Genomic DNA, 288,358 nt, shown 5'->3' with positions numbered 1-288,358 from the left:
GGTCGTGTCACCAACTCTGATCAGCAGAAAGCTAAAAAGGATCCTGGGATTCACTCCTGGAATGATCTGATTGATCTTAATTAACCTTTATTGATCACTTGTCTTCCTCATGCTAAACGACTTTTAGACAGTAACATAAAGCCGCTGGCGGCCAGTGATCAGGTGGGCATGTCTATGGCTAGTTTTAAAATAATAGAATACATAAGAACAGGGCCATCATAAGTTCTGTTCTAGAGGTTCTAGAATTTCTAAAACACCATTATTTCTATAAAGTCTAACTCATGAGAAGTCACAATTCCATCATATTGACCAACTGTCACCATATTGTCTTTTTACCTTCTCTGCTAACTATGATATAATTACCCCTTATTGGGGGCAGAACAGCCCTATTGGGTTTATTTCATGGTTAAATGATTCCCTTTTCTCTGTAATAATAAAACAGTATCTGTACTTGATCCCAACTAAGATATAATTACCCCTTATTGGGGGCAGAACAGCCCTATTGGGTTTATTTAATGGTTAAATGATTCCCTTTTCTCTGTAATAATAAAACAGTACCTGTACTTGATCCCAACTAAGATATAATTACCCCTTATTGGGGCAGAACAGCCCTATTGGGTTTATTTAATGGTTAAATGATTCCCTTTTCTCTGTAATAATAAAACAGTACCTGTACTTGATCCCAACTAAGATATAATTACCCCTTATTGGGGGCAGAACAGTCCTATTGGGTTTATTTAATGCAGTGATCCCCAACCAGTGGCTCGTGAGCAACATGTTGCTCCCCAACCCCTTGGATGTTGCTCCCAGTGGCCCCAAAGCAGGTGCCCATTTTTGAATTTCTGGTAAGGAGGCAAGTTTTGGTTGCATAAAAACCCAGTATAATGCCAAACAGAGTCTTCTATAGGCTGCCAGTCCACATAGGGGCTATTAAGTAGCAAATTATAGCTCTTATTGGCACCCCCAGGAACCTTTTTTATGCTTGTGTTGCTCCCCAACACTTTTTCAATTTAAATGTTGCTCACGGGTATAAAAGGTTGGGGATCCCTGATTTAATGGTTAAATGATTCCCTTTTCTCTGTAATAATAAAACAGTACCTGTACTTGATCCCAACTAAGATATAATTACCCCTTATTGGGGGCAGAACAGCCCTATTGGGTTTATTTAATGGTTAAATGATTCCCTTTTCTCTGTAATAATAAAACAGTACCTGTACTTGATCCCAACTAAGATATAATTAATCCTTTTTGGAGGCTAAACGATCCTATTGGGTTTAAATGATGTTTAAATGATTTTTTAGTAGACTTAAGGTTTGGAGATCCAATTTTCGAAAAGATCCCTTATCCGGAAAGCCCTGGGTCCCGAGAATTCTGAATAACAGGTCCCATACCTGTACTAGAAATAAATCCAACACAGTCAGAATCCGTCCTATTATTACTAGTCTAAATTTGATCCATAACAGACAGAAGCACCGTGGGAACCAGGCCTTATAATAGGCAGACAAGAGAGCACTGGATATTTCAAAGAAGTCCGGCCACTTCTGATGATCCGATTTCATACAATAACTGAACTTTAGACAGAAAATCTGATCTGCCCGTGTCTAATCTCAAATCCCCGTGCAATAAAATGACAAGCGGCTGCCATCAAATGGTTTAAATTAACAACAGAATGATCTTTTTATCTTATTTTCTACTTCATTAGCAGAATAAATCATTTGATGAGAGTCCCACAAGTGGGGCTAGCAGGATCACCCCCGGCTATGACCCAGTTTAAGCGACGTTCGGATTCCTGGGTACGGTTTTGCCCTGGCAGCATGGATTTTAGAAATGAGATCTTATAGGCCACCCCCAGGGAGCGGCAGTCTGGGAATTCTACTCACTCAGCAGTGTTTGTACAGTTTAGAGACGGAGAGAATCGTGGCCTGTGTTGAAGTTAATTTTGTAGGATGTCTGCCCCCTACAGGTGGGATGGGAACAGTCACCTCTGCAATGGGAGTGCGGCACCACCAACTCATGATGGCACAGTAATGGCTTATGTAATGGCTTACATATACCGGATTCCTAATAGGACTCTTGTGTCCAATTGGTGGCCCTGAACTACAATTCCCAGCAGCCCTCAGGGCTTTCTGCTTTTTAGATGTGATATTTATGTATGTATGTATGTATATCTTTATTTATAAAGCACTACTTATGTACGCAGCGCTGTACAGTAGAATACATTAATACAAACAGGGGGTTAAAGATAATGGATAAATACAAAGTACAACAATAAATACAAATAAATACAAGGTACAGTTGCAATAAGAGTCAGAAACAAGATGAAGGAGGTCCCTGCCCCATAGAGCTTACAATCTATATTTATACAACAGTAAATGTGTTGAGGTTAATTCCAGAGAGATACAGGGTCTGTAAGATTAAATCATGACCAGCATAGATGCCTCAGCATAGAAAAGAAAATCAGATAAATCTAACAGGGTGTTAATCCCTTTCACATTTAATTAACATCTCATAAGTGTTTGTGATTCCATAACCAGCGAGTCTCACCAGCACAGTTTAATATCGCTAAGCAGTTTAATGGGATCATCTAAAGTCAGAAAATAGTATTTGTGATCAGATAAAGCTGTGTGTTTGGATACCAGAACCCTCACTGCAGGGAGGTGTTCCTTGGTCATGGCACATTATAGGGCTGGGGGCGGCAGGTGAAGTGGTGTGACCCACTCAGGCCACTGTCCTTGGTGCTGACCTGCTATCCCTGTGCCTTACAGGCTCTTCCTTCTGTTATACACCAGTTCCACAAGCAAAGTAATACTAATATATAGAAACACCCTCTTCTCTGTGTATAATACAGATACCCCCCCTGCTCTGTGTATAATACAGATACCCCCCCTGCTCTGTGTATAATACAGATACCCCCCTGCTCTGTGTATAATACAGATACCCCCCTGCTCTGTGTATAATACAGTTACCCCCCTGCTCTGTGTATAATACAGATACCCCCCTGCTCTGTGTATAATACAGATACCCCCCCTGCTCTGTGTATAATACAGATACCCCCCTGCTCTGTGTATAATACAGATACCCCCCCTGCTCTGTGTATAATACAGATACCCCCCCTGCTCTGTGTATAATACAGATACCCCCCCTGCTCTGTGTATAATACAGATACCCCCCTGCTCTGTGTATAATACAGATACCCCCCCTGCTCTGTGTATAATACAGATATGCCCCCCTGCTCTGTGTATAATACAGATATGCCCCCCTGCTCTGTAATTTATATATGACCCCCACTCTAGTATAATATAGATATAAAGCCCCATTGTGTGTATAACACCTATAAACTCCCTGCCTTATGCAGAATACAGAAAGCCTGTTCCCTAGTGCTCCATCAATCACATTATTCACAGATTACTGTGCAGTGAGACAGTGGAGGAATCTCTCCGAGTTCATCAGTGGGTTAATTGCTTTGCAATAAGGAGTTGAACAATAGGGCTGGCCTGTCCCGGCCTCTCGCATCCAGGGAAAGAAAAACAGGAAAGGAGAGAGGGAGATGAGGAAAGTGTGCGCCGCCTGCCCTGTCCTCAATATTTCACACGTCTTTGTACTACGCCAGGATATATGTTAGCACCATAGCAGTAGAGCTCTGTGCAACTTTAATGGATTCTGGCAATTCCCAGTAATAACCAGAACAACAATACATTTATATGAAAGCACTCATACATTGCCCAAAGCACAAATTATAATAAATATTGGCCATTGAGGATTCCTGATCATAGTTACAAATAACTCCATATTCCCCAAGTCATGCAATGGTGGCCTGATGGCTTCCCGGCTGAATGGAACTGTGCAAGAGGGTGCAAATAGAGCAACAACTATAAGTCCCAAACATGGTTGGGGCCACCCACAGCACCCAAGCATATACAGCAGGGCAAGATGAATGAACCAGCTATAAACCAAACTTCTTTAGGCTTTAGCCTTTGTTAAAAAAAATCACAGATCAAAACCTATGAAGGTAGCTGCTAGTTAACCCGCTACTAAGATCTTTATGCTAAAACCACTTTGGAAACAGTTCATTTTGGGGAGAAAGGCAAAGTTAAAATCCATGTAGAAATAAAAGAATCCACTGGAGAGCCAAATGCGTTCTGTGTTGTTTATTAGTTCAGAGATGCATAGCACTACATGTTTCGGACCGCTGGGGTCCTAGGACCCCAGCGGTCCGAAACATGTAGTGCTATGCATCTCTGAACTAATAAACAACACAGAACGCATTTGGCTCTCCAGTGGATTCTTTTATTTCTACATGGTACCAATTTGTAGACCTGGCGAAACCTACACCATTGTGATTGAGCCTCCTCACTGAATTTCACATTTTGTGGCACACCAGCTGTATTTTCCTTTTTGTCAAAGTTAAAATCCATTATTAATTGGTTAGAAGACCTCTGAGAGAGAACATGGCCTGGGGCAAAACGGCAGTTGATACGTCCCTCCAGCGACAGTATTGGAAAGTTCATGCCAGTAAACATGTCAGAGGGAGTGTAATATAGCGCATAGTGCTCCAATGGGGCCCATTACCTATCTGTTATCCATGCTCTACATGCTACAATGTGCGCCCCGCGGGTTCCGTCTTATCCAGGATCTTGTTCTTATGGACATTGCAGAGCCCAAACTGATCATCAGCTCTGCAACCCTACCACCGGAGCAGGCAATATTTCAGCTCCATTATGGATGACAGAACCAGTTAAGAATTTCACATGTTTTGGTGGTTCTGGAAGACAAAACAATCCACAAATATCTATTCCCCTGGTCTCATATTTCTATAGATACCTCACCAACCACTTGGCTTTCCAACATAGGAGCTCTGGCATTTCATACAGACTTGTTATGTCTCTATTACTGAAAATGGAGGCTAATTACCTCCCTGGGGGGTGAATGTCCAGTATGGCTTGCAATGTTTAAGTAACGTACACCGCCAAAGAAAATGCAGCTCCCAGGGGAGTCGACCTGCACTTAAAAGTAGTGACTATTCTTTACCATAATACATAGGGCCTGTGGGAATATGTCTAATATAAAAACATATTTGACAAGGTAGTGTTGTTTTTTTTAATTAAATAAGCTGGGTACAGGTATGAAATCCTATGTATGTAATGGTACTGTATAATGATATATATAGCATCTGTACATAAACTTAAGGTTGCCATTTATGAAGCATTACAGCTACCGGATTCCACCAATCCACCGACCAGTTGGAGTTGCTGTAGCTCTAGACCAAAAATCCAATCATTCAGTGCTTCCCAAATGCAGATATAGGGTCATCAGCCAACAGTAAATAGCAGAACCCACCCCCCTTTGCTTCCTTCTACTCAACCTACCAACCAGCTGATGAGTTGTACATCAACAGTAGCTGAAAAACCGCAAGGCAGGTAACACAACACAAGGGGTTACTGGTGCCATCTTGGTTTAATGCTGCTATATACAGTACGTGCAATAACAGGTTGGACAATTCTATAATCAGCCCTTGTGTAACCAGTATTACGTTCCACCACTCCTCGCATCTCCTCTTATGTTTTCAAACCCCCTTTATGATCTTTCCTGTCTCCCCTCTCCCCATAGAAGAATAAAAACACATTGAGGGGTTTGCTTGTACATTATTTACTCCCAGCCATTCATCCGTGCTACTTGTAGAAGCAACACAGAGTAATTGATAGCCGCTGCACATTCATAATGTGTTGTCGGATACATTAAGCTTCTCGTGAACTGTAAATATGATGGCAATAATATTTTATCTGAGCAGAGAGCAGGCCTTACAAACGCCGTAGAGTAGATTATGATTCATTGGAATCTAGAGGCCATTTATCTCAGGATCTCAGGTATAAGCCTGGCAGTGTGAGGGCAAAAAGTGTTATGTTTATTTTTCTTAGAGTAGCATGTATCCATATTATAACCCTCTGGGGCCCTGTGATTCCATATCATATATATGTGAGGGTCATTTATAAACACTGGGCATATTTTAACTCATGGCAACCAATCAGATGATTGCTTTCAGTGTTCAACCTGCAGTTGGCTGAAAAATGTAACCACTGATTGGTTGCTGGGGGTTACTGCCCAGGTGCAAATTAGCCCAGTGTTTATAAATGAGCCCCAGTGTACAGTATAAGAAAAGGAGATTTTGTGATAACTCACCGTTAAATCCTTTTCTCTTAGGACGTCTGTGGGACACAGGGACCATGGGGTATAGTATCTACCAGCAGGAGGCAGGACACTAGAGAGGAAGAAGAGGAAGAAGCCCCTCCTCCCTGGTACTATACCCCCCTTCACTTCCTTAGCAAGCCAGTTTTGTCAAGCATATAACAGATTAACAGATAACAGAATAACTTCAAACTTAGTCGTAAGGTAAGCAGAAAAACCTTTCCAGAAGGACCGCTTCCGGGGGGGGAGCCCTGTGTCCCACAGACGTCCTAAGAGAAAAGGATTTAACGGTGAGTTATCACAAAATCTCCTTTTCTCTTACAGGTGTCTGTGGGACACAGGGACCATGGGGACATACCAAAGCTGTCCCATTAAAGAAGGGTGGGAGAAGCGAGTTCAGGCAACTGCGGCTTGCAGTACCTTTCTCCCGAAATGAGCGTCAGATGCCGCAAAGTCCTCAAATCTGTAAAATTTGGTAAAGGAATGGATAGAGGCCCATGTAGCGGCCTTGCAGACTTGTTCGGCTGAGGCCCTGTTCCTAAAGGCCCAGGAGGTGCTGATTCCCCGAGTGGAGTGAGCTCTAATGTGGAGAGGTGGAGGTCTACCCTTGGCGATGTATGCTCTGCGAATGGCCTCTTTGATCCAACGGGACAGGGTGGCCTTGGAGGCCGGAGAACCCTTCTGTGAGCCGGTTGGCAAGATAAAGAGGGATGAGGACTGGCGAATGTCCTGAGTTCGGTGGAGGTAGAATTTGAGCGCCCGGACCGGGTCTAGCGCGTGCAAGGCCACTTCCCTGGGGGAGGATGGCTGAGGGCAGAAGGACGGAATGGTGATATCCTGGTTGATGTGAAAGGAGGTACCAACCTTAGGGACGAAGGAAGGCACGGTTCTAAGGACTGCTCGGTCCGAGTGGAAAACGAGGTAAGGCTGAAGGTGAGATAAGGCCGAGATCTCAGACACTCTGCGTGCCGAGGAGATGGCCAGCAGAAAAACCGTCTTCCAGGTAAGCCACATCAGGGGAATGCTGCCCAGGGGCTCAAAGGGAGGGCCCTGCAGGACAGTAAGGACCAGGTTGAGGTCCCAGGGGGGAACGGGATCACGGAAGGGAGGGTGGAGCCTCGAGACCCCCTGTAGGAAGGTGGCTATGTCCGGAATGGTAGCCAGACGACGCTGGAAGAGGACCGATAGAGCCGATATCTGAGACTTGAGGGATCCCAGGGAGAGACCCTTGGAAAGTCCCGACTGGAGAAAGGACAAAAGTCGGGGGAGGGAGAAGGCCCGAAAGGGGTGACCAGCATTGTCACACCAATCTTTGAAAGTCTTCCAAACGCAGTGGTAGGTCTTGGAGGAGATTGGCCTCCGGGCAGCCATCATGGTGCGGATGACATCTGGAGAGAACCCCTTGCGCTGGAGTATTAGGGTTTCAATAGCCAGGCCGTCAAACTGAGGAAGGCTGGGTCCGGGTGGCGGATTGGGCCTTGCGTCAGAAGGTCGGAGTCCAGGGGGAGGCGCCAGGGATCTGCTCTGCTGAGATGGACCAGATCGGAGAACCAGGCCCTTTTGGGCCAGAAGGGGGCCACTAGGATCACTGGGCCGGACCCGGCCTTGATTTTCCGGATGACTCTGGGCAGGAGGGGGAGGGGAGGGAAGATGTACGCCAGGGGAAAGTCCCAGCTGGCCGTGAGAGCGTCTGCTGCTAAGGCTAGGGGGTCTCTGCACCTGGCCATGAATAGGGGAACCTGTCGGTTCAGGCGAGAGGCCATGAGGTCCACGGTTGGGAGACCCCATCGTGCAACGATGTCCTGGAAAATCCTTGGGCTGAGGGCCCACTCTCCTGGATCGAGTTGTTGACGACTTAGGTTGTCGGCCTGCCAATTGTCGAGTCCGGGGATGTAGACAGCTGTCAATCGGGACTCCTGGGTTTCTGCCCAGGTCAGGATAAGACTGACCTCCCGGAGAGCCTGGCGACTTCGGGTTCCGCCCTGGTGATTCAGATAGGTGACAGTGGTTGTGTTGTCGGACTGCACCTTGATGGCTTGGCCCCTGAAGAAATCAGAATGGAGCTGTGAAGATCCTGTCTCCTGAGGACACTAGAAAAAACTGGCTTGCTAAGGAAGTGAAGGGGGGTATAGTACCAGGGAGGAGGGGCTTCTTCCTCTTCTTCCTCTCTAGTGTCCTGCCTCCTGCTGGTAGATACTATACCCCATGGTCCCTGTGTCCCACAGACACCTGTAAGAGAAATACATGGTCATATATGTGCACTATACACATAGTAGGTTTGGAGTCTGCATTAAAATTAATCTGGATACCATAAACCAAGAACCCCAAAAATGTACAGGTGGGATCCCCAGCCCCATTTACTGCACTTGTAGAACTAGCCATGACTTTCAACTCTATTCATGAGGGATCCTCTCTCCATCAGAAAGAAAGGCTTTAGCCACTAGGAAGTTTGACTTTAGGTGCCCATACATGGGCAGATTTCAGCTGCCAATTTGGGTTGTTTAGACCGATTCAGCAGCTTTTCTGCCCATGTATTTGCACCCCCCCCCCCATGTATTTGCTACCCAACCGATATCTGGCCAAATAGTGAGCTAGCCCGATATCACCCATCATAGGTGGCATATAGGGAGACGAGCCACTCTTTGCCGACCTTGCCAAGTTAAGTTAAGTGAAGATTTCACAAAAACTATCCTTTCCTGGGTATAAGGCTGAAGACACAGGACATAAAATTCCGGTTTGTAACTATGAACGACTGCTCTCCCTTTCTGGATGCTCTCCTGTACCCTGTAATAAGGTCTATAAAGCTCTGTAGATTCCAATAAAACCAAGAAATACTTCTTTGTTTAGGGCATCGCACTTTGTCCCCTGAGCACTTTCACTAGAAGAAAATCTAATCTACTGATCAATATCAAACCTGCAAACCAGTGAGGCCAGTGATCCCCAACCAGTGACTCACGAGCACCATGTTGCTCACCACTCCCCTTTGCGGTTGCCAATCACAGCCCTTATTTGGCCTCCCCAAGGTTTTTCTCATGCTTGTGGCTCACCAACACTTTCGGGGCTCGCGAGTAAAAAAGGTTGGGGATCCCTGTTCTAGACTCCTTTGCAATAGATACAGAGGCAGACAAACCTTTGCCGGAGATTCTAAAGTTGATTCTGAAGTTGAAACTCTGGCAGACCAAGCTTCTACTGTAGTTCTTGGCTTCCTTGAAGCATGGCCATTCTTCCATTGTATTCTTAGCTAGTTCAGCAATAACACAGACTGCTTCACGTACCCCCCAAATATCAGCATCTGCTTCCTTCAAAAAAAAAAAAAAAAAAAGATACACTATGATATGCTTATCCTCTGGAAACAATTTTAGGGTGACAGGTCGGAACCAGATACAAGGGGTGAAGTGCTGAAAATGCTACCCCTTCTCTTAAACGTTCATTTCATTGAATTAAAACAAAATTCAAGCAGAATTGTGGCTAGAGTCTTAATTCTGAATATTAACTCCAAATTCTATAGAAGTCCAAAATAGAAAAACATTCAGTTGCAGAGTCCCAAGATTTTGTATGTGTTTTACCAAATAGTTTGCTCCTGTCTAACCTTATACACGAAACAGAGAGTGGATTTGCATTATACAGGGCAATGCGACAAAGTATTTCCTATGTTATGGTCCATTGGTACAGGTATGGGACCCGTTATCCAGAATGCTCAGGGCCTGAGGGTTTCTGGATAAGGGATCTTTCTGTAATCTGGATCTCAATACTTTAGGGCTGTGACAGACTGGGAGATTAGTCGGCGTGCGTCAAATCTCCCTTGTCGCGGGCGACTAATCTCCCCGAAATGCCATCCCACCAGCTAGAATGTGAATCGCTGGTGGGATGGCATACGCGGCGCCGAAATCACAAGAGTTTCCTCTCAAGGCAACTTTGGCAAATTCGGCAAATTGCTGCGCCGCGTATGCCATCCCACTGGAGATTTACATTCTAGCCGGTGGGATGGCATTTCGGGGAGATTAGTCACTTACGACAAGGGAGATTTGTTGCGTGGCGACTAATCTCCCTGTCTGTCACAGCCCTTAAGTCTACCAAAAAATAAGGAAGCACTGAATCCAGGATTTGGCCAAGAGTTGGCCTTTTTGGTCAGGATTCAGATGAGGCCAAATCCACGCTCCTGGCCGAACCGAATCCGAAAAATCATGTGACTTTTTGTCACAACAAGTTGAAATTGTTTCAACATTTATCCCTTCCAAAACCTTAATAGCATATGGTAATTGATTATAATGGAGTGTATGGGAGATGGTGGTCTTCTCATAATTCTGAATATTCTGGATAACAGGTTTCCGGATAACAGATCCCATACCTGCACATCATAGAGAATGCTTCCAAGTCCTACAAACAAGATGCACTGTATTTAATGAGAGATACTGTGTGTGGGGGCTGTGCCGAAATGCATTCAGAGCTGGCCAGTGAGCCAGAAGACTATGGTCTGGATGCACAAAACGAGGCCATTGATCCAATGAAGGCTGGGGAGAGGCGCGGCGGCAGGCCGCAGGCAAGGCGTGCGCTAAAGGTGTCTAATGGCTTCATAATGGGGTTGATTTGCAGTTCTCTGTGGGGGGGACCAAGTCATCAGCATGAAGAGGTTTAATGTGAAGCCGGCGTAGAAATTGGAGAGAAATTTGCCCCCCACTGGGAAACATTATACAGTGATCAAGAGATAACAAGCAAAGAGCAGCAGGGCGCTCATGTTATAGCTCATGTTATAGCGCCAAGCTCCGCGCTTAACTCTTCCGCTGCCGGAAACAAAAACAGGGAACAGGGGAGGAATATTGGGATAAATTATCTGGGAAGTGATGGGAAGATTCCCTTATGGTCAGGGACACGTGGGCTGATTCAGCAGGGGTGTATGGCGGTAGTAGAAGAGCAGGAATCCATGGACGACTGCAGTCGGATTTATAGCAAGTGGGCGCAGAGATAATGGGTGTCGTTTTGGCACTAGGTGGGACGCACCTTAACTGCAAGCCACTTTTAATAAAAAGATAAAAAGCATCTCCGAACACGAGGTGCATCTGGAACGGGCGTTACATACAGTATCTCCTTAGCTGCATTCTGCATCCAGGCAGTTTATTCATATACAGGTGTGGGACCTGTTATCCAGAATGCTTGGGATCTTTCTGTAATCTCAATATCTTAATTCTACTAAAAAATCATTTAAACATGAAATTAACCCAATAGGATTGTTTTGCCTCTAATAAGGAATGTGAATTATTTGATGGGAGGTGGCCATCCCATATTTCAGAGGTCTCTGGATAGCAGGTATTTGGATAACAGATCCCATTCCTGTATATTCAGTGCACACAGTGCTGGCATATGGGGAATACGCCCTGGGATATTCTGTGCAGACATTACACTATATCTATACATCTTACTCTGTTTAAGCATAGGATATATTGAAGATAATACCTTCTTATAAATACACAGTATATTTGACCTTAGGGGGGAAGACACACTGGGCTAGTAGTAGCTGCTATGTTTTCACAGTTACTAAATGCCAGAATCCCCTGCCATAGACAATACTGAGAATTGCTTCTGCTAAAACACACGTAGAGACAATTATCAGCATTGTCTATTTCTGTAGCCACGACAAGTAGCTGCTACTAGTAGCTCTGTGTGTCTTCACCCTTAAAGTCAGAGCTAATTTATCAACCTTGTAATGATAATGGCATCACATTCAGAATGTACTGAAACAAGTGATAAAACTTTTTGTGTGATGTAGAGTAATATTTTAATCATTTCATTTCATTTTTTTTAATTTTTGTTTAGCAACTCTCCAGTTTCAACAGTTATCTGGTTGCGGGGGTACAAATTACCTTAACAACCAGGGAGTGCTTTGAATGAGACACATATATTTGTAGTAGAGAACCAGAATAAAAAAAATATGTTATATAAAGTAATAAAAAAAAAAAACAATAATAAGAAAACTGTAGCCTTGCAGAGCAATCGTTTTTTGGTTGCCGGGGTCAGTGACCCTCTTTTAAAAGCTGCAAAGAGTTATAAGATGAATGCAAATAATTCATAAACTATAAAAAAAAAAAAATAATAGACCATCTGAAAGCTTGCTTAGAATTTGCTATTCTATAACACACTAAAAGTTAACTTAAAGATGAAGCGCCCCTTAGCACTTTTCAGTAGTCCATCCCGAATCCTTTCCATGGGCAGCAGCAGAGCAGCACCCCCCCGTTCCAGAAATGGCAGATCCCATTCCACATGGACCTCTACATAATAACAGTGTATTTTCAGAACATAAGAGGTGCTATTCCCCCTTTGCCCACCTTCCAGCACCAGATCAGAGAACAGCTCCTTTAACACAGAACATGATTAAATAAACAGCGGCCCAACCTGAGGAACATTCCGAAGGGCCCTGGTTCCATTGTGATTGGATTGTTTTTCTCTCTCTCGCTCACATTTCTCACTTCCCATCAAACCCCTCTTTTGTGATTTAGTAGCGGGAAGAGCGGGTTTAGCACACAAGGATGTTGAGGGAGAACGTCAGACTGTGATCCTGAGAACCAAGACTCCCAGTTATTTCAGGATAAACAGAGGCTTGGCTTTGGTCGTACTCGTCTCCATTAATCACCCCACACGTGACGGGGACAGGATAGTGGGTCTGTAAGGTTTTCGGCCAGCCTTTTCCTTAGCAGTGACCCGAGAGGTGCAGGAAAACTATGCATTGCTTCCTCCTACGTCTCATAGGGGGACCAGCCAACACTGAGTATTTCAGCTGGTGTACAACTGCATCTCCCAGCAGGAATTTTAATAGTTGAAACTCCTGTGACGCCCAAGGGGTAAGCCAAAATGTCCGATAACAAGAGAAGTCTGGTCCTTGGATTTCCAGGTTGACCAACCTGTAAATGTTCCATTCTGACCAATGGCAACAGCATGATTTCTTGGCACACACATGGACAATTAGGCGGCACACCAATAGAAGATGTGAGAGAAAGGGCATGTAATGCTAGGAGACCCAGGAGGAGCCCAGGGTTTTTAGGTCTAAACATATACGGTCCAGTTGTGCTACCAATGTAATGGTTTATTTAAACCTGCCTCTTCCTTTCCCCTGGGCTGGATCATTGACTTCTCCTGGTGATTTAGCATTTGTTCCAGAGAGTCCTGAGTCCTTCCATTATCCACTTTCTGCTGATTTACTGGTTATGACTCCTGGCCTGTTACTGTCTGCTCTGACCTGCTCTGCCTGCACACTCTTGTCTGTAATTTTGGGCAATAATCTGGCCAGTGTTTATACTGATGGGCAAAGCCCTTCCTGTCAGAGCACACTAACCATTAGCCTTAAGGACTTGCTATTGTCTGCCCAGACTCAGCCTGGCAATCTGTGGGTTCAGGCAAATGCCAGAGGGGCTGCTGTAAGGTGCCATAGTCAGTCACTATTTATTGGGCTGGGGGGGCTGTTTGGGCCTCTGGGTACTTGGAATGCCAGGACCCAGGCCCAGACTGGCAATCTGTGGGTTCAGGCAAATGCCAGAGGGGCTGCTGTAAGATGCCATAGACACTCACTATTTATTGGGCTGGGGGGGGGCTGTTTGGGCCTCTGGGTACTTGGAATGCCAGGACCCAGGCCCAGACTGGCAATCTGTGGGTTCAGGCAAATGCCAGAGGGGCTGCTGTAAGATGCCATAGACACTCACTATTTATTGGGCTGGGGGGGGCTGTTTGGGCCTCTGTTTGCTTGGGCCAAAATGTCCAAAGATGACATTTCATCGGAGTCTGTATTAATTGCCAGTAGTAAAACATTTTTGTTGGAAATTGCTCTTGCAGAATTAGTACAGGTATGGGACCTGTAATCCAGAATGCTTGGGACCTCTGGTTTTCCAGATAAGGGAATGAGGAATCCAAAGAAAAAAAGAATAGAGAAAGGTAAGGGTTTGAATGACTAGAATGGGAACAGTGAAGAAGAGAGAAGGGTAAATACGTGGACAAAATACAGGGAAAGAGAGACAGCAAACAGGGGGAGTAAAAGAGGATGGAATAAAGGGGGAAAAGATGTAGACAATGTTTCACTTCTGACAATTCATTAATAATGGCTCACAGTCACTTAGATTCCATCTCCATTAGGGAAGAATGGGCAGGGTTCAGCTCACAAACAAGGTACAGGCGTGTTGGAATAAATGTGACAATAACTGTGACTGAATATTCAGTACATTGAAGTGCTAATAAAGGGTTAAAAATAACCATTTGTCGAGTTTAGAAAACAAATGATAGGCCATTTTACCTATGACTTGGACATGTTTATATGGAAGAAGAGAGGCCAAATGACAGGCCTGGGAGATCCCACGCTCTTGGGATGTAAAACATCATCCAACAAAACAAGTTGTTTTCTTTCTTCCAATTACCGGATAAAGGGTTAATAATATTCAGATCTATTTGAAGTCTCCTTTACATTTGTGGATTTAGGGGACCTTTGGCTTGGCCTTGTCACATCCCTGCGTCCTTTCCTCACGGATGAATTCTTCCTGAGGAACAAGTGTGCGGGTGCAAAGGCCATTGGCTTCCCACAGCCAGCTGGCCACGAGCCAGTATATCGGCTACAGAAATGCAAGATATTACTCAGGTGGGAACGGCTCTCTTACTGTATGTGGCATTAACTGGCCGTACAAAGAAAGAAGAAGAGGAAAAGGAGGGGATGGAATGGGAACGGCGAAGAAGAGAGAAGGGTGCATAAGAAGTCTGTACTTCTACAACCTACCAAGATTTCCCAGAAGCCTCTCTGATTTAAAGGAGAAGTAAGATTGTCTGGAGGGGAATAGCCTGAGGCATTTCTCCAGGGTGTCATGTATGGCAAACCCATTCCCCAAGGGCAGTGACTGGACTCTGTTCTAGGTGTGTTCTTCTGCCTATATCAGCCATCTTTGGTCTAGTGTAGTCTTAGGTCTAGCCCTCAGCTATTGAGGTCATCAGGTCTTACCTCATGAGACTCCAATAGGGGCAAGCAAAGGGGGCAAATATACACTGCAGGGGAGGAGCCAGTAAGGACAGAACTAGATGTAGGCGGGCTCAGTAACAGAAACAGACTCAGAATTGTGAGACAAAGTCAAGAACAAGCCGGGGGCAAAACCAAGGAAAACAGACAGGGGATGGGACCAAAGAATCAGGAACCATGATAATCAGGAATCAGAGAACAGGTATGGGGTATATTATCCGGAAACCCCTTATCCAGAAAGTTTTGAATTACAGGAATTTCACCTACAATAGACTCAATTTTAATCAAATCCCTTATCCAGGAAACCCCAGGTCCTGAGCATTCTGGCAACTAATTTGAAGCCACTGGGAGCAACAACATGGAGGGGGGGTGAGCATCATGTTGCTGACGAGCCACTGGTTGGGGAACACGACTTAAAAGGATTCCCTTCCCAAAATTTGTGTGCCCGCCCTTGAGTAATAAACTGCCATAGGGAGGATATTGGCCAAAATAGTGGACAGGTCTTGCCTTGTGTGTGTGTGCCTGTTATGTTGGATTAGCTGCCTTTTTGGAAGGGACTTATTTTCAGCTGTGACCATGTTGTTCCACGGCATTCGTGGCCTGTGGCCTATTTCTCTTTTCAGTATAGAATTGCTATACCCGGGTTGCAGAATTCCATTTGCCACCAATACCGAGTCCCCAAGTTTGCCTGATCCCCAGCAGCATGGAACCCTGTTACTTCTACCCTACAAGGGTGCACCAGGAAAGAGTAGAGAATTTAGAAAAATGGAGGGCACTCCAGGCTAAGAAATTCTTGCCCTTTACAAACAATTGAAAAAGAATAAATATATGAAATATCCAGGTGCTAGGGTTTCAACAATCGCCAGGAAAGAGTCCCAGGTGTATGACTTAGTCACTTTCCTTTGGTTTCACATAATTAGTGCTCATTATTGCTTTCCCTTCCTATCAGAGTCGGACTCATCGGGCCAGACCCGATCCCTGACGCTGCTCCCCGGCCGCCGGTGTCCCTCCCCTGACGCGTTGAAAGTAAGTTTTGCACTCATGGAAGGGCGTCGGGTGGGTGAGGGGGGCACGGCGGGGGCCCCTGGGGCAGTAGCTCCATTGGGCCCTGCACCCCCTGGTCCGACCCTGCTTCCTATTGCAAGATTTGGAGAAACCCAAACTAAAATTCCTGAATGCCAGATCTCCGGCGATGGCCAGAAAGCAGGATTTGCAGCATTCTGTCAATAGCAATAAACAGACCCCTGTCTTTATCCTTTCCTTTTCGACACCGACTATAAAAAAAACCTCACTGCAAGCGGTCGGTGCGGCGCGCTCGCCGGCGCTCACACAAACTGACACCCGCACACAAGGGAGCAATTCCTCTCCTCACTTCACTTCTTCCTGATGCATCAGCAGCTCTCCAATTTAGTCAATAGCGCTTGAATCGAGTCATTATTTTCTCTTAAGACTATGACTTGATAAAAGCACATCAGCTGCTTTATTAGAAACACTACATCAAAACCTAATTGCACAATTAGTTATAAATTAGAAGCACTTCCAGAGGTGACGGTCCCTTGGAGAGGGGAGGGAGAGCGATGGAACGCATAGACATCGGATAACGGAATAATGGGCACGAGACGGGTTTGGCAGGTAAGAGGTAAAATGCCTCCCCGGGCCGCGGTCTGAGCGTCGGTTATTGCAGGCGCTTTTATGGAAATGCCGATGGAATATTACTTGGCCGTTAATATGGAGTCATGAGGTCCCTCGTCATTCAATAAAAAGGAGGGCTTATTATGCGTGACCCGATCAACTGTCTGTCCGGCTCTGTCTGGGCCTCTGATAATCTGCAGACAGGAGGTTATTATTATTATTAACACGTATTTATAAAGCACCAACATATTCCGCAGCGCCGTACAACACACGAGCCTATGTATTCATCATACAGACACAGGGCGCTGCTCAATAGACTTTACATAGAAACTCACCACAGGCCTGAACATAGAAATAAAGGGGACACTCCATAGCTTTACACTATAAAGACCCGTAGACCTGTCCTGATACCGTGCAGAAATTGATTTATTAGGTGCTTTTTACTGGAACTCAGTCCTCTATGGGGGAGGCCATTGTCAGTGGGACCCCAAGCTCATTGCTCACCTATAGCAAGATCTACATGAGGTCCCCTTGTCCTGTATCTGTACAAACCCCAGAATTAACAGAGACTGTTCCATCTTTATTTGGGCACTAAATAGATAAAAATCAATCCTGTTTGTGTTTGTATCTGTATGAAGATTCTTTACTGGGCCCCCAGAATCATTTCAGTGAGTATACATATATATATGCTGTATGAGCCTGCACAAACCTGTCCTGATACTTGGCAACCAGAAATGCAGCCCTACACAAGCTTGTCAATAACCTGCAACCAGAAACAACTTACATTAAAAACTCACCCCTACATGAGCCTGTCCTGGTAACCCCCCACCAGAAACTCAGCCCTACATGAGCCTGTCCTGGTAACCCCCCACCAGAAACTCAGCCCTACATGAGCCTGTCCTGGTAACCCCCCACCAGAAACTCAGCCCTACATGAGCCTGTCCTGGTAACCTGCCCCCAGAAACTCAGCCCTACATGAGCCTGTCCTGGTAACCCCCCGCCAGAAACTCAGCCCTACATGAGCCTGTCCTGGTAACCCCCCGCCAGAAACTCAGCCCTACATGAGCCTGTCCTGATAACCTGCCCCCACAAACTCAGCCCTACATGAGCCTGTCCTGGTAACCTGCCCCCAGAAACTCAGCCCTACATGAGCCTGTCCTGGTAACCCCCCACCAGAAACTCAGCCCTACATGAGCCTGTCCTGGTAACCCCCCACCAGAAACTCAGCCCTACATGAGCCTGTCCTGGTAACCTGCCCCCAGAAACTCAGCCCTACATGAGCCTGTCCTGGTAACCTGCCCCCAGAAACTCAGCCCTACATGAGCCTGTCCTGGTAACCTGCCCCCAGAAACTCATCCCTACATGAGCCTGTCCTGGTAACCCCCCACCAGAAACTCAGCCCTACATGAGCCTGTCCTGGTAACCCCCCGCCAGAAACTCAGCCCTACATGAGCCTGTCCTGGTAACCCCCCGCCAGAAACTCAGCCCTACATGAGCCTGTCCTGGTAACCCCCCGCCAGAAACTCAGCCCTACATGAGCCTGTCCTGATAACCTGCCCCCAGAAACTCAGCCCTACATGAGCCTGTCCTGGTAACCTGCCCCCAGAAACTCAGCCCTACATGAGCCTGTCCTGATACCCTGTACAAAGAAATGCAGCCCTGCAGGGGCCTGTCCTAAAACCCCTTACAGAAGGTTATCCTAAAACACAGCAATGTGATTATGGCTTAATATCCTCCAATCAAGAGGTCATTCTCCCACAAGATAACAAGCCCTGCCGGCTAATCCTGTCCTGATAACCAGCAGCAGGAGAGCACAGTACATTAGAAAATACACAACAGCCTCTAACATCCTATTCTTGATTATCTGCCAACACACGGGTCAGTTCTAGACTTTCCGGGCCAGATAAATCAGCAAGACATTCCCGCAGTTGTGCTGAGAGAGAAGAATAAGAGCACCCCCTACTGGCAAAAGTGCTAAGAACGCAATATCTCATCATTTCCAAGAATTTAGTAAATATTAATAACAAGTATCTATAAAGCGCCAACATATTCCTTAGCACAGTATATACATCAGATGCAAATACTGCCCAATACCTGCTCATAAGAGCTTACAATCTAATAGGAAAAGAGAGTAGGACACAAAGTATATATAGTAGTATAGTATACAGATATATTAGGAAATATAGCGGAAAAGGAGTTACTCAGAAATCCCATTTATGTTTCCCTTACATTTGTGTCTTTTTGCAGCCCCAGCTGCTATGTTGTTCTGTTAAAGTTGTAGGAGGAGCTTAAACGCAGTGCGATTGATGCGCTACTTGCTTTACGTTTCCCCTCATTAAAGAAATCTTTGTTCATATTAAACACAGTGGAATTTACCAAAGATTTTTCAGAGACTTTGGAAAGCAGCCTAATTGCATAAATAAGCTAATTAGATTTACTTTTAATGACCAATTAAGGCTGTGACATTTCAGTGCATTATTTTTGCTGAGCATAAAAATTCCCACAAAAAAAAAAATATGTATTTACACAAAATAAACTGTTGTAGCCTGGCAGACCTTTAAAGGGAAAGTCAATTACATTTCATTTTTCTAGTAGATAGATTATTATTCTATAGTCAGAGGTAGAGACGGAAATGGATCATGGGCAGAACCAATGGAAATTACCAGTTTACTAAATTACCAGTTTACAAAAGCAGCCTGGCCCCGGCTGGCACGTAACCTGCAAGGTTGGTGAAATATCGGGGGGGGGGCAGGCTTCTCTTGCCATCTGTGCCCCATATCCCCCTTACATGTACACATCTAAATGGGTGCCCAAGCTATGGGGTATGCCAAGGGGACGTCAGTGATGCCCACTGCCCTTTATGAATACAGAGCTGAAAAATTCAGGCAAAACTGTACTCATCAGAACAGGCAGATTCTTTGGTTCCATATTGGGAGTGCAAACCAGGGTCAGACTGGGCCATCAGGACACTGGGAAAAAACCTGGTGGGTCCTGACCACCCAGACCATTCCAGCAATGTAGGCTTGTCTCCACTACCCCCTAAGAGCACAAAGCAGCATGTGTGGGTGGGGGTGGAGGAGGTGCCTCTGCATTGAGGAGTCTGCAACTGGGGCGGGGGGTGGGGCCCCCCTAGGTGGCAGCTCGGTGGGCACGCCAGTCCAATACAGGTGCAAAACATGGAGTGGGGTGCAAAGTGCCATTAAACCATGGTGCTTTTGGAATTCTAGGAAGAGAAATCAGAACCTGTCCAAGTATTGGTGCCCATGGAAATACAATTTGGCCCAATGCCCTTCTGCTTTCTCACTCATTACCCCCACCCATGCCAAAGCTTAGTCTGCACACTCCCCCACCCATGCCAAAGCTTAGTCTGCACACTCCCCCACCCATGCCAAAGCTTAGTCTGCACACTCCCCCACCCATGCCAAAGCTTAGTCTGCACACTCCCCCACCCATGCCAAAGCTTAGTCTGCACACTCCCCCACCCATGCCAAAGCTTAGTCTGCACACTCCCCCACCCATGCCAAAGCTTAGTCTGCACACTCCCCCACCCATGCCAAAGCTTAGTCTGCACACTCCCCCACCCATGCCAAAGCTTAGTCTGCACACTCCCCCACCCATGCCAAAGCTTAGTCTGCACACTCCCCCACCCATGCCAAAGCTTAGTCTGCACACTCCCCCACCCATGCCAAAGCTTAGTCTGCACACTCCCCCACCCATGCCAAAGCTTAGTCTGCACACTCCCCCACCCATGCCAAAGCTTAGTCTGCACACTCCCCCACCCATGCCAAAGCTTAGTCTGCACACTCCCCCACCTATGCCAAAGCTTAGTCTGCACACTCCCCCACCTATGCCAAAGCTTAGTCTGCACACTCCCCCACCCGCCTCTTGGTCCGCACAGCTCTTTTCTTCTCCAGCCAATCACTGCCTTGCGATTGCACTTCTCTACCATTGCGCCAGTGCCTCGATTGCCTCCCTCTGGTTCCAACCCTGAACTGAATGCATTTTGGGTTAAAAAAAGGGCAGGGGAATTGCCCCAATTTTTGCACTTTGCCCTCTGTTAGTAAATGGGTCCCCCTGTGTGAAACTGCCCTATTAGAAATTCAATAGAAACTCTGCCCTTCCTGTATTGGGGAGTATATTTTCCCTTTCCTTTTAACAGCCAGAGAGCCGGAGAGGAAGGCAGGCCGTAAACTCCCCTTTAGCTCCTATAGTCTGAGAATGATTTATTATATTTTAAATGTATTATAATTGTGGCTTTGGTATCGTAACCAGCGATTTCATTTTAAAAAGCTTTATTTTTTGTCAATACAGGTATGGGACCTGCAATTATCCTGTAAGTATCCAAAATTGCTTGGGACCTCTGGCTTACTAGATAAGGGATCTTTCTGCAACTTGGATCTCAATACTTTGTCTACTAAAAAATAATGTAAACATTAAATAAACCCAATAGGGCTGTTCTGCCCCCAATAAGGGGTAATTATATCTTAGTTGGGATCAAGTACAGGTACTGTTTTATTATTACAGAGAAAAGGGAATCATTTAACCATTAAATAAACCCAATAGGGCTGTTCTGCCCCCAATAAGGGCTAATTATATCTTAGTTGGGATCAAGTACAGGTACTGTTTTATTATTACAGAGAAAAGGGAATCATTTAACCATTAAATAAACCCAATAGGGCTGTTCTGCCCCCAATAAGGGGTAATTATATCTTAGTTGGGATCAAGTACAGGTACTGTTTTATTATTACAGAGAAAAGGGAATCATTTAACCATTAAATAAACCCAATAGGGCTGTTCTGCCCCCAGTAAGGGGTATATTATATATATACCTGTATCCAAGTACAGGTACTGTTTTATTATTATTTGTTTAAAAATAAAAGATTGCCGTAATGTAATTTGGAGCTTTCTGGATAACGGGTCCCATACCTGTACAAAGAAAGTTTCAGTTTTATCTCTGTTAAATGATTAACAACACATTATTTATAAAAGCGTTATTTTTCCCAAGGCAAACCCTATTATGAGAAGGCCTGCTTACCTAAATGTCTGTGCGCTGCGCGGCCAATAAATCTGTACTTGTTTCAGATTTTTTAATTAAGACATTTTTTTTATTTTTAATAAGACAAAGGTATATTTATTAATACTTATGTTAATTATAAATTGCTGGCTGTACAGCTGCGGGGGCACTGGAGATCTCTGCGCGCCCACCTATTCCCAAGCAACTCCCCTCGCCTTGGCTGTCAGGAACATGCGGGGCCCCACAATGAAGATGGATGGATGATACAGAAGGGGGGTGAGAGGGTAAATATTAATCATACGCAGAGACCCTCTGACGTGAGGGGTGATAGAGCGCAGTCCCTCTGGAAGTTGTTATACCACGATACAGACGCCCGAGGGGCTGTGGGTTTACATTTTGTGTTTGATTTATGATGCAGATAAAGAGAGGAGCCCAACGTGCACAGATATTATATTCTATATAAATACACACACACATATATATATATATATATATATATATACATACAATCTCAATTTTAATAAACGCCTTTATTGTTCCCAAAACTCGTTAAAAGATATAGAGCTAAAGCCCACTTATTATATATATATTATTATATATGAGATAGATGGATACAGTTACGGATAGTTAGTTAAATATAGTTGCGCCTGACCTGCCGCACATCGCGATCAATCATATTAAAAGTCTATAATATATCACTGGTTCTCATTGGGTCGGATGTATAGAAATGTGTAAGGGACACTGATGTACAGAATCATGGGCAGGAAGACAGGGTAGGCTATACCAATAAAATGTTCCTGGCATCGGAATGGGGGTCATTTAAGGAGGTACCAATTAGTGCCAGTGCTCTAAAAAGGACGCAATGCTGAGCTAATATTGGTGCAAGCACCTTCATTAAGGTACTTGCATCCAAACGTGCTCCTGAACCCCCATATTGTTGCCAAAGCATCCATCCTCTTCTCATGGATGGTGGGTAACTGGAGTGATAGTGCCATGCTCCCTGGATCTTGAGGTAGAGCCATGGTTCCCACAGCAGGTTGCATCAATAGGCACGCCAGACAGTGGTGTTGCTACCATACGGCGACTCCAATTGGGGGGTGGGGGGCAGTGGGGCCCAGACAATTGTGGGGTCTCCTGTATAATAGTCCCCTCCTCTGGATAGGGGGTTGGGTGAAGAGGGAGAGCTCATGTTTGGATTGCAAGTTGGACCACCCAGAAAATTTGTTTGTAGGGGGAGTGGCAGGCCTAGGGTTGTGAGCACCCAATGCAAGTGCCCCAAGGCGCTGCCCCCACTGCCATACGTATCCTCTCCAGCCAGTGCACACATGGATTAGTACAACTCTAATTTAAGCAGAGACCTGGAGATTCCTGGCCTAAACTAGGGGAAGGCAGGCAGAAGAGCTACATGTCCAGCACCCCCACCACCACCGTTGTGCCCAAGGCACCTGCCTCTCCTACCAACCCTAGTTCTTGCCCTAAAGTTCCTCCACTGGAACCAGACTAGTGCCCAGTGAATTGGATGCAACCACCATGCTCTGGAATTGATGCCACCCCTACTCTCAAAATGCTAGAATTGTACTCAATTTGCTTTAAACTATAAGTGCAGCTGTGTCCATTACAATGCAAGCAAATGGGTGGGGCTCATTTATAATAAATGTATTGTCCTTAAACCACATGCCCCACTCATTTGCTGGCATCATGGTGTCTCTGTGTGTGAAAACAGTGGCTGAGTAACGGGATAGGGACCTCACAACAGAGGTCTACAGGCTTCTTGGGTTTCAACATTCACTTAGGCTACAAAATTTACAGCCACGTTGCTATTATTATTGGTTTTGGGAGATGGACCAGTAAGGCCTAAGATCACCAGATGATCAATGTTTATTTGGTTTCCTGGATCTCTCGCAGTCTCCCAACAGTCTCTTACTCTGCTGGAGCATCTTCTAGGGGACATACATTCCTTGTATGATTTTCCACTAGGCTAGAAGCTTCTAATGAAGGACTTCACAACTGTACTGTGAAATCTATATGAAGAAAGGTGATATTAATATTTAAAGACTGAGAAAAGCAGATAGCACAGCTACAGGTCCCAAGGGTCCATGATGCTTATCTCATACAGGTTCTTCATCAGGAAGTGAAGGTTTCTTCAAGAGCAGACCTTTAACTCAACCTTGTCTCAAGAAAGCTTATTTAATGGAGACAAAGAGGAATTCAGAGTGAAAACACCTTGGTATGGGCACATTGAAACCTATCATTTACCATGTTGAAACTGAGGAATGCCTGAAACAAGACTGAGGCTTTCCAGCTTTAGATGAAGCTTCCCAGATGCCCCATTCTTCATGAATACATCTTTCTCTTTTCTCCTCCCTACTGGAACATATCATCTTCATCCAGATAATAATCATAAACTTCACATTCACTTTGTCCTGGGAGGCCGGAAAATGATGCCTGTTTCCAGCGTGGGTTTATGTAACCCTAGGCCAATACTGAATATTGTCCAGTTCAGTTTGTATATGAGCGGTGGCCATATAAGATTGATCAGTAATGGTTGCAGTTCTGTTTGTAACATTCTCTGTAGGTTCTGTCTCTTCATTTCTACTGTACCCAATGGGCTTGTAGTGATTGTGATCGAGTTGGACTTGGCCAAAGCTCTGGGAATGCTGTTCATACATGGATAGGAGACTGGCTAAAGGACTGTGTATAGAGGAGGGTGTTTGTCATAAGTATATTGTCTGCTTGGAGTAGGGTTCTTATTGGGGTGCCGCAGGGTTCTGTATTGGATGTACTTGTTCATTAATAACTTAAGGGTATTTGTAAGCAGTAGCGATGAGCAAATTTTTTCGCCAGGCATGGATTCGCAGTGAATTTCCGCATTTTGCCATTGGCGAATTGTTTTGCGAAACCTTGGTGAAAATTTGCAGCGAAAAATTGGGCGTGGCCGTGTCAAAAAGGGCACGGTTGTGTAAAAACCGTGCACGATCGCTTAAAAAAAAAGCAAGGGCAACAAAAAATAGATGCGGGAGACAAAAAGAGAAGCCGGCGTCAAAAAAATCACGTGACAAAAAAAATTGTGCAACAAATGCTTTTCGCTAATTTTTCACTGTTTCGCGAATTTTCTTGCCGTTTCATGAATTTATACGCAAAGCAAAACGGGACAGATTCGCTCATCACTAGTAAGCAGTGTAATGGAGACACTAAAACCAAAAACCACGCAGGCAAATTAATTCTATGCAGGAGGTGGCAGCCTTGAGTGGCAGATAAGATACATTGCTGATACATGCAAGCTTATTCATCTGGGATTTAAAATTATGCAGCCACTTATACCCTTAATGTGTGCTTGATGGAGAAGGACCTTAGGGTAATTGTGGATGAAGGAATTGTCCTGTATATAAAGGGTATAGATTCATGGGAGAAAATGGTTAGTTTCCGTATATAAAGGGGTATAGATACATGGGAGAAAAGGGTTAGTTTCCGTATATAAAGGGGTATAGATACATGGGAGAAAAGGGTTAGTTTCCGTATATAAAGGGGTATAGATACATGGGAGAAAAGGGTTAGTTTCCGTATATAAAGGGGTATAGATACATGGGAGAAAAGGGTTAGTTTCCGTATATAAAGGGGTATAGATACATGGGAGAAAAGGGTTAGTTTCCGTATATAAAGGGGTATAGATACATGGGAGAAAAGGGTTAGTTTCCGTATATAAAGGGGTATAGATACATGGGAGAAAAGGGTTAGTTTCCGTATATAAAGGGGTATAGATACATGGAAGAAAAGGGTTAGTTTCCGGTATATAAAGGGGTGTAGATACATGGGAGAAAAGGGTTAGTTTCCGTATATAAAGGGGTATAGATACATGGGAGAAAAGGGTTAGTTTCCGTATATAAAGGGGTATAGATACATGGGAGAAAAGGGTTAGTTTCCGTATATAAAGGGGTATAGATACATGGGAGAAAAGGGTTAGTTTCCGTATATAAAGGGGTATAGATTCATGGGAGAAAAGGGTTAGTTTCCGTATATAAAGGGGTATAGATACATGGGAGAAAAGCGTTAGTTTCCGTATATAAAGGGGTGTAGATTCATGGGAGAAAAGGGTTAGTTTCCGTATATAAAGGGGTGTAGATACATGGAAGAAAAGGGTTAGTTTCCCTCTTACAAAACACTGGTAAGGCTCCATCTATCCAATATACAGTGCAATTTTGGAGCTAAAATGTGCTTAAAAGGGATATTAATGCAATAGAACAGGAGTCCAAAAAAACAGCAATAAAGCTGATTTAGGGATAATGGGGGGTCTCAGTTATAAGGAAAGCATGGCCAAGCTGGGGTTGGGTAACTGGAAAAGAGGTGCTTAAGCAGAGATATAACTATATATAAATATAATATTTGGACCATACAGCAAAGTCGATTCTCTGCATATTTGTATTTATACATATGGACGGTGGCTGCCATATTTTGTGGCCATATAAATTGTATGAGAAGACTGCTGTGCCCATACACGTTGCATACGTACGTATAACACTTGCTTTCCCGTATCAGGCTTTATGACAGGACTGCCCTCGCTGTGTTCCATTCCATTTGTAAATGTCACTTCAACTCCCTCTGCGTTCCATGAGGAAATCCAGAGATGCTGTTCCTTTGCACTGAGCGGTAGCCCTGTTCTTCTTCAGGGCTGACATGCAACCTATTTTAATGACAGAGCATTGAGACCCCAGAAGTTTAAGATCGGAAGCTCTCTATCTATATCGTTGATGCGGGGTCCCCCTAAGAGGGCCCAAAGCAGTATATGGGTGACCAAACCTGAAGGCAAATTAGGAGATGAATGCTTTCTTACCGTCTTGGATATGTCTGAAACTATAGGAGAGGGACGGCCATGCTTTCATTATGTATTTCTTATTAGTTTATGAATTATTTGCCTCTATCCAGCTTTCAATGGGCGTCACTGACCCTGGCAGCCAAAACACTATTGCTCTGTGAGGCTCCAATTTTATTGTTATTGTTAGTTTTCATTATTTGTCTTACTATTCAGCACCTCTTCTATTCATATTCCTGTCTCTTGTTCCAACCACTCCCTGGTAGCTAAGGTAACTGGGACCCTAGCAACCTGATAGCTGCTCAAATTCCAAACTGGAGAGTTGCCAAACAAAAAGTGGACTGGATCCTGGGCAAAGATATGATTTGTGGACCCTGCAACTAACCAAAGATTTTATAGCAGTGCCACTCTCAAACAGACCACCTAAATATAATAAGGAAGGGTTAGGGAATAAAAGCAAGGTCTGTGGTTCCTGAAGAAGACGTGAGGTCCATGTGTGTCCATGGAGGCACCACAAGATAAAGCATCTGCACTAAAAATACCATAAATATAAAGTTGAGTAGTTGAACAAGGGCCAGAACTTGGGATCAGGATGTGCCATAGACACAGAAGGGTTGGCAGTGGGGTCTAAGTAGCAGCCAAATAGATCAATAGGATAAATGAGTAGGGATTGAAGAGGGGTGTTCAGCTAGGAGCCAGGCCAAGTATTATTGCCTTGGACAGAATACTGCTTGGCTGGACTTACTACCCCTTAAGCCATTCAGCGCTCATGAGCGGTCAAAGTTATAGCAGATATGAAGGATATTGGTGGACCCCATTTCTTAGTGGCCCCTCGGCAAATGCCCCTTCCCCCCAATTTATGCAGTACGTGAGCCAAGATAACCAACATGACAGCTTCCAGTTTCACATTTAAACACAGATTCCCTCATACTTTGGGATGTCTTATAGCCCCTGCCATAATGCAGGCCCAGTGCCATATTAAACTGAATAAGCCCCATTGCCCCCTTTGTAAAGATAAATTTAGCTGTAGAATAAAGCAATGGGAACCAACGCACAGAGCTGGAAATGGTCAATCTGAAAGAGCAAAGGGAATGAGAAAGGCAAAACAGACTGATCTGGGGAGGAACGACTTAGGGTGGGTAAATGGCTAGATATGTATGTATATGTATATCTTTATTTATAAAGCACTACTTATGTACACAGCACTGTATATATGCAGAACTAGAAGGGAGTTGGGTGGTCAAGGATGGAAAGTTAGCGGCAGAGATGTTGCATTGATCAATGTGTGGGCAGGTCAGTTGTGATTGATGGAACTCAATGTGCAGAATGGGCAGAGTGAGATGCAGAACAGGAGACATGGCAACTCGGATAGAGGAGCAGAGAGAAATAAATAGAGATCTTGCTTATTACCCTGCTCTCAGGGCTGCGGTAGTGAGGGGGTTACACACCCCACCCTGTTCTCTCCAGCCTGGTGCAAAGGGAGCGAAGCAGGTGCTGCTGTATCACAATTAGCTGCCCAGAATGCGTGTTTGGCAAGAAAGAAATCTGCTGCTTCTGCCTGTCTGCGGGACTAGTAATTAGGCTGCAGAAGTGGCCCGCCGGGGAGCCCGGCACAGCACCGACACCTCCATCGCTATCTGGGGGTGCGGGTTTGGCTAGAAATGTTTCATATACACCTGCAGAGTCAGATACAACACAAGGGGCCCCATAGGCTATTTGGGAGGGGGGGGGGTAGTTGGCATTAAATATTTTCAGTACAGCTATACAATTCAATGCAACATAATCGTGTTCAGGGTGGGGTTAGGTTCAATGCTATAGGTTCAATCAATATAGGAGTGGAATCCACAGTGGGATACACAAGGGGGTCTTCTGGTACTACTTAGGATTCACCTTTAGGTTTCAAGCTGTTTTACAAAGTCACACAGCCCAGTAAAATGCAAGAAGACCCTTAATGTATCTGGGGGCTGGAATGGTTTTATATACAGTTACATAAGCCAATATTACACAGGGGTCCCCTCACACTCTCTATGGCTCCAAAGCAATGACTTGTAATCTAGGGCCCATGGCTGAACCTCAAAGCCACAGGATCGCTGCTACAGAATGTTCCTCACATATCTGGATATAATATGGCTGGGTGGAACTATCCATGTCTGGGCATACAAAAACTGATGCAGCAGTGCAGTCAAAACTCCAAGGTGTGCAACAGATATGTGTGCAAATAACAGCCATGCCTATGCTGAGAATGATGGGAATTGACTTCCACTAATCTGCCTGGGATGTACAGAGTATAAACAGATGGATATTCAAGCACTACTCTATAGAACAGCAAGACTCATGTAATAGTGTACAGCCGGGCATGGCAATGGGTACCTGCAGGATAAAGCTAAAAATTATACCTAAACCACAATTTTGCTTGGCAGGCACAGTTTTGTGCAAATGCCACATTGCCCAAGGCCTAGGGAGAAAGACAATACAGGTATGGGACCTATTATGCAGAATGCTGAGGACCTGGGGTTTTCCGGATAAAGGGTCTTTCCATTATTTGGATCTCTGTACTATAAGTCTACTAAAAAATAATTTGAACATTATTTAAACCCAATAGGACTGTTCTGCCCCAATAAGGGGTAATTATATCTTAGTTGGGATCAAGTACAGGTACTGTTTTATTATTACAGAGAAAAGGGAATCATTTAACCATGAAATAAACCCAATAGGGCTGTTCTGCCCCCAATAAGGGGTAATTATATCTTAGTTGGGATCAAGTACAGGTACTGTTTTATTATTACAGAGAAAAGGGAATCATTTAACCATTAAATAAACCCAATAGGGCTGTTCTGCCCCCAATAAGGGGTAATTATATCTTAGTTGGGATCAAGTACAGGTACTGTTTTATTATTACAGAGAAAAGGGAATCATTTAACCATTAAATAAACCCAATAGGACTGTTCTGCCCCAATAAGGGGTAATTATATCTTAGTTGGTATCAAGTACAGGTACTGTTTTATTATTACAGAGAAAAGGGAATCATGTAACCATTAAATAAACCCAATAGGGCTGTTCTGCCCCCAATAAGGGGTAATTATATCTTAGTTGGGATCAAGTACAGGTTCTGTTTTATTATTATTGAGAAAAAGGAAATCATTTTTAAAAATTTTAATTATTTGATTGCAATGGAGTCTGTGGGAGATGGCCTTCCGATTATTCGGAACTTTCTGGATAATGGGTTTCTGGATAACGGATCCTATACCTATACTATGTATATGGGGTTTTTTTTAGCAGTAGTTTCTGTGGGCCCTTTGCGGGGTCATTCTGGTAGGTAAAGTTGGTGCAGTTCAGTTGCTGCCATAACAAAATTCCATTACTCTCTATAGAGCTGTTTACACATAGGGTTGTAGCAAACATTAATCTTCTTGCAAAAGGAATAGCCCACCCAGCCATTTGTCCTGCACCATAATCATGGCGACTGCAAGCAGAGAAATCACTGGAACTACAGACCTTTTATTTTAATGGTGTTCGCTTCTCCTAGGCTTCCCTACCCTTCTCAAGGCTGAAATTGTAACGAACAGGCTGAGCAGCAATCTCTTTCTCTTTATTCACCGTAATTGGGATTAATTAAGCGCACAGTTTTGGCCGCTCAGCCCAAGGAACCCAAGAGGGGGTTGGCCGGGCTTGGTGAAGGCCTGACTTGGCTGCTTTCTGCACTTGAGCATGTTCTGTGGATTCGTTTCGGGGGGAAGTAAGCCGGTTTTCATTCCTAGCACTCCAAACCATTTATCAAAATGTCACTTTACTGACAGCAAATAATATATATCCTTCCAGAGATCCTCATACACCTGGCAGAAATGACTTCCGCTGCAACACCGCTAACCTAATTTACTAATTGCTGCTTTCCCCATTAATTTCAAGACTGTCTTGTTTGCTGGAGAAAAGAGAGAGAGAGCGAGAGAGAGGCAGAGAAATAAATATTTGACTGCTGATCATAAGGACAGTCCTGGCTTCCTACACATTGTACTGCAGATTATTAGGGGCAGCGCCAGGTTTCTGCCAATGGGCCGGCTGTAGATTATCAGGACAGGCTGAATTTAATGTACAGCAACTTCCTTCCAGTTGGTTACTTACATCATGATATTTATTATTTACAAATACAATACAATAGCCAGTGCCCGGCTTCTTACGCCAACCTACATACACACAGATATGCACAGCTACTGGCACCCATTATATGTTGCTTCTCTTGCACATAGATGGGCATTTTTGGGTGGAAAGTTACTTTTATGCCTGAATTACTAAGCTTATTCATATAAAGGAATAACAGGCAGGGCTGGGATTGTGTCTAACAATGACTTATGGACCTTGTGATCAATGTTGGGCCTATGCTAGGGGTAAGTGACAGAAGAGGTTAGTGCCTAGCACCCCTCCACCATTGCGGCCTAGGTACATGGCTCTGCAGCCTACCCCTAGTTCCGTCCCTGATCATAACCAATGGATATCAGGACACACACACACATAAAGACAACTTATATTCCAACCAAAAACTTTTCAGACAGTGACGGACTTGGGTGCCAGGGGCCCAATAGAAATCCTTAGACCATAGGCCAACTCTCCAAACTATATTCCTCCTCTTCTCACTCAACCTCTTTATTTCTATATGGGGTTATGAAATAAAAGGCACTACATTTGCTCAGGAGCAGTAACCCATAGCAACCAATCAACAGGTAGCATTTACTGGTCACCTGTTCAAAAGCAAACATCTTATTGGTTTCTATGGTTAGTGTTCCTGGGCAAACTTACTGGGGCCCGTTTCTTAAAATTTGCCCATGGGCAGTAACCTATAGCAACCAATTAGTGATTGGCTTTTTCTAGCCAGCTGCAGGTAGAACAATGAATGCAATAATTTGATTGGTTGCCATGTGTTACTGCCCACAGCATTGGTAAATTAGCCTCAGTGTCTTTTTACATATGGGGGCTAGTCTCTTATCTTTACAGGCAGATCCATTGCTTGGTTTCTACCTCAGGAATAATCAGGACAGGCTTAGGCGCTGCTGGTTCCTCTGTAAAAGACAAATCACTTGGGTACAGTTAATCAGGGCATGTTGGGTCTCTAAGGTGGTGACTGCAGAGTAACAGGACAGGCTCAGAAATTGCTGGGTTCTCCTCTAATGAAGACTGATTTGCCGCAGAGCATCTAAACAGACTGGGACATTGCTGGGTGTTCTGCTAGTAAAGAATATTTCCAACCCCCCCATCCCATGACTGTGGATTTATCAGGACAGGCTGAAGCCATGGTGGAACCCTGCATTTCCTCTAAAGCTGAGAGCTATTAATCGTATGTATTAACCTTGGGGGTTAAAGTGATAATATTGCAGCGCAGGATTTATGGCCCATTACTGGATTGGGTGCAAGATGGCATGGAGACAGGTGTCAGAGACTAACCGTTAATAGCAGTTTGCAGTTTATAGGAGACGGCAAAGCTTTTATCCGGGAACAAGCGTTTATTAACCACCGCCATGACACAAAAGGGAAAATAGGAGGCAATTCCTCATGGCAGGACAGTGTCTAACAAAAAACTGGTTTGTTCTTAGGGCTGCCCCGTGGCACACTAGGGGGGCACTAGTTTACATACAGTCTTTTTACTGCACATTTGGTAGATGCCAAACATTGTATTTACACTGCCAATCTGCAGTGCCAGTGACATGGGGCTTTAGAATAGTGGCTGGGCGCATAACTGCCCACAGCCTACCAGGACAGGGAGCCCAGAAGCCCTTTGCGTAACTGTGCATGTTCCCCAACAAGTATGATAAACTGTAAATGCAATGCAATATGCCACTGGTAGCCAGGACATGCTGTGGGCACTGGTATGATACAGAGTGTATTCAATGCAATGTACCACCTGTATATGCTGTGGGCACTGGTATGATACAGAGTATATGCAATGCAATGTACCACCTGTATATGCTGTGGGCACTGGTATGATACAGAGTGTATGCAATGCAATGTGCCACCTGTATATGCTGTGGGCACTGGTATGATACAGAGTGTATGCAATGCAATGTACCACCTGTATATGCTGTGGGCACTGGTATGATACAGAGTGTATGCAATGCAATGTGCCACCTGTATATGCTGTGGGCACTGGTATGATACAGAGTGTATGCAATGCAATGTACCACCTGTATATGCTGTGGGCACTGGTATGATACAGAGTGTATGCAATGCAATGTGCCACCTGTATATGCTGTGGGCACTGGTATGATACAGAGTGTATGCAATGCAATGTACCACCTGTATATGCTGTGGGCACTGGTATGATACAGAGTGTATGTAATGCAATGTACCACCTGTATATGCTGTGGGCACTGGTATGATACAGAGTGTATGTAATGCAATGTACCACCTGTATATGCTGTGGGCACTGGTATGATACAGAGTATATGCAATGCAATGTGCCCCAGTATATGCTGTGGGCACTGGTATGATACAGAGTATATGCAATGCAATGTACCACCTGTATATGCTGTGGGCACTGGTATGATACAGAGTATATGCAATGCAATGTGCCCCAGTATATGCTGTGGGCACTGGTATGATACAGAGTATATGCAATGCAATGAGCCACCTGTATATGCTGTGGGCGCTGGTATGATACAGAGTATATGCAATGCAATGTGCCACTATTACATGCTGTGGGCACAGGTATGATACAGAGTATATGCAATGCAATGTGCCCCAGTATATGCTGTGGGCACTGGTATGATACAGAGTATATGCAATGCAATGTGCCCCAGTATATGCTCTGGGCGCTGGTATGATACAGAGCACCATGTACATTTGCATGAAACTCTATGACACAGCACAGCACTGAGTAACTGTACATCACAATGAAATATGCTTAGGCCCTGCTCTTGTGCCATCTGCTTTGTCTGATCTGCCCCCCTTTACCCACTGATCTCCTTGCCAGCCATGGCGGAGTTCAGACCCCTTCGATGCCCCTTACCAGGTGCCTTACAAGCACAGAGCTGTTAATTAACAAGCAGTGATTAATGGCCGTTCCCCACAGCCTGCATAAGGCAGAAACTCCTGTACTGGCCGCTCTCACAGTGCATAATATACCAGCTTCTTTAACCCCTTTTAAAGCTGCACAGACTCATGGTAAAAAAAACCCTGAACACAGGTAGGCAAGTATGGCGAGTGTATGAGAGCCGCCATTTGCTCTTACCTGGATCTATAACACACCGAATATAGCCGATTGCAGATACTCAGAAGAATCCAAGAATTGCCTGGTTCCCATCTGAAAATGTATAGAAGAGATCAGCAGGGTCATTATTAATGCAAACACACTCGTTATTAATTAATATTAGTGTATAAATACTATTTGTGTTATCCATAAAGCAGCTGGGTTGTTGCCATGATACCCAGGGGAATATGGATTTGGGGTGTTACCTATAGGCCCCTGGGTAAGCACCCTAGTAGGGTCCCAGCTAGAGAAATGGGGGCCCCTGGCAATGCCTTCCAGCACAGCCCAAATCTTCAGGTGTTAGTGGGGTGCAGGGACATACCTGATGCATATAAGAAAACCTACAATACTGTATAATATACCTTTTGTGCTTTTATCTTTTTTCCTCCCAAATGGTCCCCCTTCTGATAGGGGCCTAGGATCCTATAGACTTGGGCATGCACACTGCTTACCTTGCATTCCGCCTGAATATATGGGCACCCCCATCAGCAACATAAAGTCAGGACATGGCACTTTATTGCACCCAGACATGCATCAAAAGGTGCCGCTTAGGGGATACGAGAAGCTGATTTTGGCTGCCTTTACAAAGGCATTCCTGTTCCACAGAAACAAGAAGCTGCTCCTCAAGTTCTATTGAAAGACTAATGCGTGGCTGCAGCGGGCCCAGGGCAAAGATCTCTTTTTTGAGCCCCCTTTCACCACCCCAATAAATTTGTAATTACACTACACTCTCAAGCAGATAGTCTCCAATATAGTAAGGCAAGCAATAAAGAAATGGCCTGTGTTTGCCACAGCAGAGGTTGGCACTGTCCTTGACCAAGTCATAGAGGGTAAACCTTTAACTATAAAATGTGAAAGAAAAATAAATAGTGATGTAATTATCTCCCAGTAAAATGAGGGGTCTGCCATTTCAGGGGGATGCTTCAATACAAAACTTGGTGAGGGCCCCCCTGTCCTGATGTACAAAGCCCATAGGGCATTACCCCTAGAGATCCTATAGTTACCCAGGCAGAAGAAAGCCTGTTCTCTCTCCTCAGTTTTTCACTTATAAAAGTCACATTCAAGTTAACTTTTAGTATATTATAGAATGTTCTATTCTTAGCAACCTTTCAATTGGTCTTCATTTATTCATTTTTATCGTTTCTGAATGATGTGCCTTTTTCTTCAGCTTTTTCTTTCCAGCTCTAATGGGGGGGTCACTGACCCCAGCAGCCGAAAAATCTATTTCTCTGTGATGCTACAGTTTTATTAATATTGCTACTTTTTCTTATTTATCTTTCTATTCATTCCCCCTACTGTTTAAACTCCAGTCTCTTATTAAAGCCACTCCCCAGTTGTTAGGGTAAATTGGACCCTAGCAACTCAGTAGCTGCTAAAAATTCCAAACTGGAGAGCTGCTCAACAAAAAGCTAAAAAATGCAAAGTGTCTCCGAATATCATGCTAAAAGTTTACGGTAAATGTAAAAGTTAACGGTTTAAATGTTTATAAAACTCCTATCCATTAACAATTCACTGTACATTATCATATGTACTATATTTGTTCAGCATATGCTGGGAATCTATTCCCTCTGCACAGCACTGGCTAAAATGGTAAGGAAGTGAATAGCGCAAATACAAATCCTTCCCCCAGCCTCCTATCATATATATGAATTTTCTTTAATGATTAAGAGATTATTCTTTCCTGTAGAAGCCACGTGCATTTTAACCTTTGAATCCCCGGGCTATTCTGCGTAACGGCACAGAGCAGCACAGGCATTAGCAGGTGAATGCAGACACACGAGCACCATTAAGGACTATGAGATATTAGCGCTGAGCGCCGGCAGGGAAGGGGTTACTGCTGCAGACAGAAAATGCTGATTTGGATCCCTCTGTCTGACCTCACCTTAAAAACAAAACTCTAAATTATGCATTTGAAAATAAGTGCAGAAACAGTGGCTTTTATTAGCAGAATCGGGTGGGGGGAGAGCAGGGCCCAGGCTCCCAAAACCCACCCCCGTTTAATAACTGGGAATATTTTATCCCGCTGCCTCCTCCTTGTAATGTGAATTGTTTGATTTTGGCTGCTGTTTCTCCCTCTCTCTGTCCCCGTCTCCCTCTCTCGCGCTTTTCATTTTTGCAGTACATTGGTCTGAAAATTATTAATGCTCTACCACATTATTCTTGAATTATTCAATCCCTGAACGGAAGCTTGGGGGGGGAGAGGATAAATGGTTTTATTTTTATTTATAGCAGAATATTAAAAAAAATACTGGATACTGGAAGGAGCAAAATATGTCACCCGCCTTGGTAGAACCAGAGACCCCCGCATGGCTTTAGAGGACGCTGAGAGCTGAAGTTCAGCAAGAGCTGCAAATTGAACTGTACAGATTAGAGCAGGGCTGTCCAACTGGAGGCCCAAGGGCCCAATGTGGCTAGGGTTGCCATCCCAGCCCTTTAATACCAGCCACATATTGAATCTATATCCTGCATGACTAATTTGCAATTTGTTTAGATGTGTGCTGCAGACTGAACGGATTTATGTGCAGCTATGCATCAAACATCTAAATTAATAGCTAACTAGCCATGCAGGACAGATTCAATCAGGGTTGGACTGGACCGCTGGGACACCGGGAAAAAACCCAGTGGGCCCCAGTGACCCAGACCCGACCATATTGCTGCTTCTTCTGGCCTCCAAAGTCCTCTCCTCACGCATTTCACATACGCATTCAGGGAAGGATGTCGGACAGGGGCCCCTGTGGGGGGGGGGGTTTAGGGGTGCGCGGCGGGGGACGTGGCCAGAGGAGGCACCTTGGGGGGTGCGGGGCCCCTGGGGCAGCAGCCCCGGTGGGCCCTGCACCCCCCAGTCCGACCATGGATTCAATATGTGGCCAGTATTAAAGGGGTGAGGTGGCAACCCTAAATATGGCCCTTCAAAGGATTTCTGTGGCCCCAATTAACTCAACGCCCCATAGACTTCATTGTAGGACATGATCATTTTAGTATAATCCGGCCCATGGCCGACGCTGCATGAGTAATAGTTGGGCCACTGCAGGTAATTCCTTGGGCAGCACTGTATTAGGGTAAAGCCCTAAAAAAAAAAAACTTTCCAGTAGAAAATTTTTTTAAAAATTCAGTATTTTTAGATATTGAAAGAGTTAATTGCCTTAGAAAGCAGTACGTGTCTGGCTGTTTCTTTTCTCTGCACTGGTGCAGGAAAGCAAAGCTGATAGGATACTAGTGAAGAACCAACAGATAGTTTGTATTACGTTAATTGACCTATTAAAGAATCTCACCTGTATAGTCTCTGACGACTATAAAAGAAGCAATAAAAATCCCCCCTTCTGCCACTGAAGATAATGGGCCAATCCAGCAACAGTACCACATCCTCTGGCGACCAGCGCACGCGACTAAAGGAAAACTATACCTTCCCGATAAATACTTAACCAACAGATACTTTATATCATATTAAGTGGCCTATTAAAGAATCTCGCCAAACTGGAATCTATCAGTATATATTGCCATTTTACATGCTTTCCCTGAGCCGCCATTTAGTGATGGGCTGTGTTCCCCCTCAGAGATCAGCTGACAGGAAATAATGCAGCTGTAACTATAACTGGAAGTAGTGTGGGAGCAAAAGGCAGAATGCTGCCCATTCATTGGCTGAGGGGCTTAGCATGTATGTGTGCCTTGGCTCGTTTGTGTGGCCATTTTCTATTTAGGAGTATTATTTTACAAATAACCCTACCAGGCCCCCTTACAAAATATGGAGGGGCCCGGCTCAAACAGCAGCATCTACCTGGGCCCACTCTCTCACACTGAGGTAGATAGAAAACAGCTGAGGGGGGGGGGGGGTTCTAAACTATAGAGGAAGCAGACCATGGGGTCTATAGTTACACAAGTGATGGCTGCCCACACTGGGAGTGAAAACATTAACCTACAGGCTGGATGGGAGCGAACCAATTATACCGATAGGTGACCCTTAAAGAAATGTACATTGGCAAGCTGCTTAGAAAGTAATTTCAACCTACAGAAAAGCAGTCTGGGACTAATGTATTAACTATGGTACAGGTATGGGATCCCTTATCTGGAAGACAATTATCCAGAAAGCTCCGAATTACGGAAAGCACGTCTCCTATAGACTTCATTTTAATCAAGAATTTTAAAACTGATTTCCTTTTTCTCTGTAATAATAAAAACAGTACCTGTACTTGATCCCAACTAAGATATAATTACCCCTTATTGGGGGCAGAACAGCCCTATTGGGTTTATTTAATGGGTAAATGATTCCCTTTTCTCTGTAATAATAAAACAGTACCTGTACTTGATCCCAACTAAGATATAATTACCCCTTATTGGGGGCAGAACAATGCTTTATTGATTTTTTTTAGTAGACTTAAGGTATGGAGATCCAAATTACAGAAAGACCCCTTATCCGGAATACCCTTGGTCCCTAAGAATTCTGGATAACGGGCCCTATACTTGTACCAAAAACCATAATTTCAAATCTCCTAATGGCACTGTTCTACAGCAGCTCTATGGTAAGAATGGCGTCTGCCCCAATCTGGTGAAAAGTGGAACTGCAGCCACTAAGGCAAAGGCAATACCAGATCACCAACAGGGGAAACCATCACTTTCAAGACCAAGCAATTATGTTTAGAAATATGTATCAATGCAGGCGTTTTGGGACATTTTACCTAGCATTATAAATGCAGCAAGATCATAAGTCATTTTGGACAATAAAGATAAACAAATCAATATAATAGTGAGGATGTAATGTTAAATTGCCTTTACATTTTGATGTTTAATTTTTATTAAATTAAAAAAATATCTATTTTTTTTGGTTTTAAATTTCCTTCCTATTCTTTTTGTTATCCACAGAAACCACAGAGAGAGAAAGCACAGATACGCCTATTTATTAGGCAGATCATTTCTCTGCACAATATTCGCCACCGCCGAAAACCATCCATCACCATCAGGCTGGAGAATTCTATTATTTTCTATGGGGAGATCAATTTTTTTTTTTAAGGGGGTATGAGAAGACTGCCCTGAGGTTATACTTCCAGGGGTCACGGCTCCTGCCGCAGTGGAGGCCAATGCCACATAAGTAATTGTGACTCCTCGGTGACCAGCCGAGCCCAGGAGCACTGTATGAATTGGTCAGAGTTCCTCGTCCATAGAAAAGAAAATGTCAGCATTGCAAACCAAGGGGGGCACAATATTGTATAATAAATAAGATTATAGGGCACCTGGTATACAAATGACACACATGACAAACCTACAAATATCAGCACATAAATGGCCAGCACATTTACAGTAACATCGGCACTTATATTGGCAGTGGCACCAACAAACCAAGGATTATAAACAGACTTCAGTACCTTGGGCAGTGCTCTAATGCAGTGATGGGTACAGGGGGCACAAATAATGATATTTATCATCCGTGGCCAATCCAGTACAGCACCTGGCCAGTCGGCCCAACGTACGAGTGGCCACCCATGGTACGGCAGCCTTCCTATTGTTCCGTTTGTTCAGGCCCACAGCCCGGATGACCAGAACAGCAGGAAGGGAAGAGGGGCTACACCAGCAGATTGCATTGTCAGCCCTGGCCAATCCCTGAGCCGAACGATATTCATGGCAGTAAATACGTGGCTATCATTAGAGTTAGCTTATATCATAGTCAGTGCTTTAATCTCTTTGTCCTAGTATTGCTGCTTTCTCTCCGACTCTCCTTCCTATATTATATTATAATCTCATTTCTCCCAATGCTGCACATTCACTCTGCCTTCTCCTTCTCACTTATCTTCCTCCTATTTGGCTACCGGCCCATTCCAACCCATACAACTGTAAAACTCCTTATTCCTCAGCCTGTTTGGTGCCCCCACCAGCAGTCTTCTCCCTCCATCCCTCGTCTCTTCCAGTCCATGGGACGCTCCTGCTGACTTCACATTTGCTGCGGTGTGAATTTCACATCTGTGAGCGGTGACAGCAGAGATTAATCACTCGGCCCCCACTTTCCCCCTTCAGAAGAATAAATATAAACATAATAATGCAGGCCGCAAATAAAGCCTTAGCCCGCGTCTTATGAATCCAGCTATACTGAGCCGTGGTAATCTTCCCTTGGCCACAGAACTTACAACCTATTAACCATTAAGTACTTGGACAAAGCAGTCTAAGCCTACACTGGTGATTCTTATGGAACTATTAGTGCTCTGGGTACCCCTGGAACTTGTTATGGGCTAAGGGGGCCCAGCCTGAAGGCCAGTTAGGGGGGGATTTGGGGTGAGTGCTTATTTGTGCCCTGGGTACCCCTGGAACTATAGCAGGGTGACTGTTACCCCAATGTTTCTATATATCTGTAACCTTGTTATGGGCTAAGGGGGCCCAGCCTGAAGGCCAGTTAGGGGGGGATTTGGGGTGAGTGCTTATTTGTGCCCTGGGTACCCCTGGAACTATAGCAGGGTGACTGTTACCCCAATGTTTCTATATATCTGTAACCTTGTTATGAGCTTGTTATGGGCTAAGGGGGCCCAGCCTTAAGGCCAGTTAGGGGGGGATTGGGGGTGAGTACTTATTTGTGCCCTGGGTACCCCTGGAACTATGCTAATACTGTTTGCTATATCTACTATATCTATTCTGTTTTCTATATCTCTAAAATAAGAGCAATTTCATTCTTAAGGGGACATTCTTAACTTAGTTATAAGTAAGTAATTATACAGTAAACAAAGCAACTATTCTAACATCATACTGCTAACATAACAATAAGGTAAAAGTTGAATAAAGCATTTTCATGTCATTGTACTGTACAGTCCCTTCCCAGAGGCCTTTTATCCCATTGCTACTATAGGCACCATCTCTCCCTACTATACCTGCTATCCCACAGCCCCAGTCCCTTCCCAGAGGCTATTATCCCACTGCTACTATAGGCACCATCTCTCCCTACTATACCTGCTATCCCACAGCCCCAGTCCCTTCCCAGAGGCTATTATCCCCCCACTGCTACTATAGGCACCATCTCTCCCTACTATACCTGCTATCCCACAGCCCCAGTCCCTTCCCAGAGGCTATTATCCCCCCACTGCTACTATAGGCACCATCTCTCCCTACTATACCTGCTATCCCACAGCCCCAGTCCCTTCCCAGAGGCTATTATCCCCCCACTGCTACTATAGGCACCAACTCTCCCTACTATACCTGCTATCCCACAGCCCCAGTCCCTTCCCAGAGGCTATTATCCTCCCTCTGCTACTATAGGCACCATCTCTCCCTACTATACCTGCTATCCCACAGCCCCAGTCCCTTCCCAGAGGCTATTATCCCCCCACTGCTACTATAGGCACCATCTCTCCCTACTATACCTGCTATCCCACAGCCCCAGTCCCTTCCCAGAGGGTACTATCCCCCCACTGCTACTATAGGCACCACAGCACTGCTTTATATAGTAGTAGAACAAACAGCATATAGCATGTCTTGTTATTCTCCATAGCCCACTATAGTATCAGCAGTTATTCAGTAAAGGCCACTTTTTATTGCCTTATTATAACACCTACAGCAAATTAAATACACCTTAAAATAAGGGAATGAATAGGAAGCCCTTACAATATAACCGCTCAGCGTTGGTTTTACAGAACCGAATACAAACAGAATTTCCTTGTCTATTTTACTGTCCTTTCTGGCCGGGAATATCTTCTTGCCGGGGGCTCTATTATTCCCCTGCACTGAATTCCACCCACCAATGTAAGACATATTTACCATTCATCTCGGAAATTAATGGGGCATCCTGATTTTCCATAATGCCAACTAATGGGGCGATTCAGAAAAAAATAGTCCAAAATCTCACGGAGTATGAATAATTAACTCTTCCTCTGCTGCAACAAATACATTCTTACTTAAAAAAATCTCATGCTGCTTTATTTCCAGGCAAATCTCTGGTATCATTCGTTTGCTTGTGATTTGCAACTTGGTTTTCCAATGAAAATTATCCCATTTCCCTGGTTATTTCTATACATCTCCCCAGAGAAGGCACACTTCCTGCTGCTGGTCCTATAAGTGCAATTGTACTGTTAAAATAAAGGTAAAATAGTAGCCCGGTGACACCCATACATGAACCCCCAAAAGGAATGAACCCCTACTTGTCATATGTTATATTAGAATGACAGCAAACATTTACTACATCCCAACCCTTTTGTGGAAGGTAAATATTAAACCCTTGCCACAACATCTAAATTAAGGCTGTCCAGCTGGGGGCCCAGGGCCGGATGTGGCCCCCCCCAAAGGATTTGTATGCCCTCCAGTCTGATCAGAGGCTCCATAGACTTCACTGTATAACATTATTTGAATTTAGATTGTAAGCTCTATGGGGCAGGGATCTCCATCCTCTTGTCACCTAGCTCTGCGGAATCTTTAATGCAACTGTACTTTTTATTTATTTGTATTCATTATTGTACTTTGCAATTGGTCTTCATTATTTATTTTTTATAATTTTTAAATTATTTTGCTTCCACTTTCTTTCCAGCTTTTAAATGGGGGTCACTGACCCCAGCAGCAAAAAAATATTCCTCTGTGAGCCTACAATTTTATTATTATTATTACTTTTTATTCTTTCTATTCAGCCCCTTTCCTATTCATATTCCAGTCTCTTATTCAAACCACTGCCTGGTTGCTAAAGTAAACGAAACCCCAGCAATCAAATAGCTGCTGATATTCCAACCTGGAGATCTGCTGCAAAAAAGGCAAAATAACTGAAAAACCACAAAAAATAACCGTCTGCATCATACTAAAGTTAATTCAAAGGTGAACAACCCCTTTAAAAATATATATAGTGAGGAGCAGACAATCAAAATGGCGCCTGTAGCTCACTCTAGGGTTGCCACCTTTCGGCTCTCTTCTTACAGGCCAGGGTGGGGGCGGGTCCATGTTGTCCGGGCAGAGTTGGGATGTAAATGGGGGTGGGGCATGATTTCAGTGGGCTGCATTCAGTGTTGGATTGGGGTGCCACAGACCCACCAGAAAACCTTAGACCTTAGGCCCACTCTCCCCTTCTCTGTCACTCACTTTCTTTAATTTCTTAATTACTTCTTTTACATACTATTATCTATCCTTTCCTCCATTTCTTCTGTTTCATCTCATATAGAAATGAGTAATGGCCATGGTGTAGGCATACAAGGCAAATGGTTGGGTGAGCGGGAGGGGGGGCCCACTGACACCTGGGAGTTTTCCTGGTACCCTGGGGGGCCAGTCCGACACTGGCTGTATTCAAGGGGAAAGAGTGAATATGTTGGGCTATAAATTAAGCTGGGCGAGGGTTAGAAGGCAGGCCGGAGGTGTAGGAAAAGTTATTACAAATTTACTGGCAACTATATTGCCTGTAAATTTGTAATACTAGCCCCAAGACTTGGCTGGTATTTTACTGGCGAAATACTGGCCAGGAGTAGGGTAACCACCTTTCCGGTTTTGACCCGGACAGCCTGGTTTTCAGAAGGGCTGTCTGGGACAAAACCTCCTGCTCGGTTTCCCAAATTGACGATGATCGTTGCGTCATAGCCCCGCCCTGTGACAGCACAGCCCCGCCTCTTCCCCACCCCATGATGTCACGGCGCCACCTCTTCCCCCCCATGATGTCACCCACACCCAGTGTCTGACTGGGACCCCAGAGGCCCACCAGAAAACCTTAAACCCTAGGCCTGCTTTCCAAACTATTTTTCCTCCTTTCCTCGCCCAACCTCTCCTAGTCTCTTTTATTTACATGCTAGCATCTATTCTTCCATCTATTTCTCCTCTATGTTCCCATTTAGAAATAGGGAATGACCATGAAACAGGCCAAATGGTCAGGAGCAGGAGGGCCCACTGACACCTGGGCCCACCGGGAGTTTTCCTGGTGGGCCAGTCCGACACTGCCCACACCCCCTGCCCGCAAAGAAAGGCGGAAGAGATGGCAACCCTACTTGGCTGCTCAGCAGCTGCTGGGTCTGCTATTGCCCTGCACTCCCCGGCTCTCTCCAGCTGAGACTGGAATAGTGGAAAGGTCCCGTCGAGCCTGGCCCTTTAGCAGCCCCTGAAACACAAATGTCAAGCCTCTAATATGCCAACTTATCAGCGGCCACGTAAAAAGACAAAATAGGCCGCGCTGCTGTTTAACCAACCGGAAAACCTCTCAGAAGTAGCTTTATTCTGGCGGCTAAGTAGAAATCCATTTTTATTCCCCTTCGAGATGATCAGTCCTGCCAGGCTCCCCAGCCTTGATCTATGTCCTCTCCTCACAAAGTTCTCAGCGCCGTTCCCTGTCGCAGTTTACAAGCCGCGCTCGCACTCCGGTGCTCATGGGATCCTTGAGAAGTCGCCGCTGATTGATTTACTCAACAGGAGACATTCATGGGTCAGAATTCTGTAACCGGCCATAAAACCCCCAAAGATTTCCCTCAAGCGCTTGGGATGCGCTAAAGATTAGCCGAGTGTGATAAATGGCTGCCAGCGTCCGGCTTTTGATCGTCACCGGGGAAAATGGAGAGGGTGATTCAGGGAGATATAAAACTGACACTCTTATCAGCCGAAAGTGGAGAAAATAAAAACGGCTCAGGGCGCTTTAACCCATCAACTGCTGCGCCCGCTGGACTTGCACCGATACTGCCGTTGGCACAAAATGCATTTATCTGATAATAATGGGCAAATGGTTTATTTCTCTGCTGGGAAAGTTATTGGCACTTTTCAGCGGGCATTTACCAACACTTTTTTGGGGGTTTTTTTCAGGTTTTTTGATGCCAAGATATGATTTTGCCAAAGAAAAAAAAACTTTTTAGCGATATATATTACGGGACAAAACAGCAGAAAATCCAAAAGAAAAAATATACCATGTAAAACTTGTCGAGATCATGTAGAAGTCAATGGCAAGAAGATCTTTCCTTGGTTATAGAGGGGTTTTGGGGGGGGGGGGGAGGCTGACTGTGGCTTTCGTACAACAATATGAAAAAGCTGCAACAATATGAAAGTCATTTTTGTTTAGTTTTTTTCCCATGTCTTTTATTCATTCGTGCTTTTTCAGTTCAGATCTTTTGGTAAATGACTGCTACTCATGGGAATTAGTTTATTTGTGGTTAAGAGGGTGCAGATGGCATGGGTGCAGGTAGGAGGGAGAGTGCAGATGGCATGGGTGCAGGTAAGAGGGAGAGTGCAGATGGCATGGGTGCAGGTAGGAGGGAGAGTGCAGATGGCATGGGTGCAGGTAGGAGGGAGGGTGCAGATGGCATGGGTGCAGGTAGGAGGGAGGGTGCAGATGGCATGGGTGCAGGTAGGAGGGAGGGTGCAGATGGCATGGGTGCAGGTAGGAGGGAGGGTGCAGATGGCATGGGTGCAGGTAGGAGGGAGGGTGCAGATGGCATGGGTGCAGGTAGGAGGGAGGGTGCAGATGGCATGGGTGCAGGTAGGAGGGAGAGTGCAGATGGCATGGGTGCAGGTAGGAGGGAGGGTGCAGATGGCATGGGTGCAGGTAGGAGGGAGGGTGCAGATGGCATGGGTGCAGGTAGGAGGGAGGGTGCAGATGGCATGGGTGCAGGTAGGAGGGAGGGTGCAGATGGCATGGGTGCAGGTAGGAGGGAGAGTGCAGATGGCATGGGTGCAGGTAGGAGGGAGAGTGCAGATGGCATGGGTGCAGGTAGGAGGGAGGGTGCAGATGGCATGGGTGCAGGTAGGAGGGAGGGTGCAGATGGCATGGGTGCAGGTAGGAGGGAGGGTGCAGATGGCATGGGTGCAGGTAGGAGGGAGAGTACAGTCCCAACACTTTTACCCACTGCCCACTGCTATTGTGTGAGGCTGTACAGGGATGAAGCTGCCCATACACTGCCAACACTGACTGCCTATGTGACCCCTCCCAAATGACAGCTTATGGGCCTGAGCATGGGGGCAGGGGGCTGGGCAAGTTGGCTACTTTGCGCTGGACCCACGGTGAGGGCCCCATGGAAAGCCACGTGAGAAGGGCTGCCGTTTGTAATGGTGGTGTGGGGGTCAGTTATTAAAGATTCATTCTTGTACCTAGCATTAGTTGCTAATAGAATCTGCCATGTTGCCTGTTTAGAATGCAAATGTTGAATCCATCTTTATTATAAAAATCATTTTGCTGCTCTTATCATGAGGCCAATAAGCAGTATAACAATGAAGAAATCAATTCTGAGCGCTAATGAGCATTATTATATCTAAATAACACACATTGGCGAAAATGCGTCGGGTAAAATGTCTGTTAATCAACAGACGTCGGCTGAGGGATAATTGAATTCCTCGCTGAATCGGAGGATATTAAAACAAAAATAGCAAAACCCTGATTTGAACATTATTTAGGCAGTTTATTGGCTAAGTGAGAGTAACTCTACAGATGGAGCTCGCCGTCACTTCATTACTGCAGATTCACATCGCTCCTGTCCCCATTGGAATGACACTATGTGGCACAAAGCACCCAGTGATATCAGGACAAGGTTGGCTCCATCTGTAGATCAGTCACAGCCTCTGTTCAGAACACAGATTCCTGCCTTTGGGGCATCAAGGGAGAATCCCCTGCAGCCAAAGTATATCCTCTCTTTGGCAAGTTGAGCCTCCATTGCATAGAGCCCTACTCTGTCATGTGGCCCTACAATGGCAAGGTGAGCCTCTATTCCACAGAGCCCAGTTCCAACATGTGGCCCTACAATGGCAAGGTGAGCCTCTATTCCACAGAGCCCAGTTCCAACATGTGGCCCTACAATGGCAAGGTGAGCCTCCATTCCACAGAGCCCAGTTCCTACATGTGGCCCTACAATGGCAAGGTGAGCCTCTATTTCACAGATCCCAGTTCCAACATGTGGCCCTACAATGGCAAGGTGAGCCTCTATTCCACAGAGCCCAGTTCCAACATGTGGCCCTACAATGGCAAGGTGAGCCTCCATTCCACAGAGCCCAGTTCCAACATGTAGCCCTACAATGGCAAGGTGAGCCTCCATTCCACAGAGCCCAGTTCCAACATGTAGCCCTACAATGACAAGGTGAGCCTCTATTCCACAGAGCCCAGTTGCAACATGTGGCCCTACAATGGCAAGGTGAGCCTCTATTCCACAGAAGCAAGTTCCAACATGTGGCCCTACAATGACAAGGTGAGCCTCTATTCCACAGAGCCCAGCTCCAAAATGTAGCCCTACAATGGCAAGGTGAGCCTCTATTCCACAGAGCCCAGTTCCTACATGTGGCCCTACAATGGCAAGGTGAGCCTCTATTCCACAGAGCCCAGTTCCTACATGTGGCCCTACAATGGCAAGGTGAGCCTCTATTCCACAGAGCCCAGTTCCTACATGTGGCCCTACAATGGCAAGGTGAGCCTCTATTCCACAGAGCCCAGTTCCTACATGTGGCCCTACAATGGCAAGGTGAGCCTCTATTCCACAGAGCCCAATTCCTACATGTATCCCTACAATGACAAGGTGAGCCTCTATTCCACAGAGCCCAGTTCCTACATGTGGCCCTACAATGGCAAGGTGAGCCTCTATTCCACAGAGCCCAGTTCCTACATGTGGCCCTACAATGGCAAGGTGAGCCTCTATTCCACAGAGCCCAATTCCAACATGTGGCCCTACAATGGAAGTCATTAATTCTAAGAAGTTACTGAATGATATGAATATACCCAGACATAGCTTTCGGGGTGCCATATCTGCAGCAAAGTCTGTAAGTTTCCCCTCCCTTTCCGATGATCATGTTACCCATATAAATGTATAAGACACAGGGAAGAGAAAGACAAAGCGTTGGCGATGGTCCCTGTGTTATATTCTCCCCCTGTGCCCCCCCTTGTGCTTCCAGTTTAACTGGAGTGATAAGTCAGCCTCCCCTCTCCGTTTATAAGTCGTTTTGGCCTTGAGTATCTCTGTGTAAGATCGATACAGCCTCGGGGTCCCCTATATCTCCTGTTTAAGTGCTTCTTGCGCCTTTAATGATGTTTCTGATAAACGACGACACGACGGCGAGTTTATCTCCTCTTCCAAATCCTTCCCTTAACCACTGCTATTTTTTTCCAGCTTTCTGCTCATCCCTTATTTTAACCGTCTATCTCACCAGCGTAAATTTACCGATTCCCTTACTGCGCGGCCTCGGCCAGTTTAAAAGTGGGTGCTGTCACTAAAGAAGGAATTATATAGGTGATTTCCCTTTCAAATCAGCAGGCCGAGGCGCTGAACTAAATACACTTTCCATCCCAGAAGATGGATTTGGCAGGTTACAGGAAATTGCTATTTAGCTCTTCATCTATTCAACGGCGTTGTCCCAAAGCAATTGTCCTTTTCTTGTACCGTCGGGCACTTGTACTCCCTCACCTGCTGGGAATTCTTGTACCGTCAGTGAGGTTATATCTGAATACAACTCTATCATTGGGTTTTTATACATGTGGCCATGTACTTCCCAAGATGGAACAGTTAAACCAATGTTTGAAAGCCAGCCATGCTAACAGTATCCAGACACCTACCTGTCCAACATTCATTCCCAAACCAAGGGGATTAACATGAAGCTGCACCTCATTGTGCTACTGTAATGGCCCCTACTCCTATGGGAAGGTTCCCACTAGATGCTGGAACATTTGTGGATGAATGGAAGCAAATCCCACCAACAGAGCATTAGTGAGGTTGGGCACAGATATTGGGGATCAAGCCCAGCTCACAGTCAGGGTTCTACCGGGGGTTCTGTTGGTTGCCCCTCTCTATGCTGTGGTAACTGCCAATACTCTTCTAGAAAGGTTCCCAGTAGATCTTAGGAAAATGTTGGTGGGATTTGCTTTCATTCATCCACATTAGTAAGCATTAGTGAGGTTGGGCACTGATGTTGGGGGGTGGGAATCAGGCCCGGCTTACAGCTGGGGTTCTAATTGGGGTTCTGTTGGTTGCTGCCCCTATTTTTCTTGGAAAGTTCCCAGTAGATGTAACATTGTTGTTGTGATTCCCTTCCATTCATCCACAAAAACATTAGTGAGGTTGGGCACTGATGTTGGGGATCAAGCCCAGCTCACAGTCAGGGTTCTACCGGGGGTTCTGTTGGTTGCCCCTCTCTATGCTGTGATAACTGCCCCTTCTCTTCTAGGAAGGTTCCCAGTAGATTTTGGGAAAATGTTGGTGGGATTTGCTTCCATTCATCCACATTAGTAAGCATTAGTGAGGTTGGGCACTGATGTTGGGGGGGGGACATGAGGCCCAGCTGACAGTTGGGGTTACAATTCATCCCACAGGGGTTCTGTTGGTTGCTGCCCCTATTTTTCTAGGAAAGCTCCCAGTAGATGTAACATTGTTGTTGGGATTCTCTTCCATTCATCCACAAGAACATTAGTGAGGTTGGGCACTGATGTTGGGGGATCAAGCCCAACTCACAGTCAGGGTTCTAATTCATCCCACTGGGGTTCTGTTGGTTGCCCCTCCAGGGTCTGGTTCAAAGTTGGCTTTCCAGTTTCATCCCACAAGGGTTGAGTTGATGTTGCCCAATCAGGTTCTTCCAATCTCATCTTAGCAAACCCATTCTGCACACACGGGGCATTACTGTGCTGGAACAAGAACAAACCTTCCCCAAAATGTTGCCATACAGTAAGCACAAAACAGGCAAGAATATTATTAAGGTTTCCTTTCACTACAACCATGGGCTTTAACCTACACCATAAATGGAAACAGCCCAGGCCATTACAGAAGGCAGGTAGTATTATCTTGGCATCTTCCATCCAGTCTCATTCATCAGGCAGTAGAGCCAAATTCATGACTTCAATGAAGGCATTTTCACTGCTCTGGAGTCCAATTGCAGCTACATTGCCCACGCCAGCTCAACACTGGCATTGCACGTAATGATGTTAGTCTTGGGGGCAACTGCTCGCCTTTTAAAATCCCATTTTCCTAATAAATAGCTCCTGTGTCAATGTTGTCCCAATAAAGAACATACAATTTTAGATGGGGAAGGACTGTAATAAAACGTCCAGGTTCCCCCCTCAAGCAAAAGTTTTTTGGGGCTGCCCCATCCCAATTTGAGTGCATTTGCAAGTAACCTGCACCTCCCTCCCCACCTGTCCTTAGTCTGCTGCCCCCATAGAAACACCATTGGGCCACAAGAGTTCCCCAGATATTTTTGGCCATAGTGTATTATTAAATAAAAAGCTACATCTGTAATAAAGCACTCAGTGTTGCTTATCATTTATCCTTATTTAGTCTCACTCACAATTGCTGCCCTCCTTTCACAGATATTGGTTGGGCTGGTCTATTGGAGTTCCCCATCCATGGGCCAATAAGCTGCTGACTCAGTCTGCCGTGCATGAATACAAAGCAAGTTAAGGAACAGGAGTGGGGGGGCATCAATACGGCGCCGCTGAATGCAATGAAGAACCCCAAGGAACCAGAGACATTGTTCATACAAGACCTTTCCTGGCTCAACAAGCAGAAGCCAAGAGCCTGAGGGAGAGTCACCCAGCGACCCCTTGAGATCCATCACCGGACCATGCTTACACCACATGCCCAAGTCACTCTTTGCCCTCGGCCATTTGATCCATTTAATCAAGTGAATAAATTCTGGGGGCGCTCGCCTGTTGGGAGGCTGAACCCAGTGACCCCAGGCCTGCGGAAGTGATTGATAAGCTCAATTGCTGGGAGCAACTTGGCCTTGGGGATTTCTTTATCTAACTGTCAAATTAACCTGGTTCCAATTGCAGACGTTAAACAGTAAAAAAGCAGTAAATAAGTCAATGGCCATAGGCCAGGGCAATTCTGTGGTACCTACCTATACACACCAGACTATACAGACAGAAGAGTTCAGCCAATAAAAAGGAAGCAGAGCTGGCACTCTACTTTTTTATTGGTTGGGCCCTTCTTTTTGTATAGTCTGGCACATAGGATCTGTAAGTAATTGTATTATATATATATTATATATAGCATCTGCTTTTCCAAGGGGGACAATAAAGTTCAGAGACTGTGTCCCACAGACCAAAAGAAACACCCTAGCTGGCCATCCAATGAGCAGTCAAATAAGTTGCCCAATCTCCTATTGCCAAAATATGCTGCTGAGCCACACCCATTGTAAATTGTTTAACTGTCTTCTAGTGATGACAATATATATATATATATATATATATATATATATATATATATATATATATATACACACACATATATACACTATGATCACTCATCAACCCTTAAATACCTCACCTGAATACCAGGGCAGGAGGTGAATCATAACAACTGTAACTAGGAGGTTGAAATAAATAGAGGGTATATTACCCCTTTTATAGACACCTTTCCCATTCAGATGGAGCAACCTGTTCATGAAAGGTTACTTACCTCCCAACTGTCCCAATTTTAACAGCTCAGCCCGCAGTCCGGGGACTCTTACTGAAAAGTCCCTCATTTCTTTTTGATCTCCTGTACTGAATGCTAAAAAAGATACAATGTTTCTCAAACTAAATTACATAAGTAGGCTTTTGCCAGAGAGCCCAAAATACTCAACAAGCTACACCTGCGCTGAGACACAATTGTACCTAATAAGCTAAACAGGTCTCTTGGGGGAACGGAGACTCACAGCTTAAGGGGCAATTTCCCAAAACTGTAATAACACATAAAACAGGACCCCAAAACCCCCAGAAATGTGTTCAAACTGTAAATATCCTGCCAAATTTTGTAAAATGGGAGTGGCATTTAGGGGGTGTGGTCGCTAAAAATGGGCGTTGTCAAAAAAATTTTACAGCACTATGCGCAGCATTTCTTTTTATCACAGGTTATAGGCATTCTACATAGGAATAATAGGAATACACATGAATGCTAGCCTGTAAAAATATGTAGAAATATTAGCAGTAAACTTTAAACTTTCTAACCAGTAGCATTAATGGGTGTACATGGGAGTCAATACCCCCCCCTCATTACAACGTGCCAAGGCATGCTGAGCATGAATGAGGTTACTATGGTAACACGCAATGCGGTCGTTATCACTCTCTACCAAACGCCCTGGCTGCTCTCAGTTTACATTGGCAGGTAACGAATTGGCAAGAGGAAAAGTTATTTAATTGGGAAAGTAAAGGAGAAGGAAGAGCGACAGCAGAATCACGGTATATAGCGACACTGAGGGTACAGTGTATACAGCACAGGTCCAAAATGGAATTCAAAATAGGTCCTGGCATTCCAAGTACCCAGAGGCCCAAACAGCCCCCCCAGCCCAATAAATAGTGACTGTCTGTGGCATCTTACAGCAGCCCCTCTGGCATTTGCCTGAACCCACAGATTGCCAGTCTGGGCCTGGGTCCTGGCATTCCAAGTACCCAGAGGCCCAAACAGCCCCCCCAGCCCAATAAATAGTGACTGTCTGTGGCATCTTACAGCAGCCCCTCTGGCATTTGCCTGAACCCACAGATTGCCAGTCTGGGCCTGGGTCCTGGCATTCCAAGTACCCAGAGGCCCAAACAGCCCCCCCCAGCCCAATAAATAGTGAGTGTCTATGGCATCTTACAGCAGCCCCTCTGGCATTTGCCTGAACCCACAGATTGCCAGTCTGGGCCTGGGTCCTGGCATTCCAAGTACCCAGAGGCCCAAACAGCCCCCCCCAGCCCAATAAATAGTGACTGTCTATGGCACCTTACAGCAGCCCCTCTGGCATTTGCCTGAACCCACAGATTGCCAGTCTGGGCCTGATACAGCGACACAGGCTACTGTGTATAAGGCAACACAGCCATAGTATATAGAGATACAGCTACAGTGTATAGGATTCCAAGCTACACCAAGGCCTCACAGCCCTTTGCAGCCCCCTGAACATACCAGCCGGGACCCCTGCCTTTAAAAATGATCATTGACTTCAGTCTGTGCCCAAATGTGAATACACAAATCGGGCTTTACATTCAGTTAGATAATCAGCCAGATCTTTTGTGAAAGCCCTGGTATAAAGCCAGATGCAAATATCATCAGTCCCGCACATTCCAATGAGAAGAAGCAATAAACTCTCCCAACTACATAAATCTTTGTATAGTGAGATTCCGCGCATTACTTGAAAATAGAGCAAGTTATATGGTTACAGTGCCACCTTGTGGCAGTAAACATTACTGCATGTATGGCCTGGTTTCTTTATTTGAAGGTGCAACCAGCGCCCCCTTGTGTTCTGACACAAATATACAGACACCCCACCGCCTTTACAAACATACACTTACCCCAATGTGTAATGGAAGCTGCAAAGTTTACTCCGATGAATTAACCCCATGTGAATTAGAAGTTGATTGGTCAGTCTCAGCCTGCTCACTAAACAGCTCCCAGAATCATGGGAGGTATTTAAGGAGTTAATAAAATAAGGAGATATATTAACAAATATGGGTTTATTCATTAGAGCAGAATGACAAAATGGGTAAATAGAACAATTGCAGTGCTGTGTATTTAAGCCTGTGTAAACTGTACTTGTCCTAACTAGTCTTAGACACATTTTGGCGAGATCCCAATGCTCATATCTGCATGCTGGCCCCTGTATCTGTAGTCTCCCAGGCACTCATGTATTATAAGGGATAATGTACCCCCTACTGTAAATGATAAGGATATTAGCAGTCACTGAGGGGTTCTGTGCCCATATAAAGGCACAAGGCTGCAGGCTGAGTTATACAGGGAACTGTATCACTCATGTATTATAAGGGATAATGTACCCCCTACTGTAAATGATAAGGATATTAGCAGTCACTGAGGGGTTCTGTGCCCATATAAAGGCACAAGGCTGCAGGCTGAGTTATACAGGGAACTCTGAGTATCACTCATGTATTATAAGGGATAATGTACCCCCTACTGTAAATGATAAGGATATTAGCAGTCACTGAGGGGTTCTGTGACCATATAAAGGCACAAGGCTGCAGGCTGAGTTATACAGGGAGTATTATTCAGTGGCCCAGGTTAAAGGGACTTCAAATAGTAACTACAGATAGTAAGGTGCAGGCTGCCAGTGTGGAATATAAAGCATATCTGTGTAACTGGAGGACAGCAGGGTGAATACAGTCCTCAATGAGATTTGAAAACTACAACAATGTTTTGCATATAATTCAGCCCCTGATATGCAGTACAGTATAATACATAACAGCCCCACTATATGGAGCCAGTAGGCACACCTGCCAACCCCAACTATTCCATTAGTCCCCTGAATATATACTGCAGCTGGAGGGACTAGCAGCATGGCGGGCATTACACCAACCACCCACATATCAGCTCCAGAAAATAATGGGCTTCATTATCTCCTTTGTTTCCAGGCAGTGGGGGGGCATGAATAAGGGGCCCTACTGGGGTTGGTGAGTCTGTTTAAGGGAACATCTCCCCTCCCAGTGTAGCAGCCTGCACCCCCACATCATGTAGGTAACAAATGTCTATAATCAAATATGGCTAACTGGAGTTTCTCTGTAGCTGAACTAAAAGTCTCAGTAAATCTTTGGCCCCCAGGGGGAGTCCTAGTTCAAAACCAGGCGGGGGGGGGCTTCCCTTGCCCATGACTAATATCAAAACATAGAGAAATAGAGAAGCCGCAGCCTTACCTGACCCGGTTGCTGAAAACCCAGACATGAGGCTGTCAGTATTTAGTGTGTGTGCAGCTCTGCTACTAATTGCCTAATTGCCCCCACCTGGGAGCCCTCCAATCAACTGCAGGGGGAATGGAATGAGTCACCAGGGGCAGGAAACCATAGCAACCCATCAGAGGTTTGCTTTCCAGCAGGTGGCCCATAAATGCAAGCTGATGATTGGTGCTTGTGAGTTACTGGGCCCAGGTGAAACTTTAGGACTTGTATTACATTAATAGGGGCAAATAATGGCCTAGGATTTGTAGGGGAGGCACTGAATCATTATTAGTATATGTTGCTATTGTGCCCAGTTCTTCCATGAAACCTACAAAAGGTACCAGACAGAGGGAAATACCACTACTATAGCCTGGCAGCCATATCCATAAATCTGTTCAGCTGTCCTGGAACTACAGCTCTCAGCAACCCACAGCAGCCATTTGTAGTTTAACAACTGCGGCAGTGAGAGCCCACAACTGTATTTCTTCCCAGATTGTTACAATTCACTTTGAGTCCATATGTAGTCAGGGAGCACATGGAAAGCCGCCAATCAACTACACATCCCAACTGCACACAGGGTTGGACTGGGGCGTACAAGAACCACTGAGGCTGCTACCCCAGGGGCACCCCCAACACTCCCATGTCCCTAAGGTGCCTACATAGAAATATGGCCCTGGTGCTTCCGACATCTCACCTGGAACTCACTTGGTCAGGTCCAGACCAGGCCGGCATCTCTGGATTAACTCCCAATTTGTCCATATTGGGTGACATTCCCTGACCACACCCCTAACCACTCCTCCATACATAAATACCCAAAAAGGGCTCTGCCCAAAAGAGTTGGTAGATTTCTGAATTAAATCCTAGATACAGCACACCATCGTCATCATCATCATCAATGCTGCTCATAGCACTGTGTATGACTGTAGGGCGGCCCTTAATCATGGGAAAGGGAGGAGCCATGAGCAGCCCCAGCCCTGCAACCATTGGCTGGAAATACTGACTATTGTTCCACGCACTCAAGTAGCAGCAGAATAAGGAGAGTAGTGCCATGGCTGCTATCTAATATGTTGGTGCTTTATAAATAAATATTAACAACAACAATAATAATTCCCTACATGTATCCCCAGCCAGGGACTCTGCTGCGCAGTCAGGCTGATACACCATAGACCAACCCAATACTTCCATAAACCCAATCCCCACCTCCTTTAGGCTCAGAGAGACCCAACCCCTCCCTCACCTTGTTCCATTGTGAAGTGATGAGTTCTGGAACTTGAAGTTCCTCTGCTTTATATAGTGGGCAGTTCACAGAGTTTTTGGAAATCCGAGCGACTTCAAGTCCCAGAATCTTTCACTTGACAATGGAACAAGGTGAGGGAAGGGACTTGCATTACACTGTGAGCCTAAGGGGGGTGGGACTGTTATGGTTTCTTTTCAATGTGTGGAATGTCAGTGTAAAAAAAAAATAAATAAATGTATTATATATTATATATATCCACCCATGGGTACACACGTTAGCATTAATAGATATTAAAAGCTCATGATATTGTTTTCTTCTAGTTTTCTCTTCTAGTTAACCTATCAACTTGGTAGAACTGCCCTTTCAATCAGGTGGGCAGTAAATGCGTTCTCTCCTTTACATGCATTAAGACCCAGGATCCGTAAGAACCTCTCCGACACACAGACAAGAGATACCAATGTGTTTATTATATCATTGTGATGATGTACAGTTATTTACAAGAATGGGATAGGTCTGGGCTATAATACACAGTAATGGTCTTTTAAAGGCTACAGGGCCAGAATTAGGCAAAAGGGGCCCCAGAAACATTTGCCCCAAAAGTACATTTTCTGGCTGAGGGGCCCTCGGTAGAAGCCCTTTTATCCTTGCCCTAAAGCTGGCCCTGCTAAAGGCTGACATTGTGCCCTTATGGGGTGATATAATTGTATCTGTGCTGTGCCCACGCATTCATTGGCAGAGAAGGGCAATCCTTAAGGGGTCTGCATGTCAACCTGCTGGGAATGGAATAGCTGGCACAGAGGGTAAGATACAGGACACAGAATGGGCGGGTGGTGGCACAAGCGTCAGAGGTGCATAGCCAAGATGGTGTAACCATGCCAAGCCGACAGAGTTACGGCACTAAAGTGGTGAGAGAGTGTTATACCGGTATCATTCCTGTCCACTTTCATTCATCATTTACAACTTAAAAAAATAAAAGTGCTTTCTGTTATACACACATATTTATATATATAGAAGCTTTGATGTGCCAAGGTGCGCAGGTGGGCACTGTGCCACTGACGCGCAAAGTTCAGGTACAAGGGCAATGGTGTTCGCTGGGCTCGGAAGCCACCCTGCAGAGCGCTAGAAGGTCACGGAGCATCCTTCTCACTGGAGGAAGTTTGGGAAAGGGCAGTTCCATGGGAGGAGAGCCAAAATGAGGAGATGTCAGTGGTCGTCGGTGGCCTCTCCATTGGGAGGACTGTGCAAAGGGATGGTGGGACTCACAAGTTGTCTATTTTAGCCCGTTTGGATGTTCGAGAGAGGTGCTGGTGGACAAAAACAGAAGAATGAAACAGATCTGCTTTGCTGTACAGGTCCCCATTGCAATAGTGGCACCCCTAGTAAGCAGTGATTAGTTTGGGTGCATGATGTGACTCAGTATGGCTTATGTCTGATCAGTTGCCTTGCACAAAGGTGTATACTGCAGTCATGTTCCTCTCAGTATACAGGATACCACTGTGCGTGTATAGCATACCCACGCCGCTGGTAAAAGCACTATTTTGGTATTTTGGTAATGTGTATGCGGCAGTCATGTTTTGTACAGTGTATAGGAAGCCAATAGACATACCGTCCCCTGCTGGTAGAAGTGCGGTGCCAGCTCCAAAAGCCATGCTGACTCCACGGCTGTCACATCTCGCATGTAATATTTATTGGTCTGAACCACCTCACTGAAGAGCACCCTTTGGGAGGCACAATAATACACAATATTAGACAAACATATAGAGCAGAAGTTGCATGGCACTTGGCAGTCAAGAAACAGGGTTCCTGGCATGTGGCATAAGGGCTCTGCTTAAGAATGAAAAAAAAAACCTGAAGTAATGATTGGGCTTGGCCTCTGTAGTATATTTCTAACATAGCAAAAGGGAAAGTGATTATCTTATGGGGTTTCTTACCTTTGGAAAGGGAGAAATAAAAAAAATTGACCCCAGTGTACACGATATATGTGTGGCCGTGCTGGACTTGGACTGGCAATCTGTGGATTTTGGCAAATGCCAGAGGGGCTGCTGTAAGGTGCCATAGACACTCACTATTTATTGGGCTGGGGGGGCTGTTTGGGCCTCTGGGTACTTGGAATGCCAGGACCCAGGCCCAGACTGGCAATCTGTGGATTTTGGCAAATGCCAGAGGGGCTGCTGTAAGATGCCATAGACACTCACTATTTATTGGGCTGGGGGGGCTGTTTGGGCCTCTGGGTACTTGGAATGCCAGGACCCAGGCCCAGACTGGCAATCTGTGGATTTTGGCAAATGCCAGAGGGGCTGCTGTAAGATGCCATAGACACTCACTATTTATTGGGCTGGGGGGGCTGTTTGGGCCTCTGGGTACTTGGAATGCCAGGGCCCAGGCCCAGACTGGCAATCTGTGGGTTCAGGCAAATGCCAGAGGGGCTGCTGTAAGATGCCATAGTCACTCACTATTTATTGGGCTGGGGCGGGGGGCTGTTTGGGCCTCTGGGTACTTGGAATGCCAGGGCCCAGGCCCAGACTGGCAATCTGTGGGTTCAGGCAAATGCCAGAGGGGCTGCTGTAAGATGCCACAGACACTCACTATTTATTGGGCTGGGGGGCTGTTTGGGCCTCTGGGTACTTGGAATGCCAGGACCCAGGCCCAGACTGGCAATCTGTGGGTTCAGGCAAATGCCAGAGGGGCTGCTGTAAGATGCCAGACAGTCACTATTTATTGGGCTGGGGGGGCTGTTTGGGTCTCTGGGTACTTGGAATGCCAGGACCCAGGCCCAGACTGGCAATCTGTGGGTTCAGGCAAATGCCAGAGGGGCTGCTGTAAGATGCCAGACAGTCACTATTTATTGGGCTGGGGGGGCTGTTTGGGTCTCTGGGTACTTGGAATGCCAGGACCTATTTTGACTCCCAATACAGACCTGGGCTGGCATAAGGATACAGATACACATAGGAAATGGGGTCTCACCAGTTTGGAGGCTTCTCTGCATACAGCACTGACGTGGGATGAATGTATAGTTCATGACCATCTCGCACTGTCCTTGAGTGTGAAGAGCAGAACCACCATTAAGATTAAGCCAACAAAATGAATGAAAAGGATAGAGAGGAAGGGTTGCCAGAGTCTGATTGGTCCCAGAGAAGTAGAAAGTTGTGCAGGCTGACAGGTCTCTGGGAACTAGTAGGGGAGCAGAAACTGGCTAATTGTAAGGAATATAGTGGAAAAGCAGGGACTTAAGCCGGTCACCAAACAAGAAAATCTTTGCCCGATTTGGCCACCAGAGACCTGTCAGGAGAGGGCCAACACATTGATGTAGTCCTTGTACTGCAGGAGTCTCAGACCTGTCTCATTGATACCTAGTGATTTTCAAACAATTGTCTGTAAGGCACGACCTCCCACAAGTCCCATACATGGGTTGATAAGCTGCCTATGTAGCCAAGTCAGCAGTATTACTGGCCGTGTATAACCAGCTTTACTGTCTGCTGGGAGAGCAGAGACTAAATGACCTCTGAAAAAGAATAATAATGATGGAGCAGTGATGAACCGACATCTGATAGCAAATGTTGGGGGACTCAAGCCTGACCTCTGGGAAGGTGAATGGAGAGGCAAAGGGGGGAATTCACAAAAGTGGTGATATTGAGACAAAATAAAAGTGGAGATAGATTTGCCGGATTTTCCACCTAATTCACAAACCTCTATCTCCACTTTTGTGAATTTGTCTTTTAAACAGACAGTTTTCAGATTTGGTCGTTTTTGACATTTTTTTTTTTATGAATTTGCCTTTAGCTCTTAGTAAATAAGTCGGTGCCATCAAACCCAGTCCCACAGCTACATGAGCCTTGGGATATGGATTTTACCAGCAGGATTTTGCATTTCATATGCCATTTGTCATTTCACTTTGGGGGCATTTCCTGACGGGTAATTGTAGTTTGCCCAGGGAAAATCTAAATCATGTTTTTCAGGACAATCTGAGCTTTCTAATGGTTTCTATATTTCTGTGTAATTCCACTTCTGTAACAAGATTTAATGGTCTAAATACCTTCTTCTCTAGCCCCTACTCATTACTGGGCAGCAGCAATCCGGCCCACACAACAACATGCCCAGTGAATAAAAGGTCCAACAGGACTAGGGCCCACCGGGTTTTTATCCAGTGCCCTGTTGGGCCAGTCCAACCCTGTACCCCAATATCCCAGTTTGGGCGCCAGTGTGCCTGTGCTGTTTGCTGATCACCAAGATGGCGGCTGGGAACAGGTGGGGGCCAATGCTGTCAGGCAGCTCTGTAGTTCTGGGCAGGCTATGGGGGCACAGATAAGTTTGGGCAAATGTCAGTGAAGTGATTAAAGAGGGGGTATGGCTGCTAAAACTAAAAATTTGCCTGGGAGGCTTTACTTTTCCTTTTAATAAAAATGTTTACAATATATTCACACAAAATGTTATTATTGCCTCATTGATCAAGCTAAAACTAGCACAATCATGCAAATGTGAGGTAAAAACTTTTTATATATAAGATATAAATTAAACTTTTTTTAATTAGTGTTTTACTTGTTTATAAAATGTTTGCACCTATTGTTCTAGGGCTAGACAGAAACTTGTCCCCAAACTATAGGCTGCTGATCCCCATTAATATGTTAATGACCCCCCAATGGGGCCCCTACCTAAGGTGTGAAATGGATACTCGGTGAAACAATGCAAAACAGAAGAGCTTAGAATTGATCTAACACAGTTACACTGAGCTTTACTCCATTTTGAAAATGTCGGGAAAAAATGTTGTTAAAACGTTGTATAAATGTCGTTTAAACGACAAATTCACAAAAGTGTCTGTAAACTGCCTTTCTTTCACCAAAAACAGAAAAGTGGCAGTTGAGTTGGAATTTAGGCGGATTTCTGTTTGTGAATCTGGAGAAAGTGTTTTCCACCAGTTTTTCCACCACTTTTACTCCAAAAAAGGGCTCTCTCCACTTTAGTGAATTCCCCCCAAAGTGTCTGGTAAGACAAGAGAAAAGTAGAGGAGAAAGTGTTTGCAAAGAAAGAAGGTAAAGCTGGCCAAACAAGCAGATCTTTCCATGATATTTCTACCTCGAGGTGGGCAACACCAACAGCAAACACAGGCGTTTTTATAATCAACATGTGGCTCATTTTTGGAAAGATATCAGTTTGGGCAGGCCTGACCTATATATGGGCCAATAAGCTTCTGCCTGGGTCCAAAAGAACCAAATCAGCAGCTTTTATTGGCCCATGTATGACCACTTTAAATCAAATAAATTGTAGAGGAGCTGGCAGATACAGCTTTATTAAATAGGGTTAATCCCGGAGGATAATGGGATTTTTTTTATTAGCCCGAATGTTTAAATTAAAATTCTATTTTCCTAAACCACAGACTTTTCCCACAGATACCTGTAGACTCCAGTGGAGTGGAGCTTGGCAGCATTAGCAAAGAACCCAGACACAATGCACCGCAGGATGGGGTCCGGATCCCCTAGACAAGAAAAACAAAGTATAGTGTAACTGCAGGATAGTAACGGAGAGGGCATTTCTCTGACTGAACACGTTCATGGTGGTGATATCTCAATGTCATTTTCCACCTTCTCTTTTGTCCCAAAGCGCTCTGCGCTCTTCCTCCTCCTTTCTCTCTCTCCCATCTGGCCCAATCCTCCCCCTGCCTCCTCACCTTCACTGGAGTTCTTAGGAACTTTGAACTTGCTCAGAAGCTTCTTCAACTGCTCCCTGACGGTAACTGCTCTCATGAGCCCCTTGTAGTTCAGGAAACGCTGCTGACACCAGTGAGAGCTCTTGTTAAACTATAAGGGGAAAAAGAAGACACATTTAAATCAGTACTGCCCCACACCAGCTTTAGAAAGGGCAAGTCTGCTTTACACCACAAAAAAGCACCCTGAATTTCAACAAGCTGGCTATAAATGATATTTTATCCCAGTCATAAGACTGATCATTCTGTATACAAAACAATGAATCATTAACATCATTAACTGTTGGATCATCTGGAAAAATCGAAGAGTTATAACCAACACTTCAAAACTGCCCGGTTGCAGAAATTACAGATATCCATGGCATGACAACATATGTCTAGAACAGATTGTACAAAAAAAAAAAAAAAACCTGACAGCAATTGTATGTATTGTATGTGTATGAAAACAGGGGGCTACTGCCGAGAAATGTCTTGCTCTGTGGAGATAAGGGGGTGTGAATAACAATCAAAATGACAGGTAAAACGCACTTTGATGAAAGCTTCAAACACATTCAGCATGGTAAGGTGATCGCCTTCCTCCACGGCAAATTTCCGGTGCTCTCGTATCTGGGGAGACAGTGAGAACAGTGAAGGGTTTAGTAGAAAGCACTATACACACAGAATAACTTTGTAACATATTACTTGAATGTCAGCTGTCTCAGATACAGAGGCCGCCATGTTTGATTCTATCAGTCCTATGGATAAAGCTCCAGGTATAATGCTCTCATTGACTATAACTTACTACTGCACAGTAAAAACCCTATTGGTCCTGACTAATCAGTGGGGAGTGCTCAGTCCATATGCAGATAACAGAGCAGAGGTGTGCAGCATATAAATCCCATTATGGGCTTGTTTATACCAGATCACTCTAGTCTAGTGGATATGATAGCCAATTCAGTCTTTATATATAGAAAAAAAATATCTTTCTCTGCATGACTGGGTCTGTGTTCCTTTTGTTCTCAGTATGTATCCAGAAACACTACACTAGGGTTATTTATAAGGAAATTTCAGATTTAGTCTGACCTTCTGCACTTACTGCCTGTGATTTCTGGTTCGGTGGGACGACAAAGATATTCTGAATCTGCATCATCGCCGCAATGCTTAGGATCTCAGCCGAACAACCAAAATTCCCTAAGAAGATAAGAAAAATGATATATAAACAAATGCCCTATTTGATCCCAGATTGAAATCCAGTCCAAAGTAACGCATGAAGCAAGAAATGCTAAACATAACTTGTTTCTAAATAGTGCTAATCTCCCCTGTGTTCAAACTCAAGACAAGACAGTAATGGGACACAGCTTACAAAAATCATTCCTTTCCTCTTAAGAAGCTGTCAGTGGTAAAGACCAGTGGTTCCTCCACTGAATCCGAATCCAAATTTGCAGATGCAACTTAAGAAAAGGAAGGGTTAAAGACTTACCAGACTCAAGTAGCATCTTGGCAAACATTGGGTTAAGAGGAAATTCAGCCATTCGCACTCCAAGAGGCTCGGTTAGTCGGCAATGCTTATCCAGACCTGTGATACAAATATACTGACTGACATGAAAGACAGCAACTTGAAGAACCGACACTCAGTAACTAACAAGTACACAAAAATCATATGACAGAGAGAAATAAAGGAATCAGGGTTAAAGAAGATACTTTTCAAACAATTGTTCTCAACCTGAGGAACCTGGATACAGAGTTCAGGGACATATTTTCTAAAAAATGAAAAATTATTCCTTAACCTAAGGTCAGATTTTTTCATATCCATTGCCAGGGTGCACAGCGCAGCTAGACCCAGGGCAGTAATGCTCTCTGAATGCATCTCAGCTCAGGGGAAGCTAGACCATTCTTACCTCCTAATGCATACAGCAGCTCCAAGGCCTGAACCATTGACTGTGCAGGTGGCGGCTGGAAAGATAGAGTACAAACACAAAAAATATAAGAACATCACCATATTTATTATTCAAATGATAATAGGGCACACGTCAAATCTCTGTATTGATGTTTAAACAGAACTAACAGAATCTAAAAACTAACCCAAGTTTGTATAAGTAAGTTCTGATATCAGAATACTCTGATTCACATTATTATTTAACAACTCTGCCTCCTAATGCCCTATCTTTCCATTCCCTACACTTGGGCCCAGACTGGCAATCTGTGGGTTCAGGCAAATGCCAGAGGGGCTGCTGTAAGATGCCATAGACACTCACTATTTATTGGGCTGGGGGGGCTGTTTGTGCCTCTGGGTACTGGAAATGCCAGGGCCCAGGCCCAGACTGGCAATCTGTGGGTTCAGGCAAATGCCAGAGGGGCTGCTGTAAGATGCCATAGACACTCACTATTTATTGGGCTGGGGGGGCTGTTTGGGTCTCTGTGTACTGGAAATGCCAGGGCCTATTTTGGGTCTCAGTCTGGACCTGCTTACACTTGTACCATCCAGCTGCAATCCTGCTTTTACATACAAATGGAACTTCTGTTTAGCATCTAATATACTTATAAATAACTCAGCCTGCAGCCTTGTGCCTTTATATGATCACAGAACCCCTCAGTGATTTCTAATATCCTTATCATTTACAGTAGGGTCTACATTATCCCTTATAATACATGAGTGATACTCAGAGTTCCCTGTATAACTCAGCCTGCAGCCTTGTGCCTTTATATGGGCACAGAACCCCTCAGTGACTGCTAATATCCTTATCATTTACAGTAGGGGCTACATTATCCCTTATAATACATGAGTGATACTCAGAGTTCCCTGTATAACTCAGCCTGCAGCCTTGTGCCTTTATATGGGCACAGAACCCCTCAGTGACTTCTAATATCCTTATCATTTACAGTAGGGGGTACATTATCCCTTATAATACATGAGTGATACTCAGAGTTCCCTGTATAACTCAGCCTGCAGCCTTGTGCCTTTATATGGGCACAGAACCCCTCAGTGACTGCTAATATCCTTATCATTTACAGTAGGGGGTACATTATCCCTTATAATACATGAGTGATACTCAGAGTTCCCTGTATAACTCAGCCTGCAGCCTTCTACCTCTATATGATCACAAAGCCCCTCAGTAACTTCTAATATCCTTATCATTTACATTAGGGTATATTGATATGGGTGTGTGCCAGCTTTGCCACCCCTTGTTATAGGCCTTAATGCTATTCTGTCTTTACGACTTGCAGACTTTCCAAAACCCCCTCTCTTACCGAAAGGAAGTGAAAGCGTAGCACATTGTCTATGCCAAGCGCTTTAAGCTGCAAGATGACTGGAGCGAGGTTGCTTCTCTGCATCTCTGGTACTGTGGAAGGAGGCAGCTTGAGAAAATCTTCCTCTGAGCCGAGAATAGAGAAATATACATGTTATTGGGAAAGCTGGAAAATCAGGCACGGACTGTATCAGAAAAGAAATGCCCTGCATTGTTTTAAAGAAGATTAATAATCCTGGGTGCGACCTGAAAGCACTTGTGTTAGTACTTTAACACTAACGCCATTATTTTGTATCTTTTTAAACTTCTGCCAAGTAATTGTTATGATTAAAGTCAGAAAAAGGCTTAAGGACACAATTAAATAGCAGGACATCAAGCAATATGATAATGCTTATTATAATGACTCTTCACATCCGCCGAGTTTCCCAATTCCCTGAGGGTATTTTGGGCGAGGCATGCAATTGGTTTTCATTTAAAATACTGGAGAGGGGGTGACGTGATTGGTTCTTAGCTTGAGTTTTAAAAATTCGCCCGTTGGTGCGCAGACACAGGGTAGGGACTATGTGGGGCACAGGGACACGATGGAGCACGTGAAGAATTACAAACTGAATAAACCGGTTTTTAATGTATGGATGAGGGACAAGCACCGGCCTGAGGCACAACAAGTAAGCTACAGCGCTGGGGAAGAACAAAATCAAGGGAAGATTAATAACAAAAAGACAAAACACATGCAAAAAAAGAGACACAGAGGGAATAACAAGAGATTAAAATCCATAGTTTAAAAACAAAATGGAGGGATAAGGAAGGGAGAACTATAAGCTACACAGTAGCCATAAAGCGTCCATAAAGTATGGCCTAATGTTAATGGACTTTATGGACGTGAAAGGGAAACTCAGGTAAAAGGAACAGGTGGAAACAAAGTCAGGCAGAGTGGACATGAGAGTTAAGCTGGCCATACACTATAAGATCCGCTCGTTCGGTGAGGTGGCCAAATGATCAAATTACAATGACAGGAGTAGAAGCTGCTGTCAATGAGCCTACGTAGTCCTCCGACAGGGAAATAAAACCTGCCCGACTGACAGGTAGGGCCCTATATGCGTGGGAAATATCCTTTCCCATGGGTGATAAAGTGTCCAACCATACATGGCCATTCACATTACATGGAATCGCCGCATGTAAAACACATTATAGTAGAACCCCAATCTTACTTTTATCAGGGGATGGAATTAAAAAGGCGTAAATTCCAGGTGAACATAGAATCCGGGAAATAAAGAAAAAAAAACAAACAGTTTGGCAGTATGGAACTGCGGAAAAACGGAGGAAAATCCAGGAAAACATAAAATCCAGGTATGGAAAATTGGGGTTTAACTGTAGATGTGGCGATCCTGGGTAATGGGCTGAAAATGTGAAAGCAGCCATTTTTAAGCAATATCCTGGTTTTGCCTTATGTGAAACACATTACATGTGGCGACCCTGGGTTTTTGCTTAAAATGGCTCCTTTCGCATTCCAAGTAATGTGAAAAGGCAGGTATTGCCAGCTGATAGATGGAGGTACACCACAAGCCCCACAGAGGCAGAAAGAAGTAGTCAGCAAGAACAAGAGAGACATGCGTGAGAGCAATAAACTGGTAAAAATGAACAAAGAGTGCAAGAGGAGAGAGAAAACTAGAAGTAGACAGTCAACAGCTAAAAGCTCTGGGGAAGAATGTGAATATGAATCTATAGCTAGAGATCAAAAGCAGCATGCAAATAAGAATGTGTAAAGAATATTGTAATACCTGTGTACAGTCGGTAGCACTGCCCAGAGCGGTTCCTGCCACTGCGTCCTGCTCTCTGATTGGCTGAAGCCTGTGATACGGGAACCACCACCAGGGACTCCACGGCACGCTTGGGGTCATATGCCCGCAACTTGACAAAACCACAGTCTATCACAAAGGAGATCCCGTTTATAGTAATGGAAGCCTCTGCAATGTTCGTCGCAACCACCACCTGGGAGAGACAAAGAATGACTTATGGGGGGGGTGAACAATAAAAGCGGGCTGTGTCAGTGGGAATAATGGACAGGAAGGAATGTTTAGGGGTGCTGTAGTAGGCTGCACAGGCCTTAAACTGACTAAAATTAAGACCCTCCCCCAACACTGTAAAAATGTATCATACCAATATTCAGGGTCGGACTGGGGTGTCCGGGGCCCACTGAGGCTGTCACCATTGAGACATCAACCCCACTCCCACCCACATAGCATACCACGCTTCCTCCTTGCAGCCACGATAGATACGCCGGCAGTTAGCAGTGGGAGCAGGCCTGGGTCAGCAGGGGTTGTGGGGCCCACCGGGTTTTTTCCCATTGTCCCACCGGCCCAGTGCAACCCTGCTGATTTCTCACCTACATTTATATAGCATGATCAGGGCCAACTACGCACACATACACAATACCCGAAGCAGCAGCAACCATGCATACAACATGGGCTTAGCTTTCATCTACGAGCCTTACCTTCCTGGCACTGTGGGAGACCCTCTCGAACACCTTCATTTGCTCAGAGGTTGGGAGTCCTGCATACATGGGCAGGACCCGCAGATGCTTCTTCATGCCAGAGCGAGAGAGGATGCGGGCCTGTTCTACAAGCATGGACACCACACTCTCCACTTCCTCCTACAAGGCAAGAGAGAATTAGAGATCATAGATCATACATAGACAGTAAGGTCTGTCTGAATGTCTATATACAATATATTCTTATATAAATAAATCGATGGGCAGTCTTGTCTTACTTGGGACAATAGCCCCCATTTTGCTTGATAAATGCAACTGCTATCCAGTAGGTGGCACTCCTGCTTTACAGCACAGTTCTCACTATTGGCACAAGTGAATAATAAAGAATCATAACAGAAGCAGCTCGCCAGTCCCCTTCCTTTCCTCACTGAGTTTGATTCATACAAAACCAGTTAGAACAGCCAACCAGGGATGATGGATTCCAGTTCAGAGATCTGCTGTGAACAAACAACTAAAGGCATGGATTTCTAGCATTTTAGTTCACCCCTTTTTATTACAATGTGGATAGTGATTCTGAGACAGTTTGCAATTCGGCTTTTTTATGGTTTTTCAGTTATTTAGGTTTTTGCTCAGCAGCTCTTCAGTTAGGTATTTCGGCAACTATCTGGTTGCTAGGGTCTTACTTTCCATAGCAACCAGTGGTTTGAATAAGAGACTGCAATAAGTATAGTAGAGGGACTGAATATGTAGATATTCAACCTTACAAAGCAATAGGTTTTGGCTGCTGGGGCAAGTGAATCACCGGTGGGAAAAAATGTGCCATAAGCGATGGGAGACCCTGACCTTTTTTGTTTTGCCAAAAAACTTATGGATTTTTCCATACCGGGCAACTCTTTTTTTTGTGGCCATTGGAGCCTATGGGCAATTTTTTTTCAAGGCAAAAAATATTTGACTAGCCATAAGCCTATTTGTTTCCTCTTTCATCTACTATTAGTCGCATGGATCATTTTCAGCTCCCTCAGTGATCAGGTACTTATATAAGAAATGTGAAAAAGAAAATTCCACTTTGATGAAAGATTATTCAGTCGAATGAATCTGCTCTCACAACCTCAGGGCAGCATTATATCTGCCTCAAGAATCCCATGATTCAACTCAAGTTACAGTTATAACATTTTTGTGCGTGACTAGCATAGCAAAGAATTTTTATGAAGGATGGGGGGGGGGGTCCTGTGCTGATTTTCTTACTTGACCAGTTAGAAAGGCCAGAATGTCCCCTTCCAGGTCACTCTGGTGAATCTTCATCACCGTCTGCACTGTGGACTTCAAGTAATCTGGGACAGGGCTGTGGGTGAGAAGGAGAAAAAGTCAGATACAAAACCAAAGGCAGTCAGTGGCAGACTGTGATCACTGGACTTACCAAGAACCCTTACAGATATGCACCACAAATCACCTTCCTTCCTTTCTTAATATTCTTCTTTCTACTCAGCTGATAATACCGTTTGGCCTTACTCTCCCTTTACACTGTCTTTTCCCATTATTCCATTCCTTTTGACTAAATCCCTTTTTTTCCTCTCTTTCTTAAACTTTCCTATTCTCACTCAGCTTCTTCTCCCTCTCCAGCCTATACAGCCCCCTCAGGAGCCAGCAGCTATTGAAGAGTAAACGTGGCCCACATAGCCATAAAAGCTGCTAACTGTGCCCCTGCAAAGTGGTAAGCTTATTGGCCGGCCCGTGTATGGCCCCTCACTCAATCGGCTTGCCCCACCAATATGTGTACAAAATTTATTCAGTCAGGCAGGTTAGAAAAAGCAATTGGGCATGGACAAAATATTGATGTGGACCTTTGCTAACAGCAAAGCAAGCCTAAACTGGCAGTCTGTGGGTTCTGGCTAATGCCAGAGGGGCTGCTGTAAGATGCCATAGACAGTCACTATTTATTGGGCTGGGGGGGCTGTTTGGGCCTCTGGGTACTTGGAATGCCAGGACCCAGGCCCAGACTGGCAATCTGTGGGTTCAGGCTAATGCCAGAGGGGCTGCTGTAAGATGCCATAGACAGTCACTATTTATTGGGCGGGGGGGGGGCTGTTTGTGCCTCTATGTACTTGAAATGCCAGGGCCTATTTTGAATCCAAGCCCAGTCCTGCTCCCTAGGCCCCTATTCTCGTCCGCTATTCAGTCTGGGATCCAAATGATTGAATTATTCCAGCTCGGCCTGGTGTACTTTCTGTGGCTAAATCAGGTAAAGATCCATTCGTTTGGCAACCTTGCCAACTAAATATCTTTAATACTTTATATTCATGGGCATTTCAATATGTCACGCTGGGACCTACAGTTCAAATTTGGCTTTTATTGCAGCCATGTTCATGAGCATACCATGTTATCATTGGAAATGAGGGTGGCTTGAACTGTAAAAGTCTGATAACCTCTGTGCTAGAGGTCTGGTGGTCTAGTCTAACAGTGCATATAGAATACAGAAGATAAGGGAATTTGAAAGTTTTTTATTTTATTAATGTCACCCTACATAGATCTCTCCCTTCAGGTACACTGACAAGGCAAAAAAAAAAAAAAGACTCACCTCTGTGTATAGAAAATGTCCACAGGAAACGTCCTCCCCTCAACTGTAAGGATGGCACACGTGTCCCTGCTGGGGTCGTTGGTGTCATTCTGGTTAAAGAATGCCTTGAATTTCTGTATGGTGGAAAGGGAACGGCAGGCATTATATGTAAATGTGTAAATTTGCACAATTCCACACATTTATTTTGAAGACAGTTACCTCGGCATCAAGTGTTGCAGATGCCACCACAAGGCGAAGGTCCCCTCTTTTCTTCTGAACCTGTAGAAGCAATAAGCAACCGGGATGTTAAGAGGGTTTCTAAGAGAGACAATGGTCCATTGCTGCAATTTGGATTTTCTTTAAAGGGGTGGTTCACCTTCAGGTTAACTATTATTCTTGTATAGAATGGCCTTTTCTTAATTTTTCAATTGGTCTTCATTTTTTGTTATAATTTTTAAATTATTAGTCTTTTTCTTCTGACTCTTTCCAGCTTTCAAATAGGGGTCACTGACCCCGGCAGGAATACAGCCTCACTACAATATATAAATTACATGTTATGTGTAATTTATATTTATAAGGATTCTAGGAAGCCGTAATTCACACTTGGGAAATAGCACTCAAAGAAACTCCCCAATGACTAAAGTGAAAAATACCCTTGATTTGAAAAATGGCCAAAATTAGTGAGATTTATGGGTGGTGAGTAGCTGTTGAGTAAATACTTTGAATATTATGCTACGTGCGGTTACATTTTCACATATTTCATCTACTCTCCTTTTGAAAGACAGCTTTGCTTTCCTTCTTACTGTGCATTTAGTGAATTTATATTACACGCCTGAGCCAAGAAACTGCACACTCCTCAAAAGCCATTCAGAATACCAAAGATATGAATCTAAAGCACTACAGTGTACTTGACTGTACATGTGCGGGCGCTGGACTAAAAGCCCCTAAGCATTAGATTTACTACAGAATGGAGCAAAGAATCAAAGAATCACCTGCTGCATATCTCATAAGTGCTTAGCTGTGATTAATAAATGGCTTAGGGAAACATCTCACCTTCTTCAGTAGGCCAATGGCAATGTCTGTGTAGAGAGTGCGCTCATGGGCTTCATCTAACATCAGCACGCTGTGGGATTACAGGAGCGACAGTCAGGCTAGCATACAAAGTAGGTATAATGTGACATTCCTGGAGGTGTCCAAACTAGTGGGGCTGCATGGCACTCTCTATAGCAGGGAAAAGGCATTTTGAAGCGGTTAGTCGCCTGCGATAGCAGAAATCTATTGCGGAAGACTGAACCGCTCCGTTGAACCGATCACTAAAATAATGATGAATTTCCTTGAATATGTGAATGCAAACTCTATAGAATGTAATAAAGGTCTGTATTTTGCTATTCCTAGGTATCGCTTGTCCTGACTACATATAACATTTAAATCAAAATTCCATTGCCCACTTCTGTAATTTTCCTCATTCATAGGTCTGTTTATCACAGAACATGTAAAGGCATAGTAGGAACCATGCAAAGGGTGGACACTGCTTTCAGTGGTACTTAAAATGTACTGGGGAAAATCATATTCATTGTGCTATATTTTGTAAATTTTGGGATAAATAACGTATATACTCGAGCATAAGCCGATACACCTAATTTTACCCAAGATAAAAAAACGTATTGACTCGAGTATAAGCCTAGGGTGGGAAATGCAGCATCTACTGCTAAGTTTCAATAATCAAAATAAATACCACTAAAATTACATTAATTGGAGGCATCAGTGGGGTATTTGTTTTTAAATATTTATTTCAAAGAGAAACAGTTGACTAGCTCTGTAAGTGGAGAAGAGGGTCAACCAAAACAATATGCTATCAACAATGATACCTTAAGAGTAATAGCCCTTTAGCTCAATCAGGAACGAGAGAGAGAGAGAGAGAAGAGAGGGAGAGAAGAGAGAGAAGAGAGAGGAGAGAGAGGAGAGAGAGGAGAGAGAGGAGAGAAGAGAGAGGAGAGAAGAATGAAAAACACTGGCTGAGTACGTTCACAAGGAAAACATTAAAGCTTAGGACACAAAATGGAAGACTGACTTTGAACCCTATATAAAAAACATGCCTAATATGTGATCAAATTTGGTGGTGGTGCCAGGAATAGGGTCAATGTTGCAAACCATCATATTTAAATAACAAGCAATAGGTCTGTGAACAAAGATCACCCAATAAGACCATATCTGATGGATCTTGCAACTGTTTGGACTTGCTAGCATGGATCAGGTAGCAGCAACGAGGTATATGTCATGTGGCATAAAAGCTCATTGGGATTCTTCCTACCTGTATCGAGTAAGCAGAGGATCCGACATCATTTCTCTAACAAGCATCCCATCTGTCAAAAACTAGGCACAGAAGCACAGAAGAATGTCAGGGTGCAAATGGCAAAGTACAAATAGAAAAGCTTAATTTTTTTGTTGAAAGATAAGGTTAAGGCCAACCATCACATTATGTAGTAAACAGATATGTCAGACATAACACAAAGCTCTAAAGTACACTGTTAGGTAGCAATTGTTCTGTTATAGTTCTTGCTCCATGTGGTAAGGGTATGAGACTATTGATCATACCTTGATACGTGTGGCTTGTGGATCAGTACAGTCGTCAAAGCGTATGCAATAGCCAACCTCATGCCCCAGCACAGCTCCACGCTCTTCCGCCACACGTCCGGCTACCTGGGGAAAATACAAAGTATTATGGCGCCCCATGAGAGGAACAGAGGATTAGAGTGGGATCACAGCTATCATTTATTGCTCAGTAAAACTGGTGTCCTATGTCTAAAAGATGCTTAGTTTATTGGTTTAAGGTTATTGGCCAGTAATACAGACAGATGTATGGATTAGATTTTTTTTTTTAATGTTAAATGATATTACACTTTACCTTAGCAGAAAAAACAGAAAGGCTGATCCACATTTATAAAACCCAATTAAAGGGTTGAACTCCCCCTTTAAACAGAGGTGGTATAGCAATTTTAGGTACAAAATGTTGGTTAAATCCTCAAGCACTAGCCTACTGATCTTACCGAAACTGCTGCTACCCTACGTGGCTGGGTAACCCCCACTACTCGTCCTTCTGCTGTCCATCCGGCCTCTGTCAGGTACTGTGGGAGAAAAACATAACCATGCATTTCAGAGGCATCAGTTATGGCATCTTCACACTCATCTCTACAGCCTGGCACTAGGAGCCAGGTCTGGACTGGGATTCAAAATAGGCCCTGGCAGCTCAAGTACCCAGAGGCCCATAGAGTCCCCCCCAACCCCAGCCCAATAAATAGTGACTGTCTATGGCATCTTACAGCAGCCCCTCTGGCATTTGCCTGAACCGACAGATTGCCAGTCCGGGCCTGGGTCCTGGCATTCCAAGTACCCAGAGGCCCAAACAGCCCCCCCCAGCCCAATAAATAGTGACTGTCTATGGCATCTTACAGCAGCCCCTCTGGCATCTGCCAGAATCCTCAGATTGCCAGTTGGGGTCTTCTAGGAGCAATCACCAAAACATCCTGTAGGGCAGTGCTCCCCAACCCCTTGGGTGTTGCTCTCAGTGCTCCCAAACCAGGTAGTTATTTTTGAATTCCTGACTTGGGGGCAAGTTTTGGTTGAATAAAAACAAGATTTCCTACCAAATAAAGCCCCTGTAAGCTGATAGTGTGCATAGAGGCTGCCTAATAGCCAATCACATCCCTTATTTGGCTCCTCCATGAACTTTTATGGTGCTTGTGTTGCTCTCCAAGTCTTTTTACATTTGACTGTGGCTCACAAGTAAGAAAGGTTGGGGACCCCTGCTGTAGGGTAAGGAGACTTGCCGAGGCCCCCCTGCATTTATTGTGCAACAGATGGCTGAAGGGCCACCAGACACTGGAACCAGACATTCTCACCAGAATATAAAACATGGAACTGACCTGCGGTATCTGGGTGCTTTTCCCACACCCTGTCTCTCCAATAATCACCACAGTCTGGTAATTCTCCACTAGGTACAGGATGTGATTTCTCAGCTACGGCAAATAAAGACAAAATAACAACAACTGAAGATTAAAAAAAAAAAATCAATCTTTCAAAGTACAGAAATATTTGTGTATAGCATGTTGTCACTTCAAGATACAAAGCAGAGCTAACTACCTTAAACACAGGCAGCTTCTGTCTCTGATGCTCTATGGAGAGAGAGGCATGTGGGTTGTAGATGACAGAGGAGACCTCAAAATTACTCTGCCTCTCTTCAGCAATGGTGGCGCCTGGGCCTTCAGTGCCTACAATAAAAAAATGCAGCTCATTAGGGCACAGTCACAATTACGATTTCAGATTCACATCCCAAGAGAAAATACGTCTGTATTTTTTGATATTGTGTTATAGTTTTTAATATTTGTAAGTATGTTAATGAATCTATGTAGGATCATAGTACAAACATACCTCCAAATTTAAGACATGCACCTGATCGGGCCTGGCCCTGCCCCTGATCCAATACAAACCCCACCCACTTTAAGGTAGCCTGCCCTGGGCGGTCCAATGAAAATTAAGGAATAAATGTTGATCTGAGTTATCCTTTGACTTGAGCATAAGCCATCATTTAAAGGAACACAACCATTGACGTAACAAGTATTTCTCTCTGTAAATAATATATATAGTTTGGCAAATGAGAGTAGCAATAGAAAAGTTTAAAGAGATTGGAACTGATTATGGGGCATCTTGGCTCTGCCCACAATCAAGGATTTCAGGTGACATTTCTAAAACATTACAATAGAGTGGATAAACAAGCAAAAAATAAGCAGCGGAGCACCACTGAGATAAAAATCAGTCTTTTATTCCATATTTAGTAAAAAGCGCTAGGTCCTCAGGGGATGTACTTGTGCTTTTTACTAAATATGGAATAAAAGACTGATTTTTATCTCAGTGGTGCTCCGCTGCTTATTTTTTGCTTGTTTACTAAGTCCGTGATCCGGTTGGGAGAGGGTCTGCGTGCAGCACACTGATTGAGTGGTAAGTGCTCCCGTCTACTATTTTTGTTTCTTTACAATAGAGTGGGTAAGTAAGGATTTGGGGTACAAATTACAGACAGAAGGAATGTATTACTGGCAAATGTTGCCATTGATTCAGTTACTACAGGGTTTGCAATGTGACTCCTGACAGAAACACAAGGATCACACACTCAGCCAGACACCAAACCTTACAAGGTTGTACAGCACTATCAGGCTCAAGGCCCAGGGGGAATGAATGAAAAAACAGGATGAACTAGCACAAAAGCCGGGAAGATCCTAACAGAGCAGGCCATGACCAGAGGTGCCCTTAGGGGCAGTGTCGGACTGGCCCACCAGGATACCAGGAAAACTCCTGGTTGGCCCAGGGGTCAGTGGGCCCTCCTGCTCCTAGCCATTTGGCCTGCTTCATGGTCTTCCCCTATTTACAATGGGAACAAAGAGGAGAAATAGATGGAAGGATAGATGCTAGCATGTTAATAAAAGAGACTAGGAGATTAGAAAAGTGGTGAGGAAAGGACTAAAAATAGGTTGAAGAGTGGGGCCCATGGTCTAAGGTTTCCTGGTGGGCCCCTGGGGTCCCAGTCTGACACTGCTTAGTGGTTTCCAATAGGCAAATGCCCCCATCCCTGCAGAGCAGCAACCTACAGAGTGTGTGTATAGGGGAGCACCATGGTGACAGTAAGGCAAGGTGGTGATGTTGTTATTACAGTAAACCCATGTGCAGCAAAACCAGAGGATACTGGGAGCTGTTTTTTTCAAAAGTGGCTGCAGACTGGTGAGTTATTGCTCAAGACAAATAACTCTTAATTTAAAAAACCTAATTAAATAGCATCATGAGAAATAGCCCCCTGAGCAATTCCAATAAGAATATAATGAAGTACAAAGCTCTAGCAGAGACTAGGGACTTGGGCACACACTCACTGATATGGCTGTCAGCCTACAGACTACCCAGGTACTGTAACCCCAAGTATGTGTCCCCTCAAACAGGATCCCTGTACCCCCATTCATGGGTACCAGTGCCAGTCAGAGAATGGTGCCCCACACTTACTACAGATTGGGGCTACAGAGCCTACCAAGTCACCGGTGTCTGTCTCCCCCTACAGGCCAGGCATAAGGCTTAGACACAATAAAAGTGCTAAGAACAAATTGCCGCACCCACCCCCCAATACCCCACACAAGCTAGTAGCTCTATAGCCTCCTTACCCGGCTTCCAGAACCGTACCGGCCCCACGGGCGCCGCCATCTTTGTTGATGGCTCAGGAAGCGCAGAATGGTGCAGGACGCATGCGCAGAAGCGAAACGTGTGATTGGTTGGTAGTCGCTACTGTAAGTGGTAGGCGGTAACTTAGCGACAGCTTCCAAGGCAGCTTGCTTCTACTTCAGCTGTAGCGTTTTCTCGATTCAACATGAAAAAATGCACACATTCTGTCCCTCCAGTCAGCTGTCCCGCTATCGTTCCTCCTGCCTATGCCATTTGTCTTTTCTTCCTGATTCCTGTACAATCACTAATTACACAGCTTTTCCAAGAAAAATATCCGTCCTCGCTGTGAAATGCCCTCATTTTACCCTGAACTTGCCTAAACATGATAGGAAAAAAGACACAACCTATGGAGCCCGCTATTGGCTGCCATTGATTGGCCCGCCCCTTTTTAACGATGATTGGCTATTAGAGATACGGTTTTGTGGGCGGAATGATTGAAGGAACTTTTTTTTTTCAAGCTCAATCTCAGTTCCATAAACACTCATTCACATTTAATCTGTATTGTGACTGAGCAGTGTATGCCAGTTTAACAGCATATGGGAAATAGGCAGGGATGGGAGGAAGATGATGAGCAAATTAATTTTGGTGGAAAATGTCCTCAGGGCCATTTTATGGGCCAATAATGCCCATAAATTAATAAAATAATAAATAAAATAATAATTTTATAAATAAAATAATAATAACTAAAATAATGCCCATAAAAAGGTGTCTTTTCATGACTGGAAAGTTTTTCTAACAATAAAGGGGCTTGTTACCTTACCAGTATAGTATTTGTGCTATGGCAGCTCAGGTGCCTCGATTTTACACGGTTACAGGAGATATAAATATAATCCTAAAATGATCTTTTTTGCAACAGGAAAGAAAATGTAATTGTAAAGGTCCCCATACACGGGCCGATTGTAACTGCCGATATTGGTCCCTTGGACTGATTCAGCAGCTTATCTGCCTGTGTAGGGGCAGAAATGACGGCCATACCCGACCAATATCTGGCCTGAAATTGGCCAGATTTCGATTGGGCAGGTTAAAGGATTCAGTCCTTTGCCGACTGTGCCATTGCCGCCATTAGAATTTGATTGTTTGGCCCCAGGGCCAAATCCCATAGGAATGAATAGAATGTTGGTGAGTTTTTATGTATTAAGATCTAAACTCACATTTTGATAAATCTGCCCCTTAGTATTCAACTCTCCTGCTTCAGGACTGGCCCATTAATTAGCTGCTTCTTTTTTAAAAGTAAGAACCACCAGTGCAGAGAGCGGACATGCGGTGGCATATTTACGTATAAACTGCAACTTACAGCAGCCCCTCTGGCATTTGCCTGAACCCACAGATTGCCAGTCTGGGCCTGGGTCCTGGCATTCCAAGTACCCAGAGGCCCAAACAGCCCCCCCCAGCCCAATAAATAGTGACTGGCTATGGCATCTTACAGCAGCCCCTCTGGCATTTGCCTGAACCCACAGATTGCCAGTCTGGGCCTGGGCCCTGGCATTCCAAGTACCCAGAGGCCCCCCCAGCCCAATAAATAGTGACTGTCTATGGCATCTTACAGCAGCCCCTCTGGCATTTGCCTGAACCCACAGATTGCCAGTCTGGGCCTGGGTCCTGGCATTCCAAGTACCCAGAGGCCCAAACAGCCCCCCCAGCCCAATAAATAGTGACTGTCTATGGCATCTTACAGCAGCCCCTCTGGCATTTGCCTGAACCCACAGATTGCCAGTCTGGGCCTGGGTCCTGGCATTCCAAATACACAGAGGCCCAAACAGCCCCCCAGCCCAATAAATAGTGACTGTCTATGGCATCTTACAGCAGCCCCTCTGGCATTTGCCAGAACCCACAGATTGCCAGTCTGGGCCTGGGCCCTGGCATTCCAAGTACCCAGAGGCCCCCCCAGCCCAATAAATAGTGACTGTCTATGGCATCTTACAGCAGCCCCTCTGGCATTTGCCTGAACCCACAGATTGCCAGTCTGGGCCTGGGTCCTGGCATTCCAAGTACCCAGAGGCCCAAACAGCCCCCCCAGCCCAATAAATAGTGAGTGTCTATGGCATCTTACAGCAGCCCCTCTGGCATTTGCCTGAACCCACCAATCGTCGGTCCAGGCCTGGGTGTATTCATAGCCACTGCCCGAGGCACATACAGTACATCTTTTCCCACTGCTACCTGGCACATAAAAAATGACATGCTGACTGGATTAGAGAGGGGATTTCTGTCAGCCTCGGCACTAGATGTGGAATTGAAATACTGGGAAATTTGGGTGATTAAGAGGAACCATCAGAGAAGCCATCAACTACACATTTTACCTTTGTATAAAATAAGACAAACTGGTTTAAAAAGCATATGTTTAATAGACCTTACCCCAAATAAAAACAAAATAATTTCTCAAATCCTGAGACATGCAAGACATTAAAACCTTTTAATACACAATATTTACATAGCAAATATAAACAAACCCATAAATCCGAACCACCCAAAAGTGCCTAATCCCAGCCGTCACCGCACTGGCTACGCTACAGGTTTTATAGAATAAAAACAAAGACCACCAATAATGATTTTCTCCAGAAACTAATTAATAGATTTGCAATTTAGGTGCACCAGATTTTTTTTTATCCAGAACAAGGTGTACAGAGCAGCTGTTCCCCCAGGCAGAACTGATGCCTTATGAGCCCTTTTGCCTCCAGAGAATTATATTGCCTGTATATTTGCAGGAACTAAAGGTAGCCATACACTGCCTGATAAAAGCTGCTGACTACACCTCTCCAGCCCAGCTATGAACCCTTCATAATAGCCTGCCTGACCCAGATCTGTATGAAAAATAATCTGGATATTTAATAGGCAGGTTAGAAAATCCCATGCAGTGAGGGCCACATTGATGCCGCAAGTTTCCCTATGTTCCAATTATGATCCAATTGTTGATTGGTGACCCAAATGGCTGGCTCATTCAGATTGGACCTTGTAATATTGCTGCCCAATTCAGGTAAGGATATGCTATGTTTAATGATTCATTCACATTGCAGGATGTACCTTTATACAAGATATGTTTCCCTGCCAACAATGTATACGACTTAGATTCTATGTTTCCAGGTTAAAGTAAATTCAGTCAGAAATGCCTGTTGCCTAGCAATGCATGGTCCCAGAGCAACCCCTGCAGCTGGCAGGTACAGGGTTGAAGAAAATTATATATATATATATATATATATATATATATATATATATATATCGCAAACCATCCTGCTACAGCCCAGAAGGACCTGCATACAAGAAAACTACATATGTAGTGTAGTTCTGTTAAGGGGCTTCATGCTCCTTTTCGGGGGCCAACAGAAATGTACTACAGCCATTAGTAGTACAAGTAGGGAAGGTATAGCACTGATCATACATAAAGAAAAGGAAAAAGAATACATATATACATGCCAAATGGACTAAACAGTTAAAAGGAAAAGTAGTGAAAGGAAATATATGTGACATACATGTACATCCCATATAGAAATTACATATTTATCTCTGATATAAGTGATACCAAGGGGTGTGTGTGGGATATGTAATCTCCTTCTCTTAGAGACACCAAGGGCATTCTTTCTCCAGATTATTCCGCTGTGTTTCCAACCCAGTCTTTTGTTTTCAGAAGGTGCAGCAATGGACTCAAAAACAAATATTTCTTTGATGAAAGTCAAATAAAATCGGATGCCAGGGTTATAACACATAGTAAATACTCGGGGAAAGGGTTAATCTATCTCAGTTGCAAAAAAGAAGTATTAGTATTACTGCAAACATTCCTACAATGCAGGCTTATAAATATTTATTATATATATATTTTTGTGTTTGTGTCTTTTTCAGTCATTCTGTAAGACTATACCCATGCACACATGTCCTTTAGTCTGGTGAAGGTGTGCTAGGTTTAGGCACAGGGCCTATATACACACCTAGTGATGATACAAATATAGCAACACAGGTAAATTTATCATAGGAAACAAAAGAAATAGAAGGTGCATGAACTGCTGGTCCTCTCACAGGTGTACAGGGTGCTCCGGGTATGTGCAATATCAGTATACAGATGTGCAAATTATATTATTTTTCTTGTTATTTTTGCCAGTAGCAGTGTGGGTTGTGTGTTGAACATTTGCATTGTGCAAACAGTGCATTTAAACTAGTTAAAAAAACTGGCTTTGTTGCCTTTAAAACATGAGACCATTCCTGTTCCCAGCCAAGTATGATTACCCTTAAGGTGTAAAGTTCTACTTACTCATTAGACTGCCTCCGAATTAAATATTTACCCATATACTCATATTAGGTGGGTCACATTGAGATGGTCCTCAGGGAAACAATAAAAAGAACACAGCAGGACCAATAAAATGCCATTCAGGATGGCAGTTATTTTAGTCTCTTCCACAGGCCAAAGGGCTACTAATTTGCAAAAAAATGACAGAGCTGGCCTCCATAATTACTGTACATACAAGCAGCTGGGTAGTCACTGTGGGCGTGTAGTAGTGCATGGGGAACGGACTAAAAGCACAGTAAACATGGCAGTCATTGGGTCATTTTATGCAAGGCACTGGTCTGATAACAGAGCAAGGGAAAGTGCACATTTATTTTGTTTCTGATGAACTCAAAGCAACCACCCTGAGGGGTTTCAAACGGCAGGTGACATGAAATCTCCTTCTCCTCCGCCTACAATAGAAAAGGAGTCTGAACTTGTTGCTCTTATCCAAACGATTCCTAACTTGTCATTTCTTTTAATGCCTAAGGCTAGGCTTCTCCCCTCAAGGGACAGGGGGAGATGGTAAGAACACTAGAAACATCTTTTACTGTAAAGCGGTTTAGTCAAAAATATTCTGTTGCCCGAATGTTGGAGAGTACAGCATGCCTCTCATTTTAAGGCACTGGAAAGAACTAAAGTGCTTCAAAGTGATATAAAGCGGTAGTATAGCACATAAAGGACACACTGAAAAGGCTTAAAAGAACATTTTAGACCTGGAATCCAAGCCCAGTCACATGTTGGGATAAAAGCGCACCCCATCTCGAAGATTGAGGAGGCTGCTGTGCACAAAATCTCTCCTCTGTAGTCCATAACATGGGGCATCATTGGCCATGTAAGCATTAGGTACGCGGTTGCGGTTAGACAGTATGGACACCATGTGGTTGAGCTTGGAACGGATAGTGGAGTAGTGGTACTGTCTGTCCTTGGACAATTTCTTGAAGCTGTCTCTCAGATGATAGTTGGGTTGATAAAAGGCCGCGGCATTAAAGTCAGATGACTTTATGGAACAGTTTGAGTCGGTGCTGGTTGTTGAAGCAGAAGAAAAAGAGGACGAGGAAGAGTCAGAGGAGTTGGAGAGCCTGCCCGTGGTAGATGCAATTGCTGGTGCCTGGGTTGCAGATTGTGACGGATCGGTTGTTTGAGTAGTAATTGATCTTGAAACCATTATGGTTTGGGTGGAAGCCATTTTTGATAGTACAGAGGTCTGCGTGCCAGCATTTGTAGCAGATACAGAAGTCTGTATGCCAACATCTGCCATTCTTACTTCATTCTTCCCCTCCCACGGCTCTGTCTGAACTTCCACCGTCCGCATCTCCTTGAGCCCGGAGATGATGTCACAGTTCTGGAGCCACTCATCCTCTACAGCTTTGTCTACAACATCTCGGTTGTATTTGGCGGCACATTCATCCAGTTGTCTTTTCGGGGTGCTTGAGAGTTTGGCCAGATCCATCCGCAGAAGGCTGCTCAATGTAGGTTTCTTGTAGGCAGGCATCTTGCAGGGAAGCTTGTCTAGGCCAACAGTATGGGATCTTATAGCTGACAGAAGCTTGGCACTGATTGGGTTGGACTGGGCATAAAGAATCCTGAACTGCAGGTCAAACTTCTCAACTACTTGTCCAGACAATACAAGTATGTTACTGCTGTTCAGCTTTCCATCAGTCCAGGTGAAGCTGAAAACAAAATGAAAAGGTTGGTCAGTCCAGCAATAACTATTGACACGAGGCTGATCCCACCTAACAAAAGGGGAGTACAGACCCTTCCTTCCCTCAAAAACATATTTGCCAAATTATTGCTAGAAGAAGTATTTGTGTACAACATGGTGGCCCTAGCTGGAAGGTGACACACTTGCCCAACGCTCATGGAACAATAAAATTTGCTGACGGTCCAAGTCAGCAGATACTGTGTCATGAAGGGGCCCTTTTATCAGTCCTTAGCATGGAGCACCAACCAGGCAGATTAAAATAAATCATTTTATTATTCACATAAAAAGGCTTCACCCTAAAACCACAAGCTTGGCTTGTTTTGTGGCAAACAGTCACTTCAGAACCTCCCCCCCCCAACATGTACGGGGCTCTTGAATGGGCCTCAACGACCAATACCTGGCTGAAAATTGGCCAGACATCGACCAGGTTTAAGAATCCTGTCGGGCTGAGGAGTACATGGGTGTGATTATGACGTCCTCGTCCCAATGGCCTGTTTCCCATCCATGTGATCTGATTGTAAGGCCCTTGGGCCAAATGATTGGGTCAATCTAATATCACCCACCTCAAGGTGGGCATATTGGAGAAAGATACACTCATTTGGCAAGGTTTATGGACACTTTAAAGGGGAACTTCTTTTTATAATTTTTAATATAATAATATGGTTTGGAACAGTTGCCTAAGCCCCACCCCCTGTTGATCTGGCTGTAACAGTAACAAATGTAACAGTAGTCACCTGTCCTCAGCCTGCATCCTCCCCTGCACATGTGATGTCAATAAGGAAAGTAACATTACAGTGCAATGCATTGTGGGTCATGTAGTTCCTGCATGCTGTCTGTAAGCCAGTGATCCCCAACCAGTGGCTCGTGAGCAACATGTTGCTCTCCAACCGCGTGGATGTTGCTCCCAGTGGCCTCAAAGTAGGTGCTTATTTTTGAATTTCTGGTTAGGAGGCAAGTTTTGACTGCATAAAAACTCAGTGTAATGCCAAACAGAGCCTTCTATAGGATGTAAGTCCTCATAGGGGCTATTAAATAGGCAATTACAGCTTTTATTACCACCTTCAGAAACCTTTTTCATGCTTGTGTTGCTCCCCAACACTTTTTCCATTTGAATGTGGCTCGCGGGTATAAAAGGTTGGGGATCCCTGCTGTAAGCTGTAAGTTGTTACAATTTATAACATCAATGTTTTAGTCCCTCCTCCCCTGCCACGATTTCAAATGATGCAGAAAGAGAAGAACACTTTTGCAGCTGGATTTCAGCATATAAAATTGTATTTATTCATATTTTTCAAACAAATTACAGCAATATATTAGGGGTTTCTGTGTTGTGTGGGGCTCAAAAGCTGGAGTTCCCCTTGAAGAAACAATGGCTGAACCAAGACAATGGTAGGCTTGTAAAAGAGTCACACCTGTAATTCCCTGTTGCCACTTTGATTCCATCCACCAGCAGAAACTTCTCCCGAACCTTCCCAACGATCTTGGTACCCGAGCGCGTGTAATAATTGTTCCCAGTTAATGTTCGGACTCTCATGTGCTGTGGGGAACAAATGGAGTTGGCAGAGAACAGAAACAAAAGCAGCAGTCAGTGTCAAGGCAACAATACGGGAAGCTTAGTGCAAATATTTGCCTTTTTGGCTTGCCAGCTTCCATTCAATAAGGGATCGTCTCCAAAAAAAAATGAAACATGAACAGAACTATGGACATTGGGATGGAATAGCAATAAAAAGGCAACACAACGCTTAGGAGTCTGAGTAACATTTAGACGGCAAAACGGGGTTGCCCTGTTCCTTTTCACTATTTGTGACCCTAAAAACCAATTAGACTACTTATTCACCTGCTCGGTTTCAATGGAAATCCCCAGATTGTAACACATAGTAAGGAAGTGAGAAACTTGCGTCTGGTCCAGCAGAATGTAGACAGGGACCCTACGTTTCCGGCAAGCCTCGTGGATATCCCTGAATATGTCATTATCAGTAAAGTTGTCCATGACCAAAGCAATGACCTGTAAACAAAGAACAAGAACAGATACAAGAATAATTATATCTAGATCTAGTATGATATGTGCTAGGGCTCTGGCCTCCGTCAGACCCGGATTGGCATTCAATACAGGCCTTGGCATTTCAAGTACACAGAGTCCCAACCAGCCTCCACTGGCCCAATAAATAGTGACTGTCTATGGCACCTTACAGCAGCCCCTCTGGCATTTGCCTGAACCCACAGATTGCCAGTCTGGGCCTGGGTCCTGGTATTCCAAGTACCCAGAGGCCCAAACAGCCCCCCCAGCCCAATAAATAGTGACTGTCTATGGCATCTTACAGCAGCCCCTCTGGCATTTGCCTGAACCCACAGATTGCCAGTCTGGGTCTGGGTCCTGGCATTCCAAGTACCCAGAGGCCCAAACAGACCCCCCCCCCCCCCCCCAGCCCAATAAATAGTGACTGTCTATGGCATCTTACAGCAGCCCCTCTGGCATTTGCCTGAACCCACAGATTGCCAGTCTGGGCCTGGGTCCTGGCATTCCAAGTACCCAGAGGCCCAAACAGACCCCCCCCCCCCCAGCCCAATAAATAGTGACTGTCTATGGCATCTTACAGCAGCCCCTCTGGCATTTACCTGAACCCACAGATTGCCAGTCTGGGCCTGGGCCCTGGCATTCCAAGTACCCAGAGGCTCAAACAGCCCCCCCCCAGCCCAATAAATAGTAACTGTCTATGGCATCTTACAGCAGCCCCTCTGGCATTTACCTGAACCCACAGATTGCCAGTCTGGGCCTGGGCCCTGGCATTCCAAGTACCCAGAGGCTCAAACAGCCCCCCCCCAGCCCAATAAATAGTGACTGTCTATGGCACCTTACAGCAGCCCCTCTGGCATTTACCTGAACCCACAGATTGCCAGTCTGGGCCTGGGTCCTGGCATTCCAAGTACCCAGAGGCACAAACAGCCCCCCCCCCAGCCCAATAAATAGTGACTGTCTATGGCATCTTACAGCAGCCCCTCTGGCATTTGCCTGAACCCACAGATTGCCAGTCCAGGCCTTACAAATAAAGATAACCCCCTCTTATAAATATGGCATATTTCCCCTTTAAAGCTCTGATTACCTGGCTACAAACTGGGTCTGCAGAAAACATGAAAAAAAAAGCTCAGACACAATAACAATCAGCTACCAAAACACAAATAAGGAACCATAAGAGAATTATGGATAAGGAGTAGATTAACTGCCTTTATTGGTAGCCAACGGTTTTTATTTTGGTGGCACTATAGGAATACAGTATACTGATCCCTGATGGTTCCAACTCTTGCAATATTAATGCAGTGGCAGAAAAAGAGGGGAATGGAAGCATCTGCAGAGCCATAGGACAAGCACAGGCACATAAATGCCAGACTTAATTGGGTTTTTATTTTCCCAGCATTGTCAGAAGTCCCTTCAGGGAGTACAGTAATGTAGATACTATGCTTACAGTGCAGTGGGTGTTTAATTGCTCAGGGTAACCCCCAAGGGCATAATAATAATAAATGCACACAAGCAGTAGTCCCCATTGAACCAAGAGCCATATATTTATATGGGGGCGGGGGGTGCCTTGGGCAAGGAGGTTAGTAACAATTTCAGTTCTAAAACCACCTTTATTCAGTATTCAGACAAATGGGACCTCTACCTATTTAATCATAATTTAATTTAAAAAAATAATGGTTCTATTCTCCATTAGGCGTGTAAATCAGCTGGTTTCTGCTATATTGTTTCAGAAGTTAGAACCAGTAGTGCAGAGAACATAAACAGAATAACTGAAAGACGAAAGGACCAGCGACACCATGGTTTCCTAGGCTCCTCCACTGGCACAGACAGATTGCTTTAGAGCCCTGACTAAAGCGTATAAATAAGTTGCTGTGTAGCTATGGGAACAGACATTTGTGCTAAACCGGGCAATAGGGCACAAGCCTGCACAGCGCGTGACAGATGAGCTCGAGACAAAAGCTTAGAAACAAGGGCACTTGTTTCCAAGGAAGAGTCTTTGTAAGCTAGATGAACAGATTCATACGGTAAAGGGAAAAAAGGATTTTCGCATGATAATCCCGGGGGTCAAGCAATGTTATCTATATATCTGTTTTGGTTTTTTTTTTTATTATATATATATATATATATATATATATATATTTATTTAGTAGGCCAGTAATTAGCAAGTGGTGGCCCTATAGACCCAACTTAAGGCATCAAGAGTGCTCAGCGACTAAAGAAAACGACTGATTACCAGGGGTTCCAAGTTAAGAAAAGCGCCTCAAGTGACAGTGTCCCACGGGTTACCGGGGCAGGTAAAAGCTGCTTCTGGTAACCTTAATTTTTAAAGAGCTAAAATTCCATTTTTTAAACTGGAAATACAGCTCCTATAGTGCAGAAAGAGCAATTGCACTAGTAATGTGAACCCTCCATGCCATTGTAGGGGCACAAAAAAGCTCTTCTGGTCAGCATTGCAAGTAAAAGGGCACGGCTGTTCAAATTTTTTACTTATATGGGGCAGAATATTGCCAATGTGGGTGGCAGTTACCCTTTTTTGGCAGGGAGTTTATGGGAGAAGAGGACGGGTTCCTCGGGGGTGATCCTCTAGAATTGGAAGGGCATAGTCTTTTCCATCATACATTAACCATTATTGTGGGCTTAGGGTAGTGGTCCCCAATCACTAGTCCGGGGACTGGTGCCGGGCCATGGGCTGTGCTGAACAGGCCACCTCTGGTCCCAATTACCTGTGATCCCAACTCCCCGATGTGTTACACAGCCATGACAGCTATGTGAAGCCCAGGAAGCTTTCTACTGATCACGACAAGGACCAAAGTACTTGTATTATTAAGCTGTATGTAATAATAATAAAGTGCATAACATAACATTTAATAATTACATTATATATGTAATTAAATGATATACTATGAACTAGTTGTGCCACCCCCCCATCCCTGGTCCTTGGAAAAATTGTCTTGCTTGAAACCGGTCCGTGGTGCAAAAAAGGTTGGGGACCACTGGCTTAGGGGTTAATTCTATGAATGAGAGGAAAAAAGAAGAGCTTTTTGGAGATATGAATATACTTGCCATATTTAACCGCCCCTGGCACTGCAAGCATACCTCCTGTATTACAGGGTCCCCTGAGGGGACTGCTGACAAAGCTGGGGGAATTCTCACAAGGCACCCAGAGTCCTACAGTTTGTTTCATGATGGAACTTGCCGTGTCCCACCTGCAGTAACAGGCACCCCTTCCCTGCTTGCTCATATCCCACCCATACCTCAGCATTGGGCTTACACATTCCCTCTGGCTTCAAGCAAAACAGTTAAATGAACATCTACAGAGCAAACGAGAACCCAAAGGGGACATAGAGATGATTTGTTTTTAGATACAGTGCAAGCTTGGCTCAGGCTACACCGGACGATGCTGGTAGTTGTAGTTCAACAAGTGACAAATCAAATTAGTAGCTGCTAGAAATAAAATCTTTTTCCTTGTGTGTTAATATGCCACCCTAAAAACCCACTATTACAGCAAGAAGTGACAGCTACAAATATCCCTGAAATGCCATCCCACCGGCGATTTACATTTTCGCCAGTCGCGTATGCCATCCCACCGGCGATTTACATTTTCACTGGTGGGATGGAATTTCAGGAGATTAGTCACCCGCGAACAGGGAGATTTGTCGCAGGCGACTAATCTCCCCGTGTGCCAGAGCCCTAAGGGAGTCGCCCGCGAACAGGGAGTTTTGCCGCGGGCGACTAATCTCCCCGTGTGCCAGAGCCCTAATGGTACACAGGGAGATTTGCAGCATTTTCTCCCCCCAGGGATTTATTTACTTCAAAGGAGTTGGGTAAGGATAAACAAACCCCTCCTTAATGGAAAACAGCACAGTCACATCTTGTGGCTTAAAATGCAGAGACAAGGCACAATGGTGGCATTTCCCATTCAGTTTAGTGGAGGGGGGTGGTTGCAGGACTTTGTTCTCCTCCCTTGAAGCAATGAATCACTGGGGCGACTGGGGGAGCCTGGTCCCCCCCCTGCCTCCCTTGTAGTCCTACCACTGAGTTGGGCCCAAACAAAGGATAAACAAGCATACCTTTCAGTAGTAACTTGCATTTACAAATAACCATTGGAACTCTATAAAGGATACTGAAAAGTTGCTTAGAAATGTTTGGGTGCATCTCCCCTTTAATCCTAGTGTGTATCCTGTTTCTCACTCCCACCCAAGGCTGTTTTATGGCATTTTCCCAGGGGACAAGGGGGGCCCTTGAAAGTAAAATAAAAAAAGCTATTAGGGCTGTGACACAATGCCTTCCCCATGGGCTAAAATGTAAATCGCCGGTGGGATGGCATACGTGGCGCCGCGATTTGCTGAAGTCGCTGGTTTCCTCTTAGGGCTCTGGCACATGGGGAGATTAGTTGCCCGCGACAAATCTCCCTGTTTGCGGGCGACTAATCTCCCCGAGTTGCCATCCCACTGGCGAAAATGTAAGTCGCCGGTGGGATGGCACACGCGGCGGCACAATTTCGTCAAATCGCCGAAAATGCCTCACAAGGCGCAGCGTGTACCATCCCACCGGCGACTTACATGTTCGCCGGTGGGATGGTAGTTCGGGGAGATTAGTCGCCCGTGACAAGGGAGATTTGTGCCAGAGCCCTCAAGGCAACTTCGCCGACTTTCGCAAATCGCGGCGCCGCGTAAGCCATCCCACCAGCGATTTACATTCTAGCCAGTGGGATGGCATTGTGGGGAGAATAGTCGCCCGCGACTAATCTCCCCGTGTGTCACTGTCCTTATGGTGAAGACACACAGAGCTACGAGTAGCAGCTACTTGTTGTGGCTACTAAAACAGACAATGCTGATCATTTACTGATAATTGTCTCTACGTGTGTTTTAGCAGAGGCAATTCTCAGTATTGTCTATGGCAGGGGATTTTCTGGTGTTTTGTAGCCGTGACAAGTAGCTACTACTAAGTAGCTCTGTGTGTCTTCACCCCTAAGGAGACAGTATCCCAATACTAGGGGGGGACATTCCCGATTTGCCCCCAGCCCTACCTCTCGGGCCGATTTGATGAGCTCCCGGGCCGCCTCCTTGCAGGTATAGATGGTGTCCCCGAAGCTGGGCTGGAAGTGCACATCCACCCGTGTGACGCCGCGGTACGAGCCGGTGCTGAAGGCCGGCCAGCCCAGCTCCAGGATAGGCGGCTCCACGTCCGAGCGATCGGGGAAGTAAGTGACGGACGAGCAATCCACCGAGGCGGACACGGAGTTCTCCTCATCCCCGCACGGAAGCACCGAGGCGCAGCCCAGGATCTCCCCCACCTCCGGCTCCGACAAGAAGTTCGGCAGCCGCTCCCGCTTCAGAAATCCCCGCATGGCTTCCGGGCCCCCGGATACTAATTCCTCCACCGCCAGTCGGTGAGCCTCGTTATAGTGATCCGGGGGGCCCTCCGGCCAGCGCCCTCCCATGGGCATATCATCCAGGCACTGGGAGTTATTAGCCATTATTGGCTGCTAGGGACCTAACAACCCGGAGCCGCTCCGGGAACAGAACTGATGGGCTGTGAGACTAGCGTACTTATCGGGCATTTAAATCCAAACAAGCCCGGGGAGCGCGCTAATTGGTGGAGCCAATCACACCCCCGCCTGCTGATTGGACTAGAAGCACCCAGAAACGCCCATGCTGTCAATGCCGAGCGCTCACTGGCCAATTAGCTCAGTACTGTACTTATGAAAGGGAAAGGCTGGGAAACCACTTGTCTGCTGCCTGAGTGTCGGTTTGTCCCCAGGGCTTCACAACCATAGGATTATACCAAACATGGAAAAGGAGGGGGGGGGGAGGAACTACTATGTCATCTATATACTGTACAGTAGATTAGATCAGTGGCTCTCAACCTTCCTACTGCCACCACCCTTCAATACAGTTCCTCATGTTGTGGTGACCCCCAACCATAAAATTATTCCTAAAACCATGGGAAATATGTGTTTTCCCAAAGGGATCCCGACCCACAGGTTGAGAACTGCTGGATTAGATGAAATATAGATAGATAGATAGATAGACAGACAGACGGATAGACAGATAGACAGACAGACAGACGGACAGACGGACAGACGGATAGACGGACAGACGGATAGACGGATAGACGGACAGACGGACAGACGGACAGACGGACAGACGGACAGACGGACAGACGGATAGACGGATAGACGGATAGACGGATAGACGGATAGACAGACAGACAGATAGATAGATAGATAGATAGATACATGATAGATAGATAGATACATGGATAGATAGATAGATAGATACATGATAGATAGATAGATACATGATAGATAGATAGATAGATAGATACATGATAGATAGATACATAGATAGATGATAGATAGATAGATAGATAGATAGATAGATAGATAGATAGATGATAGATACATAGATAGATGATAGATAGATGATAGATACATGATAGATAGATAGATAGATAGATACATAGATACATAGATACATAGATAGATGATAGATAGATAGATGATAGATACCAAACATGGAAAAGGTGGGGGGGGCATCATTTTAGGTAGGACCCCTTAGTGATATCCCCAAAGCATCAAAGAAGCCATTGACCACCAGTTTCACCCCTTCAATCCACATATAACCCTAAACCCCTGCTCCAGGACTGTGACTGGCTGGCCTGAAGTATAACCCAACAGGGACGCAATGGGGCAGCTTGTACTGAATGCAAGCCCATTGGCATAAAACCCAGCGGCTAGAACCTGGCAGAAATGCTCACCCATACCATACCTCCCAACATTTAAAAAATGAAAAGAGGGACAAAAAGATTTGGCGCGCGCAGCATGGCAATTTTTGACCACGCCCACTTTTGTAACCATGACCCAATTACCACACCCCATTTTTAAGAAAAAAAAAATACTCCTTTTATATAGTTGAAATGGCAGGATCAGACGCAAAATGTGCTATACCCTCATACTGTACTACCTAAGGGAAATGATATAGCAACTCATACATATAAAATACAAATATAGAGAGAAGGCAGTCAGTTATAAGTGAGTTATAACTATGTACCAGTTTTGCCCCCAATGGCCCAATAGATAGTACCCCCCATACACAGTTCCCCCATACACAGTAACCCCCATACAAAGTGCCCCATAGACAGTACCCCCCATAAAGTGCCCCAATTGCCCCCATAGACAGTACCCCCCATAGAAAGCACCCCCAATTGCCCCATAGAGAGTAGCCCCCATACACAGTGCCCCATAGAAAGTGCCCCAAAAGACAGTACCCCACATACACAATGCCCCCATAGAAAGTGTCCCCAATTGCCCGCATAGACAGTACCCCCCAAATACAGTGCCTCCATAGACGTTCCTTCTTCTTCTGCGGCTCCTTAAAGGGTCGCGCCCCGTGTGTACATGTGACGTCAATACGCACGGGGCGCAGCCTTATAAAAGGGCCTGTTGCCGCCGCACAAGGAGAAACATAAGTAGCCAAACTGCAGAAGAAGGAGCGTCTATGGGGGCACTGTGTATTTGTCCGGGACAGCGGGATGCACTATAAAAACCAGGACAGTCCCGCAGAAAGCGAGACATTTGGGGGGTATGCCATAGGAGCACCCCTATTTAGCTCTCCCGCCATATTTTCTAGGTTTGAGATACTAAATCGCTGAGAAGCTGTGAGACACCCTTAATAAGGGATCAGAAAAAGACACAAGTGACTCTCCTTAAAATGAGCTTTATTATAAAAGGAGCTTGGAATACACTGAACCTGTAAAACGTTTAAGGGTCGCGGCTGATTATCGTGGGGTACACGTGCGTAATAACAGGCAAATACCGCTCTAACTCCATATCAAACCCCTCTCTGCATGAGATTTATTGCCTTGAAGTCAGTCCAATCTTCCTGCAGATGTGGGGGGGTGAAACTGCAAAGAAAAGTGTTTGCTGTAGGGAGCAATAGTGTACTGGGGAGACTATTTCCTGCTACCCTTCTGACTACCGGACAGCAGTCCTGCTTTGCTTTTCGGCAGGAATTCTAGTCCTACACTGAATATCAGAGCGCAGGTCCCACAAGGCAAAGCCAGATACTTATTAACACTCACTACACTGCTGCCTGTGGGTGCCTGAGGCAGAACAGAAAGGAAAGCTTGGCTGAAGCTGAGTAAACAAAAGCACTGGACAAATATAAATATATAAATATATGAAATATGAACCTTGGAAGGGCAGAAAAGAACTCCGCACAAGTAAAGGCTGCAGTAAATCGTGTGATGATCCCTTTTAGGCGTTTATTGGGCAGAACTGGCAGATCAACTGCCTCCTTTCTGCTGTCAAATTCTATGTTTCTTGGTTACCCAGTTCAGATCACAGGCCGGTTCCCCTGACCACTAAGGACCATAGTGTATTAATTACCCCATGGTGTCTTAGGGAGAACTGCAGTACTATGTCTTTAATCATCCTCCAACAACCCCCATAAAGGGAATAGGAAACGCTCTGCCTATGGCAGACACTGTGGTGCCAGCTGGGCAAGGCCGAGTACTTCTCAGCAGCGCCCACTTATGCCCCATTTGCCCAAGTTATACCAGTCCATTACATACAGCAGTCAAACTGTTGTAAATAAACAGTTCACCCTCAAATTTACACCCCTCTGCATATTTACACCCCCGCAGTACCTGTACAGAACTATACAGCTCTGTGGATATACATTGTCGTGTATATACAGATATAAAGAGCCCTGCATTTACAATGGTAGATTCTGTACAAGTATACACTACATGGTGTACATACAGCCAGATTTGTGTACAGAAGAGGTACTTGTAAAACTCTGTATAGGCAGGTAGAGTGGGGTGTTCTATATACAGCTAGATACAGGTCAGTATTTACAGGCATACATGACTTCCTATGTACAGATATACATGAAACTAGCATGCATTGCACTTGTACGCTATTCCAGAACATTCTCTCAAAAGCCACGGCCTCCAGTTTAGGATATCCGACAGCAATGCAATATTCTCGTCTCCTCCTCTTCCTCCATGGGAGATTTTAACCTCAGGATGGGAGGGTCCCCACTGGTTGGGGTATAGTAAACGGGCCCCCCATTGGAGCACCAGGGAGGTGTGCCGGGGCTGTTATAATCTAGCCCTGTGAGCCTCTGCAAGTCGCTATTGTTCTTTAGCATCAGTCTCCCCTGTTTGGCTGCAGACCTTTGCCTTTTCAGTTCAGACAGAGTTAGGGGGGCTTGGTCCAGGATGCTGCTCCACAGGGGGCTTCCGGTATAACAGGGCAGGGAGTGGCTGATGTTACCGTTTGTAAGTGGCGTTGGCACCGGGATATCAGGCAGCGGAGAAGGGCAGTAGCAGGAAGGCAGAGGAGGGCAGAATCCATTCCGGAACTGGGATTCAGAAGGGCCCAGTGTTTGCTCAGAATCCAGAGAAGCTCTCTGTGTAGAAGATTGAGAAGTTAATTACTGAATGATAACAGATTATCATTACATTCTGGTGGCTATGGCACAGGAGGGTTGATTGCCGCAGCAGCAACTCAACTGCTCACTTTACTTCCATCGCAGATTGTAAGATTTTAGGAACAGGGCTTGCCAATCCTAGTTTTATTCTGCAACACTTCTATTTGTAGCATTTGACCAGAAATACTGGTCAAATGCTACAGATCAAAAAGCCAACTGGAAAATAAAGCTGCCAGTACACAGGCCAATAAAAACTGGACACTTGGCCTCTCCTGATCCAAGTTGCCAGATTATTGGCCTGTATATTGGGCCATTGGGACAGCCTTCCTGACCTATGGAGGGTCCTCCCCAAAGGGTCTCCAGACCTATTGACCAAAGATCAGCATAATTTGGCACTGCACATGAGTGGCCAAATTGGGCAAAGATCCATTCACGATTTATTAACTTTTAGTATCATGTAGTTAGTAGCTTTCTGTTCTGTCCCTTTTCTATTTACCGTCACATTACCCCATATGTGTTTAGCTAAACCCATTTGGTCAACAGAAGAGTCTGCTCTTTACAGCAGTAATAGGCAGCAGTTAGTCTGCTCTTTACAGCAGTAATAGGAGGCAGTAAGTCTGCTCTTTACAGCAGTAATAGGAGGCAGTAAGTCTGCTCTTTACAGCAGTAATAGGCGGCAGTTAGTCTGCTCTTTACAGCAGTAATAGGAGGCAGTTAGTCTGCTCTTTACAGCAGTAATAGGCAGCAGTTAGTCTGCTCTTTACAGCAGTAATAGGCGGCAGTTAGTCTGCTCTTTACAGCAGTAATAGGAGGCAGTTAGTCTGCTCTTTACAGCAGTAATAGGCAGCAGTAAGTCTGCTCTTTACAGCAGTAATAGGCAGCAGTTAGTCTGCTCTTTACAGCAGTAGTAGGCGGCAGTTAGTCTGCTCTTTACAGCAGTAATGAGCGGCAGTTAGTCTGCTCTTTATAGCAGTAATAGGTGGCAGTTAGCCATGTGATCTCTGGGTTAGTGCCAGGTGCACTTTAGCATGGACTACCTTCCTTGAGCCCCCATAAATCTGTGCCGGGGCAGTGCTGCCTACAAGCAGCTTCTATAGCAATACTGATTACAATCAATAGCCAGAACCATGCTACCCAGCTCCAAACCCTATAGTCCTATAGTCTCTTTCAAACACTGATTCACATTGTTTCTGGCTCCTACCAGAACCCTGTCTGTCTTCTGGTTATTCAGATGACTGTTCTTAACTATCAATGCAGTTACTGGTCAGGTTACCTGCTGTACTTCTGGGCTGCTCTCTTCCTCATCCTGGGTGCCCTCTGTGTTCCCTGAAGACACCAAACATTGCCACACCACTGCCTCCTTCTCATATTCCCTTCTGTACAGGTTGGTCCGCTCTGACAGGCTGGCGCGCCGCACCACCTTACTGGGAGGAGACACAGAAAGGATGAGAGACGGTGCTGATAGGAAGAAAGGCAAACACTGAAGGGACAAGGGCATCAGATTAGAACAAGTTACCTACAATCATATGGTTTTGCCCATTTCCTCTCACTTTCATATAACATTTAATCTCATTTTTCTTATGCTCCTATGCTTCTTTTAGTTCCTACACTTGCTAATTTCACAGGACACTATCCATGTAACTGAGTATACTGACCCATGGCTCCCGGTGCTGGAACTTCTGCGGCTCAGAGAAGACTTGTTCTTCTGCTGAGACTTCATGATGATATCGTGTTTGTGCTTCAGTTCCAGAAGCAAGGAGCGAAGTTCTTCATCTTCACACAGATCTGCCATAGAGACACAAAGGCAAAGCTAAGCCCAAATGGAGAGGTGGGAAGAGGGTGAGAATAAAAAAAACAGAAAAACACTTGGATGCAAAAGGCTCTAATGCACCAGATGATAATAAAGAGGTGTCCTCTACCCTCCAAGAGATAAACAGGGCAGAGAGAGTGTCCTGACTCACCGAGAGGAGTCTCATCCAGGGCTGTTTTAGCGCTGAGACTGGCACCATGTGAGACTAAAACCTCTGCTACGTAGATCTGCAGAAGGAATTAAGGAGATTGGTAACTAGGTATGCATTTCCCACACAATGGTACTGGCAGTGGACTAGGTGGAGGAATGGGTGTTAGGACTCGGGATGCACCAAATCAGTTCAGGATTTGGCCAAGCTTCGGCCTCTTTCCGCAGGATTCGGATTCTGCCAAATCCACATGCTTGGCCGAACCAAATCCTAAAATTCATGTGACTTTATGTCATATAAACACGGAATTCGAATATTTTTAACCCTTCCTTAGCTTAATTTTCACATGCATATTAGGATCCAGATTCGTTTCGGTATTTGGCCAAATCTTTTATAAACGATTCAGGGTTCGGCTGAATCCCAAAACAGTGGATTCAGTGCATCCCTAGTTAGGACTACAGGTGTACAATCTATTCCCCATAATGTTTGGGAAATTAGTTTTCCAAATAAGGGATCTTTCCATAATTTGGAACTCCATACCGTAAATCTGCTAAAAATAATTTACCCATTAAATAAACCCAATAGGGTTGTTTGGAACCCAATATAAATTCATGCAACTTCATCAAGGACAAGCTACAGTTTTATTAAAGAGAAAAAGGACATCATTTTTAAAAATGAGTATTATTTGCTTAAAAATAACAACATGGCGACAAACAAGGATTGAACAGATCTTACCTGACCCCAAAAGGCTGCAGCATGTAGCGGTTCCCACACATCAGGATCCTTCACTTCAACATGGGCCCCATTCTCCAGAAGCATCTCAGCCACCTCTGCGAAGCCCCGAGACGCTGCTATGTGGAGCTGGGGTGGGAACAAAAGGTTTGTCATCTTTTTTATTTATGTCAGGGCAGAAAGGAACAGCCAAAAGCAGATAAATCGATCAGTATTTAGGATAAATAGGGCAACAGATTAAGGCAGATGCACATGCTATGCACAAGAACAACCACAAGGTGGCAATAATCACCTGTATTCAAAATGCCCCTAACTAGTCCTATTTCACAAGAACAGTTACTCTACATCGCTGATGCCGTGCTACATTCTCCACATGTACTGGCAGCCAACAGGCTTCTACAATGGGTCCCAGTGCTTGGCGTAATCAGCTTGCCCTATTACCATGGGGAATTATATTGGGTTTTGGCTTATATTTGCTGTGTCATGGCTGGCAAAACTAGAGGAAAGAATGGCACCCAGAGCCTGGTGGGAGTTTGCGGTATATTTGGAAGTGGGAAGCACAAATGCTTAAAGGAGACATATTGGATAAATGAAAAAAAAACGAATTTTGCAGGCAATGGTGCTGGTTTCACTTTGGGATACAATTGAATACTTTCTGCAAAAATGGCCACTTTATTGGAGCTCCCTATAGATCCTCTCAGGTCCCTGTCTGTGTTTCAGATAAAGGGTGGGCGTGTCCTAACGGTCCCTGCCAGAAGCACAGCATAAGGGGGATAAGCCAATCACAGCCCTGCAGTCATACAAACAAAGACAGGCTTCAGTTCCCCATCAGGTCAGCCTAGCTGCTGATTGGTTCCTATCCTACAGTGCAGGGTACGGAGGGCCGCCGGCTCCCCAGCTCATCCAGAGAATTCAGCCAGCAGGAAGTGGAACAGATGGGCGGGACTAGTGGGGTTTTGGTGGAATTTCTCCATAAATCAGTCCAAAACACAACTTTTTTAAGCACAATCCTTCTATATAAAGAGGAGTATAATTCCCTGGTACATTCTTAATTTTTATATGATATGTCTCCTTTAAAAACACATATATAAGGGGGAGAAATTAGGTAACAATCGTATCCCCAGGGTCGGACTGGGCCGCCGGGACACCGGGAAATATCCCAGCGGCTCAGACCCAACCCTTGTGGGCGCTCCCCTGCCCGACCGTTCCTCCCCTGATGCTTTAAACTTATGCACTTGGGGGAGGACGTCAGGTGGGGGTCCTGGGAGGGGGGTTAGAGGGGCCCCTGCAGGGGGGGGGGGCCGGCAGGGGGCCCTTCACCCCCCCCTCCGACCCTGGGTATCCCCAAAGCATTGTACCCACTGTCATAGTCGTAGACCACGATGGTGTAAGCCACTAACTTTCAATACCCAGTTACACATCTCACCAGTGTGGCTCCTTGGTTATCAGTCCTGTTCAGGTCGTGTCCAATTGCCACCAGCGCCCTTATGTCATTTAGCATGTGACGCTCCGGTGCCTGACGAGCTTCATTGATCATTTCCTGGGTGATGCCTAGAAACAAGCAAGCAATCTTTGTTTGCAAATCTACAGTAGCCAAGGGGCTGGCAACGCAAGCTATGCACAGGGGCTTTGCAGTTCAACTAACTCTCATAAAGGAAAACCAAAATATATTTTGTTGAACCATGAAGTACAAAAGCATGTACTTATTCACCATACAGGAGGATGTTTATATTTTCTGCTGTTCAGGGGGGATGTAATACAGAGCAAAAGGAAGTGGTAAGAATGAGTTTAATCACTACCTTGATTCAGATTGTGCTATTATTAAGGTATGGAAACTCTGATGTGTATATATGTGTATATATGTGTGAATATGGTGTAAAAAGATGGAACATTTTATTTTCTGTGAAAGGAAAGTTATTGGCTAAACAGATATTGCTGAGGTTGCAGGATGGAAAGACTTACATGTATGCCCCTGGGCATTGTATTATTTAAACTGGCCTGTTACAAAAAAATAATTGGTGTTTCCCCTTACAGGTTACTAAAGGTTAAAAATTAAGCTCAACTGCCCCTTAAAGCAAGAGTCTTGTAGTCTATTCTTTTATGTTTGTTAAAGACAAGTCTTGGAATGAAGGTCTTGAGGAAGGCATTCAGGGGCTAATAACAGTTTATCTGCCCATGCATGGGGCAAACTGATGGCGTACCCAACCAATACCTATCCTAGCTGATCAACCTTATCAGGTAAGCGCCTATGAAGATCCAATTGTAAGCCCAGTGGACAAACGACTGGACTAGCACACTACATTTAAAGATCTGCTCATTTGGCAACCTCACTGTGTGCTGATACACGATCTTCAACCAAACAGAGACTACAACTGGTTCTAGTTTTAGTTCTGCAGGAGCCCTAGAAAGTGCATGTTTCCCCCCCAAGAGCCAAGGGCTTATGAGAGGATGCTGGGAGCTGTAGTGCTATTTAATGTGAGTATCTCAAGCCTTGCCCGGCTGGCTCTCACCTCTGTATGTCAGGCAGCTTTCGATGACATCCAGCGTGGCTTCATCCTCGCACAGATCATACGCCATATTCCCATCAGCGTTCACCGCAAGTAAGTCAGCGCCACTAAAATAATAATCAGTGGAGGGTACTGAGTGTATATGCATTGAACAGCTATTCTGTGTGATCATGTGCAGTAAGTGTGCAATATTAATATCATTAATCATAATGCACTAATTATCCTCTGTATGCTCCCTAACCACTGGAAATTAAGCTTCAGCCCTTCTTTAAAGTGTGCATTATTTCCCCTTTCCAAAATACCTTTCCCATTAAAGGAACAGTAACACCAAAAAATGAAAGTGTATAAAAATAATTAATATATTATATACTATTGCTCTGCACTGATAAAAGTTGTGTGTTTTCTTCATAAACACTACTGCAGTTTATATAAATACCCTGCTGTGTAGCCATGGGGGCAGCCATTTAAATTGAAAAAAGGAGAAAAGGCACAGGTTACATAGCAGATAACAGATAAGTAGCAGATTCCCATTGTATTCTACACAGTTTATCTGGTATCTTCTTATGTAACCTGTGCCTTTTCTCCTTTTTTCAATTTAAATGGCTGCCCCCGTGGCTACACAGCAGCTATTTCTATTAACTATAGTAGTGTTCCTGAAGCAAACACACAACTTTTACCAGTGCAGGGCAACAGTACATTATATTTTAATTATTTTAAAACATTTTTATTTTTTAGTGTTACTGTTCCTTTAAAGAGATCACTAGGAGTAATCCCTGCAGTCTGGGATTTCCTATCCCCCTGTTATTGCCTTGTCCTGCCATGCTACTAGTGCTGTTGATCTGTATATTCCTGGCTATTTCATGCAATATAATTGGGGTGCCAAGTTTGTAGCCTTTTAGATACTACTTATAGTCTACTGACAGCTTGCTGGGCACTACTTTAGTCTTATAACAAGTTACTGTACCAGCATTGCTTTGATGGAGTTTTGTCTATAATGCCTCTATACAGGCTGAGACTGGCAATCTGAGGGGCTGCTGTAAAATGCTATAGACAGTCACTATTTAGTGGGATGGTGGGGGCTGTTCAGGGTCAGACTGGGGGGCACCTACACCCCCTCAGGGGGCCCCAACTCACCCACCGCCAGTCCCACCCCACCCCTGCGTGCCTACCTTGTACTTTGCCACAATCTGGGGAGGGCGGGCAGAGGGAGTAGCAGCAGAGGGGGTTGGTCAGGGTCAGTGGGGCTCATAAGGTCTGGGGCCCTCTGTTTTTTTTTCCCCAATGTCCCACCAGTCCAGTCCAACCCTTGTGCTGTTTGGGCCTCTGCGTACATGAAGGGCCTATCTTGAATCCCAGTCCAGGCCTGCCTCTATAATGGTGCTTGATGGCAGAGCATGCTGGCAACACTGATGGCTGCCTATTCCCACAGTGGAGCATATTGTGGGACTGTATAGTGGGAAAGGGGGTAAATGGGCTCAAATAGCCATATCTTTGGAGTTGACTTCTGCACTAGATGGGAATAAGTTAAATGCACCCGTAAGTAAGACTGCCCGTGGGTCACTGAGAATAAACACACCGCAGGCTAAACCAATACAGAGTATCACTTACTGCTGAATCAGGATGCGCACCAGGTTAGTGTGCCCACAGGTGGCAGCGGCATGGAGAGGGGTCCACAGCTCATTGTCGGTCACATTGACATTTGCACAATGCGATAGGAGCAGCTTCAGCAGATCCTCATAGTTATCTATGCAGCACTGTGGGGGGAAAGGGGGAGAGTGAATGACAGGTTATTGCCAGGGGGAGAGGGAAGGCTATGTGATGGGGAGGTTGTGTTACACTAAACCATGTTATTAGCAAAGTACTACAAACAGCCAGATGCAGTGTGTGTCATCAGCAACAGACAGCAGGGGAGAGGTGCGACATTATATAAGGAAAAATGTGTCATTCTATTCAGTGCCCCCACGTAGGTTGTATAATCCCGTACCCACTTCAGGGGCCAGCGCCCAGCTGAATCTTCCCTGTCTGATTGGGGGGGGGTGCAAGGCCAGACTGCCAGTTTGTAGCACTTAGAGCCTTTGTTCATACAGAGAGCAACGTGGGAGAGGAGGAATGTGCCATTTCTTGCTGTCTGCCCACAGCATGGAGCTCAAACACACTCATGTAACCTTCCCCCGGGAAAGGGGATAACAGGGCACCCTGTACACACAGTAAACACGGAGGCTGCGTCTGTACCTGGTGCAGGGCGGTCAGTCCATCTTCATTACTGAGGTCGGGGTCCACGTTGTTTTTAAGGAGAGAGAGAACTGGAGGGAGGCAAAGGGAGAAATCTTTATTGCCGTGCCATCTATTTATCCCTTACTGCAAAACCAGCCCTTTAATAGGCAACAATTAATAACCTCATTAAAGGGGAAATATAGCCCATTACATAGACTATTTCTCTATAAATGTTCAATGGCAATAACAGGTTCAATAACAATAACAGGTTATTATACACTTGGACCCTTATTTATTTCACACTGGTTGCCCTGACGAGTATATATTTAATCTCAGCCATAGACTCCTATTAAAGTGTGCTCCCTGGTGGATACGGGTGGAAAGATCTTTGCTATACAGTGCCTAATATATGGAAATACCCTGGTATAATGATCCCAGTATTGGCTGCTTCTTTTCTTCAGTAAACTGGCAGCCAATTATTTCATCAATGGGGCCACTTCTCTGATTGATATCCGATTGGGGCTCATGTAGAATAAAATCACAGGCCCATTTTTCCCTTACTTAAAGTGTTAAGGTCTTAAATGCTCATTTTCCCCACAAAAAACCATAATGCTAAATGGAATCACATGCTGGGAATGTGAATATCATGATTCCCCTATCGGAGGTGCAATGATTTTACTGTGGGACCCAGAGACGCGCAGGCTCAGCCCCCACTCCTCCCCAGCCCGGATCTGGTGCTCAGCTCTTACCCAAACTCGCCAGCTCCGGTTCTACACAAACAGAATAACAAGCTCTGCCAAGGTTTATTGGTACAGAAATAGCTAGGTGTCCTTGTGGCTTAGTAACCCCTTTCCTGCTGCTGGGGATAGTGGCCCGGCACTCCTGTCCATCCCGATCACTTACTCCTTAGGGCTCTGTACCCTGTTTGGTATTTGCACCTTTCCGAGTTTATCAGGGCAACGCTGGGCCCTTTAACTTGAAACCCAATGGCAGCTGTTTGGTGATCCCAGGTGTGTTAGCAAATAAAATGTTAATAAAACACTTGCTGACTCCCATTAATCTGTCACCACTGGAGCACAAGGTTTTTGAAGTGTACAGCCGGGAGGTGGAGGGGTTAAACCAATTGAGATTTTCATTTACCTTTCACATAGAAAAGTGCACTTACCACCAAGTCTTCATCATCAAGACCATCAAGATATCTTTCCCTGCCCCAGGAGAGCTTACAATCTACGGACCCTATTACATTCAGTCAGTTTTATCAGGAGTAAAGAGTGTGGGAGAAAATCCACCCAAGCACAGGGAAAACATACAGATTCTGAAGATAGTGCCCTAGCTGGATTCAAACCCAGTATACCCAGGAGTAAAGTACAGAGTGGTCCTGATAATGCAGGGACTCAAAATCGCCACCTGCTACTGCTGAACTACAGCTCTTAACTGGAAGAACATATGTCATGATTACCTGTTGTGCCTAGGGATGCCTCTGAATCTGGCCTGGACTGGGAGTCAATATAGGCCCTGGCATTCCAAGTACCCAGAGGCCCAAACAGCCCCCCCAGCCCAATAAATAGTGACTGCCTATGGCATCTTACAGCAGCCCCTCTGGCATTTGCCTGAACCCACAGATTGCCAGTCTGGGCCTGGGTCCTGGCATGCCAAGTACCCAGAGGCCCAAACAGCCCCCCAGCCCAATAAATAGTGAGTGTCTATGGCATCTTACAGCAGCCCCTCTGGCATTTGCCTGAACCCACAAATTGCCAGTCTGGGCCTGGGTCCTGGCATTCCAAGTACCCAGAGGCCCAAACAGCACCCCCAGCCCAATAAATAGTGAGTGACTATGGCATCTTACAGCAGCCTTTCTGGCATTTGCCTGAACCCACAGATTGCCAGTCTGGGCCTGGGTCCTGGCATTCCAAGTACCCAGAGGCACAAACAGCCCCCCCAGCCCAATAAATAGTGAGTGTCTATGGCATCTTACAGCAGCCTTTCTGGCATTTGCCACAGTACACAGTTTGTCAGTCTGGGCCTGCTCTGAATCCAGGGTTTGGTTCTAGGTTTAGGAGAATCTCATGACTTTTTGGAGGATTTGGTTTCATCTGAACCAAAGTGAACCCTTAAGCTGGCCATACATGGTAAGTAAGATGTGCTTGTTTGGCGAGGTAGCCAAGCGGGCGGATCTTCTCCTGATATCCCCACCTATCGAATTAGAACGGCGGGTACAGGTGCCTTTGGTTTGTGGACCACATCAACGACCTGATGTGGTCCCCGATCCGAGGGAAAAATCAAACCTGCCTGATGGAGATCTGGGCGATTTCAGGCCAGATGTTGGACAGGCCCATAGTTCGTGCCCATACACGGGCAGATTCGGTTGGCAGCTAGAACCAGCCCGTGTATGGGCACCTTTAGGCTAATGGTACGTGGGGCATTTTGACTAGCTCTGCCCTCCACCAGAGGACAGCCTCCTAGCCGACTGTTACCGCTCCTAATTGGAAGCCCATTGGCTGACATGAAAGAAGTTACATGGGGACCTCCGTGCCAAAAACCCTCAGACATTCAAGCACCTTTTGAAACTATAAATCAATGACTGGCACAGTAGTAAACAATACCAAAATATAAGGATTAAGGTTAGGTGCAAAAAAAACCCAAAACCCTATATAAAGTGCATTACATACTTTATATTTCCCACCTTGATTATAAATCACTTTTTATATCCTTCCTGATAATATATTGCCAATATTATATCGCTCTTTATGCCTCCTTCCCTGATATTACATTGCTATTCATTTTTACTGCTTGTTATATCTTTCCCAGATAGTATACTCTATCCACATTTCTAGTTCATTATTATTTGCTAATAATATTATATTGCAGTTTATATTCCTCCCCTAACATTATTCTAACTGCTCTTTATAGTCCACTCTTGGCATTATTACACCTTATATTGCTCTTTATATTGATCAATTTGATATTTCCTTGTATACTGACTGGGTTGACTTTGGCACGGTTGCCAAACAAGTGGATCTTTTTCCAATATTCCCACCTAAGATGGACAATATCAGGCTAATCCAATAATTTGGTCTCTCTTATGTTATATTGCTTATGCCCCACCCTCCCCATATATAATATTGCTCTTTATATCGCTCCTCTTCCATTCCTCTCACTGCCACTAGATAGCTCTGTATGGTTAATTGTTTTCCTGGAATTTTTTTTTTTTTTACCGAATCAATTTATGTTGTATCACTTTCCATGTACAGTAACTATGGCAACATGTTCTTATTTTGCTCTGCACTGCATTATAAAGCTATAACAAGCTATTATATGATTACAGTATTATTGAAGGGAAAGTAAACACATTGATAGGTAAAAATCTTTCATTAAGTCATTTTCAACCTGTTAATACACAGTAAAGTGTGAAAGCTTGGAGGCAGATTTACTAACACTACTAAACGTTTTCCCATGCAAACAGAAACAAAAAATATTCTTTCCCTGATCTAGATTTTCCGACCACTATAGGAACAGGTGAGAAACATTTTCAGCAATTATTTTGGATGACGTTTTGATACCAGATAATAAGGATTATTTAAGAACACTATGCAGCGTGCAGAGTCCAATTTGCACATGCAAATGCTTTTTACCCAGAATTCCATTTGTATGATGTACTAGGCTTAACGCAGAGAACATCACAGGTTCAGTGCCAGTGAGGTTGAAAGACGCCTGTCCTCAATGGGTTCATATCAGATAGAGTAAGTGCACTTAGACCACAAATGTGCCTGAAGTGTTACTCTCAGCGGAATTACTCTGATTTTATCTCACTCGGCCTGCTATTATCCTGCTCTATGTACTTATATCTCTGCCTCTTGGTAAGTGATTATCTGCTATATTTCTCTTAATGTAATGATATCTCTTGTATTTGTCAAGGCAGGTTGATTTTCATATTATCCAACCAGCCAGCAAGCCAGGCGGACAGATTATTCTAAATAAACCCATGGATATACTATAGAAGTATGACCTGATCGATTACTGCCTGATATAGGATAGGGGTCAGCGGCCAATCAGGTTTAATGCAATCAACTATTGCTGCTACTGGGCACCATTTTGCTGACCTCCTACCCAAAGTACCACTGACCATCCACAATGGTTGCAAGCAACCAAAATGGACACAAGGGTTGAAATTAGGCTGCCTGGGTGTTGCACGTTCTGGATATTATTAAAGTACAATTGAAACAGGGCCCATTTTAGTAGTGCTATGGCCAACAGCATAACAGACTTATTATTTATATAAAGTAGGACATATTTTGCTCTTGGCAAAGGCTGTCAGTGTGTGCTGGTAGTTGCATTTCATCATCAATGAAGAGCCACAAGTCTAGCGACATTGTTACTGGCGCCATGTTGAGCAACAGTTGCCATTTCAGCTGCTGCTATCTGGCCCAGGGCAGTTGTCCATAAATGGATAACCCAAGCCAGCTCTGAATGAAGCCCAAATAAACATGGGAAGCAGCACAAGTTGTACTTGCCCTATAAGGCTTACTGCTCGTATGTAGCAACTGTAAACAATAAGCACATAGCCCGCCAACTGTAGTTGACTCTTTACCTCTCACAGGGCAACTTTGAACGTTAAAATGAGTCAACAGGAGATCCCCATCTTCGAACTTGCAAAACCATCTTTTGAGTGTCGGTGGCACTGCGCATGCTCAGTGTGTTCTTGGCTGATGTTGTTAAACTTAGTAGTTGTGACTTTTATGTTATATATGCAATTTATTGTGAGTGGGTCCCTTAGACGGGGTAAGTAACAGCAGCCCAGGGCATGAAGATGGGGAGCCACTGGGGGCATCTTCAGAGAAACAGATCTGTTTTTGCCTTGGGCCAGACTTTCTAGCCTACCTCTTTGTTAAATGTAAGTTCCCTATGTAAATCACAAGAAAAGTTAAACTTACTGGGCTGAGCTAATCCGTTAGGTACCCACAATTCAAGCCAGGTGAGTTTCCTTGTCCTTAAAAATAGCATTCCAGCCTCAGAACAACAAAAACAATTGGTGCAACTCATTAGGAAGAGTGTCATATTATTGTGTTGATTCTGTGCATCTACTTTAAAAGAAGGTCACATCCTGTGGGTATTTCGCTATGCAAAGCACGTGGAAAATACCATAGCGTTTGATCTGCTGTATACCTCCATTCCTTCCTGCCGTCCTATCTGCGCTTCCTGTGCTAACTCTTTTCACCGCTATGTTATAACTGTTCCGTACTGACCAGAAATCTATTTTGTATAGTATCCTCTACTAACCCCAGTACACAAACATACATTTTGATATTTCAATGACAAGGCAAAACATCTAAAATCTTTCCCTCACCCACTTATATATACTTATTATATACTTATAGCAAACTTAGATGAATACCTTCTTCAGGATCGTTCCTCAGACAGGCCTCATGGAGGGTGACCCGAGGCGGGAAGGACACTCTCTTGCTCCTGATAGTTGGGGTTTTCCTGTTGACCTTCTGCTGTCTTCTCCTCCGGTTCTCTTCTTCCTTCTCTCTCTGCGTCCATCTTTTCAGCTGCTGCTCCCTGCGTTTCTTGGCAGCTCGGAGGCGCTCTAGAGTGGAGGCTTTCTCTAGAAGCTGAAGTTCTGTAAACAGGTCCATGGGCTTGGAGTCTAATCACTGTCAGGGCTGCAGACACGAGTCTCTTTCATTGGCAAGCGGACACCTGTTCATCTTTCAAGCCCTGTCAGGTGAAGTATGAACTAGTATTATAAAGCATGGCAAGCATAACATACACACACATACAACTTCTAGAATGTGGACTGTCTACTTGAAGACTTAAGGAAATAACAAGGCCACACGTTGTATCTAAGAGGTGAATCGGGCAATAGAAAATGGATAACCTGTAGACAAGGAAATGTTCAAACCTTTAAAGTTCCTCATGTTCAAACAGAACATTACATATTTTACTATGTAGAGAGACAATGGTATTCTAAAACAATCTTGTACCAGTCTGTCACCTACCTTGCCCTACACAGGCATTCCTTCTCTTGCCAACACATTGGGAGAAGATGGTGAGATTAGTGGACCAAGCACTTTTTTTTTTCTTTACCCTTTTTACCCTGTCTATGTTCCGCCGTCTTTTAACTTACTTTGAGGCAGCAAACACTACTCTCTATGGAGTTAATGTTGGAGGAAAGTGAAGATCTATCCCCAGCCCTTTGCATTAGGGCAGTGGTTTCAAAACCAGGGGGTCTAAAGCAGTGGCAAAGGGGCCCAGCTTGAAGAATAATTTTTTGGGGGAGTAGTTGGTGAGAATGCTTATTTGTCCTTCTAGATCAGGGATCCCCACCTTTTTTACTTGTGAACCACACTGAGATGTAAAAAGTGTTGGGTAGCCAAACAACAATGAAAAAAGATGCTAAATAAGGACTATGATTGGCTATTTTGTAGCCCCATTTGCTTTCTATTCTTCCAACATAAAAAGGGGCACCTACTTTGAGGCCACAGGGAGCAATATCAAAGGGGGCAGTGAGAAACATTTTGCTCATAGGCCACTGGTTGGAGATCATTGATCATTCTAGATACACCAGAAAGCACAGCATCAAGGTCAGTTAGAATGAGATTTAGGCAAACAACTTTGTTGTTGTGGAATTATAGCTAAATGATTGCTACGCCATCTATAAGCATGTTATTGGGGTCCTGGCCAAAGGTTGGACCTCTTAAACAAGAAGTGTCCAACAACCACTGCTCTAGGGTCTACATATAGATACAGTAACATCCGAAATAGGTTGATGCTGATTTTACCTCTTGCTACTATGAGAGGCCAGAGCTGCTGTTAACACAGTGCCAATATGAGTAAAGATGCAAGAATGGAAAGTGCAGGATAGCTGGGCAAGGTGGCCACACTATACAAAGATTGTGAGAGCAAGATAAGATGGAGACAGCAAACATCTGAGTTTCAACCAACCTTAAGCTCTTTTTGCTATTGTCAAATGAACAACTATAGGGCTATATCAGTGATCCCCAACCAGTGGCTAGGGGGCAACATGTTGCTCCCCAACCCCTTGGATGTTGCTCTCAGTGCCCCCAAACCAGGGAGTTATTTTTGAATTCCTGACTTGGGGGCAAGTTTTGGTTGAATAAAAACAAGATTTCCTACCAAATAAAGCCCCTGTAAGCGGTTAGTGTGCATAGAGGCCCCTAATAGCCAATCACAGCCCTTATTTGGCTCCTCCATGAACTTTTACGGTGCTTGTGTTGCTCTCCAAGTCTTTTTACATTTGACTGTGGCTCACAAGTAAGAAAGGCTGGGGACCCCTGGGCTATATGTTACAGTATGTTACAGAGGCCAATAAAAGCTGCTGACCAGGTCCATCCAGACCATGCTGGCTTGAGTATGGGGCCCACTGGTGGAACTGCTTGTCGGATACAGTATCTGCCTGAAAATCATCCAAATATCCGGCAGGTTTGATTATCCCTTTGGATAAGGTGTGAATCGGTGCCATGTGTATAAACCTGTTTTGCCCCTGGCCCCCCTCACTACTAAAGATGACTCTGCGGTGGCCTGCACACAATGATACACTTCACACTGTTGGCTATGTAACAAAGAATAGACTTAATGACAGTTTCTCTCTCTGGTACTATCGGCGCTGACAGCTTAGGGGCACATCCGGTGTGGTGACTTATGTAGAACTAAAACAGACCAAAAGCAGGAAAGAAAATTCAGACGGGGCAGAAATGTGACTTCCTGCAGTGACAAAAGCCTTCTCCGCAAACTCCCTATGGGCGGCTCGCTCGCAATACAGCATCTTCAGATGAAAGCAAAGTCTGTGGATGACTGTGTGAGAGTGGGAGTGTGTGGGGGTGTGCGGCGGAGGAGGAGATGTATTTTGCCGAGAGAGAGGGATGAGGGTGAGTGTGACGTGCAGTGACACAGCTGTGCACAAGGAGCCCAAGCCAGATCAACAGATGAAACAGTGGGTAATGAGGGGGTTACAATACAGATTGCACATACACGTGGGAAGAGACCTCTGTGACAAAGCGAGCCGTGCTTACGATATAGCGAAACAGCTGAGCCCCTTTTCTTGTCCGCCGCCTGAACTGCCCAAAATGCACGCTTGCCGGCCAAAATCCACTGGCGCTCGCTTCTATGGCTTGCATCAAGTCCGGTGACGTGTGTCCCTACGCAAGTGCCGGCACAGCAAACACTATGGGTGCCATAAGCATTTTAAGATTGATCCTCGTTTGTTATATGGTTTTGAATGATTTATCATTTTATTTTAGCTGCCGTTATTTGAACCCCCATCTCCCCTGCTCCTTTCGCCGCCTATTTGCCTCTCTAAGAGGGCGACGGAAATAAAAATGAAACAGGGGACAGATTATACTGCCTGAAATGTAATCGCTGTAAAACTGCAAGGAATTCCCAGCTCTGAAGGAGATTAATAACCGAGCCCCTCACCTCCTGCTGCGTCCGCATAACCAAGAACAGAACACCTTCATCCGCTGGCCAAAGTAGGGGCTACGCAGAAGTATCCCACAAGTCATGTGCGGCCAACAGGTTTCTCCGGCCTGTGGTTATGTTATACTAAGCTAACGCAGAATTAGCCCACTACATGGTAAAAACTGGCCAGTTACCCTCCTTTTAGACAGGCAACAGAAAATATAGTCTATAAAAATGGAGGAACTGCCCCAACACCCATTTAATATTGGCCACCTATCAGCTACTTTGTAAGCATGGCTTTAGATGGCCTAGCTTATTACTAATGAACCATGCATTTTAATTTCCTAGGGGTCAGTAATAAAGGCACAGGGGCAACAAGCAAGCAGTGCTAGTGGTACATGCCTACAGTTAGTTAGCCATGCTGACACACAGGTGATTCACAGATCTATTAATATATGGGAAATTAAGAGTTTTGTATGTTATGGCTTCTAATGAGGACTCCGTGTGAGCTGTTCCCATCTTTCTTGTGCCTGCTGGCCTACTCTAACATCCCCTTTCTGCTACAACCCAGAACAGTAAACTAGTACAGGCTCGGTAAGGACGGTTCAGTCTATATAAATTAAATTATTCATAGTTTAGCAAGAGCCAGATCTAGCCAGGGAGCTCTGTTGCATAGATCTGAGACCTCTGCAGTGTGAAACAGCTTATGCAGCACAATCCCTCAGCTAGACTGGCAAGGCAGATCACTAAAGTACATACAGCGTGGAAGGAACAATGCGGATACAAAAATATATAACATTAGGCATTTCTATGTATACAAATCATTTTTTTTTTTTTAATTCAAAACTATAAAAGGGAAAGCTGCTATCTGGAGCTAATATATTTTAACTTGGATCTGGCAACCGCCGATCAAAAGCAGAAAAGCCTTTGAATGCCCATTCCTAAAAATGAAAGAGCGTGCTGGGAAATATGATCACTGACACTTTGCCTGGTTGGTCGCTATGGTCAGAAGTAGGGGAGATAAGACTTTATATTTATAGACAGGAAGGGGCATGATGATGAAAGTGTTACATTTAATGACCTATGAGATTGCCCAAAAATTGGACAGGGGGGTCATTTGGATAGAACTTGATGTAAATCCCTGACCTGTTGCACAGAATGTCATGTACATGAGGGAAACAGAGTAGGGACAGAATCAGTGGCCAGGGGGCAGTTGGGGGATAGTGAGAAAGTGGCAGGTATGGTTCCAAAGAATCATTGGTCAGGGGGTAGCTAGGGGATAGTGAGAAAGTGGTAGGTATGGTACCAAAGGATCCGTGGCAGGGGGTAGCCGGGGTATTGTGGGAAAATGGCAGGTATAGTATCAAAGGATATGTGGCAGGGGTAGCAATGGGATAGTGGGAAAATGGAAGGTAAGGTACCAAAGGGTCAGTGGCAGGGGTAGCTAGGGGATAGTGAAAAATGGCAGGTATGGTACCAAAGTATCAGTGGCACTGAGGTAGCTAGGGTATAGTGGGAAAGTGGCAGTTAAGGTACCAAAGGATATGTGGCAGGGGGGTAGCCAGGATGGGACAGTGGCAGGTATGGTACCAAAGGATCAGTGGCACTGAGGTAGCTAGGGTATAGTGGGAAAGTGGCAGTTAAGGTACCAAAGGATACGTGGCAGGGGGGTAGCCAGGGTGGGACAGTGGAAGGTATGGTACCAAAGGATCAGTGGCAGGTGTAGCTAGGGGATAGTGGGAAAGTGGCAGGTATGGTACCAAAGGATCAGTGGCAGGAGTAGCTAGGGGATAGTGGGAAATTGGCAGGTATGGTAACAAAGGATCAGTGGCAGGAAGTAGCTAGGGGATAGTGGGAAATTGGCAGGTATGGTAGCAAAGGATCAGTGGCAGGGAGTAGCTAGGGGATAGTGGGAAATTGGCAGGTATGGTACCAAAGGATCAGTGGCAGGGAGTAGCTAGGGGATAGTGGGAAATTGGCAGGTATGGTACCAAAGGATCAGTGGCAGGGAGTAGCTAGGGGATAGTGGGAAAGTGGCAGGTTTGGTACCAAAGTATCAGTGGCAGGGAGTAGCTAGGGGATAGTGGGAAAGTGGCAGGTTTGGTACCAAAGGATCAGTGGCAGGGAGTAGCTAGGGGATAGTGGGAAAGTGGCAGGTTTGGTACCAAAGTATCAGTGGCAGGGAGTAGCTAGGGGATAGTGGGAAAGTGGCAGGTTTGGTACCAAAGAATTTATCCAAGGGAGCAGCTAGGGCAGGGGTCCCCAACCACCGGGCCGGGGACCAGTGCCGTGCCCTGGGCTGTGCTAAACTGGGCCACTTCTAGGTCCCAACTACCTGTGATCCCAACTCCATGACAACTGCTATGCTAAGCCCAGGAAGCTTTTTACTGATCGCGAAAAGGACCAAAGTACTTAAAGCTCCATATTAAGCATCAGGGGATGTCACCACTTAGGTGGGAGTATGAAGATCGAGGGGGCTGGATGCATCTAGTTGCTGGGAAACAAGCTCAGGTCTATACACACCACCCCTGGTCCTGATCCCCTGAGCTAGGGGATAAGATGACAGGAGGCAGCTATACAACAGAGCAAAAATGGCAGGTGTGGTCCCAATGGATTAATGGTAGGGAGGCAACTACAACATAGAGTGACAGGTGTGATACTAAAGAATTAAAGGAAAGGTAAAAACTACAGCATGGTGAGAATATGGCAGATGATGCACCTTAGTATAGGGAGACCCTGAAACAGGTGTAGTACCTACGTATTAGCCAGAGTGATGGAAAAGAACCCAGGAATTAGTTACACAAAGATACATATTGTGTACTGACAGGACTGGAACTAAGTATGAGTGCGACATGGGTGCTGTTTTATAAGGAAAGGGAGGAAACAGTGGCACTGAGACAGATCAGGACTCAGTAATGGGAGAGAGTAAAGGTGGCCATACACGCACCGATATTATCGTACGAAACCTCGTTTCGTACGATAATCGGTGCGTGTATGGCATGTCAGCGAGCCGACCGATATCGCAGGAAGCTGCTGAAATCGGTCGGCTCGCCGATCGGCCAAGTTAGAAAATTTTGATCGGGCGCCATAGAAGGCGCCTGACCAAAATTCTCCCTTCAGAGCTGAATCGGCAGAAGGAGGTAGAAATCCTATTGTTTCTACCTCCTTACCTGCCGATTCAGCCCTGAATGGTGTGTGGCGGATCTTACGATGTTTCGTGCGACCGATGGTCGTACGAAACATCGTCGGATCGCCACGTGTATGGCCAGCTTAAGTTACAGCAGGGTGCTGCTACCATGAGGCGAGGTGAGAAATTTGCCTCAGGTGGCAAAGCCCCCGAAGTTACCAGGGGCGGCAAATAGCCCCTTGTCCCCCTCTGGCACTGTAAAGGTAAATGCAGGAGGGACCCAAGGGGGGAAGCATCAGAGGAGTTGCCTCAGGGGCAAGAAACGCCCAATGGGGATTCATTGGACAGTGACAGATCTAGATGGGGGGGCAACAAGTTACAGTTATAGAATGCTGAGCAGCTCCAAATTGGTGCAACAACAGTGTATGTGGAAGAGAGCAGAGTGCGATGTAAGGGAGTAATAAAGAGCAAAGATAAGTGTAAGGCAGTGATTTAATGATAAGTGTAAAGCTGGCCATACACATTAAGATTTTTCTCTCCCTGACGATCAATTTCAGTGCAATCCGACAAATCCTACAAATAATCAGGTTAGTGGGCACCAATTGTACATCTAGCAATTTTTCCCACGACATTGGTCAGAAAATTGATCAGGCAGGTTTGAAAGTTTTCGTCATTAACAATGAAATTTGCCCACTGTCCAACTATTCACAGGACCAATCAGGCAGTCCCACTAGCTTCAGCTAGACTATATTGCTTGAAATGATCATTTTCGTTGATGGACAAATCGTACTTTTTAACAACCGTTTCAGGATAAGCTTGGTCCTAGAATAACGAAAAGATCTTTTAAAACTCTTAACATGTATGGGTAGTTTAATAGGCCATAAGAGAGTGGAGAGAGGGGTATAAGGGACTAGATTAGGTGTAAGTGGAAGAGAGCAGACATAGGTGTAAGGTGGTGGGTTATAGGGCTGGGCGATATACCGTTTAATACCGAATACCAGTGTTTTTTGTTTTTTTTTTTTAAAACTATATTCATTTTTCAGATACCGCAATACCGGGGTGTCAGGGTACTCACCCGTGCGGCCCGTTGTCCGCGGGATGGTGCGCGTGCGTCAAAGCGCACGTACATGTCAAAGCGTGCACGTTCACGACGCGCTGACGGCGCCGGTTCTGCGCATGCGTGGGGGGTATTTAAAGCTATCAAACGCCTCCTCCTGTGCTATGTTGTCTGCGGCCTTGCCTGGGAAACTAAGCCTGCCTGATTTACCTTACGACTTTCTGTTGCCGATCCTTCGCTTGCCTGACTCTGATTTTCAATACTGCAGTAATTATTCTCTAATTTATTAGCAAATGGGGTTAACACCTAATCATGCATGGAAAAAAACAAAAATACCGTCAAATACCGTGACACTGATATAATTTTGAAAAATACCGTGATATAAATTTTTGGTCATACTGCCCAGCTCTAGTGGGTTATGAATAAGTGTGAATGGGAGAAAGGATTTAGGTACAGGTGTAAGGAAGAGCAGAGGCAGGTGTAGTAGGTGTGTTAGTGGGGGAGTTGGGATACCTGTAAAAGGATTAGCAATATGTATTAGGAATAGGTTTAAGTGGGAGAGGGGGAGATAGAAAGTTGCTGGGTTAGAAATAGGTGTTAGTGGGAGAGAGAAAAGAGCCATGTTAGTTGGTGGGCTAAGAATAGTGGGCAGATAGAGAGGTGCGTAAGGCAGTTGGTTGGTAACAGGTATCAGTAGGAGAGAGCAGAGGAAGGTAGAAGCCAATGAGTTGGGTATAGCAGTGTGTAGGAAGAGCTAGGTGCAAAGCAGGGGGAAATTCACACAAACAGCGAAACTAGTGATATCACAGAATTTCCAATGGGTGATTGGCGGAAAAATAGTGGCAAGGTACAGGTACCTGTGTGAAACACACCAGAGTGGGAGCGCAGCCGTGACGCCATTGGCAGGTATTAGTGGGGGTGTCAGTAACAAGTTGTGTCAGGCTGTGTGCGTGCATCTGACAACACAAGTGCACAATACAGTCACACCTGGCTTCCCTTGTACACAGATATACCCAACAGTTGCTACTACAGTGGGACCAACCCCAATATAAAGCCATATATATATATATATATATATATATATATACACACATATAGGCCATATATATCTGCATATATGCACAAATGCACAATCACACAGACAGACTGACAGGCAGGCAGACACACACACACATATATATTATATATATATATATATACAGACGCACACACACATATATATATATATATATATATAGCTAATATACATCTGCACATACATATGCAGTTACAAGTAGCTGCTATCCCTTCCCCACACACACACAGACATTGCATTCAGCCCATACTGTACATAAAATACAAAGAACCCCGATAAAAAGACGCAGATTCCGTGCCCGGCAGCCATAAAGCCAGGCACAGAGAGAGGATGCAGTGCAGCCAGACGGGCAGTACCTGAGTGCGGATCGCTAGCCGACAGGCGGCAGCTGCAGGTGATGGGCCGGGGAGCCGCACGGCCGGGCAGTCAGTCAGTCAATGAGCAGCTTCCCAGCTCCGCAGGACTCACACGCAGGGGGCGGCTGCTGCAGGCTGAGAAGTGTGCGAGGGGCGGGGCCAGAGGCTGCGTTACTCCGCCCACCGCACCCTTTGCTCCCACACACGGGTTGTACAGCGCAGTGTATAGCGGATTCACGCATGCAATTCATTGCTGCAATACACGGTCACTACTCTGGGTAATGCCCGTTAGCGCACACACTGCCTTGTTACGGGAATACTGGGGGATGTACAGATATTGTACCTAGGTGTGCTGTCTTGAAATATGATTGTAAGAAAGGCCTGTTATCGAGCAGTTCATATATGGGCCAATTAAATGCTTCGACATTGGCCCCTCCAGACCAAGTGTGTAATGGGCACTCAGGAGACTTGTCTGCCCAACTGATGTCTGGATGATTCCCAGGCATGTATGAAAATCCCATTTGGCAGGGATTGCATTGGTGCATTGATCCAGTCCTCACCTAATGGTGTACACACATGGGCAATAAAACCTGCAGACTGAGGACAGTCAGTCGTTTATCGGCCAGTGTATGGGGCCCTCAGGCAGGCCTACCCAGGGTTGGACTGGGGAGTGCAGGGCCCACCGTGACTGCTGCCTCAGGGGCCCTGCAGGTGCCCAAGCTGGCCACGTCGCCTGCACCCCCTGACCCCTATCCCACAAAGCCCCCCCCCGACCCCCATCCCTAACTCCCCAGGGGCCCCCGCTTAACATCCTCCCTTGAACTCGCTAAGTTTAACGCGTCAGGAACACCGTCGGCCGGGGGAGCGCCGGAAAGGGTTGAGTCTAGACCACCAGGGGCCACCGGGTTTTTTCCCGGCGGCCCTGTCCGACCCTGGGCTTACCCGACTGATATGTGGGAAAAAACTGACCAGATGTTGATTGGGCAGGTTTAAAATCCCAATGGAAGATCAACAATTAGATCAAAACAATATCAGCAACCTCAGGGAAAGATCCTTGCCAAACGAGCAGATCTTTCAGTGTATGGCCACCTTTATGGATTTCTGTAGTCCCACAGTATGATCTAATTGTTCACCCCTAAGTATGCCCCAACTTTAGCATGTCATCATTTGGAAAGATAGCAGTACAGGTGTGGGACCTGTTGTCCAGAATGCTCGGGACCTGGGGTTTTCCGGATAAGGAATCTTTCCATAATTTGGATCTCCATAGCTTAAGTCTGCTAAAAATCATTTAAATATTTAATAAACCCCATAGGATTGTTTTGCCTCCAATAAGGATTAATTATATCTTAGTTGGGATCAAGTACAGGTACTGTTTTATTATTACAGAGAAAAGGGAATCATTTAACCATTAAATAAACCCAATAGGGCTGTTCTGCCCCAATAAGGGGTAATTATATCTTAGTTGGGATCAAGTACAGGTACTGTTTTATTATTACAGAGAAAAGGGAATCGTTTAACCATTAAATAAACCCAATAGGGCTGTTCTGCCCCCAATAAGGGGTAATTATATCTTAGTTGGGATCAAGTACAGGTCCTGTTTTATTATTACAGAGAAAAGGGAATCATTTAACCATGAAATAAACCCAATAGGGCTGTTCTGCCCCAATAAGGGGTAATTATATCTTAGTTGGGATCAAGTACAGGTACTGTTTTATTACTACAGAGAAAAAGAAAATGATTTTTATAAATTAGAATTATTTGCTTATAATGGAGTCTATGGGAGATGGCCTTTCCGTAATTTGAAACTTTCTGGATAACAGGTTTCAGGACAAGGGATCCCATACCGGTACCATCATTTTATTTAAAGATATTGTCCTACCAACTAGATTAAAGCTGGCCATACTAAGGCAGATTTAGCTGCCAGTTCAACCTGAGTAGGCAGCTTATATGCCCATGTATGGGCCCCCCCAACTGCCACCCTGCCATAAATTGCCCAGATATCTACCATGCAGGTTGTAAAATCCCTTCAGACAAGGACCGCATCAGTGCATTGATATAGTCCTCTCCGAGGGAGTGAATGGATCAGCCCAAATGGGTCCAGGGTTGAACTGGGGCAGTGGGACACTAGGAAAAAACCCAATGGGCCCCATTGACCCATACCCGATCCCTACCTGTATGTACTTTCACCCCCCTGCTAACATTTTCAGACCTGCCTGATTGGAGAAATGACTAATATCAATGTAAACTCCATCACCACCCCTCCCCAAGGACAGTTCTTGGTATTTCTCAGCATGATGGGGGAAAGGTTAAATAAAAAACGATGGGGGGGGAGGAGTTGTAGTCTCCTATATAGAAAATATGCCCCCAGGCATGAATGTATCTCAACACACAGATTATTGTACCAAACCCCATATCCAACGATAGTATCCTTATGTATAAAAAAACCTTTACTATTAGCTTACTGTTTAAGGTAAAGCACACTTCTTTGGTCAGCGCACAGGGCTATATTTATCAAGCTGTGCACAAAAACAGCGTTAGAATTCGGTTGCACTGCCAGTTTAACAGTACAGTACATTGTGGGTAATTATGCATATTTAAAAATCTGTGTAATTATTCTATGCAAATGCGCAGCTGAATGTAATATTCTGGCCTAAAAATAGATATTTGCTTGAAAGAAGCCATATAAAAGCCAGCGCTGGGGGCTGCCCCTTTTAGACACATCATTTACCCCACTGTTTCATTCTTTCCTGCATTAATTTGTCTCGTTGAGCCCAACACCCTGATAAACTCTGTGTTCTGGATTCTTTCTCACTCACACATACAAACATTCACTGCTCACCCTAAAGGTGGCCATACACTGGAAGATTTACTTGCCAAACGAGCGGATCTTCTCCTGATATGCCCACACAAAGGTTTAGCCGTAGGGCCAACCGATCAAATTACGACAGCCGGCATAATCACTGTCAGATCAGGGCGAGTCCATATGGTCCACAATCCGACGGAGAATCATCTAAATTGGCCAGATCTTGGTCGGGTAGGCCTGTCGGGGGTGCCCATAAATGGGCAGATAAGTTGCTGAATCGGTCTAAATGACCCGAATCGACAGCTAAAATCTGCCCATTTATGGCCACCTTTAGGCTAGCGTCACATTGGCAGAGAAAATGCTATTACTGCCTAAATCTGCCCTCTGGCATAGCTACCGTGGGGGCAGGGGGTGCAACTACAGTGCTTGGCCCAAAACTAAATTTGCTGTGGGGCCCATTAACATCTAGATATGCCACTGCTTGGGCACCCAGTTAATTCATTATATGGAACTAGGACAAACTAGGATAATCTATCACAGAACTACAACTCTCAGCCAAAGGTGGATAAACAAACTTTAGTTTTCCCCATTCTATAATTTACTGCACTTGTATATCCAGTTCTGATGGTTTCCTGTATCTGTGCTAAGCCTATCATTAATATTTTAAGAAATGACACTCTATTAAATTCATCTAATTAAAAATGTACTCTATACAGCTGCTAGTCCTGTTCATATCTTTTAATAAGCTCTGTCAGTTGAGCTTTGATTTCTCTTTGAGTTCCCTTCCGGGTTCCAATAACAGATATATTCCCAAATGGACACGATGCATGAAGCTGTTATATATTTGAGAGCAGTGCTGGGCCCAGTTTAAGCAGTACCCAAGGCGCACCTCCGCCACAGTGAAATGATGAGAGGTGGGGGTGGTTGCTGAAGAGTGGGGGCCCATGCAGAGACATGCACAGTGGAGTAACTAGTTAGTGCCGGGCCCCCCCAGTAGCATGTGTGCCAGTCGGGTAGAAGAGGAGGCAGTTGGCCAGTGTGTCTAGGGCAGCTATATTCCCAGCAGCTACTCCCAAGAAGGTAGCCAGAGTTCCATACTCACTCATATCTTCCCATATGGCCAATCCTGGCTCTATTTACGTGTGGCATTGCCATCTCATCTCTAACCACTACAGGCATTGCAAGGATTCCCACCAGCCTGCATGGCTGTCCCAACAGTTGCCCTTCACAAGTCAATTAGGGTCTGGCTGACCTGACAAAGACGCATGATACCTATCATGGAATCAGGAACTCTAAATAATCACCAAGCATAAACTATTTATTGGCTATATATATATGTATGTATGTATTCAGGCCAAGGCAAACAGGCTTCATAGTTAATATGTTCAGTACGGAGTACACACATCCATCATTGATGATTATTGGCACACAGCAAAGATCACAGTCACAAAGGTATTAATAACTCATTACAGGCTGGCTTGCAGTATTTAGCAGACTGACAGCACGCTTGCATTCCTTTAGCGCATTAAGAATTTTATAGGCCACCACCAGTGGTCAAGGTCCAAATCAAAAAGAGCCACCGCCGAAAACTGTAATCCATAACTGGTAATTCATCAGTGTCTGAGTTATTTTCCTTTCAAACAACCTATAGGCAAGCGAGAAAATCTGAAGCTATAAGCTTTGCAGCATATTTATCCTTCATTTTGGCAGTCTGAGGCCTTCAGTTGAGCTGAGCAAACCATAGGATCACCCTTGACTCAAGTTATGTGCATTAAGACAAGTTCCGCAGCTTCTCTGTGCTCTTTACACACTTATCTCTGCCTTTGTTGGCGTTTTGTGCCCATTCAGTGTTTGTAATTGAATTGCCTGCATTTAATTGACAGGGAAGAGAATACCCTTAGGAGCATTTATGATACTGAGAATTTATTGGGCCAGATCCCAAACGCTTCAGGCAAACATACAATTGGCCTAGAGTGGTGCACTTCAGAAGGCAATGTATGCACTGTTTATAGTGTTTATCTTCCATTTAGCTCACATTAAATAGAAGGTAAAGGGTATGGCTTATTGTGTTCCAACCCTATGCTGATACATATCTCATTCTGAAACCAAGGGTATTCATATGAAGTTGCAGCTTCTTTTGCTGTTGCAACAGCCTCTACTCTCTTGGGAAGCCATTAGTTGAAACATTGGTGGTGGGATTTGCTTCTACTCAGCTTCAAAGAAAAAAATAGACACGACTCTATAAAGCTTGGTATAGATTGCCCCTGCCTTGGACATGAGTCCACCCAGAGCCTCCTACTCCTCCCCACAACACAGAGCCTATCAAAGCTTCTTCTGGATGCTTACACACAAGCCAATCTCTAATCTCTAAAACAGTAGGAACTACCGAGGAACTATTAAACTGGTCCAGGAACCTTGTCTGTATTCATATAAATTAGAAGACGCTGCCGCACTTCCACTTGCAAGGGTGAAAAAGTGATTTTTATTTAAGCCAGAGACTAGAGGGCACATTTACTAATGCACGAACTGGCCGAATGCATCAGAATGCGTTTTTTTCGTAATGATCGGTATTTTGCGATTTTTCGGAAAATCGGCGTGACTTTTTCGTAGTGTTACGACTTGCGCGAAAAGTCCCTGCTTTTTCGCAGCTTTCGCACCGAGTACGAAAGATTTGGATTCATTCAAGCTTCAGTATGGTGACTTTTCTTGGGCCAGGTTGGAGCTGCAGAGTGCCATTGAGCCCTATGGGAGACTTTCCTTGGGCCGGGTTGGAGCTGCAGAGTGCCATTGAGCCCTATGGGAGACTTTCCTTGGGCCGGGTTGGAGCTGCAGAGTGCCATTGAGCCCTATGGGAGACTTTCCTTGGGCCGGGTTGGAGCTGCAGAGTGCCATTGAGCCCTATGGGAGACTTTCCTTGGGCCGGGTTGGAGCTGCAGAGTGCCATTGAGTCCTATGGGAGGCTTCCAAAATCATGCTAAGTCTGAAAGTTTTGCTTGCAGTTTACGAGCGCTCAATACGAAAAAGTTGCGTCAAGATACGAGCATATCGTAATGGCTACGAAAAAGTCGCGACTTTTCGCGCAAGTCGCAATGGTTACGAAAAAGTCACGACAATTTACGAAAAGTCGTAACGGCGACAAAAAAATCGCAAAAAATACGAAAAAGTCGCAAAATGTTCGTTTTCCAATCGGAATTTTTCCAATTCGGATTCGAATTTGTGTCTTAGTAAATCAGCCCCTAGGTGTGTACTTGTTTGAGACATTGAAAAAAGCTTGGGTAAGGTGGGTGCAGATCTTTAGCATAGATACAACCTTTTAATGATCAGGAGAACATCAACAACCTTAACTTATCCTTGTTAGATGGGTGCTCAGGCTGTGAATTCCCTTCTCTGGTAGGGTAGTTCATATTATCATGATGTAGACCATCATAATCTAAGATATTTGTTATTGATTTTCTCAGACTTCTGGATGCTAGGGCTCAATTACCCTAGCAACCAATGGCATAACTATAGGGGGAACAAACCCTGAGACTATGGGGCGGCCTTGGGAAACAGAGGGCCCCTAGGTCGCAAAACAATCCTTTAGGGTTTGGAGATCCAAATTACGGAATGATGCCTTATCCTCAGGTCCCAGGCATACCTGTATATATACATGTGTGTGCAATCATACTATGAGCAGAACACATTACACTCTTCATTCTCTCCCAAATTTAACTCCAGATATAAAAGTATATGATATAAAAAAAAAAAAGGCCCTGGCTTGACCTTGTACTTAACTACAAAAGCAGAAAACAACTGATATATGGGCTAGTGGTTTTTGACTCATATATAAGTCAGCAAGTAGGGTAAGATATATTATCTTCTTATAAAAGGTGTGGCCAAACCCTACAATTTTGTTCTGCCATCTCCTTATTTTGTTAGGGGTGTGTATGGTGTGGTTTGTTTGGAACAAGGCTCACCCAGAAGCCATGATTATACACTGGGAAGGCAGAAAGTTTCTCAGAGGCCTTGGAATGTGAAGATGCTGTTGGGATTTACCTACTATCAAACCCTAAATTTTCAAAGTAATCAATTGGAAAGTGCTGTTTAAGTTTGTATATATAGTTTATATAAAGAGTCTTCTCAGTTGTTTTCTTCAGACCATCTCTAGCATTGGTTGAAGGACTTCAAGCTCCCTCTGAGGCTCGGAATTTATATAGGATCACTCTTAGCCCATTTTTATAACATAAAAAAATTGGTGTTTCAGGCATTCAGTCATAATGCCCGAGAATGTGTAGGACATCGGCAAGTGTTCATCCTAGATCTTTCTCTAACTGACCTCCAAGATGGGCTTCCAGAAGTATCTTCTATTCTATGGAATACTAGGATACTTAGTATCTAGCTAGAATATTTCTTCTGCACTAGGGAGGCAGTTCACACAGTTTGGGACCCCTGGTTTCTAAATGCAGACAAACCAGTTCAGAACAGTTATACAGCTTTCCACATGTTTATCTGCTGCCACCTTGGTCTAATGACTTCACATACTCTCCATTGACCTCATCGATTCTCTGGGAAGGTTTGGGTAAGTCACAAATGGACCACCTAATTTCATGCATAAAATCGTGGTGTGTCAGCCAGCATTACACTAACATGACTTTACCCAAGACCTTTCATTCCTACCCACAGATATCAGCTTTAGAGGATGGATCAATGACCAGGAGGTCTTTGCCCAATCTCTGCCTAGGTGCCCTATGCTGATCGTGCTATTTAGCTAGTGCACACTTAATGACATGGCCGGATAAGGCAACTAGCAACTCCGCTACTTTGCTTTATCAGCCCAGGTATAGGACAAGGGGGCAGCTGATGGGGGAGCATTAAATGCGGTTTGTGTCCGGGGGCAGTTTTAAAAAATTGTCAAGGGGGCTTTTGTTCTCCATTCACATTAAAAAGAACTTAAAATTAAGAATGAACAATTAAGCTCTGTACCCCAGTGCTGCAAGGAGGAAAAACATAATGATGCACCATAAAGCCCTGTGGTGGACATATGGCATAAGCAACTGTACTGGGCCCTTACTCACACACACAGAGACCCTTTTAAAAAATTAAATAAAATATATATGACCAGGGGGTCCCTATGCTGATTGTGGCAGCCTCTTACAATTTATTTGTATCTTTGCTTTCTTCCCACAACAGAGAAAGGTGACAGCTTGTAGTACTGGCTGGCAGGGTGCACAATGAGAACAGGTTTACACATGATTAAGAGATATAATTTGAAGTCTGTAGTAAAGAGTCATAAAACAGTGAGTTATTTTAAACCCTTCTCTGCCCGAAGTTGTGATAGCGTGGGAGACAAGAACAGCAAACATTGCAACACCGGAGAGAGATGGATTGCGTGAAGATGGCTCTGCATATAAATAATTGTATGCAAAATGATGTGGCCAATAAAACTTTACTGTACTCCTGTGCTGAAAGACAAACAGAACGTGTGAGATACCTATTTAAACAAATGTGACCAGGCAAGTTCCAAGGATTTCTTAGCCATAAAAGAAGACAAAGATGTGTTTCGCTTCAATTCCACTCTTTAAATCATTAGCAGATACCTGTAATTAAAGGGGATTCACAAACATAGACATGGTTTTGCACTGGTCAGGTCATAGTGCACTGATGAGGGGGTATGGCACTGGCTTGAGAAAAAAGTAAGGCAAAAACAACTTGCACCCAATTTGGGCTGGGGCACCTGGGGTGCACTGAAGAACCTGACCTCCAGGGCCCACTCCCCCTCCTGCCACAACCATAACCCCTCCCCATGCCAATACCACCCCTACTGTAAATTTTACCTTTGGTTATCTCAAAGGCTGTTCATACATTTAGGGCAATTTGAGATATTTTGTTGCTAAATTGCCTCCTATGTGGGCGACAAAACATCCCAAATACCTCAGCATATCAGACTACAGGAATCGCTGTGTTCATACCAAATGAGTGGCAAAATCATGAGAGAATGCAGAAGGAGCACAGTGTACGATGCAAAGACATTTTGGGGGTGTATTGGTATTGCTGCACCATCTGACATTGCCCTTATTCCCTACCCCTGAAGTTAGAAAAAAGTCTGTAATAATGAGCTTTGTATAACAGGCTCCTCCCTCGGCCCTACCTGTATCTGTATTTATACTTTTTTCATGTTATTGGTTTATGTTGAGCATAGATGTTTCCCACACAAGATTACATCATTAATTTTCTAGAAGTGTTTTTGTGGCTTCCTGTGAAATGTTGCAATGGTTCTGGTTCCTTCCAACTGCAAAAGTTCCTAGTCTCCAATAGAGTACAGCAGGGGTAAAATTTTTGTTCACTATTAGTGTTATAATTATACTGAGCCATCTCATTACTAACACCGATGACTGAAATGCAGGGTCATACTGGGGTGTCGGGGGCCTGCCTCCTCGGGGCCCCCCAACCCAGTCGCAAGCTCCTACTAGCAAACCCCCTCCCCCACCGCGTACCAAACTTTCTCCTTGCGGCCGCGATGGGGGGGAGATGTGGCGGCCCCACAGTAACTGCTGGTGGAGGGAACAGACCTGGGTTGCCGGGGGCCATAAGGGCCAGCGCCCACTGGCTTTTTTCCAGTGCCCTTCCTGCCCAGTCCAACCCTGCTGAATCTGTTACAGATACCTTACCCTGAATGGTAAAGGTGCCATACACGGGCCGATTCTAGCTGCCGATATCGGCCCCTTAGATCGATTCGGCAACTTATCGGCCGTGTAGGGGCACAAATGACGGGCCTGCCCGACCGATATCTGGCCTGAAATCGGGCAGGTTAAAAAATTTGGTCGGATCGGGGGCCGACCAACTGCGCCTATTACCGGCGTTCTAATTGGCCCTGGGGCCAAACGACCAAATTAGCCTGAATTCACCAGATATCGCCCACCCATAGGTGGGGATATCGGGAGAAGATCCGCTCGCTTGGCGACCTCACTAAGCGAGCGGATGTTAACGTGTATGGCCACCGTAAGTGGTATGTGGATTCAACCCTCAGACAGTAAGCAGTAAGGAATAATTTGAATTTGGTTTTCTTTATATGTTCCAACACACAACACTCCTAAGGCCAAACAGATTCCATAAATTTCATCCCTCTGTCCTGATTAGTGCTAGCTCTCCAGAGCAGTTCCAAAATCAAATTCAAAGAATCTTACCAAATTGGCATATACTTATTACTAAATATTCCCCTTTTACAACTTTTACCTTGAGCAGCCATTTTGTGATGGTCTGTGAGCTCCCTCAGAGATCACCTGACAGGAAGTAATGCAGTTCCTAACAGGAAGAAGTGTGTGTGTGGGGGGGGGGGGGTCTGCTACTGTTCATTCATTGGCTGATGTAACTTAGCATGCAGGTGTGCACTTTTTTTTTTAGAGCACAATACCTCATATGAGCCAAAGGGAACAACTTTTGTACTTGTATATTTTCTATGGAAAAGGCTTTATTTATATGAGAATGGTCTGTTTTATGTGATATATTGTTTGCAGGCTTGGACTGGGATTTAAAATAGGCCCTTGCATTTCGAGTACACTGAGGTCCAAACAGCCCCCCCCAGCCCAATAAATAGTGACTGTCTATGGCATCTTACAGCAGCCCCTCTGGCATTTGCCTGAACCCACAGATTGCCAGTCTGGGCCTGGGCCCTGGCATTCCAAGTACCCAGAGGCCCAAACAGCCCCCCCAGCCCAATAAATAGTGATTGTCTATGGCACCTTACAGCAGCCCCTCTGGCATTTGCCTGAACCCACAGATTGCCAGTCTGGGCCTGGGTCCTGGCATTCCAAGTACCCAGAGGCCCAAACAGCCCCCCCCCAGCCCAATAAATAGTGAGTGTCTATGGCACCTTACAGCAGCCCCTCTGGCATTTGCCTGAACCCACAGATTGTCAGCCTAGGCCTATTTGTTTGACACCTGCAATTTTAAGGGTATAGGTAGTGCAGGGCCCCCTATGGGGAGAATGGCCATTTACTCTCATAGAGGCGCCTGAAAGACCAGCTTGAAGGTCAGTTAGGATAGGATTTAAGATGAATATGTATGTACTTTCCTAGATTTTATTATTATCATTTATTTATAAAGTGCCAACATATTCCGCAGCATTGTACAATAAGATATTCATTAACTATGACTGACACCAATATTTTCCTATATCTAAACTAATTTCAGGCACTAAGAGGGGCCTGGAACATAGGTTGGACCTTTAAGGCCGGCCTTGACAAATGAATGGACCTTCGAGTGGGGCATAAACTTAAAAAGTGCATTTCCTTTGCCTTGTGTGAGGAAAACGGTGCTTTACGACAATTACATCCTAATCAAGGGACTTATATATCAATGAAGCTAGAACTCGCCACAATCTGCCAGAGGAAAATTGCACCACTCCCTGTTCACTGGTATGGGATTTTAGGGACATATTTATCAAAGGGTTAAAGTGAGAGAGGGGCTGTGCTGCATTTTTGCTTTTAATAAGTATATCCCAGAGCCAGGGTTGCATTAAAGCCAAGTGTCTCCCTAGGCACTGGGCCTTAGCTCCGACCCTCTGCCCACTATTGCCCCCCATTGACAGATTTAACCCCTAAAGTATTGGGTGGCAGTTAGGGTTGCCACCTTTTCTGTAAAAAAATACTGGCCTTTCTATATTTTTGCCTTTTTTCCCTATTAATAACATTGGCATCAAGCATCATTTTACCGGCCAGGCCGGTAAAATACCGTCAGGTGGCAACCCTAACGGCATTGCGGAAAGGTTTTTCGTTTGCAAATGTATTTACCGTATAGGCCATCCCCCTAAAGCTGCTACTCTAGGCACAGGCCCTCGGGTGCCTATATGGAAAATATGACCCTGCCCATAGCAGGCACTGTCTACTGGTCTATAGGTGATTTAAGGTTACAGTGTGGAGTTTCTAGCAAACGCATGGGTTAGAGTGGGTTTATAAAGTTAAGGGAGTGGATAGGGATAGTCTGTAATATAAACATCATAAAGTGAGATTGGTAATTGTGTGAAGTGACTAATCCCTTTTAAAAGGTTATCTTTGATTACATAGTGATTTTGCATTTTATATTTACTGGAGCAGTATGGATGAGGCAGGAGTTAACAATTAATATCTTTAAGGGATTACGCATTTAAAATAAATTATATTTCGAAAATATGCTGAAAATCCTAATATTTAAAAATATGACATCATCATAAATTCAGAAGTGAGAAAAAGGCTGCAAATAAAGCTGGGCAGACATGTTAAAATCTGCTCCTTTAGCGAGGCAGACAAATGAGTGGATCTCTCCTCAATATGTCCACCTTAAGGGCCAAATGGTCAGATCATCCCACTGGAAACCTGCCTGATCAACGTTTGAATAATTTTTGGCCAGATATTGGTCGGGCGGGCTTATTGGAGGATCCCTTACACAGGCAGATAAGCTGCTGACTCGGTCTAAATGGGCCGAATGGGCAGTTTACATCTGCCTTTGCATGGCCAGCTTAAGACAGAGAAGCCTACTCTGAGAACCTTGACTCGAGCCCACAAAACAGAGTTGGAATCCCACCTATAAAAACCATACATTATAAGTTCAACAGGCGCCCTAGGCAACCCATGCATGTTCCTGCTGTCCTCCTATGAGCGAACGTGCATGACCAAGTGTGCATACGCAAGTGCACGCCAACGAGGGGGTGGGAAAGTGCAGGGGACCGCCAAAAGTGACATTTTAGATCCCCCAAGGCCCGAACTAGGAGAGCATAGGCAGAAGAGGTATGTGCCCAGCACCTCTCCACCATTGCGCCCTAGGCACGTGCCGCTTCTGCCTACCCCTAGTTCCAGGGGGTGATACATATGGTGGGGCGTTGCTGGGCTACAATTGTTGGTAGAAGGGGTGTGTAACAGCAGGTATAGCAGGGCAAGAGCAGGCCTGGACTAGCAATCTGTGGGTTCTGGCAAATGCCAGAGGGGCTGCTGTAAGATGCCACAGACAATCACTATTTATTGGGCTGGGGGGGCTGTTTGGGCCTCTGGGTACTTGGAATGCCAGGACCCAGGCCCAGACTGGCAATCTGTGGGTTCTGGCAAATGCCAGAGGGGCTGCTGTAAGATGCCATAGACAGTCAATATTTATTGGGCTGGGGGGGATGTTTGGGCCTCTGTGTACTTGAAATGCCAGGACCCAGGCCCAGACTGGCAATCTGTGGGTTCAGGCAAATGCCAGAGGGGCTGCTGTTAGATGCCATAGACAGTCACTATTTATTGGGCTGGGGGGGCTGTTTGGGCCTCTGGGTACTTGGAATGCCAGGACCCAGGCCCAGACTGGCAATCTGTGGGTTCAGGCAAATGCCAGAGGGGCTGCTGTAAGGTGCCATGGACAGTCACTATTTATTGGGCTGGGGGGGCTGTTTGGGCCTCTGGGTACTTGGAATGCCAGGACCCAGGCCCAGACTGGCAATCTGTGGGTTCAGGCAAATACCAGAGGGGCTGCTGTAAGATGCCATAGACAGTCACTATTTATTGGGCTGGTGGGGGGGGGCTGTTTGGGCCTCTGTGTACTTGAAATGTCTGTGTACTACCTATTTTGAATCCCAGTCTGGACATGGGCAAGAGTGTTACAATTTATTAGGGTGAAGACACACTAGTAGCAGCTACATGTCACGGCTACTAAACGCCACAAAATCCCTTGCCATAGACAATACTGAGAATTGCCTCTGCTAAAACACACATAGAGACAGTTATCAGTAAATGATCAGCATTGGCTATTTTAGTAGCCACGACAAGTATCTGCTACTAGTAGCTGGTGTCTTCACCCTCAGCGTTTCCCAACCTGCCACTGCACAGCAACTCCCAGCACCCTACTAAAACATCAAAACATCAGTTAAAACAACTTTTTCTAACTACTTAATACTAATTACGGAGACTTCATGGATCACTGCTCATAAGTACCTTAATCACCAAATAATTCTGCTTGTTAGCCAGTCCCATTGCCTGTTGCTATAGCCGATACCTTTTGCACAGTTGTGTAACCCAGTCACTGCCTGTAATGGGGAGTGCCAGGATTATAATGGGAAATTAACCTTTTGGGTATGAGGGTTTGGGAACACTTTAGTACATAAAAGTGCCTCTATATCTTATTGACAGAGTGAGAGGTTTCCTTGGAGACCAGATTAAACAAATCAATTAGTTTACACATAACATACACACCCCTATTGGAGGCCGTTAATAGTCGTTAATAGTCCACGAGGGATATTTATCAATGGAATGGGTGGAACGGACTAGGCATTGTTCAGCATGGATACTTATTCCCAGCATTTAGATTTAAAGTAGCTATAGCTTCCATTCCATGATGTTTTACTGGTAAATGGCCATTCTGACAGGGTTTCCTTCCCCTTTATTGCAAAGCAAGATTTGCTACCCGTCCTCGTATTTGTTCTGTATTTTGGAAGCTTTCTTTTTGTACATAAGGGATAAAGGGATGTAGGCTTTTGTCTGTGCTCACTAATCAGCGTCTAGTTGGGAAAGCCAATCTGTTTGGGCTTTTGTGGTTTTTTTGTCGAGCAGAACACACAGGTGTTGCGTTTCAAGGAAAATAATATCCTATTTCACAGCATTTAAGTTCTTACCTCCTTGCCGGACAAAGAAAAGCAGAATGTTTAGAAAACATATATTTAATAAGCCGCACCACCTGCTGTAGGAGTTTGAAATAGATAGGGCCAATAATCAGTAGATTTGGGAATTGGTACAGTCTGTAGGAATGTGAATGGTACCAGCTGAAGAACCAGTTTTATAGTGAAAGATTCAGTCAGAACTGTCAGTTAAATAAAAGGATTTGTAGTAAAAGGAGCAACATTTACCTTAGTAACCCATAGCAACCATATGCTTACTTTCATTACTGCAGTGTATAACAAAAGCTAACCCTGATTGGTTGCTGCGACTATCTTGCAGGCATCCTATTTAGCACAGGACAGTCCCAAACTGATAAAGCAACAGGTCAGACTCTAGAAAGACCTATGTCAGGACTGGTAAGCAGGAACATTAAAGGAGAACTAAAGCCTGTGAAAAAATATGTCTACAAATGTTGTACTGTATAAATTAATCTACATATACAGAGATTCAGTAGCCCTGTAACAGTAATGATCCAGGTCTTTATAGTTGTCTACAGATGCACCCCATCTTGTACAGCGAAGGTGCTCAGTGTGCTCTGGGCTGTCTGAAATCATGAACCCCTTTAAAAATGTCTATATTTTTATATGAATGTGACCTAAAACATCATCTCATTTTCATTTCATCTCGAGTCCTAAAAGCAGATGAAGAAAACTTAATGAAACAAATGAAGCAAAAAAAAAAAAAAGAAATCCCTGCTGCTAATGGCTCCTACACTCCTAACAGCACATAAGGGATATATATGGATTCTCCCACCAGGCACAGCCTAAAGTAGATGGTAGGTGGCTCCTATTGGAGCAGAAATGAGGGCATGGGAGGATATTAACATGGGGAAAAAACACAGACAAATCCTTGGGGCAAAACAGAACATAAAGATAAAACAATGAATCTGATTCACTACACACAAACACTATTCAGCCGCTGCCCAAGGGAGAATAAACCTGCGGTGCATCGGGCAGGCACGTGTTCTTCATTTGTTCTTTGTGTACAATTATACAGGAAATCTCATAAAAAGGAGCTTGTGGCCCTCTGGAACCCAGTTTCCTCACCGATAGAGAACCTGCCTATTACAGCAAGATTGAAACCCTTTAGATCCTTTGCAACACCTAATTGGCTTCTCACTCGGGGATGTACAGGCACAATGCACATATCAGAGGTCAGCTGATCAATTACAACAGAACAAAAAGCATTTAATTAGTAGAATGAATGTGAATTCAGGGACTTTGCATACGAGACCACAGCCGTGCCACCCACAACTGGTTTCAGATGGTTTTTGTTGCCTAGAGCAAAATACATGCATGTTTTAAGGGTTTGGGGAGAAAATGTTAGGTGAGCTCTAAGCATGATACTCCCTCTGCTGGACAGTTTAGGTTACTGCATTATATGGGGACAAACACTAGTGCATTACAGTGTAACTCCCCTTTATTCTGTATAGTATATTAAATAGGAAAATATATCATATATTTAGTTATTTCTCCCTTAAAGGGTAACCTAACTCCTAGCAGGTCATAGACAATGGTAAGACAATTTGCAATTGGTCTTTTTTTTTTTTTTTTTTTTTTTACAAGTGGCTACGTTGGACGTAAAACTCAGCAATGAGGCAGCAGTGGTTTGACTTACAATCTAGAAAACAGAGGCAATAAAATATTTAGCCTCACAGTCAATATACTTTGTTGTTGCTACAGACGCTAATCCTAGCAAACAGACAGCAGCATCACAACACACTGTTCTATTGTGGTTTGCACATGTTTCATGGATTCTGTGGATTTGATAGTTCCCCAATTACATACAAAGGGAAAGAAAAGAATACGGTCTTTGTTTTATTAACAAAAATAAATATACAAAGGAAAATAGATCTTATGTTAGAAACGTCGCAGGTAGTATAACTGGTGGCTAATTACAGTTACTTAGGGCTATAAAACACCAAGAGATGTCAGACAACTCTACGCAGGCCTAGCAGAACTCGGTAGCCCAGGACAGCTTGTTGGCTAGTTCCATCTGTCCTAGCCACCACATGCACTCATGATAAGCAGATGTAAGAAGTGAACCCTACATCACAAGGCCATTCAGAAGCCATTTACCACTGGCCTTGTTAAGGCCATTTACCAGATGTAGCTCCTGATGTTACAGGACCTCAGTAGTTCCAGGACCAGCACCATCCTAGCCCCTGCCTTCTCTAGTGCTAGTAGTGGACCTGTACTTGACACAGTACACACTCATTTCAGGGCTGCGCTGGGCCAGCAGTAGTAAGCGGATTGGTCTCAGTCTCTTGGTTTGTCGCTGGCGTGCTCCGGGAAGCAGGCTTGGGCAGCTGGATTTCACTGAATCGGTTGGAAGCCACATGCTCCTTCAAGTACTCTCCCCCCATCTCCTCATATTCCTTGCGACTGACCCATCCCTCCTCGCAGTCTACATTCTGCAGGGCCCAACCCGATGCACCTTGCCAGGCGTCCAGCACAGGATGAGAAGCCAGGGAAACCTGGTAACCAGAAAACAGTGGTTATTGGGCAGATCAATTTCAAGGCTGTATAAATGGTTCTTGGGGACACTACAGTATAAAGGAATTACTTGCAGACCCAGAAAACTAAGCCTCTGTTTATTTACATTTGTATGTTTAACAGTGTTGTTCAGCTGCATGTCAGGGATGGCCAAGCTGAGACCCATGCATGTAAACAGAAGTATACATAATAAGCATAATAATAAGCTATAACCCTTAGACTTCAGTGCAGTTCCCAAAACATGGGGAAGCTCTTAGGGAGCTCGGGGCAACATCTGAAGACCAAGACTGTAGCTCATGAAAATGTTCTGTGCAGACAGCTATGCACAGTCTATGCTATAATTAATGTTCTAAGGCAGTGTTGTCTAACTTCTGTGGTACAGAGAGGCGGACTTTTTCTGGCCAACATGGTGGAGGGCCAATAAGGGAAGCCAGTTTTGACCACTCCCTTTTAAGACCATACCCACATTAATGGTGGTAGCGCTGCAAACACCCCAATGGTTGGTGCTCACTGTAGAGATATCACCCTTCATTCATATATAAGACTCACCAATAAATCCAAATGCCTCCTCTTCCCCTGTGGATAGCACAACAACCCCCAGCCTCCCTCTTTTCTAAGCACAATACATAAATCCTTACACACAGATGTAAGTTTCTTCAATCCTTTTTTGACTGGTGCTCTATTAGTGTCCTTGGTTGGTTTAATGGCCTCATGGTATAGTGGGTGTGTTCTGAGATAATCTCCCATTTAAATTACCATTATCTGGTTACAATTTTTGTAAAAAGCACTTGGAGAAGGACCCTGTCCCCAACCCATTGCTTTTAGCACATTGTATTGCTGTGTGAGCACCATCTGGGGACATGGTATACACTACTGATCCCCCCAAATACACATAGACGTCAATGAAATCCGTCTCATGTACCTGAAAACTGGAGCCAAACGGCCTTATCTGCACCAGCTCTTTCTCCATCCTCCCCTTTATCCCGGGATATATAACATTGCCCCCTGTCAGGAACACATTCTGCACCAGCTCCTGCTGCACCTCTTGGGGGTACCTGTAGGGGGGTTAAAGACTCAAGTCAGGATACCGCTTCTGTTAGATACACAGTACCATAGGTTTATAAACAAGGCACAGCATATTATTTGCTTCTTTCTTCCTTAAATGTGGGTCTTCCTTCTTATCCTCCCAACTTCATATCCCTCCCAGTCCCTTCCTTTTACCTGGAGTAACTTTAGCCACAGCAAACATTCATCCCCTTGCTTTCATTAGTATAACTTCCATCAGGCCAAAATATAACTAAGGTGCATAAAGGTATTAAGTAGCCTGTGCACCCTGGCTTGGCACCCAGTTGCTGGGAATTTTAGTTTAACAGTGCCTGGAAATGGTAAACTGCCAGACTTCAGGGTAAATTATGGGCAGGGGTAAAAGACACAATTTTTGGAAACTGCAATTAAATCTCTCTCTACTTCATTCTACTTTTCTTTATAGATTTACTTAAACCCAATTTATTCTTTAGCCAATCTGTTTAGCCTGAAGATGGATTAACCACCCTTAAAGGGGTTGTTCACCTCTAAATGAACTTTTGGTGCTATTCTGAGACATTTTGCAATTGTTCTTCATTTTTTATTATTTGCGGGTTTTTGAATTTTCTTTATGAATAGAGAAGGGTCTAAATCTTAAGGAAAAATATACAAAGTAACAATAACAATAAAATTGCAGCCTCACAGAGCATTTATTTTTTGGCTGCTGGGATCAGTGACCCCTATTCAAAAGCTGGAATGAGTCAGAAGGAGGAGGCAGATAATGTAAAATCTATAAAAAAATAAAAACTAAAGACCAATTGAAAAGTTGCTAAGAATAGGCCTTTCTATAATGTCCTAAATGTTAACCTGAAGGCGAACTTTAAAAGCACAATACACAAGTGGCGTACAAAGGCCTGTTTTATAGGTGGATGCAGTGGATACTGGTCACTGGTACTAGATACTGCACCCAATTCTATGTGGGATTCCTCTGTTATAAAGTGATTTTCCACCTGTACCCAAGCTTACAAGAAAGCCTCACTTACCGATCCAATATATACTGCAACGTTTCAGCCAGGCCGGCCTGGTCTTCTCCCATCAGTGATGGCTGGAACAGGATTTCTGGGACACGGATTCTCTCTGTGCCCAAATACATCTGGTGGTATTCTGCCATGTTAAACATATTCTGCCAGGAAAAGAAACATCTGTTATAGGAAGATGAGGGTCACACATCCAGCCCTTTGCTCCATGGGATATCCAGCATACATGCATATATTCTACTCCAAACAAGTGATATTAATAATAACATTTAGCCACTGCTCTCTGGCAGCCTGCAGGAGGATAAATGGAGTTGCAGGAAGCCAGTTGAGGAATGGCAGATTGTTCACTACCACAGACATTGTACCTGGACAACAGGAGCTGCCTTCTCTGTCTCCACCTGGTCCTCAGTATAGGCAGGTTCCACCTCTGAGATCCCCTCCATCTCATCCTGCTCTCCTCCTACTTGCTCTGGTGTCTGCAAGATACCCATGATCCCATCAGCCTGCACTGAAGCATTCCATTCCATAGCAACTGCTCCTGGATTTGCACCAACCTGTGGTTTGCTGTCCAATGCATCCCCCAGTACCCGCTGCCTTCCCTGCTCGACGGCCATGCCTAGTTTGTGTATGTAAGACTGGAGCTCCTCTGCTGAGTCCATGTTCAGCTCTACCAGCGCTTTGTGGAACTGCTCCACCTGCCCGTCTTCCAAAAGTTCCTGTCAGCGAACCAAGAGATTAGAAAGAAGGATCTGGACCCATTAAAATAAAACTCTTTTCTCAACCACCCTCCTACTTAAAGGAGTGAACGGTATCAGCAGTCAGAAGTGCTGTAAATATAACATTCCATACCATTTATACTCAGATATTTGGAATCTTTATTTATCTCATCTTACAGAAATACTACCATCTCCAATTTCTCTTTTTAAAGGTTGTTTATGCACACTGAAAGCAGTGCCTTGCCAATCCATTACAAATACACCAAGTTTCCATAAAGTTGCACTCTGCACAACTCTACACAAAAGTGTTGTTTTCATTGTCTTTTTAAGCTTTGCCAACTCAAATGACTGTCCTAATTTATTCAGTTAAATAAATTGTGAAGTTGGAAGCAATATGGGAGCCTGGAGTCGGATTCGGCAAAAATGTACCGGCTCCTAATAAATTTAAATTGCAGTGAAAAACAAAATACAATATTTTACAAGGTGCCTATACATGGGAACATAAGCTATCGAATCGGTCTAAAGGACCAATATCGGCCCGTGTGGCCACCTTGTTTGCCACATACTACACTAGGTATCTCAGTTACCTGCACATACAGCAGCCTCTCTAGCCGCTCCTGGTCTTGCTGCAGCTTCTCTTCCCGCCGGCGTGCATTCAACTCCTGTAGGCGCTTCAGCTGCTGCTGCCTGCGTTCCTGCTTCTCCTCCGAGGGGATGGCACTGGCGAGCAGCTTTGTGGAAAACGGCAGCTGCATTTTATGTACGTTTTCTTCATAGTAGTCAGGGCAGCGCCACTTTCTGAGCTCTGTCAAACGGAGGCACAATGTTAAGATTTTTTTGTAGAAGGGTCCTGCCACTGGTTACGGTACGGAGAGATAGTGAATGCAGAGACTAAAGACACTAAGTTTGCCCACAGCAACAAATATCTTATTAGTTGTTATGGGTTACTGCTGCTGGGCAAACTTAATGCCTTTTATTACATATGGGGGTTAACGTACTAAGCAAAAAAGGTTTGTACCAAGTCTAGTAACCCCTAGCAGCCAATAAAATGTTTACTTTTTACTTACTTTTAAATCAGCATCCCTAAACTAACTAAACAATGAATTTCGGAGTGCAAATCATAAACTAGAATGATAAAGATGTTTTACCATCAATGTAATCTTCAGGAACATAGCAATGTTCATGCAGGATCTCCTCCATGCGGCTCAGAGTGATGGCAGGCACATGCCCTGGGTACTTTAACTGAAGCAGGCGCTGAAGGTAGGTAACAGAATGGAATCCTCCAATATTAATCCTTTTACAATTCTTGGCATCCAACCTGCAGGTGAATCACAATCCCTTTAATAATAAAACAGCAGCAGCCTTATAGGAATCACATAAAAAACAATGCAAGAATATTCTAGGGTCCTCTAACTAAGAGCAATGGCTTTAGGTTGATTCAGGGGCAACCAGTTTTAGTGGACATGAGGTGGTGCCAAATGGCCTGCTATAGTGGCTGTGGCAAATGGCCTGCTATAGTGGCTGTGCCAAATGGCCTGCTATAGTGGCTGTGCCAAATGGCCTGCTATAGTGGCTGTGCCAAATGGCCTGCTATAGTGGCTGTGCCAAATGGCCTGCTATAGTGGATGTGCCAAATGGCTGTTCCTCCTGCTGCAAGAGCATACTCACCGGTGTGAACTTTGTGTCTTGCTCAATTAGGGTCAATTAATCACAGCTTTGTAAACTCCCTTGGTCACTAAAACATCTAGAAAACTCTAGAGAACTTGGGATCTAGACATATAATGTCACACTGAGCCTAAAGCAATATCTCACCTCCCTCTCAGGACAGGTAGTATGTGAGTGCAATGGTAGCCAGAGGACACCACAAGCCCACTGGCCGGGGACAGGTCCTTGTTGTTGTGATAGAAACTGTACAACCCATCGATGCCAAAGGACACCTTGGGCACCCGGTAACACTCAAAGAGGAGCTCGGACACCATCTGCCTCACGTGAAGGGGAGTGCACGGCGCTTCCGTGAATACAATAGGATAATCCACACAGCCCTGTAAGAATAAACCACAATAAAATGATTAGGCCTTTGCTGGTCACACACAAATATATATATATCTTAAATACATCAGTGCAATTACTCAGTTTTATGAAACAAGGATATTTTCAGGAAAAACATTTCTATAGGGGCAAAACCAGGGACTGTCCGTGGAAATTAGGGGGCCTTGGTAACTATGGATATTCTTCATGGGCCCCTCAGCCATGGTTGCCTACCAGCGCTAGGCACCCTTGGCAATCTAGACAGCCAACTTGCCTCCATCACACGCACACAACAGCACATTCACGGGGGGGGGGGTAAATATAGGGGGACAAGGCCTAAGCTAGGGGTAAGCGACAGAAGAGATACATGCCCAACGCCCCCCCCAACCAACACAGCATCCTAGGCACACACCCCTTTTGCCTATCCCTAGTTCTTGCCCTGCTGACTAACATGTAAAGCTAGCAATGCACAGACTGATCAAATGATACAGAAACATTTTTGGGGTGTGTATGGGGACCCAAAAATCCAAATACCCATTCATTCAGGCTAAATAGTAATGATTGTACTATCAATTCGGTTGTGGGCTGATAAATTGGATTGCATACACCTTAAGGCGTACCAAATGGCTTGACAATTACATTTCCGATGAAGAAAGAGAACAGGAACAAAGTTAGGGAACAGGGGGACCCACAGACAACTAGGGAGTTGCAGTCCAAGAATTAACTGAAGGCCACAGCTAGGACAAACATAGCACATACATATTCCCTGCGCATTTATATATATTTATTGTATTTATTCATTATATCACTTGTCCTCCCTGTGTGTAATTCTGTATATTGTAAGATTGTACAGCGCTGCGTACCCTTGTGGCACTTTATTTAAAAAATTATACATACATCTATGATGCTAAAGGGCAACAGGGCAAAGGCCCTTTCTACCCTGTATTACCCTAAGGCCTCTCTGTGCAGAGATAAACAATGACATCTATGCAGTTGGTCAATGAAGTTCATTGAAATGAAGATATTTAAAATATATAAAAAGATATATAAAAGCTGGCAATGTTCCTGGAGCTGTTAATAATGGATAATAACTAATAGAACTGAAACGATGAAAGTGTCTGTGGTAGTAAGAGGCGATGATTAACCCTTTGTAACCCCGGTTAACCCTATATGAGCCATACCTCTGAGGCGATGCCCAGCTTCTGGAACACGTGATCACAGAGCAGTTCCTGCAGCTCTAAATTCACCGGCACATTGCGGTCGAACGGAGTCCGGAGGAGCCAGCGGAGAGGCTCAAGGCTGGGGATATCATTGCCCACCCGGCTTAAACTGCGGGGACCCCCACGGCTCCGAGCCACCACCGAGCGGAGCTGTAACGCCGGCCCGGCCCCTGCCCAACCCGCCCGCAGCTGGAAGGAACCATTATCCAACACCAACACCGCCGGTCCTTGTGATACCGGGCTGTAAACCGGGTCTGGAACCGCCCGGGCGTCGCGGAAAGTATAAACATTACTTGCTGGAATGGGCGCCGCCATATTGAGGCGTGGTCCTGTGGGATAGGCCCCGCCTTAAAGGAGGAGTCAAGGAGCCTAAGCTGCAGGTAGTGCGGGATGTTTAGTTCTGTGGTGGAAATGAAGTAGTCGTTGCTGTCAGCAGATTCTAAGTATATAATAAAGAGATTTACTTTACTGCCGAAAAATTCACAAAATGGCAAAAATTTGAGCAATGCATTACAGTCAATGGGCGTTTTTTGCACATAGAATTTTTTCTTTTTTTTTTTTTTTTTTTTTTTTTAATTACGTGACTATTTTTGTGCCCATGGAGAGTAGGGGTGTTTTTTTAGGAGTGACCCACTCAGCAAAATATTTCCCTCATCGCTAGTGGGGAACATATATTCTGCTTTCTACGTATTCTTGGCGGTATAAATGGCTGCATGGGGATTTTATATTTCAACTGAAGAAGCCACTCGGATGAGTGGTGAAACGTTTTCAAGAAAAAACTCAGAAAAGTTGTTTTTAGACTTAATTCTACTAGATACTGATTTTTTATATTGCTATAATATTATTAGCTAAGGGGGCCCTGGAAAGGGCTAAATGAACATTGGCTTTGGCCCACCCTCCCCTGACCCAGCACAGTGCACCTCTACACCACAGGGCTGGGCCCCTTCGAAACTGTGGGCAGGGCCGCCATTAGAAATCACGGGGCCCCTCACAACAACATTTTCTAGGCCCCCCTCCTCCCATGCACCCCCAATGGCCCCTCCCCCAGTGACCCCTCCCATCAGTACAAAGGACACAGACATTGGTAGCAAGGGCCCCCCTAAAACATTGCTGGTCCTTCCCCAGTGTCCTCATACTATGGCCCACTCCCCGCTGCATCCTGCTCCCCAGCATCCTCCAGCTCCCCCAGTGTCCTCTCCAGCATCCTCCCACTCCCCCCTAGCATCCTCCAGCTCCCCCAGTGTCCTCTCCAGCATCCTCCAACTTCCCCCTAGCATCCTCCAGCATCCTCCAGCTCCCCCAGTGTCCTCTCCAGCATCCTCCAGCTTCCCCCTAGCATCCTCCAGCTTCCCCCTAGCATCCTCCAGCTCCCCCCCAGCATCTTCCAGCTCCCCCCCAGCATCCTCCAGCTCCCCCCCCCCCCAGCGTTAGCCTGCTTCAGGGCCCATAATTCTTTAAAGGGGGCCCAAACTTAAAAACTGTTTCATAGCTGGGCCCCCTTTAAAGTGAGGATCGTCGGGCCCGGGACAACAGTCCCCCCTGTGCCCCCCCTGATGGCGGCCCTGACTGTGGGTCCCGGGTTGTTCTGCCACTCAGTGTCGGACTGAGATGCCAGGGGCCCAGCAGACAACCCTGGACCATGGGCCCACTCTCAAAACTTTAATTCCTCCTATTCTCCCTTAAACTCTTTATTATCCTAGTCTCTTTTCTCTACATACTGTGCTCTATTCTTCCATCCATCAAGCTTCCTTGTTCCCACACAGAAACAAGGAATTTCCATGAAATAGGCTAAATAGTTAGAAGCAAGAGGGTCCACTGACACCTGGGCCACCCCTGGGTCGACATTGGTTTGCAGGCAGGAAAAGTGTTAGGTGCAGGGAATTGGCTAGTAAAGCATTATAAACTATTTCAGTGAGAATAAAATTATAATAAAGGAGCTGCACTGGGAGTGATGTCACTCAGGGTAAGGCATGGTATCCCAGTAACTGTCAGCCAATCCCATACTCCGTTACATATGTGATAGTATGAACTGTTCATGTTGGAGTGGTCATGATCATTTACTTACATTACCATGATAGATTTCCCTGTCTCCTTCCCTACTCTGCCTGTGTGCCATACTCTGCTTGCCCTATGCTGCCTGTGTGTGCCATACTCTCCCTGCCCTACACTGCCTGTGTGTGCCATACTCTGCCTGCCCTACGCTGCCTGTGTGTGCCATACTCTGCCTGTCCTACGCTGCCTGTGTGTGCCATACTCTGCCTGCCCTATGCTGCCTGTGTGTGCCATACTCTGCCTGCCCTATGCTGCCTGTGTGTGCCATACTCTGCCTGCCCTACCCTGCCTGTGTGTGCCATACTCTGCCTGCCCTATGCTGCCTGTGTGTGCCATACTCTGCCTGCCCTATGCTGGCTGTATGTGCCATACTCTGCCTGCCCTATGCTGCCTGTGTGTGCCATACTCTGCCTGCCCTATGCTGCCTGTGTGTGCCATACTCTGCCTGCCCTACCCTGCCTGTGTGTGCCATACTCTGCCTGCCCTATGCTGCCTGTGTGTGCCATACTCTGCCTGCCCTATGCTGCCTGCATCAAAGACACAGTTCCTAGGTAAAATTGCAGAAGAAACACTGGTAACAAATAGCTCACCTGCTGCAAGTTTCATAGCTCTCTCCGGGACAGAATTTTGCCATAAATGCTATTTTACATATAGCTTTTCAGAAAATCTATGTTCACCAAAACAGCAGTTTTGCCATTCTATACCACAAGGGCTGCTGTGTGTGGGATTGTATGCCGACTCCTTTATGCTGTTTTTCTGTGGTTCTTTGATTCACATAAAAGTGCAGTGATTGTTACTCCATAGGGGCAGCAGTTAGATCATGTAGCTGGCAGAGGGAGCTCCTGCTCTATCTTTATAGCTTCCCTGGCTGACACACTAGAAATCAAAGCAATTTGACAAAACTGACAGTCGTATCTGCCAGGAGCTGTGTGTGAATAAACAACGGGAGGAGAGCAGCCCAGTTTCAGGAAGTAGCAAGGAGGCTGCATATCAGTATTAGGTTTACCACCTTCTTTGTCTTTCTATTAATAACATTGGCATGAAAGTATAATTTTTACCTGCCAGGCCAGTAAACTACGCTAGTGCCGTAAACATCTTGAATTCATCCGAGCTTTGTATTTAGCTAAAACATAGTGGACTTCTTATTTTAGAAGTGATTATTTTAATTGATAGGCAGCACTATTTGCAGGTTTGGACGGGCACAATCACTGTGCCCAATATGGGCTTGTTTTCTTTGGGCAGGGCAGCCTTCAAAAAGCCATTTAAACATTCTAGGCTAGGGGTCCCCAGCCTTTCTTACTCGTGAGCCACAGTCAAATGTAAAAAGACTTGGGGAGCAACACAAGCACCATAAAAGTTCATGGAGGAGCCAAATAAGGGCTGTGATTGGCTATTAGGAGCCTCTATGCACCCTATCAGCTTACAGGGGCTTTATTTGGTAGGAAATCTTGTTTTTATTCAACCAAAACTTGCCCCCAAGTCAGGAATTCAAACATAACTCCCTGGTTTGGGGGCACTGAGAGCAACATCCAAGGGGTTGGGGAGCAACATGTTGCCCCCAAGCCACTGGTTGGGGATCACTGTTCTAGGCCCTGAAAAACTTATTTAAGTGGTTGTTTTTGCAATTCAGGGATTGTGGATTAATTACACAGAGTTTTACAGCTCTGCCTTTTCTCCATAGGATACAACCTGGGTGGGTGGTTGGATACATGCCAATATGCAATCCCATGTCCAATATGTGCCCTGTTATGTGTCAGACAAATGCAGTGGTGTAACTATAGAGGGAGCAGACCCCGCGGCTGCAGAGGGGCCTGGGTATCTGCTTCTTATATAAGGGGGGGATGTTCCTGCCTCCTAATCCGGAGTGTCATATGTTGCCCACCCCTGTGGTTGGTACTTCCCGGATGCTGCTGCCCATAAATACAAGACTCATGATGCATACCTGCATGATTTATCTTCTTTTTACACTTTTAATGCTGGTATTTGAAAAACCTGTGGCATGTAAATATGTCACAAACAGGTTCATAAAATGTGTGTCACATTCAGGTGTGAATGACAAAGATAATGCTCTCTTGTGACATGGTGGGCCATCTGAACGTAGGGTACAATATCTAAGCCTTAGCTGCTCTGGTAGCACCAGGGTTTAAGAATCTGGAAGATGTGAATTTTAGTTTTATTTTAAAGGGGAAGTTCATCTTGAATTTAATTCTGAATACAATGTACAAAGCACTATTTTATTATAAGACAACTGACTATTAGCCTTGATTTTTTATATTTTGCTCCCTGGTTGCTAGGCATAATTATCCTACCAACCAAAAAGCTTTTAGCCGCCCCAGTAACCTAGTGCACACTTCCCCCCAAGGCAAGGTTCTGCAGTCGTGCAGAGAAATAAGAATATGAAAATAAACGATGACGTTGATGGGTTACTGCTCCTGGGCAAACTGCCTGCCTTCTATTACATATGGGGGTAAAAGTTTAAGAGAACATTCCCCCCCTCCTTCTTGTTTAAAATGATACCCCGGGACAGCCTTGCCCTATCTGATGAACCATAAAGACGCCTCCCATAAAGTGTCCCTGGGCCTCCATACTGGTGCTGTGGCTGGCAGAGATTGCCAACCTAAGCACACACAGTAAAAGTCAGGGTAAGAGTTTCCACTACACATGCTTTTGGCTGGGGGGCTGAAACTGGATGTCGGGGGGGGGGGGGGGGCAGAAACTTGATGTCCAGGAGCCAGATACTAGATGCAACATGGTGGAAGGTGGTAGCTGCCAACCCTCTGTGCAACTTTACAGATTTAGCACCAGTATGGGGGGCCCAGTGAATCCATGTGGGGCATATAGGAGGACAATTTAAAACAGAGGGGTTTTAGTTTCCCTTAATTAATTAAAAGTTGCACTTTCTCTTTAATCATTTGTAAGGGCACAATCAATATGCACAATATGGGTTTCTCACTTATGGGCTGGTCAGTTATTAAAAGCATTTTGGGAAGAGTTTATAATCATTAAAACCTAGTTGATCCTACAGGGGCAACCTAGGGGCTAAATGTTAGTATGTGGGTTAATAAGTAAGATTCCAAAGGCAAATATAATTTAATAAGTATATTTTATGTGAATTTTGATATTCATGTCAAGGTGTGCTGATAGGTAGGGAGAATGTTCTAGAGCAGGTTCTCCTTGGTTGTGCTAAGGAGAGGATTTTGAAGGGAGGCTATATAAGGCAGAAAGGCCACCTTCTAGCTGGTTGATATAAAGAAGGTAAGAATAGATGATGCCAGGGAGCATGAGGTCTCTGTTAGCTTAGAGGAGTATCATGGTGAGCCAAGTAGTTATGCTAGCTAGTGGTAGGACAGATTGATGGCCTCACTCTAGGTGGTGGGAGCTAGTGATAAGTGAGCTAACGGAGCTGCTGAGGTTCCAACAAGGATTATGAAAGGAGCCAGCACCTCGGTGGTACCTCGCCACTTAGGGGCCGACTAGGCAGGTCTTGTTGTCGGGTAGAGGGCATCTCTATACGTAAGCCATAACCTGTGCTGGATAAAGCCACTTGGTCTGAATGGAGAGAATCACAAAAGTAGGCAGCAGGAGTTGGCCAAGCAGCCTGGGAATCCTTCTACTGTATTTGGTAATAATATTATTGGGAATTGTGTCAACAACTGAGGCTGGAGAAGCTGTGCTACTGTGCTTAACCGCAAGTCTGTTGGGATCACCAGTTTATTCTCTCCTAAGTGTTTAACTACAAGTCTCCCATTCTCCATAATGGTGCTGCAATCCCTAAAGGATTAAGCCTGGAATTACTACTAAATGGTGGTACACCACATTACATGGCAAGAAACTCCTTGCGGGGAGTGGGTGGGTCTTTGGTTAATTGTGGATGGGGTTTTGGCATAATTAACCATTGTAGGGTAAATTGGGGGGCCCTGTTCCTGTTCAGGTTCCACCACATAGGGGGTCAGGTAATGGTTGGGTGGGTCCTACTAAGTAGTATGGGGCCCCATAGTCACTGATGGTGGCCCTGAATGTGCCTTAAGCCTGGAGGATGCATTCTTTACACTGTCCCACAGCCTCAGGACGCACCTACACATACAAAGCTTCAGGAAAACATGTTTCTTTATAGATAAATATTTCAGAACATTCCTCACCTCTGTGAGAAAAAAAGTAAAAAGGCTGTGCTTATTCAGGGTTGAGTTTATTTTGCGCAGCATTCCAGTGCTCAGAATGAAGAATTAAAGTGACAGTGATTTATTTGCAGCTTCACTTTTTAGTTTGCAATTTCCCTTTATATGTTGCCCTTTGGATCGAGACCACTGGGTTGGCAGTACCGCAGGTTCCTTCCCAAGGATGGGAGCTCCATGTTGCCAACAGGACATATCCACAGGCCGGGGAGCTGCAGGGGTTAGTGACATAAACAAACCAAGCTCAGGGCAGGTGGAAAACAAAGGCAAAGTTAGAACCAAACTAGAAAAACTGTAGCGCCCCTGGGAATACCAGAAATAGAGGTCACGTGGAAGCAAAAGTTCTGCTGGTGCTGCCATAAATCATTTGATTATTATTTAGAGGCAGACAGATGTAATGAAGATCTTCTTGTAATGAGCAGTGTACGAGTGGGTGTCAGCCTAACACTCAATTGCTCAATAACAGTCTCTCACTGGGAAGGTATTGGGCCTTAGGGTTAAATCACAAGGGGCATTCGGGGCCAGTTAAGGGAAATATTTCAGCAATGCTATTGGATGGCTATGATTCCTAGCACAGCAGCCAATCGCAATGGGACACGAGATTCACAAATAAATATGGGGGTGAAGGTTTCCATAACGTAAAGGGGTGGTTCACATTTACACATAGAGAGTGATATTCTGAGACAATTTGCAATTGGTCTTCATTTTTTATTATGGGTGGTTTTGGAATAATTTAGCTTTCTTTTGTTTTGCAGTTGTGCCGTTTAGAATTTCAGCATCTACCTGGTTGCAAGGGTCCAAATTACTCTAGCAACCAAGCAGTGGTGTAAATAAGATACTGGAATATAAATAAATAGGAATGAATAGAAAGATAGGTAACAAAATGTAATTTTAACAGTAAAATTGTAGCTCTGCAGAACAATCATATGTTGGGTTTCTGGGGTCAGTGACCCCCCCATCATTTGAGAACTTGAAAATAATTCAAAACCTACAAAAAAATAAAAAGGAATTGCTCATTGTATAACATATATTAAAGGAGAAGGAAAGCTCTCTCCTCTCTCCCTTCTCCTGCTTCCCCCATCCTTTAAAATGTATAAAACTCACTCCCCCTTCCCTTAGTGTAATCTGAGCTACCAATGGCTAGAGCTGCAGCAGGAAGCTAAAAAGACCAAGCTAAAATGGCAGCTGCAATCTTAAACAAACAGAGGGAGCTTCTAGGGCTCTTTACTCAGTTGTGGTAAAGCTTTCTGCAGAATAAATATAGTGTTCTAGGTGGCACTAATGTGGCTAATCTATTGGCAGTAAAATGCCAAAATGACTACCCCTTTAAGAGCAGAACTGGAAGCTGCTCCTGGCTTCCTAATGTATGTTAATGAAAATATTAGCATTCACCCATGCTGTTAACAGGCACTTGTACATCTTATGGATTCAGATACCTGCCGAGGAATGAGAAGTAAATACGTATAAGTGTTGCAAAACCCTTACTCACAGGAGTGCTAAGTAATTAAGCCATAGTTCCCACAGACAGCTCAGGGTAAGTCACTATTATATAATGCTACTGGTTTTATTGTGTGATTCATAACTCTGCCCATTCATGTGTTCCCACAAGACAGTCTAAAGATGTAGTCTCTTCCCTTGCAGTCATGCATCCATTGGCGGCACAAAAGGGCCCGGTGTGAGAGCGGCTCAGCCAGGATGATGAAGCGCCCCACCCAGCCATTTGTCACCTGCAGCCTCAACCTGTTTCTCTGTTTATTGTGGAAAATCGGATCCGTTTGGTGAGAGTACATGGGAGGAAATGATGGAAAGCTGAGGATTATGGGTCAGCATTGGCGTGAGAATACATGCATGCTGTCAGGTTTGTGGGCCCTAGAGAAGGAACAAGGCTGCAGTTCTTTTGCACCCTGCCTTCTGCTCTTTTTAAATGATACAGGTCCCTGTGCTCTGTTTCAGCATCCAAAAACCTGCTTATAATCCCATGAACATAAAGCTAACTGCGTTAATCAGCGCTGTAATGGTGAGGGGCAGAAGGTGGCACAAAGGTGTGGCAATCTGGGAGGGGGGGCTGGCAATCTGTAGCTTCAAGCAAATGCCAGAGGGGCTGCTGTAAGATGCCATAGACAGTCTCTATTTATTGGGCTGGGGGGGGGGCTGTTTGGGCCTCTGGGTACTTGGAATGCCAGGACCCAGGCCCAGACTGGCAATCTGTGGGTTCAGGCAAATGCCAGAGGGGCTGCTGTAAGACGCCATAGACAGTCACTATTTATTGGGCTGGGGGGGGGCTGTTTGGGCCTCTGGGTACTTGGAATGCCAGGACCCAGGCCCAGACTGGCAATCTGTGGGTTCAGGCAAATGCCAGAGGGGCTGCTGTAAGATGCCATAGACAGTCACTATTTATTGGGCTGGGGGGACTGTTTGGGCCCCTGTGTACTTGAAATGCCAGGGGCCTATTTAGAAACTTAGTGCAGGCCTGACCCTTACCTGTCCCCTAACTTGAGAGTTGCAGAGGGCAGGGGAGGCCTAAGCCCCTTGACACCGAACTCTGCACATAACATAGGATTTTCAGTCCAGCACTTGGTGCAGAGTGCAGCATTCCCCGGGGTGCATTTGCTTCTTAAATGAGCATTAAGGAAGAAGTAAATGACCACTCTTAGAGCGAGAACTATGGCTAGGCTGAAGAACTTATAGATACAACAGTGGGGGCACTAGGACCAAGGCATGTACGTCTCCTGCTGGGCCTCTCTGCAGATTTTTTGGCATGGGGGCCCAGTGTGCCTTAGTTATACCACTGAATTTGCATTTATTAGCCAAAAAAGAGTCAAGAAGGAACTCTTCGAGCAGCAGTGGTGGATTCACATTTGTCTGGCATGGAGCGAGACCAAGGGGAGGGCAGTGATGAGAGTTTAAGTGGTGTTGCCAGGGACGGAACTTGTGGTAGGCAGAAGAGGCACGTGCTTAGTGTGTAATGGTTGGGGGTGCTAGACATGTACCGCTTCTGTAGCCCACCACCTGCAAGTAGTTTACTGCTCCACCTTTGGTTATGCATGCACGCGGGATGGGGGGGGGGCTTTGGAAAGAGAGGTGGCTGGCCAGGGTGCCTAGGGTGACCCAACCCAGTGCTGGGTGTTGCAGGAAGTGTGTGGGGGTCCCAGGCCAAATAGTATTGCCTTGGGTGTTAAAACTACAAAATGGCCTTACATATTTTGTACCCAGACATAGTCTAGCAACAAAAACCCTCATCTTTGGGACTACCCCTTTGCTTAACCTACCTGTCTATGTTCCCTGCATTTGTTAAAAAGAAAAAAAAAAAAGGGCAAAGGAATGTGTTATGAAAAATGAGAATTTCCCTTTTGCTCGTTGAAACGTCAGCGGATTCTTGGGGAGGGTGTCAGTTATAAATGTAACTGCTAATGGGCCAAGGTGATCAATGGACGGCTTGTCTGGCTATTTCAAAACTTCTTGTTGTTGAGAAAAAGGTCAAGAGTATATATAAATAGCATGTAGATAGTTTATACTGTATCTGGTGTGTACGATGTAGCAAATGTGTCATTGTGACAATTAGTGGGTTGTTTCCCTTTTGTTCTGGGAATTGTTGCTTATGAATATGGAGGATGTTACTCATGTTAGAGGGTTGGACAAAGTGAGTATCTGTATCACTACAGTGTTCTGCATCTGGCACAGGCTGCATAGCAAATTAGATATAAAACCTGTAAAACACCATTGTACTCTACAGAGTTTATCCGTTATCTACTATGTGCCTGTGCCTTTTCTTTTTTCTAGCTGCCCCCACAGCTATACAACAGCTTATTTATATGTAGTTGTCGTTCTGATGCAAACACACAGCTATTACCAGTGCAGGGCAGCAGTACATTATATTTTAATTACTTTAAAACACACATTTTTTGGTGTTACTGTTCCCCTCATTAGGGAATACTTATAGTTCCACATCAAGGAATGCAAGCCCTGCAGTGTGATCTACAGTATATTGCACACCATCATGTCTCTTTTTCAAGGTATATTATACCTTTAAAACACTAGTTTTCAAGCCTTGTGCCTTTATATGGTCACAGAACCCCTCAGTGACTTCTAATATCCTTATCATTTACAGTAGGGGGACACCAAATACATGACAGTCGACTGTTGCATATGACAATTGGCAATGCAGTATATTGCTCTGAGCCTTCTTACAATGCCAGCAATGGCACCCACTTTGCCTGCCCACCCCCAGCACCGTACCAATGTTCTCATTTCTACACTGTTCAGATAGCTCCTCGCTGCAGCCACTGACATCAGACTGGGCCACTCTAACACTGGCAGCAGTATAAATTCCACAAATAACACTGGCCAAATACATTGACATTCTGTGGCCAGTTTACGGGAATTGCTTCTGTATGTACACAAGGAAATAATCAGGCTGTTTAATAACCTGCCATCCTTTGGGCAGAAAGCAGGAGGCGGACGGTGCCCCAGCTCATCTGTTCAGAGCCTTAGGATATATTCTATTTGATTTTTATGAAGCATTTTCATTTTTGATGTCACCGGCCCTTAAATAATTACCCTGTTGTTGCCTCAAATTATTCTCCATTCCTTGCGCCCAAGCTCATGCTTTATTTTATGTTTTTCATTATGCCAGCTCTTTATTACAGGGGATTCGTGGCTTACCCATGACACCATTTAATTGGCTGATACAATATGGTTAGAGATTTGCCTCAGTCCAATAACCCACAACAACCAGCAATTAGCTTAACAGGTCTGTTGCCATTAGAATGAGGCCAATGGTGTCACCACTAATAAAACTAGCACTATATAATACATAGCGCCTACCCAGTCATATCCAATAGCTCTGCACTGCCCAGTGTTGGCCTAGTAGTGTATCAGTATAGGGATGCACTGAGTCCCTAACTTTTGGATTTGGGCCAATACCAAATTCCTGCAGCAATACCAGCTAAGGCCTGTGGCATAGGCTAATACCTGCAGCCCAAAGTGTGGGCTCTTCTTTATTAGAGGCCTATGAAATCCGTCAGGTCTGCCAACCTACTATAGCTCTATCACTGTAGCACAGAAAGCAAGTGGCCTATTCACCAGCCCTCAGTTTGAGGACCACAGATTTAGATTTAGACGTTGTGGCGGCACAAAAGCATAATCAGCACATGCATTTGAATTAAGGGCTGAGGGGTGTGGTTGCACCTGGGGCTGCCCCCACGTGGTTTATATTAGGAGCATACTATGATATAGACATCATAAGGTGCTGAAACTGAGAGAACAGATATAATTAGATATTACATATATTACTCATATGTCAGTCATTTTGATTGACACTCCCTAACTTATGCGCAGAGAAATGGATCAGCTCACTGGGAAGTAGATAAATATAGCTGGCTGCTTGATTGCCCAATTTTTATTCTCATTCAGATTGTATTTAGTAATATATTACTTGGAGCAGCCATTAACAGCAGAGTGATGGCATCATCACAATTTAAATAAACACAACAATACCCATTTTGATGTACTAATAAGCAAATCAACATGGCTGCACAGAAATCAGTGCAGTCTGCAGCCTATTATTTATCTGGCTTTAAATGGGTGAGACAGCAATCCTATTACCAAGGCCAACATTTTCAATATGTTCAGCACAGTGCTTGTATTTTAAAGGGGATCTTTTTGCAGAAATGGTGCCTCCACCCATGGCACCCATGGTTATTAAACCGGATATTCAGCTCTTCTAGTGCAAAGTGCGCAATTGCATTCTCTGCACTAGCAACGTGGCCCCCCCTGGACCCCCTTCATTGCAATGAAGGTAATCACTGGGGGGCAGGATCGCATGAGCCACCTCAGGGGGCCAAATAGCCGATGCCCTTTCCCTCCCATTGCCTCTCTTTTCTGCACCTAACCGCCTTGAACCATTTGTGCACCCCTTCCCCTCTGATCTGCTCTATTTGCCTGCTTACAACTCACACCACCCCCTAACTCTCCAGCCTTCTTGTAGGGCCAGAGTTACAGACGGCAGAATAGGTACATGTCTAGGGTCCTAACGCTTCCCACTGTGGCACCCTAGGGACATGGCCTTTTCTGCCTACCCCTCACTGGTGTAAAAGAAACGGGAAATGGATGAACTGGGTGGGGTAATAGGCAGAGCACAGGTGGGCCTATAGTTATAAAGGGTGATCAGCAGCGGAGAGGATCAGGTCATTACAAATTACTAGCAAATACATTGCTGGTAAATGTATAATACCAGTTACCGGCCATAGCTGGTGATTTACTATGAGTCCTGCCTATGTGCCCCACTCCTGCTCATTGCTGAATGAAGCAATTGCCCTGCTGTCTGCTGACGTATTTCCCATGTGCTTTAATTAGTCCATGATCCAGGTCTAAATTAAGGGCTAGAGCGGTGGGAGGGACATAAAGTTGCACGCTGCCAGTCAGTGTTGCCAACAGTTCCATAATTATCCTGGAATTTCCAGCTGGAATAATATGCCCCAATGCAGGATGGAATTTTTCTGGAATTTTAGAAAGCTGATAAAGTCATATATACACATATATTACAGGCTGACCAGTGACAGGCTAGACCAGTGTTCCCCAACCAGTGGCTCGTGAGCAACATGTTGCTCCCCAACCCCTTGGCTGTTGCTCTCAGTGCCCCCAAACCAGGGAGTTATTTTTGAATTCCTGACTTGGGGGCAAGTTTTGGTTGAATAAAAACAAGATTTACTACCAAATAAAGCCCCCTGTAAGCTGATAGTGTGCATAGAGGCTGCCTAATAGCCAATCTTAGCCCTTATTTGGCACCTCCATGAACTTTTATGGTGCTTGTGTTGCTCTCCAAGTCTTTTAACATTTGACTGTGGCTCACTAGTAAGAAAGGTTGGGGACCCCTGGTCTAGACAGTCAGAACTTCACACAGAGGTAAGCTGACTATATCTAAGCTTGTTATCTTGTCCCTTTAACACAGGGTATATATGTTTAGTGGCTGGTTAGTAACTGAGCATAAATACATGTAGCAGAATGCACGATTTCTAACTAACCATGCCGCTGCTGATCAGCCATATAACTTGGGAATCACATATGGGACCCTATTAAAGAGATGGCATAGAAACCTGAACTAAAGCCTTTATAATAAATAGGAGCAGGAGGGATTCACCAATGTATCTTATAGAAGGGTCACAGTATCTAGTTAGTTTAAAAAAAAAGTCCAATTTAGCATTGTTTGGCTGCAAGTATTTGGGGAACCTGCTCCCCTGAGAATTAAACCACCCTGCATCAGTGCTGCTACTCTAAGAAAGTGCCAGCCCTGTTTTTACCCCCGCCCAGGGGCAGACTTACAGAGTTATAGCATTCTTAAAATAAAGCAAAGCTGTAAAACCAGTATGGGGGGTTAGACGCAGCGCAGCACAGAAGCGACACAGGCAGAGGAACCCTTCTCACTGCTACTTTTTATTTTTATTGGGATAAACTGTTTTGGAACGTGCATCATTTTTTAACATAGAGTCCACAGGATCCTGATGAGCCATTTACTAACCTCATTCTGGATGTATAATTTCCTGTCCCAGGGACTGCAAACGTTGGATTTTTCGCCTTTCGTGAAGAAATGGAGCATCCAGCACTTAGCACTTTATGGCTACCTAGAACAAAGATCCCGAGGCCTCAGTTCCTGCCGGCCAACCGTACACCCCTTAACAGGTAGGTCCTGCATTAAACTTAATGATGGAATGATTTTCCCTGGATAAGGATCCAGTCCTGGATTTTGTTTAAACCTGTATTCCCCTTCACTTTAAATGGGAACTTGATATAAGTGGGGATGAGCCTTGTTATTTGTGTATGAGGAGAAGGTAAGTGCACTACTGGATTTATTTAAGAGAGGCCCAAATTGAAAAGCAACATATCAAAATCAGGGACAACAAACATTCTGCCCCCTAGCTATTGAAAAACAACCCACTAATGCTCCAAATTGGACACATATTTAAACCCAAGATTAATGAGTAGTTCATTCAGATGCATGCTGGAGCTTTCACTGGTTTCTGTGGAGCCACCAGAATTTATAACTGCCCATTTAACGTGTGGGTTTATATATGGGTGCCCTTGGTAGTCAGAAAGGGCAACAAAGCAGCAGCCATAGGAAAGGAGAGGACTAAAGTTATAGCCAGACAGAATGGCAAGAGTGGAACAAGATGACAATTGTAACAGTTATAAAAGTGTTGTTGGCAGAGTACCATAAGGGCTGTGCCAGGCCAGGGTTGTATTTCATCCGCAGATTTAAATCCAGGTATCCAACTAGGGGAACGGTGTTCACGTCATCCCTTAAATAATTTCCACATGGCTAATTAGCAATTAATTTAGATGCATGCTGCAGACTAAACTGATTTATATGCAGCCACACAACATGCATCTAAATGAATTAACCATGCAGGATCCGGATTCAATATGTGGTCGTATTAAAGGGATGAGGTGGCAACCCTAGCTGGAAGCAAAAAGGTTTTTTTTATTTTGCACATTCTTGTTTTTCCCTCATATAAGCACCCAAGGGCCACACTAGGAATGGGTCTTTGGGTAAATATGGCCTTTCCCAGTGCCATAGCTTATAGTATATCTGTGCATGGTAGGCATAGCACAGATTGAAGAATAACAACTACAATATCCATCAATGAGCTGACTCATGAGTAATTGCTGATTGCCGCAGTTCTGTAGGATCTGCAATGCAAGATGTTGCCTTTCCCTGGATTACAGTATGCCTTTATATATAGTATCCCCACCCCTTTAATACTGGCCACATTTTGAATCCGCGTCCTGCATGGATAGTTTGCAATTAATTTAGATGCCTGCTGCATGGCTGCACAGAAATCAGTTCAGTCTGCAGCATGGATGTAAATTAATTGCAAACTATAAACTAATTAGGCATGCAGAATGTGGATTTAATATGTGGCCAGTATTAAAGTGGTGAGGGGGCAACACTAGCAAACACACACAGATTCATAGAGAGATGAGAAATTAGAAGTTTAAGGACACAGTGAGGCAGTGGTTTCCAACCTGTCCTTCCCTTGCTGAATTAAAAACTCCCAGAATACCCTGAAAGCCAAGCTGTAGTTCAACAAGAGCCACACAGAGTGAATCAGCAGAGCTCTGGCTGCCAGACAGTTTATTTATAGTACAAATGAGGCCATGCTGTGAGGCGTCAGGGCAGTGTCAGGAATTTACATAGGTAGGGTGGTGGTTACCTAAATATTATTATTATTATTGTTATATGATGCCTATTGTATCTGCAGGCAAACATTTATTTACAGTAAGCCCCTTCCCTGCAGAGGCTACAATGTATGATTGGAAGAACAGGAAAATTTTAATTATACTGAAACCTATGAAGTAGCTGCCCTTGATGCCTGTGTATTGGAATAAGGGAATAAGTAGGTGTCCCTAATATCTGTGTATATTGAGGAGGGAATATCTTATATCTGGGTACATGTGGAGAGAGGCAGCTTCCTGTGTATTAAGTTGAGAGGGCCACATTATCTGGGACACCTTTTGGAGAAGATGGTTTGAGCAAGAAGCATTATGGGAAGTCGGGGGGGGGGGGGGGGCAATGAGAGCCATAATTATACAGATTATGAAATGAATAGGAATGTATAGACCTAAATATAAAGTGCGTGCACTTTAATATTTTTGGTATCTTGTTACATGTTTAGATACATATTTTGCCTGAAGGACTAAGGTGAGGGCTTTCCATTGTGCTTATTTCTAGATATACAGAACACAACAGAATTGCACTGTAAGCTTTGTTGTCTGAGATCTACAGGGGAGAACATGCCACCTGTGCCAGGTGTAATTGAGTTAGAGATGCCAGCTATACAATACAATATGTCAGCCAGTGCTCATTTATCTTTTGGTTATCCCTGTTCCTCACCAAACCTCTCATTCTTTGCCGTGCCCCCTCCCAAAAACAATTGAGAATTGCGAGGTACCGTCTGAAGATTCGGGACCAAACTACTTTTTTGCCATTTTACATTTGGTTTAGCCCCACTTACCTGATAACAAGGTTACAGTATATGATATATGGATGTATCAGTCATTCTTATATATAGTTCCTGGAATATCTAGCGCATCGACTGATCTGTTCACTCAAGGTCTTAGTCATATTTGGTCTTCAAACAGGGTTCCAAGAATTTCTATGCGTTCAAATAATCATGCACCAGAATTCTAACTCTGACAGGGCTATGGCACATGGAGTGAATTTGAGCATATTTCTGGCCACTTGATTTTCAATAAGAAATTGCCTTTCTGTAGACTTTCAAGGCCACATAGGTCAAGTGATTATTGCTCATAAGCCCTCACGACTGAGAACTGCTTGACCCATGGGTGCACCAGCTGGGCCCAGGCAATTAACATGAAAGTTGATAAAACAGAATTTTAAACATTTTGTGGAGTGTAGAAATACCCCATTATGGATCAGACCCTTAATTTCTCATTGTGATATTAGTCAGAACCAATGCAGCTCAGGGGTCCCGTGGCACAGACAATCTAAGGGCCTTACTCAGCCTGATGGCAGGGCCTGCCCTAACTAAATAGAAAGGGGTTCCCAAAATATTGTCTTGCACAGAAACCTGTAAGGTCTTGCTCAGCTTTTAAGACCACAGACCAACAACCTTTTGGCCCTATATTGGTGACCTACTTTTCTGCACCCATTAATATTAATATAATTAAGATATTTTTGAGCATTAAGCTACTAAAATATGTCCTTCCCTTTAAACAAAACAGGGATTGTTTGTCCATTTATTGCAAAATATTCAAGCTGGCCAACTATGTCAAAGTCATCCCTGGTTTGTCCAGTCCTACACTCACTTTCGTCTAAATCATAATATATATATACACCCACCTAAGCTTATCTTTTGGCTTCAGTTATCTGTGTGCAAATAAAACACAAAGTTAGTTCCCTGCCTAACCTGTTTGTATTTACAAAGCTGTATACATATGCCTGCTGTTTATACATTCCTCTTCTCTGAGGCTGTTTCAGTAGATGGATGAATGGATGTGTATATATGTGTGTATATATATAACAACATACATGGTGGCATCCGTGGAATGTTATTGTGTAATGTTTTTGTGCATTCACCTTTTGCATGCCGAGATGTTTTCTCTGTTGCACAATAATTTCTATGGTATGCGCAGTAGGTGTTACTCGGTAGCCAACACCGAATCCCTCGCTAACAGGAACCCTAGGGCCTTGTGCCATTGTTGCAAATGCCCTAAAACTGGCCTTGTAGGCTGCAGACCCTTATATCAATCCCACCTATTTAGGAATTAAATTACAGGTGCACGGTTTGCTCTAATTCATGTACTGGCTGGTATTTAAGCAGAACAGTCTGATATTGAGGAACTCCCCCCAAAGGAGTGGTACATCCCAGGAAGTTGTCAGGGTTTTAACCATATCGTGGGTGAGGGGAGGTGGATTTTGGTGTAACTGGCCATTTTTGAGTTGGTTGAGTTGCAGGGTGGCCCGGGGGAGAGGGTAAGTTTAGTACGCACATCAGTCCTCCTGAGCCCACCCTGTCAGATGTGTATGGATGTGGCATTTGCATATCATGCATGAGGTGGAGGGAGCCCACCAGCTTCCATCTGGCCCACAAGGATACCAGGAGAACTCCAAGTGGGCCCAGGTGTCAGTGGGCCCTCCTGGTCCTAACCATTTGGCCTGTTTCATATTCAGTCCCTATTTATGTATGGGAGGATTGGAACCCACATATATTTGCTTGGAAGCCTGGGGAAGTCAACATTAGCAGTACGATCAGGGGAGCATTTATTAACATTGGAGACAAACATCACCGGTGATGTTGCCCATAACAACCAATCAGATCTTTGCTTTTGTTTTTTAACTTATAGGTGACCGTTCAAATCTAATTGCTGATTGGTTGCTGTGTTTGTTTTCAATATTAATAAATACTCCCAGTGTAAGGGCCTCCAAATTCCAGAATGGTTTAAAAGCTAGAAATTTCCATCTTAAGTTTTTAGTGGTCACTATGTCCTCTCTGCTTTATATTCTCTCTCACCCCTCTTTTTTTCCCCCACAGCACCCAGTCCTGCCCTTGCAAAATGAGCCGGATGTTGCCCATTCCTGCCACCAGGCAAGCCTCCCTGAGTGACTTCTGGCTGGAGGTGGAACACATCAAACAGACACGGGGGCCGGATGTGGAGGAATGCAACTCCTCGGATTCTGGTATCACAGAAGGTAAGTCTATATCATCTATCTACTGTAATTAATGATCACCTGATGGACTATTATTATTCTAAGCCTGCCAGCAGCCCAACAGCACTTAGGTCAATGTCTCCAGAACACAATATTGCAATCCTCTGGCATCATTTCATTTCCCAGATCAGGTGCTGGGTGAGTGCTCCAAAAGGTAGTCTTTAAGTTTAGTTTTAAAAAGACTGAGGGAGGATGTCATATTAAAATGGTGGTAGGCAAATAGATAGGCTATAGTAGACTCATGCGTGATGGGTCTAACTCCTTTCAGCTACCCCAGAAATATGGGCCCCACCCCTGCATTGTACATAATCAAGATCTTTGGATCAATGCATACTTCCAGTAACTATCTGCTGACAATCTAAAATAGCTTAAATCCTTGTCATTTTGCTTTGGGTGTCTTTAAATTCTTTTTCTTCCTATCTTAGCTTAAATGCTAAAATATATCTTGTTTACCTGCTTGTAAGTTTTTTTTGTTTCACCCCTATTCAATCCATTGTCATCTTTTTAGCTGGATGCCAAAATCAGGTGTTTTGAAACACCCTGTGACTCTTAGTGGCATATTTACATTATTCTAAGCAAGATCAAAGGAGACGGCATGTAAAGGGTTAAATCATGTAGCCATAGATTAAACCATAATACGTTAACAACCGATCACTCTCTCTCTAAACCTGGCCCATCCATACTCGTACAATAAAATCTTCCTAAACGCTTATGTAGTTCTTTACATGGTCGCCAGATGGCAAACAAACCCAGTAGACAGGTTACAAAGGACATTGTATTGGTTTATAAAGATACAGCACTAAATTATTCCCCTCCTGAACGTACCTGATTGTAACATGAGTTAATATATATATATATACTGTATAACCATTGGAGTAACTATAAAGGAAGTGGATCTAGCAGTTGTGGGGGGGGATCTGTTTGTATTGGGCATGCAATCTGCAGCAGGGAGGGAGGGGGGCAGCAGGTAGGTAGCTGTATTCACCGGACCCCTCTAAAGATTCTTTTTTGGTACGTTGTCTGTACGCTGCTGGCTGGCTATAACCCTGCCATAGCGCCCCTTAGCTGCTCATTAACCACCCATCCTTCTGCTTGATTTGATCTGCACACCAAACCCCCACTCACTTGCACCCCCCTCCCTGCTGCTCATAAGACCTGTTCTGTCAATAAGCTCCACCCTCATACTGTACTGTCTATGGAAACCAGTAAGGCTGCTCCCAACTGTACATAAAAATACATAATATACAGAGAATATACTATTCATATAACCACCATCTAGCCCCCCCATACTCTGACGTCTATAGCGGTGATCCCCAACCAATGGCTCTGGAGCAACATGTTTCTCACCAACCCCTTGGATGTTGCTCCCAGTGGCCTCAATGCGGGTGCTTATTTTTGAATTCCTGGCTTGGAGGTAAGTTTTAGTTGCACAAAAAACAGGTGTTCTGCCAAACAGAGTCTCCTGTAGGCTGCCAGTCAACATACTGTAGGGGCTATCAAATAACCAATCATAGCCCTATTTGCGGTTATTGGCCTTATTCGAACGCTTGTATTACTGCCCAACTCTTTTTACATGGGTCAAAGGTTGGGGACCCCTGGTCTATAGGAAATTACAGTTATCACCCTTAAGTATCAATACAAATATACAGAGAAGGAATGTTCTATGCACAGTGAATATTACATATTACCAGTCTTTTGTATATGTTTGCCCTAGATGGTGAAGCAGAGGCAGCTTGGCTGCAGGACGCAGGTCTCTCCACTCTGATTGGTGACCAGTATCCCCTAGAGGATAACATCATCATGTCCACCTTGACGCAAACCCAGGCTGCAGCAGTCCGGCGCCGATTGGATACGTACAGCTACTCAGTCCGCAAGCGCTGGAAACAGCCAGCCCGGGATGTCAGATTTGTGTTCACTGGGAAGGGCACGGCGGTAGGTACATGGGCATTATTGTCCTTTCATGGAGATGAACGTTTCTGCATTCTATATAGGAGGTTGATGTTATTTTCTCGTGTCCATAGGACGGCTTCTTTAGGAAGAATGGGAAAGTGAGAACGTTTGGTCCACCACAAGCTCCAGGAGGGGTCCCAACACGTATGGCTATCTCATGGTCTTTCATTATTAAAGGGGTTGTTCGTCTTTAAATTAACTGTTAGTATAACATAGACCGTAATGTGAGACAGTTTGCAATTGGGTTTCATTTTTTTCAATTATTCAGCTTTTTGTTCAGCAGTTCTTGGAATTTCAGCAGCTGGTTGCTAGGTTTACCTTAGCAACCAAGCAGTGATTTAAATGAGAGACTTGAATATGAATAAGAGAGGGACTGAATAGAAAGATAAGTAATAAAAAGTAGCAATAACAAAATCGTAAGGAGCAATAGGGTTTTAGTTGCTGGGGTCAGGGACCCCCATTTGAAAGCTGGAAATATATAGAACAGGAAAGCTCTACTTTCTTGTTGTTAAATCAACCTGTCCAACATCCATAATGTATAGCACTCTGACAAGTGGTGATTATATAAGGAATAATGAACCCCCTGTTATAAAATATAAGGATATTAGAAGTCATCAATCTGGTCAGTACAGCCAAACCATTGCAACCAATTATATCGCCTTGTCTATTGCTCCTCATCTTGGGAAAAGTGCCCATGGATTCCCATGCATAATGAGTATTTCTGTCCATTGCAGTCCCACGCATGGGTTCAGACAACCAACACAGAGTACCTGGAGGTGCCGATATTTTTGACACTGATGTGGCATATTCAGAGCAGGCGGCTTCAATGCGAAAACAGGAGCAAGCCAGTGTACAGGACGCAGGAGCCTTTCCTGTAAGTATCACCTTAAACACCAACACCTTCACAATATTAACCTCGTTCAATGCAACATAGAACAATATGGGCCCCATCTCATTGGTCAGGTAGACTGTCCTGGATTGTTTTCCCTTTATAAAATCAGTCACTTTTTCCTTTGCTTGTAGAAATTCCAGCTCAATAAGGGAAGACTAGGAACAACCCAAGTGGCTGACCTTACCCCCTCTGATATGAAGCAGGTTCCCGCTTTGGCCCTTATTGAGTTGACCGCTCTGTGTGACGTCTTGGACTTGGAACTGAAGAGGAACAAGGTTCAAAAGCGCAAGTCAGCTGGTGGGTTCCTAACATATTTATTGGGCTACCAACACTTTTTCTTCTTTTGGTGCTTCTCTCTTCTCCATGTACTAGGTCTCTCTTGTTCCTTCTCATCCCCTCTCAAAGTAGGCTACCATGAGAGAACCTGAACCAGACTTTATTTGTGGGTGCTAACATCTTCTGTTTCCCCCCTTCCCTAGAGAGCCAGCTGTTTGGAGTAGCACTTCCAAGTCTGCTAATTCAAGACCAGAAGCTGGTGCCTGACACAAAGGTCCCACTCATCCTACAAGCGGTAAGATTCCAGGACTGTGTATGGTATTAAGGCAGTTCTTGGGTCTAATTCAGGTGTAATCACAGGTCTCATTGGAAGCAAATAATTTTTGGGTGCCGTTTGACTTTTATCATCACAATACAATCTTCCTATGACCTGGGCTCCTTAAGTCGCTTCATAAATACACAAATACAGGATATGTTTTGCTCACTTTACATATATATATCATAGGTAACTGAGATGTAATAAAGTCACGGGTCCATCAAGATCAACCTTTTGCTCAATAAATATGACTTCACTTCTTGATCCAGAACCAGATCTGGTTCTGCAGCCTGACATCATCAGACTGACCATTCTCTCTATCTGACATTACTGTCAAGTGCAAAGAACTGGCCTACTAATATTTTTGCAACAAATGTGGACATTGGTTGTTATTATAGCCTCTGGGATGTTTGTAATAAAATGGGTGGTGCCATATGCATATAATGACCCCTATACTCACATAGTTCTGTACAGCTGCACTGATGTCTTCCTTTCCGTCAGATCTTTACATGCATAGAGAAGAATGGTATGGAGATCCAGGGAATTCTGAGAATCTCTGGCTCACAAGCACGGATCAAGGTAATAGCATATTACTCATCCATCATTGCCCTAAATACAAGCCTCCAGCATACAGCTCGCCTCAGCACTTTCCTATACTTTTTTTATTTCCACACATAATCATTTTGAGAATTTCCCATTACCTTGCAATGCACTTTATAGATAATCCATAACACTACACACACCACTGGGCACTAGGCTATGTTCCTCATGGCTTTTAAGAAGATTATAACACAGCAGGGAGGATAAGGGAGTCGACAACCTTGGAAAATGGCTTCTTAGCAAACCAAAAAATTATTCTTGATATATGCCTTAGACCAGGGATCCCCAACCTTTGTTACTCATGAGCCACGCTCAGATGTAAAAAGTGTTGGTGAGCCACGCAAGCATGTAAAAAAATCCTTAAGGATGGTAAAGGAACTGCTGATTAGCTATTTGGTAGATCCATGTGAATTGCCTGCAGCAGGCTCTGCTTGAAGCCAGAAATGTAAAAATGCTTTGAGGTCACTGGGAACAATAGCAAAGGGTGTGGTGAGCAACTTAAGACAGAAAGAGAATGTCCAATGTCCACCATTAAGTACTGTAATTCTACATGGTTCCTATTGTCCTTCAGAATCTACAGCAGCGGCTGGAGAAAGATTTCTATGACGGCCTTTTCTCTTGGGATGATGTCCATCCACATGATGCCTCTGGCCTCCTTAAACTCTTCTTGAGAGAGCTGCCCGCACCTTTACTCACTACCCAGTACCTCCCAGCATTCACAGCAGTGCAGAGTGAGTCCGGTTAGCGAGCAGATAGAAGCTATTGTGGATACGACTATATCATTTATGCTTAAGGGTTTCCCCTTCTGTTATTCATTATAGACATCGTAGACCTGAAGCAGAGACTTCAAGCGCTAAACCTACTCATCCTCATCCTTCCAGAGCCAAACCGCTCTACTTTAAAGGTAAATCTCATTAAATACCTGGCAGGTTTTGTCTATTTTTGAAGCTGTGTTGGGGATGGATCATGTATGGAATAAGCATATTTATTTAGGCTCATTAATAACAGAGGGAGTATGGTGTGCTTTGCACCTTAAATTCAGCATCCCTAGGTGCAAAGATTTTCCCTCCAGAATGGAGCACAAAGTGTTGCACTTCTCTCCATATGTGGCACTGCCTGTGTTTAGCAGCTCACCACACAGGCAGGGCACAGGGACATTCCCAACTTAGTAGCACAGTGGCTCTTGATTCCTGATGGTGGCCCTGACTCCATTAGGAATCAAGAGCCCCTATACTAAGCCTTCTGTTTTACCCCCAGGCACTACTGGAATTCCTACAGAAAGTGGCTGCAATGGAGAAAACAAATCTCATGTCTCTTTGGAATGTTTCCACCATTTTGGCACCCAACTTATTTCTCTATCATTGTGGAAAGAATCTTGAAAGAGGTGAGAAGCAACTGGCGGAGGGGACGGCTGCTTCGGTGATGGCTATGGTGCATTACCAGGATCTACTGTGGACTGTAAGTACAGCAAATCGGTGGTTACATTATCCTACACTATTCCCTCCCCCCCCCATAGTTGCACTCAGTCCCGTTCAGTCCTTTCTGCTTTCCATTCCAAATCGCATGCTGCACCTATGGACGCAGGAGAACCCTGGAGCAATTTTCACATCTGGACCAGCCAGTAGCTCCAGGGTTCCCTTAGCGCCCTGCGTCAATTGCCCCAGCCCACACGGAATGACGCTAAGCAGACTTTGAAAATATTTCTCGCAATTGTGTCCATTTTAGCAAATCGGAAACAATCACTCTGCACCTACCACAATTGTGTCTGATTAGCCAAAATGGACATAAATGGGTCCATTTTTCCCATAAGTGTGGGAAAATGTGGTGCATCAGAGGGAAAAAACATACAGATTGCACTTTTGTGCAATTAAACTTTCTTTCTGAAACAACAGACAGACTACATTACAGTGAGTCAAGACCTATTCTGTTTTGTCTCAGGTTCCCACTTTCCTAGTGACCCAAGTACGGAAGCTGAACCAAACCAGCGCTAAGAAGTATGCCTTCCGTGATCGCAGACTGAGGAACTTCCTACGTAAAATCCATTCTGATAAGGAAAGATCGGAGAAGAGCCAGACTGAGGTATGATCTTTGGGAGGAAAAATTTAAAGAAGGGATTAGGGCACCTCTCAGGGTGTGGGTTAGTGGTGGGCCTAATGTGTGATGAAACCTTAAGATGGTGTGCCAGTAAGACCACACGTGGGTGAGCTAAAAATTGGATATTGTTGCCTATTAGGTGGAGGGTATCTGTAGATGGGTTGCACCTTTGTTCAACTACATCAGTTCCTTTTGTCTTGATATCTCTTTCTATCATGTTGTGCCCAATGTGCTGTAATGTATTGCTATGGGTTTTTTCCCATAATGCAAACTAACAGCGACATTAAAAGATGGATTAATGGATGGTCAGTAACTCATGATAGAGAGGTCACCACTGACTCCTGGATACTGACCTTCTATTCTTGCTGCACCCAGCTTTGTAAACAGGTGAAGGTCCAACCCACCCTTTGGCTGAAAGAGACCTTGGCTGTACGGGTGGACGAAGGGACTCAAGCATCAGATGTCTTTCAACAGTTGAAAAAGCAACTGGGACAAAGGAGCTGGGACATGGCTAGCACTGTGGGCTTCCTTAGAAGGTATGTACTTTATGGTACCATTGGGTGCAACCCCCCAAGATGTTTGTATAGAAATGCATCACTATACTCTTCTTCCATGTCATTGGCTTGTCTTTAACAGGGTGAATTTTGTTTTTAATTTTAGTAGTGGTTCTTCTGAGTACCGGAACCTGGCACTGTTTGAAGTAGGAGGCAATCTCTGTAAGTATGACGAGCACAGGCCTTGGGGGCCCATATAGAATTACAGACCTGTTGTAGTATATCTGTGCTTGACTGCATGGGAAGTCACCAGTGATTTGTTTTCACTGTGCTAAGTCAACCCCAGTCCTGAGCTATTAAGGACTATGAGGCTTAGGGTAAAGTTGGATGCAGGTCCAGACTGGCAATCTGTGGATTCTGGCAAATGCCTGAGGGGGCCACTGTAAGACGCCATAAACAGTAGGGATGCACCGAAACAACTTTTTTCAATTCAGCCGAACCCCCGAATCCTGGATTCAGTGCATCCCTAATAGACCGTCATTATTTATTGGGGCTGTGGGGGGTTATTGGGTACTTGAAATGCCATTGTTGATGACATTGTTGTGCCGTGGCTCCCATGTTCAGAGCAGTGTATCGAATACCAGTAAGGCTGATACCAGTTTGTCTGATCTTCTTTCTTTAGGTGAACGCCGCCTAGATCCTGACACCTACTTAATGGACTTGTACAATGTTAACCCTAATGCTGAATGGGTGATAAAGGCCAGCAATTCATCGTTGCCTTCAAACAGGGCAGTATGATTGGCACCGGGCTCGCCAGTACTCCCCCATAAAAGGCTGGATGTAATAGACTGGATTACCTGTGGCTGGATCTTGGCCCCCATTGTAGCCATGCAGCTGGGGGGCATATAAATGCACTTATTCCTTTCCTCCACTGTAGGAAGAGCTTAGCATCAATGAACTGCCCCCTATTTTACTCTGGCATCAATATATACCTTATTCTTGGGGCAACTGTTGCACTTTGTTTTGGACCTCACTAAGGATCCCGGGCCAAGGAACATGAACCTGCACCTTAGTTGTAAGAACTGCTGTGATTATATATGTGGTTTCATGCTGGAATTAAAGAAAGACATTCCTTCTCATTGCCAAGAGAGGGCATCAGAGTACCCAGGAACCAGGCTTCAAAAGCCTGGCTAATATACCTCTGCAGATATGAAATTCATCCAAAAATATAGGAAAACTGTTTTTTTTTTTTTTTCTTTTATAAGAAGAAAAGTGTTTTTGTGATTTATTTAAAATATTCATAATAAAACCCCCAAAAGATATTTCAGGCATAAAATACTGACTTTATTTTCAGTCTGTTTTTCTCACTCTTTTACTATCTGCGGTATTACACTTGTTTAAGCTGCATTCTGGGAATTGTAGTCTGACATCACCTGGAAGTGTTTCACATATATGCTTGTGTGTATAACAGGACTCTGTTACAGTAGACAAAAAAAAAATGTTGCCTCCTTGAAGCAAGGGTACTATTAGATGCTTTAAAGAAAGGGCTTGGATGCCTTTTAAAGGAAAACTACCCTCCCTGAATAAATACTTAAGCAACAGATAATTTATATCAAATTAAGTGGCCTTATAAAGAATCCTACCAAACTGGAATATATATATCAGTAAATATTGCCCTTTACATCTTTTCCTTGAGCCGCCATTTTGTGACGGATCTGTGCTCCCTTAGAGATCACCTGACAGGAAATACTGCAACTCTAACTGTAACAGGAAGTAGTGTGGGAGGTAAAGACAGAACTTTGTCCATTCATTGGCTGATGTGATGTAACATGTATGCGTACCCTCAATTTGTTTGTGTGCACTGTAAATCGTATGATCCCAGGGGGTGGCCCTTTAGTACTTAAAATGGCAATGGCACATACTACAGGTATAGGACCTGTTATCCAGAATGCTTGGGACCAAGGGTATTACAGATAAAGGGGTCTTTCCGTAATTTGGATCTCCATACCTTAAGTCTAATAAAAAATCAATAAAACATTAATTAAACCCAATAGGATTGTTTTGCATCCAATAAGGATTATTTACATCTTAGTTGGGACCAAGTACAGGTACTGTTTTATTATTACAGAGAAAAGGGAATCATTTAACCATTAAATAAACCCAATAGGGCTGTTCTGCCCCCAATAAGGGGTAATTATATCTTAGTTGGGATCAAGTACAGGTACTGTTTTATTATTACAGAGAAAAGGGAATCATTTAACCATTAAATAAACCCAATAGGACTGTTCTGCCCCCAATAAGGGGTCATTATATCTTAGTTGGGATCAAGTACAGGTACTGTTTTATTATTACAGAGAAAAGGGAATCATTTAACCATTAAATAAACCCAATAGGGCTGTTCTGCCCCCAATAAGGGGTAATTATATCTTAGTTGGGATCAGTTACAAGGTACTGTTTTATTATTACAGAGAAAAGGGAATCAGTTTTAAAATTCTGAATTACTTGATTAAAATGGAGTCTATGGGAGACAGGCTTTCCGTAATTTGGAGCTTTCTGGATAACGGGTTTCTGGATAAGGGAATCCCATACCTGTACTAAAATAGTATATTTTTATGAAAATGGTTTACTTGGATGAAGCAGGGATTTATGTGTGAGCTATTTTATGTGATATATATTTTTTGAAACCTACATTGTTCGGGGGTATAGTATTCCTTTAAGCAAGAGACAAAATACAAGGCTGCTGGCACTGAAGCTGTTTGTCCAGGGACTGGAGCCAAGAAGGAAAATACAGTATACGGCGTCTTTGCTTTTACTCTGGATTTTGATGAACATGTATGTTTTTTTTTTTTTCATCCTCGACTACAGTGTAGTTATGCGACATCCCATAGTAGTCTGGGTTTTCCCTATTCTATAAATACGATGACTGTGTTTCTTTGGTAATGGCCGGCAGCTGCTCGCAACTCCCTGCTAAATTGCAGCAATTATCAAATCAGTTAGGCCCTCCGCTCCAGCTACAGAACAAAAAGCATTTTAATAGGGGGGGTTATTACATGGCATCCAGGAGAAAGAGGGGGTACTCCAGGTGCATGTTTAACCCTTTCCTGTCTGGTCGGCATTGAGTTGCCACATTTTGGCGCATGATTAGTTTTATATGTGGAGCCTGGGCTGGAGGTGACAGCTGCACCCAATGATAAGATTCAGCGCCTCATTTCACAGACATGAGAGCAGAAGTAAAGGAGATTGATGGATTTGCCCGACCTGAAGCTTGCGACCTGCTTCCAGTGCCTCAGTTACATTTATGCGTTGCCTTCTTTTTCCCTTTATGTCTATATATATAATATGTGTGTGTATATAAATATCCATTCCCACTGTAGTTTTGTGGAGAAGTATCTCTTTTCCTATTGGTGAATGTTTGTGTAATACATATATTAAGTTAGTTTATTGAAATGCATTCTTGTGCTCTCGCCGCCTGCCATTTTGAGTGAGCACTACATGTGTCGGACATTTTGTCCCCATGTTTGTCACCTTGTGTTGCGCTCCCTCCCTTTCCAACTCAGTCGCCTGATACAGCCCAAGGCTTTACTGACTGTAACTGGGATTGTAACACACACAGTCACACACTCACACCGAGACACACAAAGTCACATGCTCGCTTCCTTGATTAGCCCCTCTCTCCCCTTCCAGCCCATTCAGCCGTGGAATTGATGGCTCTGCGTTATCAGTACAGTGCAGGCTGCATGGTTGCCAGGCAACCCAGATTGGGCCTGTCCAAAATAACCCATCCCTCCCCTTAAATATGCTTTAGAATTCTTTCCTTGTCTGACAGAAACTAAACATTTTATCTGCGGTGGGATCCAATGTTTAATGAGTATTCAGCCTATGACAGAATGTGATGTTTAGGGGTCTGCAATGGCTGACAGACTGAGGGAGGGATGTGTGGAATAGCAAGTAGCATATTTCTATTGTTTGAAGCCATTTTCTGTGGTAAACATGGGCCAATATGCTACTGACTTGGTGTGGAGAGGCGACAGGTGAGAGTCGACAGGCTTTATCACTCCATACATAGCCACAACCCCATAATGCCCACCTTAGACCTCTCCAAAAATGAAAACAAGTTTCGTATATTGGGTGAAGGTCCGCAAACCTGCTTGGGTAGAATTCTGGTGCAACATTAGAAATGAAAGTCCCTCCTCTGTTCCCTGCTGCTGGGTTCTCTGATAATGGGGGCATCCCTCCTCCCTCCCTGGCTGCACTGATTGCACATAAGTATAGAAAATTGTTCCATTACAGAGAAAATTGCAGCTTTGAAAATGCAGAAAGAAAGTGGAGCAGACAGAGGGGTGGGTGGGCCGGAGAGAGGGTTTCTAAAGAACCAGTGTGGAGGCGGTAGAACGTGGGGGTTGGTGTGGAAGAGAATAGGGGAATTGTGGAAGGATTTGGGGGAAAGTCAGTTATAGGGAGATGGGATTATTAAAATGATAAAGAGACCATCAGTTCTGACTATGAATCACTAGCTAAAAATACAGTATATCCTTACAGGCAGGGTGTGCTTACTGGCCTGCAGAGTAGTGCAGTGTAACTAAGTCAACCTCCTTCTCATCGTATTACACTGATGCACCTCACATTATAAGGCATCCCTGATTTTCTTTCCCCAGCCCACATCCTGCCCTTTCTTCTTCTTCATCCCCTGTCATATTCTTCTTCCCATCTCCCCCTTTTCTCAGCAGCAGAGTTGAGTCCCAGCAGTGATTGTGTGTGTGCAGCATAGAGATAACTGAGTAACAAAGCCCAGTGCGGCTGTGATGTGTGTAAATCCCCCTGAGCAGTCAGATAAGGAACATGTGAGCATCACAGGGGGCTACAGAGGGAGCCTGGGGGAATCCTGTCAGTTCTGTCACTGTGTTCAGTGCTTTCCGCTGGATGAACACTGACATAGACTTGTGTATAGTATAGAAGGGACCCCTGCTCTGTGTATAATACATATACCCCCTTTTGCTCTGTCTATAATACAGATACAGCCCCCTCTGTTTATAATACAGCTACACCCTGCTCTGTGTATAATACAGATACAACCCCTGCTCTCTGTATAATACAGATACCCCTTTTGCTCTGCGTAGAATACAGATACACGCCCTGCTCTGTGTATAATACAGATACATGCCCTGCTCTGTGTATAATACATATACCCCTTTTGCCCTGCGTATAATACAGATACCCCCCTGCTCTGTGTATAATACATATACCCCTTTTGCCCTGTGTATAATACAGATATTCCCCCTGCTCTGTGTATAATACAGATACCCCCCTGCTCTGTGTATAATACAGATACCCCCCTGCCCTGTGTATAATACAGATACCCCCCTGCTCTGTGTATAATACATATACCCCTTTTGCCCTGCGTATAATACAGATATGCCCCCTGCTCTGTGTACAATACAAATACAGCCCCTGCTCTGTGTATAATACATATACCCCTTTTACGCTGTCTATAATACAGATATAACCCCCTCTGTTTATAATACAGATACACCCTGCTCTGTGGATTATACAGATGTTTTCCCTCTTTTTGTTTCCTTAGGAAAAAGACACAACTCACACTTGCTATTCTTTCCCATTCACGCCCTTGAGCTCTGGATTCCGTATGAATGTTCATGTTTCAAGATTTGTCCCATTTGTAAGTCTTACAGCAGACGTTCCTGGCCCTGAGGCTGATAAACTCACAGAGGGGATGCCCAATTCATTTCCCTGTTAATGTGTTTAACCCCTACTGAGCCAGTACAGAGAGACTAAAGGTAACCGTACATGGTAAGATTTGCTCATTTAGCGAGGTGGCCAAACGAGCAAATCTTTCCCCCCTGGGTGGGCAATATTGTGGAAATGCGATCGTTTGACCCTAGGGCCAAATAATTTCATTGCAATAAATGGGTCATTGAAAAGTTGAAGTGAGGACTGCATCAATGAGCCGATGCGGTCCCCGATCCAACCAAAAAATCAAGCATGTCCAATCGACATCTAGCCAATTTTTGCCCAAATGTTGGTCGGGGAGGCCTGTTGGAGGGTCTCATACATCAGCAGATCGATCTTAAGGACCCAAATAGGCAGCTGGTATCTGCCCATGTATGGCCACCTTTACATACATCTGAAGGCCAGGGCATTAGCCAGAGCAGGGAGCTTTTAAATAATACTTATACTACTAAATGGTGATGAGCACAGAGGATCCTATATAAATGCCACCCAAGCAGTCTTGCCATCTATAGCCATTAGTCGAAAATCAGTACATCACAAACTAAGCAGCAAATGGTAACAGTAGGGGCAGGAGGGGTACAAAGGGTAAAATGGCTGCAGAAGGCAAGATAGCTTTATATTGTATTTCCAGCCTCTGGTTTAAGATTTCAGCATCTGTTTGCTAGGGTACAACCTACCCTAGCAACCATTTAGTGCTTTGAATGACAGACTGGAAGATGAATAGGAGAAAGAAAAGATGAGTAATAAAAAGTAAAAATAACAATACATTTCTAGCCTCAAGGAGCAATAGTTGTTTGTTTGGCTGCTGGGTCAGTGACCCCCAACAACCAATCAAAGGCTGCCAGGGGATGGTGGAAGTTGTAAATAAACAACATCAGGAGCAGAGCAGGGGATATAATAAAATAATTTCTTCATATACTATGCCTCTGTCTGTGTGTTTTTTCTATTATTGATGACCCCCCTTGTTTTACTCCCACCATTCCCTCTCTCCTTATCACCCCATAATTATTTTAGCGCCTCCCATGCCTATATTTCTCTGCCTCCCATGTCTCTAGGTCTGCACACATCCGCCTCGCTCTCCCCCACCCTCTGCCAATCTTCTTCTCACCGGGGAGTTTTGGGGGAAATAGCAGCTTGCCTATTTAAAAATAAAATGAAAATTTAATGCCAACAAAATGCCACACACATTTACAGGGAGAGCGTGAAAAAGGAGGCGGGCGGGGGGGTATTTGCCTGGAGCAATACTGTGTACAATATCAACTCCCTCCTTGTAAACACAAATGACTTCTGTCACTTCGCTGCGCAGCCACCTCTGGGCAATGACAGGTAGAGGATGTGACAACGTTCCAATTCTTATTTTCTTTCAGCAAAGACTTTGCGGTGTGGATAAAAGCAGTGAAGTCTCACAGCCCCTACACAGGCAGATAGTTACACAGGAGCTCAACTAGAGAAAAGATACATATCCATCCAAATGATCCATAGGAAGGAAGAAATTCCCATTCTGAAGCTTTTATTCTCATCAAATGGGATGCCCTAGTGCCCTGTTTGTTAAACCAGGGCCTCTACATGTTGCTTTACTACAACTCCCAGAATTCTTTTACCCTACATTAAGGGGCTGATTTACTAACCCACGAATCCGACCCGAATTGGAAAAGTTCCGACTTGAAAACGAACATTTTGCGACTTTTTCGTATGTTTTGCGATTTTTTCGGATTCTGTACGAATTTACGAAAAATTCGTAAAGAATCCGAAAAAATCGCAAAACATACGAAAAAATCGCAAAGTACCGATCATTACGAAAAAAACGCAATCGGACTCCATTCGACCCGTTCGTGGGTAAGTAAATCAGCCCCTATATGTTGATGAATGATATTCATCAACATGTATAGACCCATGGCTCAGAAACAGGGCCTGGGTGTCTTCTGAATAGATCTAAATTAGGGTTGCGGTTTTCACAGGGGGTCAAAACTACCTGTTCAGATTTCTGACACAGGGGTCAGCCAAAAGTAGAAAATGAAGAGCAACTGCAAATTATTGCAATACTAAAAGTTTATGTTTAGGTGAACAACCCCTTTAATTTCAATATTTTGAGTAAAAGAAACACTGTATTAACTGGCCATCTGTTGGGCACCTTAAGCTCATAACAGATATATAGAAACACTGGCGTAACAGTCACCCTGCTATAGTTCCAGGGGTACCCAGGGCACAAATAAGCACTCACCCCAAATCCCCCCCTAGCTGGCCTTCAGGCTGGGCCCCCTTAGCCCATAACAAGGTTACAGATATATAGAAACATTGGGGTAACAGTCACCCTGCTATAGTTCCAGGGGTACCCAGGGCACAAATAAGCACTCACCCCAAATCTCCCCCTAACTGGCCTTCAGGCTGGGCCCCCTTAGCCCATAACAAGGTTACAGATATATAGAAACATTGGGGTAACAGTCACCCTGCTATAGTTCCAGGGGTACCCAGGGCACAAATAAGCACTCACCCCAAATCTCCCCCTAACTGGCCTTCAGGCTGGGCCCCCTTAACCCATAACAAGGTTACAGATATATAGAAACATTGGGGTCACCCTGCTATAGTTCCAGGGGTACCCAGGGCACAAATAAGCACTCACCCCAAAGCTCCCCCTAACTGGCCTTCAGGCTGGGCCCCCTTAGCTCATAACAAGGTTACAGATATATAGAAACATTGGGGTAACAGTCACCCAGCTATAGTTCCAGGGGTACCCAGGGCACAAATAAGCACTCACCCCAAATCTACCCCTAACTGACCTTCAGGCTGGGCCCCCTTAGCCCATAACAAGGTTACAGATATATAGAAACATTGGGGTAACAGTCACCCTGCTATAGTTCCAGGGGTACCCAGGGCACAAATAAGCACTCACCCCAAATCTCCCCCTAACTGGCCTTCAGGCTGGGCCCCCTTAGCCCATAACAAGAAAGACAGAGCTGTCTCCCCTAAGCATTATTTCTCTCCATACTGAAATAATTGCTGGGTATGACATGGTTAAGTGATAAACCAACAAATTAGGTAACCCAAGCACAATGCAAACTGCCTGAAGCCTCACTGCTCATCTGCGGCCAAGTGATTATTAGGCAGGGGAGGAAATGGATATGGAAATGTTGCATTTCTGACAGGAATAATCCAGTGGAGTGGGTCTGAGTGCTCTCCCAGAATAGGCGAGTAATACCTGCACAGCTCTACAGGCAATTCTCTGGCTATTTAGCCTGTCTGGGTTATGCATGAGAAATAATGCAAATATATTATTTTTATGTTTACATGTTTCTGTCACTGTTCTGTCCATTCTCTCAGTGCAGTTCTCTTCTTCTTTTATTACCATTTCCCCTTAATTCCCTTTTGATACTGTACGGTATTTTCATATAGTTAGCCTAATTTCTGTATCATCTACTGCTGTGCCACTATCCACTATACCACTATCTACAACTGTTGCTTAATAGAATATATCTCTATAAATCATATTTTTTCTACAGTAGAAACCTCATTTTACATTTTCAGGGGGCCAGGATATATACTATATAGTCATTTCCCTGATTTTACATCTACCTGAGGAAGATAACCCTCCCAATAACTCCTCCTATTGCTCCATATACCCCTCCCTATAACTCCTCCTATTGCTCCATATACCCCTCCCTATAACTCCTCCTATTGCTCCATATACCCCTCCCTATAACTCCTCCTATTTCTCCATATACCCCTCCCTATAACTCCTCCTATTGCTCCATATACCCCTCCCTATAACTCCTCCTATTGCTCCATATACCCCTCCCTATAACCCCTCCTATTGCTCCATATACCCCTCCCTATAACTCCTCCTATTGCCCCATATACCCCTCCCTATAACTCCTCCTATTGCCCCATATACCCCTCCCTATAACTCCTCCTATTGCTCCATATACCCCTCCCTATAACTCCTCCTATTGCTCCATATACCCCTCCTTATAACTCCTCTTGTTGCTCCATATACCCCTCCCTATAACTCCTCCTATTGCTCCATATAACCCCACCCTATAACTTCTCCTATTGCTCCATATACCCCTCCCTATAACTCCTCCTATTGCTCCATATACCCCTCCCTATAACTCCTCCTATTGCTCCATATAACCTTCCCTATAACTCCTCCTATTGTTCCATATACCCCTCCCTATAACTCCTTCTACTGTTCCATATACCTCTCCCTATAACTCCTCCTATTGCTCCATATAACCCTCCCTATAACTCCTCCTATTGCTCCATATAACCCTCCCTAGAACTCCTCCTATTGCTCCATATACCCCTCCCTATAACTCCTCCTACTGTTCCATATACCCCTCCCTATAACTCCTCCTATTGCTCCATATAACCCTCCTTATAACTCCTCCTATTGCTCCATATAACCCTCCCTAGAACTCCTCCTATTGCTCCATATACCCCTCCCTATAACTCCTCCTATTGCTCTATATACCCCTCCCTATAACTCCTCCTATTGCTCTATATACCCCTCCCTATAACTCCTCCTATTGCTCCATATACCCCTCCCTATAACTCCTCCTATTGCTCCATTTACCCTATACACATAGAGCTAAAATCCTACATTTATAACAATACACAGCATATGCTCCATATAACAATCCTCTGCCCTTCCTTATGTTACATAAGAATCGCCTGCCATTTCTTTAAACAAAGGCATTTGCTTTGTGCATTAACACAGTGACGCATTTGAAAGCGAACCCAATGATTTCCCGCTATTCTATCTGCCAATCTCCTCACAGAGAGGGAAGAGCGGCTGTTGGGGGGGGGGTAATCACTCTCTTATCGGCTCTGACACAGAAAACGAGGCAATTATGTTATAGTGTCCCAGGGGGGGGCTTGCCGGGAGCAGATAAACTGAAGGCTCTGTGCCGGAGTGGCGGGGGCTGAGGGGGTAAAGGGTAAGGTAAACCAACATGGAGGCAGGGAAAGTACAGCAATGGGAGGCCCAGGAGAGAACAAGGAAGAAATTTTAGAGATAATTTTAGAGCTAAAAGGGTAAAAGGACATGTGAATAAAGGAGGGTTCGGGGAGGAGGCGCACAATGTACGTCGGGATTTACTAATTCCAAGATTTGGAAATGGAAATAAAATTTAAACAATAATGATACCAAAATATTCCCATTTAGCGTTATTGGGTCCCAAAAATGCCCCTAAAACTCCTCAAAAGCAATGTAGAAACCTATTAAGCATGTATTTTACTTTTATTTATTATTATTAAATACTGTAATATAAAGCACAGCTAAATATATCAACTGTAAGTATGGAGATTGACACGGTAAACCGACTGATCCCCCTTACTACTGACTGACCCCCCTTACTACTGACTGACCCCCCTTACTACTGACTGACCCCCCTTGCTACTGACTGACCCCCCTTGCTACTGACTGATCCCCCTTACTACTGACTGACCCCCCTTACTACTGACTGACCCCCCTTACTACTGACTGACCCCCCTTACTACTGACTGATCCCCCTTACTACTGACTGATCCCCCTTACTACTGACTGACCCCCCTTACTACTGACAGATCCCCCTGGCTCCTCTGTGTTACTTTATGATCCCCCTTAATACTGACAGATCCCCCTGTGTTACTTTGTAACCCCCCCCCCCCTTACTACTGACTGATCCCCTGTGTTACTTTGTGACTCCCCCTTACTAGTGACTGATCCCCTGTGTTACTTTGTGACTCCCCCTTACTACTGACTGATCCCCTGTGTTACTTTGTGACTCCCCCTTACTAGTGACTGATCCCCTGTGTTACTTTGTGACTCCCCCTTACTACTGACTGATCCCCTGTGTTACTTTGTGACTCCCCCTTACTACTGACTGATCCCCTGTGTTACTTTGTGACTCCCCCTTACTACTGACTGATCCCCTGTGTTACTTTGTAACCCCCCCTTACTACTGACTGATCCCGTGTTACTTTGTGACTCCCCCTTAATACTGACTGATCCCCTGTGTTACTTTGTAACCCCCCCTTACTACTGACTGATCCCCTGTGTTACTTTGTAACCCCCCCATACTGCTGACTGATCTCCTGTGTTACTTTGTGACTCCCCCTTACTACTGACTGATCTCCTGTGTTACTTTGTGACTCCCCCTTACTACTGACTGATCCCCTGTGTTACTTTGTGACTCCCCCTTACTACTGACTGATCCCCTGTGTTACTTTGTGACTCCCCCTTACTACTGACTGATCCCCTGTGTTACTTTGTGACTCCCCCTTAGTACTGACTGATCTCCTGTGTTACTTTGTGACTCCCCCTTACTACTGACTGATCCCCTGTGTTACTTTGTGACTCCCCCTTAGTACTGACTGATCTCCTGTGTTACTTTGTGACTCCCCCTTACTACTGACTGATCTCCTGTGTTACTTTGTAACCCCCCCTTACTACAGACTGGCCCCCTGTGTTACTTTATGATCCCCCTTACCATTCACTGGTTCCCCTTGTGTTACTAATTGATCCCCCATATTATTGACCGATCCCTCTTTGTTTCTAACTGATCCCCCTGTGTGACCATTCTGACCCACTGTGCTACTGACTGGCCTTACTTATACTGACCTATCTCCACAGTGTTACGAAAAGGTCCCCTCATCTACTGACTTGTACCCTCCCATTGTGTTACTGAAAGACCCCCTTTTCTACTGACCTATCTCCCTGTCTTACTGAATGATTTCCATTTGCTTCTAACTGAATCACCTATGTTACTGACTGATCCCTTTCTGTTACTGATGATCCCCCCATGCTCCCTGTGTTAGAGTGGCAATACATGGGCTGGTAAAAGCTCCCAACTCATCTCCTCTAGATGAAATTGGCACATGTATGGGGCCCTCGGAAAGGCCTGCCCAGTAGATCATCCAGATATCTATTGGGCATCTTGGAAAATCCTGTCAGACTAGGATTCCATCAGTACATCAGATAGAGTGATATAGTGGAGAGGAGGTTATGGAGCAATCAATGGAAGTGCAAGGAGGAGGCAAATGCAAGAGAAAAAATCTGGGATGTCAAGTCAGTAGAAGTGGGGTTATATGGACTGTAGAAGAGAATGTGGCTCTAATGTGTCTTAATAGGTGACCCCCCCCCCCATCAAATACATACAGAAGAGGCAAATGAAGCAAGAATTAGAACAGCTATCTGGCAGTTAAATGGTTAGCCCTACTGCAAGGGTAGGGGGTTAATGTCAGCCGGCAATGCTCTAATAGACAGGCAAAGGCTGCTAATGAAAAGTCCATTTAGCCTTAATGAGTAATAAACAGCCACAGTGGAAGCAGAGGAAAGCTTTTAAACACAAATTCAAAGGGCAGACGAAAGCAGTCTTATTTATCTGTAGGGGAGACATCAGCGCTGCCTGTCTCTCTCTCTCTCTCTCTCTGCCCCACATACTGCAGTTGTCTGTCTGTCTTTCTGTCTCTCTAGGTTTTCTTCTGTCCATGTCTGTCTATATATCTGTCTGTCTGTCTATCCTTTGTATTTAATATATACAATTTATCTATAATTTATATCTTTGTGCCCATGTCTATCTGTCTGTCTATATTTCTTTATGTCTTTATCTGTTTGCTGCTGTGCCCTTGGGTGTCTCTGTACCTTTTGCACTCCTGCTTGGGATCCCACTCTGGTTAGGGTGCTTGGGATTGGTTCACAAAAGTGGTCTTTTTTTTGGACTAGTAAACCAGTGCCACCAATCAGGCTCTTACTTTCATTGCTTCCACTGCATTTGCAGTGCTGCTATTGCTGGTTTGCTCTAGGTTACTATCCCAGGGTAAAGGTTACAACTACTATTTGCCATGGTACATGATGGCACATTTACGTAGGGTACAGGTCTGGAATGGAAATCAAAATAGACCCTGGCATTTCAAGTAAACAGAGGCCCAAACAGCCCCCCCAGCCCAATAAATAGTGACTGTTTGTGGCATCTTACAGCAGCCCCTCTGGCATTTGCCTGAACCCACAGATTGCCAGTCTGGGCCTGGGCCCTGGCATTCCAAGTACCCAGAGGCCCAAACAGCCCCCCCAGCCCAATAAATAGTGACTGTCTATGGCATCTTACAGCAGCGCCTCTGGCATTTGCCTGAACCCACAGATTGCCAGTCTGGGCCTGGGGCCTGGGTCCTGGCATTCCAAGTACCCAGAGGCCCAAACAGCCCCCCCCCCAGCCCAATAAATAGTGACTGTCTATGGCATCTTACAGCAGCCCCTCTGGCATTTGCCTGAACCCACAGATTGCCCGTCTGGGCCTGGGTCTTGGCATTCCAAGTGCCCAGAGGCCCAAACAGCCCCCCCCCCCCCAGCCCAATAAATAGTGAGTGACTATGGCATCTTACAGCAGCGCCTCTGGCATTTGCCTGAACCCACAGATTGCCAGTCTGGGCCTGATACTGAAATAGTCTATTACAAATGTCTCCAATTTGTCTATGTGGTTATGCAGTCAAACTATCTTTTTAATACTTCATTGGTGCCCAGGGCTGGGCACAGTGAGTCCCATTGTGTTCCCTGGTAAGTGCAGTCGATACATTGACTCCCCTGGGCGCAGGGAAGAAGCTAATTAAAACAGGCCGTACAAAGGGAAAGTGAATAAGGCGGCTGTTCTTTTCTCCTGAGCTCCGAGATCACTGACCGCATTTAACGTGTGGCCGCTCAAGCAGATAACAGGGTCCTTCTATAGGACAATAAATACCAAATCTGACTCACCAATGTAATTACATTCCTTCCCTTTGGGGAAAAAAGGATCTATGTCCAGAACCTGAAACAGATTGCTGGTGGAACAGCACTAGTCCCTGCATTCTGTATATGCTTCATGTTTTAGATCCAGATTTCTCTGCAAGTCCAGTCCAGAGCCCCTAGACCACTGACCCAGTGGGTTCATTTATAAACACTGGGCAAATTTGCACCTGAGCAGTATCCCATAGAAACCAGCTGGCTGATTGGTTGCTTTAGATTGCTGCCCAAGTGCAAATCTGCCCAGTGTTTATTAATGTGGCCAACGTGAAACATCCATTATTGTAGGTATGGTGCCACATTGTGCCCATGGGTTGGATGCAGGTCTGTATATATAAATATATTTATATATATATATTTTCTACTCAAGTAATATTCAATACTCAATCCTTTACCATTACATTTACTCCTTGCTTTCTGTTGGCTATTGCTTTATCTGGCTCACTGTCACCATAGGTTGGCATTTATTTATAGGGGGTGGGGTGGAAGAAAGTAGGTATTATCATTTGCAATGCCCACTAACATCTCACTTGATCTCTTGGGATTTTCATTCATTCATGCAAAGTGACTACAGAGCAGAAATGGCCTTTTGACTGCCACAGTAGTGCATTGGTCAACAAGGCCATTTGAATAAATGGGGAAAGGGGGCAGTTGCCCAAGGCCCACACAGACACAGGTCATACCATGAGCTATGTCATATGCTTTCTAAAGCAACTTTCATTTTTAAATGGGAACCTAATTTTGTCCCCCCAAGCCCCTCAGTAGAGTTGGACTGGCTTGCCAGGACACCAAGAGATATCCCGGTGGGCCCCTTCCGCAGTGGGCCCCAGTGCAGGATCTACAGGGAAGGGGGAGCATTTCCTTCATGTGCGGATGCAAGTGCAGCTGGAGGTACTCTGGACGCAGGAAGAAGGTATGCATACTGGGGGGTGGATTGGGGCCCTGGTGGCGAGTTTGTAACAGGGGCTGGGGGCCTTGGAAGCAGGTTGGCGACAGGAGTGGGGGGCCTCAGCAGCATTATCAGCACTGGGCCCACCAGTGAGGTTACTGGTGGGCCCAGAAACCCCAATCTGACACTGCCCCTGTGCCAAATCCAATCTCTACTCCTCAGCCCAATAATGGCCATTTTGTCCCTGCCTTAATGGGCCACCATAAGACCAATAATAAAGGAGTAATTGGGTGGATGTCTGGGCTGAACCCTAGGACTATAGCAATAGCGTATGAGAGTTAAACCATAGAAACCACCTATACCCCACCTATACGTATGTGTCTGAGGTGAAGAATGAATTTAAGAAATAATTTAGTGGAAAAATGAATGAACGCATCTCTTCTCAGGTCAAGAAGCCACCGTTCTTGCTTCAGAAATCACTACAATTCTCCTGCCCTGGAAGTAAAATGGCTACTATGCACATTTGTTAGAAAGCTCCAGGTTCTGATGCCTCTGCCAAATTCGCCCCCTTTGTTTCTTTCATCTCAGTACGCGTCTGCCTCTCTCTGATTTCCCATTACACGCATGACCAGGCTGGGAAATCCACAACATCATGAGAGGAGTTTCTGCTGCCGTGACACCACTGTAGTCTGATAACCATGTGCGGCCAGCAGATTAACTGTGAAATGGCTTCATTATTATCCTGCCTGCTCTCATCATATCAACAAGAAGGTGGTCTGAGTGTGCAACCAATAGTCTATGTACACTCACAGGGATACAGGAGCACACTGGCGGGGGGTGCAAAATATTGTGAGCCTCTCATTCTCAACAAGAGGTGGGTTATCCAGTAGTTCCATGTTCTCCTTGGACTTGTGCCCCATCAATGGAACCGATGTAGCAGCTGGTTCTCAAGGTATTAAATACAAATTCAAAATAAATACCCTATTGTACAGAATATACAGTATACTTTATGCCCATATCTTAATAGGGAAGATATTTTTTTTTAAAAAAATGAAAAACTAGCCTTATGGTGTGAAACCTGCCCCCTGGCCCTACCATCAGGTAAGTCAAGGGCATCCTGGCAGGCCCTAGTGCAGTTGCCCCCCCTGCCCCTAAGGTAGTTACGCCACTGGGATTGGAAGCACCTACCATTCTTCTGCCAGTCAGAATCCTGACCCCTCCCCTATCTCTCCTCTCTTTGGCTCACTGTATTGCCAGTCTCCTTTTCTATTTACCCTGCTAGTTCAGTCACATGATCTCGCCCTTAGAGACAGACCACAGCTTTGATATTTACTATCAGAAGGTCAGCATCTGTATAAATATTTGTGTGTATATTAAGCTTCTTTTTGTGTTTGCAAAGGCACTTTTTAAGCTCATTTCTGTGTGTGCTGAGATTCCAAGGACATGAACGAATGAAGTCTTGGGCCAATACAGCAATATGCAAAGCCCTCACAAAAGGCTCGGTGTTACAGTTGATAGGGCAGAATCAGCTCAGCTCTTCAAAAGGGAAAACCTACAGGACCACTAATCTGGATTAAGGACTAAGAAGTCCCAAACCCACCGGCTAAAGGGTGGTAGTTAGACCCTTGGGATAGATGCGCTGCTCATCTCGTGAAAGAAACTGTTGGGCTCCATTATCAGCACTGAAGAACTGAATAGATTTTGAGCAACTAGGGATGTTCTATCTAAAGTGAGTAGGATTTCTGATAGGGTAAGTGTGTCTGGCTTACATAGTAACATAGGAAGTTGGGTTGAAAAAAGACATACGTCCATCACGTTCAACCACGCTTAGTATAGAGTAGAATGGGAAATGGTTAACCTAATGTGGATTAGTCAGAAGAACTTATAGACCAGTCTTACAAGTACAAGCTACAGCTCAGTCAACTTTCCTGGGTGTAAATGCTCAGGTTTTGGTGGGGGGGATAGTGGACTCCTGGGTCATTGCTAGAGGAACCCTAAGCTCAGTAGGCAGCGGTAAAGGCATTTTAATGAAGTAATATACATCTAACTTTAGCCACTTACTTATCCCTGGCCAACAAATGGACATCTGGATCATTTCAGCTACACTGGCGACTTTCCTTTGATCCATTGCCATGGAATTTTACTACAGGAAGATACTTCTACACTACTGGTATGTGACATTAGCGCTGGCTCTGGGGGTGGGGGGCAGGGAGGGATATGCTTGGGAAGAAATCACAGACGGTTAGGACCATAGGTAGATTCCATGGGTGCTATTTCCCTTTCTATACAGATCAAAACTGGAGATAGTCTTGTAGATTGTAAGCTCTTTTGGGCAGGGCTCTCTTCACCTCTTGTATCAGTTATTGATTGCTTTATATGTTACTCTGTATGTCCAATGTATGTAACCCACTTATTGTACAGCGCTGCGGGATATGTTGGCGCTTTATAAATAAATGTTAATAATTATAATAGACGCTAAATCCGTGCAGCTGGTAAGTAACTACAGAGCTGGACCTGTGGAGTTGCCAGTGGACAGATCCCTGCTTTGTGGCTTTGTAGCGCTACACGAATCAGCACCTTGGACAGATCCTGTCTTATCGGCTTAGCGTTTTATCGGCAGCACAGCGTATACGTTTGTACAGCGTTTCTTTAGCGATCTGGGCCACGAATCCATAATCTATAGTATACCATAGGTATTGCTATATGCTGATCAGAGCCGGGGTAAGATTAATAACTGAGCAGAACAAGCCAGGGTCATAGTAATAAATGGGCATTTTGTATCGTTGCCCTGAACAGATCGCTCGCATTTATCTCTATGTGGCTTGGGAACTTGCTGATCAGCTCCTTTCCCAGGGACCATTCCCAGCCATTAACCCCCGTCACTCAGAGCCTGGTCCCATTCCAGCAATTCAGCTAATTGCCTTTTAATAGTGTATTGTGCAACTCTTTATTACCCTGTCATATTTCTCCCGAGAGATGGCAGAGAGAGATGGAGGGGGGCACAGGGCATGGGGGTGGGGAGAATAGAGCTGGAAGAGGGAGAAATAGATGGAATCAGCGCTTAGATCTGGGAAGCAGAGAGATGGAGAGAAAAAAAAATAAAAAGAGTGAGATAGGAAGAGATAGAAAGGGAGAGACAACTTTAGAGAGAGGGCAGCCTGCAAAGAAGTCTAAAGCATAAATCATATATTTCCCTCTTCTTCTTTGTTTAATATAAAACCCCTTTATAAAGTCCATAGCTCTCTTAGCCAAGCTCATTATGTGCTGTATTCATACCCAGGCAGCTGATCAGTGTCACATTACAGCCAGGACAATAAAGCTCTGCCCCAACCCAAGTAAACTCAATGCCAGCCCAAGCTGCCTGCCTAAAGTCATATGTTTATATTGGGACACATGTGTTTGTATAGCACCGGGCAGACTGCAGGGGAAAGTACAGTTTGTGCAGAAACTCAGAAATTGGATGTAAGCCAATCTTAGTTGCAAAACTACAACTACCAGAATCCCTTGTCTTATTTGGAGTTGAGCTGAGACTTTGTAAAAATGAATTTGATTTGCATTTTCCTCATTTCCTGATTATTTTACCCTAAAATGGAACTGGTTTCTGGCTCAGGTTTTGTTGCTACCGAAGAGTTAATATTTGGACAATAGCAGATAGAGGTGTTATTTGTATTATTCTGAAGGTGATGTTTGTATCAATGGCACAAATCCCACCTAGGATCCCCCCCCCCCTGTGATTCCATATTTGGAGGTGGCTGCTTTGGTTGGAGAAGGGCTGAGGGAGGGGTGGTGCTGCGCTCACACTGCACCTGCCCTGGGTGTATATATATATATACAGAGGGGATAATAGCCTTCTCTCAGCCCCAGCACTGAGGAACAGGGAAATGTTGGTACAAAGTGGGGATGGAGTCTCTCCCCAGTAAGGGAAGCGGTGTGAGCAGGATAGGGGTCTCCAGTGAGAAAAGGAGCCAGTTGCTGTATGCAGAGAGGAGAAGGAGAGGAGCTAGGTAATGCACTGTCCCTCTGTCTGTCTGTCTCTCTGACTCTCTCGCTGTCTCTTCAGACTCACTCCCTCTCGCTAATATTCATATCTGATTTGTTCTCTCATCTCATTATCGGGTATGTCTCTTCCTTACTCCTGTTTTCTATCAGACATGCTGTCTCACTCACTTATACATCCTTAACTCTCGGAGTCCCTTCCCGACTTGCTGTTCTTTTGGTTCTTTACTCTCTCATGTGTGACTCTCACTGTGCAACGTTCTGTCATTGCCTTTCTCTGAATCGATGTGACATGCTCTCACTGTTTATTTCTCTCATGCACTGTTTTTTAATCCATCTCTCACCTATATTTTCTTTTACATTTGTCTTATCCTTTCTTTTCATTTATTTCCCCTCCATCTCTGCCATATAGGTAACTTGTATATACTTTTTATGCTGTTTGTCCCTTTCACTATCATTTGTTCTTGTTCTACCTTCCTATTTCTTTTATTGGGCACAGGCTTCTTCTCTTCTACTTCCCTAGTTCCTCCTGTTTTTCTTTGTCTGTCCTTTTATTCCCCTTTTTCTTTCCCCTTGTACCCTCTCCTACCTTCTTCTTTTCTTTTCTGCTCCTTCCCTCATTCCCTCAGCAACTAATTCTTTTTTCATACTCAGTCTCTCTTCCTTCCCTAATTAATGTATCCCCTGCTTGGCATGCTTACATCTTATCTCTGTGTTCCCCCTTCCCCTTATTCCACAATTGCTACCCTTTAGGGTGAAGACACACAGAGCTACTAGTAGCGGCTACTTGTCGTGGCTACTAAAACAGACAATGCTGATCATTTACTGATAACTGTCTCTACGTGTGTTTTAGCAGAGGCAATTGTCAGTATTGTCTATGGCAGGGGATTTTCTGGGGTTTAGTAGCCATGAGAAGTAGCTGCTACTAAGTAGCTCTGTGTGTCTTCACTCTTATTCATATTTGCTCCCCCACCAACATCTCCATTTATTTGCATAGTTGGTACTATCACATAACCTTCCACTGACAGGATCTAAATGAGGCTAGGCTGGGAAGAAGAGAAAAAAGGTACATATAGACATGTGGATGATTGGGTGACCAAAATATCATCTTATGGGAAAGCAGCTGGATGAATGAAATAAATGGAAAACAGAGGTAGTAAGTGACAGAGAAACATAGAGAAAAGGCAACAATAATGGCAGGAGATATGTTAAAGAGAGATAAAGACAGAGAAAAAAAAAGAGACTAGATAGATGATAGATAGATAGATAGATAGATAGATAGATAGATAGATAGATAGATAGACAGATAGATAGTATAGATGATAGATAGATAGATAGATGATAGATAGATATATAAATAGATAGATAGATAGATAGGATAGATGGAGAGATAGATAGATGATAGATAGATAGATAGATGTTTGTAGAAAGAGAGAGAGAGTAACATGGTACTTTGATACTGCCAGTGCTATAACAAATGAATTTGGCTCATATTTTATTCTTCATTGAAATAGAGTAAAATATCAGATCTGCAATGGCTAATCCAACCACAAGAAATTGTAATTCCATTAGATGCTGACTTGGCACAAAATAATTTGGCAGGGGTTACAGGACAGCCTCTACCAAATACCCCCCATTCATTACTAACACCTCTGGCACTGTGCCCTTTTTTTGAGATGCTGCTCCTTTATGTACTGGTGCCCCCCCCCAACCTAACTGTAGGCCTGGCCACATGTAACCGTGAGATTTCTACCATAAACGTGTGCATTTTATCTATGGGAAAGCCACATACTGTCATGTGACTGACATTCTAGTGGGATCTGAAATGTTTCCACATGGTTATTGTGCCATGCAGATCTGCTTTGTTACATAACAGGGAAATCATCAATGGGCCAACTCTGTAGCTTTTCCCAGTCACTGACTGCATCACATTGGTGCCCAGTTTCCTGTTTGCTTAGTCACTCAGTTGGGCCTAATCTAGATTATAGTCTGCAAGGTTGGATTCAACTCCCATTTCTTAAGGGGTGAGCTCCCTGTACCCAAAGGTATATGTATTGTCTCTGAACTATTCATCTAATCCTGATCCATGTCAGTCAGACACTGTAATCCTGAATTATTATGGGTGCTCGTTGGTCTTTATTCTCAAATACTTGGTAACACTAAGAGAATGTATGTGGCTATTTATCCCGAATCAAAGGGATCCCTATAGCTCACAGACAGACCATTGCTCAGCTATACAGATCCAGATCATTGTGTGCGCCTGAGTGACTTTAGTGCTGCTAAGGGGCTGAATACCAACGCAGCCAAGACGTCACTGCTTTAGTCTTTCAATTTTCACCAGCACCGCCACCTTTTTTGCTGTGCAAATCAGCTGTGCCTGTATGGGCTGGGGAATCATAATGGGAAAAAACCTAGGCACAGGAGCTACTTATGATATACAACTTATAGAATATTCCTATATCAGATCTGAATTGGGTTTTACAAACAGAAATACATTGTGTGGGCTTATGTCTAGTAGACCATGTCTGGCTAAGATAGAGTGTATGTGTATGATTATGATTGTGTTAGCTTGTGCATGTACTTGTCTTGAATGAGTGTGTGTGTGTGTTTTAGTGTAACTCTACTTGTGTGTGTGCATGGTTATGTTAGTATAAGTGTGTCCTTGAATGTGTGTATGACCATGACTTCATTAACACTTCAATGTACCGGTGAAAGATATGGTGTAATGACCATTACACACTGTGTGTGGGTGTGTGTGTAAGAGACACTGTTAATATGCTTGTGCTATTTTGTGTGTTTGTATATATGACCATGCTTATGTGTATAGAACTGAGTTGGTATGAGCATGCATGATAATTCTTGTATGGGTATGGCTATGTTAGTATGAATGTGTGTGACAATTTTTAGTATTACAATGCGTGTGTGTGACCATGTTAGTATGTGTATGCCTGTATAGCTATAATTTAGCATCTGGATAACAATTTTCATTGTGTGTAAGAGAGAGACTAATCAATGAATATTACAGTGTGCATGTGTGTCTGTATTTAGGTGTGTGACCTTGTAATTGAAAGTGAGTGTGTACATAATATACATCATACACTATCATAATACATGAAACAGATTGTGTGTATGCATTACTGTTACAGTGTGTGTTTGTGTGAGGGAAGTGGTTACTAATGGCCCAGTTGCCCCAGGGGAGCTACAAAGCTTGCACTAATCTTGCTCTTAATACTACTGTGTGCTATCAAGCCTTCAATAACAGCCCGGAGGGATGTGAGTCAAGTCTTCCCTTACAGAGAGATGACAAATGTCTGTCTATCTATCTATTTATCTATCTATCTATCTATCTATCTATCTATATCATCTATCTATCTATCTATCTATCTATCTATCATCTATCTATCTATCATCTACTACTATCTATCTATCTATCTATCTATCTATCTATCTGTCTGTCTGTCTGTCTGTCTGTCTGTCTATCTATCTATCTATCTATCTACTACTATCTATCTATCTATCTATCTATCTATCTTTTTATATACTTGGAATCTCAAGTAGGGTAACTAATGGTAAATAATATGGGCTTCTATTTTGCTAATATGGTTCCCAAACTACCATGCCCCAAAATAGCCCTACTAAAGTGCCATTATGTTGTACATTGCCCCCAATCAAGTGACCTAAAGATAAAGAATAACTACTATAATATCAATTGGTGGATTATGACCCTTCTGCCCCCTAAAGTAAATGGGTCACCCAAACCCTCATAAGAAAAGGCATTGGGATACCTCTGCCACAAATAAAAACATTTATTTACACATTGTATATCATATTTGTTTAGTTTTTTTTTATATTAAAAACAGGATTGGATACAGGTATTTAAGTAATGCACAGGTAATGCACAGGTGCCTAAATACTGAAATTAATTAGTGGTTAGAATATTATAACGCAATGGAATAAAAAATATCAGATTGGATAATCATTTGATGGGTGTAGCAGGAATACGGTATATACCCTTCTTCTAATACAATATAATCTATATTCTTGAGTTCAGGCCCATTTACATTATAGGTGAAAAATTGCACCAGGGCAGTAACCAATGGCAACCAATGCTTGCTTTTTTGCTTTCCCCTGTTGGCTGAATAAAGGTAGTGACTAATTGTTTGCTTATAGTTAATGCCCAGGTGCAAATTTGCTCAGTGTTAATAAACAAGCCCAAGTGTATAAGTACTCTGGGCTTCTGATACAATGTATCTCTATTATGGGGTTTAGAGATTATTCTCTAATTAGGGATTAATTAATTGGGATTCTGATGTGTCTGTGCTCTTCTGTTCTATTACAGAACACCTATTGTATCTTTAGTATGAGCCAATGTACCTTTAGCCATTTTGATCCAATACTGTTTTTTTTTTTTAACAAACTTGTGCTCCAGATCCTCATACAATGTAGTTATTCTCTAGGGTTCCGAAATAAAGCATTATTCTCAAGGGGCCTAAAACAATGTATGTATTCTCTAGGGCCTTTAAATCATTTTTCTAACACTGGGCAACTTTGCGCAATTGCAGTACCCAATAAGAAATGTACTTTCATTATTCTGCCTCTATTAGACTGATTGCGAATTCCTGATTTGTTGCTACATCCGGGCAAATTTGCCCAGTCTTAATAAATAAATTCCCACTCCACTCTGGGTTAATGATATAATGTATCTATACTCAGGGGTTCTGCATCTGGACTCTGGTCTTGTGATAGTGTGTATCTATGCTCTGGGGTTCTGGTACAATGTATCTGTACCATGATATCTGTGTTCCTTTCCCCCCTCTGAGGATTGCTCCTTGTAATAGATTTGCGATCCAGGTCAGACCGACAAAATGTCAGATTTAGCTGCACCGACATATTGATTTAATCCAGTGAATAGTAAGAATTTCCTTCCCTGCCCAACTGTAATAATACACGTCCCAGCCCCCCATTATCTTCTCTGCCCCATATGCATTTCTGTTACATTTATAGCATACGGTTCATCTTATTCCTTTATTAAATGGAGAGTTCGAACAGTCGGCGATTATTCAGCAACTGGAAAATAAATATGAACATTTCAGCCAAATGTTTGACCTATTTGTGCAACGGCTTGTAAAGATCTGTTTTCTAAAGGAGGAACCCAGCTTGTCATTTCATGTTAAACCCACCGAAAAATCCAGCCCTGCTCCTTCCATCGAATAATGCAACAAACACACCAGAATCTATCTCGAATAGTCACACTCTAAACGAAACTGTATTTAAATAACGGTAAAAAATGTGCTTTTATATATATATATATATATATATACACACACATATATATACACACACATATATACACACACACACACATATATATATATATATATATATATATATAATGCGCATATTATATAGAAACAATACCGATACTAAGAGCAATGTTTTGTTACCAAAAACAAAGGGAAATTTGAAATAGATATTTTTTCTAGTCTAAATTCTACTATACAGACCATAAAAGAACAAAATGCTAACTAAACATTTAAAAAAAAAAAAATAATAATCCGTTTTTATTTATAGTTTCACATCAAAAATAATTCAGATTTTTCGATCTTTTCCATCAGTATAAAACGTTTAGTGATTTGCTTTATTCTGGTTTTTTTTAAGGGTTTTGGAAACGCTGTTGGGTCCCATGTATCCTTTTATAGTCGATCTTATAATAAACCTTGATAGTTTTCGAAAATCTTGTTCGAATTACCCCTTCTTTGTTCGTTTTGGTGATGATTATTATAAAGGTCTGTCTGCAAAATAATTGTTAGAAATGTAACATTGAGTTCTGTGTCCGTCTCTATCTATATGTGTGTGTATATATATATATATATATATATATATATATATATATATATATATATATATATATATATATATATATATATATATATTTAATATAGGTGTGTGTGTATGTGTGTGATTGACATCATCATCGAATTACTGTATAGATCGTGTAAATCGTAAGCGATCATGGGCAGAGGTAATTATAGCATCTTGACGAAATACTAGAAGACCCCGAGCAATTAAGTCATTGGGGCAAATTACAAGTGATTTCTTAGAGAATGCAGATAAATAGCTTTGGGTTTTCTTCTAAATTAGAATCGCTAGTCTTTTAGAAGATAAAAGATAGTCTTTATTTCATTTAGAGGCGGAAAGCTGGTAAATGATGAATGTAGGTTGGCAGAGCTAGCAAGGGGTGGGCACAGAGTGGCAGGAAAGGCCTCCAGATGTGGCTGAACTAGGACTCTCAGCATTCTGCCCATAGCTGACGTTGCAGGGATAGGAAGGATTGACTAAGGGCAATGGGTTGACCAGAGTCTGGGGAAGGTGTAGAAAGGTGGGCTTTGGATATGGTTGTTGAGAGGGAAATTGAATGGGAAGGGTGACCTCGCCTGAAGACTCAAGATAAGGGGGTGTGGGTGCATGTGGGTGTCTATGGATTGGTTGGGTGAGATGGCGTGATAGAGGTGGATCTGTTGTTGGCATGGACCTGACAAGTAAATGGGAATGTTAATAAGGCGGTGGAATGTGTGGTGGTGGGATGGGTTGGGGCACTGCATTTGGCGACAGGATGGGGGTGGTGGTGGTGAGGAATTAGACACTCCCCCAGATATGCAGCAGTCATGCAGACACCCTCATTTCCCCCCACCCACCCCCTTTAAAAAAAAAAACCCTTCCCAGTTTCATCGTGGTTGATGAGTGTTCCAGCATTAGACTTGGTTGGTATTCAGCTAAAGCCTAACATTCTGTGCTCCCCTCCCTCTACCTCCCACCCATCTCTAGGATCCTCTGCATTGGACTGTCGTGCCACTGAGGGAAGGGCATAGCCAAGAGGGGACAAGGACAACACCATTTCCCACTACACTGAATTCAAGGATAGACCATAGAAGTGGATATGATGGAAATACCCAGTAGATCCTAATTACCTCTGCAGAAGGTGTCATGCTCAGGGGGGCTCAGGGGTGGAAAAGAGCCAGTCTGAGCGAGTGGAGGTAACACCAAGACGGATTCCGTGTATTGCATTTGTATTGAAGCAGGATCCTGAGACAAGCCACCATGGCTACCCTGATTAGGAGCAAACTGTCTAATGTGGCCACCTCGGTGTCTAACAAGTCCCAGGCCAAGGTGAGTGGGATGTTTGCCAGGATGGGGTTCCAGGCTGCCACTGATGAAGAAGCGCTTGGCTTTGCCCATTGTGATGACCTGGACATGGAGCACAGGCAGGGGCTACAGATGGACATCCTGAAGACTGAAGTCCCTAGTGGGGATCCCACAGCCGAGGGTGACAGCCACTACCAAAGAGATGGAACAGGGCCCCCTTCTTCTGCCTCTAAAGATGAAGGACTGTGCTCTGAGCTTTCTTCCTATGGGAAACCCAAAATCACAGCCTGGGAAGCTGGTTGGAATGTCACCAACGCCATCCAGGTAAGCTCCTCTTTCTTCTATAGCCAGCAGCCTCCTCATTGCGCACAGTCTCCTTTGGGCATAGGGCAGATTTGCCACTGGCACTCTCTGCTAATCCTTGTACTCTCCCTCTCTGCCCCCACCTACCCCCACCCCCGCATTCCTGTAACCCCTCACACACACGTCCTGAGACTTGATCGGCCGAGGTCAAGCCTCCAAGGTCAAATTTTGATTCAGCCACAATATATCGCCCTACAATCATAGAAGCACAGTCATCGAGGCTTTGATTTTAGGGGTGGGGGCACCCTATAGCGTTTTTGGTGCAGAAACAACAAGATTAGGTTTTCATCCGTTGGAATTCGTTACATTTTTTGCAATTTGTAGCTTTTCACCTCGATGCATCCGATCTCCCGGTGACATTAATGCATCAAACAGCAACAAGTCACCTTCAAATGTACCTAAACCTGTTCCAAATCATTGTTTCTGTTGTAGAACCCCACAATCCATAAGCGTAACTATAATATATATCCCCCCAACATTTTTCCTTAACGAAAAAACACAAAGATCTTTGGGAAATATATTTTAAACAAATGTATTTCTGAATATATCCCTATATATTTCTTACTAGGCATTCGTATTAGACGGGATTAGATTGTGGCTACGGCTTTCAATAAAAAAAGGTTTATAAATCCCCAAATATATTTGGTTTGAAATATTTCGTGATTTTAGCAATTCCAGCAAAGCTTTATTATGGCATGTATATAAGGAGGAGAATGAGTAGGAGAGTTGTAGTTGCTGGATGGGAGGCGATAGTGCGCAGTACAGTGATGGAATGGTTTAATATAAAAAGGGATTGGAATTTATATATAAATATATAGATATAATCTAGAAGCCATTTATCTAATTGCCAGAGCTGTTTATTTGTCCATCTTTCTGCAGACTGTAGCTCATACGTCAATTCAGACTGATCTAGACTTTCCCTCTGTCTGTCTCTTTCACTATTCCCTGTGTGTCTGTCCCTTTCACTATTCCCTGTGTGTCTGTCCCTTTCACTATTCCCTGTGTGTCTGTCCCTTTCACTATTCCCTGTGTGTCTGTCCCTTTCACTATTCCCTGTGTGTCTGTCCCTTTCACTATTCCCTGTGTGTCTGTCCCTTTCACTATTCCCTGTGTGTCTGTCCCTTTCACTATTCCCTGTGTGTCTGTCCCTTTCACTATTCCCTGTGTGTCTGTCCCTGATCTGTCTCTGCCATCCAGCTCTATATAGCCTATAATAAAGCTTAATATAGCCAATATTATAATATCTCATAGACACTACAGATATAGAGGTCTCTCCGGCTGCATATTCCCATCTCGCATTTCTGTCTGTATCTCTGTCTGTGCGACTCACACACACTCTCACGTAATGGCGCAGTCTGTCACATATTCAAAGATATTTTTTATCCATACACACCTTCTCTTTTTTCATTTATCCAATCACCTACATTTACTTAACTGGCCATCTATCCACAATTTCCCATATTCCAGACCCCTTACACCACTGATAATTCCTTACCCATTCACACTGACCCTCTCATATAACCTATTGAGTCACACATACAGCCACACAACTATCCTCCTACCTACAGGGCTCCATACTCCTACCCCCTATAGCAGGCACTAGTCTATCCACCTAGCCAGTCCATATATCCCCATCTTCCCATCAATCCCCCCCATCTACACCTTCCATTCATCCACAAACCAATCCCTTTATCTACACTTCTACCTGCTGCATTCCGCCATCCATCCCTCAACCTCCACCTTTAGGGTGAAGACACACAGAGCTACTTAGTAGCAGCTACTTGTCACAGCTACTAAACACCAGAAAATCCCCTGCCATAGACAATACTGAGAATTGGCTCTGCTAAAACACACATAGAGACAATGATCAGTACTAGCTGCTACCAGTAGCTTTGGGTGTTTTCCCCCTTACATACCACTTATCTGTCAGCTCATTCATTCCTCCATGGATAGTTGTGCCTTCCTCTTATTTCACAACCCATACACTTATTCATAACATTTTCTAACCCTTTACCTTTCTCTTATCCACCTGCTTAGTCTTTGCCCCATCTACACGCCTATATCCCACCATTTCACCATTCAACCCTACCTCTACCGATGGAATCATACATCCCTTTATATACACCTCTTTCTTCCCAATCCCTCCACAACCAATTCCTTAAAACACCTAGGCACCTACCCAACCACTCACCTCTTTCTCATTGAATTGTCTCTCTTCTCTTCTTCATTAATTTTCTCATTTCCTACCCAGTGTTATGCCAACCTCATTTTATAATGTTATTTCTATTAATACTGGGAGCAAACTCCCAGTATTAATGGGCTTTATCTCTCAAGTGAAACATGCACACAGACACTCCATCTCCCTCCCCATATATCTACCCACTCTTTACATTTATATATATGTATAAGCTAAGTAGGCAGAATGACATGAGTGGCAGTTTGGAGTAAAATGGAGGGACCTTGTTGTTTTAAGACCCTCCAGTTCCTTCTACATTTGGGTTATATTTAGTGCCTCCTTGAAGCTGGCACCCCTGCCCTGCACATATTCAGAGCTAACAAGGCACTGCTGCTTTACAGACATTGGTGATATTTAGTGCTGCAGTGGACAAGTTGTCATTTTGGTTCCATTAATGGTGACTAAAAAATAAATATCCTTTAAACCTGATTATTTTTATAGCAATTCGTGTTAAATCTTGATGATTCATCTTTTTAGGCTTCTTTCTAAATGTTGGTAATTAGGAAATGCCATTTTCTGTGGAGCCTGTAGCCACCTAGTGGATGCATTAGTAACTGCATAATATGTGGCCCTTTAGGGGTTCCAAAGGGGTGAGCAACCAAAGCTCTATGGCCCCTTGCAAATAGCTGTAAAGCAAATAGTTACATAGGGTTGAAAAAAGACCAGTGTCCATCAAGTTCAACCCATCCAAGTAAACCCAGCACAACTAACCCACACCTACCAATCTATACACTCACATACATAAACTATATATACAACCACTAATACTAACTGTAGATATTAGTATCACAATAGCCTTGGATATTCTGATTGTCCAAGAACTCATCCAGGCCCCTCTTAAAGGGGAATTGATTGGGGAATTGAATGTATAGTGCAAGATGGCAGCATTAGGTCAAGATGGCAACAGTAGTAATTTATACCTGTGGTGCCCAACTTGTAGTAGTCCTTAAATCTTTGGGCACATTTTTTTAGGCCTTGTGGCTATTAAAAGAATATGTCAGCAGAAATTCCTCAATTCTCAATGATATTGACCACTAATGAGTTGAAGATTTTTGGCAGCAGCCAGCGTGCTTTCTGTTTTCCAGAGTAGCCAAAGGGTGGAGGGCTCCCCCTAGGGGCACTGCTAATAAGCTACTGATACACAAGATATTCCCCCTATCAATTATCAAGTGAGCATGGATTATGGACAGTACACCAAAGGAACCTCCTGAGTATGAAGAACAGAAAGAAGGCAATATATTGCTAGTGCCACTGTTGCCTTTGGTTGTCTTTATCCAATGTGCCAAAGGCTACAGTGGCACTAGCAATACATTGTGTATATATAAAAAATATACACAATGTATTGTTAGTGCCACTATTGCCTTTGCCACCGTTACTCATAGCAACATCTACTCTTTTGTGGCTAGAACAGATTACGTGGGAACACATTACTTTTCCTTACCCATTTAACTGTGACTCACACCGAAATTACTCAGAAAGAAATAATCCTTTTATAAATGGCTCCATTAGTAAATATAAAGCACCTAAACTCTCAGAATCACAGCCCTGTTCTGATCATTTCACCATAAGGAGATACCTATTTTAACATGCCCAAGTATGTGGTGTTTAAGAATATCTGCAGCCTATCTAAGATTAATTAACCCCAATAAAAACCAACACTGTCCAGGCTGATTGTATTCATAACTATGGGGGGTATTGGTCAAGTTGATTTTGTTTTTGGAAATCTGTGCTTCTGCTGTAAAAGATCTCACCTACTATGTGTTTGTGTTTTGCAGGGAATGTTTGTTTTGGGTCTACCATATGCAATCCTTCATGGTGGATACTTGGGACTGTTTCTCATTATATTTGCAGCTGTTGTTTGTTGCTACACTGGTAAAATCCTCATTGCTTGCCTCTATGAAGAGAATGAAGACGGTGAAACAGTGAGGGTGAGGGACTCCTATGTGGACATTGCCAATGCTTGCTGTGCACCAAGGTTCCCTAAGCTCGGGGGAAGAGTTGTTAATGTGGCCCAGATTATCGAACTGGTGATGACCTGCATTCTCTATGTAGTAGTGAGTGGCAACTTGATGTACAACAGCTTCCCAAGCCTGCCAATTTCCCAGAAGTCTTGGTCCATCATTGCCACCGCTATGCTCCTGCCCTGCGCGTTTCTCAAGAACCTTAAAGCTGTGTCAAAGTTCAGCTTGCTCTGCACCTTAGCTCATTTTGTCATCAACGTCCTGGTAATTGCCTACTGTCTGTCCAGAGCAAGGGACTGGGCCTGGGACAAAGTGAAGTTCTACATTGATGTTAAGAAGTTCCCCATCTCCATTGGCATCATTGTCTTCAGCTACACCTCCCAGATCTTCCTGCCGTCTCTGGAAGGGAACATGCAGAGCCCAAAGGAATTCCACTGCATGATGAACTGGACTCATATTGCAGCTTGTATTCTCAAGGGACTCTTTGCCCTTGTGGCTTACCTAACCTGGGCAGATGAAACCAAGGAAGTAATTACAGACAACTTACCATCAACCATCAGGGCAGTGGTCAACTTATTTCTGGTAGCGAAAGCCCTGTTGTCTTATCCACTGCCTTTCTTTGCAGCAGTCGAGGTTTTGGAGAAGTCGCTTTTTCAAGAGGGCGCGAGGGCCTTCTTTCCAAACTGCTACGGGGGTGACGGGAGACTGAAATCTTGGGGTCTTACCCTTAGATGTGCCCTAGTAGTCTTTACTCTACTCATGGCCATTTACGTGCCCCATTTCGCCCTGCTAATGGGTCTCACCGGCAGCCTGACAGGAGCTGGTCTTTGCTTCCTCCTTCCAAGTCTCTTCCACCTCAAGCTGTTGTGGAGGAAGCTACAGTGGCACCAAGTCTTCTTTGACGTCTCCATCTTCGTCATTGGTTCCATCTGTAGCGTTTCTGGCTTTGTGCATTCTCTAGAGGGGCTAATAGAAGCCTTTAGATTCAATATAGAAGATTAAATCTAATATGGCTATAGGCAGCCCTCTACAGTGCAAAGAATTATGCATCAGTTTCTACTGACATTCTCATTTTACAAACAAAAACCCACCTCAGCTGACAGGGTGGCTGATCCCACAGACCTTTGCAATGTGTCTTCAGCCAGCCTTGCAGTCGAGGGAATCACGGGGCCCCTTTGTTTTTTTTGTTTTTGTTTAACTAAAATTACAGCTGACATAAAGATTGAACTATATATGAATTGAAAGGGAGATATTTTATTTTTGTTATATTTATTTAATGGAGGATAAATTACGGCGGATATAAAAATATATAACAAAGATATATTGATTGCAAAGGAAATTGGGAGGTTCTCTGAAAGGAAAGCCGGTTTGCATGATTTTTTATTTAACTCATCGGTCATTTTTAAACCAGCACATCAAGCAAACCACAAGGATATACAAGTACCACAAGTTAAAGGGGAGCTTTTATGTGTCCTTTTCCTCTATCCCAACCTCTTCCCCCCCAAAAAAAAATCAGTCAAGGAAGGGGTTGAGATAAATGCTTATATCTGGTGTGTGGGTCTCAACAGCTTCCTTTAGAGGGGAGGAAATCCACCAGTTCTTCCCAACAGACGTTCCCACAACTTGACTTCTATGAGGGTGTTCACATGGGTGGTTGCTGAAGCTTCAGGCAGCTGCTAAGCTTAGCTTCTCCTATAATATACAGTACAGCAAAGCCTAAAACTGCGGTGGTGACTCGTGGAACCATCCATGGAAGAGAAGATGAGGAGCAGACACACACCAGTGATTGGCATGGGGACGGAAAGTCATCATGTGCAGTTTTTCTTTTCCAAAGTGCAAGGTGTTATTACCTGTGAGTGTGTGTGTGCGTGACGTAACTGTGCTCACAGACAAATGTATATCCTAAAACTCTATTGTGGTACCTTATTATACAACAATAAACAGAGAGATTCTTGTGATGGCTACGCGTCTTGATTGCTCTTTCTCCCTCAGCTAAACCTGTCTACACTGTGATAGATGGTCATGGTTAACAGGCAGATCAGGGCTGAAGGCACAACAGGCAGATCCAGCTGGAGGCCCAACCACTGGATGTGGTCTTCCAAGGTCTTTTATGTCTTCCAAGGTCTTTTATGCCCCACCTAGTCTTCCCAAATATACTGTTTTAGATGAAGGATGGTCAGCCTATGGAGCCTCCATGGAAGTACAGTTCTAAAACAGCTGGAGTCAGATTTACACTGATGTGTATTATCCGGGGTCTCCTAGGGACCACCAGAGAACATGGCATCCTTGGTATCTTAATAGCTGTATCCCATGTTGTCAAAGGTTATTGTGCAAAGACAGCTATCCATGGGAGAAAGGTCATTAAATACCTGCCCATCCCCAAATACATTGACAATTATTAAGCAATAACTATTTTACTGGGCAGGGAAAGTCATTTATATATGTGAGATTTTGAACTAGGAAAACTAGTAGGAAAAGTATGAATTGCCCCAACTTGTAGCATATGGCAGATCCCAGGCCAGGACTGAATCTGTGGGTGACTATGTGGGATACAGTTAGCTCTCATATATGTCTGATTGTTCAATAGAAGTGGGTGCAGTACAGCAGGGCAGTTGCTGATAGCTATAGCCTCACAGTGTGGGGCAAGAAAGAAATGTGAATTTATGAGGGGCACTTTGTGACTGCTAAACACATGTAGGTTACCCCATTTAGCAGACAGCAGTCGAACTATTGTGTAACTAATCCCTAGGCATCCGATGCAATTATATAAAGAAAGCATGGAAACAATATATATCCTTCAGTTATTTATATAAAAGTTCCCTCTGTTGCCATCAGTGTTCCTTGTACTATTCTACCTCCAGATTTTCAGATTTTGGGCCTACCGCTGTACAGCATATACCAACATCCATTAAAACAAGGTTACATACAATGTATAGTACTGGCTATCACCAATTTGCAATATAAACAGACTATAGGCTTAAACCATCATCCACTGCATTTGCACCCTGAGATGAGTCCAGCTCCATAGTTTGGGGAACCCCCAGAGGAACATGAAGGGTTTGTATATTATTCAGTCAAGTGGCGTTTCAGACCAACCTTTTTATATAAGATGCACCTAGCCTATCTATGAAGGTAACAAATTAAAGGTGCAGAGCAGCTATAGGCATAATTATCTGTAGGCCGTATAGGATATAGGCAATTATCTTACAGCAAGTGGAGTTATGGGATCCCTGCATGCATGGAGCAGAGATATGTACAGAGTGAAGCACAAGGCAAAGTGGTCATACAGGACGTTTGCTAATGGAGGAAATCATTCAGAAGACCAATGCTCCTATAGATGTATTGGCACACTAGGCAGGGCCACAAACACTACCTACCAAGGCAAGACCACAGGCACTGAATCAGCAGACAAGGCAAACAGGTGACAACAAGGCGATGCAATGAGGGGTTCTTCCCTGTGTTTATGTAGTTATATATGGAGAAGACCCCAAAATGCCTTGTTGTGTCAGTCACCTGCTTGCTATATTGTATTTGGAGTGTAATAAAGTCCCCTGACTCAGCACCGAGCAACACTGAGGAGCCAGGATGTGCTATGGCATAAAGCAGCCAAGGCTACATGCATTGATGAAACTAATTAAACAAGAACAAAATATTGTAGATAGGAGGTGCAATGGGAGGAGTTATAGGGAGGTTTATATGGAGCAATAGGAGGAGTTATAGGGAGGAGTAATGGAGCAATATGAGGAGTTATAGGGAGGGGTATATGGAGCAATAGGAGGAGTTATAGGGAGGGGTATATGGAGCAATAGGAGGAGTTATAGGGAGGGGTATATGGAGCAATAGGAGGAGTTATAGGGAGGGGTATATGGAGCAATAGGAGGAGTTATAGGGAGGGGTATATGGAGCAATAGGAGGAGTTATAGGGAGGGGTATATGGAGCAATAGGAGGAGATATAGGGATGGGTATATGGAGCAATAGGAGGAGTTATAGGGAGGGGTATATGGAGCAATAGGAGGAGATATAGGGAGGGGTATATGGAGCAATAGAAGGAGTTATAGGGAGGGGTATATGGAGCAATAGGAGGAGATATAGGGAGGGGTATATGGAGCAATAGGGGGAGTTATAGGGAGGGGTATATGGAGCAATAGGAGGAGATATAGGGAGGGGTATATGGAGCAATAGGAGGAGATATAGGGAGGGGTATATGGAGCAATAGGAGGAGTTATAGGGAGGGGTATATGGAGCAATCAAAGGAGTTATAGGGAGGGGTATATGGAGTCCAGTAAGTAATGCAATTTATCGAAAGGTTTTCAAGGTTTAGGGATATACTGGAGGATTCTGCTTTTGGATTATTTTTTTTTTTTTTGGGGGGGTGGGGTCTGTTTACTGGGATCAGAGTTATGGAAGAGCATATTCCTAATATCATGTGACCTTGGAGGATCAACCTTTGGTCTGGGCTCCATTATCTCATTACAAGGTAACAGATATAGGAAACATTGCTGTATTATCCACAGTTCCATGTATCTAGGAATTACATTTTTGCCCCAAATCTAACCCTGATCGACCTTCAGTCTGGAACTCCAGGTGCGTCTATTAGGGTGGCACAGTTCCACACCCCATCCTCCCAGGAAAACCACTGTTTAAAGGGGATATAAACCCAACAATACAACTGTAACTAGTGAAAAAAAAAACATTTCCCATATACATGTATTACAAAATGTTCATTTGTTTAAAAGATACTGCGAAACCTCAATTCTACATACCCTGACTTTAGTTTTTCCTCATTTTAAAACATTTTTCTTTTGTGGTCCCACATATTTCCCCGATTTTATGTTTTCCTTGATTTTACACCACTTTTTCCAGGTCCCCTGAAAAATATAAAATGGGGGTTTTACTGTATTTATGTATTTAATTTTGAAAAAGTATCATGCTGCCCCTTTCTACACTGCTGGTTCCATCTCTTAAAACAATGTAACAGAAGTCAGATACTGTTTCTTAAAGGAACAGTAACACCAAAAAATGAAAGAGCTTTAAAGTAATAAAAATATAATGCACTGTTGCCCTGCACTGGTAAAACTGGTGTGTTTGCTACAGTAACACTACTATAATTTATATAATAAGCTGCTGTGTAGCCCCGGGGGCAGCCATTCCTGCACTGGTACAGCTGGGGTGTTTGCTACAGAAACCCTACTATAGTTTATATAAATACCCCGCTGTGTAGCCCCGGGGGCAGCCATTCCTGCACTGGTACAGCTGGGGTGTTTGCTACAGAAACCCTACTATAGTTTATATAAATACCCCGCTGTGTAGCCCCGGGGGCAGCCATTACTGCACTGGTACAGCTGGGGTGTTTGCTACAGAAACCCTACTATAGTTTATATAAATACCCCTCTGTGTAGCCCCGGGGGCAGCCATTCCTGCACTGGTACAGCTGGGGTGTTTGCTACAGAAACCCTACTATAGTTTATATAAATACCCCGCTGTGTAGCCCCGGGGGCAGCCATTCCTGCACTGGTACAGCTGGGGTGTTTGCTACAGAAACCCTACTATAGTTTATATAAATACCCCGCTGTGTAGCCCCGGGGGCAGCCATTCCTGCACTGGTACAGCTGGGGTGTTTGCTACAGAAACCCTACTATAGTTTATATAAATACCCCGCTGTGTAGCCCCGGGGGCAGCCATTCCTGCACTGGTACAGCTGGGGTGTTTGCTACAGAAACCCTACTATAGTTTATATAAATACCCCGCTGTGTAGCCCCGGGGGCAGCCATTCCTGCACTGGTACAGCTGGGGTGTTTGCTACAGAAACCCTACTATAGTTTATATAAATACCCCTCTGTGTAGCCCCGGGGGCAGCCATTCCTGCACTGGTACAGCTGGGGTGTTTGCTACAGAAACCCTACTATAGTTTATATAAATACCCCTCTGTGTAGCCCCGGGGGCAGCCATTCCTGCACTGGTACAGCTGGGGTGTTTGCTACAGAAACCCTACTATAGTTTATATAAATACCCCGCTGTGTAGCCCCGGGGGCAGCCATTCCTGCACTGGTACAGCTGGGGTGTTTGCTACAGAAACCCTACTATAGTTTATATAAATACCCCTCTGTGTAGCCCCGGGGGCAGCCATTCCTGCACTGGTACAGCTGGGGTGTTTGCTACAGAAACCCTACTATAGTTTATATAAATACCCCGCTGTGTAGCCCCGGGGGCAGCCATTCCTGCACCGGTACAGCTGGGGTGTTTGCTACAGAAACCCTACTATAGTTTATATAAATACCCCGCTGTGTAGCCCCGGGGGCAGCCATTCCTGCACTGGTACAGCTGGGGTGTTTGCTACAGAAACCCTACTATAGTTTATATAAATACCCCGCTGTGTAGCCCCGGGGGCAGCCATTCCTGCACTGGTACAGCTGGGGTGTTTGCTACAGAAACCCTACTATAGTTTATATAAATACCCCTCTGTGTAGCCCCGGGGGCAGCCATTCCTGCACTGGTACAGCTGGGGTGTTTGCTACAGAAACCCTACTATAGTTTATATAAATACCCCTCTGTGTAGCCCCGGGGGCAGCCATTCCTGCACTGGTACAGCTGGGGTGTTTGCTACAGAAACCCTACTATAGTTTATATAAATACCCCGCTGTGTAGCCCCGGGGGCAGCCATTCCTGCACTGGTACAGCTGGGGTGTTTGCTACAGAAACCCTACTATAGTTTATATAAATACCCCTCTGTGTAGCCCCGGGGGCAGCCATTCCTGCACTGGTACAGCTGGGGTGTTTGCTACAGAAACCCTACTATAGTTTATATAAATACCCCGCTGTGTAGCCCCGGGGGCAGCCATTCCTGCACTGGTACAGCTGGGGTGTTTGCTACAGAAACCCTACTATAGTTTATATAAATACCCCGCTGTGTAGCCCCGGGGGCAGCCATTCCTGCACTGGTACAGCTGGGGTGTTTGCTACAGAAACCCTACTATAGTTTATATAAATACCCCGCTGTGTAGCCCCGGGGGCAGCCATTCCCGCACTGGTACAGCTGGGGTGTTTGCTACAGAAACCCTACTATAGTTTATATAAATACCCCGCTGTGTAGCCCCGGGGGCAGCCATTCCTGCACTGGTACAGCTGGGGTGTTTGCTACAGAAACCCTACTATAGTTTATATAAATACCCCGCTGTGTAGCCCCGGGGGCAGCCATTCCTGCACTGGTACAGCTGGGGTGTTTGCTACAGAAACCCTACTATAGTTTATATAAATACCCCGCTGTGTAGCCCCGGGGGCAGCCATTCCTGCACTGGTACAGCTGGGGTGTTTGCTACAGAAACCCTACTATAGTTTATATAAATACCCCGCTGTGTAGCCCCGGGGGCAGCCGTTCCTGCACTGGTACAGCTGGGGTGTTTGCTACAGAAACCCTACTATAGTTTATATAAATACCCTGCTGTGTAGCCCCGGGGGCAGCCATTCCTGCACTGGTACAGCTGGGGTGTTTGCTACAGAAACCCTACTATAGTTTATATAAATACCCCGCTGTGTAGCCCCGGGGGCAGCCATTCCTGCACTGGTACAGCTGGGGTGTTTGCTACAGAAACCCTACTATAGTTTATATAAATACCCCGCTGTGTAGCCCCGGGGGCAGCTGTTCAAGCTGGAAAAAAGGAGAAAAGGCACAGGTTACATAGCAGATTACAGATAAGTTCTGTAGAATACAATAGTGTTTTATCTGTTATCTGCTATGTGCCTGTGCCTTTTCTCCTTTGAATGGCTGCCCCCGGGGCTACACAGCAGCTTATTTATATAAATTATAGTAGACTTTCTGAAGTAAACACACAACTTTTACCAGTGCAGGGCAGCAGCACATTATATTTTAGTTACTTTTATACACTTTCATTTTTTGGTGTTACTGTTCCTTTAACATATTTGTAAATCAGCTGGTGTCTTCTACATCTAGGACATTACAAGTAGCTGGAAAATAACTATTGGGGTCTATAAAGCTACACAAAATATAGTGGGGCCCACAAGTCAGCTGTGCCCTTAATACCTGAATATTATAACTTATATATAAATTATATTTCATACCTAAGACCTCCCTAAAACCATAGAAACCCACTTACTACAATGCTGTAATGCAGAGACCATCAACTGATAACAGAATCAATATCAGATTAGTGTAGAAAATGCTGTTCTTGGACTTGGTCAATGATTTGGCTTGGAGACCCTAGAACGTATGGCTTATCAAAGTTGCTAAAAGGCTCTCAAGACTCATTGATATAAGGGTCCCAGTTCCAAACCAAAAGGTAACTTTCCCTTTGCTATTAAAGCTACTTCTGCTGACTGAATGCAACCCCATCATTGAGAGCAAGCTCTGTGGTTCACAGTAGACAAAGGGCCCATACTACTAAATGCAAACTCTGTGCAAGGAATAAAAGGGACAAACAGACAGAATACCTTAACAAGGAACACACGTGATATTTTCCCAGCAGGTACCCAAGGTTAATGGGGTGATCTGGTCAGCCTAATTTAATAGCAGCTTAAAATCCATGGAAGTTTGTGCATCTCTTGTTGTACATGGCATTTGGCTTAATGTAGATCAGCAGGCCCATTACCATAATAGTTATGTTAATCTAACTTGCCTGCTTGCATATTATCTGAAAATTAAAGGGCACCAATAGTAAATAAAGGTTTTTTTTTCCACACCGGAGGCTAATAGAGGAATTGAAATAGATTAGATAAATAGTATTTATAAAGAAAACCGACCTCCTGAGCACAATGCAAGGGTGTGCCATTTCCATGGTTGCTTTGCACAGTACATGTATAGGATCTGTTATCTGAAAAACCCCACTATCGAGAAAGTTCCAAATTACGGGAAGGCCATCCTCCATAGACTCCATTTTTAGCAAATAATTCTAATTTTAAAATGTAATACCTTTTTCTCTGTAATAATAAAACAGTACCTGTACTTGATCCCAACTAAGATATAATTACCCCTTATTGGGGGCAGAACAGCCCTATTGGGTTTATTTAATGGTTAAATGATTCCCTTTTCTCTGTAATAATAAAACAGTACCTGTACTTGATCCCAACTAAGATATAATTACCCCTTATTGGGGGCAGAACAGCCCTATTGGGTTTATTTCATGGTTAAATAATTCCCTTTTCTCTGTAATAATAAAACAGTACCTGTACTTGATCCCAACTAAGATATAATTACTGCTTATTGGGGGCAGAACAGCCCTATTGGGTTTATTTAATGGTTAAATGATTTTTAGCAAATAATTCTAATTTTAAAATGTAATACCTTTTTCTCTGTAATAATAAAACAGTACCTGTACTTGATCCCAACTAAGATATAATTACCCCTTATTGGGGGCAGAACAGCCCTATTGGGTTTATTTAATGGTTAAATGATTCCCTTTTCTCTGTAATAATAAAACAGTACCTGTACTTGATCCCAACTAAGATATAATTACCCCTTATTGGGGGCAGAACAGCCCTATTGGGTTTATTTAATGGTTAAATGATTCCCTTTTCTCTGTAATAATAAAACAGTACCTGTACTTGATCCCAACTAAGATATAATTACCCCTTATTGGGGGCAGAACAGTCCTATTGGGTTTATTTAATGGTTAAATGATTCCCTTTTCTCTGTAATAATAAAACAGTACCTGTACTTGATCCCAACTAAGATATAATTACCCCTTATTGGGGGCAGAACAGCCCTATTGGGTTTATTTAATGGTTAAATGATTCCCTTTTCTCTGTAATAATAAAACAGTACCTGTACTTGATCCCAACTAAGATATAATTACCCCTTATTGGGGGCAGAACAGTCCTATTGGGTTTATTTAATGGTTAAATGATTCCCTTTTCTCTGTAATAATAAAACAGTACCTGTACTTGATCCCAACTAAGATATAATTACCCCTTATTGGGGCAGAACAGCCCCATTGGGTTTATTTAATGGTTAAATGATTCCCTTTTCTCTGTAATAATAAAACAGTACCTGTACTTGATCCCAACTAAGATATAATTACCCCTTATTGGGGCAGAACAGCCCTATTGGGTTTATTTAATGGTTAAATGATTCCCTTTTCTCTGTAATAATAAACCAGTACCTGTACTTGATCCCAACTAAGATATAATTACCCCTTATTGGGGGCAGAACAGCCCTATTGGGTTTATTTAATGGTTAAATGATTCCCTTTTCTCTGTAATAATAAAACAGTACCTGTACTTGATCCCAACTAAGATATAATTAATCCTTATTAGAGGCAAAACAATTGGGTTTGTTTAATGTTTCAATTATTTTTTAGTAGACTTAGGGTACGGAGATCCAAATTACAGAAAGATCCCTTATCCAGCAAACCCCAGGTCCTGAGCATTCTGGATAATGGGTCCCATATCTGTACTTTGTTAGAAGTAAAACAACCCTTCCATGCTGCCCTAATATCTTTGCAAGCCCAGGTTAGTGTTGTTTTTATTAGTGTTTGTAGAGGACGTCATCAGCAAAAAGTACTGGAAGTATGAACCAGACAAAAGTATTCTAAAATAATTTGTGTTTCTTTTATGACGGTTCTATTAATACCTGCTGTCTCTTCTGACATTTCTTCCCTTTAAAACTGGTTGGATATAGAATCCATATGGGGCTTGGCTAGCTATTAGCAACCTCAGATGCATACGGTATGTCTGCACAAAAACCGAAGCAACCTGCAGCATTTAACTGAAGTAACCCATTAAGAATGTGGCATTAATGTTTTTAAATATAAAAATGGGGGTGAGACGACTCTAATGAAAGAGGTCTCTGGATTTTTGTAAAAGGATTTCAGTTCTACAGAAGTTTCATTACATTTTCCTTTTAAACAACCAGCATGGTGATCGAGCAAAGTCACAGTATTTTGAGAATACACTTGGCTTACAGAATATGGACATGAATATAGAAATAAGAAATAATATAATGGCTGCTTTCCTGAAACCTCTCAGCCGTTCACATGCCGGCAAGGTTGACTCCAGGGATTTAAGGTGGCCATACACGTTCACATTTCAGTCTTCTTCTGATGACGAATACAACCATCTAAAACTAATCAGTCCTATCAACTAAATGACCGTTCGCCATGGTACGAAAATGATCAGGATGATAATACGGAGCCCACACAGGGTCCAAAAAACATAGTTTTGTACAATTATATCGGTGTGTGTATGGCCAGCTTTAGAGATAAACAAGCACTGGACCATTCAAAATGTATTTCTTGCTGAGTGGCGCTACATGGCGACTTTGACACAAAATATATAGAAATATAATTCTCCAACTGATGTTTCCTGCAGAACCATACACTGGCCATACACAGCAAGATTTGCTTGTTTGGGGAGGTCGCCAAACAAGTGGATCTTTCCCCCATTATGTCCACCTAAGGTGGGCAATATCGGTATAATTAGATTATTTTTGGGTTACATTGACAAGAATGTAAGGGCAACATCAATGAGCCGATGCGGCCCCCAGTCTGACGGGATAATCAACCTGGCCAATTTTCCGTCACATATTAGTCGAGGAGGCCTGTTGGGGGTCCCCATACATTTTCAAAGAAGGGGTTTTTATTCAGGTTAAAGATCACAAAGCTGCTCATCCCCTATACCGTAACAAGAAAAAAGCCAGTTTTAAAGGCACAAGACAACCACATTAAAGGAATACTATCATGGGAAACATTTCTTGTTCACCAGTTAATAGCGGAATTCTGTATTGAAATCAATTTTTTAAAAGAACAGATTTTTTTATATTTAGTTTTGAACTTTGACATAGGGATAGCCATTACCTTACTTTCCCCGGTGGCCACAGCCATGTGACTTGTGCAGCAAGTTGGAGTGGTGTCACCCAACACCCCCCCCCCCACCCCAGCAGCCGATCACCAGAAAAATGGGCAGGTAACAAGATAGCAGCTCTCTGACACCTCTACCATAGGATTCGGCTGCCTGAACTGATAGTGCCTCCATGGGCTAATTGCACTACTGGTACTGTCCTGAATTTTAGCAATATAATATAAAATAACTGCCCCATGTGCTATTAGCTTCAATTAACTTGTACAGTAAAGGATTTTTAAATTTCCTGAAGGCTGGAGAGAATTTCAGCATTGTAGCGTTCAGAATGAGTTCACGAAATGTTTGCATCACTAGCCCCATCTAGAGGTAGACATGAGATTAGCACCCAAGTAGGAGAAACCCAGTTAAGGGTGAAGACAGATGGGGTGATTAGTCGCCATGACTTTCAAAATCCAGTCACCGTGGTTAATTGCCATCACTAAATGTAGTGGTGACATGTACTCTGTGGTCGTGGTGACTTGTATATTTTGCACTGAGATTAGCCGCCCCATCTCCTTTGCCTTTAGCTACTATGCGACTTGGGTCGTATTGAAAGTACACTGAGAAGGTGAAAAGAGTTTTATATACAAATTTAAGATCATAATCTTGCCAAACAGTTCCCCCACAAGCCCGCTGTAACTGACTATGGCATCTTACAGCAGCCCTTCGGGCATTTGCCAGAATCTACAGATTGCCAGTCTGGGTCTGGACTGGCATCTCTGGGTCTGGACTGGCACCATTCCTAGGTGCCCTAGTCCAACTCTGAACAGAGCAGCAAGAACTACTTGCAACATCAAGATCAGACCGGCAATCTGTGGCAAATGACATAAAATGCCATAGACAGTCACTATTTATTGGGCTGGGGGGGGGGGGGCTGTTTGGGCCTCTGTGTACTTGGAATGCCAGGACCCAGGCCCAGACTGGCAATCTGTGGGTTCAGGCAAATGCCAGAGGGGCTGCTGTAAGATGCCATAGACAGTCACTATTTATTGGGCTGGGGGGGCTGTTTGGGCCTCTGGGTACTTGGAATGCCAGGACCCAGGCCCAGACTGGCAATCTGTGGGTTCAGGCAAATGCCAGAGGGGCTGCTGTAAGGTGCCATAGACAGTCACTATTTATTGGGCTGGGGGGGCTGTTTGGGCCTCTGGGTACTTGGAATGCCAGGACCCAGGCCCAGACTGGCAATCTGTGGGTTCAGGCAAATGCCAGAGGGGCTGCTGTAAGATGCCACAGACAGTCACTATTTATTGGGCTGGGGGGGCTGTTTGGGCCTCTGGGTACTTGGAATGCCAGGGCCTGTTTTGAATCCCTGGGCCAGGGGGCATGTAATCACAGTAATACAGACAAGCCATATCTATAGCTGTTACATTACATATCGCTCCTATTTTGGTGGGTATGTAGGATCCCATATTCGGCTTTAATCCAGGGAATTAGCTGCTAGTGGCAGTGCCCCCATGGCATATCTACCTATAGAAGCTGGACATGCCAGGGAGCTGTTCTCACCCCTTCCCCAGTCTTTCCCCATTCTTGCATCTCCCTCAATATACACTATAAACTGCAGTTAATTCAGTATATGGACATACAGTTGGTAGCAGTGCATATTGTGCATTCCTTGACCACTGGGACACCCTATTAACTTTGTTGAACAACTCCCAGCAGTACTCCCTGACACGCTACGCCATACCTTTATGTATTTTTGGCAGGTTTTAGGGTAATAAAAAAACTAGTTTGTTTTTTATTGACAGAAATCATCTAGGGGGTTAAAAATTCTCCTTAATGATCCCCAGCTGGTTTAGTCACTACGCCCCTCCCCTTTCCCCCAGCAGGTGGGTCAGTTCATGTTTGGGGGGGGGGGGTGCAGGTGAGGTGAAAATGATCATTTCAACAATTACATTGAAATGTTATTACATTGCAAGAGCGGCAGATGTAGGTCCAGGAAAGCAATTACCAAGGAACTGAGGAGAAGACCGACGGGGCGGGAGGTAAGAGAAAGACATTGATTACTGTAAGAAAACGATTAGGAGCAAGAAACCGGGGAAGGGGGTTGGTTCTGTTCCCGTAGGGAGATAGGGAACTATACTGTGTGTGAGCCTTCTGCCGGTTAAACCCACCACTAACTGTACAGTGAGATGGCTTGTTCGCTTTGCCCAAGGTGCCCCTTCCTATCTCCCCACATACAGTGAGGCCGCATTCAGAGAGCGCCTTAGTGAACAGTTGGGCGGGAAGAAACTAAGCCTCACCCAATCAAAAGCAAGAAGAGTTACGCTGATTGGTTCCTGGCGCTGACGTCACGCCGATGGTTTCGCTTGCTCTGGGTGTGAGGGAGTGGCGCTCGGTTGGAGGGCGTTTCCTCAGACGCTTCTGTGTAGCTTTCCCTAAACTGGGTCAGTAGTGGCCTGTGTACAGAATAGGGGGGCAGGAGGGAACATTGTGGCCAAGTATTGGGGTGAAGCAGCCTTTGTGGTGACCCAGTTACTAGCAGGGAAGCTAGTGCAGAGCCATAGCCTAAACAGGTGTTAGTCTGCTGCTCATGGATAGAACTTCTCAATCTCTATTCTCCCCTGCACTGACCAGTTAGAAGTTTTTAAAACTTCTAACTGGTTGCTAGGTATGAATTACCTTAGCAACTAGGCAAGAGTTTGAATACCAGAAGAGAAGAGTTTCTAAAAAGTGGGTTGTATTTTCATTTTCTTTTGTCTGCCACCCCCGACAACTAGAAAGCGTTTTCCGCTGCAGGCTGGCAATAGAAACAGTAAGCGGTAAAAAAACAACTTGGTACTTTTGTTTATTGCTACATTTTGTGTTATTCATTTTTTACTTCTGTATCCATTCAGTCTTCAATACGAAACGCCTCAGGCCATGATGTTTTCAGCAATAGCAAATACATTTTGGATCTCATTCTCAAATATTCCGGCTGCAGGAGTGCTCGCTTGAGTATGGTCGCTTAACTCTGGACCTTTCTATGATTGGGGGCAACACAATAAAGCATTTAAGAATAGAAGCACCAGCATGCCCTGGGGCATCTCTACTGACCGCTGCACGGACGGAGCAATCGCACAGTAAAGGTGGCCACACACGTGGCGATTTGCGATTTTTTGTTCGACGCAAAAGATCGTTCAATCGCCCACTAACGTTCAGGGCTGAAACGGCAGATAAGGAGGTAGAAACAATAGGATTTCTACCTCCTTCTGCCAATTCAGCCCTGATGGCAGAACTTGCTCAGGCTCCTTCTATGGCGCCCGATCAAAATCTTTTAACCCGTCCGATTGGCGAGTCCACCGATATCAGCAGCCTCCTGCATTATCAGTCGACTCGCCGACTTGCCATACACGCACCGAATATCGTACGATATTATCTATTATTTAGTGTTGCAAGGAAGCATGCAGCTCCCCAGTCACTATGGGGTTGCAGCCGCACCTTACATATGAATTTCTGAAAACTTTGAGATACGCTACAAGAATATAATCATATATTTTAAAGGAGAACAAAACCCTGAGAACAACCCCAGCCCCCTCCACACATCTCTCCAGAACTACACCACCGGGAACTCATCAGCCAATAGCAATACGGTTTCCTGGCTAGAAAACGCACAGTAGCACTGCAGGGTTAGGAAACACCTTAGTCAAAGAAGAAACCTTAGTGATCTTTATAAAATCTTAACTTTTATAATTATCTCCTATATTTGTTCTTCCAACTCTTTGCAGCTTTTAAATGGGGGTCACTGACCCCAGCAGCAAAACAACTATTTCTCTGTAAGGCTACAGTTTTATTGTTATTGTTACTTTTTGTAACTTTCTTTTCTATTCAGTCCCCTATAGATTAGAGGAACAGAGCTTCCATTTGAAGCAGCGTAGGTGGTTTTTCACGGTGAGGGCAGTGAGGTTGGGGAATGCCCTTCCTAGTGATGGGGTAATGGCAGATTCTGTTAATGCCTATAAGAGGGGCCTGGATGAGTTTTTGGACAAGCAGAATATCCAAGGCTATTGTGATACTAATATCTACAGTTAGTATTACTGGTTGTATATATAGTTTATGTATGTGAGTGTATAGATTGGTAAGTATAGGTTGTGTGCTGGGTTTACTCGGATGGGTTGAACTTGATGGACAATGGTCTTTTTTCAACCCTATGTAACTATGTAATTATGTATGTCCCTCTCCTATTCATATACCAGTCTCTCATCCAAACCACTCCCTGGTTCCTGAGGTAACTTAGACCCTAGCAAATAAATGATCTAGTACTTACTTCAGCAGAATTGTAGTACCGTCATTCATCACAAGGTGGCACTCACACACCATTGTTTTAAAATGTAGCAGTGAGTACACAATAAAGAGTCTATAGCCTATTTATAAGTATGTATGTATAAATTTATTTATAAAGCGCCACAAGGGTACGCAGCGCTGTACAATATTACAAAATACAAAATTACACACAGGGAGGACAAGTGTTATAATAAATACAATAAATATATATAAATGCACAGGGAATATGTGCCATGTGGTATGAGACACAGTAGGAAGGAGGTCCCTGCCTCGTAGAGCTTACAATCTAAGTGGTTGGGTAACATACAGGCACAAATAGGGTTTTAGCATGTGTTTTGTTAAATGGATAAAGCCCACAGAAAAGCTGAATAGCCCATTCTTAGGAACTTTCTCCTCTCCTGACTAAATTTCCAGCTTTCTAACCCCAGCAGCCAAAAAAATATTGCTCTGTGAGGCTGCAATTATTGTCATTTTTGGTACTTTTTATTATCTTTCTGTTAAGGCCCTCCTCTATTCATATTTCTAACGCTCTTTCAAATCACTGCCTCGTTTCTAGGTCAAATTGGACCCTAGTAACCAGAAATCTGCTGAAATGTCAAACTAGGGAGCTGCTGAACAAAAAGTTAAATGATTTAAAAACTTCAGCTTCAAAGATACCTGCCTAAAGAATGGTGAATATGAAAATCAACTTCATGCTATCAAAAACCTGCTATGTCTACAACGAATAACAAGGTAGGAAAATAGAAGTTACTTTGTGGTGCCACCAGGGGGCAGTGTGGCCTTATTAATGAGGACTAATAACTTTTGACTGCACTTTAAAAGAGACAGGTTTAGGTTATTGCCGTCTATAATATTCTTTTTGAGATCTTATGAATCTGCTTAGATGTGATCAAGGCTCAAACTGGGTATCACTGTAATGCAATTGAAGGAAGCGAGGACTCCTGAAAAGCAGAGCTATGCTGCAAATTATTTTCGAGTGTGCAACTGTATGATTTGGACTCATGGCTCTCTAATGCAATGCATTGGCTGTAGGCTTTGATAGTGTTTGAGCTACCAATGTACAGAATTGCCTCAGACTGGCTTTGTGGCCACATATTATGGAAATGGGCTCAGAGACCTCTTCATTTTATAATCACCCCTTTTTCGTATATATGATCAGTCTGATTTCAGGATGCACTGGGTTCCAGAGCAATCAGAAGGCTGTAGGTTAGCAGAACAAGCTCATACTGTACTGGATTTCTGTCTGATTTAGAATGGTCATGTGGGAGGCGATTATCAGGGCATCTGTATGCAGAGCTGCCTTTGTAGCCATTGTAATTAGTCTTCTGATTCTAGAACACTGGCAAACAGTCATTCAGTGAATGTCCCAAATGCCACTGAAATGCTGCCTAGTGAGGGAGAATTCACTTTATGCTTATTTTAAGGGCAACCAAGGGTACAGTTGCTGAAATTGCTCCCCATAAAAGAAAAGGCTTCTCCAGTCCTTCATCCCCCCTTATTCCTAACAGCAAAGCCCCGGTGTTGCCAAACACACCCATGGTATGTCCACCACCTTCAGACCTGTCTCACCCCACTTCCATGGGGACTATGCTTATATTTTGTAGCTATTGGGGCTAATTTAGGTGATAAATCTAACTACAGTTACCCATAGCAATCAGGTTGTAGCTTTCATTTTATTTATTACACAGCTATTTACAGAGAAGTTCCTGTCATCTGCATTAGTCCTTAGTACCAAAGCACTAGGGTCTGTTTCATCAGATGCAAAAGTGTGGGAGGAAACCGGATCATCTGGCAGAAACCCCCACAAACACGGGGAGAGTGTACAATCTCCCAGAAAATTGTGCCCTTGTCGGTTCTTACCATGTCTCTGTGGTGTATACTGTAGACCAGTGAAAGTAGTAAAGAGCTGTTTAATGGTACGTGTGCTCCGCCTACAGATGCAACTGATATTGTAAAAGCAGGTGAAATAGCAGCTCTTGGCTTCCGATCTGATAGAAAACAGAGAATTAAAGGAAAACTATACCCCCGAACAACGTAGGTCTCTATAAAAATATATTGCATAAACACACTCATATGTAAAACCCTGCTTCAGCTAAATAAACCATTTCCATAAAAATATACTAGTAGTATGTGCCATTGGGTAATCCTAAATAGAAAACTGCCATTTTAAGTACTAAAGGCCGCCCCCTGGGATCATAGGAGTCACAGTGCACACAAACAAGCCAAGGCACACATACAGTACATGCTAGGCCCCATCAGCCAATGAATGGACAGAGTTCTGCCTTTTGCTCCCACACTACTTCCTGTTACAGTTAGAGCTGCATTATTTCCTGTCAGCTGATCTCTGAGGGAGCACACAGCCCATCACTAAATGGCGGCTCAAGGGAAAGGATGTAAAAGGGCAATATTTACTGATATGTATATTCCAGTTTGGCGAGATTCTTTAATGGGCCACTTAACATAATATAAACAGTTGGTTAAGTATTAATTCTGGGGTTTTAGTTTTCCTTTAAACAACAGGCCGGTGAAAATCACAATTCAACAGGGCTTTCTTCTTTAACTACACAGGTATATATCATTTCGAAACCAGTGCTTTCTCTGGAACAATCAATCATTCAATCACCATGTGGCAGTCTGAGAAACAAGTCAAAGTGGAAGATACCATGGGAAAGTGACACGTATATAATGGCACGTGTAACACTGTCTGGGAATGGGGCCGCTGCTTCCATTTATATTGGAAAATGAAAAGGAAGAAAGTATTAGGCACTAGTGCTGAGCGGTATAGGGGTCAAAGACAAAAATCTTTACCTAAAACAGGTGTTGACCTGGGTGTATATACCCCAGGTCCCTCGCCAAATATTTCAAATGCTAGTACACATGCAGTGAAGATGACATAAATATACACATACTCACCGATGCCGAAATTTGGTTCGGGTGCTTGGATAAAACGTGAACTTTATTTACATCCTTAAAAACCCAGAACGCCTGATCGCCTGAACGCCTAATCATAGGCAGGATCACCAGCCCAGGGTCTCATATAATAAATTAAAACCACTAGGTGGTCCCTAACATTTTGCCCCCCCCCCCCCCCCCCCCCAGTGATTATATCTTTTCTTTTTTGGCTTGGAGGGGCTTGTGGAGGTGGTGAGAATCAGTACTTCATAGCAAATTAAAAGTGTGAGTATGAAAATATTTAAAGTTTACCCTTAAAAGTGGGTCATCAAGCTGCTAACTAACTCAGGAATGATTGTACCTATGAGTGACCTAAAGCTGGCTGTCCAAATTAAGATTTTTAAATTATCTTTTCGTTATCGTAGTTTCAAGCTTATCCTGAAATATTCATTTATATCCATTATATTCATTTATTCAATGTACGAAAGCGACCATTTCAAGCGATCTGGTCTAGTTGAAGCTAGGAAAGCTGCCTGGTCCTGTAAACAATTGGACAATGGGCAAATTTAATTGCTAACAATGAAAATTTTCAAACCTGACTGTTTTTCTGACCAATGTCAGGTGAAAAATCGCTAGATGTGCGTCTGTTCGGGGCCCAGTAACCTTATGATAATGTGTCGTATCGCACTGATATTGGTTGCTAGGGAGATCTTAACGCGTGTGGTTCTTATTGTATGTAGGTGTGACCTTCTGCAGAAGCCAGTGCTGGGTTTTATTACTAGCTGAGCAGATGGCCTAGCAGCAGCTCATCACATAGTAGCTAAGGGTTTGTATAATGACCAACCAAGGGGCAGATTTTCTTGACGTGACCCGTTGATACATTGGGCTGGTACATATGGTCGTTATAGTTCCAGGGTTTGAGCTCCAGACTGCAGTTTGTTAGGCCCATAGGTGCCCAGGTACAGGCAGCGGTAGAATTGTGCGGAGGCATCTCCTGTGTGCGAGTTAGTAAGGAGAGGTCAGCGCCGGAGGTTTGAAGGTCACTTTATGGGCTGTAGTTCCTAAGCAGGATGCGTGTCACATCTCCGTGCCAGACAGGCATTTATCAGCACATTCAATCCTGACATCAGGACACTGCATCCAATCCACTCATCATCTTTCTCACAGTCACTCTCCTCTCTCTTCTTCTCATCTTTAGGTACCTATCCGTCATTGTCACTTGTTCAAATCCATTCCCCTCCGCCACTAACCCCCCTTCCCATGTCCCCTGTTTATCTATTTTCGAGCAGCCTCTCCGCTTTCTGCATTCTCTTAACTTCTTCCATTCTGCCTTTCACACTTTCATCTCTCCCCACTTTGTCACTGTCTCTCTTCTGTCTCTTCTCACTTGTTCTTTTTCCATTAATATGATCCTCTTTAAGCTTGAGCCGCTTCTCCTTCCTTTCTTTTTATCTCTTCTTCATTCTTTTTTTAAATAACTCCCTCCTTCATTGTTTCCCCCTCTTTTCTTCCATGAATTCTCAGAGTCGGCAGCTTTGCCATTGTGGCTCTGTATTGCTGTCAAGTCTCTCTCACCTAGTTCATTTTGCACATTCTGCTACTTGTGAGTTTTTCATTCTCACCCCTGTCTCCCTATGGTAACCTCTTGCATTTTTAACCCCTTGTTTTCCATAAAACGTCCTATCACATTCTGACATGCAGCCCCCACTTCACCAATAGCAGTAAGTTCATTATTGGATATTGATCCTTCCATTTCCTACCAGTGGCCAATTTGTTATTACATAAGGGCTGGAGATAATTAATAATAGGGAGGGACAGTGTCTTACACCTTGTGTTTGTTTTACTAATCCCCTTTGCAGGAATAGGTTATGGAGGTGTCTCGGAAGGCAATGAGATTTTAAGAAATGCCTCATTAATCTAGAATGAGTGTAACGAGGTCCGGCAGTTAGATCAGCTCTCACAGGGAGCAGCTTCAATCCTCGTACAGGCGAAACATCAAAGCCAAGTACATTTCAGTAGCTGCGATTTATTTTTAATTGGTGTTTTGTGGCACCTGGGAGATAAAAGAGTAGAAGTTATGAAGCAGGAATATGAAGCCCTCACGTTTGTTTCAAAGAAACATCAATGTGCAGGGTATATATATTATTCAGTCAGTGCATTCAAATGCCTGCTATTCAGCTTTAGTCCGGGGGTCCTCCGCCGTGCTCTTCAGTATGCACGGACAGCCGGTGGCTGTTGGTGGATTCTGGGAGAAGTAGTTTAACAACAGCTAAAGAGCCAAAAGTTTGAAAGCTTTGAGGTTATTCTTACTAAAGTTAGCAAGTAAAGTGTGGTCCTTGATGTACCAACTTACAGGTGGTTGGTTGAGGTTGAAATAATAAATAAGAAAACATATATTATTTACCATATAGGCACTTGAAGGCCTATGCCTAGGGCGGCCACCAGATACTTCCCAACAAAATCCAGCAGGGAGGGGGGGGGGGGGAAGTAAAGGGTACCTGGATATCTTTGTCAACCAGAAGTGATGTAATAGAGATAATAAAATCAATTACTGTTTATTAGGGTGGGTTGTAAATAGTCCAGGGGTCTGGATTCAGTCAGGTCACATAGTGTGAAAAGAAACCTGGCCCCAAGTTAAGATGCTGTCTTAATGTGGAAACTCTGGTTTTCTCCATCGCTCCTAAAACATACACACAGGTTTATTAGCTTCTGATAAAAATTGCCCAGAGTGTGTGATTGTGATAGAGACCTTAGATTGTAAGCTCACTGGGGCAGGGGCTGATGGGAATGTGATAGGGACCTTAGATTGTAAGCTCCACTGGGACAGGGACTCATGGGAATGGGATAGGGACCTTAGATTGTAAGCTCACTGGGGCAGGGACTGATGGGAATGTGATAGGGACCTTAGATTGTAAGCTCACTGGGGCAGGGACTGATGGGAATGTGATAGGGACCTTAGATTGTAAGCTCACTGGGGCAGGGACTGATGGGAATGTGATAGGGACCTTAGATTGTAAGCTCCACTGGGGCAGGGACTGATGGGAATGTGATAGGGACCTTAGATTGTAAGCTCACTGGGGCAGGGACTGATGGGAATGTGATAGGGACCTTAGATTGTAAGCTCACTGGGGCAGGGACTGATGAGAATGTGATAGGGACCTTAGATTGTAAGCTCCACTGGGGCAGGGACTGATGGGAATGGGATAGGGACCTTAGATTGTAAGCTCACTGGGGCAGGGACTGATGGGAATGTGATAGGGGCCTTAGACTGTAAGCTCCACTGCAGCAAGGACCGATGCGAATGATGTATAATCTAATATAATGTGTCGGCGCCATAGAAATACCTGGAAATAATGTTTCTAATTGAGTGCTATAACGTTTATGAACACCCAGGCATTAGGCTAGGTTTGTAGAGTGCTACATATGGGACATTATACCTATAAATAGGGCATTTCCAACGTAATAGTGATGGGCAGATCAACAGGTAGTCAAGCTGCACCGACCAGATGCAATTAGTGACGTGTGATTAAGCCTATGTGTCAGACAGACACGAAACGTGTAAGGCTCTGTGAGATGAATATTTAATAAAGGTTTTTTTCAGATTTTAACTATTTGTTGTTGGCCTGTCGATGGGTTTCCAGAGTGTTCAATACCTCCTTTTTGTCATTTTCTACGAGGTTTATCTGCTCCCCTGAGCTGAGTGTACCTGGGCCATGCTTCTAAGTTGGTGAGTCTTCTACAGAGGTGAAAAAATACCTTTGTTTAGCTGTACGGAAAATTCCGTATCACCAAAAAAAGTGGAATGAGGTGACTTAAATAGGCAGACATACATAGGTAATTTTGGGTGTTTTGTTGCCCACTGGGGGTAGCAACAGTAAGGTCCATTAATGGGTTAAAGGTCTGTCCCAATGCTGATACAGAACTGAAAGGCAGATGCACATTTTATTATTTTTTAATATCTTTTTATAGCGAGGCGGCAGCAGCAGCATTCATATACATGAGGGCACTTCAGATGTTGGATATTTACATAAAGATAACTCTGCGCTGTCCCAGAGAAAAAACTAATATGGTGCGATTTATGGATCTCATTTTTCTTGCTTTCTAGATACATAGTCTAGTCTATTATTTGTGTTTTACGCGGAATAGTCTAGAACCAGGGAAGTGGAAGTTTGGAAAGGCATGCGTATGCAGGGAGAATTGATTTTTGGCAAAGTAGAACCAACGGAATGCATTGAAAGGGACATAGTTAAAGGTCAGCAGGCCCGTTCTTTGTAGGATTAATGTGACCCCATTGAAAGTGGCTCGTCGCTAATTGGTTCAAGGGAGTCCCGTGTCAGGCAAGAATGATATATGTAATGGGTTCAAGGATTATCTCAGCAATGGATCGAAGAGAATTATGAATTGAATGGCTGCAGCGCTAAGAGCATTTACTTTCCATGTAATGAGCTTCATACAGTTGTTACCCTTGACCGTTTTAACCTAAGTTCAGTTGTATATTGTCTAATTAAAGTATGGCTTGCTTTTGGCATCCAAGAATTTCATTCATTTAATCAAGGGAATTGCTTCCCTCATTTATCAACAGAGCAGATATCGGCAAGGAAATTCAATACTTTCATACAAACAATAGTGGGCAGTATTTACAGATTGTGTTAGATGCAACTAAGGGGGACATATAGTGTCATCATTGAGGCAACAACAAACATTGTATAGTGTCTGGGCAATAATTATTGTTACCTTTAAAACTGATGCCTTTTAGGGCGATGGCACATGGGGAGATTTGTTACCCGCCGTTAAATCTGGACTACCACGGGTGACAAATCTGTCAGAATGTGTTCCCCCCTGCAATAAAGTGAATCACCAGTGGGAAAACCTGCACTGCGCTTTGTTTTCCACAGTCGCCTAAAGTTTCCTTGTGTGGGAACTGGGGGAGGGAGATGACAGGAATTGTATTTGTAGGCTAACGGTGGCCATACACGCTAAGATCCGCTCGCTTGGCGATCTTCTCCCGATATCCCCACCTATGGGTGGGCGATATCGGGCTAATTCGGTTAGAACGACGGGTATAGGTGTCCATCGGTTTGGGAACCGCATCAACGAGCTGATGTGGTCCCCGATCCAAATGATTTTTAAACCTGCCCGATTGAGATCTGCCTGATTTCAGGTCAGATGTCGGTTGGGCAGGCCCATAGTTAGTGCCCAAACACGGGCCGATAAGCTGCCAAATCCGGGACCAATATCAGCAGCTAGAATACACCTGTGTTTGGTGCTAAAGGTAATGGCAGGTTTGTAGGAAATTAATTTATTGTCAGTGCCCAGAATGACACCCACACATAATTGTGTAACAAGGAGGCGCTGTGTAAGTGAGAGTTAAGAATATGGGCTGGCATGGAAAAGGGTCTGGGTGATACCATGAGGTAGAGGGGTGGGACCAGAAGGGGTGGGTCTGTGACATAAAGGGGTGGAGCTATGACATAGGTGCTGTGGATCGGCCAGAGATTGGGTAAATAGTAAGGATTAGAGAGCTAGTTGGGGGTTAGAGTGGGAAGTGGAAGATCAGTAGGGAATTGGGGCAGACTGGTAGTGTTTCCTGGAAAAGAATATCTGCCATATATTTTATCTCATTACTCTATTAATAAAATTGACATAAAGCATGATTTTTACTGGCCAGGCCAGTAAAATAGCAGCCAGGTGGCAACCCAATGGGCTGGGGGCAGAACCACTGGAGAATACCTAGTCCTGGCTAGTGAAATACTGGACAGGAGGCAAGCCTAGTTGCACTATACATAATACATAAATAGGTGATATAATTTGGAAAGAAATATCCCATCCTTATGCTCCAGTCCTGTTATTTAAGGGTGCCGGGCTCAATACCCTTATCAGGTACTTGATGCTTTATTTTATTAGCAGCCCCAAAATGTCTCCAAGGGCATGCAACCAGTGAAGGAGTTCATTGTAAGCTTTAAAGCCTCTCTTGGATTAGCACTGGTACACCATGCATACCACCCCAACTGTCCCGATTATAGCAGGACAGTCCCGATTTTGACAGCTCAGCCTGCAGTCCTGGATTCTTTCTGAAAGGTCCCTCATTTCCGTTTGATCTCCTGCACTGAACGCTAAAAAAAGCTACAATGTTTCTCAAACTTAATTGAAAAAGTAGCTTTTGTGGCAGTGATCCCAGAAAAGTTAACAAGCTACACCTGCACTTAGATACAATGTTTCCCAAACTTAATTAAAAACAAGTAGCTTTTGGCAGAGCCCAGAATACTCAGCCCCTGCACGGAGATACAATTGTAACTAATTAGCAAAACTGTAATTACACATAAAACAAGACCCCAAAACCCCCAGAAATGTGTTCAAACTTTAAACAACCTGCCAAATTTTGTAAAATGGGAGTGGTATTTAGGGGGCATTTCTTTTTGTCGCTCTTTGCATATTTCAGCTGTTGGTTGGTACGCACCATGGATTCCCCACTATGCACATGGGGGTGGGCGGACACCCTGTATTGGTGTGTTTTGTATTCTTACATGTCCCATTGCAGCCTACATATAACAGTATGAAATTTGCTGCACAGATAAAAGTATTTGTAGATAGATTAGTATTCAGCCCGCCTACAGATTCAGTGTACTTTCATACTTTCACCCTCTTAGTAAATGAGCCCCAACCATGTATTATTCAGCTGAACTACAGCACTCAGCCTGAGGCACAGATGAGCCAGATCCTTTCCCTTATTAGTGTAGTCATGATATCAATAGTACGTTTCAAATAAAATAGCTATTCCTCCTCCCCATCCTCTCAAACGCGCACGCCCCCCCCCCCCCCCCAGAGCCATAGTCTGTGGGTCCACAACCCCCAGGGGAGAAACGCAGTGCTACTCGGGGAGTTAACGTCTCCAAATCCCCAATAATCCACCCGCTGTCCCCATACTCCTCTGCTCTCCTGCATCTAATTCTCTTACAGAGCTGTTAATTAACGGAATGACAGTGATATTGACGATGCTTTGATCAATTATGCATTTAGCCTGCGTGGTGGCTGATAGCTATCAGGAGTGTGGGAGGGGAATGTTAACCATATGTGTGCTGCTGGGTTATAGTATTGCTACATACATATGTATATAGGTGTGTACATTTATTTGAGAATTATATACGTTTAGCCAAACACCTGTTGGATGGGCACTAACAACGGGCCTGTCCGAATGACAGCTAGCCTGAAATCGACCAGATTGTGATGGGGTAGGTTTGATTTTTTGTCGGATCGGGGACCGAACCAACGAGCGCCTATACCCGCCATTTTAATTCATTCATTTGGCCCCAGGGCCAAAAGACTGAGTTAGCCCACCTGTAGGTGGAGATATTGGAAGAAGATCTGCTCGCTTGGCGATCTCACCAACGAGCCGATGTTACCTAGTATGGGCAGCTTTAGATGGTATTTGCTAAGATTTACAGTCCTTCGTCAGGATTTCTGGCCTGCAGACTGGGGTGGGAGGGGAATGGGATCTTTGTGCTGTTAGTCAACATGTCTCCCCAAGCCCTGCTAATTATATTTTGTACAGTTTTCAATAAACAAAATAAAGAAGGTTTATGAGGATTTAGATGTTTCACAGCATGACATGTGCTATATGAGTGATTATGTACTATTGTTACATTGTACATATAACACAATCCACAACTCCATTCAAGTTGTTATATCTCTGTACAAATTTATTGTTGATAGTATTTTAATCTATATCCCCTGCAGTGAGTGATCCAAGGAGCCTATTAATTATTATGCTGTGCAAAATGAAATTTGCCACAAAAAAGGTGTAAAAAGCTGTGTAAAATAAATGAGAATTTTGCCGTCGGAACGCCAGATTTTAGGGACACAGTAGCACCAGTGCTCAGTGCTCATTTAGCAATTCTTCCCCGGTCTGGTTGTGGTCTGCATCTTGTGGTGGATTAAAAAAATCCCAGTCGGAAAGGCAGCGTGCAAAATGCTTTGGTCATAAATGTGTTTGAAGAGCAGAAGTCTGCAGGTCCATCTGCACAGAGCGATAGTCTGTGGGTTCATCAGTACTTATTTACCTGCAGACTATCACTCTACACAGGTGCCCCTGCAGACTACTGCTCTGCACAGGTAGACCCATAGACTATTGCTATGCACAGCTGCCCCTACAGACTGTTGCTCTGCACAGGTTTTCTGTGCGGTCTGTGGCTCTGCCCAGTTGGACCTGTAGACTACGGCTTTGCACAGGTGGACCCCTACGGACCGAAAGTCTGCAGGGGCAACTGTGCAGAGCGATAGTCTGCAGGGGCAACTGTGTAGAGTGATAGTCTGCAGGGGCAACTGTGTAGAGTGATAGTCTGCAGGGGCAACTGTGCAGAGCGATAGTCTGCAGGAGCAACTGTGCAGAGCGATAGTCTGCAGGGGCAACTGTGTAGAGTGATAGTCTGCAGGGGCAACTGTGTAGAGTGATAGTCTGCAGGTGCACCTGTGTAGAGTGATAGTCTGCAGGGTAACCAGTACAGAGCAGTAGTCTACATGTCCATTTGTGCAGAGCCATAGCCCACATAGAAAACCTGTGCAGAGCAACAGTCTGCAGGGGAAACTGTGCAAAGCAATAGACTATTGGTCCATCGTGCAGAGTAGTAGTCTGCAGGGGCACCTGTGTAGAGTGATAGTCTGCAGGGTAACCAGTACAGACTGATAGTCTGCAGGTGCACCTGTGTAGAGTGATAGTCTGCAGAGCAATAGTCTATGGGTCCATTGTGCAGAGTAGTAGTCTGCAGAGCCAACTGTGCAGAGCGATAGTCTGCAGGGGAAACTGTACAGAGCAGCAGTCTAGTTACCCAGTGATAGTTCAAGGCATTATATACATTGTGCAGTTGTGTGCAGTTGTGTTGAGTTCATGGCAGGCAGTGTAAGAGTCTGCTGTCACTTCTCCCTATCTGCATAACCGCCCTGAGGGATTTGCATTTAAGTTCCTAATTAATGAATCTTAATATATTCATCTGTTTAGATATGTCTGTGGCTTTGGGAACTTCACAAGCATTTATATTCTTTTCTGCCACTTCACACACGTTCCCTTAGCAGCTGCATTCGGGGGCAAATGATCACATCTTGTTACAATCTGCCCCCAGACACACACGTCAGGATTACAGCACAAAGACATTGGAGTAGTTCTATGTCCCCCCCCCCCCCCCACTAACATGTGTATGGAGCAGGGAGACCAAATGAAGGCAGAGAGCAAAGCACAGTAATCCATACCTGATTTAAAACAAATGTACCAGGAAACAAGGGAATATTCACAGTTTCTATATTTATCTGTTAGTCATACATTAATTAGACAATAGCAGCCCTGACACATAGGCATTCCAGCGCACATATATATATCATTTTCTTTCAAGTGAGCGTGTTTTTGTGGGTTTAACAGGCAGTTCTCACATTTATTATATTTTCAACTGCCATTAAAGGCACAAAAACCCAGTAGTGGAACCCAAGTTCAGAAGAATCAGACCCTTGTCTCAAATGCAGCCCACCCCCCCATGATCTGCTTGATGCAAAGGTGGCCACACATGGGCTGGCCTGTGTATGATGGGACCTTCTGGGCCATATTGGATATTGTATGTTTCCCTCCCATTTATAGAGGTAATCTGGGACCCACAATTGCATTAAACTTGCATAATTAAGGGCCCTCTTACACAGTTGTTAGACCACTCTCCCATAGTACTTACCCCCCCTCACATATCTAGTATAAATATATCTAAAGCAACTGATAAGCTACTCATAACTGTCCGTTGAACTGAAGAAGCTGCTCGGATGAGTAGTGGAACGTCTTCAAAGTCCAGTTGCTTTAGATTAATTTATACTAGATATACCATGACCTGGATGAATGAAAATCTTCATAGTCATCTTACCCCCCCCCCCCCCCCACACACACTCTTCTGTAGAGGTACAGGCTCCTAGAACACCTGAATGGCTGATATATTACTTTTACTAGATAGTGCTTATCTCAGGTTCCCCACTGTCCTACTTTGGCTCCTCTCAAGTCCTCCTGCTGAATTTTAGATAGGGTTTTATGTAATGGTTAAGACACACTGAGCTACTAGTAGCAGCTACTTTTTCATGGCTACTAATCTCCAGAGAACACCCTGCCATAGACAATACTGAGAATTGCCTCTGCTAAAACACACATAGAGACAATTATCAGTAAATGATCAGCATTGTAGCCATGACAAGTAGCTGCAACTAGTAGCTCCGTGTGTCTTCACCCTAACAGATCTAGAGAGAGAATATAAATTGATTTAAAATTAATATACAGGGGAAGTTTAAAAAAAAGTCTCATGAAACACCAAGAGCAGGTACTGGGAGTTACAGACGTGCGTGTAGGTAGGCCTGTACAATTGCTAGCCTTGGTTATTCTAACAACTCTAAACGGTGCCTTTCAGGAGCTGTATCTGCTTTTGAGGCCTTTGCCACAGAGCAGGGCTTAATCAGTGTTGTCGCTGCACAGATCTATCTCCGGCAGGGAACGGATGATAAATCCATCACTCCAGCCACAAAAATTGAGGCCAGAAATGCGGAGGTGTCAGAAAAGTAGAAACAGGTCAGTGAAAGACAGGCACGCTATAATAATACAAAGAGAGATAACTGCAAGTGTAGCAGCACACACGGCAATGGGAACGCTGCAGTCTGCTCGATGCTGATGAACTGTAAGTCACATATGCCACCAACACAGGTCTTCAGTCCACTTCTAGCTGCCATGTAACAATAGCTCCCATCATCCATAGCTAGCATTCCGATAGTGACCCATGCATATCTTAGCTCACAATGAACTTAACCCCAACTTGTAGGGAATTATGAGTATCACATAATGTTTTTATAAAAGATTATGTACCCTTTTGTAAATGATAAGGATATTAAAACTCACTGAGGGGTTCTGTGCCCATATAAAGGCACAAGGCTGCAGGCTGAGTTATACAGGGAACTCTGAGTATCACTCATGTATTATAAGGGATAATGTACCCCCTACTGTAAATGATAAGGATATTAGCAGTCACTGAGGGGTTCTGTGCCCATATAAAGGCACAAGGCTGCAGGCTGAGTTATACAGGGAACTCTGAGTATCACTCATGTATTATAAGGGATAATGTCCCCCCTACTGTAAATGATAAGGATATTAGCAGTCACTGAGGGGTTCTGTGCCCATATAAAGGCACAAGGCTGCAGGCTGAGTTATACAGGGAACTCTGAGTATCACTCATGTATTATAAGGGATAATGTACCCCCTACTGTAAATGATAAGGATATTAGCAGTCACTGAGGGGTTCTGTGCCCATATAAAGGCATAAGGCTGCAGGCTGAGTTATACAGGGAACTCTGAGTATCACTCATGTATTATAAGGGATACTGTACCCCCTACTATAAATTATAAGGATATTAGAAGTCGCTGAGGGGTTGAGACACAACTAAAATAAAATATTATAGTGCAACATGGGGTAGTGCTTAGGGTAGCCAGTGGCTGTAGAACTGGATACTGGAATGCTTGGTTCTGTATGCTGTTGAAGAATACAGAACCAAGCAAAATATTGGGCAAAATATGTGGAAGCTTTTGTGCACATTACAGCATAATATTAGTATTGCTAAAATGATTAAATCTTTATTTTATAAGTGCATCAGTTCCCAGTATAAGTCATAGTAAATACAGAGAGACAGAAGCAATGTTCTAGAATATTTGGTATCACAAACATGCAGAGAATAATTCCGTTATAGTCAGCAGTGAGACTGCCATGCAACGGGTGCCTTTTCTGTGAAATTGCCTTAGGAATTATTGCTGTCCTGGTGACAATGTTCCATCAAACTGCTGACTCTTGATTATTCATAACCCTGAGAGATGTTGGTTGTTTTTGTTGTGTACAAGAGCAGGCCTCACATACCTAATAGAAGAGGCAGAATTCTTACTGCTCTGGTTTAAGTACACGGCTGTTACTTGGGAGTATATTGTTATTAACACTAGGGGGCACTTTAGTACTTTCAATCTGTGCTACAGCACGGGAAATATTCGGTTATGTTAATATTTAATCGGGATACACTGGATCCACATTTTTAGAATTCTCCTGAATACTGAATGCACCATAACAGATTCGGCCGAACCCTGAACCAAATCCAAAACCTGATTTGTATTTGCAAATGATTATTTCCCCCTTCAGTTATTCAACTGTCTCATGTGAGATTTAGACAAAAAGGATGAACTTAATGGACTTGTGTTTTTTTTTTAAACTCATCTATTATGTTACTATGTATTTGGGGTCAAGTAAAGACTGGGTTGGCCAAGCACTCTGGTCCTGCCCTAAAGGCTGTCATTAAGCCAAATTCACGTATTTCTGGTGTTAGTATTTGTAAAAGTTAAGGTCCCCATACACGGGCCAATTGTAGCTGCTGATGTTGGTCCCTTAGACTGATTCTGCAGCTTATCGGCCTGTGCATGGGCACTAATAACGGGGCTGCCCGACCGACATCTGGCCTAAAATCAGGCAGATCTCGAAATTTAATCAGATCGGGGACCGTATTGGCTGGTTGATGTGGTCCCTGAACCGACGGACGCCTATACCCATCGTTCCAATTCGACTGTTTGGCCCCAGGGCCAAATGACCGAATTAGCCGATAGTTCCTTTCTTCATTTACCTTCTCTAGGCCCTTCTTACATTTACTATTATCCTTTTTTTTACTAATTCTCATTCCTCTTTTTGTTCTCCTCTTATATTCCTTCACTCTTTTCTATTCTTCACACCTATTTGTTCTTTACTTGCCACTATTTTACCTCTATCCTTTTCCTTCTGTATATCTGTCCCTATGCTTTTATCTAATTTAACCTCTTATTTCATTTCTTCCCTCTTTTTCCCTACCTTTTTCTCCTGTTTCCTAAATTCTCTCCATTTTCTCTCTACCCAGCTTGCAGCTCTCTGAACTTATCAGTCACAAGGGCTATTACAAAGGGTTCTGTTCTCCAACATCTAATAATTTCTGAGACCCTTTTAGAATTTACATGGGCTGATTTTAACATTTGCCCCCTCCACCCCAGACCAAGTTAGCAGCTGTTTGGACCATGCATTGGGGGCCCCAGTTTTGTGTGTAATACAGATGCACCCCCTGCTTTGTTCATATACCTATTGCTCTGTGTATATTATTGATACATCCCTGGCTCTGTGTATAAGAGAGGCAGACAGTCCCTCTCTGTTGTGTGATTAAGACAAGACGTTTCCCTATGTACAATGCAGTTGTGCATGATAAAAAGATGTTGTTTTTCTGATGAGTTTGTATGCGGAACAAGCTCTGTGCATATTTATACAGAGCATTCTCTATGCATGCATTCCCTTTTTATTTGTAATTTGTGTAATAAATGCTGTGTCTGTCACTGTTTTGTATATAACAGGCTCTCTTTTTGCCAATCTGTGTTGTGTTTTGTCCATAATATACTGCCTTTTGTCACTGTTGTGAATAAGACATGCTCTGTGTTTCTGTGCATCCAGTTATTGTTGGCTATGGCATGCTCTGGGCATTATACAGATGAGGCTCACACGGTTAGGCTGCTGCCTTTGCTCTTATACACACACCTGTATTCGTGCTCTGTGCTGGCACAGGAGGGGTTAAGCGCCTGTTTGATTGCAGCCGGCGGAGGACCCACTCTCGGGTTTATTAAAGTGAAGAATCCATTTGGAAACCCGAGGCTGACTCTAAATAATAGATGCTTTTACCTCGGTATCCAGGTCTCTCAGGGCCACGGTGAACAGAGCGAGAGATTCACAGGCCGGCCGTAGCTCTGACCTCTCTCGGAAATCACAGCACAATGAACAAGGCAATATATATACATCCCCGTCCCCCTCCCTCGGCTCCCTGCTTTCTATCTATCCGTGCTCTGCCCTGCTCGCATTTATTCCCCCCTCCTCAATGCTCATTTTACTTCACTTTAAGCCTCTCTCTCCCCCTATCAAATCTATATCTGCTCCAGACTTTATAATTATTTATTGCTCTCTTCCCCTGTGTTCCCTGTAGCACTCTCCTCTGCTTTGTACTTTCCTTTTGCCTGCCTCCCTAATGCCAGTTTCTCCCCTTTCTGTCTCTCTAGTCTTCTCTCCTTACCATCACCTTCCTATTCTCTAAGCCTAGATTGCAAGCTCTTGAAATCAGGGCCCCCTGACCCCCATTAATTGCTAATGTTTGTGGCTGTTGTATTCTTTTTTCCCCAAATCATTGTACAGCTCTGCAGAACAGAAATAAACTCTAATAAGTATCATGTACTCTACAAGTCTCATGCTGAGCCAAGATCATGTATTACCCCCTGACAAATCTGTACCTGGGAAGTAACGCATAGCAACCAATCTGTTAATGGCTTTGTTCAGGCTGTTGCAGGTAAAACAATAAAAGCAAACATTTGATTGGTTGTCAGATTTCCCTGTTATTATATGAACCCCTTATTTTACTGTCTTGCTCCTAAGTATTACTCCCAGGAGAGATTTTAGATTAGAGACATTAGAATGAGAGGGGTTTCTTTCAGAGAAGAACCTGGATATCAATACAAAAGCCATATTATATTGTGTAGCAGATATACTCAGTAGGGATATCCAACCTGTATTCCTCCACCTGTTGAACTGTAACTCTCATCATTTCTTAATCAGCTGAGGGTTGGACATCCCTGTCTCATCCAGCCCCTCAAATCAGAGCCCAAGCATTTCTGCATTCCCAGGGGCCCCCATTCTCTAACCCTAGCCCTGTTTGTATTTTCATCATTCTCCTGCACCTTTTGTGTTGTTGTTTTCTTTGCTATATGCCCTGATTCTTTTCATTCTATTTTCAATTTAACTGATTGTTGGTCTTTAAACCAGCACTAGTGAACATGGATAGATACCCTCTGATACCCTCTGTTACCTTCTGCCTCGGCCAAAGGCAAGGGGTTTGGACGGTCCCCATTCATATACAGAAATTCAGATATTCAGAGAAGGAATGTTCTGTACACAATCAAATCAATTCACTGTCTGATTCTCCTGTCTATTTAAAATAATATAAATTACAGATGCAACCTATACTTTTTGGATTTGGTCAAATGCTGAGTTATCCACATACGATTTGTCTGACTACTGAACTAAATCCTCACCATACTTTGCGTTATTAAAATTAGAGTGCAGTGGGCAAACCCACAGTTCTGCTCCCACTCACCTTTTGGTGCCTTTAGGTGGGAGTCCTGCCAGGCAACCCAATCTGTGGACCACAAAATAGGTGGGAATTGCGGTGAATGGAATAGACTGGGATTCAGGCTTTAACAGAATGTACTGGGGACCTGGCCCGGCATGTTCTATTGAGATAAGCAATTCCTTTTAAATAGAAGCACCAGTCTACTTGGTTGGCAGTGACTATTCATGGGGGCTGACTGGCAGTGGACTAATAACCCTGTGCCCCTGGGGGTTCCTACTAACTAAAGGTAGCCATACACGGGCAGATTTATGCTGGCCATTCAGACCTTTCAGAACAAATTGTCTACCCATGTATGGGCCCTGTCAGACAGCTTAATTGATAGATACAGTGGTGTGAAAAACTATTTGCCCCCTTCCTGATTTCTTATTCTTTTGCATGTTTGTCACACAAAATGTTTCTGATCATCAAACACATTTAACTATTAGTCAAAGATAACACAAGTAAACACAAAATGCAGTTTTTAAATGAGGGTTTTTATTATTTAGGGAGAAAAAAAATCCAAACCTACATGGCCCTGTGTGAAAAAGTAATTGCCCCCTGAACCTAATAACTGGTTGGGCCACCCTTAGCAGCAATAACTGCAATCAAGCGTTTGCGATAACTTGCAACGAGTCTTTTACAGCGCTCTGGAGGAATTTTGGCCCACTCATCTTTGCAGAATTGTTGTAATTCAGCTTTATTTGAGGGTTTTCTAGCATGAACCGCCTTTTTAAGGTCATGCCACAACATCTCAATAGGATTCAGGTCAGGACTTTGACTAGGCCACTCCAAAGTCTTCATTTTGTATTTCTTCAGCCATTCAGAGGTGGATTTGCTGGTGTGTTTTGGGTCATTGTCCTGCTGCAGCACCCAAGATCGCTTCAGCTTGAGTTGACGAACAGATGGCCGGACATTCTCCTTTTGGTAGACAGTAGAATTCATGGTTCCATCTATCACAGCAAGCCTTCCAGGTCCTGAAGCCGCAAAACAACCCCAGACCATCACACTACCACCACCATATTTTACTGTTGGTATGATGTTCTTTTTCTGAAATGCTGTGTTACTTTTACGCCAGATGTAACGGGACATGCACCTTCCAAAAAGTTAAACTTTTGTCTCGTCGGTCCACAAGGTATTTTCCCAAAAGTCTTGGCAATCATTGAGATGTTTTTTAGCAAAATTGAGACGAGCCATAATGTTCTTTTTGCTTAAAAGTGGTTTGCGCCTTGGAAATCTGCCATGCAGGCCGTTTTTGCCCAGTCTCTTTCTTATGGTGGAGTCGTGAACACTGACCTTAATTGAGGCAAGTGAGGCCTGCAGTTCTTTAGATGTTGTCCTGGGGTCTTTTGTGGCCTCTCGGATGAGTTGTCTCTGCGCTCTTGGGGTAATTTTGGTCGGCCGGCCACTCCTGGGAAGGTTCACCACTGTTCCATGTTTTTGCCATTTGTGGATAATGGCTCTCATTGTGGTTCGCTGGAGTCCCAAAGCTTTAGAAATGGCTTTATAACCTTTACCAGACTGATAGATCTCAATTACTTTTGTTCTCATTTGTTCCTGAATTTCTTTGGATCTTGGCATGATGTCTAGCTTTTGAGGTGCTTTTGGTCTACTTCTCTGTGTCAGGTAGCTCCTATTTAAGTGATTTCTTGATTGAAACAGGTGTGGCAGTAATCAGGCCTGGGGGTGACTACAGAAATTGATATTGAAATTGAAAATTGAAATTGATAAACCACAGTTAAGTTATTTTTTAACAAGGGGGGCAATCACTTTTTCACACAGGGCCATGTAGATTTGGAGTTTTTTTTCTCCCTTAATAACGTAAACCTTCATTTTAAAACTGCATTTTGTGTTCAATTATGTTATCTTTGACTAATAGTTAACGGTTTTTGATGAGCAGAAACATTTTGTGTGACAAACATGCAAAAGAATAAGAAATCAGGAAGGGGGCAAATAGTTTTTCACACCACTGTATCTATCGAACATGTCCCAGATTAATATAACATATAACGAAGGGTGAGGCATGCCGGAAGCTGTAGTCAAGGAACATCAGGGTTGTATTGTGCAATACTGCACAATAAAACTTTTCCCCTAATTTCTACAGCCAGTGTGCTTTAAAATGCAAAAAAATCCTTCAATGAAAATACCAGGTGGTCTGTGTAAATCTGGCTCCCTGTTCTTTGTTCTGCAGTTGGAGTTGAAAGCATTAAGCACGGTTTTCCAGCACTGAACAAGTCTGCCCTTTATTCCCATGTCTGATTATAGAGTAATATAAATAGAAACAAAATGACATAATTATCACTATATGTAAGATACCAAGGTGCCTGGCATAGTGCTGGGAATCAGCATTCTCATTGGCGGATTCTTTTGAATTTATAATGAAGTGTTTTAGATCAGTAGAATTCTCATTGGTAAACTTTCTTGCATCTATATTTACGTTTTCCAGCAACTTCTGTAACAAATCCAAGGGGTGCAGTGGGACAGCGTTATAGTTTACAACCCCTTTTAGAATACCATGGGGATAAGGAACACGTTGAGGGGTCAAACGATCAGCCCGATATCGGGCAGCATAAGGTGGCTATATTGGGCATATGTGTATGGCCACCTTTAGTATGAAGCCCCATTACATCTCATGCTAGCCCCTCGTGATTTAGTAAATATTCACCAATTGCAAAACTTGAAATCTTTACCCTTTAAGGTGTCATTTTTTTGCTGTCGCTGTCTCTTCCTTTAGCCCTAATCTCTCTCATTTGTATTTCCTGTTGCTCTCTGAATAATTTTGAATTTATTTGCAATTTAACAAATGTCAGGAAAGGCAAGCTTGCCTGTGCGAAGATGACACAGTGATCTGGAACAGGGTTTTGCACTCCAGGGAGTGGGGTTAGTGAAATGATTCATGATTTTGTAATTGAGAAGAATGGACGGTAATGCGGCGAGTTCATTTTAATGCCAATAAGTGTAGAACGATGCCTGTGTGCCTTGGAACAAGGAATCCAGGATATAGGATTAATGGCGTTATAATGTCAGCTACTACGGCACAAATTAACCTGGGAGCCGTTAGTTCCGATGGCAGGGGCGGGTAGACATTGAAGTAAAGCAGTGGGGGAACCCAGTAGGATACATTATTATAAGTTTGACAGCAAGAAAAACTACCGAAAAAGAGGATAGATTCACCCCCTAAAATCCTATAAATATCTTTTAGCTTGATGAGAATCTTAAATTGGCAGTACATGTTTGGCCACCATCAGGCTGGTCCAGGCCAACAATCGGATCATACAGCGGGCATAATGCGCTACTGTAGCCTTCACCTGGTGGGATTTTTTAATTTGGCCGGTACCTGGCTGATTTTCGTTCTTTCTTGGTGCATTTATGAAAGCATACACCTTTAGTAAATAGCATCAGAGGGTGCTAAACTTGTGCTTGAGCTGTAAGTGAGGTTCCATACACTGATGCCATGAAGCCATCATTTAAGTTTTCAGATCCTGTAATTGTATAGAGCTAATAATGGAACTATAAGTGAGGGGGCCCGGGTTCAGGCTGTGCAGCCAGGACACCCACCCCCCCTCAGGAAGCAGGATTGTTTCTATCCCTACTCTGCCTGCCCTGCTCTACCCTGCCTATGTATGCCATACTCTGCCTGACAACAACAAATGACATTCTGTGCATTAACCCTTTAAGTGCCAGCCGAATTCGTCATTTCGGTTCCCCCCAGTGCCAGACGTTTTTTAAGCATTTTGTACTCATTCACTTTAACAATGTTTTTTGGTAGGAAAACCTCCACGAAACTAGGGAAATTATATATCGTTTTTTTCGTCACTAATTGGGCTTCGACATACATACCAAATTTTATAACTTTTCTGGAGATATGATGTGTATTTTGGGTGAAATATGTAAAAAAAAAATAAAATTATGAAAAATTTCTGTATATTTTGAGGTTTTTTTCCATAGAAAAGTTAATTTTACTCACTTTTTTTTATTGTTTGTAAAAGCCCTGATACTCCCAATTCCAACGATACCAAATATGTGGTGGTACCCCACAGTTCCTGTCCAGAAGTAACCCCCAAACTAAAGCAATACTTAGTACAATATCACACCAGAACAAAGCAGAAAAGCGCTTGTAACAGTTAATGCAGCATAACTTATATGTAAATCTAAAATATCCCCTCATGTTTGGTATCTTTAGAAACTACAGACCTTCAGGTTTCTAGGTGCAATGTAGTTTTCACTCAAAAGCCAAATACCTTTTGTCAGTGCATTGTGAAATTTGGAACTTTTTATGACATTTTTTTTTTTTTCTAAAACGTAAACTTGGACGCATGATCAAATGTGGATTTGACAAAAAAAAATCTCATAAAAATTTTCTAACAAAGGCATATTTGAAAGACAAACTTCTCCTGAATAAAATGATGCCCCATATGTATGGGTGCACATAAAGACATGGGCACCAAACACTCCAAAGCAGGGGCAATGCACAAGGGCAATTACAGCTAAAAATGTGGGGGCTGCGCTCTATGTGCACTTCCTGCAGTTTTTCAGTGTTAACCCCCCCTACCTGTGAAATAACCCCCACAAACTATATATTTCTGAAAAGTGCACACCTTCAGCTATTCAGAGACACCACTCTTCTCTTTCTACATGGAAAATTGTGGCCGCAGTCCCTTGCAGAAGTAAGCGCTTTGGTCAGAAATCAAGGAAAAACCAGATAAAAAACCTAGATTTCTCCCCAAAATCTCCATGGCAACTACCAAAAACTTACTAAACATCGATCTGCAAGTTCCCCTGAATAAAACGATACCCCATATGTATGGGTGCACATAAAGACGTGGCCACCAAATGCCCCAAAACAGGGGCAATGCATAAGGGCAATTTCTGTTGAAATTTTGGGGGCTGCGCTCTATGTGCACTACCTGCAGTTTTTCAGTGTTAACCCCCCCTACCTGTGAGATAACCCCCACAATCTATATATTTCCGAAAAGTGCACACCTTCAGCTATTCAGAGACACCACTCTTCTCTTTCTACATGGAAAATTGTGGCCGCAGTCCCTTGCAGAAGTTAGCGCTTTGGTCAGAAATCAAGGAAAAACTAGATACAAACCTAGATTTCTCCCCAAAATCTCCATGGCAACTACCAAAAACTTACTAACCATCAATCTGCAAGTTCCCCTGAATAAAACGATACCCCATATGTATGGGTGCACATAAAGACGTGGCCACCAAATGCCCCAAAACAGGGGCAATGCATAAGGGCAATTTCAGTTGAAATTTTGGAGGCTGCACTCTATGTGCACTACCTGCAGTTTTTCAGTGATAACCCCCCCTACCTGTGAGATAACCCCCACAATCTATATATTTACGAAAAGTGCACACCTTCAGCTATTCAGAGACACCATTCTTCTCTTTCTACATGGAAAATTGTGGCCGCAGTCCCTTGCAGAAGTCAGCGCTTTGGTCAGAAATCAAGGAAAAACCAGATACAACCCTAGATTTTGGTCAGAAATCAAGGAAAAACCAGATAAAAACCTAGGATTTCTCCCCAAAATCTCCATGGCAACTACCAAAAACTTACTAAACCTCAATCTGCAAGTTCCCCTGAATAAAACGATACCCCATATGTATGGGTGCACATAAAGACGTGGCCACCAAATGCCCCAAAACAGGGGCAATGCATAAGGGCAATTTCAGTTGAAATTTTGGGGGCTGCGCTCTATGTGCACTACCTGCAGTTTTTCAGTGTTAACCCCCCCTACCTGTGAGATAACCCCCACAATCTATATATTTCCGAAAAGTGCACACCTTCAGCTATTCAGAGACACCACTCTTCTCTTTCTACATGGACAATTGTGGCCGCAGTCCCTTGCAGAAGTTAGCGCTTTGGTCAGAAATCAAGGAAAAACCAGATAAAAACCTAGATTTCTCCCCAAAATCTCCATGGTAACTACCAAAAACTTACTAAACATCAATCTGCAAGTTCCCCTGAATAAAACGATACCCCATATGTATGGGTGCACATAAAGACGTGGCCACCAAATGCCCCAAAACAGGGGCAATGCATAAGGGCAATTTCAGTTGAAATTTTGGGGGCTGCGCTCTATGTGCACTACCTGCAGTTTTTCAGTGTTAACCCCCCCTACCTGTGAGATAACCCCCACAATCTATATATTTACGAAAAGTGCACACCTTCAGCTATTCAGAGACACCACTCTTCTCTTTCTACATGGAAAATTGTGGCCGCAGTCCCTTGCAGAAGTTAGCGCTTTGGTCAGAAATCAAGGAAAAACTAGATACAAACCTAGATTTCTCCCCAAAATCTCCATGGCAACTACCAAAAACTTACTAACCATCAATCTGCAAGTTCCCCTGAATAAAACGATACCCCATATGTATGGGTGCACATAAAGACGTGGCCACCAAATGCCCCAAAACAGGGGCAATGCATAAGGGCAATTTCAGTTGAAATTTTGGAGGCTGCGCTCTATGTGCACTACCTGCAGTTTTTCAGTGATAACCCCCCCTACCTGTGAGATAACCCCCACAATCTATATATTTACGAAAAGTGCACACCTTCAGCTATTCAGAGACACCATTCTTCTCTTTCTACATGGAAAATTGTGGCCGCAGTCCCTTGCAGAAGTCAGCGCTTTGGTCAGAAATCAAGGAAAAACCAGATACAACCCTAGATTTTGGTCAGAAATCAAGGAAAAACCAGATAAAAATCTAGATTTCTCCCCAAAATCTCCATGGCAACTACCAAAAACTTACTAAACCTCAATCTGTAAGTTCCCCTGAATAAAACGATACCCCATATGTATGGGTGCACATAAAGACGTGGCCACCAAATGCCCCAAAACAGGGGCAATGCATAAGGGCAATTTCAGTTGAAATTTTGGGGGCTGCGCTCTATGTGCACTACCTGCAGTTTTTCATTGATAACCCCCCCTACCTGTGAGATAACCCCCACAATCTATATATTTCCGAAAAGTGCACACCTTCAGCTATTCAGAGACACCACTCTTCTCTTTCTACATGGACAATTGTGGCCGCAGTCCCTTGCAGAAGTCAGCGCTTTGGTCAGAAATCAAGGAAAAACCAGATAAAAACCTAGATTTCTCCCCAAAATCTCCATGGCAACTACCAAAAACTTACTAAACCTCAATCTGCAAGTTCCCCTGAATAAAACGATACCCCATATGTATGGGTACACATAAAGACGTGGCCACCAAATGCCCCCAAACAGGGGCAATGCATAAGGGGGGGCTGTGCTCTACCTGCAGTTATTTAGTCTAAACACCCCCATACCTGTGAAATAACCCCCACAAACTATATATTTCTGAAAAGTGCACACCTTCAGCTATTCAGAGACGCCACTCTCCTCTTTCTACATGGAAAATTGTGGCCGCAGTGCCTTGCAGAAGGCAGCGCTTTGGTCAGAAATCAAGGAAAAACCAGATACAACCCTAGATTTTGGTCAGAAATCAAGGAAAAACCAGATAAAAACCTAGATTTCTCCCCAAAATCTCCATGGCAACTACCAAAAACTTACTAAACCTCAATCTGCAAGTTCCCCTGAATAAAACGATACCCCATATGTATGGGTACACATAAAGACGTGGCCACCAAATGCCCCCAAACAGGGGCAATGCATAAGGGGGGGCTGTGCTCTATGTGCTCTACCTGCAGTTATTTAGTCTAAACACCCCCATACCTGTGAAATAACCCCCGCAAACTATATATTTCTGAAAAGTGCACACCTTCAGCTATTCAGAGACGCCACTCTCCTCTTTCTACATGGAAAATTGTGGCCGCAGTGCCTTGCAGAAGTCAGCGCTTTAGTCAGAAATCAAGGAAAAACCAGATACAAACCTAGATTTCTCCCCAAAATCTCCATGGCAACTACCAAAAACTTACTAAACCTCAATCTGCAAGTTCCCCTGAATAAAACGATACCCCATATGCATGGGTACACATAAAGACGTGGCCACCAAATGCCCCCAAACCGGGGCAATGCATAAGGGGGGGCTGTGCTCTATGTGCTCTACCTGCAGTTATTTAGTCTAAACACCCCCATACCTGTGAAATAACCCCCGCAAACTATATATTTCTGAAAAGTGCACACCTTCAGCTATTCAGAGACGCCACTCTCCTCTTTCTACATGAAAAATTGTGGCCGCAGTCCCTTGCAGAAGTCAGCGCTTTGGTCAGAAATCAAGGAAAAACCAGATAAAAAAACCTAGATTTCTCCCCAAAATCTCCATGGCAACTACCAAAAACTTACTAAACCTCAATTTGCAAGTTCCCCTGAATAAAACGATACCCCATATGTATGGGTGCACGTAAAGACGTGGCCACCAAATGCCCCAAAACAGGGGCAATGCATAAGGGCAATTTCAGTTGAAATTTTGGGGGCTGCGCTCTATGTGCACTACCTGCAGTTTTTCAGTGTTAACCACCCCTACCTGTGAGATAACCCCCACAATCTATATATTTACGAAAAGTGCACACCTTCAGCTATTCAGAGACACCACTCTTCTCTTTCTACATGGAAAATTGTGGCCGCAGTCCCTTGCAGAAGTCAGCGCTTTGGTCAGAAATCAAGGAAAAACCAGATACAACCCTAGATTTTGGTCAGAAATCAAGGAAAAACCAGATAAAAACCTAGATTTCTCCCCAAAATCTCCATGGCAACTACCAAAAACTTACTAAACCTCAATCTGCAAGTTCCCCTGAATAAAACGATACCCCATATGTATGGGTACACATAAAGACGTGGCCACCAAATGCCCCCAAACAGGGGCAATGCATAAGGGGGGGCTGTGCTCTACCTGCAGTTATTTAGTCTAAACACCCCCATACCTGTGAAATAACCCCCACAAACTATATATTTCTGAAAAGTGCACACCTTCAGCTATTCAGAGACGCCACTCTCCTCTTTCTACATGGAAAATTGTGGCCGCAGTGCCTTGCAGAAGGCAGCGCTTTGGTCAGAAATCAAGGAAAAACCAGATACAACCCTAGATTTTGGTCAGAAATCAAGGAAAAACCAGATAAAAACCTAGATTTCTCCCCAAAATCTCCATGGCAACTACCAAAAACTTACTAAACCTCAATCTGCAAGTTCCCCTGAATAAAACGATACCCCATATGTATGGGTACACATAAAGACGTGGCCACCAAATGCCCCCAAACAGGGGCAATGCATAAGGGGGGGCTGTGCTCTATGTGCTCTACCTGCAGTTATTTAGTCTAAACACCCCCATACCTGTGAAATAACCCCCGCAAACTATATATTTCTGAAAAGTGCACACCTTCAGCTATTCAGAGACGCCACTCTCCTCTTTCTACATGGAAAATTGTGGCCGCAGTGCCTTGCAGAAGTCAGCGCTTTAGTCAGAAATCAAGGAAAAACCAGATACAAACCTAGATTTCTCCCCAAAATCTCCATGGCAACTACCAAAAACTTACTAAACCTCAATCTGCAAGTTCCCCTGAATAAAACGATACCCCATATGCATGGGTACACATAAAGACGTGGCCACCAAATGCCCCCAAACCGGGGCAATGCATAAGGGGGGGCTGTGCTCTATGTGCTCTACCTGCAGTTATTTAGTCTAAACACCCCCATACCTGTGAAATAACCCCCGCAAACTATATATTTCTGAAAAGTGCACACCTTCAGCTATTCAGAGACGCCACTCTCCTCTTTCTACATGAAAAATTGTGGCCGCAGTCCCTTGCAGAAGTCAGCGCTTTGGTCAGAAATCAAGGAAAAACCAGATAAAAAAACCTAGATTTCTCCCCAAAATCTCCATGGCAACTACCAAAAACTTACTAAACCTCAATTTGCAAGTTCCCCTGAATAAAACGATACCCCATATGTATGGGTGCACGTAAAGACGTGGCCACCAAATGCCCCAAAACAGGGGCAATGCATAAGGGCAATTTCAGTTGAAATTTTGGGGGCTGCGCTCTATGTGCACTACCTGCAGTTTTTCAGTGTTAACCACCCCTACCTGTGAGATAACCCCCACAATCTATATATTTACGAAAAGTGCACACCTTCAGCTATTCAGAGACACCACTCTTCTCTTTCTACATGGAAAATTGTGGCCGCAGTCCCTTGCAGAAGTCAGCGCTTTGGTCAGAAATCAAGGAAAAACCAGATACAACCCTAGATTTTGGTCAGAAATCAAGGAAAAACCAGATAAAAACCTAGATTTCTCCCCAAAATCTCCATGGCAACTACCAAAAACTTACTAAACCTCAATCTGCAAGTTCCCCTGAATAAAACGATACCCCATATGTATGGGTACACATAAAGACGTGGCCACCAAATGCCCCCAAACAGGGGCAATGCATAAGGGGGGGCTGTGCTCTATGTGCTCTACCTGCAGTTATTTAGTCTAAACACCCCCATACCTGTGAAATAACCCCCGCAAACTATATATTTCTGAAAAGTGCACACCTTCAGCTATTCAGAGACGCCACTCTCCTCTTTCTACATGGAAAATTGTGGCCGCAGTCCCTTGCAGAAGTCAGCGCTTTGGTCAGAAATCAAGGAAAAACCAGATACAACCCTAGATTTTGGTCAGAAATCAAGGAAAAACCAGATACAAACCTAGATTTCTCCCCAAAATCTCCATGGCAACTACCAAAAACTTACTAAACCTCAATCTGCAAGTTCCCCTGAATAAAACGATACCCCATATGTATGGGTACACACAAAGACGTGGCCACCAAATGCCCCCAAACCGGGGCAATGCATAAGGGGGGGCTGTGCTCTATCTGCAGTTATTTAGTCTAAACACCCCCATACCTGTGAAATAACCCCCGCAAACTATATATTTCTGAAAAGTGCACACCTTCAGCTATTCAGAGACGCCACTCTCCTCTTTCTACATGAAAAATTGTGGCCGCAGTCCCTTGCAGAAGTCAGCGCTTTGGTCAGAAATCAAGGAAAAACCAGATAAAAAACCTAGATTTCTCCCCAAAATCTCCATGGCAACTACCAAAAACTTACTAAACCTCAATTTGCAAGTTCCCCTGAATAAAACGATACCCCATATGTATGGGTGCACATAAAGACGTGGCCACCAAATGCCCCAAAACAGGGGCAATGCATAAGGGCAATTTCAGTTGAAATTTTGGGGGCTGCGCTCTATGTGCACTACCTGCAGTTTTTCAGTGTTAACCCCCCCTACCTGTGAGATAACCCCCACAATCTATATATTTACGAAAAGTGCACACCTTCAGCTATTCAGAGACACCATTCTTCTCTTTCTACATGGAAAATTGTGGCCGCAGTCCCTTGCAGAAGTCAGCGCTTTGGTCAGAAATCAAGGAAAAACCAGATAAAAAACCTAGATTTCTCCCCAAAATCTCCATGGCAACTACCAAAAACTTACTAACCATCAATCTGCAAGTTCCCCTGAATAAAACGATACCTATGTCTGGTTGCGCATAAGTACATGGCCACCAAACCTGAAAATGCATAATATTGGGGCTGCACTCTATGCACCCCTTTTTTTTTGCCTGCACCCGAATGAATGGAATACGCTCGGGTGCAGGCACATGTAGCCGATATACGCATGAAAACGCGTGAGAATGCAAAGTCTCGCGTTTTCATGCGTATATCGGCTACATGTGCCTGCACCCGAGCGTATCCCATTCATTCGGGTGCAGGCACAAGTAGCAAGCGTAGGGCTGAATTTTCGGCAATCGTTTTTCCACTTGCTGAAAAAATCAGCCCTACGCCATGTGTGGCATCAGCCTAACCCTTGGCAATAGAAACTACCAGAACAATCTTAGCACCTCTGGACCTTTCTAGAACAACTGAAATCAAATGAAGTTAAAATGGAATAAAACCACTAAAAGCAATCAAAGAACAATAGTTGCAATGAAATCGGTGGTCAGAGCCCTGGATCCACCAATGTCACTGCAAAAGCAACCTTTTAGGGGCACTAAACACACAAAGAACAATGCAAAGATAAAACACCATAAAATCAGTAAAATCCAATAAAACCACCTAAACCAACAGAAGAACAATAATTGCAATGAAATCGGTGGTCAGAGCCCTGGATCCACCAACGTCACTGCAAATTCAGCACCCAATAGCAATAAAAAAGTTACAGTGCAATAGAATAATTCAAAAACAGAAATCAATTATGAAAATGCCAAAAAAACACTAAAATGCAACCAAATAAATCAGATAATTATAGAGCAAGATCAGAAATAAAGTTTTAGTAAAAAAAAAGACTGCCAAAGAAAGCAAAGAAAGAAAGAAAAGAAAAGAAAGAAAGAAAAAAAAAAAAAAAAAAAAAAAAAAAGTGTAAGTGTAAGTGTGTGTGTAAGTGTCTGTGTGTGCTTGGGAAAGTTGTAAATAAGTGTGTATGTGTACAAAAGTGTAATAATGACAAAGATAGAAGAAAAAATTGAAAAAAAAAAAAAAAAAAATTTTTAGACAGTTGAGATAGAAATAAGCAAAATAAACAGTGGTAGAGAGTTGTAGTTCAGCTTACCCAAGGCAGGCAGGCGATCAGAGGCGATCAGGGTCGATAAATCCAGCAGGCAGGCAGCAGGGGAGCTCCATCCGGTCCAACGTGCGCAGCAGGAGTGAGGGAGCCGACAGTAGGCGGCGCTATTTAAAGGGACAGCAGTGGACACGTCATCAATGCGTGTCCACTGCTGTCATTGGCTGGAGCGACGATCGGTGCGGCTGGGCGACCGGATCGGTGAGTATGTCCTTATTCGCTCGTTGCCTAGGGGGTTGTGAAGGCTTTACAAGCGCTGCGCTGCTTTAAAAGCGAGCGCAGCGCTTGTAAACCCGACAGTGCCATTGGACGTAGATTCTACGTCCCATGGCACTTTGGTCCCTTGGTACCTGGGACGTAGAATCTACGTCCCTTGGCACTTAAAGGGTTAAGCTACCACGAAATGGTCTCCCCTTTAAGCAAAACAGGGATTGTTTGTCAATAATTGCAATATACTTCAAGCTGGCCAACTACGTCATCCCCTCTGGCCAGTCCTACACTCTCTTATCTGATCCATTAAGAATTCTACTGCTTCAATATACATTTAACAAATGGACTGATTTGTACCTGCAACCTTCTTGCTTTCAAGGTTAAAACCCCCAAATGGTTGCCCTTTTATTGGCTTTCCTGGGATTAACTAACTGTAGCTGGAAAGGGTGGGAGCTACAACATGGAGCTGGCCACTGCTCCTGGATAAACTATATAAAAAAATGGAATGTTTTAATGTCCTATATATATATTGATAATGGGTAAGTGCAGAGGATCTCTTGTTGTTGTTGTCTGTATGTACTTTGTGGTCACAACCTCATTGCACCCCCGCCTAATGGTTTAAAATTTAGTGGAGCACAACCTTCCCTTCTTTGCCATACTCTGCCTGCACTGCTCTACCCTGTCTATGTGTGCCATACTCTGCCTACCCTACCCTGTCTGTGTGTGCCATACTCTGCCTGCCCTATGCTGCCTGTGTGTGCCATACTCTGCCTGCCCTATGCTGCCTGTGTGTGCCATACTCTGCCTGCCCTATGCTGCCTGTGTGTGCCATACTCTGCCTGCCCTATGCTACCTGTGTGTGCCATACTCTGCCTGCCCTATGCTGCCTGTGGGAGGTGAACCTGTTGGGTTTGTTCTGGGATTTTATCATTAGGCAGTCCCTAAGGTGTTTAATTCTGTTCTGTGGTGATGGGAGATATCCCTGCAGTGACCACCAACCAAAACTGACTTCTATTATCAGCCCTCCACCACTTAGGCCAGAAAAATTCCAGCCCTCAGTACCACATAAGTTGGACAGCACTGATGTACATCATACGAATCTATATTAAAGCAGTAGCTCTTGTATACTATGTTTTGGCCCTCCTGCATTACTTTATGTAGTAATAGCCAGTCTTAATCTTTTTTTTTTTTTTTTTTATTGGAGCTCAGCTGAATGTCTGATCTATAACAATTACTCTGAGCATCAAGGGAAAGGATATCCTAATCTGCCTGATAGATATATGGCAGCCAGCAGGGACCCCATACAGAGGCCAAGTCAGTGGCTTTAACCAATTGGTGTATGTCCAACTTATGTCTCTGAAAAAAGATAAGCATTTAAGTCTATGGGGGACTTGTCTAACCATTTTGAATGTACACAAAAACACAGCAAAGATCAAACTAGTGACAGAATGATTTTTCATCAGCTTCTTTAGTAGACAAACCTCATTTTCTGCTTGACTTTTGCGATGGCCCCCATGCTTAACTTCTCAACAGCTGCCCAGACCACACTGAGCATGTGCAGTGCCATTGACACTTCTAGTAATATCCAGGATGGCCATCCCCTGTGTACAACTTCTTAGTCATTGCCATTTTAGAGATCATGAAACTTTAGGCTCGTACAATAGGTTCAGTATAGACATTTTGGCTTCTCTAACCGTTTTTGTTTTAGGGCTTTATACTTCAACTGAAATTAGTGTCTCTTTTAAGAGCAAGAGATTCACTCCAGGCACAGCAGCCTTTAAAGGGCAACCCTTCACCTGCCTTATATATGGATCTGCCAGATAAACTGTACTTAAAGAACTCAAGCATAGTTTATTTTGCAGTAGAAACTTCTCCCAGAGATGATTAAATTGGCACTAAACTATCCAGCTTAGTTCACAGTCAGCAAACTGCGTGTCTGATCAGAGCGTAATTTTGCAGCGTCAACTGAGTATACAATACAAACTCTGCACGGAAGAGACAGTTTTCTCTTTTCCTGCGCCCTGAAAGGAGCTCAGTTTGTACAGGCTCGAAGTGAAAGGTGTTGGACAAATACCAGAAATGTAAACAAAAGGGTATTTTTTTCCCCCTTTGAAAACAAATCTGTAACCATAATGCTGAGTTTTATTAACAGAGGTGTATCAGGGAGTGAAGCGTTCCACCAAAATAAAGGAAATCTCTTGTACATTCGTGCATTTAACCATTGGGATTGTATAATTATAATGGTAGGAGGCAATCACATTACTGCAGGAGAAGCAAGGCACTCTAGGGGGATATTCACTTCCTAGGATATAATCTCATTGCTAGAGTAGGAGGCAGGTAAATGTCAGTGGCACACCGGGGGGGTAAATACTATCAAGGCAGGATCATTATATAGGGAATATAGAAAGGAAGGAAAGACTTTCCAGACAATAGGCTTCTGTGCTGGGAGGCCCAATTTGCTTTCCATTCATGTCAAACAGGTAGTGGACTTGGCAGTCAAAACACTATGGGTGCCATTGAGCTCAAACTTGGTCTACTTTCAAAACTTGAACTCTGGTTCTGAAAAGAAACCTTATTTGGAAGGAGTGTTTGAGCCGATTCTTATATATTGCTGCAAAAGGAGAAACAGAGTGCTTATAACTAAGCAGTAGTTTGTGGGTTTCATAGGGCTGTTCACCTTAAAATGAACTTTTAGTATGATGTGGAGAGTGCTATTCTAAAACAATTTGCAATTGGAGAATTTTAACTGCTATATGGTTGCTAGGGTCCAAATTACCCCAGCAACCAGGCAGTGGTTCAAATGAGAAACTGGCATATGAAAAGGAGAGGGCCTGAATGGAAAGGTAAGTAATAAAATAATAACAATAACATTATAGCCTCAAAGAGCAAAAGTTTTTTGGCTGCTGGGGTCCGTGCCCCCATTTTGAAAGCTGGAAATAGTCAGAAGAGGAAAGCAAATAATTTAAAAGCAATAAAAAATGAAGACCAACTGAAACATTGCTAATCACTGGCTTAATATTGCATTCCAAAAGTTAACTTGAAGGTGAACCGCCCCTGTAAAGGGCACAAAGCAACAGAGCATTTGGCACTAAGTGCAGATAGCCGTGCCTGGTGATGACCCAGTGTTTCAGATAGAGAAGGTAGTTAGTAAGAACATATATAATATATGTTCTATTGGGATTCAGCTAAATAGCGATGGTTCCTCAGCTGTAGGAGTTAAGGTGGCCATTTTGCCCATGTATGCACAGATTTGGTTGGGCAGCTTCACTGAATTCATGTAGCCATGTACCAAATCCATCATTTTTGCATTTGGCCAAATACTTGACAAATGGTTTGGCTGACTCTCAGACTAAATCTACACCGTAACTTTTATATCAAAAAAATGTCAGCATTTGTTAAAAAAAAATAATAATAAAAAAAAAATATATGTATATATATTTTCGGAGCTTTAGAGTCACATGACTTTATGGGTTAGGGTTAAAGCACAATTTGCAGTACTCGGACAAATTTGTCCCATTAACCCTAGTTACCAGGCAGCGGTTTGAATGAGAGACTGGGAAGATGGAAGATTTTCGGCCAGATATTGGTCAGTCGTTGACATGCAGATAACAAAATCCAATTTAAGTGCACCAGTTTTGGATATAATTAACCTGTGACATAGGGCTCTGTTATGTTTACAGACTCATACACACTTTCCCCTTGGCAGTTGTTGCTGCTGGCTCTTACTGCTCTGCTGTAGCTGATTGAAAGCTCCTGCTACCAAGGAGCATACCATTTATGTTTGGGTTTCTGCTTAAGGCCTACGGTGTCTGCACATGTACATGTACATTATACATAGGTACAAATGGCTGCGCTCCCAATACTAACAGCTGTTGGAGCCTCCCCAGGCACAGCTGAAGATCTTTCAGCCTAGAGCCTGAGTGACGCTTGGCTTTAATCACATTCCCGTGCCAGCGTTAGGTTTCATCTGCAGCGGCTTCCAAGGACTACAGCATTCACTAGATACCTTGATTCAAGCATTTCCTTTGATTGCCGCTACAGCAGCCCAGCAGTAAAAAGCTGGGGAATATAGCATTCCGTAATAGTCTGCCCTTAAATAGCGCTTCGTGCCCTACCCTTCTGGAATGCTAACCGTGACAGTGGGCTTGGCAGGGCAGTGGAATTCTTTGTTTGGCCAACTGGCTTGTTTTCAGACATACCATAATTCCAGGATTAAACTGTGCTAGCCTGATGGAAACAGAGTCAATCTATAGCACATTAATAGGTATTTAAAGACAAGGGAATGTCTTTACACTCTATTACACTATATTAGGACACCAGCAACAATATTCCCTGCATGCCGGCTGCGGCCATGCTAAATAATAAAGCGGAGGGCCGAGCTATTTCATTGCTCTCTATTTGTGATGTTCAGCAGGCTCTAGTAAAGCTATTTATAAAAGGGACACTATCATCTAAGTATGAATGTTTGTTTATATTTGTATCTGTAAACCCTGCTTAATCACAATTTATCAGTCTATTACATTCAGCAAGGCATAGGCTATTTATTAAAGGGTGGGGGATTTACTATGTGTATACTGAGTGTAAGTAAATATTTTGATTACACGAATATTTCTATCTAAAGAAACCTTTAGCGTGATGAGGCAACTCACTGCTCTCCATGGATCAACCAATAACCCAGGAACATAGAATCTATGGTGGTACTTACATGTCAGTATATAATCAATAATCAATGCTACATAAAGGGTTAAAAGTATTGAAATAAAAATATATCCTCAGTTTACAATGTATAATTGTCATATACTTGTTTACATATAGGTGTGAGATGATTTTACAGTATGGCTGGGCTTCATGCCCTGGGATGTACAGCACTTTGTAACTGCATCAAAATGGCTCCAAAGCCAATCAGGCTTTATCTCTAACACATTACAGTTTGCCTTTGGCAGAATAGGAATAGAAAGGTGGCCATACACGAGCAGATCCGCTCGCTTGGCGATGTCGCCAAGCGAGCGGATCTTCCCCCGATATCCCCACCTACGGGTGGGCGATATCGGGGAGCATTTAGGTAAAAAAAATAATAATCCGATCGTTTGGCAATGGGGCAGTCGGATCGGGGACCGCATCAACGAGCCGATGCGGTCCCCGATCCGACCAGATTTTCTAACCTGGCCGATCGAGATCTGGCCAATTTCAGGCCAGATATCGGTCGGCCAGGCCGCTCTGCTCTCCCCATACACGGGCCGATTAGCTGCCGAATCGGTCCGAGGGACCGATATCGGCAGCTATAGTCGGCCCGTGTATGGCCACCTTAAGACTATAAACAAGGCAATTATTTAAATGGAAACAATGAGCTCTGTTTAAACAACCCCCTTCCTTCCTTTTATCTGCAGCTTCTGGTACAAGAAGCAGCTCATATCTGTAGAACGGTAATTTGTTTTAGTAGCTTGTCATACTCAGTATTGGCAGAAGCAGGTTTATTTTCATTAGAAAAGGAAAGTGGTTTTATGTTCTTGTTTAGTGCAAAAAATAAAAATATAATTATATAATACAGTTATTTATATTTACATTTATACATTAAAATATTTAGAAGGCAATAGATCTGCGTTTTCTCCAGAGGCTTATTAATGGCATGTGTGACACTTGTCTAACAGGGTTTAATCAATTGAAGGAGGGGGGGGGGCCCTGCTGTCAGAGCTGAGTCATGGAGTCAGCTTCATATTTGAACTGTTCTGACACCTCCAGGTTCATGGGTAATAAATATGTATACATATGTATCCATCCACTTTGATGCAGCGCTGTATATGTGCAAACAATAAGCACATAAAAGATCCCCTTCGAGGCTCACTGGTTTTATCTGTATCTGAAATCCATGCTTGATCTGGAGTGAAGCCATACAGATAACAAGGTTGGAGTTGCTTAATTAATGAATTTGTTTCAGTTTCCATAAACAAGGTTAGTGGGACTTGAAAAACACTTTAAATGACATTTCTCCCACAATTACACCAGATTTCCCGTCGGTTTTCCCGTGCGTGACCCAGCACCCATCTTTCATAGCCTTTAAACAGAACAGGCCCTTGTGAGATACTGGGTGGACTTGCCTGCTCTGACTGGTTAGCTCACATTGCACCACGTCAGCAATGGCTGACTGAATCCAAACTTCGTATTATATAAGCTAGTAAATTTAGTCTATTTAGAATGGGAAACAAGAAAGGATCCAATTTTTTGGAGAGGTCAGTGTGGTGGTTCACATTGGTCTCACCCTATTTTGTGGCCCTTTTATCATTGACTGGTTCACAATAGCAGATCTGTTAGCAAAGAGCGGCCAGTGAATATCTTGAGGGTTATAAATGATGATAAGTGGTTGGCGGTTAGCTTGATTAAAGGTCACATTAAGGCCTGCTAGCGATCATGGTCTAAGCCATTTTGTTGCCTGTGTTTTTTGGATGAATTCCATGGTGTACTGTCCAAGTTTTTGGGGTTTTTTTGCTTATCATTGTGGTGGAGAGTGACCACTCAGGGACGAACATTTATATTAATACAATAGGAAGGAGAGTGCTGACACATTTTGCCTAAATAATAGGGGTCAGTGTTTAGATGGTAAATACAGGGCCCCGATGCGGGCTGTGCCTCTTTCCTCTCCCTAATTTTGCTCATCTAAATGGCAAACAAGTTAGGATCGGGACTCAGGAGATATGGACGCACTCAATCCTTGGTGTGGACTATGGGCCTCTTTGCTCTGAGACAGAGAGCAGAGGCCTGTGTTTATTTGCACAAAGCCCAGTGCAAACGGCAGAGTGCAAAAAATGGGCAATTGCAGCCTTTTTTTTGCACTTTGTGCAATTTGTGGGGCATTGTACAAATTGTACCCACTACATCTACATGCTGCAAAAGTAAACCCTTGATATCAGGTTCTCTAGTGGGCCCTAGCTATTGCCTACACTGCCAGGTGTTGTGGTACAGCCAAGTACCAGCATGCTAAGTTCAATGCCGGGCAGCAGAAGGATGAGTGCTATTTGGCCATCTGTGAAAATGATCAGCAGTGGCTTTGAGTTAAAAATTGGAAATTCTAATTTAAGCAAATCCTTGCCCTCTGGCTCCAACAGCCGAAGTCAATAAGAAATCAGCCTATGTCTGAAGAGCCATTATAAATCTCTTCCTTGTTGCAAGAGGTGAAAGGGTGGTGATAGCCATCAGAAACGGCAAGTAACAAATTGGTCAGAGGTGAGAACTTTATTGGCTGGGATGATTTATAGCTCAGGCTTTCACGGCCGCTTAAAGTGAATCTAGATCTGCAAAACTCTTAGAGAATTTTAATAGTTGACAAAAGGAAGGTTTCTCAGCCAGAAGTCTTGTTATAGTAATTTATGATCAAAGCATTCTGTATAAATATTCCCATATTCGGTAGGGTAGCTGTGATCTTGACGATACTTCCCAACCATTTTGGCATATGTGGCTCCTTGGGGATCCAGTTTTGACAGATAATCCTGGGCCTCATCGACATGTCCTGCGCTGGTAATGAGTCCATCACCTATGAAGTCTGCATAGGCCTCTGATCATTGGGCCAAACACTATAATCAGCCCAATATGGCCCACCTCTTGGGTCTCCAGTTTTACCCAAGACGCAAGGTAACAAGTGTTCTGTGATAATAAAGCATAAAATATAAAGGCTCAGCTTATTGCAAGCCTGGGCATGTATACATATGACATGGAGCTACTACACTCAGATGAGATATTCTCTGTTTAGAACAGTGTCATACCTATGTCACTCCATCCTGACAGTGGCTGCTGGGAGCTGTAGTCCCATATATGGCGGTCTAAACATTTGGTGTACATAGTAAGTACATAGTAGTTTTCTAATTCTTTACTATATAAAGAGCAATTAATAAATGTTAACGCAGCTTAAAAGCTGCACAGTGTCTACTTTGACTCTACTTTTATTATTATTCCTCCACATGAATAATCCTCCCCATCATTCCTCTTCTTAGCAACTCGATATCTCAATCTGAGGCTGGCAACCTGTGTCTCAGAAGTGGCATCCAGAGAGGTCTTTATGAAGCGTGCCAGCTACAAGATGAAACATTGCTGTTTTTTTTTTATTAATCTCTTTGGCTCAGGTTCCCATTGGTCTAAACAGTTTGGCTGTGCTCAGCAGTTAGTTGGGCAGCTATTGATGTTCTTCTCGTGTGTTTAATATCTTTCCTAAGCCGACTGGTTACTGACAAATAAAAGAGTTATCTGTCCCCGATATGCTGAAGATTCTGATTTTCTGCTCCACTTTAATGAGTACATCACACATTAAAGGAAAAACTATAACGGAACTACATGCAGATCCTGTGGTTTGCTTAACTATATAATCCTTTTTTCTACTAAAGTGAAAAAGGTATTTTTTTAGTAATTGTAATGTTTGTTTTTTAAGTGGGAATAGACTTGGCCATACACAAAGTGGTAAAGGTTGTGTGTCCAGGCTTGGCATCACTCCATATGGGTGTGATTGGTCAGTGACTGGTCAGAAACACTTGGTCTGCTAAAGCCTTGGGTTCCAACACAGGGGTCATTACATTACCCTGGGGTCCCTCAGAAGCCTTAGACAGGTCTGGATGGGACTTTAAATTAGGCCCTGGCATTTCAAGTACCCAGAGTCCCAACCAGCCTCCACGAGTCCAATAAATAGTGACTGTCTATGGCATCTTACAGCAGCCCCTCTGGCATTTGCCTGAACCCACAGATTGCCAGTCTGGGCCTGGGTCCTGGCATTCCAAGTACCCAGAGACCCAAACAGCCCCCCAAGCCCAATAAATAGTGACTGTCTATGGCATCTTACAGCAGCCCCTCTGGCATTTGCCTGAACCCACAGATTGCCAGTCTGGGCCTGGGTCCTGGCATTCCAAGTACCCAGAGGCCCAAACAGCCCCCCCAGCCCAATAAATAGTGAGTGTCTATGGCATCTTACAGCAGCCCCTCTGGCATTTGCCAGAACCCACAGATTGCCAGTCTGGGCCTGGGTCCTGGCATTCCAAGTACCCAGAGGCACAAACAGCCCCCCCAGCCCAATAAATAGTGAGTGTCTATGGCATCTTACAGCAGCCCCTCTGGCATTTGCCAGAACCCACAGATTGCCAGTCTGGGCCTGGGTCCTGGCATTCCAAGTACCCAGAGGCACAAACAGCCCCCCCAGCCCAATAAATAGTGAGTGTCTATGGCATCTTACAGCAGCCCCTCTGGCATTTGCCAGAACCCACAGATTGCCAGTCCCAGCCTGCTGAAGCCCATCAGTGGTGCGTTCCACAATAGACATGGCCTGCATGAAAATACCTGCTGATGCAATGTCCTGGGAATCCAAAAATTGTATGATATACGTGTAGAAATTTACATTAAGGGCTATAGAAAGATATTTTCATCCCTTTTGTCCCCTGCAGAAGGATAATCTCCCCGCGGGTGGCAGAGCCCCCACCCATGTGCCATTGCCCTTAGGGGTTTATAGTTTAGTTTTCCAAACTGACAATATAATTGCTTTTTGAGAAACTTTTCCTTTTTTTCCTGCTGTCCTTTGGTTGCTAAAGTAAAGTTTAGAAGATCACAGCCAGAGAAAGGTCACTGGGTTAACACTACATTGTGATTAACTGCCGCATTGTGAACAGTGATCTTCCTTTTATAGAATACAACCCATAATAAAATAATCTAGGAATTATCTTCTCCTGCCTCAGTTCTTATCTCCCCTTCCAGTTCTGTATTTGTCTACAGAGTTTATTTGTTTTATGGATATGCCATGAATCTTCGGTGACAAGACAAGCGTATATCCTCTAGATTGATGCATGTTTGCAGCTATATTATCCTCACAATGTGCGACTCATAGAGATAGGAACATAACAAGAAGAAAAGCTAATAACAGGCAATCATAATTTGCTGAAAACCGTACCTCATGTTCACTGACAAATATCAGAGCTTTGCTCTATTTATCATACTATATGTTTCTTTTGTGTTTGTACGTTAAATTAACTGGATTTTGCATAATATGATGCTGCAAAGGACTGCATTCTTAAATAGTCATTTGTATGCTTTGGGCCTAGTAGGGACTGGGTTCAATTATACTACTGCAATTTGTATTCTTGGGCCTAGGAGGGTCTGAGCTTAACCATGCTACAGCCATTTGTACACTTTGGGCCGAGGAGGGACTAAGCTTAAGCCATATATACACTTTGGGTCTAGGCGGGACTGAACCCTTAACCGAGACCGAGCCCATAAACATGGCACTGCCATTAGTACACTTTGGGCCTAGGGGGGACTGAGCCCATAAACATGGCACTGCCATTAGTACACTTTGGGCCTAGGGGGGGGGGCTGAGCCCATAAACATGGCACTGCCATTAGTACACTTTGGGCCTAGGGGGGACTGAGCCCATAAACATGACACTGCCATTAGTACACTTTGGGCCTAGGGGGGACCAAGCCCATAAACATGTCACTGCCATTAGTATACTTTGGGCCTAGGGGGGACTGAGCCCATAAACATGGCACTGCCATTAGTACACTTTGGGCCTAGGGGGGACTGAGCCCATAAACATGGCACTGCCATTAGTACACTTTGGGCCTAGGGGGGACTGAGCCCATAAACATGGCACTGCCATTAGTACACTTTGGGCCTAGGGGGGACTGAGCCCATAAACATGGCACTCCCATTAGTACACTTTGGGCCTAGGGGGGACTGAGCCCATAAACATGGCACTGCCATTAGTACACTTTGGGCCTAGGGGGGACTGAGCCCATAAACATGGCACTGCCATTAGTACACTTTGGGCCTAGGGGGGACTGAGCCCATAAACATGGCACTGCCATTAGTACACTTTGGGCCTAGGGGGGACTGAGCCCATAAACATGGCACTGCCATTAGTACACTTTGGGCCTAGGGGGGACTGAGCCCATAAACATGGCACTCCCATTAGTACACTTTGGGCCTAGGGGGGACTAAGTATTAGTATCAAGGACTGCAGAATTTATGGCAGCTGCACAAAAATACCATTGTGCCAGAACTGTTGATTCTATATTTCTAGACGGCTTTTTGATTAATTGTTGACACGTAATGGCCTCTCCTTTGCCTAGACCAGGAGTTATTACACATGGAATGTTTTCTTCAAGGTAAAGGACAGGTAAAGGAGGGCTGCGACTCTAGAATGTAGTTTAAGCTGCATTTTGAATGGCATAGTGCTGCTGGTTTTAGGAAGTGACACAGTGCTCCATACGTCATAATGGTAACCAGTCAACCAAGTGCTGTAACTACCTATAACAAAACAGAATTGACAGTGGAATTTTTGGAGTAGTACATTTATTTGTTTATTCTAGAGCAATTCTTGATCCATAGGTCTGTTACACAGGCAACAGATTCCTATTGAAAATGTATATTTGTGATACATCATCACCTGCCTTATTAGCACGAGCAGCCTGCTGCCTAACAACGGGACACCCACAGCAAGGTGCTCTCAGGCACTATTGGAACTTGGAAAGACATCCAAGATGAGAATTTCAGCTGAAGCATCAGAAGACAGCACATTGCATTACCCTCCTTACCAAATCCAAGTTCCAACAGGGAACCTCCTTACATGTTTTTAAGATTTTTATTCATCACTGAGCAGAGGCTGACGGATTCCACTGTCTGTTGGGTTTTTTTCATCTTATCCGAGAGTAGCTATGGGGCATAAAGGTAATGTCCCATGGGGAGATTATTTGGCTGCGATAAATCTCTGCTACTGCAGGCAGCTCAGCTAATCTCCCCAAAAAGCCTTTCCACCACCAATAAAGGGAATTGTCGGTGGAAAGGCCTATACATTTCTTCGGGTTTCCGAGGTCACGCAAGGTTTTCTCCTACAGGCAACTTTGTACAACTTCGGAAAACCAAAATGGATAGACTGTTTCCAGGCAAGGACTTTCTTGTTTTAAAGGAGAAGGAAAGGTAAAAACTAAGTAAGCTTTATCAGAAAGGTCTATATAAATACAGCCATAAGCATTCACAGAAACGCTGCACTGAGCCCTCTATCAAAAGAAACACAGGATTTCTTGTCTTCTTTTATGTAAACATACATAATTTCAGAATCAGATTTCCTCTCCTTTTTAGCTCCTTCAGTTTTGGGGCATGTGTTTGCACATGTCTCTCCTCTCTCCCTCCCTCCCTTTTTTTGCTCCACGTCCCATAACAATTTATTCCCCCCCTCCCATCAGAATGTGTGATCTGAGCTACCAATGGCTTAAGGTCCCCATACATGGGCCGATCCGTTCGCTAGGTGATGTTGTCAAGCGAGCAGATCTTCTCCCAATATCCCCACCTATGGGTGGGCGATATCGGGGGAGTCCAGGCTAATTTGATCGTTTGGCCCTGTGGCCAAACGATCGAATTATAACGACGGGTATAGGAAAAGTCGGTCTGGGGACCACATCAACGAGCCGATGCGGTCCCTGATCCGACTAGATTTTTTAACCTGCCCAATCGAGATCTGGCAGGTATGGCTTTACTATGGTATAACATGTCACAAGGGCACATGAAGAAATCCATCAGTATGGAGTGCTGTCTTCTTGTGCAAAGGATAAAATGCTCAGCCAAGACATTTGAACACATAAGGGAATGGTGGCAGCTTCAGTAGTCTATATGTTTGTTTTCAAATGGATGCTGTACCTCCAGGCATAGTATGTACAGCAGCCCCATGGCATACAAACAGGTATATTTTATCTCTGGTCTTAGTTGCTTTATAATCTTGCAGTTCTTCCATCTGATGTATATTAATGAATCATGATTATTTACAAGCTTTTATTTTGGTGTTTAGCCAGCCACTCTCTTAGCATATGAATAGGTTATAAATACAGGTATGGGCAGGGTCAGACTGGGACACTGGGAAAAAACCAGGTGGGCCCTGGCGGCTCAGACCCGACCCTTGCCGGCACTCCCTCGGCTGACTGTTCCTCCCCTGAAGTGTTAAACTTATGGGTGCTCAGGGGAGGACGTCGGGTGGGGGACCCTGGGGAGGTTAGGAAGTTTCAGCCGGGGCCCCTGCGGGGGGGGGGGTAAGGGAGGCTCTCTGGGGGGTTAGGGGGATGCGGCCAGCGGGGGCACCTGCAGGGCCCCTGGGGCGGCAGCCTCGGTGGGCCCTGCACCCCCCAGTCCGACCATGGGTATGGGACCTGTTATCCAGAGGTCTTTCTGTAACTTGGATCTCTATCTGCTGGAAAATCATTTAAACGTTAAATAAACCCAACAGTGTTGTTTTGCCTCCAGTAAGGATTAATGATGTACAACGTATTACTTTATTATTACAGAGAAAATTGTTTTTTTTTTAATTAAAATAATTTGATTAAAATGGACTCTATGGGAAAAAGCATTCCTGTGATTATATATATATAAGGGTTCCATATACGGGATCCCATACCTGTACCTGAAAATGTTGCTTTTGATGGCAGTCCTGCTTTAATTTCATCTCATGTTCTGCTTACCCTGGTATAGCACTGGATAGGTGCCTGCCATGGAGACTAATTGGCACTAATGAGTAAATGAGCCATGGTATTTGCCTGTAGAATAAGCCGTGTGTGGTGTGGGCTGTATCATGAGGAAGCATTTGTGCCGGGGTTCAAACAATACTGTAGTCAGAGGCAAAGGCAAATAGGAAGGGTTGGGTTTCTTTGCAAGTTAAATGCTTTGCTTTTAGGAAGAAAAAAAAAGCGTCTCTTGTTTAGGAAATTGTTGCTTCTTTGAGATTATTGTCAGAATGCACAAAATGAATGTTTGATTGGGAAGGGGTGAAAGATCTATCATCTTACTCTTGCTAGCTGGGCTTTTTTTAAACATTGCCGGTTCCTTAGTCCTCCCCTAGTGCTGCAAAAAGGCAGCCTAAACGATCCACTTAAAGCTGCAATCAAAGAGCTTGTTGTGTGTGTTTCACCATTTACCATTCTTTATCTTTCTTGGCAAAAGGGAATATGCACGGCAACATGCTGGGAATATTAGCCCATTATTTTGCATGGAAGTATTAATACACAATACACTGTATCACTGCCACCGATATGATTGCACCGAGACAAACGCAAACCAGCCATTCCATTTTCTCTGCTTTCTTGTGAGTCAGCCATATAAAGCCAAACTATTGTCAGTTTCTAAGTGTTCACATTGACTGCATTGCTTTTAAATTTACATTATCCCTTAAAATACATAAGTGATACTCAGAGTTCCCTGTATAACTCAGCCTGCAGCCTTGTGCCTTTATATGGGCACAGAACCCCTCAGTGACTTCTAATATCCTTATCATTTACAGTAGGGGGTACATTATCCCTTATAATACATGAGTGATACTCAGAGTTCCCTGTATAACTCAGCCTGCAGCCTTGTGCCTTTATATGGGCACAGAACCCCTCAGTGACTTCTAATATCCTTATCATTTACAGTAGGGGGTACATTATCCCTTATAATACATGAGTGATACTCAGAGTTCCCTGTATAACTCAGCCTGCAGCCTTGTGCCTTTATATGGGCACAGAACCCCTCAGTGACTGCTAATATCCTTATCATTTACAGTAGGGGGTACATTATCCCTTATAATACATGAGTGATACTCACAGTTCCCTGTATAACTCAGCCTGCAGCCTTGTGCCTTTATATGGGCACAGAACCCCTCAGTGACTTCTAATATCCTTATCATTTACAGTAGGGGGTACATTATCCCTTATAATACATGAGTGATACTCAGAGTTCCCTGTATAACTCAGCCTGCAGCCTTGTGCCTTTATATGGTCACAGAACCCCTCAGGGACTTCTAATATCCTTATCATTTACAGTAGGGGGTACATTATCACTTATAATACATGAGTGATACTCAGATTTCCCTGTATAACTCAGCCTGCAGCCTTGTGCCTTTCTAACTCTAATATCCTTATCATTTACAGTAGGGGGTACATTATCCCTTATAATACATGAGTGATACTCAGATTTCCCTGTATAACTCAGCCTGCAGCCTTGTGCCTTTCTAACTCTAATATCCTTATCATTTTTGGTAGGGGGTACATTTTCCCTTAAATCTGCTAAATGCTAGGCTATCCAGTTACTAATGGTGAAACCATTCCCTAACCAACTTGCTGATGGTTCTTATACTTTATTGACCCTACTTGGGCAGTGCTAGATTTTGGTGGGCAGGCCGAAATGAGTGTCAGCATATTGCCAGTGTGTTTCCATTCAAACAAGTGTGAATAGGTGCCACAAAGGACTGTTTAATAGGATCAATGCCTTGCATTTGCTTCATCTCAGCATGGCTAGTTTATTACAAATTAATGCAGCATTTGAAAAAGCACCGTACTCTCTACCACCCCCTGCTGACACCGACAGTGTACAAAAGGGCACAGTTACTGGAAGGGACAATAGCAGCCCTGTGAGAGCTGTCAAAAATGACACAAAAATCTGCCGAGGCCAGGCTTCAGCCATGGACCTTAATTAAAAATGTATTGCATCTAATTGATTTCTATCAGCGCCCGTTCACCTATACATTCCACTGTTTGTCTCCTGCAGTCCAAAGGTCGAGAAGAGTATTCTGAAGAGCTGTGCGGGAGGTGCGGGGATTTTGTTTTTGCCTGTAAATGCTCTCACAGAAGAGGGCTCAGTCTCACTGATTAAACGAGGATGGATAAGTAGGTGAGAATAATGCCTGTATTATGATTTCCAAATGCTCTCTTTATAACTCCGCACACACAAATGGGAAATGTGGGCCTGTGATGGATACCGTTTATACCAGCTGAAAATTGCTTCTGTAATAGATTTATTTCTCTCACCATCTACCGAAAAATGTATCTGCCCACTGATACAATTAGATTGCTGAATATATACAAGCTGAAAATCTATGGCTTATGGATCTATTAATATTTGTGTCAGCGCGTAATGGCTTTGCGGCTGTGTACTGGCGTGATTGCTAGCGAGTGTGCAAAGCAGTGTAAATGTAGGCAGGGCGATGCTTTATAAACTGGTACAAGGTACCTTATTTATAAGTAACATTTTACATTTAATCTCAGACTGTAACATTTATTAGGGCCAAACTTATGGCCTGTAAAATGTTCATCTATCCACATTGGCTTTTAGCAGGAGCTCCCACGCTGCTCGCCTTGGCAGAGCTAATGTAATACAGGTATCGGACCACTTATCCGGAAACCCATTATCCAGAAAGTTCCGAATTATGGAAAGGTCATCTCCCATAGACTTCATTTTAATCAAATAATTCACATTTTTAAAAATGGTTGCCTTTTTCTCTGTAATAATAAAACAGTACCTTGTACTTTATCCCAACTAAGATATAATTAATCCTTATTGGACCTAAAACAATCCTATTGGGTTTAATTACTGTCTAAATAATTTTTTTAGCAGACTTAAGGTAGGAGATCCGAATTACGGAAATACCCCTTATCCGGAAAACCCCAGGTCCTGAGCATTCTGGATAACGGGTCCCATACCAGTACCAGCTTGGCCAGCTGAAGAGCAGAGATATCGGAGAAGATCAATTATGTATAGAACTTTTATTTAAGGGGTATCTATTCCATACCAAGCTATGGGATGCAGGTTGGACATTACTGATAGATGCATACATACTTACAGTATCTAACAAATGTTTATTTAGTACAGGTACAGGTAGTACAGTAGTATGGAACCTGTTATCCAGAATTCTCGGGAACTAGGGTTTTCCAGATTAGGGGTCTTTCTATTATTAATATCACCATACCTTAAGTCTACTAAAAAAATAATTGAAACACTAACTAAATCCAATAGGATTGTTTTGCCAATAAGGACTAATTATTATATCTTAGTTTGGATCAAGTACAGGTACTGTTTTATTATTACAGAGAAAAGGGAATCATTTAACCATTAAATAAACCCAATAGGGCTGTTCTGCCCCCAATAAGGGGTAATTATATCTTAGTTTGGATTAAGTACAGGTACTGTTTTATTATTACTGAGAAAAGGGAATCATTTAACCATTAAATAAACCCAATAGGGCTGTTCTGCCCCCAATAAGGGGTAATTATATCTTAGTTGGGATCAAGTACAGGTACTGTTTTATTATTACAGAGAAAAGGGAATCATTTAACCATTAAATAAACCCAATAGGGCTGTTCTGCCCCCAATAAGGGGTAATTATATCTTAGTTTGGATTAAGTACAGGTACTGTTTTATTATTACAGAGAAAAGGGAATCATTTAACCATTAAATAAACCCAATAGGGCTGTTCTGCCCCCAATAAGGGGTAATTATATCTTAGTTGGGATCAAGTACAGGTACTGTTTTATTATTACAGAGAAAAGGGAATCATTTAACCATTAAATAAACCCAATAGCGCTGTTCTGCCCCCAATAAGGGGTAATTATATCTTAGTTGGGATCAAGTACAGGTACTGTTTTATTATTACAGAGAAAAGGGAATCATTTAACCATGAAATAAACCCAATAGGGCTGTTCTGCCCCCAATAAGGGGTAATTATATCTTAGTTGGGATCAAGTACAGGTACTGTTTTATTAATACAGAGAAAAGGGAATCATTTAACCATTAAATAAACCCAATAGGGCTGTTCTGCCCCAATAAGGGGTAATTATATCTTACTTGGGATCAAGTACAGGTACTGTTTTATTATTACAGAGAAAAGGGAGTCATTTAACCATTAAATAAACCCAATAGGGCTGTTCTGCCCCCAATAAGGGGTAATTATATCTTAGTTGGGATCAAGTACAGGTACTGTTTTATTATTACAGAGAAAAGGGAATCATTTAACCATTAAATAATGGATAATGGGTTTCCAGATAATGGATCCTATACTTGTATATCCATTGTGCATTTTTCCCCAAGAAGCTCATGTGAGCAAGCGAGGTGGGCCAAATGCTGTGCCCTGCACTTAGTCAGCTTTGAAAAAAACAAGTTAAAGGCCACCTATTATAGGAAATGATTTTCCCCACCAGAAGTGCAGACTAATAGACCCCACACTCCGGTTGGGGGGGGGGGCAATATTATTTTGGGCAAAACAAATGCTTATGAGCTCCCAGTGCGGGCAGCTCTGTTTGTTAACACATATGCATAATGAGTGAGTCTACTGAGTGCTCCGTCCTGGTACAGGCAGAATACTTATTGTGCTTATTATTTGCCTTATTGGGCAAAATATCATTTCCTCAGCCTACATCTCCAGTGAGGGAAACATTTTTCATGTAATCAGGGTCCTTTAAAGGCACAGCACACCCCATTCTTAAACATGAGTACAAAAGAATAGGGCTTGGCCTAAACATACTTTTTGCCTTTTGTTTTTATCATAAAAAAAATCTATTTTTTTTAGTTATTTCTCAAGTTTTGTTATTCTCTCAAGTTTCTTGAACAGGAAAAATAATAAATGAATAATTAGATCAGCAACACACAAATATTCTCTTTGCATTATGTGCTCCTGCTAACAAAACAATCAGTGCAAAAGGTGAAGGGGAATGTATGTATGTATAACTTTATTTATAAAGTGTTACAAGGTTATGCAGCACTGTACAATCTTACAATGTACAAAAGCACACACAGGGAGAACACTTATTATGATAAATACAATGAATCTAAATGCACAGATCAAGTGCCATGAAGTATGAGAAACAGTAGGAAGGAGGTCTCTGCCCAGTAGAGCATACAGTCTAAGTGGGGGGTAACATACAGGCAGGAATTGGAGGGTAAAAGTGCACAAGGTTTGGGGGTTGGCCCTTAAGTGCAGGACTAGAGAGAATAATTAAATACATTTTCTAATGCTCCGAAACGTAGAATTTGAGTTTTTTCTTAAAGAGGAATTGAATGATGGAATTCCAGAGGTAAAGAGAGAAGCAAGGTAGAAAGTTTCAAGATGAGATATGGCAGTGGGTTTGGATGGTGTGAAAAGGGAGAGATGCAGAGGAGACAGCCAGAAACATACAGCGAGACAACTGAAGAAATATAACGAGGAGCAGAGAAGTGAAGGGCTTTGAAAGTTAGCAAAAGTATATTGTACGCTATTGTTTGCTTAACAGGCAGCCATGCTAAAGATTTTACTTAGGGCTGAACAGGTTCCCTCTTAGGAGAGGGCAGGAGGATCCTAGCAGAAGAGTTTAAGATTGATTGCGGGGGAGAGAGGTGGGAGTCTGGGAAACGTTAGCAGAAGATTACAGAAACCGAAATGGGAAAGGATAAGGGCATGGATTAGTGTATTAGCAGTTACTTGTGAAAGAAAGGGGCGCATCTTGGCAATATTGCGGAGGAAAAGCAGCAAGTTTTGGCAGTGGCATTATTATGATTTGAGAAGGAAAGAGAGAGGCATCATACTGAATTAATAGGGTTAATGGTCATGCCATTAATAGTTATTGTAAAAAGCTCTGTTTTAGCTAGGTTGAGTTTGAGGTGCTTTTGGCTCATCCAGGAGGAGATAGCCAGGAGGCAGTTAGTGATCTGGGGCTTAACATCAGTGGATAGTGAAGGGGTGTCTAAATATATCTCAATGTCATCTGCGCAAAAGTGATATTTAAGACCTAACAAAGGCCTTCTAAAGAGAGTGTGTACAGGGAGAAAAGCAGAGGGCCAAGTACAGAACCCACAATAAGCTGAACAAGGAAAGAGGCAAAAGTGACAGAAAAGGAGCAGTTAGAAAGTTTGAATAAGAAAAGAATGGTCAACAGTATCAAAAGCATAAGATAAATCCAGTAGAAAGAGGATAAATAAGTGTCCTTTGGCCTTGGAAGTCTGGAGATCATTTGCAACTTCACATAAGGCTGTCTCAGTGGAGTTTGCTGGCCAAAAACCAGACTGCATAGGGTTCAGCAGATTATGGGTGCAGAGAAAGCTAGTAACATGAGAAAAGACAAGATGTTCCAGGAGTTTAGAGGCTACGTGGTAAGAGAGAAACAGGGCAATAGCCTGGGTCTAGTGTAGCCTTTTTAAGATTGGGCTTGACACAGGCATGTTTGAATACATAGGGGAAAGTACCAGAAGCTAGAGATGACTTGAATATATAAGTAAGTGCTGGAGTAAGGGCAGGGGCACACTGTTAGTAGTAATTAGGTGGGAATAAGTGAGCAAGTTGTAGGCAAGGATCACAACTGCTTAGTGCCCCCCAGTCTGGGAACTTATGGCATAGAGAGCAGGTTATAAGAACTAATGGAAATGTACGACAGCAGAGAGGACCAGAATGAGGCAACATGCAAATAAATTCACAGTTGGTTAGGGGATGGGTTTAAGTGAGGAAAAATGAATGATGCTCTATATCAGGGACAATAATTTATTCCAGTAAAAGCTAAGAGTGAGGAAAAGTGTTTTCACCTTTCTTTAGCAGCTATTCAGAGATATTCAGGCATGAAATTGGTACTTTTATTTATGTATCATGGCTCCGCAGTGTATTTCTTGCACAAATTAGTTTTACACATAGTAACTAGTGTTATTACCATCTTCCCTTTGATAATAGTGAGAGTGGGAATGTTGGGAACTGTAGCAGCGAAATCAATTCCAGGCAGCACTCTTTACAAGATGCAATGTGCGAGACTTAAAACTTTATTTAAATGAAATCCCAGCAAATGCAGGGGTATGCTTTCAAGCGTTTCCACCTAAGATTTCACCTAACTAAAGTGCAAAGTCCTCCATCTCGTGGAGAGCTTGAATGGAACACATCTAGTTTTTAGTATTATCTTTAATCAGTGTTGTAACAATAAAGGAAGCAGATCCTAACTAAAGTCCAGTTCTGCCCTTATTGTAGCTAATCATTGCTGTAGATGCTTTTCTCCTTGCATGTGTAGTGGCGAAGGAAATGGATCGACATGAAATGGGTTTGGTGCAGTGTCGGACTGACCCACCAGGATACCAGGAAAACCCCCGGTGGGCCCAGGCGTCAGTGGGCCCTCTTGCTTCTGACTTTTGGCCAATTGCATTGTCATTCCCTTTTTCTGTATGGGAAAAAGAGATGGAAGGATAGAGTAAAGAGACTTGGACAATAAAGAGGTTAAGGGAGGAGAGGTTAAGTGAGTAGAGGAGGATTAATAAAGTGGGCCTATGGCCCAAGGTTTTCTGGGGGCCCCTGGCATCTCAGTCCGACACTGGTTTGGAGTGAGGAGACCTCTCCTCATTTGCAAAGCAGAAGGAATTCTGGGAAGAAACTGGCCAGTGTTGTGCTCTTAAGCCCAGTGGGTAAACTTCAGCCTATAATGCATTCCATGAAATTGGAAATTTAAGGGGCAAAACTGACTACCCTTCCCAAAAACTGTCCTTTCCATGATTCCTTCTATTTGCATACAAATGAGGAGAGGGTATCCTCACTCAGAATCCTCTCCTAAGCAGCAGAGCTTCTGAGTACAGGCAAGGAGAACTAAAGCTTAACTAAAGAAGTAGGGTAGAAATGTTGTACAGTATGTTTTGGGCTTCTGTACCAGCCCTGGAAGGCAACCACAGCCCTTTAGCAGGGAAGGTCTGTCCCTCCAAAGATGCCCCCAGATTTATTGTGCTTGGTCTGGGCCGCTCTTAGTTACCTGAGCTTAGGGACAGATGTACAATATACTATATATAAAGAATATAATTGTCACCTATAATGCTGATTAGTAATTAATACATTGCAGCTCTGAAACCAGTGCAACAAGCATCAGAATTTAATAATCATCCCTGTAGCATCAGCTTATATTACAGATCAACCTAATTTCTGCTTGATAATTTACAACAACCCCCTAAGTTAAGTTTCTGAACAGCTGCTCTGAGCCCATTGAGCATGTGCGGTCCCACTGACACTTTTAACAGAATCCAAGATGGGAGGTTCTTGTGACAACTTTGAAAGCCTGGATCATGGCTGCTATAGAGATGCTGAACCTTAAGGTTCAGAATATAAAATATGGCATTTTTAGCCATATTTATTTTTAGTTCTTCTTTAAGTATAAGGAAGGATTGGACTTATTAGGATTATTATTGCATTATAAGGTTAGCTATTCCCTGCATAGCAGAGAGCATGGGGAAGGGGAATGTTCATATCATATAGAACTAATTGTTTCCCATGTAATGCTGTCAAATGCTCTGCATCGTTTGTTTAAAATGTTATATCAGTGCTCTTCAGATTTGTTGTGTTCAGGCCCCTGCTTTCAGCTGCAACATGTCATCTAGCTCCATTAACCTGTAACAGGGTTATAGATATATAAAAATGTGACACTCACAGTCACTTTACTATAGTTCCAGGACAGTAAATAATCATTTTGTTCCAAATCTCTCCCTAACTCAACTTCAGAAAGGGCCACTATTTTAAGACCTAATAATTTGGGAACTTATAAATTATATGTAAAACCAGACAATGAGCTCCAAATACGTGTAAAATGCTTGGGTAGGATGTGCTTCCTGTAGGCTTTGATGTATCTGAAATATTTACGTGCAAAACCTTTGGCTTAAATTTAATAATATACTGTACCATAAGCCCATTACATCATTTGTGATGCCAGTTCTGAGGACTCCCAAGCCTTGCCCTAGAGAAGCCAAATCCATATCTCTTACTGGCGAAATCTAATAAGAGCCAAACTGTCTAGGAGTTTGAATTGTATAAAGCCTTATGAATATTGACTAGATTGCAGTGGCTCTGGGCTATGCAGCGGAAAGTATTGTATTTGGGAATGATCCATAATAACCGAGGATATACAGGGAAATATAAAACATTGGCAGTTATATGAATATAATATTATCATTATGCAGCACTTTTCACAGAATATTCCAGTTACAGTGAAACCTATAAAGCGCTGGGTTATACATGGGAATAAGTGGAAGCTTTAGGAAAGCAGTATATAGCAAAATCGAAGACATTATAAAGAGTAAATAGAAGCAGGGATGAAGTTATTGTTTATAGATATACAGTTCCAGGAATCATTGGGAGGCCCAAGAGAACAAAAGAAGCAATGTAGGAGCTTTTAAGAGGAGTTATATGGAAGGTGTATAGAGTGTAATAGGAGGATTTATTGTAGGAGCCTATAGGAGGAGTTATATGGAAGGTTTATAGGGTGTAATAGGAGGAATTATTGTAGGAGTCTATAGGAGGAGTTATATGGAAGGTTTAAAAGGTGTAATAGGAGGATTTATTGTAGGAGTCTACAGGAGGAGTTATATGGACGTTTAAAGGGTGCAATAGGAGGATTTATTGTAGGAGCCTATAGGAGGCGTTATATAGAAGGGTTATAGGGTGTAACAGGAGAATTTATTTTAGAAGTTTAGAGGAAGATGTCATGCCAAAGCAGTATTGCACTGGTATTATAGGGGTTAACACTGGAAACATTTGGTCTCAGGCCCTTAAATAGATATTCAAGCAGGAGACTGTGGAAAGGTCTTACTTAATTGTGTATAGGACTATTCGGAGCTGTATCTGCAAGGAAGCTGAGGCAATTGCCACCATGGGCGACTAACTGCTCCAAAATGCCTTTCTACCAGCAACAGGAGTTGCCCGTAGCCGTAGAAAGGCCTACAAATTGCTTCGGCTTTCCGAAAGTTTCGGAAAGCCAAAGCGATGCTTAGTACTTTCCACCGGCGATTCCTATTGTTGCTGGTAGAAAGGCATTTCGGAGCCACTAAAGCCATACACATTCAGATTTTAGTCTTCTCCGACAAATGTTTGGATATCGATCATATGTTTAAATGCAACGATTTAAAACTAACATTCAGACTGAAATTGTAGGATAAAGCCAGAGGATGTTCTGAACATGAAATTGACAGACACCAATCATACAAAAATCATAGTTTTGTACGATTATATTATATTGGTGTGTATGGACAGCTTATCTCGCTCCATGTGACATTAGCTTTAATCACATATTCTAACAGGAGGCTGTGGAAAGGTGTCACTTACTGGCGTATAGGAACCAGACCATTTGGGCACGGAAGTTGGGACAATTGGTTTCTTTGATCTGTTCATCAAAGAAAGGGAGCTGTGGACCTGGAGCTGCTGCTGGGGGGGGGTTAAACATGGATTATAGAAAAGGATCCTATCTTCTCTGCTATAGGGTCCCATCCTCATAAATTGTGTATTGGTTATGAGGAGGTCACATGCTTCCTAATGATACCAAACGGGGCCAGCTGTAAAATGAGACACCCCTCATCTTTGGTATCATTCTGATCGCCCACATCGGATTGCAACATGCCCATATTTCCATTATAACACTGGATACTTGCAAGTACCAATATTGTATTACAGAAAAGAGGCCTGAAACCAACAACCACCTACAGATGGTCATTAATGACATGGTCCTGGTCACTCCTAACTCATGCATAAGGTAATGAGGGTGAGGGGGGAATGTCCCAGCAGACCATAAAAAGGGGGTGACACCTAACCATGATAGCTCATACCTGGGGACGCCTAGATTTCCAACTCTTGCCTTAGGAGGACACAAAGGAAATTCCTAATTTGGTAACATACCTAGGTTTTTGCTGTGTTTTATTCCCATTTTAATGTATTTACTCTGTGCATGTCTCTTCCTTGTAATATGTTTTTTTGTGTATGCACTGTTTACTCTTTGTAATACTAAATATAAAATGTAATAAGTTTTGCCCTTTTGCTTTAAACAAACTCATTGGCTGCATGAAAGCTTACGCCTAAATGTATTAACTGTTTGTGTGTAAAGGGAAAGTTAGCTGACGCTAACCCAAACTGCAGTTAGAGAGAGTGTGTGATACATTTTGTGTATTGGGAAATAGTACCTGTTAGAGAGAGCAAGGGAATAGTTTCTATCGCCTGTTAGTGATAGATAGTGGCAACGACTGAATGTTCTGGGTTCTGGTATGTTTTGGGGTATCTGAGTGTAACCCTTGTGGCCAAGTCCCAGGGCCACGTGCAGCTGAGAGTGTCATTTTCGTGACAGAGGAGATATGAAGGGACATAGGGCCTAATAGGAGGATTTATTGTGAGTGCTATATGGAACAATAGGCGTTAGATGATGGCAGTAGATGTTTGTAGAATAACTCTATATGTGTCTGGAAAGAGACTTTTTCTGGTAACTAAAGAGTTATACTTGGAGAAAGGCAACACATAATTTGAGCTCGCTCTAAGCAGGTTGATGGATGATGGCAGTATGAGCTGAGGCGACAGAAGTCAGGAGGTTGAGGAGTTAATTAGAGCTATCGGGGGTCACCTTGGAAGGTGAACACTGGAGTAATGTTTTAATAAGGCACTCATTTATCTGGAGAAACCGTCTCACTGCATAATTACCGGCCATTTAATATACTAGGAGGAGGGAATGTCCTTTTTGAAATGTCAGCTCTAAACAGGACTTCTACAAGCAAATCACAGTGTATTCTGGTAGCAAAACTCTGCCTGTTTCTGGAAGGCTTGAAGCACTTGCTGAAATCTGCTGAGCTGGTGTAAGAAGAAAAGGCATTTCTTGAGTAGGCTACATATGTGTATGCTAGATCTCTATGGGAGCACGCTGGTTACATGTACAGTAGAGATCATTGTGAGTCAACTGGTAGTGTGTATTGTAGAGCTTTATGGGAGTAGGCTGTCCAATCATCTCTCTGGAAGTCACCATGTATGGTAGAGCTATGTATGGTAGAGTGATGGCCTGCATGCTAGTAGAGCTCAGAGGGTCAGGGCAAGCCAGCAGCATGTATGGTAAGGCTTTATAAGAGCAGACTGACTACTTGTATGGAAAGTTCTATGGGAGTATATTGGTAAGACTAACAACTGCCAGGGTAACTGCCTTCATCTGTAAATATCCCTAGAAAAGAACACAGATAAGAAGCTCTGCAACTGGCTTTCTCTTGGGGGGCTCAGAACAGTGCAGAGTCTAAGCTTAGGCCAGTTAGGGTGAGATTTGGCATGATGGTCCTCTATGCCTTGGCTATTCCTTCAACGATGATCTTAGGTACAGTTTTGGTCTCCTGTGCTTTAAGATGATTATTAATAACAGAGAAAGGCCAAAGAAAGTTGATAAATCATTTGAAAGGTCTTAGTTGTTATCAAAGTTTGGTCAAGTTTGGATTGTTTCCAGTGTTGTCCAATTTATTACATGTAGTGGGCCAATAATTTCTCATACATCATGTTGGAGGGCCAAATTAAATTAAAATTATTATTTCATATAGTAAAGTCTATAGAGATTCTGAGCAGACTGGGGGCCATAAAAATCCTCTGGAGGGCCACAAGTTTCCAGATGGGCAGCCCTGGTTTACCCAGAAGAGGCATATAGGGAGTTTCATCTTATAATTTGTTTTTCATGTATCTTTGAACTAGTTACGAGATAAAAGAGCATTTGTATTTATGAATATAGCATTACAAATGTACTTAGTGCTTTACAAGGCATAAACACAAACAGGGGTGTACATATTATTGTTTAAGTGGCAAGTAATAAACATATATAGTACAACAACGCACCAAAGGCCCCCCTTTAGATTAGAGGAACGGAGCTTCCATTTGAAGCAGCATAGGGGGTTTTTCACGGTGAGGGCAGTGAGGTTGGGGAATGCCCTTCCTAGTGATGGGGTAATGGCAGATTCTGTTAATGCCTATAAGAGGGGCCTGGATGAGTTCTTGAACAAGCAGAGTATCCAAGGCTATTGTGATACTAATATCTACAGTTAGTATTAGTGGTTGTATTTATAGTTTATGTATGTGAGTGTATAGATTGGTAGGTGTGGGTTGTGTGTGCTGGGTTTACTTGGATGGGTTGAACTTGATGGACTCTGGTCTTTTTTCAACCCTATGTAACTATGTACTATATACAGATATACAGATATATAGATCTTACAGTCTATTATGACTGTAAAGAGAAACTTGAATTATAGCTAATAATAGCTAAACAGAAATCTAGACCCTTGCAGAGTCATTTTAGGGGGCCCTCAACACACATGGAGACCAAATACAATACAGTTTGGTTGGAAAATGACTGTACTTGAAGGTTGCAGGTTAAAGATGCAACCTGTTGCCCAGTCAGTGTACTTCTAATCTGTTTCAGGATCACTGGTCACTTCTCTCCCTAAGGACTTAAGGGAATATTGAATTAATTTACTGTAGGAATCAGATAAAATAATAAATGGAATTAGACTTAACTTTCCCTCTTAACACTTGCTCAATCCCCTGTGACAACATGCCCCCCCCCCCCCCCCACACACACAGATTTTCTATCAGAGGTTCTCTTCCAAATCCCAGGCATGAAACCCAATTAATTATGGAATTTAATCACCCTGGCCCCCCGAGGCTGTCCGGGTGAATTTCGTGAGCTCTCCCAGATTCATAGTGACTAACACACCCTCTGAGGGACATAAAGCTTTAGTAATTAAGTCGGGATTGGGAAAATAATTAATGACTATAAAGTTGTAATTGGTGGGATGATTGATTAGTTGTGCGTGTGATGAGATAGCTGTCTATATTCAGATATTGATTCACCAGCTCCGCGCTTGCTGTGTAATTACACAATTCCTTTTCATTAGATTAGCATTAAAGAACATTTTCACATTGAGTAATTTGCAATTAGAGTTTGTGTGAAGACCTCAAACTAAAATTAAAGGGGTAGTATAGCCCAGCCCTGCAGTCATCAGAATCTGTACAGTACATAAATGTCAATCTATAGATGATATATCCTTTACAGTGGATGCCATTCATTTGCCCCTTGTAGTTTTTTTCTCATTCCATATTACTTACCTAAGTCTTCCTCTTTACAAATTAATTTAATCCAATCGCTTCTTCTGCTGCATCATATTACACTTTCTATAGTACTCCTATTGCTATACAACCCTCCCTATAACTCCTCCTATTGCTACAACCCTCCCTGTAACTCCTCCTATTGCTCCATATACCCTTCCCAATAACTCCTCATATTGCTCCATATACCCCTCCCTATAACTCCTCCTATTGCTCCATATACCCCTCCCAATAACTCCTCCTATTGCTCCATATACCCCTCCCTATAACTCCTCCTATTGCTCCATATACCCCTCCCAATAACTCCTCCTATTGCTCCATATACCCCTCCCAATAACTCCTCCTATTGCTCCATATAACTCTCCCTATAACTCCTCCTATTGCTATACAACCCTCCTTATAACTCCTCCTATTGCTACAACCCTCCCTATAACTCCTCCTATTGTTCCATATAACCCTCCCTATAACTCCTCCTATTGCTCCATATACCCCTCCCTATAACTCCTCCTATTGCTCAATATAACCCTCCCTATAACTCCTCCTATTGCTCCACATACCCCTCCCAATAACTCCTCCTATTGCTCCATATAACCCTCCCTATAACTCCTCCTATTGCTCCATATACCCCTCCCTATAACTCCTCCTATTGCTCCATATACCCCTCCCTATAACTCCTCCTATTGCTCCATATACCCCTCCCTATAACTCCTCCTATTGCTCCATATACCCCTCCCTATAACTCCTCCTATTGCTCCATAGCCTCCTCCCTGAGCTTTATATAATTCTCCTCGTAGCGGCTGTTGCTTCCTGTAATATAGTATTACTTTACCCCCCCCCACACGTTTACTGCATATAAATTACCTATACTTTCATTGCGCCACATTACATATAGATTTATAATGCTGGTGTCATTTATAGGGGAATTTCGCATCTAAGTACACTGCAGAGGTGCTAATAACTATTTATTCTAGAAATATGATCAGCTAAGGCTGAACGGAGAGGTTTTTAGTACTTATTTAACTCACGCTGCTAAAGCAGTTGCCTAGGTTACTGAAGACATATTCTAAAATTGTGGATAATGTAGTCAGGGTGAGGGAATTATGTTAAAAAGGCCCCTTAATTTTAAAAATAAAGTGAGAAATTGAAGCGATGCGCTCCGGCTGTGTGTTGTTACAAATTCAGAGCATCACTCCAGCCTTTCTGGTCATTACACGCTAAAAGCTTTTCTGTTTAACTCTTATGTGGAAGGAAAACCTGCTAATGGGCTACTAATGGGATATTACTGGTCCCCCTTCGGTCCAGGATTAAGCACCTGAGTCACAGAAATGCAGTCGGTATGCCAGCGAATGCTCCTCCTAATGCACTATATCTTGTACCCTATTATTGTCTCAATTGCGCCACATAATTCCCTCCTATTACAGTTACCTGCAGAGCTGTTTTGGGGGGGAGTCACTCTGCTATTGAGAGAAAAGCATCGCCACTGCTCCCCACTGGGTTATTTTATTTATATGAAGGGGCGACAACTGTCAGATATTATGTTAAGACAAAGAAAACGGTGGTCACATGGAATAGTGTGTATAATAAGGCAAGATGGTACAAGGCAAAGGTATGGAACTGTGGGATAGTGTGTATTATAAGACAAGATGGTGTGAGAGAAGGAAGTGTATTACAGAGCCCAAATCACTTTTGTAGTTCTCATAGGAAACTGAGACCCTCTCCCACATCTGGTGGTTGGTCTCCTCAAGCCACAATTTCTTTATTGGGGCTTCCCAGGCGTCCTAGCAGCCAAGTAATGTCTCCGTAACAGGAGAAGTCCGGAGCTCCTATTTTATTCACTACAGGCAGAGACTTCTAATAACACCCTTGAGCCAAACAAACTCACTATCACCACTTCTCACCCTCAGTATGAAAAGTATTATAGTTATTATTTTTTGGCCATACACGGATGATAAAAGCATCCCCTCCAGACTGACTTGGACACTTATTAGTTTTTGTATTGGGGCCTCCTGATGTGCTTCCCAACACCAGCCAGATGTCTATTATCTATCGGGCAGGTTTCAAAAAAATCGGTAAAAAAATCAGTACATTTTTATCCCAATAGGCCCTCAGCATGATCTGATCGTTGGCCCCTGGCTCAATGGTTAGAACAGACTGATTTGGCCCAGCACATTGGTGGCCAAATCTGGCAACCTCAACAAATAAATGGCTCTTGAAGTGTATGGCCAGCTTTTCCTGTCAGATGGATTCCTGTTCGCCAAAGTATATAGTTTAGAGAGGATGGGAGTACCGGTGAGTTTGCTACCCTAAGGGCAATGCCACATTTTAGGTGCCATGTTTTTTTCATAGTGCAAAGAGACACACCAAAATGGCATCCTATTGGGCAGTTCTTACTGACAGTAGCATCAGGCTGATCTCATGAAAGGGAATATGGGGGGAGACATTTCCATTACTAATAAAAGTGGGGCTCGGTGCATTTATATTGCTACTTTAGGGCAGAATAAGCTACTTTGCAATATACTTATAATTATTTTTTTTACTTTTGCCAGAAACTGCTGCTGATAAGCCTCATTAGCTATATCTATGGCGACTTCCACAGCGCACCTAGTATGCCCCATTTAGTGAGCCATGCAAAGACTGGATATGCAGCGGGAGATTCAACTTTGACTTGCCTGTCAGCGTATCCCATCCTCACTTGGCTCGCCGCTCCGAGGATGGAGCTGTAGATATAGCTAACAATGCTTATTAGCAGCCACGCTGGCTCATTAATGCATACACATTCTGAACTGCTTCCCTTAGCTTAGGGAATTATCTCATTAGAGAACTCATCTGAGCCATGGAAAGCGATATGGCAGTTCCCACTATCGTACAAATAAAGTAAAGTAAAAGCAAAATTATGACATAGTAGACATACTCCTCTTTCTGCAAATAAATGCTCCTTAAGTTTCAGTCCTGCCCAGATTCAGCCGTCTGGCGACTTACCAGGAGATGGGCATGACTAGGGCAAAGCTATCCTGGCAAATGGAAAGCTTTCTGCGGATCTCTAGCCTCCGTGCCAGCTCTGTGGGGAGATTATCTTGTCACGAGGAGCCATATTAGAGCATGTTCTCCAGCTTAAGATCTAGTGTGTGGGCAGAACATTTAACCTCTTGGCCAGCTCTTCATACAGCACAATAATAGCACTAACGTAAAGATAAATGTCTCATTTATGAGCATCTTGCCCTGGATTCAGCACATATTGCCCCACGTCCTGCTGCACATCATAGGGGCATTCAGGGACCATCAGTCCTTTCTATCTAAGCACCACTGATGAGGAGCACATGAAATACATTTTAATTAAAGGGAACAATCACCTAATAATAAACTTTTATGTCTGAGGCGATTAGCTCTGTGTATAACACAGATACCCCCCCCTGCTCTGTGTATAATACAGATACCCCCCTGCTCTGTGTATAATACAGATACCCCCCCTGCTCTGTGTATAATACAGATACCCCCCCCTGCTCTGTGTATAACACAGATACCCCCCCTGCTCTGTGTATAATACAGATACCCCCCTGCTCTGTGTACAATACAGATACCCCCCCTGCTCTGTGTATAATACAGTTACCCCCCCTGCTCTGTGTATAATACAGATATGCCCCCTGCTCTGTATATAATACAGGCATTTTAATGTACGTGGATGGGGCCTAATGCAGGCACTGCATGAAAACATGACACCTTCTTGCTACTGCCTGCTTCCAATTTCTGATCCCTGAAAGCTCCTCATTTTCATATAATCCTAGAAAACAAAGCAAACCTCTTTTTGCCTTGACACAGGACTTTGCCATGTATTACCTGTCATTCATATATAAGCCATAAAAAAAGATTGGGGATTCTCACCTTCTTGGTATCTCTTTACTTTCAGGCGTTCAAAGCTGTTGTCACTGAACTGTAGTGGGATTAAGGGCAATGACGCAAATGGCATTTTGCCTCCTGAGTATTGTTTCACCGACAAAACGCCAGGAAAATTCCTCGCCATACTGGATGCTAGGAATCGCTGCAGGTAAAAAACACAAAAAATGGGTAAAATTACTTTTGTACAGATTTAGGTGCAATAATGGGGTTTGAGTTTGTCCCATAGAGCAATTCTCAAAGTTCTCTTACTGAAAATCTCTGATTTCAGAAACAAATAAAAACAGAAAAATGAGTTGCAAAAGAGCTCAGGAGTTGTTAAAGGTTTAGTTATGGGATCCATTGTCTGGAAACCTGTTATCAAGAAAGCTCCGACTTAAGGGCAGGCCATCTTCCATAGACTCCATTTTAATCAAATAATTATAATTTTTAAAAATGATTTCTTTTTTCTCTAATAATAAAACAGTACCTTGTACTTGATTGGAACTAAGCTACAGGAAGCCAGATTGGTGGCAAAACAATCCTATTGGGTTTATTTAATGTTTAAATAATTTTTTAGTAGACTTAAAGGGGAAGGAAAGGCTAAGTCACTTGGGGGTGCAAAAATGTTAGGCACCCCCAAGTGACTTAGATCGCTTACCTTGTACCCTGGGCTGGTGCCCCTGTTAGGAGAAAAAAGCACCAACCCAGGGCACCTGTAGGAAGCGCTTCCTCCTTCCTTTCTCTTCTGCCGGCGAAATCCGTCGGCCGGCACATACGCAGTAGAGTGAATAGCCGACTTTCTTGTTTAAGTTCGGCTTTTCACTCTACTGCGCATGCGCACGCAAGCGAAAAGGAAGGAGGAAGCGCTCGCTGCTACCCCGGGCTGGTGCTGTTCTCTCCTAACAAAGGCACCAGCCCAGGGTAAAAGGTAAGCGATCTAAGTCACTTGGGGGTGCCTAACATTTTGGCACCCCCAAGTGACTTAGCCTTTCCTTCTCCTTTAAGGTATAGGGATCCAAATTATGGAAAGACCCTTAATCCTGAGCATTCCAGATACAGGTGGCCATACACGGGCCGATCCTAGCTGCCCATATCAGTCCCTTAGACCAACTCGGCAGCTTATTGGCCCGTGTAGGGGCACGAACGACAGGCCTGCCCGACCGATATCTGCCCTGAAATTTGTCCAGATATCGATCGGGCAGGTTTAAAATTTTAGTCGGATCGGGGACCGCATTGGCTTGTTGATGCGGTCCCCTAACTCACTGTGCCTATGCCCATCGTTCTAATTTGATCGTTTGGCCCCAGGGCCAAACAACTGAATTAGCCTGAATTAGCCCGATATCGCCCACCCGTAGGTGGGGATATCGGGAGAAGATCCTCTCACTTGACGACCTCACCAAGCGAGCGGATCTTAGCGTGTCTGGCCACCTTAAGAGGTACCATATCTGTATCATGCAATTAAAAGGTTATCTCTCAGTTTTATCTTTGCTTAGACAGAAATTGTCTTACAGGCAGGTTGACCTCACATTTCCTGAACATCTCCAAAGGCCATCAAGATGAAAAAAAGGAGCTGTGGCCTTGCAATCCATAACATTGTATGACATGATCGGGGGCATTGGAAATGGCCGGTACATAGAAATACCATAAGTCTGTTCCAACAGAGGTATCACCCAGTACCCCAGGCACAATTCCACAGGATTATATTAGGGCCTAGTGGCCCTTCAAACCTTTTATGTTTAAAGATTGATTTTGCCCTCACAAACAGAAAGTACATTTAAACAAGAATTAAATACTGAGCTGTATATGCAGGACTGGCCTGTCAGGAAACTGGGAAAATACCTGTTGGGCCCCAGATCCTATTCCAAATCCAAATTTTGTATCATGTTACTAGAGCAAAAGAAACTTTACATACACTGTATAAATGATTACATTTATTTTTCCTTCAGTCTTGGAATTTACAGTCACAGCAAGCAGGTCAGAGCCATTTTGTTGACAGTGGTATTAAGACAAGCTTTGTATCTCCCCAAAATCTTATGCATTCAGCATCTGGGTGATATTTCCGAAATACTGAATGGAAAGTTAAAGTACTTGTAATTAACAATCTGATCTGGCAATCATATATTGCCTGGCAGGCAATCAATGATTGGCAGCTCAGATGTATTAATACATTTAAAACAGGGATGCATGATTTAATTAAAAAAGAATTTGGGTTTCATGTTTAATTTTTAAAGGACTTTTATTATACAGCTTTTTATATGTGGGTAACTTCAGCTGTCCTGGCTGCCTGAGGGTAGCGTTGTATAACAGAGGCAGTCACTGACATGGAACTGGATATGTTCTTAAACAGACCGTGTTTCTCTCCCACCTTCATCAGTCTGGAACTAAGCATTTGCCCACCATTCTATATAACTTATTACACAGATCAGGGTCAGATTGACCCATCATGGTGGGCCGTGTCGGGGTAAAGGACTGCTAGTGGGAAGGAGGGGGTTTGGGGTATCTAGCAGGACAGGTGGGGCCCTGAGGTGGGCCCCAGATACCCCAGTCTGACGCTTAGTGAAACATTCTGGGTTGTTGTGCTCCATTTGAGTATAGTAATAGCAATTACCCGTGGGAGGCTCCATCAGAATAGGAAATGATCCACCTATTTACATCAGGTTGCCAAGGATCTGAGTGATGCCAAAGAACATTTCTGACATCTGTTTGATTACATTTTACTCAGTGGCACAGTGTGAATGCGGCAGTGCAGTTGTGATTTTATTGAATGGGTTAATGTGGCCAGCAGGAAAGGGCATTTAATGGTCATTTTTCTTACTAAGCGCTCATTTGTAGTAAAATGCCCCATGTGCCATAGCTGCAAGTTGTCCCAGCAGCGTCTCTTTCTGCCAACCGCTAACAGCAGCATTTGGTACCGCTGTGCTCCGGCTGCTCAGAGAACGACTGAGGTATGGGTAGTGATTTATTTCTGTAGAGAAACTCCGGCACAAAGCAGTTCAGATGGTGACCAAATTGGCAATGGGGTATTATAATAAAAGTCATAATGTTTGCACATGGGTCCAGTAACCCATAGCAACCAGATGTTATCACCAGAACAGTAACTGCTACCTGTTGCAGAGGTGAGGATTAGGGAAAGAACTTTATCCTAGCTGGTATTTCCCCCTTTCCTTTTAATCCATCCTTCTGTATCATAGCCTATATATATATATATATATATATATATATATAGTCGTGATATTGAAGGGTGGAAAAACAAGGGAAGAGGAGTTGCAAAACAAAGGGGAAATGCAGCATCCTGACTGTTGCTGAGGGAGCAAGAGGGAGCCAATAATACTGTATGTATGGCAGTGAGGGGAGAAATAAAGAAGCGAGATTAGAGGTAAAGGAGAGGTTAGGCAGCAGGAGGTTATGGGAAGGCTGATTGAGTGGAAGACTTGATAGGTAGGGTAATAAATAATTCAATTAGATACAATGGCTATGAATGAAAAGCTGCAGAGAATCTATGTTAGAGAAATGGATCCAGGTCCGTGAATAAGGGGCGGTAGTGAAATATGATGTTAAAATTGGAGAAAAGGAGACAAAATACAGGGAACAAATGCAGGGAGATATACACTTGAGACACTCAATAAGCTTCAGTGTTTGGGAACAGGCAAATGGTTAAGTAGTCATATATGGAAAAATACAGATTGGGAGCTTCAATGCACTGAATTCATATTTTTTGGATTTGGCCAAATACCAAACAAAATCTATGTGGGTTCCTTCTCTGTTTTCTTCCCACACCCCAAAAACACATAGGTTACCTGGCTTCTGACTAAACTGATCATAATATGTAAACATGGTAAGGACCTTAGACTGTAAGCTGCTCTGGGGCAGGAACTGATGGGAATGATGGCACTAGATCTGTAACATGAAATAAAGTCCTTAAATGCATATTGAAACCTGAGAAAAAAACAAAGTATAAAAAAATGTCATTATCTGTCAATAAAAATTGTTGCATTCAGTTATCTAGATCTAAAGCTTTTACATATGAAACTTATTGTACCAGCTCACCATCTTGGATTTCGTACAGCCATCTTTTGAGTGCCAATGGCTTAGAGGTCGTCAGAGATCAAAATGCAACAGGGCTGATTAAATTCTAATCCAAAATGCCTTGTAAAATATGAATTAAATACTAGTAAGGCTTGTGTAATTACTTTTGTTATATCTCTATCTATCATGTGAGTCAGTGCCTAAGCTGAGACATAAGCCCAGAACATGTGATTTCAAAGAAAAGCAGATGAGGAACTAATGGGGCATCTTAAGAGGCACAGATGTTCACTGTTATAGGGCTGTGGTAGCCTTGGGCTAGTAAAGAAGCCCACAACATTATGTTATGTTTAGTATTTCCAGCCTGCTTCTTGTTTAAGCTTTAGTTCTCCTTTAAAGTCATATCGTAAGGGATGATTTTGCTTCAGTCAGAATTTAGCACAAAAAGCGAATGGGTTGGGTGGATCCCGGTTGTAAGGCTACTCGTGCGTACATAGGCAAGAGCGTCAGCAATGAATGTCTTCGGTTCCAAAAATAGGAGGACAGGGGCAGCTTATTGCAGCTACTGGGATTCCTTTTATATACGTGGTTAATAACATAGTTGCTCTTCCTAGTATTCCAGCAGCTGCCTGGGTACATGGACAGCTGCCAGGGTCCTTTTAAAAAATGTAATTGGAGCAGGACACAGCACTGGCTGTGGGGCCCTTGGTGGTGTCGAGTTTGAGCTCTGCAAGAATTCATTGAGAAACGGGGGCTCATTTACTCATAGGTGGCACATTGCACCTGAGCAGCAACTCAGATCAACCAATCACAGCAAAGCTAACACCTGAATGGTTTCCTTGGGTTGCCCAAATCGGGCAATTTAGTGATTTACACTAATAAAAAGCAAAGAAAAATCATTGGTTGGCTGGCTGAGACTTCTGGGTATTGAAGATTGCTGTAGAAGAAGACACATGACCGACATGGCCACATTAAACGCTTGCCAGACCAATAGTCAGGAAAAGCATGTTTGTTTCCAAAGGGGTTAAATATGCAACGCTCTTGTATCAGGGCTTCTAACCAAGGACGCGTCCCATTGCACTAATTGCCTCTCTCTTTCTCGCATGGGCTGCAAGAGGTAATGAACTTGGGGCTGTCGAAATGAGCCAGGAACTGGCGCTGTCTGCCGCTTAAAGGGAATAAATGCTAATTAGTAAGGATTGAGTAGACGCGGGCAGGAGGGAGAGGCAGAGATTTGTTTTCTTGAGACTTCAGGAAATACCAGATCATTAATTTGCTTTATGATTAGTGTAAAGGGATTGACACACTAACCTCTTTTTTATATGATCCCGTAGGGACCTGTGGGTGAGCATCAGTATTCAATCCTTAATGCTGGAATGTTGGCAGATGTCACATTAACCCAGCGTGAAAGGCAAATTCAGCAGAATAATCCTCTACCTGAGCTCTGCCAGCCTGGCACTTTCATGCCAACCTCTCACAGGATTGTGTTTGTACCATGCTAACCCTACAGTATTAATATATACTGTATAATATTTATTTTTTGCATTAAGCCTTCCTTACAAAGCTATATATACCATATACAGATATATAATATATACATATACAGGTATGGGACTTGTTATGCAGAATGCACATGACCTGGGATTTTCTGGATAAGGGGTCTTTCTGGGATTTGGGCAGCCCCTTTTTGCATCTTGCTGAGTCAAAAATAGCCCTTTAAGGGCCGTGGTAGACGGGGAAATCGCCGGCGGGATGGCATATGTGGCGCCGCAATTTCCCGAAATCGCGGCGCCGCATATGCCATCCCACCTGCATTTTACATTCAAGCCGGTGGGATGGCATATCAGGGAGATTAGTCGCCCGCAACAAGGGAGATTTGTCGCGGGCGACTAATCTCCCTGTCTACCACAGCCCTAAGGGTGAAGATACACGGAGCTACTTAGTGGCAGCTACTTGTCACGGCTACTAAAAGCCAGAAAATCCCCTGCCATAGACAATACTGAGAAATGCCTCTGCTAAAACACATGTAGAGACAGTTAGCAGTAAATGATCAGCATTGTCTATTTCTGTAGCCACTACAAGTAGCTGCTACTAGTAGCTCTGTGTGTCTTCATCCTTAGATGGCCTTTGGAAGTGATCATAAAATGTGGGGTCAGTCTGCCTGTAAGACAATGGCTGTCAATGCAAAGATAAAACTGAAAGATAATCTCTTAATTGCATGATACAGATATGGGACCTCTTATCCAGAATGCTTAGGATTAGGGATCTTTCCATGATTTGTATCTCTATACCTTAAGTTTACTAAAATATAATTTGAACATTAATTAAACCAAATAATGACAATTTTGATTCCAATAAAGATAAATTATATCTTAGTTTGGATCAAGTACACAAGTACAAGGCTCTGTATTATTATTACAGGTATCGGATCCTAACTAAGATACAATTACCCCTTATTGGGGCAAAACAGTCCTATTGGGTTTATTTAATGGTTAAATGATTCCCTTTTCTCTGTAATAATAAAACAGTACCTGTACTTGATCCCAACTAAGATATAATTACCTCTTATTGGGGGCAGAACAGCCCTATTGGGTTTATTTCATGGTTAAATGATTCCCTTTTCTCTGTAATAATAAAACAGTACCTGTACTTGATCCCAACTAAGATATAATTACCCCTTATTGGGGGCAGAACAGCCCTATTGGGTTTATTTCATGGTTAAATGATTCCCTTTTCTCTGTAATAATAAAACAGTACCTGTACTTGATCCCAACTAAGATATAATTACCCCTTATTGGGGGCAGAACAGCCCTATTGGGTTTATTTAATGGTTAAATGATTCCCTTTTCTCTGTAATAATAAAACAGTACCTGTACTTGATCCCAACTAAGATATAATTACCCCTTATTGGGGGCAGAACAGCCCTATTGGGTTTATTTAATGGTTAAATGATTCCCTTTTCTCTGTAATAATAAAACAGTACCTGTACTTGATCCCAACTAAGATATAATTAATCCTTATTGGAGCTAAAACAATCCTTTTGGGTTTAATTACTGTTTAGATATTTTTTTTGGCAGACTTAAGGTAGAAGATCTGAATTACGGAAAGACCCGTTATCAGGAAAACCCCAGGTCCCGAGAATTCTGTATAACAGGTCCTATACCTGTACAGAAAAAAAGGAAATCATTTTTAAAAACTAGAATTATTTGGTTATAATGGAATCTCTGGGAGATGGCCTTTCTGTAATGTAGAACTTTCTGCATAACAGGTTTCCAGATAATGGATCCCATACCTGTATAGCATTGTAAAGCAGGAAAATAAAAATTTGACATTCAATGTGCTTCAGCTGATTGAAATAAGAAACCAACAATTCTGTACCATTTCTGAGTAGTGATAGTTTCTGCCTATGCTATATTTTCGGCATGCATTTTTTTTCCACCTAAAAAAGTAGTGGTGTTTTTGCATGGGAGAAAAACAAGAGAAAAAAACACCTATGTACTCATTTAATGTGTGAAAAAAACATAGCAAAAAGAAAAATACCCTTTGACTTCAGTGCATTTGGTGCAAAAAAAAAATAAAACTGGCATTGACTCCAATGCATTTTCCACAAGAACAAAATGAAGCAGAATGATTATGCCCACTGACCTCAATTCATTTGGCATGAGAATAACTGCCCATTCAGTTTCGTGAACTTTTTATCACAGCTGAGCAGGGGTTACGCTCATCACTACTCTTCACTATTCCTTCTGTTTTTCTACCGAAGACAGTATTTTTATAATTAATCAACCCTGGCAGGTCAGGCTCATTAATCAGCACTAGGCAAATCTGCCCCTGGGCACTAACCCATAGCCACCAATCAGTGATTGACTTTTTGCAGCCAATTTGATTGGTTGCCATAGGTTACTGCCCACAGGCTAATCTGCCCAGTGTTCATAAATGACCCTGGATCCCCAGTTATGTTGAAAGACAGTTAGCTCTAATATCTTTTCTAAGGGAGTTCAGGTATTAGATCAAAATCTTATTCCTGCCTGAAGAGAACGCTGAAGGGGAATAATAACGAGTAACTTGATTATAAAGGTGTGGGATCTATTATCCAGAAAGCTCTAAACAACAGGAAGGCTATCTCCCATAGACTCCATTTTAATCAAATAAGTCAAATAAAACAGTTGGTTGTACTTGATCCCAGCTAAGATATAATTGATCCTTATTGGGGCAGAACAGCCCTATTGGGTTTATTTAATGGTTAAATGATTCCCTTTTCTCTGTAATAATAAAACAGTACCTGTACTTGATCCCAACTAAGATATAATTACCCCTTATTGGGGCAGAACAGCCCTATTGGGTTTATTTAATGGTTAAATGATTCCCTTTTCTCTGTAATAATAAAACAGTACCTGTACTTGATCCCAACTAAGATATAATTATCCCTTATTGGGGGCAGAACAGCCCTATTGGGTTTATTTAATGATTAAATGATTCCCTTTTCTCTGTAATAATAAAACAGTAGCTTGTACTTGATCCCAGCTAAAATATAATTACCCCTTATTGGGGGCAGAACAGTCCTATTGGGTTTATTTAATGGTTAAATGATTCCCTTTTCTCTGTAATAATAAAACAGTACCTGTACTTGATCCCAACTAAGATATAATTACCCCTTATTGGGGGCAGAACAGTCCTATTGGGTTTATTTAATGGTTAAATGATTCATTTTTCTCTGTAATAATAAAACAGTAGCTTGTACTTGATCCCAGCTAAGATATAATTGATCCTTACTGGGGGCAAAACAATCCTACTGAATTGATTTCATTTTTAAATGATTTTTTAGTAAGGTATGGAGATCAAAAATACAGAAAAACCCAAGGTCCCGAACATTCTGGATAACAGGTCCTATAACTGTATTTAAAAAGTTTCTTATTTCCATGTGAGCAAGCTCATATTGAATCATTGTATTTTCGCTAGTTCCCCTTGCTGCTTAAGCAGTATATAGGGAAGCCCAGCCTTAAGGTGGCCATACACGGGCCGATTCTAGACCTTAGACCGATTCGGCAGCTAATCGACCTGTGTATGAGGACTACCGACGGGCCTGCTCGACTGATATCTGGCCTGAAATCAGGCAGGTTAGAAAATCTAGTCGGATCGGGGAACGCATCGGCTTGTTGATGCGGTCCCAGACTGACTTTGCCTATACCCGACATTATAATTTGATCGTTTGGCCCCAGGGCCAAATGATCAAATTAGCCTGGATTCTGCCGATATCGCCCACCCGTAGGTGGGGGATATTGGGAGAAGATCCGCTTACTTGGCGACGGATGTTATGGTGTATGGGCACCTTTACAGGATCTCCCTTGGCCAGCAAATATCCTTGATAAGATAACATACATAAAAGGGGATTGATTTGTCAGTTAAATGGATTTATGCTACTAGTGAGAGTAAGTGAGTAAGTTATAAAATATGAGGCGCCGTCTTATTATTAAGGAATAAAAACAAAACTGCCCATTCACCAAATGGCTTGAAAAGAGTGTTAGAAAATATCCAGGTACAAACAGAAAACAAAGGAATTTTTAAAGAACAACTAAATAATTTAAATTAACTTTTATGTATCATTGGTCTGCTGAGCCAGATTTTATGGACAGTATCCTTATGCCACATTTTCTTCCATTCTAATAAAATAAATGTTGTGTTTGATGTGCCCTTTGTTGCTCTTAAAACAATATTAAATTATAATATATTTTATTTATAAAGCAACAAAGTATTGACGTTTACTGCCCTTCTCTGCATTTGAATTATAGCACCTATTTATAAAGCTGTAGACAATTCTTTGGAAGGCAGAGGGATATTACTATATAGTACAGGTATGGGACAAGTTACCCAGAATGCTCGGGACCTGGGATTTTCGAGATAAGGGGTGTTTTCGTAATTTGGATCTAAGTCTACTAAAAAGAATCATTTAACCATTAAATAAACCCAATAGGGCTGTTCTGCCCCCAATAAGGGGTAATTATATCTTAGTTGGGATCAAGTACAGGTACTGTTTTATTATTACAGAGAAAAGGGAATCATTTAACCATTAAATAAACCCAATAGGGCTGTTCTGCCCCCAATAAGGGGTAATTATATCTTAGTTGGGATCAAGTACAGGTACTGTTTTATTATTACAGAGAAAAGGGAATCATTTAACCATTAAATAAACCCAATAGGGCTGTTCTGCCCCCAATAAGGGGTAATTATATCTTAGTTGGGATCAAGTACAGGTACTGTTTTATTATTACAGAGAAAAGGGAATCATTTAACCATTAAATAAACCCAATAGGGCTGTTCTGCCCCCAATAAGGGGTAATTATATCTTAGTTGGGATCAAGTACAGGTACTGTTTTATTATTACAGAGAAAAGGGAATCATTTAACCATTAAATAAACCCAATAGGACTGTTCTGCCCCCAATAAGGGGTAATTATATCTTAGTTGGGATCAAGTACAAGGTTCTGTTTTATTATTACAGAGTTAAGGAAAATCATTATTTTTAAATTCAAATTATTTTATTAAAATTAAATCTATGGGAAATGGACATCCCATATCGGAGCTTTCTGGATAAAGGATCCCATACCTTGCATAGTGCCTGTATAAATATACATCAGTATATATTAATGCTCATTTTTAAGCAGCAAATGATCATTTATACCATTAATTCAATAGCATTTATATATAATTAGTTTATATATATAATTAGCTGTTGTTTGGGCTCCCGGCCTGTCCCAATAACCATTAGCAGGTTGGCCCTGTCCTCTTCTATAGCTCTCTCCCCCACCCAAATCACTAAATATCTACTGCTCTGGCCCTACCAATCCAGTGCCACCCCTTCTACATCATTGCCCCACCCCTTTTGCTACATAACCCCGCCCCTCACTGTCCTGCCCTTCTTCCCTATCCTGTAGCTGAAATTGTTATACTGTTTTCCTGGGTAAACTAAAAGTCCCCCCAAGGAGAGGCTCCTGTAGCGAAAGAGTGCAAAATGTTCAAAAGCTGTCTGGCAATAAGATTTCCGCAATCGGCTGGCAGTAAAAGGGTTAAGCGTTGTTTATGGAGGATTTAGTGTTGTGCTCAGACGTACTGTTCTACGGGGAGATAGTAAATAGCAGCTTTTGCCAGCAGACTATCATGCCGGGCTCTTCCCTTGCACATACAAATAAACAATGGCAGCCTTCACTGGCTAAGATCTGTTAATTGTACACATTGCAAGGAAGTGTGCCAGACTGAGCAACAGCGCTGCGATGCCCCTTCGCTAGTGCAGCCAATGGTGCCAGCCAGCCCAACACGCTCTCCCGTAAATCTTTTTACACCATCGCTGCAAGTGCCAAACTCTTCAAGGGACGAACCTATCACGTACCGGAATGCCGACGTGTTATCTTTACAGACATATCTGCGCTGTCGTTGGCATAATTCGCAAAGATTTCCTTAACAAACATGAAGGTGCCAGTCGTGCCAGGATGTGCCGCGCAGATGGGAAGTGTTAGTTGTGCTAAAAGCACGCGCCGTGCCAAGGGCTTATTTACATGCAGCAGGTACCACAAATCCTGCTTGGATCCAGTCATGCCAACTCCAGCACTGGCACGTGGGGACAGACCCTCGCGAGCATTTCCTGCTTTATGCGGAGAAAATGATTCAGCTTATTAATTGCCTCGATCCATTTAAAGGGGATGTAAACCAAAAAACACAATTTTGTGTAATAAAAGAAAATGTAACCCTAAGCCATTTTTCCAGTAAATTTTGAATTAAGTTTTTTTATGGTTTTAAACGTATTTGTTAATATATTTGCCCCTTTCTTTACTGTTGGTATGTGATGCGCAGGTCGGCCTGATCAGTTGAATTCAGGCTAACCAACTGCCCATGATGGTGAGTGGTGGGTCGTATTCGCCACCAACTCAACCGTTTCCCAGCTTATTTGCACTTTTCCAAACCCACTAGGGATGGATCATTGCTAGTTTATGTTACGGATGCACCGAATCCAGGATTCGGTTTGGTATTTGGCTAGGATTCGGCCGAACCGAATCATAATTAGCACAAAATCCGTCGGGGTGGATTCGGCGCGAACCCAAAAAAACTGGGTTCAGTGTATCCCTAGTCTATATACCCGCATTTGCTCCACCCCCTTCAGTGACCTCAGAGAAAGGGCATGGTGGGTGTGGGTATATGTTCTGTTCTAACATTCAAAACTAATGCCTTGTTGCTGTGTCCAGTCTCCCTAGCAACCAAAGAGCAGCTCAAACGCCTAATAGGAGTGCAGCAGACCAAAAATATAAAACAAATACTGGTGATTTAGAATGCTACTGTCACTGTAAGCCTAAAGGGACATGCCATGAATAAAGGAAATATAAATGCGGTGTTTTCCATTAAAAAAATAAAGCTTTTTCTAATACTTTAATTAAAGATCTTTTTTAACCGGCGGCTGCCTAGAACAGTGCGAGGGAGAAGAGTGCAATTTTTCTTAAAAATACGGTGCACAATTTTTAAAGGGGAACTCCACCCAAACACAACTTCAGACTGTGAAATTACCATTTTTGGGTCAGGGAATTTTTAACCCTCCCGATTCTCCAAAATTACAGACAATATAGAGGGGAACTCCATCCAAACGCAACTTAAGTTTTTTGAAAATAAACATCATTTCAAGCAACTTTGCATTATAGATAATTAAAAAATATTCAGCCTTTTCATGATTTATAATGTAATAATATGGTTTGGAGCAGTTCCCTAAGCCCCGCCCCCTGCTGATCTGGCTGCCTACTTTGAGACTCAAATAAAATGTAAGAAGAGTCCTCTGCCTGCCTTCAGCCTGCATCCTCCCAATCCCACAATTCCCTGCTGATGTCAGCAAAGAAAGGAACATCACAGTGCAATGCATTGTGGGTTGTGTAGTTCCTACATGCTGTCTGTAAGCTGTGGAGAAGTTGTTACATTTTGTAACATCAGTGTTTTAGTCCCTCCTCCCCTGCTAGGATTTTAAATGACACTGTTTTGCACCTGGATTTCAGCAGATAAAATGGTATTAATTCCTACTTTTTGATTACAGGGATAGGTATATTAGGGGTTTCTGTAAGTGTGGGGCTTTTTAGCATATTTTGGTTTGGAAGCCGGAGTTCCCCTTTATTAAAGTATAATGGAAATAATTTTTTAATGGGGAACATGGATTTAAATTTTATTTTTTCATGATATATCTTCTTTCATTTTCAGGTAAACGTATCTGTCAGCCTACCAGATGGAGACCTGTTGTTATTATCGTACATCTCTGATACAGTAGGTAACTGTTCCAGTTTTGTATTTGTGCTTTCTGCATCATCTTCCCCCTTTTTGTTTCTTCACTCGCCATCATTACTAATACAAAAACAGAATGCTTCTTTCTTCTGTATAAAGCTGAAAACATCCAATTATTGGCCTAGAATGACTTTCATCGCTTTGGAAGAACTGCAGACACAAAGCAAGCAGTTACTGCTCTGATCAATGGGGCGTGGCTAATGTCCCTTTATTTACAGGAAGTAAACATCTGCAGACAACCAAAAAAAAAAAATCAAAACATTGCAAAATAATTTAAAATGACTTTCTACTTACATCACAAAATTGTTTCTCTTGTACACAAATAACACAGATAATATCATTCTTTGCTATAGCTCTGTTAAAGGAGACATAAATACTACTTCTTGTAGTATGGGCAGGGGTGGAAATTGGCTCATCCGTGTTGGGTTTAATTGGGTGCCAGACTTGGCTAGTTATATATCCCTTATTACTGATCCCACCTGCACTGGGTTATGCCCTTGTGATTAATCAGAGAAGGCAGGTATGGGTCTTAATTTCCCAGGCCCAGCTGGGGTTTATAATGGGCAGGTTATTGTGGGTAAGGGTCAGGATTCATACCTACTGGTATCCTACTCGTATCCCATAGCAACCAATGATGTCTGCTTTCAACAGCTAACAAGTAAATATTATTTGCTGTTAAGGTGGCCATACACGGGCCGATTGTAGCTGCTGATATCAGTCGGGAAGGGGGGGGGGGTGCGCGCAGCGCCAATTGCAGGCGCGGTCTTACGGTTATTTGCTCCTTAATGCGTGCGTCACTTATGCATTCTTGCTTACGGCGCGTTCGTTTGTGCCTTTAAATGTGATGCATTTTCGCCCCTCTGTGTATGCCGCATTGGGCTCTGGCCCAGTGCCAAGCAGTCCACGGCACCGGTACGTGGCCAGGCGGTTGAGGACCCCTGCCTTAGACTGATTCGGCCGCTTATCAGCCCATGTAGGGGCACTAATGACTGGCCTGCCCGACCAACATCTGGCCTGACGTTGGACAGATATCGATCGGGCAGGTTAAAAAATTTAGTCGGACCGCATCGGCTCGTTGATGAGGTCCCCCAACTGACTGCGCCTATTACCCCAGGGCTAAACGACCGAATTAGCCTAAATTCACCTGATATCCCCCACCCATAGATGGGGATATCAGGAGAAGATCCGCTCACTTGGCGACATCACCAAGCGAGCGCATCTTAACGTGTATGGGCACCTTTACTCTGGGTGCAGACATTACATGTTTTATAATAGTGAAAATGTATTGGCTTAGTGGATAGCACTGCTGCCTTGCAGCTTCAATATCATGTGTTCAATCAGAGTCAGACTGGAGACCCAAGTGCCCATCAGAGGGATCTGACCTCCCCACTGCAGACCACAGCACCACCCTATGCATACACCTGCTGGTCTGTTGTCTGGGGCCCACCAGAATACCAGAAGAAATTCAGGGCTTTTGATTCTAACGTGAGATATAACCCTTCTGTCCAACATGAATTCAATGAATTGGGCTTTTGCTGAACTTACATTTTGCTTGATGTTTTAAACTCGAAAAATCAATGGTTTTTGTTATTTCTTGAGCTAAACAGGGATGGTGAAGCTACTTCAAGTTTGGTCCTTGGGAGGTAAAGATAATCCACCTGTATAATAGATAATAGATAAACCCGTAACAACATAGGGTTTTTTACACTGCTAAACTCTACCTCGCAAGGTCCAAATATGGAGGAGCTTCAATTTCCTTGTTTGCCCTGTAACAGTAACCATAGACATTTTTAGTGATTAAGGCACTAGGCAAAAATGTGATCAGGGCAATCTCTATTCATTGAATTTATGCAAAGGGGTAACATGTTTGTGCTATATATAACAAATAATATTATGTTTAGGAGCTGTAGTCTAACAACATCAGCTGGGATTCCTTTAAACATTGCTCAATAAAACATCTCCCTAACCAGTGGCACCCTAATACTTCATTTAAGCCGGCCATACCAGTTTAGACCTTGGCAAGGTCACCAAACAAGAGGATTTTTTCTTCCGATTTGCCCACCTAAGGTTATTTGAACGTTTGACTCTAGGGCTCGTTTGGCCTGGGAATTACAATGGCGAGCATAGATGCTGTCCGACCGAGGACCGCATCAGCTCACTGATCCGACGGAAAAATCAAACCTGCCCAATCAGTACCTGCCCAATTTTTGCTTAGATATCGATCAGGGAGGCCTGTAGGGGAGCCCCACACAATGGACAATTAAGCTGCCGATTTGGTCTAAAAGGCTCGAACCGACAACTTTAATCTGCCCATGTATGGCCACCTTTAAGGTGGCCACACATGTGGCGATTTGAGATCTTTCGTGCGACCGATGGGCGCACGAAAGATCGTTCAATCAGCCACTAACCGTTCAGGACTGAAACGGCAGATAAGGAGGTAAAAACAATAGGATTTCTACCTCCTTCTGCCGATTCAGCCCTGAAGGCAGATTTTGCTCAGACGCCTTCTATGGCGCCCGATCAAAATCTTTTAACCGGTCCGATCAGCGAGTTGACCGATATCAGCAGCCTCCTGCGATACCGGTCGACTCGCCGACTTGCCATACACGCACCAAATATCGTATGAAACGATGTTTCGTACGATATTATCAGTGTGTGTATGGCCAGAATCCTGCCTCCTTTGTCTTCATTCTTTGTTTATGCCATTGAGAGACATATTTCCTTTATCTCCAAACACCTAAACAACACTTTATCTGCCTTTCTGATGTTTGATTACAATTTAATAGCGGCAAGCCATAATTGCATGGTAATCTCTCTCTCCCTGCCAGATAAC

The 288,358-nt window shown here is 43.8% G+C and overlaps 6 protein-coding genes across 13 annotated transcripts; 2 read left to right on the top strand and 4 right to left on the bottom strand.

Moving 5' to 3' along the window:
- Positions 1–56,032: 56,032 nt before the first annotated feature.
- Positions 56,033–76,043, bottom strand: dhx35 (DEAH-box helicase 35). Its single transcript, NM_001079047.1, is given in 22 exon segments — positions 56,033–56,891; positions 57,194–57,305; positions 58,552–58,623; positions 60,976–61,057; positions 61,250–61,379; positions 61,814–61,891; positions 62,361–62,455; positions 62,745–62,840; positions 63,163–63,217; positions 64,514–64,638; positions 66,291–66,501; positions 67,004–67,162; positions 68,246–68,342; positions 69,576–69,688; positions 69,774–69,833; positions 70,608–70,677; positions 71,866–71,927; positions 72,150–72,254; positions 72,602–72,679; positions 73,478–73,570; positions 73,695–73,822; positions 75,752–76,043. Coding segments are annotated over 22 exon segments (2,106 nt in total). The 5' UTR covers positions 75,792–76,043; the 3' UTR covers positions 56,033–56,846.
- Positions 76,044–78,131: 2,088 nt separating this feature from the next.
- fam83d (family with sequence similarity 83 member D) lies at positions 78,132–89,324 on the bottom strand. Its single transcript, XM_002932871.5, has 4 exons — positions 88,804–89,324; positions 83,598–83,765; positions 83,173–83,297; positions 78,132–81,731 (listed from the first exon to the last, which is right to left on the bottom strand). Exons 1-4 carry the CDS (start codon positions 89,251–89,253, stop codon positions 80,792–80,794), a joined length of 1,683 nt encoding a protein of 560 aa, XP_002932917.2. The 5' UTR covers positions 89,254–89,324; the 3' UTR covers positions 78,132–80,791.
- A 2,155-nt stretch (positions 89,325–91,479) lies between these two features.
- On the bottom strand, positions 91,480–124,702 carry ppp1r16b (protein phosphatase 1 regulatory subunit 16B). Of its 2 annotated transcripts, none has more exon segments than NM_001130280.1 (11): positions 91,480–93,193; positions 94,488–94,638; positions 94,870–94,999; positions 95,176–95,251; positions 95,908–96,033; positions 97,331–97,455; positions 98,415–98,518; positions 100,020–100,165; positions 100,644–100,714; positions 106,018–106,343; positions 124,674–124,702. In NM_001130280.1, coding segments are annotated over 10 exon segments (1,629 nt in total). In that variant the 5' UTR covers positions 106,262–106,343; positions 124,674–124,702; the 3' UTR covers positions 91,480–92,737.
- A 6,199-nt stretch (positions 124,703–130,901) lies between these two features.
- Positions 130,902–151,446, bottom strand: actr5 (ARP5 actin related protein 5 homolog). Its single transcript, XM_002932854.4, has 10 exons — positions 151,357–151,446; positions 137,578–138,055; positions 136,181–136,410; positions 135,517–135,686; positions 134,956–135,173; positions 134,207–134,368; positions 134,018–134,128; positions 133,659–133,798; positions 132,515–132,647; positions 130,902–131,573 (listed from the first exon to the last, which is right to left on the bottom strand). The coding sequence occupies exons 2-10, from the start codon at positions 137,929–137,931 to the stop codon at positions 131,316–131,318; spliced, it is 1,776 nt and encodes a 591-aa protein (XP_002932900.2). The 5' UTR covers positions 137,932–138,055; positions 151,357–151,446; the 3' UTR covers positions 130,902–131,315.
- Positions 151,414–164,024, top strand: arhgap40 (Rho GTPase activating protein 40). Of its 5 annotated transcripts, none has more exons than XM_004918535.4 (15): positions 151,414–151,517; positions 155,891–156,048; positions 157,781–157,998; positions 158,088–158,160; positions 158,751–158,890; positions 159,040–159,205; positions 159,388–159,479; positions 160,002–160,079; positions 160,672–160,831; positions 160,922–161,004; positions 161,358–161,558; positions 162,039–162,179; positions 162,570–162,730; positions 162,858–162,910; positions 163,371–164,018. In XM_004918535.4, the coding sequence occupies exons 1-15, from the start codon at positions 151,426–151,428 to the stop codon at positions 163,484–163,486; spliced, it is 1,932 nt and encodes a 643-aa protein (XP_004918592.2). In that variant the 5' UTR covers positions 151,414–151,425; the 3' UTR covers positions 163,487–164,018. The 5 variants fall into 5 exon arrangements, with proteins under 5 accessions (XP_004918592.2, XP_004918589.2, XP_004918593.2 ...); XM_004918532.4 differs by having other exon boundaries at positions 162,855–162,910; XM_004918536.4 differs by lacking the exon at positions 151,414–151,517 and adding an exon at positions 151,641–151,666 and having other exon boundaries at positions 162,855–162,910; positions 163,371–164,024.
- A 16,205-nt stretch (positions 164,025–180,229) lies between these two features.
- On the top strand, positions 180,230–195,731 carry slc32a1 (solute carrier family 32 member 1). Of its 3 annotated transcripts, none has more exons than XM_012971632.3 (3): positions 180,230–180,244; positions 188,896–189,537; positions 193,588–195,731. In XM_012971632.3, the coding sequence occupies exons 2-3, from the start codon at positions 189,169–189,171 to the stop codon at positions 194,773–194,775; spliced, it is 1,557 nt and encodes a 518-aa protein (XP_012827086.1). In that variant the 5' UTR covers positions 180,230–180,244; positions 188,896–189,168; the 3' UTR covers positions 194,776–195,731. The 3 variants fall into 3 exon arrangements, with proteins under 3 accessions (XP_012827086.1, XP_012827085.1, NP_001004943.1); XM_012971631.3 differs by lacking the exon at positions 180,230–180,244 and adding an exon at positions 181,925–182,078; NM_001004943.1 differs by lacking the exon at positions 180,230–180,244 and having other exon boundaries at positions 188,955–189,537.
- Positions 195,732–288,358: the final 92,627 nt, after the last annotated feature.

This window comes from Xenopus tropicalis, chromosome 10, assembly GCF_000004195.4.
Source record: "Xenopus tropicalis strain Nigerian chromosome 10, UCB_Xtro_10.0, whole genome shotgun sequence".
In the NCBI taxonomy this organism is placed as follows: domain Eukaryota; kingdom Metazoa; phylum Chordata; class Amphibia; order Anura; family Pipidae; genus Xenopus; species Xenopus tropicalis.
This window is presented reverse-complemented; position numbering and strand designations above follow the sequence as displayed.

Excerpts from the sequence above, each read along its gene's own strand:
- arhgap40 (XM_004918532.4), top strand. The coding sequence starts at position 151,426 with ATGGAGCATCCAGCACTTAGCACTTTATGGCTACCTAGAACAAAGATC. Across the intron at positions 151,518-155,890 it reads AACCGTACACCCCTTAACAG|CACCCAGTCCTGCCCTTGCA; the intron begins GTAGGTCCTGCA and ends TTTCCCCCACAG. Across the intron at positions 157,999-158,087 it reads TCACTGGGAAGGGCACGGCG|GACGGCTTCTTTAGGAAGAA; the intron begins GTAGGTACATGG and ends TCGTGTCCATAG.
- slc32a1 (XM_012971632.3), top strand. The coding sequence starts at position 189,169 with ATGGCTACCCTGATTAGGAGCAAACTGTCTAATGTGGCCACCTCGGTG. Across the intron at positions 189,538-193,587 it reads ATGTCACCAACGCCATCCAG|GGAATGTTTGTTTTGGGTCT; the intron begins GTAAGCTCCTCT and ends TGTGTTTTGCAG.
- ppp1r16b (XM_012971552.3), bottom strand. The coding sequence starts at position 106,261 with ATGGACCTGTTTACAGAACTTCAGCTTCTAGAGAAAGCCTCCACTCTA. Across the intron at positions 94,639-94,869 it reads TCCAGCACCGGGAGCCATGG|TAAGGTGGTGCGGCGCGCCA; the intron begins GTCAGTATACTC and ends GTCTCCTCCCAG. Across the intron at positions 93,194-94,487 it reads GCAGCCCAGAAGTACAGCAG|AGAGCTTCTCTGGATTCTGA; the intron begins GTAACCTGACCA and ends TCTTCTACACAG.
- actr5 (XM_002932854.4), bottom strand. The coding sequence starts at position 137,931 with ATGGCGGCGCCCATTCCAGCAAGTAATGTTTATACTTTCCGCGACGCC. Across the intron at positions 135,687-136,180 it reads CTACCTGTCCTGAGAGGGAG|GTTGGATGCCAAGAATTGTA; the intron begins GTGAGATATTGC and ends ATTCACCTGCAG. Across the intron at positions 133,799-134,017 it reads AGGCAGCTCCTGTTGTCCAG|AATATGTTTAACATGGCAGA; the intron begins GTACAATGTCTG and ends TTTTCCTGGCAG.
- fam83d (XM_002932871.5), bottom strand. The coding sequence starts at position 89,253 with ATGGCTAATAACTCCCAGTGCCTGGATGATATGCCCATGGGAGGGCGC. Across the intron at positions 83,766-88,803 it reads TCATCAAATCGGCCCGAGAG|GTCATTGCTTTGGTCATGGA; the intron begins GTAGGGCTGGGG and ends CTTTGTTTACAG. Across the intron at positions 83,298-83,597 it reads TTTCCATTGAAACCGAGCAG|CACATGAGAGTCCGAACATT; the intron begins GTGAATAAGTAG and ends TGTTCCCCACAG.